Source organism: Brienomyrus brachyistius, chromosome 6, assembly GCF_023856365.1.
Source record: "Brienomyrus brachyistius isolate T26 chromosome 6, BBRACH_0.4, whole genome shotgun sequence".
Taxonomy (NCBI): Eukaryota; Metazoa; Chordata; class Actinopteri; order Osteoglossiformes; family Mormyridae; genus Brienomyrus; species Brienomyrus brachyistius.
In genome coordinates, this window is record NC_064538.1 from 3,266,820 (window position 1) to 3,494,132 (window position 227,313).

The 227,313-nt window shown below is 44.6% G+C and overlaps 9 protein-coding genes and 1 long non-coding RNA gene across 22 annotated transcripts; 7 read left to right on the plus strand and 3 right to left on the minus strand.

Moving 5' to 3' along the window:
* The first annotated feature begins 6,636 nt into the window (after positions 1–6,636).
* Positions 6,637–25,858, plus strand: znf362b (zinc finger protein 362b). 2 transcript variants are annotated; one of them, XM_049017340.1, is made up of 10 exons: positions 6,644–6,769; positions 9,166–9,293; positions 11,290–11,353; positions 12,434–12,680; positions 12,890–13,015; positions 16,485–16,812; positions 17,428–17,652; positions 21,034–21,112; positions 22,141–22,299; positions 23,528–25,858. In XM_049017340.1, exons 3-10 carry the CDS (start codon positions 11,291–11,293, stop codon positions 23,642–23,644), a joined length of 1,344 nt encoding a protein of 447 aa, XP_048873297.1. In that variant the 5' UTR covers positions 6,644–6,769; positions 9,166–9,293; position 11,290; the 3' UTR covers positions 23,645–25,858. The 2 variants fall into 2 exon arrangements, with proteins under 2 accessions (XP_048873296.1, XP_048873297.1); XM_049017339.1 differs by lacking the exon at positions 9,166–9,293 and having other exon boundaries at positions 6,637–6,769.
* Positions 25,859–30,721: 4,863 nt separating this feature from the next.
* On the plus strand, positions 30,722–50,521 carry LOC125744981 (N-acetyllactosaminide alpha-1,3-galactosyltransferase-like). Of its 4 annotated transcripts, none has more exons than XM_049017344.1 (9): positions 30,722–30,877; positions 32,639–32,732; positions 32,898–32,949; positions 40,351–40,425; positions 41,044–41,097; positions 42,311–42,388; positions 44,116–44,211; positions 45,604–45,741; positions 49,393–50,521. In XM_049017344.1, exons 4-9 carry the CDS (start codon positions 40,421–40,423, stop codon positions 50,072–50,074), a joined length of 1,053 nt encoding a protein of 350 aa, XP_048873301.1. In that variant the 5' UTR covers positions 30,722–30,877; positions 32,639–32,732; positions 32,898–32,949; positions 40,351–40,420; the 3' UTR covers positions 50,075–50,521. The 4 variants fall into 4 exon arrangements, with proteins under 4 accessions (XP_048873301.1, XP_048873302.1, XP_048873303.1 ...); XM_049017346.1 differs by lacking the exon at positions 30,722–30,877 and adding an exon at positions 32,250–32,402; XM_049017345.1 differs by lacking the exon at positions 32,898–32,949.
* LOC125744983 (uncharacterized) lies at positions 44,389–45,265 on the minus strand. Its single transcript, XR_007398538.1, has 4 exons — positions 45,163–45,265; positions 44,824–45,018; positions 44,582–44,679; positions 44,389–44,484 (listed from the first exon to the last, which is right to left on the minus strand). It is a non-coding gene; the product is annotated as an uncharacterized LOC125744983 (long non-coding RNA).
* Positions 50,522–50,769: 248 nt separating the features above from the next.
* ccdc30 (coiled-coil domain containing 30) lies at positions 50,770–74,648 on the minus strand. Of its 4 annotated transcripts, none has more exons than XM_049017316.1 (28): positions 73,320–74,648; positions 71,392–71,460; positions 70,935–71,117; positions 70,528–70,648; positions 70,185–70,411; positions 69,640–69,699; positions 69,434–69,514; positions 67,738–67,894; positions 67,143–67,214; positions 66,908–67,023; positions 64,558–64,623; positions 64,378–64,463; positions 63,598–63,790; positions 63,337–63,435; positions 62,650–62,757; positions 62,222–62,355; positions 61,521–61,671; positions 61,177–61,299; positions 60,919–61,089; positions 60,499–60,708; positions 60,059–60,216; positions 58,922–59,087; positions 58,227–58,348; positions 58,002–58,143; positions 57,770–57,906; positions 55,877–55,994; positions 52,610–52,674; positions 50,770–52,392 (listed from the first exon to the last, which is right to left on the minus strand). In XM_049017316.1, the coding sequence occupies exons 1-28, from the start codon at positions 73,332–73,334 to the stop codon at positions 52,185–52,187; spliced, it is 3,558 nt and encodes a 1,185-aa protein (XP_048873273.1). In that variant the 5' UTR covers positions 73,335–74,648; the 3' UTR covers positions 50,770–52,184. The 4 variants fall into 4 exon arrangements, with proteins under 4 accessions (XP_048873273.1, XP_048873272.1, XP_048873275.1 ...); XM_049017315.1 differs by having other exon boundaries at positions 69,434–69,517; XM_049017318.1 differs by having other exon boundaries at positions 69,434–69,517; positions 71,392–71,920.
* A 4,123-nt stretch (positions 74,649–78,771) lies between these two features.
* LOC125745401 (epithelial membrane protein 3-like) lies at positions 78,772–82,207 on the plus strand. The gene is made up of 5 exons (XM_049018240.1): positions 78,772–78,924; positions 79,618–79,722; positions 80,282–80,384; positions 80,516–80,656; positions 81,135–82,207. The coding sequence occupies exons 2-5, from the start codon at positions 79,645–79,647 to the stop codon at positions 81,308–81,310; spliced, it is 498 nt and encodes a 165-aa protein (XP_048874197.1). The 5' UTR covers positions 78,772–78,924; positions 79,618–79,644; the 3' UTR covers positions 81,311–82,207.
* A 1,453-nt stretch (positions 82,208–83,660) lies between these two features.
* On the plus strand, positions 83,661–93,418 carry zmynd12 (zinc finger, MYND-type containing 12). Of its 6 annotated transcripts, none has more exons than XM_049016415.1 (8): positions 83,664–83,886; positions 85,761–85,902; positions 86,285–86,456; positions 90,663–90,832; positions 90,947–91,069; positions 91,277–91,358; positions 91,974–92,119; positions 92,741–93,418. In XM_049016415.1, exons 1-8 carry the CDS (start codon positions 83,774–83,776, stop codon positions 92,870–92,872), a joined length of 1,080 nt encoding a protein of 359 aa, XP_048872372.1. In that variant the 5' UTR covers positions 83,664–83,773; the 3' UTR covers positions 92,873–93,418. The 6 variants fall into 6 exon arrangements, with proteins under 6 accessions (XP_048872374.1, XP_048872372.1, XP_048872376.1 ...); XM_049016419.1 differs by lacking the exon at positions 83,664–83,886 and adding exons at positions 83,927–85,001; positions 88,899–89,147 and having other exon boundaries at positions 85,761–88,454; XM_049016421.1 differs by lacking the exon at positions 83,664–83,886 and adding exons at positions 83,927–85,001; positions 88,899–89,147 and having other exon boundaries at positions 85,761–86,456.
* A 587-nt stretch (positions 93,419–94,005) lies between these two features.
* On the minus strand, positions 94,006–112,085 carry rimkla (ribosomal modification protein rimK-like family member A). The gene is made up of 5 exons (XM_049016414.1): positions 110,983–112,085; positions 103,637–103,867; positions 102,808–102,894; positions 98,766–98,969; positions 94,006–97,917 (listed from the first exon to the last, which is right to left on the minus strand). Exons 1-5 carry the CDS (start codon positions 111,143–111,145, stop codon positions 97,439–97,441), a joined length of 1,164 nt encoding a protein of 387 aa, XP_048872371.1. The 5' UTR covers positions 111,146–112,085; the 3' UTR covers positions 94,006–97,438.
* A 4,380-nt stretch (positions 112,086–116,465) lies between these two features.
* On the plus strand, positions 116,466–184,832 carry LOC125744596 (forkhead box protein J3-like). The gene is made up of 12 exons (XM_049016587.1): positions 116,466–116,771; positions 143,506–143,925; positions 161,617–161,691; positions 165,350–165,433; positions 169,737–169,838; positions 172,346–172,474; positions 176,557–176,734; positions 178,480–178,908; positions 179,166–179,270; positions 181,436–181,627; positions 181,715–181,816; positions 181,899–184,832. The coding sequence occupies exons 2-12, from the start codon at positions 143,590–143,592 to the stop codon at positions 182,009–182,011; spliced, it is 1,845 nt and encodes a 614-aa protein (XP_048872544.1). The 5' UTR covers positions 116,466–116,771; positions 143,506–143,589; the 3' UTR covers positions 182,012–184,832.
* Positions 184,833–189,861: 5,029 nt separating this feature from the next.
* Positions 189,862–196,467, plus strand: si:ch211-156j16.1 (uncharacterized protein LOC564557 homolog). Its single transcript, XM_049016588.1, has 4 exons — positions 189,862–190,284; positions 194,113–194,445; positions 194,529–194,637; positions 195,113–196,467. The coding sequence occupies exons 1-4, from the start codon at positions 190,209–190,211 to the stop codon at positions 195,117–195,119; spliced, it is 525 nt and encodes a 174-aa protein (XP_048872545.1). The 5' UTR covers positions 189,862–190,208; the 3' UTR covers positions 195,120–196,467.
* Positions 196,468–207,388: 10,921 nt separating this feature from the next.
* On the plus strand, positions 207,389–225,121 carry prdm2a (PR domain containing 2, with ZNF domain a). Its single transcript, XM_049017206.1, has 3 exons — positions 207,389–207,783; positions 217,595–222,276; positions 222,509–225,121. Exon 2 carries the CDS (start codon positions 217,648–217,650, stop codon positions 222,256–222,258), a length of 4,611 nt encoding a protein of 1,536 aa, XP_048873163.1. The 5' UTR covers positions 207,389–207,783; positions 217,595–217,647; the 3' UTR covers positions 222,259–222,276; positions 222,509–225,121.
* The last annotated feature ends 2,192 nt before the right edge of the window (positions 225,122–227,313 follow it).

A 227,313-nucleotide genomic window follows, 5' to 3' on the forward strand; every position in this document is an offset into this window, starting at 1 on the left:
TCAACGACTACAATCGTATGGCGCCCTCTACTGAAATCGTGACGGTGTTTTCGATCGCTTTTTCCCTACAGCTTTTCTAAATGCATTTTAAATCACTGGTAAGGTAAGGTAAATAACAAGAAGCACGAGCACCACATATTTCACTAATAGTATGAATAAAACTAGATGTGGCATAACAATGATGATGATGGTGATTATTATTGTTATTATTGTATTGTAGTTGTCTCTTATACTACCTAAACTTTCTATTGCACTTTACATTGTCTTGGCCATTACACAGGCCAATCCAGGGGGCAAGACAAAGTAATAGAAACATATGATAGAAATACATGCAGGGGCGGATTGGGTCCTGCTGCCTGTGATGGGTTGGCGCCCCACCCAGGGTTGTTCTCGGTCTTGCACCCATAGCCTCCAGGATAGGCTCCAGACCCCCCCCCCCCCCCGGGTCAGATGAGAGAGGCCTGAGAGTCCCTTAATTGTTCATCTGGGGTCTGCTGTGACGTCCCTGATGAATTGTCTGTGTATTTTTGGAGAAATTCTGCTAAGCCGGGCACTCCTGGGCAGATTTGCTCCTGTTCCGAGAATTTTTCCATTTGGAGATGATGGCCATCCCAGTGGTTCTCTGGAGTCCAAGGCATTTGGAAAGTACTTTGTACTCCTCTCCTAACTGACAACTGGTCTTCAGGAAGTTCTTTTGATTAAGGCATGCTGTGCTGCTTCTTAAGAACCCTTAAGAACCCTTACCAGACTCCACATTGGTGGAATGGTTATATAAGGGGGCAGCGTGTGGCTCAGTGGGCTAAGCCTGTGTCCTTGTAATCAGAAGGTTGCAGGTTCAAACCCAGCCTCAGTAAGTCCTTGAGCAAGACCCTTAATCCCCAGCTCCCTGCAGTCAACCTACTCCACAAAGAGCAAGTTGATGGAGGCGTAAAGATAATTTCAATAAAGTATTAATTATTATTATTATTTAAGTGATGTGTGATTCAACATAGCTAACAGCAGTCAAGCTTGGGTGTGTCTCGTTTAATTTAACCTATTGTCATTTAGATTTGGTTCACTGGTTGATTGAGTGACTAAGGGGCCATTACTTTGTCACACAGTGATATGGGTGTTGGTGGTTTTTTTTTTCCTTCAATGAATCAAATATTAATTTAAAAACTAAATCAGAATTTTGAGTTCCTAAGTCATAATCAAGAGATTTTAATTCAAGATATCTATTCATCCATACATCTTCTGTAACTGCTTGTTCTAAACAAGGTTGTGGAGGGTCCCGAGCCTATCCTGGAGGTTAGGGGTGCAAGACAAGGAACAACCCAGGATGGGGAACCAACCCATTGCAGGTCACATACGCAGACCTTTCACTCATACACGCACCTACCAGCAATTTGGTACCTCCAGTTAACCTCAACATGTTTTTGGACTGTGGGTTTCCACAGGAATAGGCTTCTGTAGCTTTTATACAGCGAGCATGGGCAAGGAATGTAATTGGCCTACGTATCTCATAATTCTAAGGCAGATTGCCATAATTCCAACTTAACATCTCATAATCAAAACAATATAAACATATTGTCTTTATGAAGATATAACAAACAATATGTAGGGACGCACAATATATTGGTATTGGCAGAAATTTGTAAATTTGTTAAAAATGGAGATATTGTCATCTGTCTGATGTGTCAGCCTTGGCTGACATTGCTGGCGGATGTTCGAACTTTATCAGTCTTCAAAGTCTGCAGTTGCCAGAACTAAAGAGACAACAAGAGACACAATGAAATGGCGGCGATGATTGCATTGGCCAATCAGCCCTTTTCCATTGTGGCGGGACGAGGGACTTTGACAGCCCATTCATCAGGTCTAAAAGAACCAGCCCTCAACATGTTTATAATGAACGATTACATTGAGTCCGTATATCAGCCTTTCATTTTTCATAGGAGACAAAATGATGATACGTCATTCCGCTAACCTGCACCAACAAAGTCGGCAGGTTTAACTGCTGCAATCCCACCAAACCCCTCCCCCTTGGCAAGTAGCTTAGAGGTTTGCCGGTTTGGTATCTGTGATATTCAGTATCGGCCAAAATTTCTACATCAGTGTACCACAATATGATCATTACTGAAATGGAACTTGTACAAGGGCGTGGAAGGGGCCTAGGCACCCTGACAGATTCAGGGCCCACAATGTCGAGCCACTCCCTTGGACAGCTACATGACCTTTGCAGATCAGAAAGCCCTATTTTTAACAAGCAATTAATTTCCCAATACAAGAAATGCTAATCATAAACACCTGCTCTTCATTATTTTACTTATTTTCTGCCGCCTTTTCCTGCCACGTGTTCCAAGCCATCCTGCCATTTGTTGATAGAGCTTAAGAAGAAAAATCCCGAACTTGGTTTGATGCAGACCTCTCTGCTAATGCAAACACAGAATGTTAGAATGAGATCGCATAGCGCTATGCGCTGCAATTTAAAAACAAGCAACCATGCAGCCCTGCCTTACAGCATATTCAAAACACAGCGGCAAGACCTGTCACCAGGAGCAGGAAGTTTGAACACATAACCCCTGCTCATATTTCTCTGCATTGGCTTCCTGTTAGGTTCAGGACTGACTTCAAAGATTTTATATTTTCATTTAAGGAGCTCAAAGGTCAAGTACCAGCCAAGGTAACAGAAATTATCCATGTTTGTATGCAGAGCAATAATGCGTTGCTCAGTAATGTGTTACCCAGTAATGCGTTACTGTAAAATTAGTACTTTCCCCAATAACAAGTAGTGTAAGGGATAATAATTTCCAAAACAGTAATAATACTAATACGAATATACTAATAATAATTCAACTAAAACTGTGTTACCAGTATAAGTTGTTTTTTTTTTGTAGACTATTTTTTTTATTATAACATGCACACGTGGGAGATCAGGACAATGCTACCTTCATCCCAGCAGAAAAACGGTTTTAACCTCAAAAAGCACAACGTCAAATTCATTAAAGCGTCTCAAACGGCAGCACAGCAGTAATATGAAACTTGGCACTGACTGGGGACTTTGTTAAATGTCAGAGGTACGGAAACAGGAAGCTGGACACGATATCAGCCTAAATGTGAAGCAATGTTCAGTGTTTTGTAAATGTTTGGTAAAACATCTAATGTGAGAAATCTTTAGTTAAAAAAAGTAAAAATGGATTGCCGTGCACCCTGATGAAGTGGCACTGGGCAACTCTGTTGTGAATTTTAAGTTGATAAACTGAACTGAACTTGAACTGGAGTTTACATTTGGTGAAAATCAAAGGATGCCTTAAGCTCACAATGGCAAAATGGTTTGGCCTGCTATATTGTGGGAGCCACTAAGCCCAACGATTTCATTGCATGTTCATATTACAGCCATATAACCATATGGTGCAAATACCACAATTACATTTTACAGAGGATTTTGTCCAAAGTGACATGCAACTGAGTTGGGCAACTCTGTGAGCTGGCACTCCAGTTCAAATCCTGTGGTTGGCAGTGATCCCACCATTGGGCCCTTGAGCCCAGTTGCTCCAGGGACTGGCTGATCCTACTTTCTCCTCTATGCCAGTTTTATGAGGTGGCCTCCTGGGATGCTTTCCCAGCTGTCCTGCAGGAGGTCCCAGATATGCTGAGCTCTCATTAGCCACTTACCCTTCACTCTCTGGTCAAACTCCTCCAAAACTACTTCTACACGCTGTCAACAGGCACATGGCTACATAGTAAAAGAACTGGTTTGAACCACTTCCCCCCTAGCCAGCAAAATATACCAAGGGGGGGCTTACACCCCCCCACACACACAAAATTTACAGATATGGTCATGGGACTGAATGAGTAGGAGTCAACTAGGCATAAGTGCTTCCGATTAATTCCTATGTACAATATTGATGCAAGAATTACTCAACAAATTCTAACAAAGCAAGACCCTAATAAGACTATTCAAAGAAAAGAATTAGAACATAACATTCAGGGTATCTAAAGAAGCATTAGGTTAATAGAGGAATTCATGGAACAGACAGAGTCTTCAGGCATTTCTTGAAGATGGAGAGGAAGTCTGATACCCAGATGTAAATCGGCAGCTCATTCCCCCATCAAGGAACCACGCAGAACCTCCTGGACTAACACTTTTTGTGTGGTGGATGGAGCTCCAAACAGTGTTGGTTGGCTAGCCAAAAGGAGTGAGATGGGACATAGGTCTTGAGAAGCCTTTTGTGGATGGGTGCCTTTCCTCTGAGGGACCTGTAAACCAGTAACAAAGACTTGAACTTGACACAAATGCCAATAGGGAGTCCGGGAGGAGATACAAGAAGGGGTGCGATATGAATGTTTAGATTATGTGAATATCAGATGTGTTGTTTTGAATTATCTACAGTGGTCTAATACGCAAGCAAGTAGACCTGCTATTACAGAGACAAAGTAGTTTAGTCGAGAGGTAACAAATACCTGGACTTGAAGATTAGTTTCATACTCAGCCGGATATTCTTGAGGTTATACAGGGTAAACGTGCAAGATCAAGAGAGCACTGCTATGTAGTCAGTAAAGGACAGTTAGTCTATCATTACCCCTAGGTTTCTGGCAGCCCATGATGGACGATGAAGCGAAATACTTTTCATGAACTCCCCAGTGACATATGAACATCGGCTGACTTTAGATCAATCAGGAGCACAAACTGTGAAGATTTCCACCTCTTTCGTCTCTAAAGTTAAGGCATTTCTTGAAGAATATTCCAGCCTCCCATTACACACAATTCAGGGCTTGTATAACATGACTCCAAAAAAGAATTAGGTCATTCTGATGGTAAAGGGTGCCCCAGATCCATTTAGAACCTTAATGTTAATTTGTTGGTAGGTGTTTGTGTTATTTTGTCTATTACCTAAGTTAGATATTTTAATGTTAAGCAGGAATACAAAATTACCAATTTACTAGAAACAAAGCAGCAAATTACAGCTAATTACACCTGTCACATTATTATAACCTATAAATGAATCTTTCTAAATTGCCTTCATGTGTGTTAATTTGATAGGAAAACATCTCTTGGAAAACAGAAACCAGACAGGCAGTCCGAAAGTGAATCAGATGATGCAAAATCAATCCAAAATCCATTCTCATTCATCTATTATGAACCAATACAACAGTAATACACACCAGTATTAGTAACATTACTATATACCTATAATACATACTGCCAATACATGTTTTTCCATCCAATCATCTTCTAACCATCTATCCTGGTCAGGGTTGCAGGGTGGCCTGGAGCATATTCTAAGCAGTACACAGCCCAAGGCTGGGGTACATTATGGATGGCATTCAAATCAATATATATTGTTGTTTAACAAAATGTAAAGCACATTTTTATAGGAGTCAAACAACTTTCAAAAAAATAGTTCAAGTTTTAACTAAGAAGCAAATGTGGCACTTTTCATCGCAAAGTTTTCTTTTAGAGAGGAAAAGATGAACTTCGGTCAATAAAACAGTTGCGCGCGTTTTTAGTGTCGTCACCTGATACTCTACGCATTGCAACTCTGCCTGTTAACGAGTATCACGTTACCACATCTAGTTACGTATTATATTCTATCATATAAACATGGCGAGTCTTATCGTTTTCAGGGAAAAATGCAGCACCGACTCTCCTAATACACTGTTGCAATTTGAATTATATCAAATAGTCAGTCTTAATCTTTCTTATTAAGTCTCTTTCTCAGTGCACTGCAGTCTGAGAATAACATGGGAGGGTTATAATATAATTTTATTACAAGGATGCCCGCTTCGTTATAATCAGAATCTTCAACCGAAACATTGGTTTTGTAAGTAGACTATGATATAATAAATAATAACATGCTTATCATAAAAGAAGACGGTTCACGTTGACGTCAGTTAATCCGCCCTATTACCTGAGGCGCAGTTTGTCTACTGAGATTTGTCATATATGTGAAATTGTCTTAATAAATCTATCACTCCCACTTTGCTTAATAGAATCTAATAACAACAGGTTGAAATGTTTGAATACATATATAATAAAGTATAAATCCCGCATATGTGTTCATTGAAATAGACTGACCGTATTTTTGATCAACCGATCGAAAGGTATTATGTGTTCTTTAACATGCTGTTATTCTACATAAATGGTTTTCAAATCAGCGCTTAATTGCAGGGTTCTAATACTCCTCTGCTAGAAAATAAATTGCCATTTATGAAAGAATTCGGTTATTAATACCGAGTAGAAAAAGCAATGATACTTCATTCTTTTATCTATTATGTATGCCTTTGCTTTCACTTCAAAGAATGAATTTTAATTTAAAACATGCCTGTGCGGTTTTATGATGAGTATTAATCGACTGGCCAGCTCTTATACAGGGAAGAGAAAATGAGAATATGACATCGAGATTATAATCAAATTTTAAATATGTGAGGATGGTGTAACACCATCGAGTCCCTGACATTATTAGAAATATGAATGCGTTTATTTCGCAGCTCTTAACCTATAACAGGGGGCAGTTGTTGAAATATGACATCCTTTTTCTATTATTGGTGCACCTATGTGAAAACAGCCGAGTTATTAAGTGGTATGTTAATGTTTTCTAGAGCGTTTCATTTTTCTGTCGACTTACTGGCAACAATACGGCACTTAACGCGTTTCTGAGCTTGCAGCACCCAGAAGTGAACAGCAGGCGACCCGGAAGGTCTGAACTCCGATTGAAGGCAGGCAGAAAGAACATCTCAACCTTTTATAATATTCATTTCCAAGAGGAGAAATCTGCAGTGGAGTTGCCAGGTTGGTATGCAGATACGTTATTTACCCTCTATATGGCAAGTTCTGCGTGGATGGGGGATTGTATTGCATTTTCAGGCAAGTTCTTTCGGTCCTTTTAGTCGCCAAAAAGTTGGAAATTGCAAAAATTACACATGCAAGCGCATGTTTGCAAAAGGCACGGTTGATGTGCATTTATGAGAATAATGACAACGTGTGCTGCTTGTAATACAAACATAAAAGGTTCAGCGATGGCCTCCTCGTGAAATCAAAGCGCAAATAACCGATCTCCTGAATGCAGTTTATTTTTTGCAAGGCATGATTGTTGTAGGAAGTGTCTTTTTTTTTTTTTTAAACCGGGCTATTCAAACCCGTATTTCTCCGTAAACAATCATTGATGCACTTAATGCAAATATCCTGGTGGCACGTAGACATGCTTATATTTAGTATGACTAGTGTCGTTTTATAAAGGCAATTTTGAAATTTTTTGATCTGCAGAATATGGCGTCCTATCCCTATAAAATAAGACGGGCTGCCATTTTTGTTTTTCTTTTGTCTGAAAATTTTAATAAAACTGTCTGAGAATGCGGTATAGGTGCTGGAGGCAATTCCAGTTTTCTTTGTCAGGGCAATCGTTGTATTTCTACGCTTTATACAAATAGTGTTTTAATGCAAAACGAAGAAGGGAACTTATAGTTAGCCTAGCTAGGTAAAATAAAAGTTTGATAACTTTTATTGTAGTTGTAATGTGTATGCGTTAAATAATTTAACCGTTAGACAAATTCAACGCAAATTTTTATTTAAATATGTTTTCAGATGTTATGCGTTAAGTGCCTTATTGTATATCGTTTCAATAATGAAAACGTATAGCTAGTTAATATAACGTTGGCTTTAGTTAAATAGTTTCATATTTCTGAAATATTGACGAAGCGTTTTCAACGTTGTCTGATAAAGATGATAAATTGTTCTGGCTATTTATTGACCATATTAAGTCTTTTACTGAATTCCTTAATGAATATGGTAGACATAAAATGAGACAATACCTGATAGTTATTAAATGTACAGGCTGCTATTACGCTGTCTGGAATTAGTTTTCACTAAAGAAAGTGAGGGAGTGATATTTATGGTTAAGTCCCAGGTTTAAGATTATTAATAAACGATGAATTTGAAGAATTTTCATCAGCCAAAATTTTGCGTATTTCGTCAAATGAAATGATGTTGACCTTCCTTGATGTATGTATTTTATGTAAGTAATTTTGTGCCATATTAAGGGGGATCTCACGTTTATTTATTCTCTACCGTCTTGGTATCTGGTCTGAATAAATACTGTTCATGTTTAATACAACTATACATCTCAGTGTATCTTTTGTTGATTTTTAACTAGACAGTGTTACTTTAATGCATGCAGTAACACATTTATTATTATTAAATCAATAAGATTTGTAGACACATTAAATGCAAATGTTTTTAACTTAAGAGTGAAATAATTAGTTTTAATTCCATTAATGATACAGGTGTCAGGAAACTTTCCAACTTGTCCCTTTCTTTTTCCTCTACAATTATTGTTGCACACGGGTCTTTAGTTCCGACATCATTTAAACTTGTTTTTAACAGAAGTATAAGTGATTTTTGCCTGTGTAATTACACATTTTGACCTGCAAATTAAGTTTTTTTAAGCAGTTCAACCTAATTCCCCAAAAATAGCCTAGTTACAGTTTGCCACGGATCTAACAAATGGAGTTTTAAGTTCTATTCATGAGCCCATATTGAGTCCTTCGTCTTGTTTTAGTTTTTCCTCAATCACTGTAAGTATATTTTTAGATTTAAATTATTTGTAATACCTCAGTGATTGTTTCTTTGAGGTGTTGCTCCTGCATTATTTATTTGAACTTGAAGTAAATGAATTGGTTAATTAAATCATCTTCATTCAGTGACTGCGTCCCTGTAGAGGAGACTGGTATGGTCTTGCATTTTATTAGTGGAGTGTATTAGTGTGCTTGATTTTTTTATTTATTTTTTTTTACTCTGAGTTGGACAGAAATCTAGATACCTGTTCAATTTAATTTACCCAGCCGATCCTTTTATCCAGTGTGATGTACAACTGGGAAAACAGGGTTAGGGACTCCCTGGAATATTTGGGGGGGGGAGTGTTAAGGGCCTTGTTCAGGGGCCTAACAGTGATATCTCTCTGCCAGCCCTGGGATTTGAACCAGCAACCTTCTGATCACGGGCACAGTGTCCTAACCCGCTGACATGACATGACCTTATATACGATAGGGGTGCCAATCTAAATTATGGACGTATACATAACACAATGGTTTTCCCCCCTGTCCTCCTTGCGTACTTGCAACGTTGTTGGTATTTATTTTCAAATGTTGTCCGGGTTTTAATCAGTGTTCTGTGTCTGCTGTATACTGCAGTGTTTTACAGATGAAATGCAGTAAAATATCAACTCGGAACCTGCTGATTACCAAACTGAGTAGAGAACGTGTTTTTGACTAGAACGTACTTGGCATTTTGGAAAGCAGTCAGCGGGAAACATCCAAGGGTAGGTTGAATATGTTGGGATGGGTAACCCTATTGCAGTGTTTAGGGTTGCCTTTCCGTTAGCGACCCTATAGTGCCATTGCATCCTACATTAAAAATGATCTTCGCTAAAGGGATTAAGGAATTTGGTGGACAAAAACCAGCACTCTGTAGCCCTTTATAAACTCGTATTGCCATCCACTGGATTTCTCCAGGAGAGCCGAAGAGGTGGAGAGTATTTGGCCCTGGCCAGCCTCTCGGTTAAAACACCTCTCCAGTACGCAGCCTTTCTACTACAGCTAGGTAGCGGTTCAGCCTGAGCAGATGCTACCACGCCCATCGTGCAGTTATTCTAGAGTCAGCCAGTGAATCCTTTCTATTCGCCTTATAAAGCAGGCTACTTAGCCAGCCTTTGAACATGATTGGGGTTTCCTGTGGCCTGCTCCCCCCTCCAACTGGCACTACAACCCCCTCTCCCCATCCCCTCCCCCTGCTGGAGAGAATTTGGAAAGAAAAACAAAGAGCAGCTCCACTGGAGTCTCTCCTCCAAAGCCTGCTGTTACCAGCTGCGTACAGTGAAGTCTGTCCTGCATTGTCCAACATCTGCCCCAGTGCCCCAGTTGTACTGCTAGTATAACACAATCTTCAACTTATGTAAATATTTTTGGTCAGTTCAGCTAGGATCCCAGTTGTTTTAACTGGCCATGTATGAAAAAGCGTGTGCAAAACTGTCCTTTGAGTAATTATGCCGTTTTTTCCCCCTGCTTTTCAAAAATGTTGTTTTTCACATTTATGGGAAGGAAAAAATGGAAAGCCTTTATGTTTTAAAGAGACCACCAGACATTTAATGGCCATTTTTGGCTTACTGCTGTCTGAGGAAAAATGAGGGGAGACAATGTTCTGCGAGGCAAAATGTTTCAGTGTGTTTTCATCTCAGAAATTAGGATTCTTATGAAGCAAAAGCTTCAGTGGTAGGGGGGGGGGGGAATCTATTTATGTACGTATTTTATTTATTTATTGTGAAATGGCTGTGGATGGGTAAGTTTCTGAGGATTTCTGAAATGAGTGAGCGTGAAGAAGCATAATCACGGCTTTTGGAGACCTCGCCGCTCTCGAGATCTGTCTTTGAAAGATCCAGAGTTGAGCGAAGGGGATTCTGGCAGCACCTTTCATGCTGCCTCTGCACGGGGGTCCCCAGGGCTGTTCCACATGCGTGTGCCCCACACTAACTTGAATATCTAGCAAGAGTGTGACTGCATCTAATTAAAGTACTCTTAAGGCTGATTTACACTTCTGTGTAGAAGCTTCACCGCAGGTAGCTGCGTAGTCGCATACCCTGTGCCATAGCCTACGGCGTAACTTGACTGGCTTCTCCCCAGAAAAGTAACTGCAGGCATCAAGCTACAACATAGGTTACGGTGTAGGGTACGCGGCTACCTGTGGCGTGGATTCTATTCAGAAGTATAAATCAGCCTTTAGTCTATGTCAGTGTTTTGCAACCCAGTCCATGTTTTTGCTCCCTGCCGGACAGCCCATGTTTTTGCTCCCTGCCGGACAGCCCATGTTTTTGCTCCCTGCCGGACAGCCCATGTTTTTGCTCCCTGCCGGACAGCCCATGTTTTTGCTCCCTGCCGGACAGCCCATGTTTTTGCTCCCTGCCGGACAGCCCATGTTTTTGCTCCCTCCCAGCTCCCAGTAAAAATGTGGACCATCTGGGGGTCCTGAGGGCCGGGTTGGGAAATACTGGTCTGTGTGATGCGACCGACCTGGTCATGCACTAAATGCTTGTTTGTTTGCTTGTTTTTTTTAAATAAAGGTAAGATTAGGGGAATTGAACTTGTGTCTGAACTACTGAATAACAAAGGTTGACCAAACAGTTATTTATAATATTTTTGCTTGTTTTCGGTTGAAATGCGGGGAGGAATTAGTGTAGGAATGTCCAAGCGTGACTGTCCTGATAAGCACACAGATGCATGTCCCTCTGCTCATCTGAAAAATCCTTGTCTCTTATGTCCTAGAATGGCGGAGCCTCGATTTAATAACCCCTATTTCTGGCCGCCACCTCCCTCTATGCCTGGCCAGGTGAGAATGTCCGTCTCCTGCTGCATGCTGGGAAATTTTTAAAAGCTTTTCATGTTATTGCAGATATTGTGATGGTGCAGTGGTCTGTTGATTCTTTCTTTCCATATTATGTTTGAGCCCCAAGGATCCTGTTGCAGTATGGGATGCTTGTGGGGGGGGGGAGCTCAGCCTTAATAGTTCTAAGTAGTGGTCATGCCCTGAATCGGCTGGACTCTTGGACACCGAATCCCAGACATCAGTGACGTTCGGATTAATATAGCGCCTTGCGCTGCAGAGGATAGGGGAGGCGCACAAGGAGTGATGTGTGTCACCAAGTCAAAGTAATGTGCATTTAGATGTGACAGTAATTACAGTGAGGAATTTATTGTAAATACCTACTTAGTACTTTTCGTAAGTTCTAGACACCTTTATTTGAAATGATATATTTTTTTCATGTTGAGTTAGATTTAGCTACCCAGTAATGGGAAATACTGCATCATTTTATAATTTAGTTTTATTTTTAAATGTTAATAAAAGCCACCTTAGCCATACCGTGGTTTTTGATTTTCGTTTGACTGCTGTACGATTATGTTGCAATGTTGTTAATGGGCGTTTGTTGTTTTTGTGGTGAGGCTTAATAACTGGACTGTCAGATAAATGATAAATCGCCATATTCAGTCCCCACCAGGGGCCTGTATGGACGCTGCATGTGCTTTTCGACAGGCCAGGGTGCTTTTCCGCCACACCACCTATCGTACTTTCGGCTCTGTGCTTTTCCTTTTCTACTGACTTCTGCTTGAGAATCAGTACCAAAAGTTCCAGCACCTAAAATGCCAAACCAGCTGGGGTGCTGTGTTGGTATTTTGGGGTGGTGATGTGATGTCATTCGGTGCCGGTACCAATTCCAGTGCCAGTGGAAAACCAGCACTTTGAAGTACCATACTTTTGGGTAGCTGGTGCAATGGGAAGGCGACACAGCGATCAGTTTACTAAATGGCTGTGATCTTGTATACGTGAAATGGTTTGATTTTATTTCGCTGCTGTCATTGCTGTGCATATCCATCCCTCTGCTTTATCCTTCTGCTGTTTGTTGTCCTGCAGCTGGATAACATTGTGCTGATCAATAAGATAAAAGAGCAGCTCATGGCTGAGAAAATCAGGCCCCCCCACCTGCCCCCCACTTCGGTTCCTTCCCAGGAGCCTTTGCTGGTCCCAGGCTCGCCATCGGAGGGCGGCCAGCACGCAATGTCTGGCCCCAAGCTACAGCAGGGCTCTTCGCTTCATTCCCACAGCCAGTCGCAGCCTGACATCGCCTTGCACGCTCGTCCCGCCTCCAGCACAGTGACAGGTATAAGATGGAATTGTATTACTTTATCACATAATATGATATGACTGCTGTCTTGTAGAATTTCCTTGTGCATTTAACATCCGAGTATTTTGTATTGTGAGGGGTCCTTACAAGGATGTCACTGCTGAAATGCTCTGTCTGCCATGATATCTTTGACCAGCTTCTCTTTAGTGTCTGCTTTAAGTCAATTTCCCGCCTTGCTGCCGTAGGCCTTATTCTTGGCGACGTAAATTTGAACCTGGATGACAAGTCAGCTGTGAAAGCCAAAGGTCTGAGAGAGGATTGGCATCTGCGTCAGATTGTAGACCAACCCATTAGAATCAATCATCTGTCAGGTAACCTCTGGAGTTTTTACTTTCAAAAACAAAAATGCTGAAAATGCTGTTATTCTTTATTCAGCTAACACGTGAGTCTTCATCACTGTTTGCCCGGGTTGTCGCTGGGGATGTACTGTGTTTCAGCTTAGTCCCCAGGACTTCTGCATCCAACTGTGAAGCAAATGTCTTTCTAAGATACACACAGCAAACAAGTGTACTGGAAATAATATTTCTGTCTGTACTACTTTTTAAATAGTTTATGGCAGTCAGAGAGGTATTTCAGCAGGAGAAAAAAACATGCAATGCAATAAACCATGGTTTCTCGGCCTTTCCAACCATACTGTCCGGCCATTCATCATTTTGTCATGAAGGTGTCTGGGGGGGGTCCCCATAAGCAGATTTCACTGAGCAGTCCCCTCGTAGGGTGGAGTGATATGGCAAATTGCTTAATCACGATGATTTTTTTTTTCATATCAGTCAATATCGATCATTATCATGGTATAATTCAGGTCATTATTTCTTTAGTTCAATTCTCCATTTTTGCTTAAAATTGCCTTAGAATTGCATGGGTGGCAATTGATCAGACTAAAATCTAATTTAATAAATTAATTTTAATTTGATAAATCATACCATGTTTTTTTTTTTGTTACACCTTGTGACACTATAAAACGCTGATAGTATGATTTGTTGCTGGGTGTTTTTCTCTCTCGCTGCTTATTCCAGGAAATGGGTTTGACATCTCTGGTAGTTATCCATCCGTACCGTAGTAAAAAGCACACCGTAATCTGTCGTGTTTGTGCCGTGTGCACGACTGGCCGCATGGTGCCCCTCCGCATACCGTAGTATTTTGCAATGCTATTTTAGTGAATGTGAGGTTTTTCGGGAATGCATTAGTCATATTGTAGCAGGACTGACTGTATACAGCACCAGTCTGTTGCGTGTTGAACTTTAAACTGCAAAAAGCATTACCGCACCACTGACGTCTTTTTACCATGTTTACCCACAATGTCTCCTTTTTACAAAGATGTTGCAGCTGCGGAGGTATCGCTTCCGTCCCCAGCACTTACAGATTGTCCTGAGAGAGTGCTCATCTTTTCCATGATATTGCTAAAGCTGTAGCATGTTGGCTTCGCTAACTCAGACCGCCGTCTTATGTCACCTGATGGGTTGACTGGCTCCGCTAATGAGTGTTAAGAAAACCAGCTATGTGAAGTAGCACTATGGGACCTTAAGGGGTTTATAGCCCAGACACGTGATTGGTCCGAGGGCCATCGTATTGAATTCATTCTCTTTGAAATGACAATGATCGTAGCAGTACGAAGCTTTGGGGAAACGCAGTCCTGGACTAGGACTGTTGCATGGAATTCTGAACTCAGAGCAGGCTTGTGCTCGTTCAGTCGGGACTTGGGGGGGCTCATGATGCGTCTCCTATTGCCACTGTGGGACTGCTGTGAGATTATTCGCTTAACTTTAATTCAAGGAAGTACATCTTACAGGTTAATTGTCATATTTATATAGGTGACTGTTTTGTTGGTGATGTTTAGTCCTTGTAATATTTATTGCCATATGTCTAGGTTAATATTAGATGTTTTGGCGTTTCTAGAAAATAGCCATATGAAAAAGGTACTTTTTTCATAAGTGATTATTTACATAGAGACTAGCCTATAGTATGAAAAGCTGGTATCCTGTCCAAGGGATCCTCTGCTTCCTGGAATTGGGTTCAGCCTCAGCACAACTGGAGAAGAAGTTGTGTGGATGTTACTGTAGCATGCCTTGAGCTATTTTGTAACTAATTAATTACCAACCGATTAGGACTTTGGTAAACACAGACATTTTAATTACCTTGCCTGAAATAGTAAGTCTTGTCCTACATAACGTTTTCTATTTTTTGTCGCTGGAATTAAGTTCGTCAAGAGCGGCCTTTGTCATACAGTGTAGTTCACCGACATCAAGAGCGAGGAGACATAAATAAAAGATAGACTGGAGACTCAAGCAGAATTGTTCATTGGTGAAGGGATTACTTTGAAGAGGGAAGCTTCAAGTGTAGACGTCAGCCACCAGTTTGGATATTAAGGTTGGACATTTACGGTTAAGACTCTGTGATTCTTTGACCTTTTAGACAGTGTGTGGTGACCTGAGTGTTATAAGAATAGTAGTAAATATATGGATGAATTTAGGTATGGATTGATAAGTGAATAATAAGTAAATCTTTAGTAAACCAGTGCAAAAAAAAGATTCATGAAGAATATGACTTGAATGACATCTGCAGGTGATAAATATTTTTGCAGTATGGTATCGTTCTGCTCTGCCATTGGTGGATAAAGTGATACAATAGTGATAATAGCACTCATTAATAATCAGTATCTACAGTACATGATAGGATACGTTCTTCATAGGCAGACAGGTTGAATAAAGAGTGTCCAGTCACATTTCTCCTCACACCGTTTTTATGTCTGCATATATGCAGGGAGTGATGCATCGTTCCAGCAGATTATCCCAGAAGACCTGGCATTCAGCCAATTGAAAATGTAGACAGTTGAGAAATGGTCTACACTAAAATTTATTTTAAAAAAATAACGTTACGTTATCCAGCGGAGGGCTAGAACCTCCAGTCTTCTGGAGTCGTTGGGTCCAAGTCGGGTCCAAGTGTCAAGCCATTTGCCCTCAAGTCTAAGTCTCTCCATCAGTTTTGCTGACTCGACTCCCCACTTCTGGTATAAGCCTTTCCCAAAGCAGGGTTCTTCTACAGTTCCACCTCTTTTTTTGGAGGGGGGGGGGTTACTATGCTTTAGAAGGATGTTAAGAACAGGAACCATTAAAGACACAGGTAGCTAGAACCCTGTCGTAAGGCTGTAGGAGTCGGTTGTAATCAGGGAAGTATCTCTTACTGTTCTGTTCCAGTGCTTTCCTTCCTAAACTACCATTCATGCAGGCAGCCTTGGCTTTTTTCCATCCAGTGCAGCCTTTATTCCCCGAAGCAGAATTTCTTCATTAGCCAGATAACTTAAGCCAAATATAAGGATTGTCCAATAGAGATGTTGCTTACCTCTCTCCTTATGGGACAGTTTTCACGTTTGGCTTAATTTATCCAGCTAACTGGGATATTCTGCTTTTTGGAATACCCCCCCCCAGGACAGAGGGTTCAACAAACTCAGAAATGCTTTGGCTTACTGACATGAATTATTGATTATATTATTTACATTTTTGAGGTTCATCTACATCTTTAAGTTGTTTCTTTTACATTTCTTTACATTTTACATTTCTTTTTACATTTTTGCTCACTGTGGCCAGCTCCCTAAGGCTCCCTAAATGTGGACTGTCTGGCGGGAGGGTGCAAAAATGTGGAGCGTCTGCAGGTCCCCGAGGACCGGATTGGGAAACACCCGGTTTAGGTGGTCAGACTCATAATTGTTCAAGTCCACCCAAATAGTGCTGCAGCCATCAGTGTGCTGCTGTGTCAGCATGATGTTTGTTTGCTGTCCGACAGGTGTGGCTCCATCCTCTCGGGCTGGCAGCCATAGCACCTCAGAGCCAATCAGCCCCACCACGCCCACCTCCAGCAGCCAGAGCAGGATGGGCGTCGCTCCAACTCCAAATATAATTTCTGGATTGGCCAGCGGTCCGGGCATGGAACCAATGAAGAATGGTGGTCTGGCAGGGTTACTGGGGCCGCCACCTAAAATGGAACGTGGGCGCAAGAAGATCAAGGCGGAGAATCATACTGGCCCCCTACTGGTGGTGCCCTACCCCATCCTCGCCTCAGGCACTGACCAATCAACAGTCACCATTGCTGCTAAGGAAGGAAAGACCTACAGGTTAGGATGCAGTGGGCCCTGCCAGTATCACCTCTTGTATACCATAAATATCAACAGAACTTAATTGAATATTAGTGGTATACTAGACTTGCTTATTTTCCACTACACTGTTTGTTTACACTACTATATTCTTTAGACTGCTATGTTGTTTTGAGAGCAAAAATGGAATCTAAAAATCTGTGTCCGTGGTATGTGACCACTTAATCTGCACGGTCTCTTTTCAGTCCTTAATATTAAAGGGCAAATACCACATGAGGTAATTGCTTGATTGGCTTCCTGGAGTACCTCCCTTTAATTGTGCACAAAGGGAATATGAGCATTCATTACTGATGTGTATTGGCAGGTCGGTCCATCGTTTTGCAGCAATAAGGGAAAATGATTACTTCAGAAAAGAGCATTTTTTGGAGGTTTCTCTGATCTGCCTTTGCTAGGATAGGTAGCATTGTTAGGATATATGGGATAATGTGTAGTGCGTACTGAGATCCCACAGTAGGGAGTCTTAAAGTTGATTCTGTGACAGATTTGGAACAATGAGCTTTTAACATAGACTGATTTAGGGATTCGGACCTGGTGACTAACTTGGGTACATTTCTGACCCCTTGCGGTGTCTTGCAGGTGCAAGGTATGCCCACTGACCTTCTTCACGAAGTCGGACATGCAGATCCACTCCAAGTCGCACACCGAGGCCAAGCCACACAAGTGTCCCCACTGCACGCGCTCCTTCGCCAACGCGTCCTACCTGGCCCAGCACCTGCGCATACACCTGGGCGTCAAGCCGTATCACTGCTCCTACTGTGAGAACTCCTTCCGTCAACTCTCCCACCTGCAGCAGCACACAAGGTGAGACCCCACTCCCCCATCAACTCTCACACTTGCAGCAGCACACAAGGTGAGACCCCACTCCCCCATCAACTCTCACACTTGCAGCAGCACACAAGGTGAGACCCCACTCCCCCATCAACTCTCACACTTGCAGCAGCACACAAGGTGAGACCCCACTCCCCCATCAACTCTCACACTTGCAGCAGCACACAAGGTGAGACCCCACTCCCCCATCAACTCTCACACTTGCAGCAGCCCACAAGGTGAGACCCCACTCCCCCATCAACTCTCACACTTGCAGCATCACACAAGGTGAGACCCCACTCCCCCATCAACTCTCACACTTGCAGCAGCCCACAAGGTGAGACCCATCAACACTCACCTGTAGCAGCACACAAAGTGAGACCCCCCCATCAACTCTCATACTTGCAACAGCACACAAGGTGAGACCCATCAACTCTAACCTGCAGCAGCACACAAAGTGAGACCCCACTCCCTCATCAACACTCACACCTACAGCAGCATACAAGGTGAGACCCCCATCAACTCTCACCTGCAGCAGCACACAAAGTGAGCCCCTCCTACCCCCATCACACACACAGCATCATCCTATCTCCTATAGAAAAATCTTTTAGATTTTTTTGCTTCTTATGATCCTCCTCACTGTTCTGCTAAATAAACTTGGGTCCCCTTCCAGGCAGGTTTCTAACAGTTCCAGTTGTTGTCCACTTTTTTATTATTGCCATAGCGGTAGACATTGATATTTTTCAGGCGAGTGGCTATTTTTAATACCCATTCCCTGATTTATGAAGGTCAACACACTTCTCCCTCATTTGGTTTCTATGTTCTCTTATCTTTGCCATGTTGATGGATGGCTAAGGGAATATGACCTTTGTGTTACCCCAGTTAATCATGGAGTCATGGATGACAGCTTTAATGTTCCTACACAGCCCAATAAACTCAAAGATGTACAATTTACAGAAACATGCTTCAGTTACATTGTGTTCACTATAAGTTCCAGGGGCACCAATAATTGTGGCACATGTGTTTTTGTTAAAAATAATTATTTCTTGACGACAGATTTCTTTGATAAAATTTATTTAAATGAATTCCTGGATGGGGCGGCATGGTGGTGCAGTGGTTAGCACTGTTGCCTCACACCTCTGGGACCCGGGTTCGAGTCTCCACCTGGGTCACATGTGTGTGGAGTTTGCATGTTCTCCCCATGTCATTGTGGGGTTTCCTCCGGGTACTCCGGTTTCCCCCCACAGTCCAAAAACATGCTGAGGCTAATTGGAGTTACTAAATTTCCCATAGGTGTGCATGAATGGTGTGTGAGTGAATGGTGTGTGAGTGTGCCCTGTGATGGGCTGGCCCCCCATCCTGGGTTGTTCCCAGCCTCGTGCCCATTGCTTCCGGGATAGGCTCTGGATCCCCCACGACCCAGTAGGATAAGCGGTTTGGAAAATGGATGGATGGATGGAATTCCTGGATTTCTCTAATTTTTTCAGAGTGACTTGAAGCTGCTTCGCCAAAAGGTGGATTTTTTTTCTAACCCTATTTACAAATCTTTACAAGGGGGGCCAGTAATTGTGGAGGGCGCTGTATATGTCTCTATAGATGTGCTGCGAATTGGCATCAGTAATGCATAGATTCATAATGAAAGAGCAGGAACACGCTCTTAATTTCTTATCTGTTCTGTCTGTCTGTCCCAAAAATCGCTATTGGGTTTGTTTTCCAGTATAGTTCAGCCCTGAATATTCACGGCCATTTTTTTTTTTTGGGGGGGGGGGGGTGCCTGCCAATATTGGGGAGACGGATCCCCTTCTTTATGGCCTCTGTCATTTATAATAAAACTCAAACATCGAATAGTTACCCGCTGCCGAGTGCCATGGAACACTGAGAAACGTGTAGCATAGCTACGATTGTTTCGGTAAAAGAAACATCTGCCCATATAAATGGGGAAAGTATGAGCTAAGTGGGGGTGGTGGATTTCGGCACATTTGTTTATATAACAGCTGGGGGGCTGCCATGCTCTTGGGGGATTTGGAAGACCCTGCCCACCAAAGGGTCTGCAGAGATGTCTTTACACTGTCGATGTTCGTAGTTAGATAATTGGCAGTGCATATACAAATATGAGTCTCTCTCTCTCTCCTGAAGCGTCATTAAACAGCGGTTAATGCCAGGAATGTGAAGTGGGGTTTGCAGGAGCATGTTCTGTGTTACTGGGCATCCTGCCAACACCCCATCCAACACGGGGCTCTCGCATGCGTATGTACGTTCGCTCGCTTCTGGCAGCGTGATTGGTCAAAATAGAAACTCTGACTCACAGCTAAGTTGTGCTGTGTTTTCTCAGGGGCTGGGGGGGATGGGGGGGATGGAGTCACAGACCCAAAGCAGGCAGGTTTAGTCAGTCAAGAAATGAATGAATTATAGACACATTTCCTTTTGCCCTGAGCTCCGCTTTGAAGCTTATGTTGACATTTGTAGTGTGTTGTTAGTGCTTTTTTGGAACGTCCACATGAACACAAATACTTTTGGGTAGAGGATGATTTACGAAATGTGACACGTTTTGTTCGGTTGATTTCATGTAGGCCAGCAGTCTTCATTTTTTTTATTATTTTTTTTTGTACTTGCAAAGTTTACTGGATTCTGGAATACCACTAGCATTTGTGATGATCTGATTGGGGAGATAAGTGAGGGAGGGGGGTAATAATTGTAGGCTGCCCTCTTTAGATGTGTCTCTCTCTGGCTGTGTCAGAATTCTGTATTTTCTTTTTTGTATGAATGCTCCAATCAGCTCTGCATGTGACGTACCTGCGCTGTCCTGCTCTGTTGCTTTGGTCTTGTCAGTGATCGTCATGCCCTATCGATTTCTGTATTTGAATTTCCAGATTGTATTTCTTAAATAATAGGACAGCGATACCTTTTTAATCCCCGTGGGGAAATTCTCTTTTTTGCCTACCCCATCTTGCTCTCCATGAGACACAGACACACATAGATGAGAGCAAGTTTGAGGGGGGGGGGGGGGGGGGTCGTCACATCACAGGGGTTAAAGCCCTTGTTCAGGAGCCATGGTGGAATTAGTCTCCTGGCCCTGGGATTAGAACCGGTGACTGTCAGAATACATCGAGAGACTCCTAATCCACTGAGCAGCAAAGTAATCTTAAATTGTACAATAAATTATTATGCCAGTGATGATATCGGTTACAGAAAGCTGAAGTTTGTTGGGCATGCAAGGTTCTCATGGACAGGTATCGTAGTACATCAGCAGGTAATGGATAACCGCAGCCTAAAAATTTTAAATAATTTATGCTGATTTTATGTATATTTTCTTTTTAGCAGGCTTTTCATTTGCGTTTGTCCAAATGTTTGTTTACGTAGGTATTTATTTTACAGAATTCATACTGGTGACCGACCGTATAAATGTGCCCACCCAGGGTGCGAGAAAGCCTTCACACAGCTCTCCAATCTTCAGGTCAGTGCACGCGCAGTTTCCAGCACAGCTGGCCTTTCATTAACCGCTTATACAGTTAGGATGCAGTGCATGTATACTTATCGATGCAGTGCATTCGAACACACGAGCCTTCATGAACTGTAAACCAAGGACAACACACAACCATAAATCGTCTGGCAATGTATTATTGAAATGCTGGACGAGCTGAAGGTATTTTTCAGTTTTAACTATGCTGCTTTATTATTGATAAATATATCAATAAATAGATGTATAGCGTCAGGTTTGAATCCAGCCTTCGCTGATCTTTGTGTGCTCCAGTGTGAGTTTCCTTCAGGTAGCCAGCAATAACCACAGTGACCCCTACATGGCCCTTGGCTGCTAGTATTGTCTGTGTATCTATGTGTGTCTGTGTAAGTAACTTGCAAAGGATTAATTGTTAAATCCTCCTTGATACACATTCTTCCCAACACTGGCATGGATCGCACAGACTCTCGCAGTGTACTAGTTGTTTCATATCAATATTTAGGGACAGTAAATGTTCTCTTCAGCCAACTTGCAGGATAATCCACACAGCATGTCCAGTGTTGAATGATTTTCGACCGCATAACGTAACTTAATCTCTGCCAAAGATAATTGTAAACCCCGAGTTAGCTGCTCAACTGGAAAGTAAGCCTTCGAACGATTGGTAGTATGTGTGAATTGAAGTACTTACTCCGAGGTGTAAATGGATTATTACTTTCTAAGTTTTCTGAAGTACACCGAGCATGACCTGTATTAGAAGGACCAGGAAATGGAGAATAGCTGAGTTACAGGCAGGAAGTGAGTCCAGTAATGATCATAAAGTCCAGGTCCTGTCTGCCTCTTTGGGTGAGTGAATGTCTTTGGTCCTGCTTTACGGATTCCTGAATTTCAGCTGGTAACACCCTGTCTTACATAACAAACACTGAGTAATCACCTGTTGCCTACAGCCAGATTTGTAGTCCACTGAACCGCGGTAATGTTTGTTTTTGTTTTCTCTCTCTCCCCCCCATCCCCCCCTTCCAATTCAGTCACACCAGAGACAGCATAACAAAGACAAGCCGTATAAGTGTCCTAACTGCTACCGGGCCTATTCTGACTCCGCTTCACTGCAGATCCACCTGTCGGCGCACGCCATCAAGAACGCCAAGGCGTACTGCTGCAGCATGTGTGGGCGGGCGTACACCTCTGTGAGTACATGCATGTCCACGGCGGCGTCCCCGCTGAGACGCGGCTCTGCTCTCGCTGCGTCATCCTCCACTTCAGTGTTTCCCAGTCCAGTCCTCAGGGACCCGCGGACCGTCCGCGTTTTTGCAAGAACTAGCAGGGAGCTGGGAGGGAGCAAAAATGTGGCCCGTCTGTGAGTCCTCGAGGACCGGGTTGAGAAACGCTGCTCTAATTTGTTATGTGCTGCCGTCCGCCTACGGGGATATCAACAGGTATAGATACAACTTCACGTTCAGACTTTGGATGGAGTTTTTTTTTTTCCTTCATCTCTTAGCAGCTTCACGTCTCTTGTCTTACACTTGCTGCTTTCTGAGAGCTCGATGATTTATACGTTTCAAATGGACAGGTGACTATTCAGAGCGAGGTCCTCCCACCCCCCCCCCCCCCCCCCCCCCGGTCCTTTGTTAGCAAGCTTACTCTCAGCTTAATGCGTGTCTGTGTGTCATGGAGAGCCAGATTGGGTAGGTCAATAGAGAATTTCCGGCCGGAGATCAATATAGCGTTGCTATTATTATTTTTTATTATCCGTTAATATATATTATCAGACTGCAAAACATTTTTTTAAGATTACAACAGACACCTCATCCACGAATCCATAAAGCAGTTATCCATCCTCCCTTCTGTTGAAAACAACGGCAAAAATATAGCTACAGCATATGTATAAAGCTAATGTGATGCAACACTGTAACGCTAATCAGACGTGAATGTAAATCCAAAGACCGGCAGCGAACTCGACTGGCGTCCGTTTCTTCCAACGCCACCCTTCTCTCTCTCCCTTCCTGTCTGTCTCTTTCAGGACAGTTTTTTTTTACTGTCATTAGGTATGAATTTAGCACAAGCTGGAAATAAACTAATGGAAAACGCAGCCAAATACTCAAATCCGATCTAAAATACACGATACATGTAATGCAGCTAAAGTCTGTTTTACTGCTTCTTGATTTCGGTGTAACCGGTGAATTCCGCTGGAAGAGACTTCCGTGCTCAGTGGGTTAATGGTCGGGTTTCGCATCAGCAGCTGTTTGTAGGAACCTGTAGGTGTTTAACCTTTAAAAACCAGTTTTGCATCGATGGGAGTGTTGATTTAATGCCACGCCGTGCTTCGAGATCGTACATCATAGTGGTCCGCTTGTGATTTTTCTTTTTTTTCACCCACGTGTGATCAGCTGAGATCTTTGTTATTCTGTGTCTCAGGAGACCTACCTGATGAAGCACATGTCCAAGCACACGGTGGTGGAACATCTCGTCACTCAGCAGTCCCCTCAGAGAACCGAGTCCCCCAACATCCCCATTCGCATCTCCCTCATCTGAGGAACCGGCTGCCCTAAATCCCGCCCCCCGCGTAGGACTGAAGGTCGTCGTTTTATCTTCATGAACCTAAAGCTCTTTAGTTTTCCTTTATTTTATTTTTTTATATTTCTGTAATCATTCCAAAAAATGTGCCAGACTCTAAGTACTTCAAGACACAAAAATCTTTCTGTGCCATTGCGGAGTTATGGTTGAGAAGCCCGAAAAGGATTATACAGCACTTTCACTTGTTATATTATTAAAATATATTTTTGACCCATAAAGGATAGACATTATTTAAAACGTATAATCATTACCATGGTAAATATTTCAAAGCTTTTAATGTATTTAAAAGCCATTTTGTTCTCTCTCCTTTGGGGTTTTCATGTTTACAATATGGGGGGGGGGGGGTGCCATAGTGACGATTCATTAAAATGGTCATTTTTAATCAGAGTCGAAACAAGATATTTCACATTTTTTTCGGTCTGTAGTAAATTTCACCAATGGGGAGGAGCTGATTGATCGAGTTTAAAATCAAACAGCTAGGGGGCTTTGCCCATTGGCGCACCTAAGCCAAGGAGAATACCGCTGTTAAACAGTAGGTGTCAGTGTTGGTCCTTCCTTGGATGTCTTGGCCACTGTTAAGTTCTTGACTGCCATAATGCATTACAGAATAGCCCTGAGTTTCATATAGATAAGTAATAAATACTTAAAATGAGTAATTAAGACTGAATAAAGTGCAGCTACTACAGTTACTGTAGTTAAAGGGACTGGCCTGCATTGCTGAGGCTTCTTCAGCTAGTCGCGCATTTTTTGTTTAGCGCTCAAATTTTATTCAGGCGGACGGACCAGTCTCGTGTGCGTGCGCACAGTCCACGTTTTTCCGGAAGCTACTGTAACTTGATTGTATTTTTTTGTTAATAAATGTATTCTACTTTATGGCTGCTTTTCATCAGTCATAATCAGTATTGATAAGTTCAAATGGGATTTGTTTTGCGAAACAAAGAAAAATGGTATTCAAGCGAATTTTTATGATGCGAGGTGGTGTGTTTTTCTTAAGCACCACTGTAAAGCTCAGATGTTTGACGTTTAGAAACCTTTTGAGATAATCTGGGACGCATATAGTAATTCTACTAACACATCACGGAGAGATCATGACAGTACTATGGTTTTCAGAAGTTACATGTTGCTGTTGGATAACCGAAGTTGGTATCACAGAGCACTTCAGGACAGTATTGTGTGAAACTCCTGCCAAGCGATGAAACACACAATGGTCAACAATGTGTTAAACACTCTAATAAATTTTAAGAACTGGTTCACTCGTGGCTTTCTGTGCTAAATTCACCGAATGTGCTGCATATGTAAAGGTTGCAGCATTAACGACGTATCTGCAAGGCCGGTATATAAACATTCCCATGTGGACGTTTGCTTTTTTTTAGCGGAATTTCCATAGCCCTGCTTAACTTTCACTCGGAGATTCCTCCCCGCCCCTTCCTTTGTCTCCTACGACTGTACAGACATGATTGGGCAGGTTTTGTCGTTTAAGCTATAGTTTTGGAGGGCTGGGGGAGGGAAGCCGGGCTTGAGGTCTGAAAATCATGCGATTTTGCTGGCAGTGTCACCGCGACATTTTGAATAAATCAAAGGTTTTAGGTTTATGCGCAATCTATATTTTATTAAATATAGAAATGCGAGCAATTTAGCCATTTCTCCCGGAAATCAAGCTGCCAAAAGAAGATCCCTGCTCTAACTTTTTTATGATGTAAATGAGCATATTTACATTTATACTTTAAATATACCTTATGACCTTTTATAATTAAAATTTTAAAGAGACTTCATTTTTTTTTCTTGGTAAAATGTGTATAGTTATGTATAAAAGACCTCTTTGATAACCCTGTTACTCATGTCTAAATATTAATTTGTTATTTTTTTACACATTTAAGCCTTAACTGTCTCTGACCATATTTACTTTTTTCCCAACATTGTTGCTCTGTACCTAGTACTGTATGCATTTTTATTTCTTAGCATGGAATATACTGTAAAAATCTATATATCAACTGTTAACCAGTTTTCAATATTAAATCATATAGGTATATGTATTTTTTTGTCTTGCATTGTGGTTTCAATAGTAGTGTTGGCGCAGCCAATGCTGAGATGTAATATGTGTAAAAACTAGTAAAACAAAAAAGTAGAATGATTTATATCTTTTCTTGTTTAATAAATGCAGGTTTAATGTTTTATCTGACTGACTTTAAGAGTGTCTGTGAATTGCAATGGAGATTGCGGCAGCGTAATTGGTCTTGGTAGCTTTTGCAAACTGACCGCACTAGCAATTCCCATACAGCAGGTGGCCAAACACCGGATGTATGACGAACAAGCTAACTAACTTTCAAGAGAAGTGTGTAAATGTTTTACAACACAGTTTGACTCAACATTGTTCTGTCCACCAAGCACAGTGAAAATGAGTGAAAACCAGCAAATCCTGTCGCCTTAATAATGTTTATTAGAAAGAATAACACGTGATACAGAGCAGTATGTCTATAAAAACATATCAGGAAAACACCTTAAGTTAAATCCACCACAAAAAATACGGGATGGTTTTTATGCCAGGTTGATTAAGCGATTTCGTCTTTCCAGCATTCTGCAAGTGACGGCTATGTGCCAAAACTGGACACACAAAATGTACGTCAAACGTTTTCTGTCCCACAATATGTTTACCTGACTAGTTTTTTTTTTGCTTATTATTTTTTATTAAACACTACAAACATCTCGGTTATGTTGTTGCTGTTTGGCACAGCTAATTAAGAAGCTGCCTTTTTAAATGAACTTTTAGCAGTTTCGTGCCTCAGACTAGGGAGGTGGGCTGAGTTTTCTGAATCCTTAACACTACCGTTCGTAAGTTCTGAGTAGGCTTCCGGAAACGTACCAGTGGTTTATACTTGTCAAAACAGCCGAACTGAACCATTTCCTTTACACGTAGGTTTTCTTTGTGTACAGTTAGCTGAACAGAAACTGCTCAGCATGATCCGCAAACAGCTGTCCTCTTAATATCATGATTTATCGTTAACTCTCCCTCAAAAGTCCATACCCCATTAATAGTTTGTCCTTTCCTTTTAGTCACTTCATGACCATTGCCACTTCTGATCTTAAAAGCAGTGTATGGAGAAAATTGTGTTGGGTGCATTTGAACTATGAATTTGAGACAGTGGTACAATGTAGTACATTTTTAATGAGTTTCATGAATCTGCCTTTAGTTAAAATATTGTAAAAGCCCCTGTTTGGAATGGATTGGTTTTATCCGTATTAAATTATGACCAGACAGGCTACTAGGCCTTGACTGCAAAGTACGTAATATGCGCTTATATTGTCTGAGTTCTTTAAAAACAAGGTTTACTTTTACTTTTGCAGGGCAGGACCCATGGCTGTAAAAATGACAAAAGCCATCCTACTTTCAATAGGAACTTTATGACTTACATTATGTAGCTGCTGATGGATCGTAGGGCCAAGCTTTGTGTTACCGGTAATGTGAAGTTTTTCTGTCGTAATCATGGCATTGCAACTGAATCTGAATATAAATAGGAGGCTATTTTTGTTAACCTAAAGTTTACAGCTGTGTAGGACAGAAGGTTGAAGATACACACAGCTGCTCTCACACTATGACCAAGATTTTATTCCCCGCGATTAATATCTTTCACATACACCAAATTCATCTGAGTTGTTCTCAAGCTGGGGCGGCATGGTGGTGCAGTGGTTAGCACTATTGCCTCACACCTCTGCCTCTCCGCCTGGGTCACATGTGTGTGGAGTTTGCATGTTCTCCCCATGTCGTCGTGGGGTTTCCTCCGGATACTCCAGTTTCCCCCCACAGTCCAAAAACATGCTGAGGCTGATTGGAGTTGCTAAATTGCCCGTAGGAGTGCATATGTGAGTGAATGGTGTGTGAGTGTGCCCTGCGATGAGCCGGCCCCCCATTATGGGTTGTTCCCTGCCTCGTGAACATTGCTTCCGGGATAGGCTCCGGACCCCCTGCGACCCAGTAGGATAAGCGGTTTGGAAAATGGATGGATGGATGTTCTCAAGCTGAATCTCACAGGTTGGTGAAGGTTTTGGCTTCTCATCAGTGGCAGTAATAAAGCGTGAATGACTGACCAAATAGAAGACAATGGATGTGTTCCTTCAAAACAGAGGAGCGGAAGTGTAACATCACAGCTTTACTCCCAAGTAATATGCTTTGCCAGTATTCCAGAAGTAGAGAATTCCAGCATAAAATACCATTATAAAGCTGTGAAGAGCCTAATCCAGCCTGTCACAGCTGTAATTTTAATGCTGTATCACAAAGACGAGAGAGAACGCAAAGGAGCATTTGAAGTGCAGAGTTTTCCATCTGGGGGAGATGAACTATGATGTCAAAAGGGCTCCTCAGTTGTACCAGTTCTTTGTTGAGAGGATGAGCCTCATTATTCAAAGTAGAGTTTGGATACCATTCACTCCACTGCTGCTTCCACAGACCGCTTACACAGACCACTTCCACAGACCGCTTACACAGACCACTTACACAGAGCTAGTCATACTCACAGGCTTTTGCAGCATAGCAGCAAACGCCAAAAGACTTCAATCATCTCAAGCTGAACAGCCAATGGCAAAAATTTTGCTTCCTCCCTGTTGACATGCCATTTTAGTGCATCACTAAGGAAATTACAGCCCTGTACGAGTTTGACTTGAGTTAAAGGTGTTCATCCTTACGCCACCCAATCAGACTCTCCTCCAGACCTCTGTGCTCATCTTCTATCCCTTCATCCTGCAGACAGAAAATCACTGAAGAACTTCTAACGACAGCATATGCCATGGTTGTTTTCCAAGACTGTGGTGTAGAGCGTAATCAGGACTAGTGACTGTACTGTCTCTTGGGACGTCACTGTGCTGCTCACCATCGCACACGCTAATTACTGATGCTGTCTGTGGCCTGTAATCTAGGCGACCATGGCATCCGCTGCCTGCATCACCTTGAGCTTCTCCCCCAGCAGCTAAGACTAGACGGTGTTAATTAAATGCACCGAAGAAGTCAAAGGACAGAATTCTCAGGATGTTGTCCAACATGTCCAGGTGTGAGTGGACTCTGTGAAACAGCTAAAAAGTAACATCTTCCATACCTACTACTGTATATGTCTGCCTATTATTCATACCATGGGCCAAAGGAGACCTACACGAGATGTTAGTGCACCAGCCTCTGAAAAATCATTGTGATATGAGCAGCAGCACTGCTGCGGAGGCGCTGGTGCGCTCCTTCTTTGGCACGGGGGTTACGCATCAGTTTTCCATGGGGAGTCTATTTTGTAGTCATGGAGACGAGTTGAACACACCCACTCCCAGCTGGAACATAATGAAAAATATTTTCATTAAAATATACTTCTTACATGTGACTAGCAAAATTTTGTTAGCGCACAACATATATTAACAGAATTTTCTTTGGCTAAATCAAAACTGTAGTTTATTCGTAACTTATGATTTTTCACGCGGAATACTTAACATAAAACGATTCTATGCCATATTCTAAGTGTATCACATATTTTTTGAGTGAATTATTGTTAGAATTGCGTGGAATGACTGCATATATAAAAACGCAACTGCATGTAATAAAATATTAAAGATTTCCATAATGGGTAAAAAGTCAGACCACAGAATTTAACGCTTCCTTATAAACAGATGCTTTCACGTCTTTTGTGCGTAAGATTAAATATTTACCATTCCCATGTTGGGAATATTAGGAGATCTAACCTGGGCATCATGGTGGCGCAGCAGGTGTTACTGTCACCTCACACCTCTGGGGAGTTTGCAATCTATTCTGTGACTTTGTGAATGGAAGAGATCAATGGACAACTGTGATGACGCTTTGGGTGAATTTGTGGAAAAGCCTAGGAAGGGTTTCAGGTCCTTGAGAGATCTTGGTTAACGCGAGTGGAACACAGCAGATGCCTCATTATCCTCAATGCAAGCTTCTTCTGTTCCCAAGCCCGGGATGGAGAGGGTACTTGTGTGAAACTCACATTTCTCCCCTTGTTGTGATATTGTGAACCTGGTTGAAGGCAATACTGGGAGAGTGTATGAGCAAGCAAACCAATATACGCTACCAGAAATGTATTTAGAATATCTCAGAAAATCACATTCATAAACAACTGGAACACAGAAGAGGTATTAGTAAATTCATGACATAACTAGATACTTGTGATACCCTTTGGTACGGTGGAGGTAAAACTTGAAGATGATGGCAGGCCATACCTGTTCCAAAGTGGCAGGGATCAGTGGTGGAAGTTACCAGAACTCAAGTTAGCTTGTTTAAAGTCCAATAATCAATGCATGGTCAAAGCCCAGCGTCCATTTCTCTCCACAAAGAAAAATCCTGAAGCAATAGGGGTCATTAATGGCCAAACTACTAAGGTGAAGAACTCCACTGTAAACTGACCCATGGCTTCTTATTCAAGTGGAAGGGATGTTCCATGGAGCAGGTTCATGGCACAGTCCCATGGAAGATGTGGTGGAAGAGCAGATGTCTGCGTCACTAAAGATGACGCTTTTGTACAAAGCTTAATTACAGTTGAGAAAAGCTTGTGGTCAGAGTGCAGGGTCAGTTGGCGTCTCTAAAGAACTTGGGCTCAAGGGGAAAACAGTGATAGAATTACTCCTCCCATCTCAGGATTCGAACCCGTGACCTTCCTGACAGTGGGACGGATCCACACTGCTTCCAAGGCGATATTCCCTCATGCAGCTAGGAACACCCAGGATCACAGTGACTGAACCAGGGGTGCCCAAGACCCAGAGGATCAATACAGGACGAAGTGATTTACAGCTGTTTTTCCTCACCATGAAGCACCCCCAAGTTTAAATCACTTCGCCTGCCCCCAGTCTCTGGCCTAAAGCCCAGATATCTTCAGATACTAGTGATCCCCACAGGATAAGGCCGGCATCATACGCAGGATCAGGATAGCCCCTGCCCCTCCAAAAAAAAAAAATGTTCATGGTGGTATGACACACAATACCTCACAATGTGTTAAGATTCAGAACCAGAAAAACTCGTTTTTAATTTGCAGGTGCAGGACACTAGTAAGGCAGGGCATGACCAAGCCTACCTGAACGCACGTTGTTTTTATGAGGTACTTTTCAAGGTTTATGAGGTACTATTACTCCTTGTTGGACTAGCATTTCAGATCTATTTGAATCTGTGGGTTATGGTATAGCACTGTGAGAAAGCTTGACTTTAAGGTAAATACAATATTGTTAAATAATGACTGAAATTGTAATGTGATTTTGTATTTAACGTTTGCATTTATTTTGACACAATCCATTGGAACAATCGTGGCTGAATGTTAACTAAAGTAAAAGTCTGAAGTAATCAATATTCCTAGGATTGGCACATTATATGGATTATAATGACAATTTTAAGTTTTCAGATATTGTACAAGTGAATACAAACTGTTATATTACATTGTTAGGGTGCTGGGCTACTGGAAAATAAATCCATGCGGTGGAAGAACATGCAAACTAGGATTAGATAAAGACTGTTAAATAAATGCATATTAATACAAGAAAGAAATGGAAGCGGTTACGTGACTATTGTTGTTCATCTTGTATCGCTTTCCTTTAGAACTACATGGTTGTGTTTACAATTTGAGAAGCGTTCTCTTATTTTCGGTGCCTCGGGAGACTCTTTTCTCGAAAACCTCAACTTTGTTACAGGGACTCTGGAAGTTATACATTGCAATTGTCGCGTAGGCTTGGCTATTTTATGCCTAGTGTGACGGGCCTCTACTTCTCTACAAGCTCCATTCTAGCATTAAGAAAAAAAATACTTAAAAATAAAATGCAGTCCGCTTTTGTGTAATAAAGAACCTTACAAAACATGTCAAATAAAATCACATACAGTTGGCCTTGCACATGTGATCGTACAGATTTAATACAATAGTAAGAAGAATTTTTATTTTTAACATAGTGAATTAACCACATACCTGCATTCACAAAATAAAATAATTCACTTCATGAATTTGGCGACCACGACTGCACTGTATATCTACAGAAAACATAAAACAAAGTTAATTAAAGCAATTTTCCTTTTCATTTTGTAGCGCATAGCTAATGTAACGTGTAATTCCAAAAGAAAAAAAATGTATCTTAGGTAAAACCAACACGTCAATCAATCCTACTTTCAAACGATATCTGTTGTACAGCTTTTACATATAATTATGCATTCAGCAATTTACAATGAAAAGTGCTTTTTCATGAAAGATATAAAGTTATTGACGGAGCGCTCGCATTCTCAGCTAGTCCCCAGCAACCTAAAGCGCTGACTGGAGTACGGGAATCGCAAGAGCTCAAAAATAAGAAAAAGGAGAGAAAATCACGAGTGCAGTCGCGAAGTCTCTTATTCGATCTGGAGTTAAAGGGTATAACTTGAAAACCTTTTTTAAAAAACAAACAAACAAAAAACATGTCAGAAAATCAGTGAAATAGGAAAAATGGAGATTACAATAGCATACAGTAAATTTTGGAAGAAATCACTTTACCTAAATTAGGTTCTTTTTTTAACTCCGTTACAGCTATCTTTCAGACAACTAAGCAATTTGAATAAAGGACTCATTCGAGTCCTTTTCGGACATGTTTCACGCTAAAAGCAACAAACTTCCAGTTTATACCGCCTATTCAACGCAAAATTCATGAAGTCATTTCGTGACAGCGCCAGTCAAGAAGCGATATAGTTGGTTGCCCTGCACATGAAATAACAGACATGCACGTAAGGAGTAATCATATTTATTTGGGAATTGCTTAAGACAGCTATAAGATGGAGCCTGCTTTTGTTATTTTAATTACCAATCTCTTGAAACTTCGGCCAGCTGACATATACTAAATGTAGCCTTGGATGGAGGTTACAAATACATGTGTTATATACATCTGTGTATTTAGTACACTCTAGATACCACCAATACGTCTTGGGGCTCATGTTTTTTCCTCTTTTTTTGATCTGCAAAGACCCGCCCTGACCTTCTATACCTACGCTTGAGATTCATTATAACGTGGGACACGAAGGCGGAACGGAAAGCAGTTTTTCCTCTCCTGCGTTAGAGTAAGTATTGTGATTTCTTCGGTATTTAATATCATATTTTTCATTTTTATATAGCATATTCATTTGTTTTAATCTACAGTATAAAAACAATAACGATACAAATAGGAGCAGCCGGCTATTGTGTTGTTTTTAACAAATGTATATTGTTTTATTTTTTTTAATTAGACATTTTATATAAATACAACGTGTGCAAGTTGGAGAGGGAAAGAATTACAAAGTAAGTAATTGTAGTGCCTTGCGTACGTGTGATTATCTGTCACGACTGATATGTGACCCTTTGCGTTAGATTTGTCAGTCGCGCTGTTTCTGTCCGGAAAGTTTCACCTTATCGGCCAGGCGGGCGTATCTGTACGAAGTCAATCCAAATTCACTGCTGATTTTTTTTAGCGTGCTTATTTCTGTTGATGTTTTTTTTTGAATTGGTTAATGTTCGGAGTTTCGGTTTTTGTGAAACATTATTGTGTAAAGCATGCCTGTACCTACCACTGAGGACACCTGGGTGAAGATGTATTTTTCTGCATCTCCAACAACCCCGATCCTTTATAGGGGTATGCCTTGGAGGGGCTAACATTTATCACCTCAGTATTGTTGAAATCCTGGATATGGCCCTTGTGTAAAGCAACAACAGCTTTATGTTGATAAAAGCAGTTTCAGTGACTCCCATATTTCCTCAGTCCAAATTCACGGCTGATTTTTTTTAGCGTGTTTATTTCTGTTGATCTGTGATGGGCTGGCCCCCCGTCCTGGGTTGTTCCCTGCCTCGTGCCCATTGCTTCAGGGATAGTCTCCGGACCCCCCGCGACCCAAAACGATAAGCGGTTTGGAAAATGGATGGATGGATGGATTTCTGTTGATGTTTTTTGTGGAAACTGGTTAATGTTCTGTCAGCGTCGCCTCTAGTGAAGTATTACGACACTTTAGTATTTAGTTCTTTCAGGCATCGTCACTAAAAGCAGGGTCTGGGTGTGTGTGTGTGTGTGTGTGTGTGTGTGTGTGTGTGTGTGTGTGTGTGCGCGCTGCACATTGCTAGGCATGAGACAGAGAGCAAGGAAGGAGATGAGAATGAGCTACCAAAATGCAGCTGACTGTTATGGGTGTGTTTATTACTGTGAAATTTGGATGTGTGGAGTGTAATTCATTTGATTAGATCTTTGTGCTTTTGGTCGTAAGCTTATCATCTCAGACCAATGTTTCCCCTACCATTGTATTAGGGGAATACCCCGCCCCGCCCCCCCCCTCTCCCCCCCAACGGCACCTCCCGCCCTCGCCCCCCCCCCTTGAAGGTCTAGTAAATTTTATTTCATTTTATTTTCTATATAGTGCCAGATCACAACACAAGTGGTTTAAGGTTACCTTTCCTATAGAACAGGTAGGTACATTGTTCTTTTATTAGACAAACTAAACAGCCTTATGTTATTTATCTTATTTACACAACAGCTTGTTATTTTTGTCTCTGCATGGTCGTGCATTTTCAGTTCTCCTCTGCTCTCTGTATCGCGCATGGTGGAGTTCCGCCCCGATACACACACAGACACGTGCTGTGCAGAGTAGAGGGAGAACATCCATGTTCTTATCAGTTGATTCTAAGTTCTGCTTCAGTTGATTCTTTGCCATGGGTGTGTTCATGCCCCTACTCAATGTACTGGGTGTTGGGCAGGGTTGTTAGGTGCAGCAGCTGTGGGGAGTCTGTTAGTGAAGAAAGATTTACTGATCTTGACTTCACCGACGAAGTCAAGCTGTGATCTTTGCGGAGTCGATGGAGCTATGATCGAGGCTCACGAGAGGCTGAGTGAGGAGTCTGAGTGTCTGAGGTTGTCAATATCCTGGATAAAAACCAAGATCCGGGGATTTAATGGCTTCTTAGGCATGTCCATCAGTGGTGTGTCTGTCGTGCGGTTCACTTCCCTCGGCAGCGACATTCCTGTCTCTGGTGGCTCTTCCTATGAAAACAGCAGATGGCCTGGTAGAGCATGGGGGGGGGGGGTGTGCGGCTCTCCCGATATCTCTGCAAGAGGTCGAAGGTCTTTTGAGTACTGGTGCTCCCTGTCTTGCTGTATGGCTGAGAGACATGGACCCTATCCAGTGAGCTGAGATGAAGGCTGGACTCCTTCGGTACTGTATATCTTCGGGGAATCCTTGGGGACCGCTGGTTTGACTTTGTGTCGAATGAGCGGTTGCTAGAGGAGTCGCGAATGAGGCACATTACCTGTATTGTGAGGGAGCGTCAATTACGGTACTATGGCCATGTGGCATGTGGTGCGTAATACCTGACTGCAGCAGATTTCCAGAGGGTGAATCTGGACCGTGTGTGGGTTGGCAGCCAGGATCCCGAGGTATTTGTGTGGTGGGTGTGGCAACACGCCGCGGTTCTATGCCACTGTAGATATCGTGGCCTGGTATCCTTCAGAGACTGAACACTGGCAAACGAAGGAGTCTGTTTCTTGCAAGATGATATTTAAAAAATAATTATTTAAAAATGACACAGGAATAGATATTAAAATATGAATAAAATAAAATAGCAATATAAGACGTTAAAATGAAATATGTAAATAAAATATAAAATGAAGATGTAAAAGTGTGGGATAGGGTAAAAAGAGATATTGACGTTCTTATGGCACAATAGTGCTGCATATTCAGTAGTCAACACTGAATTTTGATCTGTTCCCGGACTAGCAGTGTGCTGTATGGTACTTTCTAGTGATGCTGGGCGATGGTTCCTACTGCTACCAGTCTCTGGTGCCACTACAAGCCTGCGATAAGTACCAGGCTCACTATGAAGCTGCACTGGATAAATTGTTGATAGATGCTGTGTCATGGCTAGGGATGGGTACAGGCTGTAGTGTCAGTTAGGTCCAAAGTTACTGGTTTCATTTTCAGTACTGAAGAAATTAAGACAAAAGATTGCAGTTGATTGCAGTCCATTTGCCATGGATAGAACGATAAATATCATTTTTCTATATCAAGTAAAGTGATACAGATTACGGATGTACACCAGCAAAAGCTAACGATAATTTTTGCAATACAACTGACAGGTTCCTTCATTGTGGGGGAAAAGTTTATCATCCTCTATTGTGAGTGACACTCTGGGTGATGGGACTGTTTCCTTATTTTAGCCCACAATGGCACTTAGTCTGTTCTAGCGATATGTAACCTGTATTCTTTTAGATGCCCACATAGTTAGGGTTGGGTACCGAATTTCAATAGTTTTGTGGTACCCACTGAAATGCACCAATCCTATTGAGGATCGAAAAATTAATTGTCTTTTGGTGACCAATTCTGATACCCAAACAGTAAATCTTCGCACCTGTGAGCTGATAAGCGTTCAGCATACTTGTATAAAGATCTAAAGTCGATGGTGATTGTTTGTGTAAACTAACGTTACAGAAACACGGCATAGGGGCTGAAAGGAAAAATGTATGAACTTGTGAACTAGTTTGTGTGTGTTTGGTGTTGTGTGTGTTTGGTGTTGTGTGTGTTTGGTGTTGTGTGTGTTTGTTGCGTAGTGTGAAAAATGCCTAAGAAATCATAAGTGTGGCCCTGCAGAGTTCTAGACTGCAACTATTTAGTCACATTTTGTGACCATTTTTGGAGATAGTGTGACTAAATTTTACAAATGGGCGTACTAGGTCGACAGGCAAATATGCCCCTCATGTATGCCCAAATATGCCCCTCATGTATGCCCAGATATGCCCCTCAAAAAGTGGCTGACCACATTGATGTATGTTACGTGAAACAGCTGAAAAGAGTGAGAATGAGTGTGAATGTGTGTGCATGTTTTTGTGAGCTAGAACATGAGGATAATCATGCTGGAACGCAGAAGGACATTCGCCAAACTGAAAGCATAGAATTGTCAAAAATTTTATGGGTACATTTTGGGGAAGCCTGGATTGTGAGGGTTACTGCTCTATAATGTACAATGTAAAGCACTGTCCTCACATTCTTGGCACAGAATCGAAGCCGTTTAGAGTGCTGTTCTATAGCGTTTAAGGCCAGGGTTAGGGCCGCGTGAGTATTTCGCATAACCGATTATGGCGACACTGAAACTTCGTTGACATCAATTTTCCAAACCGATACATCGTGAGTTTTTTTTTTTTCATACCTGCAGTTCAGTTTCTCTGGTTGGAGTTTTTATAAACTTGTTTGTAAGCTTCCCCCCCCAGCTCAGGATGCTCTCACAGAGAGACATTCAACGAAGCACCACTACAAACCACATGAGAACGGTCATTCTGCTAAGTTAGATGTGTCTGTGGTGGGGGTAAGAAAAATAGATGCAGGAAGAAGGTCTTGTGACTTGGTCTCTGCTGTTGAACGTATATAACTTTCACATGCCACTGATTAGTCAGTCCTTTAGTCAAATCCTCTCTCCTTCAGCTCTTGACTGAAGATTTTGGGGGGAAAAAAACGTTACATTTATTTTTATGAACTTTTTCGTTTTTAAAATGCTTCAGTTCATTATAATTGTTTTGCTTCAATATCACTATGCAATTATGGGAGTAGTACAATTTATCACAAAACGAAAAGGTGGTTTGTACATTGTGCAGAGTTTTGTTGGCTTCCACAGCAACACCACTTGCATCTAAATAGGAAGCAGGCAGACGCCGTTCTGGATGATGGAGCACTGGAAAAGGCAAAACCACCATTAGTGTCTATTCATGTTTATTAAACTCCTATTACTATCGAAAGCTTTTTTATGTGTTTTGCTCTTGTAGCTTCTAAATACTCAGAATATCAGAGCCACAAGGTCACCTGTGTGCTACATTAGAATTTTCACTGAAGTTGTGTTTGAGGACACATTTAGGCTAGAATCTGGGCTTATTTTTCGCTGATTGATAGCGTCAACGTGTGGGTCTGAGTGCGGTGGGTTTGCCAAGGCCAGTGAATATCATTACCCAACAAGCAAAAACATAAACAAATTAAAAACTATTTATAAAATGAAATAAAAATGAAAACTATATTTAACAAAAAAAACTAACTGGAAGCTGAATTGCACCATTTCAAAACTACCCATAAAATAAATATATGTGGCCCTCCAGCACAAAACTGTACGCTTGGGTCAAAAATTAGAAATTAGAATTATGGTATCAAATGAAAGAGCACAAAAAATCCTCAAAAAATCTTTAAAATACGGCCATGCGACTTCCGTACGGTTTCGTGCTGGAGGATCACATATATCATTTAAGTTTCACTTTGTTTAGCATTTAAAGAAAAAAAAACTACAAATTTTTTACCTTTTGTTTCGCTCCTTTTGTTTCACTTGGTGGTGGTCGTGCCACTCCGTACCGGCACCTCACATTCACTGATGTCCAAATACCTTTTCTACCACGCATCCACGACTGTTGGCTGAAGGTGTAAGATCCCCTGCATTTGGCACATTCAGCGTCTGCGTGTTACTGAGCTGCTTCTGCTGCTGATTGTCATAATATGAAAGAGTCAGAAAAAGAACTGCGTCCTTCCACTGCAGCACATGTCTAACATACGCTTGATCCAGTGGGACATTGAGCTGGACACTATTCTCTAAGACGGACACCGGCGGGATTCACGGTGTTCGCATGTTTCTTTTAATGACAGCAGTAAAAAAAAAAAAAACGCAGATGTTTTTGTCTGCTTTTCAGGTGGTTGACCTATTTTCCGACACGCGCTCTCTGTGCGTGTTCACAGTGTGCTCACTTGTAAATGGGCGACCGGGTAGAGACAAAAATGACAAGCTGTTGTGTAAATAAGATAAATAACATACGGCTGTTTAGTTTGTTTAATTAAAGGACAATGTATAGACCTGTTCTATAGGAAATGTAACCATAAATGACTTCTGTTGTGATCTGGTGCTATATAGAAATACAATTAAATAAAATGAACTTGGCCTTCAAGGGGGGGGCAGGAGGTGCCATTGGAGGGGTGTGGCGCCCCCCTAATATAATGGTAGGGCAAACACTGCAGTGTTAACCGACCACTTTGCACTTTAATATGTAAACCTTTGTTGGTACACTGCCGCCATGACTTTAAATAGGAGAAGCAGTGGAAATATAAGGTGAGATGTTTCGTTTGTGGTTTGTAGTTAAGCCCCATATCCCTTTAAGCCGAACAAGTAAATCCTAAGAGTGGTGACTGTAGTCGTCTCAGTTCAGGGACTGCATGCTTGATAGGATGTGGTTTACATAGCCTTAGCCTTTGTAGGCCATGCTCTTCAAAAAGACCACGCAATGAGTCTTGCCGTGAGCTGGCCTGTGAAGGAGACTCCTTTGTGGCCCCATACATTGAAAGACACATTTGTAGATCACATTTGAGGGACCCTTTGAACTGTCATAGCCTTGGTTCACCACTGTGACTTATTTGACTTTGAATGCATCTCATAAAGCTGCACCCTCTGAATTGTGTCTGTTTGCTGCTCATACCCTGACGGCACCACATTAGCACGTGCGGAAGAAGAGCTATAAATGAACCTCTCTAATAACTCTAGTTCAAACAACTCCGGACCTCTCAGTTAGCGCACAAAGTTGTCTCCTTCATTCAAGTGATCCAGCACAGTGCTACACACTAGGTAACCTGAGCACAAACGGCAACCAGCTGATAAACCATAACACCCATTTCCCTATAAGGACTTCTAAGCCCTGATTGGTCACAATCCCCTGTTCTGTTGGTTCACCTTGGCAGCAGGCTACACCCACCCATTGTGCTCAGTTTCCCAAATCATGTCTCGACCGCTAGACTTCTACTTGAGATATGGATATAGGTATTGATTTACTTTAAATACGTGGCTAACATAAGATTAATGTGATAACTAGATATATATTTGAACTACCGCGTAACATATTATGTAATAGAGCAGTCACTGTCAATTATATCAATAATCTGTTAATCTGACGATTCAAGTAATTGTTTATAATATAATATAACATTGCAGTTGGAGCAAAACAGGAACCACCTAACCATTGCAGTGTGCATTCTCACTCACATACAGTGAAGTTTAGGCAATCCAGTTCACCTAATTTTGATGTTCTTGGACAGTGTAAGGAAAGTGCGAAATGCCATCCTTCAGAGTGTGAACATGCAAGCTCCCCACACACAAAGGGGCAGGGCGCAGTGGCAGCTCTCCCCACTGCGCCGCCCTCACGCCCCCGTTTGCTGTGGAATATTTGTCAGAGAAGAACTGCTTTCTGTAAACCTGACTGCATGGCCTGGTGCTTGATTTTTATACTCCTGTGGCAGTGGGTCTGAATGAAACACCTGAATTCAGTGGTTAAGAGGCGTGTCTCGGGTTCTTTTGTCCATGTAACTATTGTTACTTCTCTAATGTGTACTGCTTTGTTATAACAGTCTCTGTTTAATTTCAGTTTAGTAAAACACTAAAAAAATTAATAATGAATCCAGATAAATCCATAGAATGCTGGTGTCTAAAGCAGTTAAGTGCTTTTCAAGAAGATTAATAATTTAACATATACCCGATACCCACCTGTAATTAACAATGGAGCCGTGTTTAAGTATGTGTGCTTATTTACCTGTGTTGTGACACTTTTTAGCATTAAAGTGTGAAATAAGGTTTTACGTCCTTGGTGCTAATTTGGCTGCATTGGTGGATTGTGTGAGTGTTGGATAAAGTGACTCATTTTCTTTGTTTTGGCAGTTGGTCCCTTTCGTCTTCATACGTCATCGTGAATGAAGCTGCATCATCTGAATGCAGCCCAGGCGTCAGAATGCGGTTAGTATGGGAGCTGTATTTGGCAGCATTTGCGGATACAGTTATAAATCAGTATCGGACTGAAATGTTTGAGCTGCATGCATTGTTGAGTTCTTATCACGATATGCAGTGTGCAAATCTGAAAGATGAACACTGGGATTAGTGTCTCCATTCAAAATCAGCACAACATTTTTTTAGTTTTGCCTCACTGTTCACTACTCCTGTTGTTGTGTTACCCCACAGCGACTATGTCCTGCATGTAGCATTAAAATCTGGAGTCGTCACTATTTCTGAAGTCAGCACCAAAGCGGACAATTACTCAGAAATCAACAGTGTATACGTTAATTTGATTTAGCCTCTTTTTACTTATTTACTCGGCATAAAAATAAACTGTTATACAAAAATGAATAACTTCTGCTTTAATAGTGTGGTTTACTAAACATCTGGAATTTTTCACATTCGTGTACAGATATGGCTGAACTTTGTAACACGGCACTTAAAAAATGTGCAACGTGTAAAGTGCCTTAGAGAATGTGTCTCGTACATCAAACCTCACATCTGTTGACATTGAGGAGTTTAATGCCTTACTGGTTATTATGTTATGTACTAATGGGTTTCTTGAATTAACTGTTCTTCCAGGGACTGTTCTGCCCTAAGCAAATTTGTCAGATCCTACTTGAAGCAGGCAAGCAGGTGAGATTCTTTACACAAAACCCCCCCAGAAAAACAATCTGTTGATACCCCACACAGTAGAAGGATGCTGATATTACAGCATATGTTTACTAAACAGGCGGCTGTATACGATAAGCATGGCTACTTTCTCTGCCTCCTTCATAACCTTGTATTGTTTTATTTTTAATACTTCACATTGATGTTCATTTATTTATTTCACTTAATCTTGTTAATCTTTGTTGACTTAATATTTATATGTGCCTCAGCATCATGGGAATCACACACATTGAATTTCATTGCAACTTCTTACAATGACAATGAAGAAATTAATTCTGAGTGATTTGAATAGGAAATGATATAATTTTCCTGATGTTATACAAGGCAACCAAGACAAGAAAATTTAGGCTGGTGCAATGAAGCTCCCCTCAGGCTGGGAAATGTAGATCGCCCTCAACTCTGCCTTTAAGTTTGATTACGTTTAACTCTTTATCCGTCATATAAATATGACGTATACACTAGTCACAATGTGACTTGCAAAAAAATGAAAAAATGTATTACATTATGTCTCAAGTCATACTTCTTATAATTAAGCAACTCAATTTTAAGACTTAATCAAGCAAGTTATGGTCAATCCTTGAGTAATTTCACCCTCAGTAGCTATGATCAATGTAATAATGATTAATTAAATGTATTAAATCATTTAATAGTGATCCATTTAAAATGTGGTCAATTTTCATACTACAGTGACCCCCCGCTGCATTGCGGATTTTCCCCCGATGCGTCACAGTTCTCTGCGTGTCGCGCACCTTGCTCGTGGTCCGATTGTTGTGAGCAAACTTTTTGTGAACTTTTCATTTTCTGTATCGTGGATTTCCGCCTATCGCTGATGGGTCCGGAACGTAACTTCGCCGATAGGCAGGGGATCACTTTACTTTCATCTGTATTAATATTTGCATCTCCGTACGTGAGTAAACGAAATACTGGGATGTCTTTTTTACTTTAAAGAGTGCAGAAGAGCTTTGTGTTACAGCAATATGCATGCGAGGTGCACGAAATGTTCCTGTACGTATCCAAAAAAGAAAAATGCTTCATAAAGTATTACTGGTGGTAATGAATGATTACGCTACTACATGATTTGTTTAGCGTTGAACATGTAGACGTATAATAAAAAATATGAAACTTTTCTTGCACTGAACTTTTTTGAATGATAAAAAACATTCTTTTCCCCTCCTAGGGTCAAGGTCAAAATATGTTTCGCTTTGTGTGCAGCCGTGGTGACTGTTATGATTTTTTTCAGTCTCTGTGCTATACGGTAAGCATGTGAATTTATTATCTTCATGAATATGTACAGCTCATTCATTGTACTGCTGCATTGTGTGCCTTGACTTGTTTAGTATCTCTCAGTTCAATTTCAGTTCAGTTTTATTTATATAGCACGTTCGCAGCATTGCAGTGTCTCAAAGCGTTTTACATTATCCCTGCCCAAAAACCTGCAGTGAGCAAGCCAGAGGTGACAGTGGCAAGGAAAAACTCCCTAGAAGGAAGAAACCTTGGGAGGAACCAGACCCAAAGGAGGAGCCTATCCTCCAGGGGCTGGCAGTGGAAATCTTGATTTATATGCTCCGATTTGTTAAGTCCAGGCAGCAGGGCAGGCAGGAGAAGCTTTGCAGGCAGGAAGGACGTCACAGGTAGTAAGGACGTCGCAGGCAGCAGGGCAGGCAGGATATCATGCTTTTTTTGGGTCTCCTGGCAGCCCTCCACAGGAGGGGTAGCAGGGATTAAAAGTGCCTTATTAGGGGAGACTAGAGGCAGTGCAAAACAGTTAGGCGAGTGTAATATGTCAGCTCCGGCAGATATGGCTAAGGCAGCATAAGTAGGAGGGAAAGGCGGGTGGGAACACAGGCAGGGAGGGGTCCCTGAAATGTTTGCTTAATTGCGACTTTACTTCTCAGAATTCTGACCTCATTTCTCGCAATTGCTTTTCTTGTACTTCCGACTTCTCTCACAATTCTTACTTTATTTTTCTTGTAATTCGGAGTTCTTTTCTAACAGCCAACAAGTATCCAGAGGCACAATAATGGTTCGATGCAATGAGTGTGAAGTAGCAGACAGGAGTGGAAGCCGCAGAGGCTGCATCTGCTCTGTCCAGGCATTAAAGTATTTCCTGCTGTGTGTGTGACCGGCAGCCTGCGTCAGAACGTGCAACGATAATCATCTTTAAATGTTAGCCAAGTTTGAAATGGAAATGCGCAATAAAATGCAACTTTTGCCTTATCAGGCGTGATATAGACATACCTGCCATTAATGTTACAAAACCCTGTATCAGCCAATAACGTACGACCTTATACCTTCCATTAATATAACGGCCACTAACATAGTTCCATTCTTAATGTAATAAAAGTGGATAATCTAACTTACCAGTAACGTAATAACATTTCTGAAACAAAAATATACCACGTTATGACATTATTGACTTTCATTACATTTACAACGGAAATATTAGCATATTATTGGAGGTTATTGTATTATTGGCTGCTCCAAACCCTAACAGTTGTGACATTCCACAAAACCTATGTTCTAATTAAAGTCAGTAAAAAACTATCAAAAGTGCCTTTCAGTTGTGAGACTGCTAGAGATCCCAGGCAAACACTGGAATCACCCAAGTAACTGATCGACTCAAACCAAATTGCTAGTATTACTAGTGCCTCCCCGCTTTACTGTTTTCAGAATGCAGCGAGCTAATATGAAATCCACAATGTGCCAGCAGATTATGTTATGTGAACAATGCATGTTTCGGGTATATTCCTAAACAGCGTCCTGCAGATTGGGTGACTCAGAAGTCAGAATGTGAGGGGTGGTTCCCTGCGCTGCTCCCAGCCTTCTGCGCTGGATTAATAATGCCAAAATAATTATGAGCAGAGTGTTCAAATTTACATTTGTACTTTGTAACTAAGTGCAGGTAATTTACATCACTCATCCGTTGAGTATTCAGTAATAAATTCTGTTGCGAGAATGCAAATTTATTGTTCTTAAATACAGGGTTTTTCAAGAACTGTATGCCATGGGGAAATGCCCATTAAACTACAATGAGAAGTTAAAGTCTCAGAATGAGTTGGACAGCTCGCTGGATCTCTGGTAAGTCAGTTGGCATCCTGATACTAATGCAGTTCCTCCTTCGGTGGAACGTGGTATTTCTTATTCTTCATTGATGATCTTCTCACCCATCACTGCATCTATGGACATGCCCCCCTTTACTTACAAGAACTCCCCACCCCCCTATACCTCCTCACGCACCTTCCGCACTGTACACACGAACACCCTCCAAGTCCCCAGAACCGAGCTCCGTAGCATGGCTGATAGGGCCTTTTCATATGTGGCGCCGGGACCGTGGAACGCCCCCCCGAGCACCTGAGAGCCCCACAGTCCACTGATGCTGTGGAACGCCCCCCCGAGCACCTGAAAGCCCCACAGTCCACTGATGCTGTGGAACGCCCCCCCTGAGCACCTGAGAGCCCCACAGTCCACTGATGCTGTGGAACGCCCCCCCTGAGCACCTGAGAGCCCCACAGTCCACTGATGCTGTGGAACGCCCCCCCTGAGCACCTGAGAGCCCCACAGTCCACTGATGCTGTGGAACGCCCCCCCGAGCACCTGAGAGCCCCACAGTCCACTGATGCTGTGGAACGCCCCCCCGAGCACCTGAGAGCCCCACAGTCCACTGATGCTGTGGAACGCCCCCCCGAGCACCTGAGAGCCCCACAGTCCACTGATGCTGTGGAACGCCCCCCCTGAGCACCTGAGAGCCCCACAGTCCACTGATGCTGTGGAACGCCCCCCCGAGCACCTGAGAGCCCCACAGTCCACTGATGCTGTGGAACGCCCCCCCCGAGCACCTGAGAGCCCCACAGTCCACTGATGCTGTGGAACGCCCCCCCTGAGCACCTGAGAGCCCCACAGTCCACTGATGCTGTGGAACGCCCCCCCGAGCACCTGAGAGCCCCACAGTCCACTGATGCTGTGGAACGCCCCCCCGAGCACCTGAGAGCCCCACAGTCCACTGATGCTGTGGAACGCCCCCCCGAGCACCTGAGAGCCCCACAGTCCACTGATGCTGTGGAACGCCCCCCCTGAGCACCTGAGAGCCCCACAGTCCACTGATGCTGTGGAACGCCCCCCCCGAGCACCTGAGAGCCCCACAGTCCACTGATGTTTTTTTTTTTTTTTAAATCTAAAAACCTATCTTTTTAGAAAGACATTTAGTTAAGTATTTCACAGTATAGTCTAGTAATTTTTTTAATAGTATTTTTATTACACTACTGTTTTACTTTGTAGCACTTTGAAATTGCTAAAATATACAAATAAAATGTATAATTATTGTTATTGTTGTTATTATTATTATTATTATTATTATTATTATTATCTTGACCTGTTAGCTGCTTTGGACAAATAATAATTGTTCATTGTCTCCCTAAAGTAAGGAAAGCGTCACTTCTGCCTTGTTCACATTTGCTTCCCCTCTTCACAAAGGTCCAGAGTAGATGTTCAGACATGCACAACGTGGGGAGCACCAATTATGTGGGAGGGGACTTTTGATCCCGGAGTTTTCGACCGATACCACATAGAGAAGCGCACGTCTGTGGCACTGACTGTGTTCGCTATTGGAAGGTTGGTGTGGATTGTCCAGCATCTGAGAATATTATACTAGTAGTATTGCATGTGAAAATATTAAGCCGTACTTTAATAAATAATACTTGTAATATTTTGGTTCTAATATCAAATCAGAGGTCTGTTGTCAGCGACCAGTCTGTCTTGGTGTTGCATGAGGTACTGGTAGTAAAATGTACCACAGTACTGCATTTTTGAAAGCTGTTTGGTATTTGTTTAGTACTGGTACTAATTACTACTACAGACATTGCTAATGCTATATTCCCACACAAATAATTGTATGCATCATGCTATATATGTATCATGCATCCAACAAACTAGCAAATTTTGAGTTACCTGCTTTGACTGCTCTGCATTAAGTCAGGGATTTATGCAAGGGATCTTATAATATAGCAAGATCTTGTATAGCAAACAGGCTACATTAGCACTATCAAACTAGCAGTTCTTGGTGATATTTTTAACAGCTCAGGGCTTAAAACGTTCCTTTTACCTACAGCCGAGGTTCGTACTCGGAGCATGTAGAGTTTCTTTCTCCGCGCCTCTTCCTCTTCATCCACTGTGTTCTTTGGTCACATCCCATTCCCTCAGATCCAGAGCTGTGTCTAACCTCTACTGTCTCTTTCGCAAGGCCTCCCCATTAAATCAAATTGGCAGACAGATTCAGTTAAATACACTTTTATATAGCGCCTTTCACAAGAGTCACCCCGAAAGCACTTTACGTGGGTGCCTTGTGATACATTACGATATCTTTCCCCAACCTCGATGTTTTGCTGGAATGTCCTTTTTCAAAATATCAAACACTGTTCCGAAAATCCCAGTCACCAGCAAACCCAATTCAAAATTGTTCATAGATTGTAGCCCATTCCCAGGAAATGCCACGTTATGGGCCTGGAGCCTCACCCGCTCTGTCACGCTGTCGCTCTGCGTCCTTCGGGGCTCTGGTGCCTTTCTTCATGTGTTCCAGGTCCGTCCTCCTGCTGGAGCCCACTGGGATTTTGTTGCTAATTCCCTCTCCTCTATTCTCTTGTCCTCCATTCGTTCATTCCCTGTAGTCCTTCTCCTCCTGTACGTTTCTCTCCCTCACTCACAACCGGGGGGGGGGGGGGGGGGGGGGGGTGCGCTTCTGATGTCGGCCTCCATTGCAACTAAGCTGCTTTTAGCCTCCCATTGGAAATCTCCGGACCTTGCAATTCTATCTGTCTGGACGTCCACTTTCTAGAGCCTCATATTGCTGGAGTTATCTGCATCCCGGATTAACAAACCGTCTGCCTTAACCAATCAAAAATGGCTTTATGCCTTGCAGCAGGTGCGGAGTTGGTTGGATGTTGGTGGCCGAAGCTTTTTTTTGTTTTCTTCTCTCTCTCTCTCTCTCTCTCTCTCTCTCTCTCTCTCTCTCTCTCTCTCTCCCCCTTTCTCTGTGCTCACTGCAAGATGTGGTGCGCTGGTCATCTCTGCCTCTGACAACTCTGCTTCTCTTCAGCTATCTCATGGTAGGGCTGAGTGGGAGGGATGGGGGGTGGCCGTTAAGGTGGTGGGGGGGGCGGGGGGGGCCGTTGTACGCAGTGAGAATTTTTTACTTGTCCCCTTTCTGTGATTTTTCTTTAATAAAGATTTGAGCACAAAAAAATCAGACTAGCATCTGACCTTACAGGTTACCATGTTGTACTGCTGTAAGCAGTTTAATAACCAATCATAATGGGCCGTGCGAGTTTTTTTTTCCACGTTTAGTGAGCAGATGACGGAAAAAAACAGAAGAAACTGCTGTGACCTTTTTGTCTGTCCTGTCTGATTGATTTTATTTAACTTCTTCACAGTGGAGAGTAAATGGTGATGAGTTTGATTACGGCAGAAATACATCTTACCAATCTGAGTGCTTGCGTTCCCCCCCCCCCCCATTCACCAGCATCCATAGAATGAATCTCATCCCGATACCCCTCCTGTGCATTTTTGATAATAAGGTGGAAGTGCACAGCAGTCAGGGGTGGATATTATACCCTTTATGAAATTAATATAAGGTATTATTGTTCTCCTTCTGCAGTGAGGCTTAATTTATTAAAATTAAAGGAAGAAAAATGTATATGCATTTAAGATAAATGTCTCCTGAAAGTAAGTGTAGGCCTCTCCTCTCTTTGAAAAGTGCACTCAGGGAAGCTTATTGAGCTCAGCATTGCTATCGTTGCAGTACCGGTATCGTAGTACTTAAAGTGGTATCGGTATCGAGGTCATAATTTTGATATTGTGACAACACTAATCTCTCACCCTCGTGATCAAAGAAATGTAGTGAAACTTGGGGAGACATAATTGAACTCCAGGCCCATTACTTAGCTGGTAATACAACATATTTTTAAATCAGTTTTTCTACAAATACTTCCCATACTGTATGTATCATAGCATCCACAGCTCTTATCTGATTAATCAGGAAAACTACAGACTACAACCGCATATTCAGCTTTGCTTACTTAACCTACTTATGCTAGAAGACGCTTAATCATAGACGCAACATACGCATCAGGAATTAGTGTGATGGAAAATAAATATTTAGAGTTAAGGTTATCTCTTTCAATCTCTTTGTCTGGAAACACCCCCCCCCCCCCCAGAACATTAATGTTCGATAAAATTCACCAAGCAAAACTGACCATAATTATAAATCAGAGCATTTTAAATTAGGTTGAGAACTTTTTGCTATTCATTGCTTGAAATTAAGGTCGAAAAACTGTGTGAAATGGTTAAACAGTTTGTTAATAGGTCCATTGCTCAGTGATTGTACGTTACTATATGTTAAAATCAATGAAATCTTGTGGGTGTTTTTGATAGGTATGATTTCTGCATGAGTTCACCATTGCCCTGCCTTACTACTTAGCCATGTCATGATTACATTATATACACTTTAGGGGTGTATAGATGCATCAGTGCATCATGATGAATTGATGATTAAGGTGGTAATTCAACAGAATTTTTGAGGGCAAAATCCTCCTTAAATATATGCCTAAATGCGGCTTCCTCACGCTAGTGTTCATGTGCTGTAGGTAAACCAGCAAAGTACTGTAACAGCACCGGTATGCACATTCCTGAAACATAGCATAACAGGAAAAGGTTTGTTAATTTTTATGAAGGAAAGGAAGTGCTACCTCATGATCTTTGTATTTTGGCACTCAGGAAATACCTCCTTTGTAGCTCAAAGAAGTCATTGTCTTTTGCTGGTAACGGTAGCAATTTCAAGACTCTGAGGAAGCTAACTAGTTAGCTAAGTAAAAAATGATGTTGGCCTTAGGGATGCACGATACGCTGGGTATCTCTGGCATCAGCCGATATTCATTAAGAAGGAAGACATTACCATCGGTCTGATATGTCATTCTTGGTCGATGTTGCCATCTGTTATTTAAACTTCATCAGTATTCAAAGTCAGCCGTATCAGAGCTAAATATGTAACTACTAAAAGATTATTAAGTTAATAATCGAACAATTCAATTCATCAAACTGAATCGTGTCAGAAACTGAAACATTTTTACGCATCGAATTGCCTTGTGCCCCATGCTTTGTACTGTAGTCCCATCTTATATTACCATTTTGAAACAGCTTATTATTGCTTTCTGGCTCAGTGCCCACTTTACTAAACTCACCAGTGTGTATCACTTTTGTGCTTTTCTGCAGATATTTGGAAGTTTACCTCAAGGAATTCCTTAAATCTGCTGAGCAGTACTTCATGGTAGGGTTACCAGTGACATACTACATCTTCACAGACATCCCAGAATTTGTACCTAAGGTTATGCTTATGACGGAGCGGCACATGAAGGTCATTCAGGTCAAAAGGCAGAAACGCTGGCAGGACATCTCCATGCTGCGCATGAAGACCATTGCGGACTTCATTGAGTCGCACATCCAGCACTGGCACCAGTACATCTTCTGTTTCGACGTGGATCAGGTCTTCGTGGGTCGCTTCGGCTCGGAAGCTCTCGGAGAAACAGTGGGCCTGTTGCATGCATTTTACTACCGCAGTCATGTCAAGGACTATACCTATGACCGGAACCCTGAATCGGCAGCGTACATGCTGACTGGGGACTTCTACTACCATGCGGCCATCTTTGGGGGAACGTGGCAAGGGGTGAAGAACATAACCGAGTTCTGCCATCAGGGCATCATGGAGGACAAAGAGAAAAACATTGAGGCCTTGTGGCATGACGAGAGTCACCTGAACAAGTACTTCTGGCTCCACAAGCCCAGCAAAGTGCTTTCCCCAGAGTACTGCTGGTCCACAATCATTGGGTTCCGCTTTGACATCCGAGTTCATCGTCTTCTTTGGGCAACAAAGTTCTACGACATACTTAGAACTTAAGCAAAACCCCGAGCTAAGGACAAGAGAGTATAACTATTTGTATTTCTTTGCATACTGAACTTTTCGTGAGATCTTGGTTTCATAATCTTGCAGATTGTACCTTTATGGTGTCCTATCGTAGTGCTGTGCCTGCCACTTAGTCATGGCGTTCTGATCCACACTGCACTACTGTCTGCATCACCTTGAGCCAAGATATGTTCTGTGTGAAACACTGCTCAAAACCTGCATGTATCAGCCGTTCACCATTTTCCATAGACCTTAAATGTGATTTGCACAGTATACTTTGTTTACATGACGAGAATCTCTCCAGTCTGGCACTGTATTTAATAACAGGAGAGGCATCTCCTGAAGGGGGCAGGAATTAAATGTGTCAGTTTAAATGATGAAAATGGATGTCTGATTTATGTATTGTGAATGTATGGTTTCCAGTAAAATTCAGTAAAAGTATTCAGGTCGTTATATTGTGATACACTGTGTGACTCTCATCTACTTTAAAGTACTGTGTGAGAGCCTACAACTTAGGGTCATGCTGCTATGAAGTGGATCGCTTGCTGTGCAACGTCGGGCTGATTAACCTTTAGTTAACCGAGGAGCAATGGCGACGACGACGATAGTACTGCGATGGTCACACATTGCTGTGCTTCTGATCCTATTTTAAACTCAAACTCACAATCTGAAAGACACACGTGCATCTATGCATTTCACAATTTTTCTGCAGTTTTATATGTTTTGATAAATTACTGTTGAGTCCTTGCCATATAGTACAAACGTCACGCTTAATCATTCATGAAAGACTAACAAGCCTGAAAAACAAGTCCTTCGTCTCTTACACTCTGACAATATACTAAAACGCCATACCCTGCTGTAAACAGTATAGTGCTCCATTGTTAAAGGGTTGTAAATTAGTGCAGCAACTTTAATTACAAAAACCATTGACCAGATAAAAATGATACATTATATGAGAAAAACATCCTTAACAAATGGCAAATCTTGTACATCACTGAAGTATTACTGTTAAGGTATTAAAGAATTACCTTTAAAATTCTGTATCAAAACTAATAGCAAAATATACCTGAAATGCAGGAGCAACATTTAGTAAACATGGTTCTCCCATGTTTATCCATTATTGCTGAATTGCTTCTGCTCTAGTCGGATAATTGTGCTGCGACACGCATCCCGTAGTCATGATAGTGGTTCACGACCGAGAGACACGAGGGCCAGTTGCACTGAAATGCTTCCCGTTTATAATACTTGCAGTTTGTCCCTCTATTTGTTGTGATATTTGAACAACCCACTTCTGTGTTACTACTCACACAGAGTATTATCCACACCCCTTAAAATGATTCAGCACAATAACAAGAACAAGCTGTCTCAGCTTTTTAACCCTAACATAGCTGATAGTTCCAGCTCTAGATGGACGGGTAACCTGGTCGAGTCAAACACTCTATTTTCCAGGCCTTTTCCAATAAATTAGCTGCAGCCATTACCTTTGTACTATGGGGGTATGGTTACATACCATTGAGCTTTGGTCTTAAACATGCAGGCACCGCACAATAGGCACTGTGCAAACAGGTACGGTGACCTTTGTCACGAACTGGAATTCCAGGTTCCACTCCGATGCTACTAACACAATGCAACGTGAGACGTGTTTAACACGTACCCCGCTTGCATTCGAACGTCGCCGTGTGTCACGTGAGTCATGTCCTCTGGTTTTTCTGCCATGAACAAAGTACAGTCCCAAGTACAGTTTTTTTATCTCACATGATCTCCCCACCCTTATGCTGTGATGTAACATAGGTGTGCACAGACTCACGGACGACCTATCATTCTTTTACGAACATAATACTACAATCCAGTTCTCATTAAACTAGTAAAAGAGAACTGGGGTACTATTGCAGTATCTCAAATGAAAATTGTCATTACCCTGAGTATAATATATCAGGCCACCCCCCCAACCTGTCTGTTGTAGTACCTGCCACTGGTCTGTCGGTTACAACCAGGATTCCTTTGAGGAAGTGTGTTTGTACTCAGTTTTTTTCCCCTCAAGGCAAAATAGGGTAACCAAGTCCTTTTTTTTTGGGGGGGGGGGGCACCCGCCTGCAGGGAGGTGTCACACCACATCACTGCCCAAACTCAGACTCTCCTCTGGGTCATTCCCGCTGACTGGAACCACAGGGGACGTCACATTCAAGTAGCCGATTTCGGAGGCAGGAGTGCCCACAGCGGACATGGCACTTGGGGTGGCCTCCATTCGTGAGCCTGCTTTCACCATCTGGATGGCATCTAGAATTCCGAGCGTGTGGCACACTCCTGGCATGCTACAGAAGAAACGAAACCAGTTAACAGAGACTGGGAAGGACTTTCTTAGTCTTCTCAGAGTATCAAATCTTAAACATCGAAAGTCATTTTCAAGAAATGTCCGCGCATCAATTGTCTATGTATTTAGGACTTTTCACCCCCAAAATATATCAAGAAGGAAAAAAGTAACTCGCTTCCCAAGATAGATCTATAAATAAACCATCCACAAACCTGTACCTTAGTTGAGAAGTGTCCAGAAAACTCCCCTGCAGACTTTCAGGAGGAACCATCTTCTTGGCATCCTTGGAGCAGGAGTGAGTGGGGAAAACACATGACCGATTTTACACTTACATATTTACATAGCAGAGCTAGCTGCATAATTCATATATTTCCAAGATCCATTTTGTAGCATTTTTCAGCAAAATGTAGCATTTACACCAATCAGCCATAACATTAAACCACCTGCCTAATATTGTGCATGTCCCTCAAACCCATTCCTGAACATGGTGCATTATCCTGCTGAAAGAGACCACTGCCACCGGGGAATACTGTTGAAGGGGAGTACTTAGTCTACAACAATGTCTGGGTAGGTGGTAGGTGTTAACATCCACTTGAATGCCAGGACCCAAGGTTTCCCAGCAGATCATTGCCCACACACTGCCTCCGCCGGCTTTCCTTCTCCCCATAGTGCATCCTGGTGCCATCTCTTCCCCAGGTAAATGACGCACACGCAGCCAGCCATCCACATGATATAACAGAAAACATCAGACCAGGCCACCGTCTTCCATTTCTCCATGGTCCAGTTCTGACGCTCACGTGCCCATTGTAACCACACTTGACAATGGACAGGGGTGAACATGGACACTCCGGCCGGTCTGTGGCTACGCAACAACACAATGCACTGTGTTCGGACACCTTTTTATCATGGCCAGCATTAACTTTTTCTGAAATTTGGGCTACATTGCTTCTCCTGTAGGCACAAAGTACAGTACCAGACCTTCCATAGGCTCATTTTCGACCACGACAATTTCTCGGCCAACTTCCACAGTCCTTCAGCCTTAAGTCTGAAGCCTCAAGTGAAAATGAACTTGAGCAGGTAACAGTGAACATGGAGAAATTGTTTCACAGCACTCTGGATCTTGTAGCTCCACTTAAGAAAATAAACCATAAAGATATGAAACCTGGCCCCTGATCATACATGTGAACTTAAACAGGCTTCGCGAAAGTTAGAGCATAAATGGCGCTCAACTAAACTAGAAGTTTTCAGGTCTGCCTGGAAAGAGAGACTGACTAAGTATGAACAAGCACTAGTGACTGCAAGGTCTGTGCCTCTCTCCAGACTAATAGAAGAGAACAAAGTCCCACAAGCTCTTAGGAGTGATGACTTCATTATATTATTTATGGTAAAATAACTAAGATTAGACAGACCATCTGGAGCATGTCTGTAGGTAAGTACGGCTACTAGTCTTCCGCTGGTCCTGTTAGTAGGGGTGTAACGATATACTCAGCCCACGAGACGCGATATTCACGAGATGAGATATTTTAATAATATTTTATGGAAAACTTCAAAGAGGAAATATATTACTGGAAATCAGCCTTTGATTAATTTGAAAGACAGAAAATGCTAAATAATGCAGATGTATGGTGAAATGTTTGGAGTCGTCGTCGAAACCCTGCATTTTCGACTACAGAAAATGGTCTCATGTCGGCTGCAATGAAAACGCTGATATCCTTCGTTATTGAAGTGGCTCTAGCACTTGACTGTGAAAGCTGGGGTGTAAACACATTTGTGAGCGTCGTCTGGCCTTTTAATGTTTCCTTCACCAGTGCAGTGGATTTAAGTAAAGAGCTCTGATGGTGCTGCAAATGGCTTTGTATAGTAGTAGCGTTAGCCGCTGTGTACGGCATTATCTTCCTACAATGCCTACAGATGGTTTGTGTTTTGTCTGTCACCCTTTCGCCGTTTATATTTTCCACTAGGTGCCCAAAATGCTGCCACGCAAAAGACTGTAAAGCATCTGGAGCGTCTGCTGCGGTAATTTCGTCAGACGCCGACATGCTTACAGCAGCCGATTTGCAGCGCCTTCGCAAGAACGCTTTTCACTTCGAGGTTGTAATGTCGCGAGATCTCGTGATCTAACTGCAGCATTCGATACTGCGGACCATAATATTCTTTTGGACACGCTGATATCTGTGGTTGGCATTAAGGGGACCGCTCCCTCCTGATTTTGCTCTTATGTAACTGATTGTTACCAGTTTGTCCATGTGAACAATGAATCCTCAAAGCCTACGAAAGTGAAAATCTCTGTTAAACCAGATGATGCACCCCAGCCGTCTGACTTACAAGACCGTCTACTAGATCCGCTGCTGGATGGCATCTTGTTCATTTGCCTCAATGGGGGCTGTAAGGAAAAGTAGTAAAAATGCCCCAAGGTTCTTGGTTGATCATTTGAATGCAGACAATGTTGGGAATTTATGATCATGGGGGAAGCCAGGGAGAGAATGGGGGTTCCAGTTGGCACCACTATGGTGATAAGGATAAGATAAGGTGATAAGAATTGAATTACAAAGATCATAAAAGTCTCCACCCTGTCCTGTCCCGTCCCCGTCTCAAGACCCTCACACTCCAGGGGGTCACTCTTTATATGTAAATTCACTCACAACACCTACACACAACACCTTGGTGGGGAGGGCCTTTTGGGGTATAAAGGGGGGTGAAGAACTGTCTTCAATTTGTATCTGAGCTGCCTTTCAGTACCCGGTGTGTCTCTCTACACTGTATTACATTGTATTATTTTTACTGTTCAATAAACCATCATTTTGCTGAAACTGCGGAGACTCTGCAAGTGGATTCCCTACAGGGGCTTTGGGCAGGCAGGGACAATGTGAAACGCTTTGAGGCAATGCAATGTTGTGAAAATGTGCTATACAAACAAAATTGAATTGAATGGAATAGGACTGGACAGACTATACATCCCCCCCACACACATCAATGAGCCTTGGGCACCCATGACTGGTTCACCAGTTGGCCTCCCATGGACCACTTTTGGTTATAGGTACCGACCACAACACCGGCTGTTTCACAGATGCTCTAACCCCAGCCATCACAATTTAACCCGAGTCAAAGTCGCTGAGATCCTTATGCTTGCCCATTTTTCCTGCTTTCAACACATCAACTCCAAGAACTGACTGTTCACTTGCCTAATATACAATGAGACCATTCACAGGTAGGACAGGTAGGACTGTAATGATCGGTGTTATTCACTTCGGCTGTCAGTGGTTTTCATGTTACAGCTGATGAGTTTATATGTCCATAATATTCCCTAGGACATCACTTTTATTTGACCTCTGCACATGTGCTGCTAAGCTACGTATCTTCATACGTAGATGTGCATTTTCAATATCATCATATATATAGCAAAACATTTCTAAAAGAACAATTAAAAACGTAGTAGTGGTGTGGTAATGGTTTAGGAAGTTCTTGAATTCTTAGGAAGTTCATACCTCTACGTTGTAGGGTGACTGGACTTTCTTCAGGGTCCGTTCCAGTGCCCCCACTTGGCTGAACAGCATAAGCACTCTTTCCTGAAGCTGCTTGTTCTCAGTTTCCATGAAATTCATCCTGTCCAGAAAAAAAGCTGGAGCCCAAAGGAATGTTTCTCAACCTGATCCTCACATTTTTGCTCCCTCCCAGGTCCCTTCCAGACAATCCACATTTTCATTCCCTCTTGCCAGGAGCTGGGATCGAAAATGTGACCCGTCTGGGTGTCCCCAAGGACCAGGTTGAGAAGCACTGCCCTGAAGCTCGTGTGCGACAGAATGCCTCACCAGACTGTACTCAAGCACTTTTTGCAACATTTACTTCTTTTTTTTACTGCGATAGCAACATCGCATTGATGACACAGCACATTCCAACAATGCAGCTATTTTAGCGCAGAAGTCGGTTCAGGAAAGCCTGGGGAAACTGCAGTTACGTAAAAGTAATCCTGGAGAGCAGTTATGAAAGGCCGCTAATTGCTGCAGGGTGCTTGGCACGATGGGGAAACAGGAAAGATCGACGACTGCTGTGCTCAAATGCTAAGCTGGAGCTCAGCAGTGGGCGTCATCAGAGCAGTGCTGTCAAAGTTCATTCCTAGGGGGCAGAAGCCCTGCACATTGTTGGATTTCCCTTTATAAAAAACACCTGGTTCAACTCCATGTGCTAATTAGCATACGGCTCTTGAGCTGAATCATTTGTGGTGGAACACGGAAAGAACTAAGCTACACAGGGCTCCGGCCCCCCAGGGACGGAGTTTGACGCACATAAATTAGAGCATTCCTTTTTTTAATGATGTTCTGTCACCATGTTATTAAACTGGGAAATTTAGAGACACTAATTTACCAAGTTACAAGCTTTTCGACTTTGGGAATTAGCCAGAGTATCAGAAGGAAATCAGCAGCAACATGGAGAACGTGCAACACTCAACGCACAAAGAGCGGGGGAGTAAACAACCCTGGGGCAATCTGGCCTCTGATGCACCCAGTGAGCCACTGTCCTGCCCCCAGATATATGTGGTGCCCTTTAAAATGCTGACAAGGTAGAAGATGAAGCATTTCATACAGCCTTCAGGAAATGACACGTATATTTTCAACCCACTAGAATAGTGTTTCCCAATAGGGTCCTCGTGGACCCACAGTCAGTCCATGTTTTTGCTCCCTCCAAAATCCCTGCCAGACAGTCTACTTTTTTGCTTCCTGTAGGGAGCTGGGAGGAAACAAATACGTGGACTATCAGCGGGTCCCTGGGGACCATATTGGGAAACATTGTAATAGACTGACAGGAAAAAGACAGTGAGTCATATGAGTTTGAGCAGAGCAAAGAAAGACCACAGGAAAGAAAATGCATCCGTCAGTGCTTCCAAGAAGCAGCGTCAGGCTCATCTCTCTGGGGAATATCACTGTGAAGAGAAGCGATATTCTTGGTACTGCTTTCTTAAATGCTACACATAAATTCAATCCATCCACCCATCATCCATAACTGCTTATCCTATTCAGGGTCCCGGGGGGGTCCAGAGCCTATCCTAAAGACTGTGGGCGCGAGGCACGGAACAACCCAGGGTGAGGCGCCAACCTATCGCAGGGCACACTCACACACCAGTCAGTCTCACATGCACACCCATGCGGGCAATTTGGTAACTCCAATTAACCTCAGTGTGTTTTTGAATTGTGGGGGAAACTGAAGTTCTCAAAGGAAACATCACAATGGCACGGGGAGAACATGCAAACTCCACACACACAGGAACAGAGACTCGAACCCAGGTCCCAGAGGGGTGAGACAACAGCGCTAACCACCACGCCGCCCCCCTAAATACAACATAAATGAAGTGAAGCCTGGCTGCAGATTATGAAAGGCCGCACCTCTGCAGGGCGGTGGAGGCCGTACGCCTGCTGTTGCTGCTCATCTCTTCTGCCTCATTCAGCCTCTTCAGCAGGTCCCTCACCTCCAGCAGAAGGTTCTCATTCTCCTCCATCACCTTCTTCACGCAGTCCCGCTCCTGTCCACCGGGAGGGGGACACCGAGCCCCACTCTGGTCAGAGGCGGACGCCGCAGAGGAGCTCTCCATTCCTGAAGTGTCTGGCGAGCACCCACCTTTTCAGACAGGCTCTGAGCCAGGGCCAAATCATTCTCCAGCTGCTGGACACGGATGTCCAGTAGCGCTGCCTCCTTCCGGAAGGCCTGCTTGGCTCTGTGCAGCTTCACTTTATCCTGTGACCGCTTCTCATTGTACTTCCTGCAAGGCGGACAAGATGACATGCTGCGAGGATGGTGGTTCCAGAGGAGGAGGAGGGCCTGATGGAGGGGCGCCCAGCTTACCTGATCTGGACGTCAAGTTGCTGAAGCACCAGTTGTAACTCTTCCTTGAGTCTCTCAGCCTCCTGCTGGCTGGTGGTCAGTTGGTCCTGGAGCTTGTGGCAGGCAGACTGGCTGAGTCGCAGCTGCAGAGCAGGATGATGTTAAAATCACCCAGCTAAACAGCATCCAAATGCTCCTCGTCCATTAACCCTACTGACGAGACGCTCTCAGTAAATCAGGCTGGACTACATGCCAACCAGAGGTGTGTGCTGAACAGGCTGCTGACACAATTTCAAGGGGGATTCACACCAGCCGTTTCAATATTTGGCTACGTGCCTGGCTGTGCTGGTTGGGTAAAATGACAACTTAATATCGCAGCTGTATCTGCACTTGACTTCTGCAATATGTCATTTGTTCATTTGTCTGCCAACTGCGGTGCCACAACACAAAATTGCTGACAGTTATCGCCTTAAGCTGTGAATGCTGCTCCTCATCTGTTACCAGACCCTGACCCTGGCTTCCTCAAATTTTGGGAAATGCATCTGCTAGCTAAAAAAAAAATGCAAATGCAATGTAAATGCAGGCTGGGTCTCCTGCACTTCTGCTTTCTCTCGTGGTCACATGCCATTTCCCTAGGGAAAGCGTTCCGCCTCACTGGGCCAGGACAAGACGGTGATACGATGAGTTGCATCAGGGCTCCGGGATTGTAGGCTCACCTCCTCCGATGTGTAGCTGTGCTCTCCCTCCAGGACCCCCAGACGGGTCTCCAGCTGCTGCAGGCGGCAGCCCAGCTCCAGGTTGGCGCAGTTAAAGGCGGCCTCGCTGGCACGCAGCGTGCAGACGTTTTCCTGCAGCTCACTCCCTCTCTGCTCCAGCACCTTCCTGTTGGCACAAGAGGATGTGGCTGGGGTGGGCAGAGTACCAGCAACAGCATGGCCAAGTGCCATGAAAACAGATCTTCGAGATACACTCAAAAGGAAAGAACATAACAAAAAGAGGGACAGGCAAAAGCAAGGGACAAAGGAAATAAGTATCATTCAAATGTGCCGACTGGCAGCAAGATATGGATGATCGCAATGTCAAACCACCGTCTGTCTGTTAAGTATACGATGGGAACCCTGTATGAGAGGAAATTCCAGGAACACTGTTTATCAGTTTCAAACTGCACACCAGGCGGGTACAGGCTGGCTGCCCAATCACGTCCAGTACATGACTCATCTCCCTGTGTCCCCCTCCCCACGCTTCCTCCCAGAACTCTCATCCAGCCTGCCTCCAGCCCGCATTCATAGCTGCGTTATCGCTGTCTGTGTTTATGATTTTCATTGGACCGTCATCCCTTGATATCCATGAAGTTTCTGCATTATTCTGTTGTTTGAGAATTAGATTAAAACACAGTCAGAATGACTTTCATTTGAGAGTACAGTATTGTACAATACTGCATAATTGAGAGTCCAGTATTGTACAATACTGCATAATTGAGAGTCCAGTATTGTACAATACTGCATAATTGAGAGTCCAGTATTGTACAGTACTGCATAAAAGTACAAACCAAAACAAAAAAGTCTTTAAAACAAAGTACTTTACTATTACTGTATTTAATATTGGTATTGACTTACGGTGCATGATTTAACAATTGAGCTTTACTGTATAGTTACAGGAAAATCACGTTATACATGAGGAACGCAGACGGTTGGCTATTATCCACGGTTTCGGCTACCTGCGGTAGGTCTTGGAACGTATCACCTGTGGATGTGGGAAGATACTGAATGATATGCTCCTGTCCTATAACACAACATACGATGTTTGCACAGGGTACAGAGACACGTGGAGGTCCGGCTCCGTTCCGGCCCCACCTCTGCAGCTGCTCCTCCTGCAGTTTGGCCCTCAGCTGGGCCAGGGTGTCCGACATCTCCCTGCTGCGCCTCTCCAGCTGGTTGGCCTCTGCCGAACGTGCCTCCTCCAGTCTGAGCTGATGCAGGGTGCCCTTCAGCTGCTGCTGGAGTTCCAGAACCTGCAAATAAAGCAGCACCCAACAACTTTAAGGTGCAACATAAAACAGTTGATTTGACAATCGGCACCTGGGGTGGATAAATTGTTCCAGACCCTGGCACTGGTCAACGCAGGTCAGCACAGCAATTCAAATTCTAGGCTCCAATGGCATGATAACCATGTAACTCAAGCCAGCAAGTGTAACCAATGTGCTACCTGTTCCCTTTTTTGCATAAATTAGTTTGGGCTTATTTTTCTACTTCTCTGTCAGCTTGTTTGTTTATGACTAGACCGACAATGCTACCTTTTTGTCAGCGGCGTTGAGACGCGCCCGCTCGGCGTTCAGCTCCTCCTGCAGACCGGTGTGGGTCTGCTGGGCGTGACTGTTCCGGATCACCTCCAGCTCGAGCTCACGGACCCTCTGCTGAAGCCGATCTACCTCAGTGGTCTGGGTGGCCACGTTCTGCTCCATCTGAATTCCCTTGTTTTGGGCGTGCTTCAGCTCAGCGCACAGCTGTAGGGAACACAAGTGGGGGTGGGTCACACTGGTGCCACAGCTGGTGGGCAGGAATGGTCGATCTGGATAGGTAGTGCAAAAAATGCTTGAGAAGCATGAATTACACAGAACATGTTCAGCCAAACACCAACAGATTAAGTATTATGGGGATGTAGAGGCTCCTGGCTTCATGCAGGTCCACATTAACACGTGAGGAGCCCAGAGCACCTTGATCTTCTCTTGGTCCAAGAGCGCATTGTGCCTCTTGAGATCCAGGTTCTTCTCCCGCTCATAGCGCAGCTCACGCTCAGCAGAGCTGAAGAGGCTCTGGGCCCGCTGGAAGTCTTGCCGCAGCTGCCGGATCTCCTCTGCCTTCTGCTGAAGCGAGGTCTCCTGGGACTTCAGGGGTAAAGGTAACGTCACTGACGGGAGGCCAGAGGAGGTGACCGGTCCTTTTGACTCTGGAAGCAGCAGCTGACTGCTCACCTTAGCCCTGGCTTGTGACTCGGTGACCTGGGCCAGGAGGGCCAGCTGGTGCTGGCTAGCCAGCAGCCTCTCCTCCTCCAGGGTAGACTGCAGGCAGCTGATCTGGACCCTCAGAGACACCAGCTGATGGAAGGAATAGGCAGCTGAGGTGGATCTTTTTTCCCATGCTAATCATTCTCCAATCGACAAGGTAGAATGTTCTTAAAATGCTATGAGCATACAGAATACACAGCTTCCCTAAACAGATAACGAATGCCTTCATGCCCAGAAATTCATTCTGTAAAACTTAGATTTACAAAATTTTGAATTACACATTTGAGGTGTTGCTCTGGCAAGACACATACTTGGTTGTCACTGTTATCCAAGCGCATGTCTGCGATGGGGGCGTGGCTGAGTGTGGGCTCCACCCCTCTAACCAGCCACTGCTCCTGAACTGTGGGCTTCAGCTGAGCACTCAGCCCCACCACACAGCCCGGCTCCTTCGCCAGCTCCTCCCTGTATGTGAAGGTTCATTTATGGTCATGAAAACTTTCAGTAAAATAAATATAAAATAAATCAAACATAAAATGGAACAAATGCTATAATTTACTCAAATGGGGGGGGGGGTTTGGAATAGCCTTTCCTGTAGGATTCATGACATTTTAATTTAGTTAACGCTACAATAATCAAACACCTGATATGCAGAGGTGGAAAATTCAGGTCCATAAAATAACATTCGAGAATAAGAACCTTTAACAGTCTGACATAATAAAGCTTCACCCTTATCTGCAGTCAGAGCAGCTGAATAAAAGAATTTTCCAGGCAAACACTGGCAGTTGACGGCTCTGATACAGGGCAATGTCACGGGAAAATAACAATAAAAAGTGCTATTCTTTCTTATGTTGACGTCTACCGTATTCAGCAAAGCGGCAATGACGCAAGGCTTTGCTCTTCATTTTGAAATATCCCCTTTAAATGTTTATTCCTGTACATCTAAAATTAACCTTAATGTCTGTGTTGACAGCTGAGTGAAAGCCATGGCGGAAGACAGTTAGCCAGTAACCACCTTAAGTAGTCAGCCTTAAGTGTAACCATTTCCTCTGAAGCGACCTTCTCAGCCTTGACTTGCGTAAAGCTCCGGTTCAGATGCTCGGCCTCCTCTCGTGATGCCTTCAGGATGTCCGGATCTTTCTGGAGCTCCTGCAGGCACAGAGGAAGACATCAGGCAATGGAGTGGGAAAGACGAAGCGTGAACCTTCACCTTCAAACTCAGAGCCCATAAAGATCCTCTAAGTGTCTCCACATGGTAGTGATAGACAAAATGATGCTTCATGAACCATTTACTGTATTTTCTGACCCCACTAGATACTGTGCTCTTGCCCCAAAGCAACTCAAGAGCACCATCTACTGGGGTTAAAGAGTACAGGAAATGGTTCAGGAAACGTCATATTGTCCATCGCTAGCACACGGTGCTCATTTCTTGCTCAGTGGTACCTCTTTGGTCCTCTTCAAAACTTCCTGCGCCCTCACCACATCCAGCTCCAGCTGTTGTCTCAATTTCTGTTCCTCCACCAGATGACTCTGCAGCAACTCCACTTTCTCCTGTGTGGGACAAGCAATAACATTTAAAGGTGCAGCTCACCCTAAAACTGAAAAAAACTTAAATATGTGTTTTTGGGGGGCTTTTATACTATCTATCCATGTAGGTTGCTCTGCTGGTTGCCTCCACAAACTACTTCCATCTCTTTTGCCCACACTTCTGTGTAACTTCCCAGTTGGCGCCAGTACTGGTAGTCAACCAATAAGCAACTCAGTAGTTCCTGGTTGAGTGAAATGTACCTACTCCAGAGAAGGGACTAAAAAAGGTTCAGGAACAACCTCCCGGGAACTATAATCGGACTAAGTTCCTGCGGTGGGAACGTAACAGAAGTTCTTGGTTCCTGAAAAAGTTCCTGGTTTGTGAAAAAAAAGTTCCTGTGGTGAAAACCTAGTGAGGCTATCAGTTCATCGAGGCTTTAAAGAAATCAGAGTTTTTAAGAAAAACTTAGCATAATATACATTAGTCAAATAAGTTCCAAGTCAGGGGTGTCTCTGGTTGGTGTTATCAGTACAGTCTTAGGGAACAAAAAGGGTACTGAAGCTTCACCTTCTTTGGGTCCCTGAAGACCTGTTGTGGCTCACCTGTAAGAGAAAAACTTCCGATTCCTGGCCAGGAATCCCATTTTTCTCTGGAGACTCTGTGGAAGCCGCCTTAGCTAGCTGCACCTCCAGACATTTGATCTGCAGGGAGCAGACTGTATTTCTTAATCGATGTTGACGCAGTGCTACACAGACACTCATTAGGGGCTCAAACTGTATCTGCACACATGGGGTTGGACTGCACAATTTATTAACAATTAACTGGACAGTCAATTAATCATCACATCCAGGAACCCCACCCACCTTCTTGTGAAGCCCCTCAGCCTCGCACTCATGCCGCTCGTGCTCCGCCTTGCTCTGGTTCTGGGCCTCACCCAACAGTGCCTCCAGTTCCTCATTTCTCTCCACCAGCTCCTCCTGCTCATGAAGCTGCTTCTGCAGGCGTCGCTGCAGCTCACGCAGCTGGCAGTTCTTGTCCTCCAGCTCCTGAACGCATCTGCGCAGACGCAGCCAGCAGTCGAGTCAAACCACCTGTGCCTTCATGCTGACAGCTGGATATTTTAGCATGAGCAGTTCAACTCAAGCGCCTTGCCTAACTGTAAAACAGCTAAAAGGGCTTCCTGTGATCTGAACTGACAGTCAATACCACCATACAAAGCAAAATACTATAACTGCATCCATTACCAAAACTCTGTTAGGACCGAAAACAGGTCTCTTAGGCTCCGTTTTATCTCACGACAAAATATTTTAGTTCAACTATGCTCAGCTTTGAAGAGAACACTATCACTTACCTACCTACTACTAGTAATGGTCAAAACAACGCTTCATGAACCATTTGCTGTACTTCTTGACTCCACTAGATGGCGCTCTTGGTGTGTTTTGTGGCATGACCCCATTTTGAACAGAGACTACCTACTACACATGTGGGTCGACAGTCAAAGAAAAAAAATCTTTGTAGCCATTTTTCTCAGTTTTGGTGCCAGCATAGTCACTGTGTTTTGCCTTTGTGGGGCAGTACAGGTCATCCGGTCTTTATTTGCTAGGCTTCTGTCCTGGACATAAATTGGCATAGATAAATGCTACCTTTTATGGAGAAGCTTCTCATCCACAGCTATCGGCGTTGTCCCGGACACAGTGGGCGGGTCAGCTGAGCCCACGGCACTCTCCCCCTGATGAAGGGGGGGGGGGGGGGGGAGGAGATTCAATGATAAGCTGCGGTGTGGGCAGCAGGGGGCATCCCGTTGGCAAGCTGCCCGGACCTACCTGACACAGGCCGGCCGCTGGCTCCTCTCTTGCCGCTTTCTTTGGGTCGTCAATGATGTTCTCAACCTACACGGGGGTGGATCATAATAACGTCTACCAACAGCATCACCTAGCTGACAAATCACAACTTTCAGTTGGGGAGCAAGACTGCCTTTCGTGTGGTGTGGCCTGTTTGGGGCTCGAAGCAGACCTGCCCTAGATCACAATACATTTTACCAAGCCGGGGCAGGTCTCCCAAGCACCCAAGGGTCAACCCATGCACCCCACACTGGTCCACTGGGGCAGCCAATTATGTCAGATGGCAAACCTAGGTCTGGTTTGAAAGTCATCAGGGTTAAATAGATCCAGCAATCCACCAAATAGCCATGATATATAGAGGCAGCACTGATACACATCTACAGTTACATTAGTATCAGGATAGGATTCCGCTGTTTAACTAGTGCTTTTAATCCAAAAAGCTTGTCAATTTTCACGCTTGAATATTTCATGAGCTATTAGGCTGCGTAAGTAGACCAAGAACAGCAAGCCATCCTTCAAATTTTAAGTCCATTACCACTCTTCACACACACACACACACGCACGCACGCACACACACACACACACACACACACACACACACACACCGATAGGTGCAATTGCGCCCTCTACTGGGCAGAGGAAAATGCTACTTGAACATCAGTAAAATACATTGCAAAGTTAAACCTGTATTTGAAAATGTGGCTTATGTTAGTCACATCAATGTGTAATAATATTTTATTGTAAATATATACATTTTTTAACAGATTTATCTACATGAACCGACTTTACTATAAAGATGGTGCCGTGGGTGGTAGCCTCGCTACAGCCCTCTCACGTACTTTTACTATTTTTGTGTATTTTTAATTTTAATTTACAGCTCTTTCTCCCTGATCACATACAGCAGAGAGGATCTTTTGCACATCCGACAAACTTTTTCACCAGCTTTCAACCTGAGAGTTTCGCAGAGCTCCTAGTCAGAGGAGCAGCAGCCCTCTACGGGGCTAAAAGGAGACGCGGCAAGGGAAGCAAGCCAGAGTGCGTTAGACTGGCGAATGTCCCATCGCTGGCCGATAATATAGATGAACTGCTGCATCTCAACGAAATAAACACGGACCTTTCTAGCTCTGCCTTCCTGAAACTGGTACTGCTGAGCATATCGCCGATAGCTTATTAGACCTGCCGAACTTTCTAATCCTCCGAGTCACGGAGCGAGAGGAGACAGAATCTGCTTCTATATAAACGAAAGTTTTTTCCTTGTTTATTCTAATCAGTGTTTACATCCCACATCAAGCCTGTGTTAGGGAGGCACTACAACACCTGGCTGACCAGATAACGAGCACGGAGCACAAACACCCCGACTGGCTGCTCATTATTCCGGGGGGTATCAACAGGGCAAACAGAGAGCACATAAAGTGTCCTACCAGGGACACTGGATCACTGCTACAGCACAGAAACGGACACCTATAGCGCTGTCTCCAGTGCTACTTTGGGACTCTCCGCCCACTGTAGGTACACCTCTTCTACTCAGAAGCAGAAGCTAAAACCTGCACAGCTGGTGGTAATGACAGTGAGGAGATGGACCAAAGAGGCTTGGCTGGAACTAAAGGGCTGCTTCGACGGCGCTGACCGGAGTCTTCCTGCAGCTGCAGACCGGCACGGTCTTACTGACACAGTGACACCTCAGATCAGCTTTCCTGAGCACATGTCTGTGCCAATAGAACTGTCCGGTCATGCGGCAGCTGCTGATCCCGTCTGTACTCTGCACGTCCATCACTGTCTGGTTTGGTTCGGCCACCAAACAGGACAGGAAGTGACAACGGACAGTCAGAACTGCAGAAAAATCACTGCAGAGCCATCGCACCCTGGTCACAACCTGTTCAGCCTCCTCCCCTCTGGCAGGCGCTACAGAGCACTGTATACCAAAGCAGCCAGATACCTGGACAGCTTCTCTCCACAGGCTCTCGCGCTCAGGAACACTTAAGTGTCAAAGACAACATTGGTGCAATAATCTGCTATTAATCATGTATGTACTAACCAGCACCTTTGCACTATGGCCCTCTGGCTTAGATCTCTTCTTTCAATACTGTATTTCGTTGTTTGTTTTTTGTTAATTGTTTCGCTTTTTGCTGTATGTCTGTCCTGTTTCAGTACACAGAGAGCGACGAAAAGCCAGAGACAGATTGCTTGTACCTGTAAACATACTTGGCCAATAAAGATGATTCTGACTGGTTGGGCTCTCTGACTCCGGAAGATTCTCTCACCCCAGGGAGAAAAAGCCTAGAGTCGTCTATGTCTCTGTCCCTCCCTTCGCCTCGTAAGCTTCACTACATACCATATCGAAAAGAATGTTTTTCTCGGAGTGCAGAGTGCGCATCCTCATCGTCAAGGCCCTGTTCTCCAGCTGCAGTCTCTCGTTCTGCTCCTTGACCTTCGCCAGCTCTGTGTCACCTGGGGGGGGGGGGGGTGAACAGGGCAGAGGGGTGGGCCATCGGTGCCGAGCCGAAAGCATGCAGCGTTCTGGGGGGGCAGGACCCGATGGATTCGGCCGAGATGCCGCCATTACTCACCACTCTCTCTCAGCTGCTCCAGCTCCTGCCGAAGTTGCTCTGCTTCACGGGAAGCCCACAGAAGCTCAGGTTCTGGGGGGGGGGGGGACATGGGGCAGTTTTAGTCACTGAAATGCTGTTTGTTGACTGTTTGCCAGGCACAGCAGTAAGAAGATAGTAGCGAACCACCAACAACCAGCGAAGCTAATTTATTCATTTCTAACAACGTACAAGTGAGACAAATAGTACAATACAAACATTGAGATGGAACATAAGTGCAGTTAGGTTGAGCTTCCAATGAATGTCCAGATACAAGAGTAAGCAGGACGGGAGCAGGAGCTACATAACATCTTCCAAAAAAGGCAAGAACCTAATAGATTACTATTCAATGACTAGAAAGTCTAACATTAAGATCATTCAGGGAACCTCGAGTGATGTCAGGCTAGTAGAGAATGTATTGAGGCGTTTCATGAAGACTGGAGAGGGAATCTGATGAACGGAAGTGAATCTGCAGCTCATTCCACCACCGGGGAACCACGCGATGGTTTGAGGTTAAGCCGTTCCAGTGCGGCTTAGGTAAGGGGAAGGACTCCGCGGGCCTGCGAGCGGCGCTCACCTTGCTGGTCCTGCGTCTTCCTGGCGGAGTCCAGCTCATCGGTGAGCCGTCGGATCTCCTGGTGGGCCATGGCCAGCCTTCGGGACGCCTCATCCAGGTCTCGCCGCAGCCGTCGCAGTTCACAGCGCTCCCCTTCCCGCGGGTCCTCGGTCCCGGCCTACGGGGTGGGGGCAGGAAAGCAGCTGCGGGTGACGGGGGCCCAGAGACAGCTGAGAAGCAGGTGGCCGGCCCGTCTGATGCAACGTGAGCGGCGCGCCTCGGAGAGCCGATGCGGGGAAAGCATGCCTGGAACTGCAGCAGCGAGGAACTAGGGAAGCCGTGCTTGGTCTGCGGGGACACGCCCACCGTCAAATGCATCAGAACAGCGGCGCCCCAAGCGTGACACATGATGCGATCATCTGGTATCCTCTACATATGTTGGCAAACTTTGGGAGTGACCTACTGTCAGCAGGGGTCGGAACTCCCCCAGAAAACCCGAGAAAGGTGGGGGTTCCACAGGCACCATTCACTGGGCGTGTCTCATGTCTCATGTACTTGACCATACTTGTGTTCTCGGGTGCACATTTTATGTCGTCTTCCATCACCGAAGACCAGCTCCGATACTCAAGAACAGATCTACATGTACAGAGGCCGGTAAAAAATCCTCAGATGTCATTCTTGCCTCGTCCCAAATATCAAGGATACATCTGTTGCTTCCTCTCCAAATGAGACCGAAGCCCATGATTAATTACACCCCAAGTTCGTTCTTGGAGGCAAGTTAGCAAGACCGCTGTTGCCAAGACGACAAGTATGACCTTTGCATTCTTGCTGTTGAGAAACACCCCCTGTTTCCATAGTGTCAAAGGGATTAATACGACACAGTGGGTGGCATGTTAAACCGAGCTTCACCGTTAAAGGATGGATCATCTTCATGAGGCAAACCTCACATAATCTGTCAAATTTTAAGGAAGTGTTTCTTTGGGGGGGGCGGGGGGGGGGGGGCGTGGTAATGATAAATGCAAAAACTGACAGTCACACTCACCAAACCCAATACTGCTAAACTAGTCCTAGTTACAAAAGAAAATAAAACACTAAACACAGCATTACTGTTTTGGTGGCACAACAGATAAAATACTTGTAGAAGGCAAAAACATTCTGTCCTTTTTGCATATTGACCAGAATACAAAGACAAACACTGTAAGAGTTTGTCTCATTGCAAGAGTGTAGGGTCTAGCTGCCATCATTACTCTCCTTCTGTGAGTGACGTGCTTGCAGCCTCAGATATAATGTCCCCAGCGCGAGGCAGTAGGAGGAACATGCGTGTTGGTCTTGAGGGGGAATGGTTATCTGCACCAGGGGATTAACATCAGCGCAGCAGATGACATGCTTTAAAGTTTTCGATACACAGGGCGACTTTTTGAGCAATGCTGCTGACCAATGTTGCTCAGGAACTTTCCCATTGACACTGGACAGCAGATTTCTATTTGGAAAAGCGTTGATCATGCAGATCCAGATCAGCTGCCCTTTGTCCCACCTGGCTGGCAATTGTCCGGCAATATTGCTCAAAAAGTTGCGCTGTGTATCGCCACCTTAAGGGAGGAAGAGTCAGAAAAGTCCCAGCCTGCTGTGTTGTCTTCCACACACCCATGCAGAGGGGGTTATATAGAAAATGCGATCCGTTAGGGGGCGGCTGAGGGGGATCGGGGAACGGACATACGGAGGCACGCGTTTTTGGGCCTTTGGAAGTCTTGCGAACTCCAAAGAGCTTCTTCCAGGGACTCTGGTCCGGGGGCAGCTTCTCCTTGTGGGAAAAACATTGTGGACAGGATCACACCACCAGGCTCAACACCACGGCTGTGCCAGCAGCCTTTTCAGTGCGGACCACCCCCAGGGCAGGACAGACCGAGGACAGGACCTCCTCACCTTACTCTCACTGTCCTTGGCGTCCCGGGAGTGCCTCTGCTTCAGATGCTTCTTCGAGAGCTGAAATGCACACGCAGGTCCACCAACAAACAGATCAGCAGACCAGGCTAAAGGTTCTAAAAGAGTGTTCTGAGTTAAAAGGTTCATTGACATTTGTGTTTAGCATCCCTTTGGGGAGCCTGAGATTACAATCGCAATTAATAGCAAAATCGCAAGAACAGAACTAAATGAATCAGTCGGAAAAATTATGATGCTTAATAAAAAGAAAATGTCTGTGTGGAAGATATGTGCAGATACATTAAACGGTGCTTGTCAATGGACTTTTGTTATGAAATCAGTAAATCTGCAACATTATTGCAGAATTATGCAAACGTCCCAAGATTTTCTGTGACCTTGTGTTGCATGTGCTATTAATGATTGTTTTAGTTCATAAGACAGGACAAATAATCTGATGTTAAAACTCTCAAAAATGATACAAAAACTGATTGCTCGATGTTCTACTATTTAGCAAATTATGGACATTTAAGGTACCCCAGCAAACTTGCCTGGCAGCCAGGAGCGTCTGTAGGCTGGTCTGGTACCTGCAGGGGTACCTCCTTCAGGCTGTCAGGGAGACTCACGTCATCCAGCTTCCCGTCGCAGGCTTCCAGCTTCTCCAGCAGCGTAGCTCTCTCCACCAGCAGGTACGCCACCTGCTCGCTAGGGCTGCTGTGGCTGATCTCAGCCAGGCCCTCCTGCTCCAGCATCTCCGCCAGCTCCTTCAGCTGGATGTCTGCATGTGGAGCACAGTCACTTATTACTCGTGACCAGAGAAGTGCTCTCATGGTGAGCAGCGCCACCTGCAGGGGGACCAAACCCACTGCGACGCACACCGGCCGCAGCGCTTACCCTGCTGGACCACAACCTCCCGTAAATGGGCGCGGAGCTGCTCATTCTCCTGCTCGTAGATGGCAGCCAGTGACTCCCGGTCATCCAGCATGTTCCGGATGTGTTCGACATAGTTCTCCACCTGCGAGAAGACGCAGCCATCAAACCCCAGGCTCTCTTTTGGTTCCCAGTGCATTTACCTTTCAGCCAGAACAGGCTATGAATTTCTATACACTGGGGAAAAAAATTACAATTAAAAAACTTTTTTTTTTCCAAAGACCCCAAAATAAAATTGGATCAATTTCATTTTTCAAACATTAAAAAGACCCCAAATTTTCCCTTCTGATCGCTGCCCTTGAACCAGCCCTAATGCCTCTCGCATCACCTCGCTCTACTTCAGTTTTCGTAAAACCTGCACAGATCAGCACCTCCTCCATCTCGTCAGCCCGCTGTGCCCGTAGGCTCTGTGATTCCCTGACAGAGAACAGCCGGGTCTCCTCGCTGCGCTGGAGCGCCCTCCACAGGTGGCGCTGGCGTTCCTCTGCGGACGCCTCAGCGGACAGTCCGTCCTCCTGCAGGCACCGGCTCATCTCCTCCATTTCTTTTTCCTCCTGAGCAAAAAAGACACTCTGACCAAAATTTTTCAAGATTCAAACCCCTTGGCGAACTTCTTGCGAGAAATCTTGCTGTGAAAGTTCCACAGCGGGGGGGGGGGGGGGGGGATGAGAGTGAGTTTAAAGAAAAAAAAAACATACAAAGCTTTAGACTGACTTACAGTCAGACAGAACGCGGGAATTTTATCAGCACTGTATGAAGAGACAAAAAGGCCCCAGATCACATCTGCAGTGCTTTAAGGCTCCTGGACCAGGGGTGGCACCTCCTCACCTTACTCCTCCTCTCCTCACAGTTCCCCTCTGGCAGCTCTGCAACACGGCAGCCATGATGCACCTCCTCCTAAATGGGAGGGGTACCATCAATCCCAAGAGAGGCACGTATCAAAACACACTTATCAAGGGTGTGTTATCGAAACGAACTTAAACTCTTGCTTTAAATAACTATTTCCTAATTTAAGTAATTCAACGATCCCTATCAGCACTCAGGGATTTTCACAAGAGATTGATGGTTGGGTGTAAAAACCATTTGTTGCTAAAAACAGCAACAAATGGTTTTTACACCCAACCATAAATCTCTTGTGACAATCCCATCATCCTTCATCTGTCTGGGGACAACAGCACCCTGGACCTCCTGCACCTCAGTGACCTGTCAGAGGCGCTGCTGCTTGGGTTATGGCACCGGAATCCCCCTGCACTGGGCATGCTGCCACATGGGACGTTGGCACTGCGCGGGCAGCACCTAGGACATACACCCTTCTCTCGGCAAGCAATGATTTCTTTCTTCCAGCTCTTTTCTTCTCCTGGACAAACCAAGACACATTGATCATAAAGCAGGAGAATGGACCCTTTGGTTTTATACGTTCATAAACTCATTGTAAACAAAAAAAACTTGCCCAGAAGGGGGCAGCAATGAGCAACAAAGATAATTCTCAGGTCTTTCTAGAAGTAGAAAGAAATATATATTTATGCTGCAGCAGTGACCTCTGCAATTCAAAGTAAAATATGATTATTTATTCTGCAATGAAATATTCTCATTCCCATTGCAGATGCCAACCTCCATATCTAATTTACTTAAGCAATTCCACCCAAGTACTTTATTTAAGAGTAGAACACTACATCTTACCCAAAGAATTTTAAACTGTACCATTCATGCCAAAATTCCTTAGCTGCAACTCTACCAACAGTTTCAGTCAGTTAAACAGTCACCAACAATTGCTGATATCTGGAATGAAAGCTAAGCCTACAGCTGAGAAAATGTACTTAATCTTGACAGATCAATAAAAAGGAACACGCTGAATGTTTGGAACACAAATTCAGAAACTGACGACAAACCTGAATGAATTTACTAACTGCTAAGTTAACCGGGTGTGCATCTTGTAGACCTATTTTCACTTGTGTTCAACTGCCCAAAGGGTGTAAAATGACAAAAGACTTTTTGGGGAAATGCTGTTTGATTTACCGACAGAAACACAACTGAGCCCCCCAACTGGGTTTCCTTGGCAACATGTGCTTAGTCCCTCTAAACAGGGAGGGACCGTTTCCAGTGTGGGCATGTCCACATTCTCTGAAAGTTTCACTTTACTGCGAACTAAATTAGTGCAACATTCAGAGGTGCAAACTAAAGTGAGCACAGCTGAACTATAGAATGAAAACTATTCCATGTATTGCCCACCTGCTATGGCCAACAGCTGCTGGAAATCTCACACCCCTCCTTAATACTTGATATGGCCCGAGCCCCTATCAGCACTAAACCACTAATACTTGACACCTGGCATAGATGCAACACACTGTTAGCTGAAACAAATGATATTACGGCCGAAGCGTTACACACATTGTTTCGGGGTGTGAAGACATCACAACCTACTGGGAATGGATTAGACATGAGGACGTACTGAAAGTTATATTGTTCGGAACTGTTCATTCCACGTTTTAGGGAAGCGGGTCAGATCCCATCCCTTGCCAATCCAATAATACATTTTCAGAAAAGTTTTTACTCTGGTTAAAAAATAATTATTTGATCCTACAGATCAATTCTCGGAAATTGCCAAAAAAAAGATGTTTTCATATATGCGCTAAAATGCCTGTTGGTTTTATTTGGTCTGAGTTTGAGTAATTTTATCTTGTCTTATTAATCAAAATCACCAAGAACAGCAATAAGCAGAAATGGAGTTTGCCCGTGGTGATGGCGCGCCTGTTTACCTCCTGGCACTCCATGCCCCTGGACTCGGCCTGAGAAGAGACTAAACTCCGGTGTGCATTTGGGGCGACTCGATGTATGGGTTTCCCGGTCGCCAAATGTTACTTTGCAGTCCGCGACGATGTGGCGTTAAAGGTCGCACCGACAAATCCGCTGAGGGAGCCACTTGCGGCGCGTGGATCAGATCCCTCGGTCGGAGCCCGGCCGCGTGGCCGATCGATGGGATCCATCCCACTCAGTAACACCATCGGTGTCATGGACGCGCTTCGTCGCCCGAGGAGTCCGTGGATTCGCACATTCACCCTTTAATGCGAGCGTCGGAGGTCCAGTGGCCCAAAAAGGGATGGAAAATCGCTCTCATTCCTGCTTCACCATAATCTAATTGCATGTGGAGCGTCGTCGTACAAGACGTCTTCGAGATGTTGCTTTAAGCCGCAAATTCCATCCCCATTCAAGGGGACCGAGTTCTGTTTCTTCAAAATGTCCGACCCAGAACAAATGCTGTATCCCGTGCTGAGTATTCCAGTACAAAAGCGATTAGCTAACCATATAGGTATCCCAGATGGACAGTAAAGTACAGAACTATGTACTGTCAGCAAATCTGGCGTACTTGTTACCTAGATCCCGCTAACTGGATGTTGTACTAGTTTCGGTTCAGAAGTCACTGCATAAAAGTACATAATAGTCTCGGAATGTGATTATTTACTTACGGTTAGAAAACATACAAATAATTACAGAAAACTGTCTCCGCCTCCAAGAAAACAAGAAATTTTACTAAATAAAACTTTAATCGGGGTGCTGGTAGGACTGCTCATTGTCAGATGGTGGTAACTAACAACAGATATATTAAATACAGCACAACTTGTTTTTAGAAGCCTGTGCAGAGTCCGGTTCGTCCGGTGCACGACTGCGGGATGCCAGTGCTAAGCGCCATATAGAATAAAAGTTTTTCAACTTCTAAAAACACACACAACACACAAAGTACTTCTGATCTTCGGTGCTTGATCCGCCGTATATTGCACGTGGCTATACGATCAATAGCGACATTATAATACGTCCGATTAAATTCCGAAACGAAACCGTTATTATCAGGCAGCTACCAGCTAAAGCTATAATCCCATTGCCGTCTAGGCAGCGATTCAACTGGTGGCTATTCTGCATCAGCAGCTCCAGTCAGACTGTCGCTGTTTTCGTGAGGAAATGCGCTATATATTCTTTCCCACGTTCGATCTTAGGAAACAATAACTATCCATATGATAAGTAACGGCTTGTCCTTAGTATTAACCAGCGACGCACTAAAGCGCGATCCCGTGAAATCCCGGAAAATGGCTCGCAGAAGCCACAGGCTACCATGACAACGGAACAAACCATTTGTGTACTCGCTGGGGGTGAGTGCGAGTGAGTGGGTGGTACCACTGACACACCATCGTATCATAACATACATTTTTTAAATGTAAAATTGATGTTCAGTATTAATCCTGTTTCCATTCTTATTCTGATTATTTGAGCTGCTGGGCTTATTATCTCCAGCATTAATAACTAATTTGTAGGTTTTCTTCCAGACGTAGCGTTGTGAAACTGACGTCCCACCCAGGGTGTACCCCAGCTTTGTACCTTATTTAGCCTCGGAAAGGCTTTAGACTCCCTTTAAACCATGACCAGGATAAGTAGTGAAATATGGAAAGTTGTTATCACTAATTATTTAGGGAATCCAGATAATTCATACCAGTGAGGACATTTTGAGTTGTTTCAGCTCTTACAAACTGCTTTAAAACTGTAAGGCTCCTCTGCTTGGCTAAATAGTTAGTTCTTCTTGTGCTTTGACTGGTTTGTTTCCTTGATGGATAGACTCATCCAGCTGTCACTTCAACATTAGTGACACATGCATGATTATAGGAGACTGACCAATCAACACACAGCATTGAAATTCCGGTCCTTTTAATTAAAATGGTAGTTTACAAATCCTGTCAACTGCTCCAAGTGGCCTCCCTCACACGGATTATCTGGTCACCCTGAATTATTACTGTGAGGTTCACATAAAATTAGAAGGCACGGAAATAGGTGCATGTGAAAAACATAAAATCCAGGCCACACAAAGTATAAATAATACTTCATTATAAGGTTAAAGCACTTCGTTTGAATGCTGACATTTCCTTCATCACTTGGTCCTTCTGGCTCATGCTTCTCACCCAAATGTCTCTTCATCTGACCCCACCCCCACCTATCACTTTGCTGGTGCCGAGCCCCCAAGGTGGCTCCATGTAGCCATTTTGGAATGAGGCCACCCAGCTTACATGGGGGGCCCAGCCATTGCATGCTCACCAAGGAACCCCAACCCCAGCTTCCAGTGTTGGATCCTGGTAACCTCATTCCTGTCTGGCTACTCTCTTATCGTTGGTATCTTTGGTGGGGATCACACTTCCCAGCCTCCCTGTGAAAAGCACTGACAGGGTGCTCATGCTCGAATGTAGGATTCGCGAGGAACAACGCCAGCCCAGCTCTGGGGCAGCTCCTCTTCCTCGGACAGCTGTGTGACGGTTCTCAGTAGTTTCCTGACACAGTTTCCATGTGCACTGTGCATCTGAAGAATACGTTTGACCGTATGCGGTGATGAGGAGTTTGGGAAACTGTGTGCTGTTCAGTCCCTGTATGAATGCAGTAAGAGCTGAATCTGCGGCGTTGGCTCAAAATGGCACAAGGTAAATCAAGGTAATTTAAAGTGGGTATTGGCTCCAGCAAGGGTGTGATTTATCTTTACTTCTGTTTGTGATTTTCATGTATCCCCCAGATCTTAATTAAGGGAGTTCTGAACTGACTTTCTTAGTAAGTTGCCACCACAACCCTCACCAGGAAACCAGTATAAGCAGAAGATGATGATGACTTGATTCAACAATAGCATTATTATAAGTCCGTTGTGTCTACGTTTTCATAGTTTCCATAGTGATCGTTTCCGGTCATTGCGGAAGGTCCATAAGGCCACTAGGTGGCGACAAAACTCTCATTCTACATGATATTTGGAGTATGAATATTTAGCCGAACAGCATTTGTGTTTCTCAGTGGTTTGTGTATAACTTGGCAGCTGAGTCCCACGACTAAGACAAATTATATTTATCTGGCATGCTGCTGCTGCCTAATATGTTTCATAATAAAACTGCAGACCAAAGTAATTAATTGTTTTCATGCAAAGAAAGCTCTCAGTTTTCTCAGTCTTGATCATGCGTAAACATAATCAGGTCCGAAACAAAGAAACATATAAAAGTGCACATTTTTTATTCTGCCTGCTTTTGATTTTTTTTTTATTATTTTCTTCAAATAAATAGATAAATATCTTTGCGAATGAAACCATAAGCAACGCAGCGCAATTAATACTGCCATCATGCGGTGTTACACAGCGGCGTGTGAGAGCGCTTACTCCACTAGGTAGTACAGGACAAGCAGTTGGAAGATGCATCTTGATTAATTAATTACATTTTCAAATCATCAGATCCATTTCTAGAAAACTTGGAAAATGAAACATTTATATTAGCCTGTAATGATTCTAAAGTAAATTCGTTTTGATTCTGAAGCAAATTAAACTGCTGGGATTGCTATGATACCAAGAGTTACTTGGCTGTTCCGATATGGACTGAGCTAGCCTTGGTATATCTGCTCTTCGGACTTGAAGTGCTAATTCGATATCTTCTATAACATTAAACATGTCCATCCATCCATCTTCTGATCACTTATGTTGATTAGGGTCACAAGCTTGTTTACACATAGTATATAACTGTAAGTGCGTGTATGCATGCGTGTGTATGTAAGTTGGATATGTATATATTACATTGTTGGGACCAAATGTCCACACAATGTGATAAAAACCTGTTATTTTGACGTTGTGGGGACTATATAAAAATCTGTCACTATAATCAAAAAAACAAAAAATGCCAAACGTCCTGTATTTTGTTTGGTTACTTATGGTTAAGGTGAGGGCTGACTGTCATTGTTGGGATTAGAGTTTTTCCATAGGAATGAATGGAAGATCCCTACAAATATATGAATACAAAAGTGCGCGCGCGCGTGTGTGTGTGTGTGTGTGTGTACCGTGTGATGTACTGGCGTCCTGTCCAGTGTTTACCCCAGCCTTATGTCCTGTAGTATCTGAGAGGAGATAAAAACATGTTCCCTTTGTTATAATAAATGTCCAGTGTCTTTTATTTTTGAATGTCACTTAAAACTACACATAAATATTTATTCTGAAATTCTCGCCTTTTTGGTTGTGGGTGGTCAGGGTTACAAAGCCAAAGGGATCAAAATTGGGCTCTAATGGGCAGAAACTGGATGGTTTCAAAAGATCTGCTAGATGATATGCGACAGCAGAAGTAATTACCCAAGAACAAAGTCTATACTCCCAAAATATTTTTATGTTTGTCAATTGCATATATTTCCGTTCATACATTTTTAGTCACATAAATATTTTTATTTATAAGATTATTAAACTTTGGAACTAAGTCTTTTGAACTAATTGGCTTCCTTTCCCCTGTATAGTTTACACACCGCAACAAATAAGCTTTTCGTCAGAGCACTTATGTTGATTATTATACTACTCGAGGTACTTAATCTCTTCCTGTGTTGATAACTGTTGAGCATCATATTCAGACTTATGCCATATTTATGTTTAAAGGGCTGTAGTTTGTCGATTGAATAAGAGCCAGGTTTTGTGGCCAGATGGCGATTAGAATAATATTAGTAGCATGAGAAGACGCTGAGTAATAACGGTAAGCTGTGTTAGTGCAGAGGAAGCAGCAAGCCTTGGGGAGATACCGTCCCGGGAGATACCGTCCCGGGAGATACCGTGCTGTTTTACCCTCGATAAAAAGTTGAAGAGTTTGAAAAATTGTATGAGATGTATGATATATTTTATGCTCTAAATACGACTCTCTTGGGACAAGCTGGTATAGAAAATGGTTGGATAGATGGATGAGGGGATGGATAAATGGATGGATGCTCCAAAGGGAAATGGAGAATCACCTTGCAATTGGTTGTTTTTCCATGAAATAGTAACAATAACAATACTGACCTCAATGGCAAGGTGGGGGGAGGGTTATAGATAAATTCAAAATCTAAATGTGTCTATAAACGTCACAAAGTACCATTTTCGTATTCTATGTTTAAAATTTTGCTATTTCATACAAGGGCACAACTCGTTTTAATGACAAGCACATTTATATTCACATAAAGGCATCGGTTCCGGTGTCTTTGATGCCAGTTTAAGGGGCTTGGAGATGTAAACGTGATCTTGCTTGGAAAGCAGCGGTTTTTTTCCACATGTGGAGTTAAGTTTTTGGGCGGATCCAGCTTGAGTCATTTCGAGGCAGTGAATCCAGACCGAATGCCCGCAGAAGGAAAGCAAAGACGGAACCCAATGAATAGGAAGTGGGCGGGAAGAGTTTCTCCTAAAAATATTCTGCATTCCTCTCCTTCTCTGCACCTCTTTTTCTATACTGGACATTTAAAGGGGGGGGGGGCGGTGAGAGGGGAGTGTCTTGATTGTAAGGACCACGAAAGCAAAGAGACAGAGAGTGTCACTCGGAGATTCATTGTTTTTGGGGCTGAAATCAATAGCGTGAGGTGAGCTGCTATTATTTTTTTAATATTTTGTTGCGCCGCCTCTGTGAACTTCATGCTTATTCCATTTCAGTTTTTTAATATGTTATAATGCTTATTTACGCAGGACAGCATCCGTTGCATGGTTTGCTACTTTTGAATAGTTTTCATGTGTTTCTGTTGTTCTTTTTTAAGCTATATTTATTAAGGAAACTTAAGGATAACATAAGCACAACTGAGCACGTTCTCAGCGTTAGTCTGACATACGGTGCCATGATATTATAACAGCGATTTTTTTTTCAGGAACTGTGTTGTAATATTGTGACCACTTAAAATCCTAAAAGTTCCCGTTTTTGGTCACTGGTGCATGTGATAAGTTTTTTCCATACCAGGTTATGAATGCTCCCTCTTAAAGCAAAATCTAATTGCAACCATTTGTTGACAATAATAACTAACAAAACAGTGCATTCATTCTCTGAACTGTAAGCAACATTTTTTCATTCCTCACTGTGAAACCTCATAGGTCACGTAGTGAATTATTTTATAGTAGTAAATCAAAGTTATTGAAGTATAAGACACTATAAGTCAGCTAATTTAAGATTCGTGTTGTTATCATTGCTAACGGACCTTCTCTGTCGAGTTTAGAGCCGCGTCCGCTGAACACACTTAAGTCCTCAACTTTAGAAAAGCATCACCGCCGTTTTGTTTTGTGCCCAGGTGCGGCTGACAGAAGTGGCCGCTACAATGGGCTTCCTGCTTGTGTTCGTCACCCTCCTGCACCTCATAACACTTACCATTTTATTTATTGCCACCACTGAAAAGGTGAGCCATTGCTAACATTTACTCCAGGAACTTACAGTCTATCATTTGTTTTTTTTTGAACTTCTGAATATGTGACCCGTCGCCACGAAATGAATCTTAAGTCGCACTGGTAGAACTGCACCCATAAGACTCATTTCGTGGTGATGGGTCACATATTCTTAATCATTCTAAAGGCAACAGTCTATATGCCAGCAGGTGGCCATGAACTACACTGCCGTACAAAACACTGTGACTGCATGTCTCACCAAAAGTGAGCTGTGACCAGCATTGGGTCTCTTTGGTTCTGTTTTATCTTGTGAAAAGATACTGTAGAGCAGCTATGCTTATTTCTGAGAAAGTACTATAATTAACCTACTCACTACACAAACAAGCAGACGTGAAAAACGTGGAATCCCCCTTCCACATGTTCTTTATCAGTATAATCACTGTGTTTTGCCTTTCTGGGCCAGTAGGGGTCTCAGAGACTCCTATGATGTGCTAGTCTGTTTGAGTTAGGGTTAGGGGTTAATGTACTTGCCCACCACCAACACCTCCTCACGCCCACCTCTCTTCCAACCAGTCCTGGTGGGTGTGGAACGTCGAGGAGAACTCAGACCTCTGGTATCACTGCAAGCTCGACAACATGACAGGAGCCTGGCTGTGCACGTCTTCCAAGGAAAGCGGTAAGAATGTCATTCATCACAGACCCCTGGACCTTATGCCGTGAAGTTATTGCCGCACACTTTTGGTGGTAAGAGGCAGCGAAGGGATCTCACCTGATGGAATCTTGTCCCTGTCATTTCTCCGCACCCAGAGTGGCTACACGCCGTGCAGGCCCTCATGGTCCTCGCTGTCATCTTCTCCTCTGTTGCTTTTTTGATCTTTCTTGCCCAGCTCTTCAAGATGTCCAAAGGAGGCCTCTTTTACATCACTGGACTATGCCAGGTCTTTGCAGGTATTTGACCAAAGAATCGTCTGTTAGTTACTACCTGCATCATTATCGTTTAGTCTATGTACAATACTGCATGCCTTTGCTTTACAGAACACATTCAGCTTTTACATCACACCGTTAGGTTTCACTAAACTAAAAAACTGTGCACTTTTTAAAAACTGACCATAATGAAGCTGAACCATCATATGCCCCAATTCATAAAATTTGTTTATCACGTTACTTGAATCGAAACAAAATTTCCCATCGTTTACATGTAATTGATCAGTTATCCGGCGAAAGAATGCTATATTTCTTAATTTCATTACTTTATCCATAGTAACTCATCGTTTTAACACATTCATATTGTTGGAGAATTTCTTGCAGCGATTCGGGGTCAGTTATTCAAAGGTCCGTGTTCTTTTTAGTGTCCTTCATTACCCGCTGGCCTAATTAAAATTGTAATTTGCTCTCCCTCTTAGTGTCACTCTTCTGCTCCTTTCAGGCCTCACAGACTTTTCGGCTATGATCATCTACACCCTGCACCGCAGCGAAATCCTGCAGGATCCCAGCAAGCGACTGTCCGGTTCCTACGGGTACTGCTACGTGCTGGGCTGGCTCTGTGTGCCCATGCTGCTGGCCAGCGCCATCATCTATTTCCACCTGCGCAAGAAGGAGTGACGCGAGCTCCCATCGGTGCCTGACCCGTGCATCTTTCTCATTGCTGAGCGTTAATGGGGCTGCCCAAGTTCGTGATTGAATGAAAACTCACAGAAACTCACATTGCTATATACATCATATTTTATAACAGCATGAACAGAAAACCCATCTTGCTTCGATTTCAAAGTTTCCAAAGAATTCCCCTATCAAGTAAAATCAAATTTTATACTGAAATTTAAAATGCTATTAATGAATAACAACGAGATGAAGAATGACAGTACTTTTCTATCAGCGTATTAAGATAATAGCACGCTTCACATTTGATATATAACATAAAAGGTCCTCAATCGTTTCCTTGAGGACTCCCCAGCCATTCCATACAGTGGACATATTTTCACTTTGGCGTTGAGCAGTTCAGTGAATTATGAGCTTGGAGTTTAGATTAACTCTTCTCTTTCAGCTTAGCCGAACTCACTTCATTACATTACAGCTTACAACAGAAGATATCTTGTAGCTGAAAATTTCGGACACTGACTGGACAGAATGTTTGCTACTTAAACATATAATTATAATATTCTCCATATTTAAACAAGCTTCAATTGCAAATAGATGGGTGACAATGTAATTAAATGTTTCCAGATAGTATTTGTATGTCAATAGCTTTTACTCTTTGTATTTTTTGTATATCAATAGCTTCTACATGTTTATTGTTTGCATATGCTATATCCATTATAGTATTTTGAAAACTTAAATCTATTGGCAGAGAGATTTAAATGACAATGTTAAATATTAAACAGATGAACCGACTCTTATTTTTCATACATCTGCTGCACAAAGACATTCAGTAGATTAAGGAACCAGCAATAAACAAAGAAACAAGCAAATCTTATTCTAAAATAAATATATACATATTTTGGATATTTGTGTGGTGGAGTGTCGAATGTTACACAAAACCACTGCTAGAGTGGCTTGTCTAGTTCACAGGATTCGTTTTGTATCTATTCCATAATCAAGCGAATTTTGTGCAATAGTTTGAAATAGTTTCAATGCATATTTTAATCATAAAGTAATCTATAGAATATAAAGTAGCTTTAATATCGTAGGTGTATGTATCGCGCTGACTCACCAGAACACTGACCTGGTCCATCTCCATTAGCCGTCCCTTCGTTATGGTCTTTTGGAAATATTGCACGGTCTTGCATGTTGCACTTGTCTAGTGGAAACCTTGTCCTCATAGTATTTTGACTGGAATGGCTCTTCTGTTCTTACCTTGATTTGTAATACATTGTATAAGTCATACATTGTTGCTAACTTGCCCTTGTCATTGATCGGAACCTAATAATAGTTGGCTCCTTGAGAGCTGCATGCTTGTAATGTATTATCTCCCACACTTATGTTCTCCCATCACTTTTGGTAGAACGTAAATCAACGTATTTATAGGAGCATCTTTAGCAGATCATTTTCTCCAAAGCAACGTACAGGTGAGGAAAACTTTGGGAGAGAGAGCTAGCGGTGCCGACGGAGCAGATGGGGTTCAGGGCCGGCGATCAAAAGCCGTAACAGTGACATAATTACTCCGCCGACCACAGCTAGAATTAACTCGGGCGTTTTGCTTTTTCACTTCAGTGATTTCTCACACACTTCTTTTTTCACTCTCTTTAATGCGGCCCGTGCTGGGTTTTGAAACTACGAAGCAAACACACAGGTTTGTGGTTTGGACATGATTGTATATGCATACTACTACTACTACTACTAATAATAATAATAATAGTTTTACTTAAATTATTTAATTAAATTGGTAGTCAGTAGTGATCTGTCTGCTGTAATTCTCATATTTCCATTATGGGCGGCTCCCCAGAGTATTGGTTAAGCGGAAGGAAAATTACGGAAATATATTTCTTTGGACGAAAAAGGGAAGCGAACAAAGAATATTTCTTGTTAGATCTGCAGGGATTTTGCTAAATAACTATGAAGAGATTCTTGCACTAACCCTACCCATTATCCAGACACATTTGTTGATATCAGAGGAACACCTTTCTGTCTGTAATAATGAATTAGTAATTTCAGATTATTCTCCTTTTTTTTCTCCCACTTGCAATTATTTCATCTTTTTATTTATTTTTATATTTATTTTATTTTTTCATCAATTTAATATAGGTTTATATGTTGACGGTGACAATGACACTGACGTGGTGGCGTTTATGACAACAGAATAACGTTCGTCGAAGTTTTAGCCTGTTTTTCCATCAATGTACAGCTAGCACATAATCAAAGAAGATACCTTCCGAAAAGCAATCTAAAAATGTTCATGGGGTTTCGTCAAATACGTCACCGTCAGAAGCCGTATACTTTGTAACGGCAGCGGTCGTTTCCATGGGAACGCTCCCACGCTTTGGTAACATTCTTAACAGTTGGCTGCATACGAAGCTCCCCAGTGAGCTTTAGCCGCTCATACAGCCCAGGTAGCTTTCGCTGTTTGGAAACATGTCATCGACGATCAATCCCCTCGCTAACCCAAAAGGAACTAAGAAAGTGTGCGAGTTGTGTCAGAAACCAGCGCACATTCAATGCACTGGCTGCCGGGTGACCTTTTACTGGTGAGTAGATTTATGTCCGCGAATTTCGTATTGTAGTTGCCTGATGATCTAGGCTACATATTTTCACCTTTACATTTGGTTTTGCGGCTCTTTTTCAGTTATGATAAAATGTAAAATTGTCAAATTACTAAAAAACAAAAATAAAGCCAGCAGGTAGGGCGCCGTTAAGTATAATATTCAAAACGAAGATTGGTCATACACCTCAGACACATCTTTATTGTTTCCATTATCTTGTTTTATAGAAGGAGTCATTTGTGGTTGGTTATTAATATATATCGAGGTTCTTGCGATACTTACGTAGGTATTTCATGAGACGCCAGCAGATGGCGGTATGTAAAAAGGCACCGTAATGCAGATGGTCAGGAAAGCAGAGGAAGCCAAAAAAAGTCTGACATAGGAAGGGAGGGTTCGTTGAGTTCAAACAGCTGGAGAGCAATTCACCAAGAAGGAAAGTTTGAGTTATACTGTAGAACTGTTTTTGCAAGAAACACGCAACGTTATTAACCTAAACTTGTTTTGAGGCATCAAATTATTGAGAAGCAGGAGTACATTGGCGGCTCAGGTTGACGAACTTGAGTCGAGCAAATATGCAGCAGTTTCTGGTTCATTTTTCGCAAATGGTTCAGGCTAAAACCAGTCTCTAGTAATTCTGTGGTATTACACGCCTTTAACGTGCTTTACCGCGACATACCTTCTAGGCAAATTAAATGGTAAAATCTGCTGAATATATGTAAGGCGATTTTTTTATTTTAAAAACTTGTAAACAATGCATTGTACGTTGAAATGAAATGCTTAAATGAAATGAAACTTAACATATATGAAAACGGATTTTCTAAGGGAACGCGTAATCGCCGTCTCGTGACTCGCCGACCGCAGTCACGTTCGCCGAAAAGAAACTGCAGGCAGCCAGCTGGAGGCGCGCTCCCTTCGCCCCGCGTGCACGCAGCCGCACGGATCTCGTGACCCAACTCACGCTCACTCAAGACGTGGCTGCTGTCCTTTGGCGGCGACCCAGGCCGCTGCGCAGGGAGCCTGCAGAAGCAAGTCCGCACGTTTCTGTGGGTTGCGGCGACTGGGAAACGAAGAACCAAGCAACGAATATAGGGGGCACAACTGTATATAATTTTTCAATCGGTAGAAAAAGTTGGAGAGAATGGGAAATGTTGCTTTCACTGATTCAGCAGTAATTGCAGCTTTCTATAGGTATTTTCCAGGAATGTGGGAACTGTTCAACTGAATAATTGCTGGAAACTTTCTGAAATGCGAACGTGGTGTATACACCACTAGCCATTTAGTATCAAAACAAATACTTTACTGTTTGGTTATATGATCAGTCCGTACTTTATATAAGCTACGGATGTGGCATAAGTGGCAAAGAGTTACTTGTATCATGTTGTATCATATCTCCTGCACAGGTGTTCATCCCTTTAGGTTCAGCGTAATAAGAGAACAAGCTATATGTAATGATTTGTATTTTCTGTGTTTTTGTGTGGTCTGCAGAATTGTTTCCTTAATGTTTTTAAGGACCTTATTTCAATATTTCATGAATATTTTATGAGTAGATGTATTTTAATATGTAAAATCTCAAAGTATTTTTGTAAACACTTGATTATAAAAAAAATGTAACTAGTCAGTGCGTAAGTTTCATTTAAGTCCCTGATTGTCTTGACACTTGCAGTGGGTTAAACCAGGCAGTAACTGGCAGTTTGCGGTAATCCCTCCTACGCCATTGCGGATTTTGAAACCTCACTCCAAACTTGCTGCTTATCTTTGAGATTCGAGGACCTCAGAGTTTCAAATACGCAGCCACCATTTTTACGTTTTGTTCGTAGCAAAGCCAGATTTGGCTCTGACTTCCTGTCCTCTCACCACAGTGATGCCGAGCACCAGCAGGCTGACTGGGCTGCGATCCACCAGAAGGTGTGCCAGCTGCTGACCCCCCTGCGCACCCCCATCCCTTTCCATGTCCTGAAGGCGGAAAGAGAGCATCACAGAGCCCAGAGACTGGAGAGACAGGTAGCCCAGGCTGGTACACATGCACAGTGACAGTGCAGAGTTACAGGTGCCGATTCTGATGAGGAACCACACATAGGAGGCATCTGCACTCATGTGGTAGAGTATTTAAAAAAATGTCTATCACCTGATTTCTGCTAAGACAGAAACATGAAAATTAAGTCATCAGTCACTCGGCAGAATTCATATGTTTGTTTACCATGTACTGTCGCGTCAGATGATGTTCAGTCTATCGCATAAGGGACAGTCTCTGGGACAGTGGCCATATGGGGCTTGTAGGTGCATTTTAAGAGGCGTACTTAGTGTTCCGTTTGAGTAATTGTATGTGGAATGCTGCAGTCTGTATATGTGATCCCTGGCTGTATGTCGGTGGTGGGAGCGACAGGAGCAGCTGATCGAGATCTCGCGGGCAACGGCTCAAAGGAAGCTCTTTGAGAAGAACCACTGGGAGGCTTTGCCGGCTGCCCAGTTGTGCCTGTACTCCGCCACGGATGTTTACGGCCCCGGCGCAGTGCAGCTCGTCCCTGCCTACCTGCTATTGGCGGAAGCTAACATCGGTCAGTCCGCACCCTTAAAATACGCATTTGGGGTAGCTTGGTAGCTATGGATAGGGAAGATTCTGCTCTCGTATCATTGACTAACGTTCTTCATAATGATAATAGCATCTTTAATGGATTCAGATTAGATTAGAATCCAGATTAGAATGCATTGTATGGGAATAAAAGGAAACATAATCAAAATCAATAAAATATCACAAACAAAATAACTGCCGTATATCGGTATGACCATAACTATTAAGTAAATGCAAGGTAAAGGATTCGTTCTTAACAAACGTCTGTTATATTTGTTGTGCTGTACTCCAAAGCTTAAGTGTATATAAAATAAATGGCTGCCATTTTTATAACTGGAGAAGTCAGTGTTAGGTATACTTCGATGCTGCACCATTGGTATGTTTAAAAACCAAAGATGTAAAACGTAATCTAAGGTTTATTGGCAGTTAATGAAAATAGATCAGAAATTATTTTTTATTACATGAAGGTCAATATGATGAATGTAATGACGTGGCCAAGGAATGGGCAGAGTGTAACAGTTTATTCTGGAATGTTCTTTTTTTAATTTGCAGACTTTACGGGTTTAGATGAGAATGGGTTTAATAAAATACAAAGAAATAAACACGAAAAAGCCAAGAAATGTGAGAAAACAAGCAAAAAATATCCTGGGTGTACCAAAACTGCGGCCTGGGATTGAGATTGTGGCTGGAGTTACTTGTGGGTGAAAAATTCATGCAGCTGGTCTTAAATTTTGTGAGAATGTGAGACAGATGGAGCAAATTAACAGCCTGGTCACCAGACTAGGGTCAAACAAGCAGCACAGCTTTCTTACGGTTGTCCTATTTAGCACACCTATAAATCTTTGTGTAAGCCTCTCTGTGCATGCTTTTAGGAAAGTCGTGATAACAGCTGTCATCTATAATGCATTATAAATACCTCCGTAATGCATTATAATGGTTGGTATAAGAATTAATAAAGCATTATAGCATATTCTATTGACAGTCATAGTGTTGGTTATAATACTTCATAATGCCAATGAAGCTCTCATCTATAACACACTATAGATACCTTCACAATGCATTATAATGGTCAATATAAGAATTAAGGATGCTTTGTACTGCATTATGAAGGTATCTATAGTTCATTATAGATGAGAGCATCATAAAGCATACATAATGCATAATAAACATGACTATAACGTCTTATTCCTTTTTATAAATATTTATAGCCATGCTCATAATGCTTTATGAATGTATTATAATGTGTCTTGAATGTGATTATAGATTCTTATGCACAAGGTATTCACAAAAAGTGTTACCAAACTCTGTTTTTTATTGCCAATTAAGTAAATAGTACAGGTAGTGGGAGTGACATCTAGTGTGACTAGTATGCACTCAAAGTCAACACTGAAAAAAGTAGCGGAATAGATCCGTGTGGAACACAATTTTTCAGTCTCACAGAGAAGAACCTGAAGCCAACTTTGCAATTCTCTGGACAGACCACTAGGATTTCTCAGGTCTAGCATACATAAGTACTGCCGAGGTGACAGTATGAAAGACAGCATTAACATCGAAATGTTCATAAACCAGAATGGAGCATCTCAGCAAAGTTATTGTCATCCAGAAACTCATATATATTTTAAAATGTGACCTTTTCCCAATCCCACTGCGGAGCATTAGGTGCATGCAATGCATGGTTTCTCCTTTCATGGTTTCATGGGAGCAGCACAAAGAGAGAGGAAACTTGAAAAATCGAAGAAACATTTCTGTTGAAAGAGGAATCGACGGCATCGTACCAAGCATGTCAGGGAACAGAGACGTATTGTGACAAGAATCGCCATGGTTCTGGTTCTGTTTACTGTGTCCAGGAAATAATTATGTGCATTAAATTATATTACTCATAGTTAGTCATAAATGAGGGACAGGCAGCAAAAACTGACACAAACAACCCCACCTGCCTCTCGACTCTCCATTTAGCTAACCTTCCCTCTCACCCTGCCAGTCTGTAAGTAAACCTTAAAAGAAATGACCTTTCTCGGTCTTTCTTCAGATAGTCAAAAACAGCTATGAGAAGCTTTAACATTTAGAGGTTTATCTATATATTTTATGTTTACATATTTAAAGATTTATATTTTAGGATTGTTCTTAAGAGTGATCGTTTTGAAAAGGATAACATCTGCTTTTATTTCTGGTTGTAGCAGGATTATTTTTATTGCCATGTTACAATGATTACGCAGTTTAATCTCCATTTGTCAGAATATCTCATTTGTTCATCTAGCTGCTTATCTGACACTTCTATGCAGACGAACTTTCCTTTTGTCCAGTTAATGTAGCTGGATATTTAACTGGAAAAAAGTTTTAATGTTCTTTAACCACTACAGTGTTCGGCGCAATGTGAAATCCATGCTTAAGTTCCCAGAGAAGATATTTTGATTTCTGTCTCATTCAGAAACTGGAACCCCCTGTCAGCGGTAATGGTGAATGGCCTTTCATGTAGCACCTTACACCACACGGCCAAACGAATGTTTCCAAAACGAAGCAGAGAGGACGACCGAAACAAGGACATTATTTACCCTCAGCTGTAACTTGTGTCTGATCATAAGATGGTTTGTATATAACTGTCAGTCAGGCAATGGGAAGATACTGAGAATTCTAATGTTCGGTCACACCCACGGCGCAGTGCTCCAGGAAACTGAAGGTAAACCAATCCCCTTGGATCTCATTTTGTTAAATTCATCTCCTCCCCATGATTAGGGAATAACTCGTTCACACAGCCGCAGTGTCGTCGTCTCCGCAGCTGTTTTGCAGGTACTGGCGCTGCCTGCACACACCACTTCTATTAAGTGCAAAATGACAACACCCTCCACTTCAACTCATGACCCCCCCTATGTTGATACCTGCACTCCTGCTCACTCTGGCATATGACTGCTTTAAAGTGACAAAGAGCAGAGACTCCTTGGTTATGTAACTCACTTTTCCAGAGTGATTTATAATGAAGGCGTACTGACACGGTCAGTTTAGTAGCAACCGGAGCAAAATAAGGAAGTCCTGTTTACCCTACCATTACCCTTCCTCGGATCAGTGAGAATATGAATAGAGAAATCTCCAGTCTTTGGGTATATTCAGTGTGCATTTCACTGTTAGCACGTTATTTTGGGGATTGGGGATTGCTTGGATTTCTGCAGTGAGCAGCTATGGATAATGAGGGCCTGACAGGGATGTGGAAGGATACACTATATGGACATTGGTACTGGGACACACCTCTTAATCATTAAATTCAAGTGTTTCATTCAGACCCATTGTCATGGGTATATAAAATGAAGCACCAAACCCTTCAGTGAAGTTTATAAACAATTGTGAAGGGATGGGTCACTCTGAAGAGCTCAGTGAATTCAACTGAGATACTGTCACAGGATGCCACCAATGCAATGTCAGTTCCATGGTCAACTGTAAGTGGTATTACTGCAAAGTGGAGGCTTTTAGGAACAACAGAAGCTCAGTTACAAAGTGGCAAACCATGTAAAGTAACAGAGCGGGGTCACCGAGTGCTGAGGCGCATAGCGTGTAAAAGTCACCCGCGCTCTGCTGACTCAGTAACTGCAGAGTCGCAAGCGCAATGCCAGGCATCAGGTGGAGTTGTGTAAAGCACGCCGCTAGACTCTGAAGCAGTGGAAACGCGTTCTGTGGAGCGGCGAATCACGACTCTTTGTCTGGCAGTCTGATTGATAAGTCTAGGTTCTATGGATGCCAGAGGGAGAAGTTACCTGCATGACTGCATTGTGCCATCTGAAAAGTTTGATGGAGGAGGGATAACTGTGGGAACAGTTTGGGGAAGGCTGTTTTCTGTTCCAGCATGACTGTGCCGCAGTGCACAGAGGCCTGACCTCAATCCCATCGAGCACCTTTGGGATGAATTAGAACGGAGATTGTGAGCCAGGCCTTCATGTCCAACATAAGGGCTTGACCCCGCAAATGCTGGTCTTGATGAAGGGGTAAAAAATGCCGCAGACACACTCCAACATCTTGTGGAAAGCCTTCCTGGAAGAGTGGCTGCTGTTACAGGCGCAAAGAGAGGACCGATTCCACATTGATGCCTATGGATGTAGAATGCGATGGCGTAAAAGGTCCTGCAGGTGTAATGGTCAGGTGTCCCAATACTTTTGTCCATATAGTGTAGCTGCATTAATGTTAATGTGCGCTGTCACCGCTCCAGGTCTTGGTAGGTTCTCCCAGGCAGAGGAGTACTTGGCTCAGGCGGAGTGGATAATAATGAAGACACCAGAGTGCAGTCTGGGGGTCCGTCACCAGCTCCACCGGAACCTGGGTCGGCTGCACGCTGCCACAGAAAATTTCGAAGAGGCTCTGTTTCACCTCGCTAATGATGTGAGTTAGCATACAGGGGCCAGAAACCCATTAATGTACACAAAACACCTGTGAGGTTGATGATATCTTTAATGAGTTTGTCCATATTTTACACGGTGTTGTTTTATCATACAGGTTTACTATGCCAGTGAAGAATTTGGCTTGGACAGCACTGTGGCTTGTGGTGGCTATATTCTAATGGCAAATATATTTTTCAAGCAAAAGAAATTTGATATTGCGATGTCCTTGTGCACTGAGGTAAGAGATGTTGGATGTTATAATAGATAAGAACCAGTACATTTAGACTTTTCTTAAAAAATATTTGATCTGTTTATTCACCATGACCATGAATGATGGATGGATATTCATATATTTTTATCATTGAAAGTACAGGTGTGTGTACTTTCTTTTGCTCACAGTGGTCTAATGGGAGTTACTGTGTTTCTTTGTGGTCGGAGCATGTAGGTGGCCAATACTTGGCACTCTCACCTGTACAGAATCCTGGACAGCCACATTCAGAACTACAGTTCACTTCACAATGCAATTGGTGGGTGAAATCTATATATTCATGAGTAATGTAACGATTTTTGTGCTTTAGCTGTTTTTTTAAATGGAAAAATACATCATTTCAGTTGTGAAATTTGTGCTTGTATATTCTTTGGAATAAGTTCCACCACTGGACACTGTGTGTCACATTTTTCTCCAAGTTGGGAGCAGAGATTTGCGCTCACACACAGATGGGTGACTAAGCCGGCTGACGATGGCTCACTGAGGTCCACAGAGAGGCTGCGTTTCTGTCATCTGCTACCTGCTTCGCTGAGGGCAAAAGCTCATTAAATGCGAAGTGACCTTTAATGCCTACACTTCAACTGGACCGTACGCTGACTCACAGACACCTGGTCCAGCCGGTTCTTTCGGGCTGGACTGGCAGAGTGCTATGCAGTAATGTTCTGGGTCCTGTATTGTTTTAAGATGAATACATTTTTTATTGTGTGGTGAAATGTGATTTGCATCATGTGTTATGTTCCCAGTAGAATATGCTGATGTATTCATGTTCATGTACGTCGGTTGGCATACTGTGGTCAGTCACAGTATAATTAGCATATTAATATGCATTGCAGTTATATGTTCGGATAGTGACACTGCTGATCGTGTGACGCAGATGAGGCCCAGCAGGCTGAAGCCGATCGGACCCTGCAGTGTGTTTTGGAGTTGGAGGGGCAGATACCGACACGGCTCCCCAGCTTAATGGCGGTAGCTTGCCACGCCCTGGCCATGCTCTGGCTTCTAGGCGACGATTTTCCTAAGGTATTAACACCACTGCTGGCAGCACACTGCCTCCTGTGTGCTCATGTGGATTAGGGCTAATTGCTAAAGCTCAAAGGTAGGAAATCCCAGGTGCATTGTGAGGTTTCCATGGGCTGACCTCGTAAATCTGTCGGTAGGTGCTCTGGCTAATGTTTGCGATCTCCATACATCACTCTCAAGCTCCACACGTTCTTCACACCATAATGGTGCAGCTCGGGCGTAAAACTTACATGAATATTCTTTGTCATATTTTCATTAGAAATACCTGGTTAATAACCCTGTTATTACTTTAGTCACTGTGTGACATAGTTTGGAAATAAGCAGTCAAATGTTCAAGGTTTTGAATGCATGCTGACAAGCGGTGACATTAAAAGAGAGATTCTCCTCATAGAGTCCAGATTACATTTAACCATCCCTAGAAACAATTACATGATTCTGACATGAGATGATCCATGTTTCATCCCTTTGGGGCCGAATGTTGATTGATTCTTGTCTGTGCAAATATAAGCTGGTTCCCTTTTGAGAAGTGGGCTGGTAATGTTCTTCCTTTCGATTTCCACATCTACATGTCAGTGACAGATGTGGACTTATATTCCATCATACCCTTGTGTTTGATGACAGGCAACAGAGTTTGGTAGGAGGGCCCTGACTTCGAGCCGGCTGGAGCCGGATTGTGGCCTGTCTGAGTCCATCCAAAGACTGCTGAAGATGTCTGAGGCAGGAGGTGGCCTGCAAGCAACTGGCATGAGCTGATCACCAGGGACCAGTGCCGTATTTGCAGAAATCAGCATCATTTACTCATGGATCTCATTATCTACTACGGTAATACTGTTCTTTGTAATTATGCCCTGGATTTCCTTGGGCTTTATACTGTTCTTACTCAGTTAAAATCTTTAATACCGAGACTCCATGAGGTGAAAAGCATCAAATGAAAGTGTATGTAGCAAAATCCATTAATGTATTTTAATTGCAAGGTTTGGTAACACTTAAAGTAGTCGTCCATCATCTATGAAGATATCTATTAATACCTTTACAATGCATTGTAATGGTCAGTATGAGCCAACACAATGCATCATGAAGGTATCTATAGAGCATTCATAATGCATAATAACCAGGGCTACAATGGGTTATACCTTTTCATAAATAATTATAGCCATATTTATACTTTATGAATGTGTTATAATGCATTATGAAGGTATCTATAATGCTTTACACGACTGCTTTAAGTGTTACCAAAGATTTAATGTAATGTTTACATGGCAATACAGGCATAAAGTAAACATTTTACTATATATCCCATATTTTACTGTCCATTCCATTTATTTACGGTAGTCTATCAAAACTTTACTGCATCATTGAGATACTGACGAGCTCAAATCTCCCCCTATCATATAGAGCCAAAATATTACCAAACTGAATTTCTCATGCAAATATATGTAGTATATGTTGACATGGAATATACTGATTATTTTGTCTTGTGTATGTGAATGAAGTTTCATTTTATAGTGTGAATCCTATCCAGTATCCCATGTTTCGATAACGGCTGTGGCCGTTCAGATCGTCCTTTTTCCCTTATGCCAGATTCACGTTACGCCACTCACTCACACCAAGCCAAGCAGCACTGTATTAGGAAGCAGCTTCTGCAGTGTACGTGCATTGCCAGTGTAGAGTGACTGGGTACACTTAGCGGTAGTGTGATGCACAGTTCATTTCAGTATGCTCCAGTAAAGCATACAGCTGTACAAAAAAGGCTGGAGTAGTTACATTATCTCAGTAGCTACTATTAAATCTATGCCATGCTAAACCAACAGGCTAAAAGCTAATGATGAGTCTCATTCCACATTAGAACAATAATTGGGGGAAAAAAACAGACATTCTGCTTTAGCTTTCATCAGTATGGCATTTTTATTTAGTCTAAAAAAGAAGGGTGTATTTACATACTTCGGCACAAATTAATCATTAAATAAAACCAGATATGGAATCCAGTTTGTAACACCATCAGTATTCTTAACATTGCATTGAGGATGAATAATTTAATCAATCTGTTACACCAGCGCCTGGAATGAATATTGCATTTCAACTTAATGACTAAGCCAAACGTCCATGTCATCGAGGCCTAATGAATAGGGCCGTCACGCTTGCGATGATGCGTCCCGGCTGACAAATGGAACCTCAAACTTAGTCTTATTCCCTCCAAACTTCAGTTCAGAGTAATATGTACAACTGGCTGTGAAACTGACTATATACTATATATAAATCATGTTGAAAAATAATTTACTGTAATATAATAATACTACTAGAGTATTTGGTGATTTTTGTAAGGTTTTTGGTAATTTAGAGTACTAACTGAAATTCAGCACAAACTGATTCATTTATACAAAATCAGTTATGTAAATACATAGATACTTATGCTAATTTACCAAAAACAGAAACCTGTACAAATCCAGATGTTCCTGGACCCATTTCTAACACATAAAAAAAAAACCTATGTTCTCTGACTGAAAATGTTTGTTACGCACTCAAAAAGGTTAAAACAACATTACAGGAATGTTAACATGTTAATAAATACAAAAAACGCATGTATTCTTGGCAAAGAGTCTCCCCAAACACTTTAAATGGAAAAACCGTGAACCCCATAGGCAAACCTCTCTTAAATTCCCTTTTAACGTGTCTGTAGCTGTTGTAATTTGTACAAGAATAAACTAGCAATGGTTAATAAGAAATATGCACTATTCTCCCATTATCTGTGGGAACAAAGGATAGAATTGACCTTCCGCGCTGGATGATGTGTCACCAGTTACTCTGAACCAGCCACCGTCATTAGGGCATTCTACTTTTTATGCAATTGCAGACCTGGCCGCACTTACAAATAAATGGAATCTAGACACATGGGAAATTTCTTAATCATTGCAGCACCTGCAGAAAAAAAGTAACAGCTAAGCATCAGTCTAAGGATTATCCATAGACCATGTTTCAACATGTCCTAACAAAGGAAGGAAGAAACTTAAGACCACATTTAACACCACAAGGGTGAGAAATAAACCCATGAATGTGGCTTGTGACACACAAATTACAGCCAATGTTGCTGTTCAAATGGCCCCTCCCCCCCCTGTGGATTCTGTGCACGTTGGCTCAAATCCTTTGTGCACGTCACAATGGCGAGAACCACACTTTCTTTTCCAAACCATAAGCGTGCCTATGAGCAGCCACTGCCTACGTGTGACCGCACTCTGAGCGCGCCGTCGTAATCCAGAGTGTCGCCGTGTGTTTCAGGACCGCCTGTGAGGCCTGCACCGCACCAGAGGGAGATAAAGCAATCCCACAAAATTTCAGCTGGAATGTCTCAGTCTGAGACAGTACTGCACACAAGTCAATAACCTTTAAAAATGTACACCATAAATTAAACAGATTTTTTTTTTTAACAGAGACAAAAATGCATGTTAACGAATGTGGTACACCACATCTTTTTCAGAGACTGTTTGCACATTTGTGAATATTTTTTTAAAGCAGATCTCTACCTATAGTGAACACATCACATGCCTTGGGGGTTGAGAAGGGAGATCCGGGCTGCTTCCCCTGAGCTCAGTCCATGAACAAACAGCATAAGAAAGTCCTCCCACACAACAGTATACAGACCCTATGTAAGCTGCAAACATCTTGTGACGGTCAAGTGATTAAGTGACATGAAGTGTAACTGCTCACAAAGTCCAGTCTGATGCTTTATCGTGTCAGTTTTGGCTAGGAGGCCATAGGTAGATGCCTCACAGGTATCGACAACACTGATATTCACTTGTCCAGACAAACAGGAAGTGTTTTAGTGTAATGGCAGTTGAGGTTGACCACTGATGAGTTTTTTTTTGTTGATGAAAATCTTTTGCCAAGAACTAACAAATGAGAAAATGCAGAAGTGGGGCCCACTTGCAGCAATGTAAGAATTAGGAGTAACAAAAGCAGACTTTGTTTACATTTTTATTTGCACAATAAGACCTGGTCAGTGTAAAAAAAAAACACGTACTTCCTCAATCAGATTTATACTTGGCCAGATAATCACATGGGACAAACCAATTTAAAAAAAAAACCCTTAGTTGACACTTAAGTTTTTTTGCGCAGTGAGGATTTCTGTGTCTTAGCCAATGGCTAAAATTAGAGAATGCTGGCCATCAATTCAAGCAGCTCTGAACACTGCCCAGTAACATGAAGATAATTTGCATGATAACAGCGTCCACCCCCATGCCTCAATGAGGCAGCAGCAGCTCAGGCTTGTGTGATTAAGAACATTTCTGTCCTTTAAATGTATTTCCTGGTGAATCAGTAAGGCAGTGAAAATTTAACTGAGGTATATGACCATAAGAACTGGTTTAGTAAAATTTCATATGAACACATCATGGCTGGTCTCTACATCCCTATCTGACAGTTATGTTTTGCTAAAAGTTCTTGCAAATCATTTACCTTAAAGTGCTTGCAATAAAAAGATCAGGAGCAGTTTCCGATGACTGACGGCTAAAGAGCGCTGGGAACTGTTTCCTTTCAAAGGTACTTTAAGTGTGTCGTCTTGCTGGATTTAAGCCATTTCGAGCAATTTCTACTCAAGCTGTCTGCTAAAAGAAGAAAGATAAAAGGGAGGAGGAATGAGGCAGGGATCATTCCCTCCTGTCATCCCGTCACTATCTGGATGTGGATCTATCAATAGCTGGGACTTTCAGGAGTCCTATAGGGGGCGCTCTCTATGTCACTCTCTGCGAGTCCCCCTTCCTCTCACTGGGAGGCCACGTGCAGCATAGGGGAGCCAGCCACTCATTCAGGCACAGGGAAAGGCCATCAGAAAGCACTGCATTTCCACTCCAACTGAACTACTCTTCCCACCTGATACCGGGCGTGTTTGGCACAGATCGGGGGCATTCCACTTCCGCCTCCTGCCCTGAAACTATCCCCGACCTCAGAGATCACCTTCACAAGCCACTGAATTTAAATGCCGGTCAGGAGAACTAGTCTATACAAAGTCCATGGGGGGGCATTTTACCAGGGATTGGGGGGGAGGGGTGTCAGGGGAGCAGCCTCAGATCTAGTTGTGGGTGGGGATTTGGGGTGGGGGTAGATATGTCAGACAGAATGCACATGCGCGCTTGTGTAAAGCATGCGTGTGTGTGTTCGTGTGTTCGAGTTTGTCACCCACGTTTTGCTGGGGCTGCGTGTGTCAGTCCATGTCTGCGCATGACACTTAGATGCATGTGTGTAAACGAGTATGCGTGTAAACATGTATGTATGTGTGTGAGTGTATGTATACACGTGCACTGTATGTGACTTGCTGTTGCGCCCAGCTCACTCAGTCAACAGTTTGATCTCATTGGCAAGGAGAGTGTTCATGTTGTAGGCGGAGTCGGGCAGGGCTGGGGCAGGGCCGTCGCGGCTCTCCGCTAGCTCCGGGTCGCTCTCGCTGGAGGTGGAGCCCACGCTCATGGTGCACACGGCCTCAGGCAGAGCGTTGGGCGGGGGGCATGCTTCTGGCTCGCTGCTCGTCTCGCTGGCGCTGGACACCACCGACAGCAGCGACATCTTGCGGGTGAGGCGGCTGGGCAGCAGCGAGAGGGCGTAGTCGGCCACTATGCCCGCCACGTCCATGCCGCACGCTTGGTCGAAAGCGATGAAGCCCACGTTGGCGTTGGCCTCGCACACCACGAAGGAGCCGTCGTTAAGCTGCAGCAGGTCGATGCCGCACACGTCCATGCCCAGGATGTTGGACACCTGCACTGCCAGCTGCTTGCCCTGCTCGCTCAATGGGCACATCATACCTACGCCGCCTGCAGGGGGCGACATTGTGCAGATCTTACACACAACTACAGGGTCCTGCTAAATGGCTGTTCCTCAGATTAAAGCCATACACAAGGCAGTAAGTACTGGAGAGACATGAGAGAGCTGGGAAGCTCTTATCAAGACCACCATCCAATTCACTGTCCACTGTAGTAATGAAAACTTGGGAGTTAATAGGGATGCCACTTTTTTTGGTACCCCAATCCGATCCATTCAATATCTGCCAGTCCTCTAATAAATGTTTAAATATGCATACACATGCACTAGGCACGGCTGCATTCTTCATCTGAGTAAGCCATTCTTCCGTATGATGTTTCTACATGCGTCTAATTAGATTTGTTGTATTAAACGGCTGTTGGTACTTCCTCTTGAAAGGATGGCATTCCAGACATTGCAGGTAGCTGTTAGGCTACCCTGAGTTTCCAGTTTAAAGAATCCCCACAAGGCTGACATCTTGATAGTCTATAGTTTCAAGCCATATGCCTCAGGCTTACTGCAGCGTTTGACGGAACAAATCCACGGAAGTCAGTGAACTGGGCAGATGCAGAAAAAGAAACAGACTGGGGTTTGGATCGGGCTGCGACAAACGATACCGATCAAGTGGGAAAAAATCCTCAGAGTTCGGATCAGAAACACATGTAAGAGAGGCCGCAGTGGAGTCCACTAGTGACCCTGTGACTGTGACCAGAGACTAGATATTTAGAGGAGAGGAGGCCCATCAAAAGGTATCAGCCAAGCTTGGTTGGTATAGGTGATAAGGTATACCACAAAATTGTGAAAACTCAAAGCACTGCATCGCATGCAGCCCACATATACATGATGCGACGCAGCCACTCACCCAGGGAGCAGTTGCTCTGCATGCGGCCGTCGGTGGAGCAGCGCAACATGGAGCCGATGACGCGGCCCCCCACCAGCACCACCCGCACATCCTTGCCGTGGGACTCTTTGACGTACTCCTGGAAGAGGTAGGGCGCATCGTGCCGGATCAGGTGGCTGAGGTCCGTCAGGTGGTGCTTGTCCCGGGCAAGGAACACAGCCTTCCCTGTGTGGGGGGGGAATGTGTGTAAAGCCAGGCCAGATTTGCCGTCAACTTGCATAAATCAACCAATGAGAGCACAGCAAGGGTAGCCGAGCGATGAGGGAAGGGAACACCTTGAGAATCTGGAGGATTGTGAGCCTACAGCTCAGCGGATCAGCGCAAAAGCCGCGATGGCGGGATGGATCGTCACCCTGAGCATACCTGTCATGCTCTTGTGCCTTTCCGGGTGTTTCGCACTGATCTGCTCTCAAAAATTCCATTAAGTCAGGTAGCTCACACTTCAAATTGCTCTTCAGAAACATGGCACTCAGTTCAGCAGCACAGTGAATCTGTGCCGTTCCAATGCTCTTCCCGCTTCGGTCACTGGCATCATTCAGACACCAAAAAATGAGTAATGAAAGGGCGACTGTCCGGCTAATTTTTCAGTCAAGGACAGTCGACGTGAACCTTTTACAAGCCTTCTGTGGAAAGACATCCCAAATGCCACTAGTCAATAAACGACGCAAGAAACCATCCTCCCTGTGTCATGTAAACTCCGGCCAAGGTAGGATTCATAACCCCAAGTATGAATCAACAGTGCCACCCACAGTCACCCGGAACAAGAAATGGCACATGTAATTATGACCCTCTCTTTGACACCTCACTGATAGCTGCAGTTATAACCTTATTCCCTACATCAGTTTCCGTAGTGATTCAGGTGTAAAACACACCTAAAAACAACATGCCTGCATAGTAGCAGCTCAACAGGAGTTTGAGTTCCCATCCTGGACGGATTCATCAGGAAAATGAAACCATACAGCTAGTCCTTTTAGTTCAAATAGAGAAAATGAAAATAGTTCATCAGGGAAAGAGCAGTGTTTAAATACAGCAGCTAGCAAGCACACTAAGAGTTAACAGTCTCGCTATGTGAGTAGAGGATGGACGGAACAGAAGAAAGAACCTAAACCAGACCAACATTTCCCTGTATATTTAAAATGTGCTGGAAAAACGCGCCTGTGCTGAATAAGGGGCTGAAAAGCGGGTTTCCGTCGGGCCCAGGACAGGCAGCACAGCTGCATCACACAGACTGTGGGGGGAAACGCGCCCACTGGCACTTGGCGAACCACACGCCATGGCGACGGCCACGGCGGGGGTAAGCAGCGATGATGGCGAAAACAGACCACGGCGGCCCGGCAGCCACGACGGACCAGAACCGCGGCCTCCTGCAAAAATAGTGCGAAAGGCATCCAATAGAAATGGGGAGAAAGGCAAGTCCCAGAAGGCCAGCCCCAGATATAACCCAACGGAGCAGAATAGGAGGCCTCACACCGAAGCTAAACGTATGTAATGCCGTCAGCAACCAGCCATCCAAGATTCAAACAGGGAGCATTAACAAAAAGGAAGAGAGCAGCATTACAGAAGTGTGGCAATGATAATTTGCAGGCATCTTTTCTGAATGCAAGATGGAGTCAATGACATAGCAAACTCTGGGGGGGGGGGGGGCATCCCTAAGACAATGTAATAAGCTAGTGTGTGAAAATGGGCACCACTGAATGGAAGAATGAGATGAAATTAAGATCCGCCCCAAGGTCACTTGTGTATCACAGTACACAGACCCCATTGGTACCAGGCATGCATACACAGGCCGCCATTTTCATCCTTGATAATCCCATGTGATGCAGGCCAGGCTGCTTTGGTCCTTTACACTTCAGGAAACAGAATACAATGAAATGAAACTATTGGTGCGGTGCACAGAGGTTCGAATCTCTTGGCAGGCAAAGTAATCACATCACCACTGGGCTATTAAGCTCTGAATTGTAACCAAATGGCGGGATGTGGTGAGACCATACTCTGACCTGACCAGGAACATCAGCAACGATCCTACCCTCCAGTCACAAGCTTTCCACACCGCTGCCGTCTGGCAAGCGCTACAGAGACGTGTACGATTGCATGGCGAGACTGCAGAACAGTTTCTATTCCGTGTTGCAGGACACTTTTAGGCTCTTAATTCGGTCAGCACTTGCAAAGAATACGTACAGAACTGCGGGATGTCAGAATAAACCACTTCAAACTAACCTTCTGCATTGTTTGCACTAGTGCACCTAACTTTTTCATTTAGGTCCACTCGGGTTTTCACAGCGCCTTTAGTGCCACGATAATACATTCTGATGTTACCGTTTTGTAATTTTCCATACATTTTGATAGTGATGGCTGTAAACAGGAACAGAGGTGCAGGAAAATGCCATTATTTGAATCACAGCCCAAACAAAAAAAAAACTGCAAAAACATCATTCATTTTAAAACAAAAACTGTGATGTTTAAAGTGCTTGGCAGACTGAAAATTTCAACAACTGAAATGACTCATAAGTGTGTGCTGCTCCCCAGACACTTATTGGACTAATATATATTTAGCTCAATAGCAGCAGCAAGTGTTAATAAAATACAGTTATATCAATGAATGTTAAAAGGCGTTTTTATCAATTATTATTTTAAAATTTAGCTTGATAATGCGACCTGCATGATTTATTAGACTGTTGTAGCCTATAAGTAGGGAATGCTTGCAAAGCCCAGCCAGTCAGAAGCACATCAGTGTCTCGCATCTTGGAAGAGAGAGAGACTGCCACTGTGACAGCCATGATCTCAAGCAATGAGCCAGCCTATATAGGGAAGGTTGAGAACTTCAGAGCTGGAGCCGGGACAACAGCCTCACCCTCAACCCGAAGAAAACCCAAGGAGCTGATCCTGGACTTCAGGAGATCGACATACATCAAAATCAGCAGTGAGAAGGTGCAGTCAGTACAGAACTACAGATTTCTTGCTGTCCATACCAGCTGGGACCTTTACCGGTCAACTAACACAACAGCCAGTGCCAAAACAGGACTTCAGAGGCTTAATTTCCTGAGAAGCCTAAAGAAAGCACAGCCTGCCAACAGCCATGGACAACATCCTCACATACCGCGTCACAGTGTGGTGCCCAGTCAGCACCTGAGAACAGGAAGGTCCTCCAGAGCATCGTCAAAACAGCCCAGAGGATCTCTGGCTCGTAGCTTCCTACCAAGAAAGAACTCTTCCGAAGCCGCTGCAGCCACAAAAGAAGATCTGCAGTGATCCAATCCACCTTCTGCCACCCGGCTAGCACTGCAGAGCCATATATGCTCGCATGGCAAGACTACAGAACAGATTCTACCTCCAAGCTATCAAACTGCTGCACTGGGCCCACCCCCATCACATCTCCACACTGAGTGGAACTGAGACCTATCCACACTACAGACATCATGCATTACACATGCTGAAATATGCACTTTAACTGTTGTGGCTCCTAGTCATCATACGTTGACTGTACGACAATACTGCTATCACATTCATCTCAGTGCCTCAGTTGGGTTCTATAAAATCCATTATACTGTGTAATACTGTTGATCTTGATCATTATCCTGCAGTAATGCTACAACTCTCAACCGATGCCTTTCTCAGGTGCAATAATTTATGTGGAGTATTTCTCATACTTCTATACTGTGTATTTGTATTTGCGATATGCTATTGATTTTTTTTCTTAAATTTTTCTCTTAACTTGTACAGTTTTTACTGAGGCTTCTACAGGATAATCCAAACATCGTCTCATTGTACTAATGCAGTGACAATAAATCCCGTATATTGCATCTCTTTTGTCTTGTACCACACCTTCCAAAAGTGTCCCAAACTGTCCAAAGCACTTCTTCCACCACCTTACAGCAGCAGCGTAAGAATTTAAGGGAATGAAAACGGAGGCTGTGTGTAAAGGCAGCAAGGTGGGGGAGGTGCGTGTGTGTCTGGGTGTGTCTGTGTGTGCGTGTGGGGGGGGGATGGGGATCTGCCCACTGACCTCTGTGGCCACGTGCATTCTTCACAACGACAGGATACCCCAGGGGTTCTGCCTCGTCGATCATCTTGCGGAAGTTTTCATGTCCTCCTGCAGAGATACACACACACATCCAATCAAACCTGCTGATACACACACACATCCCATCAAACCTGCTGATACACACACACATTGTCTGCAATTCCAGAGCCATCCAATCCCATCCACCCGACTCTCAACCACTCCTCCTGGTCAGGACCGCAGGCTACGGAGCCCCAGGCTGTGACCTCGCCCTCCCCAGTTCGGCGTGGACAGTCAGCATGTTCTTAATGACATCAACCTCTTTCGTTCCCACATACTGACACATTCTCTTGTTTAACTTCTTGAAAGCCTTTGCTGGCGGCTAAAAGGATATAGCACCGGTCGGCCAAACCCCATAGCAGGAAAAAAGGAGAGAGAGAGTGGAAAAAAAAATAATAAAAAACCTGCATGTGACAGGAACTGCAGCGTCAGAGACATTTAAAAATCCAGCACTGCAGCCCAGCCTCCTCTTGCAGTGGAGGGAATGCAAAGCGAGGGGCGTGGCCTCCAGGGAATGATGACACAGGCGCTCAATAAGCCCGTAAGAATGACACGGACTACAAGGGAGTGGGCGAGGTAGCGAGCACCACCGCTGACTTTGAGCCAGTGCGCAGTGAGGCAGCAGTGGTCCTTTCACTGTCCGACCTGGATGACAGTGTGGCTTGTGACTCACCACAAAGGGACAGTGCGATGCCTGTGCCAGGCCAAACCGCCGCCCATCGTTAGGACCCTCGCCCCGGACACGCAGCACCCCTCCACCGGCAGAACTCACCATAGGAGAAGGTGTCTGGCAGGGGCACCCCGTGGCCGGCCAGCTCCTGGAAGGTCCAGAACTTGTTGACGCAGTTGAGAATCGCTTGCGGTCGGTTCACCAGCCGGCAGCCCAGCTTCTCCAGGTGCCGCAGCACGGTGATGTCGCTGTCTGACTGCACCCAGGGCGTGGGGACCCTCACCACGGCCACCTGCGGGTAGGACGTCACCATCTCCTGCTCGACACGCAGCCCTGTGGGGGTAGGGATCGTGGGATCAGAGCGGCAAAGGCATGGTATACGGGCGACAGGAAGCAGATTGCCGTTTCAGCGGAGGATGCAGTGGCTCTCGGTCTACAGAGGATGATGCTCCGCTCACCTTCCACACAACCTCCACCTGCAGGAGCCTCAGACCGAGACCCCCCCCCCCCCCCCCCCCCCCGCACATCCTCCCAGTACTAAGTGCAGCTTTCTGCAAGGACGGGGGAGACCTGCACGCCACACAGCCTCACACAGACGGGCAGTGCGCCATCGCGGACCTGCCTCAAAGGCCGCATCCTGCCATGACTTCAGGCACCGTCACGTGTGCGGTTGCAACGTGTGGCACCCGCCTTTCTCTCCGTCATTTCACAGAAACCTGATCTGCACGTGGAACATGCCCAAGAGGATTGGGCACAAGAAAAAGAGTGAGAGAGAGGAGAGAGAGACACAATGAAGATACGTCTCCTGCAGAGGTTCTTGTGGGAGGAAGGGCCAGTGCGGCCAACCCAGACCGTGTTTGTCAGAGGGTGGTCCCACCGGGAGGCTGGACTCTCTATCCCGCCTGCTCCCATTTGCCAGAGTTTTTGGCAAATCACCACCGATCACACGACTGTCCTCAATGGGTGCTAAGCGGCCTCATTGAGCACAGTCATCTCTGGGGGGTGTGTGTCATGCCTAAATGACTTCATTCTGTGATGCTCTGGGGTCAGGATTATTAAAGTGTGTAGGGGGGCGGGGGCAGACAACGACGGCTCCGCCTGACACCCTGCGCCTTTCTGCCCCACGCCCGTCGATCAGGGCAGGACACACAAAGGTGCGCTTTCAGCTCTCTGTCCATCTGGGCTTCTCAATGGGAGAGGCCTTAATTTAAACCCCTAATGTCACAGGAGAAAAATACAACCAGCCTTTTCACACCATCGCCTGGAGAGAGACGGGATTTCTCTTAAAGTACATTAATAATAAGAACAACTACAATAAATCTCCAGAATTTCCAGATTCGTCGGATGACTAGCAGGTCAGCTGCGTTAATATAAAAAAAGGGATTAAATTTACTAAAGGCCAACATTAAATACCATGCCTTCCATTATGTGACAGATACACCAGTAATTTAATGCAGTAAAATTACACTCTGAATCTTGCTCTTTGGAGCAATTGAAAGTCTCCATAAACAGCTGAACCGATACCGTGTGCCGGGTTACCAGTACGCTCAGCAGGGCTTAACCAGCAGGGTTACAGGGTTACTGATCGAAATTTAACAGGTATAGACCAGGAAGGCTAATCCTCCATCCCAAGGTCGCTTAGAATCAGGGAACAGACGCCATTTGTTCATGGCCGCAGACATGGGAGCCTTAGCGAGAGCCAGGCTAACAAGGGAAGAGAGGAGCAGAGAGGAGCAGAGGCAGGGACAGACTGAATTCAGCACTTCAGCAGATTTTTTGGATACCGACTAATGCCGGGGGTATCTGGCGAGAGCCAGGAGGACCGCCAGGCTACCGAGGAGCGATCGCCTCTGAGGCTCAATGCTGGAGGGAAGCTTGTGATCAAACTGGAAGACATTCGATTGTGAGTGAGAGGAAGAGAAGAGGAGGAGGAGCAGCAGCATGTCTGCAGAGTACATAATGCATCGGGGGGGGGGGGGGGGGGGGGTTGTTTAAGGAGGACAGAAAATGTACAAGATGCCTCGTGTTATTCCAGTCCCGTCCAGCCGCGGCACCGCTACCTTGGCTAATTTATCGTTTTTACACGCCCCCTGTAAATCAGTGACAGCGGGGCCGGCTCTGTTTACAAGGCTCCAGGACGCTTTTCTTCAGCAGGCATTTAATAGATGCAACACTGACAGAGAGGCTCCGCCAGCTGGGGGGTGGGGACATGCAGCAGGGATGATGCAATGTGGAGAATGGACACGCGGCACGCCCCTGGCCCCCAGCATGTGTGACAGAGGGCTGGGCTTCATGGTGGATAAGCCAGACGTGCGATCTGCCCGTCACTGCCCGCCCCTCCGGACAATTCCCTCAATCCCTGCACGCCTGAAGGTGACATCACCACACAGCAGTGCCTGCGGGTCGGGTGGGGGGCAGGACACACACCCTAACTTCGATAACCCCAAGATCACGAACAGGGAGCCCCCCAAAGGAAGAACTGCGGCACTGAGAAGCACATGACCCAAGCTTGGGTGGGGGTGGGGGGATCTGAGGTATGCAGAACGCTGCGTCGTCACGGAAACGGTCACGAGAATTCCCCGGAAGTCAAGGGTCAAACCAGAAGATTCCAGAGCCTGTCTGATCCCGCAGTCAGTGAAAAGCTGGACCGCGACAAGCCGCTTTGGGCCGTACACTGCGCAAGATGCAGATGAGTGCAAAATAAATGGACACAAGTCTCAGTCTCCCATGAACTATAGCAGTTACTGCAGCTCAAAAAGGGGGAAATCAATACTGCATAAGAATCAATGTTATTTTTTCAGCTTTCCCTATTCTGACTCTTAATACAGGTTAATATATTTTTAAGTGAAGAAACTATTTTGCAAAGCCCAGTTAAGCATAGACCCATAACACACTGTGTGATGTGACTAACATAAGATTAAACACTACTTGGCCTTGACAGACACACACCCCCCCTGTCTACCCCACCAATCCCCTCCCCAGTGGCCGGGGCCATTAGGACAGAAACAAAGGTGTCCCAATCACACCCGACCTTCACGCAGGGAATCGCAGCCACACTCGACACTGCGGCCCTGCACCAGACCTGCTCTAGTCCCCAACAGGCTGGCATGTTCATTCCTGGCTGTGAATGTCTGTGATGGCAGAGCATCAGATAAGCTAATCTGTCACTCTAGTTAGGATCATCTGGGGTACCCCCCCCCTCTGCTGGGAGGGAGGGCGGTCCCCCCCCCCCCCCCCCCCATCAGAAAAAAAAATCCCAAAAAATCTGCAAAATCCCATTAATGTCCAGCCCTTATATCACTATGGTTGTATTGATCCTCACAAGAGGAATCACTGAGGCTTCTCAGGCGAGTGACGTCACGGAACATACCATCCTGCCATGTCGGCAAAACACTGCCACAGTCGGCCCCACCCCCCGGCCCCCATCCAAGCCGTTTGCTGATTTAGCACTAAAATGACAGCCCTGCAACACAAATCGGCCATTTATTTAGAACTCCGTGCAGCTCCAGGTCCTGAGGACATCACAGGATCCATCAGAGGGATTACTTATGTAGGGTCCAAAAATAAGATACTGGTACACATCTGAGGAGCATAACCCCCACCCCCCGCCCACCCCTCTCACAGGTCACTGCTTTGTCCCAAGCCCAGCTTGCCGGCTGAAGCCTCACACTGCGTAATCCAAAACTCCACGCCTTAATCTGCTGTGTCAGGGCTCAGCCCAGCCCTGTGCGGATCCAAACGGCAGGCAGAACATACCCCGGCTGTGCTCCAGAATTTAGCACCTGGGAGGTTGAGCTCCTCCCTAGCCCACAGGCCTGTGAAGAGCACCTCCTCAAACGATGACCCATAAAGGAGTGGCTGAAAGGCGGCCCGTCATTGGTCGGCTGGATTCTGACGGACCGGCCCACAACTTGAATAGCCTGCGGGGTGGGTTAGCACCTACTAAAAAGAGTCAAGAGGAGAAGCAGCGAGCCCCTCGTCAAAGGAAGCCAAGTCTGGAGTTGTGGTGACCTGCTGAGAAGCCTCATGTCATGCTCCCCAGTGACCCCTGACCCCCAGCACAAAGGATCACAGTAAACACAGAAGAGCCAATGCGCCTACGTGACCATCACTACCCTAACACACAGGAGCGCCTTCTCACATCCCACCACCAAATTCCCTCCGGAAACTGCCCTGACAGAGCTCCACCCCCGTCACCCCGAAACACGCCTGCATCCAAAGGGGGACAAGAGGGGGAGGCAGCTCTCTGATCCAACCGCCAGATGGCTTTATACCACGCGCGTCTGAAATCACTCAGGCGTCGCCGTAAATCTTCCCCGCTCGCTTCACACGTCTCATCTTTCACCGCAGCCTGCCAGGGCGATGGCGCGGGGCTCGTTAGGATGGCCAGCGGGCATGTCTCTCCCCAGTCGGCACCCGGGACTGCAGAGGGGGCTTCTGCCAGACCGTCCTGATCCTCTGCCACAGTCGCACATTTAATATGCACCGCCCCCAGGGAAGAAGGTGCAGTACTACAGAACCAACCTCAACTCGCATGGAGACGAACTGGAACTGAACCCTGATTACGGGGTGATTCCAAAGGGGCGGGAAGGCATTAACTGTTAAACAAGGGAGAAGAGAACCGTTTGTTTTGTATCCAAGCAACTGCCACCCCCAGCAGGCAAGTGAAAGGACTCGCCCGTCACACATGGGTCAACTGAAAGCCGGCGCGAGCTCAGCGATCGAGGCCCCAGCGACGGCTGGGTGTCTGACTCGATATGCGAGTAATGCCATTGTTCCGCTATGCTGGCACACCGACGCTCCAACTGTGCGCTTTCATGCAAAGGGGCGTACATGCGCTGCGACGATGTGGGACATTAAGCCGGGTCGAGAGCGACGGGCACTGCTGCCACTTTCCGTGCGGTATATCGGCAGCCAAAGACCCAACGCTTGCCCGAAGCATTTCGCTGATCTCTGGTGTCAGGTATTAAAAAAAAAACCAACAAGCAAGCGGTGCGAAGCTGTCACTGACACTGATGAGGACCTGCAGAGGAGGCGGGCGCTAGGGAGACAGGGACTGAGGGAAGGGTGTGAACGCAAAGAATGCCTCCTTCTTATAAAATCCTGAGCTACAGGAGAAGAATGAGGCCGATTCTGAAGACATACGGGGGAAACAGAAAGCGTTGGAAGCGGCTCTCCAAAAAACGCCAAGAAGCTGGGCGTGTCTCTGGGACAAAAACGGCTGCAGGAGAGAGAAAGAAAACAAACTAGTGGGTCCTGTTATAATTTTGGGTGAGTTGAGTCACCCCCCCACCCCCACACGTAGGACAATTCGGAACATGTGACACTCGTAGACAGATATCTGGCTGGGCAATAAAAAACAAATGTAAAGCCAGTAATATGGCCGGAAAGACCCCACCTTCCATTCCATTTTGACAAATCGCGGTGGGCACTTGCAATGGCGCCAATGCGCATTCAGACTCATTGCAGCCGCCATGTGAGCTGCAGGTCAGCTGATCCAGGCATGTGTCGGTCATTCAGCTCCCAGTTATTCATCTGGGGTATCACATTACCTCACCTGGTGTCAATCCGGCATTGGTTAAAAGCTGAACACCGTCATCGGGGCTGGTTGTGCTTGAGGTAGTCCATTTAATGGAACGCGCCGGCTGCAAACGATAAGAAGCCGGTGGGCTGCTGGAGGGTTCATCTGTAGCCTGATGAACTCACTCTGCCAGTCACCCCCGAGGAACTGACGGAGGCAGGAACACCATGATGGTGGATCTGCACCTTCCAGGAGGTGTCAGGCGTTCGCCTGCCTTTATCTGTCCCGGATGGGTCAATTGGTCGTTGCTGACGGAGCAGAATGCCATGTACACAGACCAACCCACTAATTAAGAATCAAGCCTGAACAGAGCATGGTATGACTGCCATTTACATGAAGACACATCACTCATTTGCTTAGGAAGAGAGCGGGTGTCTTGTCTCTCAGAAGAGCGACAGATCTGGTGGCCACTTCCCCAGTGCACGTCTCACTGCAGGCCTGCAGCACAATTCGGTCTGGTGAATGCACCCGTGGGCACAGCACATCTGCACTCCACATGCCATTCCAAGGATCATTTAAGGGCTTTAAAAAAACGCAGGCCTACATACATGCTGGTGTTGACACCTGAAACATCTGGATATATTACCCACGGGAGGGAGGCGGCTACGCCTACGGGGACAGACAGCCCAGGCTGGCGGCGATCAGCGCAGCTCCCTGGAGAACTGTCTGAACACGTCAGCCTCACACCGGCCTTTCCTTTACTAATAATTCACCTGTAAAATTAACAGCCCATGTTAACTGAAAATTGCAGCTCAGAACCTGCACCCTTTGACGCCGAGCCGATCACTTACTGACCGATGGCGCCCTAGCCGGGCTAGGCTACACCCAGCGCATGGCTGACACCGTTAGCAAGGAGCCTAAATCTTCACGTGGAAACCAAGCGCACAGGTGGGGGGGGGGGGTTCCAACAACACTATCGTTTACTAAAACTATTTTAAACACTACCTTTAAAAAACATAAATAAAATGCAAATATCGTGCGTCCGTATCCGCATCGGTTCACTGGAAATGACTAAACCAATGACTCGTAAGTGAACGCGGGCATTTATCCGGAGGCTCGCACGTTTGGTGGATCAGACAAAACCGGTTCTAACCAGGTCTTCAATGTGGCTTTAAGAATGTGGCTGTTTTGTCAGCAGACACGGAAAAAAGGGATCAATACATCAGGCATGAATTCGCTCTTCGCCACCCAGCATCCCGCATGCCACGCGCAGCCACTCGCGCACACACCGCTACCCGTTAAAACGTCACCCTTTGCCAGACCCGGATCTCGGACCAGGGTCGATTTGCAGCCTCGCTCGGTCTGCCCAAGAAGTACTAATGGAACAAAAAGAAGATGTTCCGTATAATTCTAAAGAACTTCCAAGCAGTTAATAATAGTTAATAAGCTTGATCAACGTTACGTGTTCGAGTCAAACGGGACGAAGCGGGGGCCGCATTGCTTATGGGGTCCCGATCAGTGATGCATTCACGCGTTGCTTTTCTGGTTTTTCGCCCCTCGGGGGATGGCCGGTGCGGAGAGCGTATTAATTCCCTTCAAACACACTCTATACATCAAAAGACGAGTTTAAACCCGGCAACTCGGCGGCGTAGCGGGTAGCAGCGATTGTTCACCGCGCCACTCAGCGCTTCCCCCCCCCTCAGACAAAAACAGCGGTCGCCCATTTTGAACCCCCGCTTGGACTGCACGCTACTCCCAGCTGGGCAGCACTGCATCGCCGTCCACGTTTGCCAGCAAACCAAGAACGGTACGGTTTTCATAAGCACTACACTGAAATCTCTCCCCATATACACGCACCTATTCTTAGAAAGCGAAACAGCAACCGTCCCAAAATGCATCTTCTAGCTCTGAAAACGGCTATACTCACCCAGTTGTCCATCGGAGATGGTGAGCACGATCTGATCCATAAGCAACGAGCGGAACTCGACATCCTCCTCAGCGCAGCGCTGCTTCAGAGCCCTGAGAATCTGAACCTGCGGGTACTCTTGGCTGATCCGCCGGTCAGTAACAAACCACACCCGGGAGCACATGGCTAGCTGCACTGAAACCGAACTTCTATGGAAACGGAGGCAACGAGTCGCTAGGAATGAGAGATGGGCTGGAAGCGGGGGGCAAACGGCATATGCGAGAGCGCGGGATCCGGGGTCGGAGAATAACGGGAATAACACAAGCGCAAAGCGGGCAGTAGACGAGCCTACAAGCTACAGCAACACGATCAGCAGCTCGAAGCGTCGCGACCAAGGAAAACCGAGGAAATCGTGAATTCCTGAAGTTCTCGTTCGATTTACGATGTGTTATTCCCGGCCCTCCCGATCCAGGATCCTACTAAAGCAAATCAAGCCTGTCAGAATAACGCCAGATCGGGGTATTAATGGATGCTGGCCGCCTCCACGTCGTCCCTTATATTTAGACTGATCCTAGCGCTTTCTTTATATATCAGCTAGCTAGGTAGCTATCTATCTATCTATCTATCGATAGCTAGACAGATGTGGCTTGCAGCCCCGTTAAGGGCGAACAAGTATAGCTAGCTAGCACAACGCGCTTTAAATCCGCCTATCACCAAATCAACGCTATCTTCCTGTGCACACAGCAAATCCCTCTGCCCGTGGGGAAGGAAAAAAGATAAAATACAGATTGTGCCCCGCGAAGCTGAAACGGCCAATCTACCCGCTTTCGATCCCTGTTCCTAATTAAGTCCTTGCTATCCACGGAGTCGGTGCTGAAAAGATGCGCATTTGTTTTCTACCCTACGCTTTTTCTTCCAGCACGCGCTGCGTTTACAACTGTTACCTATCCGCGTAACTGGAACAAAAAAATCCCGGATAGCCAATAAAAACGCGGAATTGCCCACCCGTTGCCCAATCGCATTTGACACTGATAGCGGTAAAAGCGGGCTATTAGATCTAGCTGACCAATCGGAATAATGAAGGTGTGGAGGCTCGCGTAGGCCTGTGAGCCAATAAGAAGGCGAGCGTACTCCGCCATTGTTAGCTACGGGTGCTTGAGGATGCGGAGAGAAACACGCGTTGGGGAAGCAAAAAGGGAGAGGGGGGTGATAGCACGAGCCCGCGCTTTGCCCGAACCGGTTCAGACCGGGTATGGGGAGGCTTGAATACTGAAACTCGTGTCTGCGCTGATATGACAGAAAATATATCGATGCCGGAGTAGTCAGGAAATGTTATAAACAAAGGCGTGCTGTGATATCCCGCATCTGGAAAATATGGGAAACCAATTATTCTCCTAATATCAGGCACCAGTCATTTCCATAAGGGGATTATGCCTTTTTTTGTTTTTCTGTTAAGTCACTAGCGTTGGAGCAAGTCTCGCGGTGCTTATTTCAGACGACACATGGTTCTGCCAGCTACCATTTTGTGATCAAAAAATTCACTTATTGGGTTACTACTGAAAAGGGAAGTTCCATAATTGTCATATAGCTGCATGCGAAAATTATAGTTAAATCGGCGATATGCCTATGCATTTGCGTACGTTATATGTTGTAGGCATGTTGTTTTAATGTTGGGCAGGCATGCTGGCATGGGTATTAAGTGATTTCAACTACATCCCCGGCGCCATTAGCTGAGCTGCTTTGCGATTTTCAGCCTATTGTGCGTCACGCATAAAAAGTCATGTGATCACATGGGTTGAGAGATGCAGTGAATGACCCACTTCGGCAATGCTGGTGTGGAAACCAATATGAAGTTAGTTCGTCTCTTAATCTACGAAGGACATGAAAGCAGATGCCTTCCGTTTATGTAAACTACAGTTTAACGAAAACTTAAAGGAGACCAGCGCCTATTTGTTGCTCGATTTCGTATCGAAGACGGCGCACCTGTAGCATATCATTTTGTGTTTTATATATATATAGACCGACACATAAATAGCCTGAATCATAAAGAATAGTCATATATGTCGTTGAATAGATTGATTGTAGATTGGTTGTATTATATTCAATACAGCAGCTTCGTTTGAAAACCCTGAAAATGATAGTAGCCTCAGAGTTGATTGCAGTTGTTTTTAATACTAATGATATATCCATCCATTTTCCAAACCGCTTATTCTACTGGGTCGCGGGGGGTCCGGAGCCTATCCCGGAAGCTATGGGCACGAGGCAGGGAACAACACAGGAAACCCACATATATATAAAGTATCTCAGCTGCACTGCTAGTATCTGTCGGTCAGCTACTTGTCTGCAGCCCTCCTGTCCAGTTCCCCAGCCGTCTTCTGCAGACTTTGCATTGCATTTAAATAGGAAATAAGCACTGGGTCAAGGGCAGGCTTATTTTGGTAAATATAATGTCTGCACTTGGAAAAGAAGTTATGATATGACTGCTGACAGATGCGATGTAATGCACTGGTTTACCTGGGGCGAAGTCCAGTGGTCTCTGCTAATTAGGGGTCTCAATTAACCCTTTTCAGTGATTTTTTTTTCAGTGCTGTTGACTCGGCAATAATATTTTTGGCTGTTGATTGTTTGACTAGTTAGATTTTTGCGGTGGCTTCTGAATGTTTAGTGAGATTCCTCACGTCCTCCTCTGTTTCATCTCTTGCCATCTGGGCGGAGATATTGCTCCCTAAAATTAAGAACAGACTATGATATGATCGTTAAACTCTATAATATGAACGTAATAAAGCCAGTTAATTTATTTTTAATTGTAGTAGTTCATATTGGCATATTTTATATTTACATTTTAATATTATTTTGGATTATTTTAACATTTTACCTTAAGTATTGCGTTGTACGTTATGATTTCACTCCTGGTTTCCTTTTATTCCGTTGTTTCTTTGTTCCATGCTTCTCATTTTTTTCCTTCCCTCTTTGCACATTTTCTGATCTAGAGAATGTAATTTCACTCCACTGTATCTTAGATATGGCTGGAATGACAAATGAACTTGAACCTTTAACCATGGCCACCCTCCAAAAAAAAGTTGACAAAATATTTAATACCTTGTGGGAATTTGCTGCTGCTCTCCCTGCTACACCATTAAAAATAACAACAACAGCAAGATCTAGTTGCGATTTTAATAGTGTGCCTTATTTAAAAATAAAACGTATGGTATAACACTTATGTTGTTTATGGTTAAGTTGCAATAAAACCAGATTTGTGGTGTGTATAGAAAATGGAAATTTTAGGGAAGGGTGCCCTCTGTCGTCCGTTTTTTTGTATTGCAACTTCTATAAATGCAGTAATGCTTAGTATTCGTGTTTATTGATCAAAACGGAGGAACCGGGGAGATGCATGTTTTCTTGAGCATACAGATGTTATGCGAAGCTGTTGAAAATATCCCAATAAATTGGAGTGCAATACAATGTTTCCACATTGATCTTGCTTGGTCATACATAAGAAAATTATGTGGCCGCGTGCTTCAACCATGCAATAGAAATGAGACCATGTATTCATGCAAAAATGTATTTAAATTTACATAAAACTGCATATTTGATCAAAGAGGAAATGGTCAAACATTAAGGGTCTTTGAAGGACAAATCCACCTTGACAGCAATACAGAATGGAAAGGTATGAAGCAATAAAAAATATGAAGTGTTAAATTAATTAAATAAATTGAAATTAAATTACATCTATTTGAGTGGAATAGACTGCAATGTTAAAATATAGAAAAAATATAGAAAACTGCATTAAAACCATTTCTTCGCTAAAAATGATTTGCTAGTTTGACACTGAAAGATGAATGAAAATGAAATATGTAGGAAAATATTTTTTTCAATAATTATGCTTCTTCTGGTTTATATATAGTAAATCTCCACTGTACTTGCAAATCAGTTCATTTTAAATGGGTATGTAGGTGTAACTATCAAATATAAATGTTCGTAAAATATACATTTATCAACATTATGGACGGCACTGCTGTCATTGGCTTCATTGGCAAAGAGGATGAGGTTGCCTACTGGAAGGAGGAAGAAGACTTGATTATATGGTGCCACGGCAACCACCTCTCACTGAACGTCAAAAAGACGAAGGAGATCATTGTCCAATCCAGGAGGACCATAAACTTTCACTCCCCACTATTTATTGCTGGATCTCCTGTCATGACAATCAGCCGCTTCAGGTCCCTGCGTGTCCAGATCACCGACACCCTCTCATGGTCTCTAAACATCAGCTGCATTCTCAAGAAGGGTCAGGATCTTCCTGAGAAAGCTAAAGAGCTTTGGGTTGGGAACTGAAATCCTGGTGAACTTCTACTGTTGCACCACTGAGATCATCCTGACTGGATGCATGAGGGTGTGGATGGGTAACACAACTGCTGAAGAACTCAGACTGCTACAAAAACCTGTCCGAACTACCTTGTATATGATTAGCGTAGATCTTGCCCGCTTACAATCAGGGACAATTTCTTTCTCCAGACCAACAGGTTGTTCAATAAGCAGTGACCTGCATCTGTTCCAGCTGTATTGTATTATATTGCATACTGTTATGAATATTCCACCCTTTCCACACTTAATAAGTACTGTCTATCTCATTGGCTATTTGCACAGCCTTTCCCGATGCACCACTTATTTATTTATTGCAAGTTTATCGTTTCACTCCCCATACGCACTGCCTTTTGTCTTGTCTTGCTCTTAATTCACTGCTCTTTGTTCTGTATCGCACTGATTTTTTTCTGTTGTCCCCAATGCGCTTTTCCCCTCTCTTGCAACTGCACAAGGATTTTCTTAGAACTCGTGACAATAAAAACTTGAAACTTGAAAATGAAAGAACTAAATACTATGTATCTTACCTTGCATGTCATGTTTTACCTCGTCCGTGCTTTATGGTGGATTGTACTTATTGTGCAACATGTATAACCTAACACACCAAAAAAAAAAAATTCTTGAACGTACTCGTACTTGGCTAAATTAAGTCGATTCTGATTCTTATACAAGGATTTTGCCCAATAGGGGGCGCTCGTGTTTTATTTAAATCGCAAGGCAGCTGTCATGCTATATTTATTATTAACGTTAATAAATGCAACACATGACAAGAATTAAATAAAATCATGCCATAACATTAAGTCCATTATAAAACCGACGAATATGATTGTTTGTTTTATTATTTGTAATCTAGAAGGGCTGCAAATTTCAACAAGTGGTGTAGAAGAGTTCATTACTTGCAGGCACAGATTATCTGGATAAACAAAGCTTAATGTATTGGGGGCACAGATTGCAACTGCTTAAGGTTTTTATCACTTTTTCTGTGGTTTATAATGTGGAGTCTATAGCGGCATTCTAAACGTCGCAAATCTAGAAAAACCAGGGGCTACTTAATCGTGCGCATGTATATGAGTCGTCTGGTTCGAAAATGCGCTCCGGCTGCCTCTGGAAGTAGTTCCGGGTGTTTCTTTTAGCGAGCGAGTGCCCGGATGTTCGCTGTGGAATCGTAAGTATAACTGTGAGGGGGGGGGGGAAAGGTGCCTGAATCCTGAGGACGATACTGACCAGTGCGCTGACCAATGTGAAGCGAGCGTAAGCCGGGGGAAATCAGGGGAACGTGTCAGCAGCGCCAGCGGCAGGGGAGGAGGGGGAGTGGCGCCAGCGGTGGTGGCGGCGGCGGCGAAGAAGCTCAACCCCCTTGGGTGAAGACGAAGTTGCAAGTGAGGGGAGATTGCCGCTTGATCCAGAGCTAACCTGGACCCGTTCAGCACGGCAGTAGCGCCTAGCAGAGAGTAAGTAAGCTTGGGGGACACGGGGGAATCCGAGTCGGAAGGCAGGCCCGGTTTAGGGGTTGCTTCTAGTGGGGCCGCGGAATGTCGTCCAACTAAGGCGATGAAGTTATTCAGAAAAGGCCTTGCCGTCATCCAGCCACTGACTTAAGGGACCATAAGTAAAGGTTGCACTGTCAAGCCAGTGGTTGGTTAGTTAGCCAGTTACTTGTACTCTTTGCCCACGCTGGACTCTGCTGCTCCAGCTGCCAAAGTCGTATCTGGTGTCGCACAGCTGGCCGGACAGTTAACTTTGCTGTCGCGCGACAAACTATGCGATTTGAAAACTACGTGCGCAGGTTTAACCCGTAATCTGGCAGCGACAGTTAAATCTTACTTGTGTTGTGAGGGTGTCAAGGTGTTGCTGATCAGTTTATAATTACTGATATGACGTGAAATTTCTGACATTACTGCCGATGGTTTCATTTGGGAATAAGCGAGATGTTTGGATCGACGTATCTGAAGTTTGTACTGAAAGGTTTACCTTAAGTTTTTGCAATCGTGGTTATGAAGTTTTTATTCTCTCTTCACTGTCGGTGAAGTTCAGATGTCTCTAGGTATTACCCCAAAACGTATCTATGCAGTTTTATTGTTTTTCAGAACAGTCGAATGCACATGCTCACATTATGGATTATGTGTCAAACCTACTCTTTGACAGCGCTCGCTACTCCGTTAACTTGACAAATGAACCACGTTAAGAATCTGTCACATGGCAGCCGCGTTTTTGATTCTTGCAAGAGGGATTGCCTCCAGGTAGTGAGATGCATTTTTGCTGGATATGTAGACCGCATTCCGATATAGGACGGACTGACGAGGCATAATTCGTCGCACAATATTTAGGTTAATGTGTCATGCACGTTATATTACAAGGAGCACCGCTGGATGGAAGTGTGCAGCGGGCTTGATTATTGACGCACGGTAACGCATTTTCGTGCCACACGCTCGTGGTTTCTGTGTGAGTGTGTGTGCGCGCGCTTGCGGGCGAGCGGACGGGCGCGCGCAGGACCGCGGCACGCTCCCGTTTGCATCCACAGGTAGCGGGACTCCGGTGGTACTCCAGTGGTACTCCCTGCTCGCTGCGCTCCTCCGTGGCGTTACCGCGCCGCTGGACGTGAGGGACTCGCACAGGACGAAGTGCTATGGCTGAGCTCCGCCGATGGGCGTTTGGTCTTAATCGGCATCTTACCCGTCGCCTGGATAATGGCTGTGAATGTTAAGTTTCTAGTCAAGTGGGCGCATAACTAAGCCGACGCATCTCTAGCGCTGTCGAGTTGAATATACGCCGCCTTAGGTCGGTGTTCGGTTTTTAAATTTGGTTTAATACAGTCTTTTTGTCGTAGACAGTTGTTATAGTGTATGCAGACGACACATTTCTTTTGCAGAAGAAGCGTTGATGCAGTGTCGTCTTAAAAAAATGTAATATTTCTAGTATTAGAGGGTATTTGAGTGCTGCGGGAATTAGTAATGGTATCGGGAGCATCATTCTCCAATATATCACATATGAAGTTGAAGGGTATTAACGGGCATCTTTAAAATGATTCAAAACCGCTGAGCCTGTCTTTGGACTATGGAAATAAAGTAGCCTTATTAGTTGATCTTTGTCTTGGGTTTGAAGGATGGGATCAGGAGTCCGACGTCACATACGGATAATGTGTTTATAGCTGCTAGTTGTGTGCAGTTATTTTAAAAGGTACTCTACAGTTTGCTTTTCATATATCTTAAAAATATGGAGGGTGTAAGATGTTTCTGAGGTGGTATTCATCTCATGGGGAATGTTAAAAATGTACCTTAAAGTGCAGAATTCATATTGAATTTTCCATTCAGCAGTAGTAATGCTTACAGGTCCCAGGTGGGTTGGGGGGGGGGGGGGGGGGATTCTGAAGCAGCCTAATCAGGGCCTTGAATGTGCTACACTTACCCCTCTGGTCTGGCCTCCTAAAGGGCCAGATCGAGCTTTACAAGCAAAGAAGCCCAGCTAGGGCCTGTGGGGGAGTCCATGTGCTGCAGGTTCCCTTGTGCCCTTGCTTACAGGAATGTAACCATGCTCTAACCAAAACACTTTGTTTGAAAATGCTGTTTTCTTAAAAGATGCTGATTTTAATGAATAATTTCAGTTCGCATCGTTGGACTGTTAACCATAGCACATACCTTCTGGATTGTGGCTCTGATTCCTGCCTGTTTCTGCCTGGGTGTTTTTTCAGTGCCTCAGTTTTATCATAAGGTCCGTAGCTTGCCATCTGACAGACTGGCAGCCCATCCAGGGTGTCCCCTGCCCTGTGTCCTTCCTGGGGTCATTCCCAGACTCACTGTGTTGCTGTGCTGGGTAAGCAGTTATGGGAGATGGATGCAGTGTGATATAAGTGGTATGCAGTTTTTATCTGCCTATTTCTTTATACAGTTCGATGCTTCACTATAGCCGTTCAGTTTAAGTACCTACAGCAGGGCCCTGGAAGTGTGCGCATGCTTGGGGGTGTTTGTGCATGTGTGCATGTAGTCTGCTGCATGGACAAAGCCTGGCATGAAACCACCAAGCAATTATTGGCTGCACAGTATATTCTGGATTATATAGGCATTACATAGTTTTATGAAAGTGTATTTTGGGGTTATGTTGCTTTTTAAACCTGCTGGGACATGTATTAGTGTACAGTGTCATTCTGTATGTATGTATGTATGTGTGTGTGTATAATTTTATTTTTTTTTGCTGTCGTCTTGCTTGTGGTAGGAGGACCAGTGCTTTCCTAATTACTGACCAGCCAATCAGAGTCTTATAGCATGGGTACCAAAGATGTGTATGGTGGCAGGACAGGGTGCTTTTTCACTCCCCATCAGTCTCTCCATTGCCGTTCTGGTCCCTTTAGCACGTATTAAATGGGTGATTTTTTTTTTTTGTCAAGGACCGCTAAACTCGCTTTGTCTCAGGTAGCTTTAGTTATTTTTTTCAGAAGGTCGGAGTCCTCTGTTGGAGCTAAAATGGAAACGCTTTATTGAATTCTCCGCGTAGTGAAATAAGTCAGAATAAGTGTATGAATTTGCAGCATCTTTAATCTGTAAAATAGTGTTTAAATATTAAATATTTGGTGACTGCCATTCCACGGAAATGGATGAGGTCTAGTTCATAGTCTCCTCAAAAGATATGGTATGCACCTTAAGTAGGAAGGTGGAAGAATTAATCAAAAACCCACTCAGCTGGTATAATCAAGCTGTATATTTCCAGTCTTTGTCAACACACAAATGCAATTTCTATTCAACCTCCGCTAAATATTGTTTGTGGAAAATATTTAATTTTCTGTGCAAGTGCTGAAGGATCTGCAGTGAGGGAAAACATGATCAATACATACAATTTTCTCTGTTTTTGTTTCACGAATGTATGAAAAAATGTTGAGGGGAAATGTGTGTGTGCCTTATTATTGAATCTCGTGTCAGTTATTAGCACTTGAAAGTGGCTGAGTTGAGAGATGGTTTTTTTCCCCCCTCCGTTTGAGCATCTCACTGTCTTTATTTGGACACTTTTTTTGCTAATTCCCATTAAGATGAGAGCTGCCTGAACAGACTTCTTCATGTTATTGATGCCAGGATTTTTACTCTGAATTAAACGGCTTTGATTGAGAGTAATTTGGCTTTTTAATTGCAGAACGGCTGTTGCAATTTCAGCTGATTGCCCTTTGTGGAAGTCCTCACTTGGTCTTTCATAGCCCCCTACATACTTGGCCTAATGTGTGATGGGAAGGGTGCTGAAATGCAGCTGAGAAGAATGCCATGCGTCTCTGTTACTTGGGCGAAGTAAATTAAGTGTGTATCTGTAGCCGGAGAGATCTACGAAAAATGTAGTTTAGCGCAGTGACAAAAATTTTTCAAAATGTGTGGCTTAATCTTCCATTTTTCTAAACATGTGAAATGGATAGCGTTCAGTAATGGTTTTGCATTTTTCACTTATTGCATTCTCCCCACGTTGAAGGGAATCTCCCTCAAAATCTGCAGCAGGGCACCAGTGACTTGGTGATGACAGCGTGTTTCTTCTGTAATGCGTGGTGTTTTGAACGAGGGTCAGAGTGGAGGGCACGGTTGTGTAATTCTGATGTAACACTCGTGTTCAAGGACACTGGTCTGAAACACAGGAAATCCCTCTCCGTAAGACCACAGTTGTTAACATAAACGTTTAGAAGGCTTCAGTGTCCTTCAGATTGCCGGCTTGCCTTCCTAATTAGGCAAAATATTTGGGCATTCAGAAGTAACCCGGTACATGAACTTTCCGGAGTATGTAATCGTTTATCTGTGTATTTTAAATGCGTGCTTACATTTTGTCAGAATGCGTAGAAAACAGTTTGCAGGAAACTTGAATCTTGTCATTGCTCATCTGTTTTTAAACAAAAGCTATGAAACTCAAGCCCTTAATGTATTAAAATGCAAGCAGTATATAATAAATTGTTTATAATCTTTTTTGCACAGATCTGTATCGTGGTACACTTGATATATATCTAATAAAATAAAATTTAGAAGGTTGATGTCTATTTCCTTGTATTTTTGACATTGAGGCTTTATTCTCTTTACAAAGCTTTGCTCTGCGATAATCAAATTTCCCCAGTTTGGCTGAGGCTAAAAATACATTGTTTTACTGAAGTTAATAAAAAAAAAAATTTAATTAAGGGGGGGGGGGGGGGACAATTGTTGTAGCACACCCAGGATTTAAAAAAAGCATGTGTAAAATCTGTTTCAAAACCGGGACTCAATTTTCCGGATGGCTGATGCCCCAGTATGGTCGACTACTGGGTGACTCTGGAAGGGCTTTTCTATAGGGCCGGGCTCCTTGGAGAGGCTCAGCGTGCACCTTGAGAAGGAAGGATCTGTCTGGTTTTTAAGAAGCCATTTAACAAAGTGTAGTCACTGTATATTTTATAATACAGCTTTAATCTTCGGCGAGGTACAGACGGTCTGTTTATCTTCAGCGGCTGCTGTCAGCTGCGCCAGTCCTGTGCGCTGAAAGTGTTAGTCAAAGCCAAGGGGGGAACAGCCTTGGTATTTACATCTTTTCACTTCTGAAACTGCTCTTAGCAGTTTCTGCTTTTTTTTTAGGCACACACACGCACACACAGGATACTGGTTATTGCATTCATCACAAACTCGAATGCTGGGCCAGAAACAAATGCTGCTCATTGGGGGTAAATTTAATTGCTCCAAACGTGATCTGATGTCCTTCTCGTTACAGTGAATTAAGTGTGAAATCCTCCACCAGAGGTCATGGAATAGGTGTGCACATCGTAGGCGTGCCTTGTCATTTGGGCTGACTTTCTTAGGAGGGTTTGGAGCACGTCAGTTGTGGGGTCTGAACTAAGGAGGATTGCTGATTTGTGTACTCATGAGCTTTGCTGAACAGATAACTTGACATATTTTGAGCATGATTTAAATTGTCACCAAATGCATTGTAACTACATTTGTATCTCATAATATGGATGTTTTCCAAAGATACTTTTACTGAAGCCGTGTGCATTTTGGTCTTTGGCATCATGACTTATCATTCAGCTCCGTCAATGGGGAATAGAATTTTTCGAATGGCCTCAATTAATTAATCTGACTCTTGATGTGCTGTTTGACATTCGAAGCTGCAGTAAATCAGAGACCTTCTTTCATATTTGTTTTCTCCTTCCATATGGCCCCTAATCTGCAAGGCCTGACTAACACAGGCAGGTGAACCTTCACCGCATGTATCACATCTGGACAATGAGACCTTCACCAGCCAGTAAAACGGAGAAAACACTGCCTATGGTTCTTTGTTGCCCTTGTGCTTTTAAAATGACGTTTCAGACATGAAGTGAGTTTGGTGTGGTGGGGTGTTTAGAAAGCTCCCGGCCAGCTTAGCAGGAAAGTTTGCGCTTGAATTTCTGTCTATGAGAAAAGTGCCTCAAGTTCAGTTTTTAATATTTGAGAGAGGCAGACTTATGAAGTTGACTCGTGTTTTAATGTGCTGTACCAGCGCTGTTTTGATATTAGATTACTGGCATTCATGCATAGCAGTGTAAGTCACAATGAATCGGTCTAATACTGAACATGTAGTAATTTAACTGCTTGATGTTATTTGTGTATGTGTGCGCTTACTGAGGTAAAAAGCATGGCTGAATTTTAAAATTTTAAGTGTATAGAAGTGCAGTAGTTGAGGAGACTTTAATATGCATTTTAACCCATGTTACACTGAGAACTCCAGGCCCTCCTTGTGAGGGTGAGGGAGGGCACCTTTGCAGAAGTCTCATTTCATGAGTGTTCCTTTGCTGAATTTGGGGTGATGCTCATTCCTCTTCCTGCTAGGACATTCAAGGAATCCGAATTTCAGGCATGTTTGCTAAGGGTGTGAGCCAGCAAACAATGCAGTCGCTTAGATGCTGTAGCCTGCTTTTGACGTACCTATTTTCAAACAAGTAAATTGATACCATTTAACGGCCTGACTTTAGTGTGCGGGGCCAAGCAGTCACCAGTCTAAGTGGCACAATCCAGTTGGGGAGTGAACCTTCACCACTACAGCCACGACCTTTACCAGCTTCCAGAAGGACAATTGGCTCTGCGTTTCAGGTAGCCAATCGACCCTCTTCCCTCAAATCCTCGCAGCAATGTCACCATCACAAAGGTTTCTGGCAGGCTTAACATACCCTTGATGTTCCCTGAGTTGACATGTGGAGACCCAGGTGTTTCACAGGGGAACATTTATCAATCTTTCTTTGTATCAATAAAAGTAAACACTCTGTGTGAGGCTATTAATTCATCGTCTAAGGAGTATTTGACCAGCCCGTAGTGATTTGGCAGGAATGGATGAGATGTGCGTTAAAAAAAAATTCCTGCAAGTTTTGTTGGTACAGAGCTGGTTTTTGTGATGTACGAGCAAGATTTTTTTATCGGTTTTGATTTGCTTTGCCTTTTTAGACTGTAACCAGTTTTCATGTTTCATGTAACCAGTTCAGTTTTCACCTAAGAATGGCAGGGAGACATTACATTTCGGCTAGAGATCAGCCAATTGTATCAACCAGCTATAGGTATCGACTAATACGGCAACAATTGACCATTGACTGATGGTTAAACATGAGCCGGTGACCGCATTGCTTTGCACACTCCCGTACTAAACAGTTAGAAAAATGTCTGTTGCGTGGAATTATTTTAATGTTGATGAAACCGACATTAGAAATATATTTTACTACAAAGAGGATCTACTAATAATAAACATTTCAACACAATAAAAACAAAATTCAGTGTAGACAGTGCGACATCAAAAGATATTACTTGGAAAATTATGGACTTTATCACTTGATCAGCCCTTCTCTGTTAAATATGTAAGATGTATACAGTTATAAAATATAGTGCTCTGGGACTGTTGTATGTTGCTGGGAGTTGGTGTTTTCTTATCAAAAAATACATGCTGTTTTATATTTTAGGAATGTAATTTTATTTATTTTTAATTTGTTTGGGTGGAGTGTCCCTTTAAACTTTATTTAATCAAAACCTTCCGAACAATTGGTATCGTTGTCAGTTTTCAAAATCTGTGCATTACTAATTTTGGTCATATCATGAACTCTTCTGTTGGTGTCCATGGCTGTGGGCAGTCTTATTGCCCTGGCAAGCATCAGAACTTAGATATTCCATTTGCTGCTATCTTGTCACGTAGTTCATGAGAATTATTATTAGCCTTTGTAGTTTAAAAAGATTAATTATCGATTTAGCTGTTGATTCACTGATCGCCACAGTTGACTCCTATTGTTGACCTTAAATGGCAGGGATTGACTGTCCTAAATGAATAATTTCCAGTAATAATCATCTCTGACCTTTTAGCACTCTATTACCATACATTTCAGATTCATTGTGTATCTTGCGGACAGAGGGTGGGAGGGGAGGGGAGGGGGTGTGAATTGGGACTCCTTCACCTCGACACCCTGCTGTGCGCTTAAGTGTGGAAGTGCCTTAATGCAGATGAGTGTCAGAAGGGGGGGGGGGCCATGCATGGTGCCGAAACGAGACACTGCACGCGGGCGACTGCCAGTCTACTTGTGTTACTTGCAGTTGAGCCTGCTTCCGGCATCCTGGGCCAGATGGAGCTTCATGGTAGGGATATGGCGTCATTTTAACATTGGAGTTGGGTTGAAGAGAGCTTTGTCTACGTGTGTCTTTGAGCAACAGGTCGAGTGACGAAAGACTAAACTATTACCAGTTCTCCAGTCTCCAGAATTACCGGTCCTCCAGGGACTCAGAGTTGCCATGTTTATAGAGCTTCTCATTAATGGTGCTGTGGGATGTGCTGTCACCTCATTCCCTCAGGGTCGTGGGTTTGAATACAGCCTGTAATGTTTGCCTTGTTCCCAGTGGTTTAACTCCTGAGCCGCTTACTGTTTTATGCACTTTTAACAACTCTGCGTTTCCTGTTTGTTAGATGTGAAGTGCCATGTTTCACCATATTTTTACCATGGTAGAAAATCCTCTAGCTGCATGCCCTGGTCCAGTTCTCAGGGGACTCCATGCATGTGGGGAGCATGTGGAGGTTAGCTGTGGCATAAAGCTGATCTCTGAAGCATTCAGCAAACCACTTTGTGTCCAGGGCTAGTATTTTGGTAAAAATCCGATGTGCAGACTGCCCCGGGAGGAACGAAGGGGGGCAGTCGTCACGCATCGTTTTACACCATTTCCATCGGTTTCCGGTTTGCAACAGCACTATAGTCACTGCGCCCAGTAATCTCGCCCCATTCTGGGTTTCATACCTTAATTTTCTCTAGTGCTCAGGTGTGGTTGTGTGGTTGTGTGTGTGTGTGTGTGTGTGTGTGTGTGTGTGTGTGTGTGTGTGTGTGTGTGTGTGTGTGTGTGTGTGTGTGTGTGTTTATTTTTCTTAATAGTATGGAGAATTTACAAGAAATTCTGTTAATATCTTCTTGCATTTGAAAGAGAAATAATGCAAGTTCCAGCTCGCAATTTTCAGTCACTTTTGGCAGCTTAGCTAATATTTCCCTGAAACAGACCTGTCTGAGAGAAATTATAATCAGTCACTTTTGGGGTGGGATGTCAGATGGAGAGCTCCTGGCACAAACACACGCACACACACACACACGCACACACACACACACACACCATACCCAGCTCTATATCACACCAAGCGTATTACAGTTTCACACAGTTTATAAAAGGAACCCTCATAGCTTTTAATTTCCAGCTCATAAACAATACAGGGTGTCCCCCAGTTATGAATGAGATCTGTTTCCTAAGTCTTGGCTTTAAGTTGAGTTTGTAGGTAAGTCAGAACAGGTACATACGGTTCTTATTTAGCATCAGTTATTCAAATGTTTGTCTTGGTAAATGGTATATATTTTACCTTTCAATGCGTGTGAAACACTTCCAGATACACTAAAACATTTTAACCATGACATTACAGCACATCATAATAGTGTAATAATAAAAGTAACCATGTACTGTACTTCGAGCCACCGGACCGCTGAAGCTGTGCAATGTTTTCATGAGTGTCAAAGTAGCTCTCTGCCATTGTATTTAACTGAAATGTTTAATGTAAGTGGTTTTATGCCAGTCCATACATGAGTACTAGTTGTCCATAAATCCGACATTCTTAACTCGGGGACTAGCTGTAATTGTTACCTTTTATGATATGGATAGAGGAACGTGTGAAATCATTGGTCTTTAACTTTGCCTTTGGCAAGGTGAATGGCTAATTAGTCTTAATTGAATTAATTGATTTACACAGTTTTATATCGTATCAGTTTCAATGTGTTCTGGGATAAGCTGTCTGTTGAATACTTGTTATAGTGAAAAGAAGTGATTTTTTTTCATGAATTAATGTTAAATGTTAAAACAATATAATGTTTTAAATTTGAGTATGAGAATCAAAATGCCTTGGCCTGGCTAAAATCTAATTAGTCTTGGACCGAACAGTTGAGGAGTTTAATTGATTGATTGGTTCTCTGCTTTGTTGGTGTTGATTTCTCTGTCATGTGGAATTCCTACTGCAGCACAAAGACATGCAGTTACACATGTGTGACTGTATCTGCTTCCGAGGGTGCACTGGCATCCCCTCCAGGTTGTTCCCAGCGCTCCCTAGGATAGGATCCAGGCCTTTCCACAACTCTAACCAGGATATGCTGCTAGGAGATGGATGGATGGTCACTTGTCTTTGCCTCAGCTCACGCGAATTCAATATGATTTGGAAAACTACAACAACAAGGGCTTTTGTGCCCTGAATGATGGAATTCATTTTATCAGCAGCTTAATCAGGGATAATTAGCTACGAGCTGAGCTGGAACTTGAGCCGGCACTTTCAGTGAGTTGGAGATGCAGTGCTTGCATGTAGTGGTGGCCCTTACTGGCGTTGGGCTCGCATGTTGTCTGCTGCACCCTTTCCCCAAGTAACGCCCCTGTGTGTGCTGCATTATTTAGGTTTCTCTCTGGCGCATCTCTCCAAGGTGGCACAGTAGCGCATTTTTACTGCTGTATTTTCGTGGAACGTAATGCCTGTGCTTCTCAACGGAATCCATACACTTTAATCTCTAGGTTTCGCCTCTCACTGAAATAACTCGCTGAGAGATGAAGGCAGCAGGATCTCAAAGTGCTTTTTTGTGTGTGTTCTACTGTGCTAAGCGTGGCATTGAGCCTGCCCCTGACCGCAAAGTTGTGATTTTCTGGGGGCGGTCCAGGCTAACAGTGGTGCAGCCTTCAGCCGTCAACCTGTGATAGGAATACAGATTAGTGTTAAGCCTCTTTCGTTCATTTCTTTATTTAGCCGATTATGCTTCCCTGACATCTGCTTAACGTCCTTGATACTGGATTACTTGTGCTACTTGTGTTTAGTGCTGTTTGTTTGTCTTGTGTGGCACTTACTGCGTGGAAGACCAGAAGCGGCAGCTTTAATTGAATTAAACCGCAGGTGCCACCTGGACGGGTCGTATGGTAACTTCTGCGATAAGCCTTCTCCAGCAGGCAGTCGGCAGTGTGTGAACCTGGTGGTGCTGTGATGGAATTGCTTGTCTCTTGGTGACTAGGCCAGAGGCTCTAGATTGCACCTTCCGAAATTAAATGTTCTAATTACAGACAGCACAGGAAGTAACCATTAAGGGTGTGGATAAATGGCTGCCAAGTACACAGGCTTATTTATTTATTTTAATTAACATGTAGTAGTTTCTGTACGTTCCCGTTTAATAGGTTCCTTCTAGGGCGCACCCCGTGGTTTTCGGAAGTCATTTCGTTATTAATCTCATCTCTATACCAAACTTTTAGACTTCTTTGGCTGGATGGTTTAATATGTTTTTTTGCTGTAAATGAAAGGCTTTTTAACGAGGCGCCATCACCAGCCGCTTCACAATGTAGAAGCCCGTTGCATCACGCTGCTTAGGGTGTGTTTCTCAAAGTGCAGGGGGCGGCAGGCTATGGGAGCAAGCGTTATAGGCAGTATTTTTCTGTAATGTGTTGCGTATTATGATTGCTTGATATTTATCCGGAGTACCAAAGCAGCGTCCAGGAAAGTTAAAAACTTGTCCCTTTTTTTATTACTCAAAACCCACCAGTAGGATTTTGTGTACAGATTTTAGGGTGCATTACTTCTCATTATCTTACTGAAGAATGATGGACTCCAGCGTCATCCGTAACCCATGTGGAATGGAATGCATGTGAAGGATTTGGTAAAGATCTCTAACTCGGTCACCAGCAGCCCCAGCGCATGGCAGTGGCTCCTCCATGCTTGAGGGTGCAAACCAAGCATGCAGATCCACTCATGCACCCTCTCCGCTTCTTATAAGAACCTGGCAGTTGGACCCAGGATAATGATGGTTTGAAGCATGTGTCGTCATTTTTGACTGGCACTGTTTTTCTTAAATTCGATTAAATCAGCTGCTTTGGAAACTCTCTGAAGTAGAAATATGGTTGAGCAGCAGCAACCCAGAGTGGATGAAGAACTGATCAGATGGTCACTTGTTTCATTCCCAGTAAGCTGGGAGTCTTCTGTTGTACCAGTACCATTGTGTATATTATTGAATATAAATTCATATGGAAAAAACCTGTGGTTCTACACCATCACCCAATAGGTTGTCAAATTCTGTATTTTTGGTTTTTTACTATGTGAGTCTGTGTGTGTGTATCTGCAGTTTTCTTTGGGATTAATAAAGCTTCTGTCTAATATGTAGGAAGTAAAAGGTTACGTTTCTAATGAAAACTGTTCCTGCAATGTAGCAGACATGTGCTTTGAAAATTAGCGCATGATTAGCATCAGATTCACTTATAGAACTATTAACGTTTATTCAGAATTCTGCGTGATTCAAACCGACAAAGTGCAACAGCTTCAGCCATGGCATCGGAGGCCACTGCTCCTGTCCGACAAACGCATGTGACATGAAGCCTGTTGTTTGGCAACCTGACATCACAAGATGTCCTGTTGGCCTTGTGACTCAGGCAGTGAAGGTGTGTCTGTCTGTCTGTGTGTAATTTACATGTGTGGGGGACCACGTGTGTGTGTGTGTGTGTGTGTGTGTGTGTTAATATGATGGAAATACCGAGGGATGCTATGAGGGAAGTGAGCCCCATACTTGTGGAGTCACCTCTACTCCAGTGATTATCCACGAGTCAAAGCAATGGCTAATAAAAGTTGAGAGGTCTGTAAGTCTAGCCAATTAAACAGCCAAGTGATTAGGATCCTGAATGTGAGCTGCTGTAGATAACGCAGAGGGAGACGTTAAAATTCAGCTGTTAGCTTGTAGTTTTATTCCCTGGATAGTTTTTACTTACAAAAACTATTTTCATGCAAGTAAACATTTATTTTGTTGTGTTAACATATTTACGTTGTGGTGTGTGTGTGTGTGTGTGTGTGTGTGTGCGCGCACACACACGTTTTTCTTCTTTGGGAAGCAGTTGCCACATTAACTAAGATGATGTTAGTTTTGCTTCTGTCAGTCAGTCTCTGATGTTGCTTTTCCAACTAACAGCAGGCAAAGACAATGAGCAATGAAATGTTTGACAGATTTTATTTTTTCCCCTAATAGTTAGTTAAATCACATTGCTGTTGCCCATGTTAGTCTGGGAGCATAACATGTCCGATCGCCCGATAGGATAAAGTTTTGTGATTTAAGTCTCAGAAGATGTCTATGAATGTGGTAAGTGATTTATGTCAATTAAACATCAGTTTTTATGGTGTGTGGATTTTCCTATGCTGGGAACCTTTGCAAATTAGTTTTGAGTGAAGAGGCTTAGATTAGTCTGTATTGAAGTGTCATAAATGCTGAGATTGAATGCGGTTTTCTATGGTGAGAGCATATATGCGGGTGCCACGTTTGGGGAAACTTGGCCGTGTTTATTTTTGCAATCAAGGACAGTGCTCTGTATGAAGACTTAAGATGAACCTCACGGTGTTATCTCCCAGTTCAGGTTTTGAAGCGTGTTGAAAATACTTGCAGTCTTTCAGACGTTAAACCTTCAAGGCTCACTGTGCGCTTTCGCCCCTGGCGATATGTAGATGCTCTTCGCTTTTGCGTTCAGTCAACCTGGGGACCGCTTATCTCATCTGTCAGTCAAGCTGCACACTAACCACTGCTTCCAGCTTCACCCGCATCCAGAGGTGTCTGAGTGGCATCTCTGTCACCTGTGGCTGGCAGTAAACGTCAGGATGAAGGTCATGACCCTGCTCTTATCTCGTTTTTTATGAATATTCTTGGTTCAATAGCGTCATCAAGTTAAGGTTGACCCGCATGCTTTTTCTGCAGGCCGGAATAAGTAACGTTGCACTTTTTCTCTCAATTCCCTCTGCTGTTCTTCAGACCACTCGGCATCCTCTGCCTTGTGCCTGTCATCCGGTCGCTAGCCAGTGAGTTGTTCTGGCATCAGACCTGCATCTCGGCAGCTCTCCACAACAGGAGGCAGCTTGTTTTGCCTCTAAGTGAGGCTGGGAGCATGCGGGCAGTGCCTCTGCGAAGGCTGGCAGGGAACAGGTGGTATGGGGGTTACGAGCATGGGACTGGAACCAAAAGGCTGCCTCTTTTCTGCCATATTATCTGCTGTGGAAGCAGGACACAACTGACTGTGGCCAATTCAGGTCCTCCTGCTTTATGGTAATTACGCACAACAGTGGCTGCCTATTGACACAGTAATGCTGACCAGCCCACCTGTAGCATAGCTTTTCACTCCTCCTTTTTTTCTCCCTTCTGTGTATTTGTTAGATGCCTCTGCCCTTTCGGCTTTCTGGCCGTGGTAGGAGGCAGCGGGATGCAGAGCGGAGCAATTCGCAGGTTATGGCTTCTGACTGATAAATAACTCCTGGTGTGTTGGTGGTCAATTGCCTTATATGAGTGTCTGCTGTCTGCTGCGCAGGCTTTCAGTTAATACCACCTCCATTGATGGGACTTACAAATGAACATCAGATGATAATATTGACAAGTAAAGTTTATGGGGATATTGATGATTGGACTGAAAAGCGGGCAATATAATCTCGGCCAAGCTACGATCAGTTTTGTTTTATAATCACATTTACAAAGGGAGACGGTGACTGTGCATAAATGTATCATGCAAACCAGAGTAGCAATGTAAAAGATGCCATGATCGTGTTAAAAGTTAAGGTCATTGGACAGATTTCGGAGTAGATTATCCAGTGCAGGTATATTTGAACTCGCCCGTGTCTGCACAGTGGATATTCTTGCTGTTATTCCCTATTCATTCTGGCAGCAGTGCATGCTTTCTAATCTAAAAGTGATGCTGTGGCATAAACTGAAATAGTCTCCTTAGTGGCTATAAAGCTGCCTGTAAGCATTTTCTGCTGGATCTCTTTGTTGAATTCAGAGTAAATTACAGAGAGTTTTCTGACATGCGCTGCGTTTGTACTCGTCCTAGGCTACTTTAGACTGGTTGATCTGATGTTCTGTAATGCCCTGTTCCGACATACGGTAGTGGGCCTGGATCTCACTCTAACTTCAGAACGCCTTGGGTATCCATCAAGGATCCTCGTAGAGTACAGTGATGAACTGAACAAAACAAATGGCCAGGCGTACAACAAAGAGAGCCCCCAAGGAGTCCCGTTCAGCGGTGTGTTTCCGGGGCCAAGTAGAACTGCTGAGTGCGTCGGCAGCCTTTTATCGGTGCATTCGTAGAAAGCGACGTTTGCGATCTCTACATGCCAGCTTTGTCGTGAATGACGTGCCGTGCCAGGCGGCCATGTTTGCCAGGTGATACCGCAGCCTTTCCGCTCTTTGTAGAACAGCGAGGTGAGTCTGACATGACCTTCATCTGCCATTGTGTCACGCTAACCCTGGAGGAAGCAATTAACAAAATAATGGATTTTTGCTACCTATTCAACTGAATGATTCTGCCAAGGTTTGAATGAAAAGCAATAATCTGCTGCGGCCTTGATGCCTTCGTGTTCCCTGGGTCTCATTTCCCTTATTTACCCGCTGTCCAGGTACCCTGCTGATGTTCAAGCTTTTCTGCATCACTGTTAAACACTCAGTGGGGGCAGCGTGTGACTCAGTTGGATAGGTCACTGTGGCCATGATCGGAAGGTCGTTGGTTCAGATCCCATCGTGGAAGAATAATTTCACCGTTAGGCCTTGGATCAAGGCCCTTAACCCACAGTAGCTCCCAGGACTTGTTGATCCTTCCTTCTGAATTGCATGTTGCTTTAGGAAAAAAAAAACATCTGCTAAATAGATATCTGTAAATATATAAACGTGTTTCCACTTGTGGGTCTCATCTTGTCTCATCATGTATAGTTAAAAAGGCTTTCCAAGGCAAAAACTGGATGAAATAAGTGAAATAAATGATTGGGACAGTTTGTGGCTTACTGGGTTAGTACTGTGTGCCCATGATCCCAATGTTGTTGGTTCAGTTCCCAAGGTCGTCAAAGTGATACCACTGTTGGGCCCCCAAGTAACACTCTTTACCCCCACGTGCTCCAGGAACTGGCTAATGCTACCTTTTCAGTTGTATGTGTGTTTGGATATGCTAAATAAATAGAATGTAAATGCACTAAGCTTTGAATGATGTTGAAGGAGTTATTGAAACGTATACGGTTCTCCTGGGTGACACAGTGGTTCGGTGGTCTTGTCCCTTCTGCCTCGTGTAGCTTCTCTTCAAGTGTTTCGGTTTTCTTTTCCCTCGTAGACCAAAAACATGCTGCTCAGTGAAGTAGGAATTGTACGCATGACATTCAGTTGATTAAGCATTAATGAGGTGGGTAAGACTGACTGTGTACTGTACCGAATGACAGCCAGACCCTGATCTGGGTAATCTTCTGAAAGATGGCCACTCAATGGAGCCTTGTGGGGGTGCACCACCGTTAATGCAGTAAACCCATCCTGTTCAGTGTGCCTGTGTCTCCCGAGTCCGAGTAATGCGCCAGGTGCATTTCCAGGGAAATGCGAATAAGTGTGCAGCATGAGGCAATACGTTTGATTCACAGCGGAGTCCTTTATCTCCGTCACAAAGCAAGTCGTCATGCTTGAGAGGAAATCCCTCAGGTGTCACTGTTTGGGCCCATTGTTATACATTACTCTGCAGGAATTCTGAAATTATCTTATTTGTAGAAAAAAAATGGCAAAAATGTACATAGCGATTCATTCACACTTGCTCTTGGTTGGGTTTCTGGCTTAGTCGGGCCTGTAACCCGGTAAGTACCTTGACCTCCTTCTTGGCCAGCCAGAAAAATCTGGTATTTATAGACATGCTTTGCCCGCTGAGACTTTCGTTTTTGGCACCTGACAATTTATCGATCAGACTCGTCCTCCCAAGCGTGCGGCTGGAATGTTGGGCAGCATGATGAATGGCCTCTTCTGTTGACATTTGATTTTTATTTTTTCTCCCCTTTTTTCCTTTCATACCTTCATCAGATCTCGTGAACACTAACTGTGTTTCTGGATTTAGGGCCGTACTGGTGAGAAATGCTCCGTTTTATTGGCCCGAGCATTCAATAATCTCTTGCCTGACTTGTGCACTTTTTTTGTATTGAATTTAATGGTAATTGTGAACAAAATGCCTTTTGCAAAGTGATTAAGACTGAAAATTTGTGATTTTTGCCCCCCCCCACCCTCTCAATAGTGAGAAAATGACTTAAGGATTGCCTCCCCTCCCCCATCACTATCCACGTTTGTCTTGTGAGTCAGTAATGGAGATGGTGTAATGCTCAGATCGCTCACATGCATGCTGAAGGTGAAGCTCAGCATGTAGATTTAAAAGCGTTAATAATGTTTAAGAATGAGGGAGGAATGTCTAGGGACATGCGTCAGTACTGAGGGACGGGGAGCAGCGTCCAGCTGCTGGTCACCTTCATTGAGTTTTTCCTAAGATCACCATAGCTAATCTATGGCATTTTGATCCCAGCTCATATTCGTGTTGTTTGAAATATAATCATGCACGCGTGCAGATTCCAAAGATTTCGTTTATCGGCCTCATGATGAAACTGGTTTTTATTCAGAAACATCTGAGCGGTGAGATGCTGCCCGCTTGCCATTAACCCTTTCCTGTGCTGCCTACAGCTGTTCTTCGAGTCCTGCTGATGATTGATTGTGTGCGGTTTCCTTGTCGCCACATCGGGGGGCCTGTGAATTCGATGACCGCGTGAAAATGCGTCCTCGGTGCCCTCTTGACCTTGTGTCTTTGTGGCAGCACCCTTTGTCGGTGAAAGACGCCCACAGTGTGTTTTAAAGTCACCTCATCATTTTGTCCGCTGTCTACTACAGGACATCAGTAGAATGTAATGTGTCATTTTCTGCCACCGAACCTTTAAATCAGAAGTGCTTCCTTTCTTTGCGCCTGAATGAAATGACAGCCAGCTTCGTTTGAGAGACACATTTTTCCCCGTGCACATTTATTATTGAATAGCAGTTCATAATGCAGCTTCTGTTTGTTTTCGCTGAAAGGATTTAAGTTGTTCTGAAGGTTTGAGGGTAATTAGTGCATTGTAGTACCAGTCTGTGCTGAAATAATCCATCGACACCATTTCTAATGACAAAGTCCAGTCTCACCCTTTAAATAGCTCTTATATTAAATGAAGTACTTGTATTATACAGTGAATGTTCTTTTCTAAGTCTCTGGCAGTAGGGATATATCCTTCTGTTAGGCTGCATCGAGGTGAAGGCTGGCCTTTCATTAGCGAGATCGAATCCGATCTCAGCCTAGCCCAGTGACTATGCTGATGTGACCTCCCACCAATCAGGTACAGTGTTGTGGAGGTTCAGCGTATTCATTGGGCAGCTTTACCGGATTAACGAGCACAAGGCATGCTCACTAGAGCATCAGACTGTCAGCAGCGCAGGCTAGCGTGTGCTGCATAAAATCAGCTACTGATTTGTAACTCATGGATGAATAGATTAATTACACCTGAAGGTCACCTAGTGCTGTTTAGGTGGGCTTAAAAATGTTGCTACGGAATTTCTTTCCACAGTTTCCACAGGTGTGTGGCCAGGGTATTGATTATTTGCTCTTTACAAAGTTTTTTAAACCCTTTCTGACCGAGCACTTAGTCTTTATTTATTTACGGTCTAATATGAAATGTATGCCATGTCAGTCCCTGATACTTTCTGCTCGTGGGTAACTCTGTGCAGATATTCTCCTTGTCAGTTTATTTACAAAAGATTAGGTATCAGTTTGTCATGCTGTCGGGTCATACTCATTTCAGACAGGTCTTTCTGCAGAGCTATGGAGGTGGCGGGGGTTTGGATTGTAGACTCTTATGATGCATTTGTTGAACCAGGTGTTGAAAGATTAATCATTTCAGTTAATGAGGTACATTGTTTGCTGTTGGGGTTAAATAATGCAGAAATCCCTAAGTCACCAAAGGATGACAAATTGGTAGGCCACTTTGGCGCCCCGTGGACCCGGGGCTTTCTGCCTGGTGCCCCTTGACCTGTTGGATTAGGGCCAATTGCAGCCTGGGGAGGGATTCTGGTGATCCTGCTCTCTGCTCTACCGGTTTAGCCATAATGTGCCAGGTGAGCATGTTCCTTCTCAAGCGACGCCTGGCCCCCTGACCTTGTAGTGTGCAGCTGCAGGGGGGCCGGCAGACCCCCTCCAGGCCCCGGTACTGTAAGTCTGGTCTCTGCTTGTGCTGGAGAGCAGAAGTGATCCCCACTGGGGTGGCTAATTGGAAAGATGGTAGTGAAAAATTTGTAAATATATTTGAGTTTAGATTTAGTTCCCCAGCCTTAGTTCCCGAGTCTTTTTACCCTGAGCATCACCCATTTTTACAGCCCCATATTTTCCCTAGCACAGCAGAGCATTTTATGGGATTTGAACCAGTAAAATTCAGGGTAAGTCTACGTTCTCCCCCCATGTGTTCTGATTGGATGGACGAGAAGCAACTATGTTCATGTTTAGTTTCCTACTTGATGTTTTTATCCCTGGTGAATGCCCCCACCCCCAGAAAATTGTTCCTGGAGTGATGGTATTTGACCCCCTCCATTTTACAGGTCCTTGAAATTTTGTATGCCGTAATAAACTGGTCCATAGTCATTAAAAGTTTGCAGACCTCTGCGTCAGAGCAGTGCCCAAGAAAAAGAAGTATGGGGGGAGGGGGGCTGGAAAACGCAGGTGCGCATGATAATCCAAAGCAGCATGATGCTGTAGGCCGTCAGTAATCAGTAATATAAGGGTTCAGTTCTGCCATGTTCATAAACGCCATAAAGTGGCACGTGCCGTGAGGTGCGTCTGCATAATGCGCTGCTGACACTGCCTGTGTCCTCAGAGCCCTTCCTCTCCAAGCCAAACCCCGCCCAACACTGCAGAATGATTGCCAGGTTAATTATGGAAGGGGGGGGGGGGGGGGGGGGGCTGTTTATTTTTGTGGAGATGGGAGTGTGTGCTTTTAATACGTCAGGCCGACTGCGATGTTTGACTGTCCGTGAGGGAATGCGGGGGGAATTATCCTGCCCCTAAGGAGGCTCATGCTGGGGGTCTCTCTCGGGGTGCAGGGGCTGTCCTGTCTGTGCCGCCAGTGCAGCATGTCTTGAGCACAGAGCTGCTTGCCTGCACAGCATGGAACGTCTGCGGGAAATCTGTTTTAGATTATAGCCAGTTAGGCGAGCGCATCCCGGACGTGCGCGGAAGCATGGAGCGCGTCGCCTTCGTCTTCTTCCTGAGCACAGTCTTTAGCATTAATTTGTAAAACCCTTAATCAGGCCTTAGCCATGCATAAGCTGCCCATTGGCTTTTACAGTGTCTGCTGGTTTTTTTTTTTTTTTAAAAGATGAGTCATTGGGGTGTCTCTTTTTTTTCTTTCCCTAAAGCCTGTTCTAGTTATTTATTTATTTATTTTTTTGATGCTCCTCCCTTGGTCTGTACCTTGAGGCCTGGAAAAAATGAGGGATTTCTAAATGGCCGTGTCGTAGGTGAGGGGGTGGTCCCCACCCAGCCCCGCCCCCACCCACACAGTCTTTTCAGAAACGCAGAATGCCGTTGTGGCGTAGAGCGAGACCCGAGTTTCGCCCATGACTGCGGGACTTAGTTGCTAGGCTACCTCCTGTTTATCTTGACTCAGTTTTGCAAGGTGTGGCTGACCTAACGTGTTGTGACCTCAGGGTGCTCAAACCTGGTCCTGGAGAGGTCCTCCAGTTTGTCGTCATTCGTCCAAAACGATGTACAATGTTAATCAGATGTTTAGCTAGTCTGAGCTACCCATGAATGCTCAGGTACAAGTGTATGCAGTAGCTGGCGTGGGAGCTACACAGCTACACAACAACAACGACACGATAACTTCTAAGTAAGTAAGACCCTAATGAGACTATTCAAGGAGCAGAATTGCAACATTAAGAACATTGAGTGAAAGTAAAGAGACATCAGGCTAGTAGAGGAATTCATGGAACAGATGAGTTCTTGAAGGGTGGAGAGGGAGTCTGGTGACCGGACGTTTTTTCGGCAATTCATTTCACCATTGGGGAACCACACGAGAACCATCTGGAGTGATTCTTCTCATGTGGTGGAGGGAGTTCCAAACGGAATTAGTTTGCTAACCCAAGATGGCAAGATGGGTCATAGATCTTGAGGTGAATTTTGATACTAAGGACTTGAAACTACCCTTTTGAGATCCTAGAAGATGAATGTGTTCTGATTTTGTTCGTTTCATGTGTAATATCACCTGGGTCAAGGTTCTCCAGGCCCAGACCCAGTTGGAGTGTTAAATGCAGCCTTCTGTATATGTGTCTGCTGGAAACATTGCGCTGACTGGCAGAATTGCCATTTTTTTTCTTCCATCTGGACAAATCCATTGGCCTGTATGAGCTCTGAAAGAGCCTGCTGCAGCTGAAGGATCTCATTTCCAAAAAAACATGCTCCTTCAGTGATGACTGCAGGCTGCTCCTTGTCACAGGTGATGTCATGTTTATCGGCTCTATAGCCTCGGAACGTTACCATGAGCACACGGTCTCATCAGATTTTTACCCCACGCCCCATACATGCCATACAGATTAAAAGTCTGCGTGGGAAACGATAGTTGAAAGCTTGACAAATATTATTAATGGAAACGCTCTGGTAGTCAGTTATGAGTTTTTTTTAATAGCTTTTACACCACAATGGTTTGTCTATACATCAGCAAACAGATAAGCCCTGCAGATAGCTGAGAAAGTTAACTTTCTTACTAGAAACGCGCAAGCCGCTTCAGAAGCCAGAAGCTTTTATTATGGTGACTGCTTTCTGAATATTCATAAGAAACAGGGGTCTGAATGTTAGCTGAATTTTTTTTTTCCACGCGTGTTTCTCTTTTCTTCAGTCAAATAGACGTCTGTCTCCACTGAGGGTCGTGGCACGGAAGCCCTTCTGCTTGCCATTTGTATTACGCTTTAATAAACTCTTTTGTCATCATAAACGCAACATTCCACTCACCTACAGTTATGCTGCGTTATTGATGAATTGACTCATCATGGCAGCCTGCGGAATGAAATGGACCTAGATTATTGTTTGCGGAAAGTCACTGGGAATAAAAAAAATCTGCTGCCCAATTCTGTCTTTTGTGCACATTGCGATTGCTGCCAATATCAAGTAAAGGTCTGCCAGTCTTGCCTGTAACGACATCTGGAGGAAAAAATGCATATGGAACGGTTAGCTGGTCCGACCCCTGAGGATAGGGTGGTCTGGTCCCCCCCAGTATCTTATGGCACTTTTCCACTGGCACATAGGAACCGAGCTGTGCCCGAGTGAGGAGAACCTCGTTCCAGCATGGTTCCAGTTCGCTTCGGTTTTCCACCTCAGTAGGATCGGCTCGGTAAAAGCGGCGCCAGGTTTGGAGAGCGACAGTGATGGACAACCGAATATGACGCTTTTCCCAAGCCGACCGTACTGCAGTGGAAAATCAAAGCGAGCTGTTCACTTGGTGTCCATGAGGCATTTTGTGACGCCTAAAAGTCAGTAATCAGTATAAACTCGGCATATCTTTGTTTATTAAATTCGCGTAGTGGAACTCGCACATAATGCTGTTTTTGTATACTATGGTTTGGTAAAATACTCCCAGATCGTTACCTTACCTGATGTTCTTACTCCTCATACTGCAAAGGGTATGCGCATGGCATCACAGTAGGCAGAAGTCACTGCGCTCACACAGTAGCAAAAAAAAACCTAGTGGCAGCATGTGCAGCTTCATCGCCGCCGAAAAACGCGTCTGAGATGGGAAAGACCTGTCGTGCGACTGATTATACAAATAGCTCCTATTTCGTGTTAAATCTATCTTTTTAGAAACTGCCAAAACTAAATAAGTAAGTATCAGATGTAGATCGGTCATGTATGGCCGATACCTGATCCGTTGAATAGGTTTGGATTGGCGCCGATACCGATCTGAATATTGGATCAGTACATCTCTAATTAATAATGAATAATATACAGAATATACCCTTCTTTAATAATTCATGTGCAGAAAACTCAGTTAATTTCTGCCAGTCAGATGGTAATGATTTGGCTCAGTTTGGTCACGCTTTCCGCCCTTCTAGTAAGCAGGGAGTATCAGCGTGAGCATCGCTTGGGTATGGATTGGGTAATTTTCAATGGAAACCCATCAGTTGACGGTATGGCTCGATTCTTGGTGGCAGTGGCAAAGCGACATTAGTGGGGTTGGCATGTGGGACGTGATCACTGCTGAGCCGCACCTTAATGGCAAAACCTCACTCTGTTCCTTTTCTAACGTCTGGGGCAAAGTCCAACCCAGTTCTTGGTGTTTCCTCTTACATTATATATTTGTTGATCTGCAGAAATTAATGGTTTAATCACGTCTCTATTAGAGGTTCCATTTAAATGTGAATCTTAATTATGTGGGGAACACAGGACATGCAGAGGAAGCTGGTTCAGGTGCCTCTTTAAACAGTGTGGCCTTGATCCATTTTAACCGGGTTTTTGAGAGGTTTTTCGGATAATCGTGTTTTTCCAGTTGAGGCCCATTGCTTCGGGACACCTGAGAAATAAGAAGGTCTGTGTGAGTGTGTGTGTCTGTGTATATATTACATCGTGAGAACCAAATGTCCCCACAATGTGATATCAAGCTGTTATTTTGACCTTGTGGGGACATGTCCCCACAATGGACAACTCGGTTTTATAAAAAGTACCCAGAATAAACCCCACAATGACATGGGGAGAACATGCAAATTCCACACACATGCAGCCATGGCAGAGACTCGAAGCCTGGTCCCAGAGATGTGGGGCAACAGTGTTAGCCACTTGTTCTGGATAGGAACTTCTACTTTTCTGAAGAAGTGTTCTCCCAACAGCCCTGGGTAATCGGTACTCCGTGTTTTCAGTACTTTTCCCAGCATCCAACATGGCACATTTCAGCAGCTACTGGGTGAAAGAGATTGACTGCGGTTTTCTTGAGTGTGTAAAACTTTCTTTGCACCAGGATGTTACTTAAAGGTCTGACTGATCGCAGTAGAATTCATCACATTGAGATAATTAGCAACGTTATTACCATTTTATGTTTCAGGAATGTCCTCGTGTTGGCAGAGCGTGATGAATACTGATGTGGATCACAAAGCCGGCTGCTCCCGTTGATAGATGGCACTTTATGAGTTGGCTGGTTAGGTGGCCATTTCTGCAGTGAGAGGTCAGGACTGTGGATGAGTGCAGGATACGGTTAAGTTCAAACCTTATTAACAGCACTGGGAAAGGTCATTTGAGCACAGGTGGCAGATATCTAACCATAAAATAAAAATAGATTCGTTTAAAAAAAAAAAAAACCCAATAAATTAGTAAGTATTATCTTTGTGTGTGATTTCTTTAATGCCTGAAGCCAGATGGTTAAACGCTAACTTCACATTCCTTTGTGCAAGAGCCTGATATAATTAATCACATTAAAGAAGGGCAGTACTTTGAACTGCAGTACCCACTCTGAACCGAATCGTTTAAGGTTTCATGGGCTCGACTGCATAATAGCATTACTCATTCTGAATTTTAAATATGTGCCGGGTGATGGGTTGATTCAGCCTGACATTTTGAAATAATAATAAAAAAGTAAGTATAGTTCTTGGAATAATAAAATTATGGCGGGTTGGAAGCTGAGAATGGCTTGTTTTGGTGAAATCTGACACAACAGTGTGGCGTCAGGACCAAAAGTGATGCCCAGGACTCTGAGAACCGTTAATTTCCATGGCAGGGAGTGAGACTCGTTCAAAAGCAATGGCTCACAGTTAAGCTCTGGAGGAGGCCAATTTTTTGTATTTTTTTTATTTTTTATTTTTCTCTTCTGAGCATTCTTAAGTGCCAAACTGACAGTCAAGATGTTTGCCTGTCTCTCCCTGGGGTTTTTCCACTCATGAAATATTTAAGTGATGTTATGCAGTCCTAGATACAGTGTATTATTCAATTCCACAGCTGTAAGTTTTTGTGCAATCAATTTAGAATTTTTTTTTTTTCCGTCCCCCTATCCCACCTTGCTTATTAAAAAAAAAAAATCACCTAATTATGTTGTGTCTTGTGCATTGCGTTTCTTGGGTGGTTTTTGGGTCCCTGTGCCCCTTCTCGCTTTCGTGTTCACGCTAAGATACCTGTGAAGTGTTTTCAGGCTCTGCATTCAAATAGATCTGAAGCATTCGCAGGTTGTCTTGATGGCCTGTCAAGGTGGTTAAGTGCAAATTGAAGTCACTGGTGCCGACGAGCTGAGACTCTCCCGTCCCGCGTAGCGCGGAGCCGGCTCGTGTGCCGCGTCGCATGCGCCCGCCCGCCCGCCCGCCCGCCCGCATGGGCCATTTCATTACTACGTCAGGACAGAGCCATCACACTCGTGGCACTTCGCCTGTCGGTCGCCGGCGCGGCGCCATGTGACTGCGACAAAGCATTATCTTTTATGTATTTATTCACAGATTGTTTCCTAAACTGCAAATTGGCCATTTGGACTCTGACATTTAATTCTTTTTAACGGGATGGACTTGTCACATTGGGCTCTGCCGTTGGACCTCCGGATAGTGTCACTCGGACTTATCAGCGGATAAGAGCAGTAACTCATTTTGTGGGGTAAATGTGAGTTAAACAACTGGGCGTAATCAAAGATCACAAACGCTGCTGCATTTAGCACAAAAGTATGCAAAGATTATGCATTATTGTCTTTGTGCTCAGGGCTTGAATCTGAAATGTCGTCTCCCAGTAACACCTGAGGGCTAGACGTGGTGTCATAATTTGAAAGATCCATAGCTGTGGGTAAAAAAAAAAACTGCTAAGTGAAAAAGTGAAAATCTAAATCTGGGCTCTGACTCTGTAACTTCAGGAAGCATATCGGTTAATGATGTGGACTCTTGAGCAGCCAGCACTGTAAATGATCCGGCCTGCTACCAAAACTCCAATTAAATGTTAGTTTTGGAAGCTGCTCGTAATGTGGTGCCGATGTCCTGCTGGAGAGCCCTTGAGCAGAGTACTTAACCCACATTGCTCCGTCAAATTATCTGGCTGTACAAATGGAAGAAAGGGGTATCATTTCAAAAGATTCTGTGGTCGAGCAGCTGAAAGTGTCAGCATACAAAGGCGAAGTCGTTTAGGTGGGCAGACTTTCAGGATGGGAACCTTTGTGTGGAGCACAGGCAGATTCAGAGGCATGCAGCTTCAGATCACAGCAGTAGGGTTACATGTGTAGTTAACGCCGCAGTTCGAGCTGCTCACCGACGGCCGTGTTCTGTAACAGCCCAAGGAGGGAGAAGCTATGGGAGCGCCGCCTCTCCCTGCAGTGTGAAAAGGCGACAGACGCGTTCCCCTCCGTGGTGAAAGGCGACACTCGCCGGGTTTTAGATCCCCGTGGAAATGAGATTTCTCTTCCGCGCTTCTCAGGTCCGGCTGGCAGTCGATGTAGATTCCTCAGCCTTTAGTCACCTCGCGGGTCGGGTGTTAGAAGTGGCCCGGACTGTGGAGTGCGGCTTCTTATCTCATGCATCCAGCATTGATGAGATTTCGCCGTAATTATCCTTGTTTTTTCCCGCGGGTCCGACCGGTGTATGAGTGCAGTGGCGGTCCCGTCTAACAGTAGCAGTACTACCGCGGTCTCTTGTATAGGAAAGCGAAGCGAATTCCGCCCCCATCTGCCCTCAGAGCTGCTTGCCAGGAAGTAAAATTATAATCCCGTCGTCCCCATTCATGGCTGGCGGTGTTATTTTTGATGTTATTGGTGCCGTTGGTTGTAACTGATGCTTTTATTTGAGAAGGGGCTAGGACGGCTTTGAGGTTTAGCTTTTCGGTTTTCTGGTCGCATACGTAACCTGCCAGTGACGATGCCCTTTACAGTGAGATTAAATGCCTCCCCACTTCCTTGCAGGCTGCCTCTGGTTTTTTGTGCTGGAGGAGAGTGTTGAGCAGAGGCCTCCATCTCTCCTTCCCTACGCCGCCTCGTGTCCACACCATGACATCGGAGCTGGAGAGCAGCCTGACCTCCATGGACTGGCTCCCGCAGCTGACCATGCGGGCCGCCATCCAGAAGGCAGACGGCGGGCCGCGGGGCCACGCCCACGGCCCGGGCTCCAACAAGAAGGGCGCCCTGCTAGACCCCGGAGGTGGCGCCATGCTCGACCAGGAGGAGGCGCAGCAGCACAGGGACGGCAAGCCGCCCTACAGCTACGCCAGCCTCATCTCCTTCGCCATAAACAGCTCGCCGAAGAAGAAGATGACCCTCAGTGAGATCTACCAGTGGATCTGTGACAACTTCCCGTACTACCGAGAGGCGGGCAGCGGCTGGAAGGTGAGCCGGGATCATGCCACGCCTCGGAGTCTAGTGTGCTTTAATTAGTGCTCGAGTGACACCTGAAACACCAGGTGAGGTGACCCCAGCATTCCCATAATTACTCCAGTGAAGCAATTAAGGGTTGAGGTTGAGTGAAACCTGGCGTGCCCTGGGAGTGTGGGCGCCCGTGCGCTCCTGGCAGGGTGAGCAGAAGTGCCGCAGGGAGTTTAAGAAAAGCATCGCAGGCTGCATCGATTTCTCCTGTTAATTAGTCGGGCTTTTGTGATCTTGACAGCAACTCGAATGCATCGGATTTTACTTTTGAGATGAATAGAATGTGGTTGGTTCGCACCCCAAAAGGCTGCCGTCCGATGCTGTTACTCCTCGCGAGGAGTTCGGAGTTGAGCGGATGGCCCGCCGACCCTGCGAGCGAGGCAAATAATGAATGGGAGACGGGAAGAGTCAGAGCAGCCCAACACACCTGTGTGAGATTCCCACTCAGATCATGGCTGGTGATGGGAATGTTGATTCTCTTGGGGCCACATAGACCAGATCAGACCATTTTTGACTTTTCTGTTTGATCCGTGATCGACACGCAGCACAGTTACTCGTACGTGTTATCGGATCTGAACTTAATTTTCAAATGTTAAATTTGAATTGAGATGACCTTTGAGATGCCTGTGCGTAACGATTTTAAAATTACTTTTTCTTTTAATTACATTTGCAGCCATGTGGTGTGAATAGAATCCTCAAGCTACAAAACCTTATTTCTCCTTATTAACGATAAAAATGGTTTGGAGATAATCTGCAGCCCTGCATGTGCCGCGATGTTGGCCCGGGTAGAGGAGGGGGGCAGGGGTGTTCCCACCGGCTGGCGTAAGGGGTTAAAGCCGCGAGCACTCCACAGCGGATGTACCTGGCCCCGCACAGCTTGCTTGCATTGCCCCCAAAAGGAAGCGTGCGCTTCCTAATTACCGTGAAGGTGATTGCTGTCAGCTGTGCACAGTGGGAGCCAGACAGACAAATGCGGCAGTGATGTCTGGACGCTCCCGCTGCCGGGCCTGGGGTGGGGGGGGTGTTCGCGGTGGGGGGAGGGCAGGGTGTGCAAGTATGCTTGTTTATACGGGGTAGGGGGAATGGGTGCACGTTTAACGAGGACTGAGGAGTGAGACTGCGTCCAGTGCGAAGGTGTGCGTGCGTGGGGGGGGGTGTTGTCTGTAGTGCAGCTGCAGCTCCTGCTGTTCCCGTGGAGACGCACACTGGAATTTACTACCCAGCGCACGCGCTCGTCTGCCGCGTATGATAATGCGCGCATCGCGGGGAGCGCCGTAACTAGGCCGGGTGAGCCAGGTGAGGCGAGCCAGAGTGTGCAGGTCAGCCCACCGGTGACTGATATCCATAGCGCCCATGCAGCATTTTACTGTGGAGCTGGTGGGCCAGTGTTAGTCAGGCACACAGGTGGGAACTTCAGGCAGAAACACTAGTCGAATTTCGCCAGTCATTATTCGAGTAATATTTGATTAACCCTGCCTCGACTCTCATTCCCTCCCTGCACATGGACAAGTACTAATGTATTTCCATATAAAATGAGAAATTACTCATTGCTGCAAAAGTTTCATTATGGTTATGATTGATATGGAAAGCGCATGCAGATTTCATGCAAAAAAAAAAAAAAAAACTTTTAAGGAAAACAACTAATCATATTGGTGATAAATAATATTTGAGAGAGTTCATTCATTATTCAGTTTAATTTTTAACTTTTTAATTTTAATTAAACTTTTTTTGTAGATGTTCTTAAATATTCAATGACACTGACGCCGCCCTAACATCTACCCGCTTGGAGTCACTGCTCTTCAGCACCTCCAAAGAATGACTTTTCCGCTTAGGCTGTTCCTCCAGCTGCCCCGCCGCCTCTGGGCTCCTCCTTTGCTTTGGAGCCTCCTGAAGCTTCGCTGAAATGCCAGCATGTGTTGTATGGTAATGAGGCGGGCCGTTAATGTGGCAGGTGTTAGTCTCATTCGCGTTACCTGTGTTTGGCGGAGAACGCTTCTCCGAATCGCACGCAGGTCGCTTTCACTTCGGCATGATTTTGATGGACTAACAGCGGCTGTGCGGCCTCCTCCCCCCCCCCCCCCCCCATTGGGCAGGTGGGGCTTAATGATACGCAGTGATGTGTAATGATACGGCTGGGCGCCCTGATGGACAGAGTGGTGACTGACATCTCCTGATGGACGCACGCTCTTTAAGGCATACAGCTGCAAGCTGTCGGACTTGCTGGGGCAAGCCGGCGCCCCCTGCTTTGTGAATTTGGTAATGTCCACTAATATCTGTGCACATGAGGTCTGCATCATTTAATATGGCAGTAAAATGAAATTAGTGTTCATTAGATTTTGCTTAATATCTTATGGGAATAATGAGGTATTTTTTCAACCTGAATCCTAGAACCCTGGTCTTTGATAATCCCAGGTATTGCCTGGAAACCGGATACATAATCTGATGGAAGCTCTCGGCCTCCAGCATGTCTGGCTGCCCGTTCCTGTTATGGTGCAGCCTTTTCTGTTTTGGTGTCTTGTTTCGGTGTCTTGGCGCTGTGGCCGGTAGTGGGCTAGCGATGGCTTAATGGGCTGACGATGGCCCCCGGTAGCACCGCCGCGGCTCTGCATCTGAGCATGGACGAACTTTCGGTCGCCGGCTTTGCACGTGTTTGCCTTTTTTTTTTTTTTTTTTTTTTTGTCTTGCTTATAAATCCCTTTCCGGCTTTGAAAGTCTCGGTGTTGCATACCACAAGCAGTTGTTGATGAAACGCTTAATTCTCTGCTGTACATTGTCACTGTCACTGATTGTTATGCTCTGAAAAAGCTTTGGCTCTGGGTCAATTTCTGACATTATGAGCTCTGTGCCGGCTGCCTTTCGTCGGGGGGATTAAATTAGCTCGGAACGTGCGGCTTGTTTCTCAGGGCTCCCGATTGAGATGTATGTGTTTTCTTTTCTCTCTCTTTCATTGTCTGCTCTCCTTCTTCTGTCAGTCGTCCTTATTTCCCCTTTTCACCGGAGTCGTCCGCAGCTCTTAAATGTAGCCCCTGACCGCACAGCCAATCTAAATGCTAATGCTTTATATGTGTGTGTAGTACACGCTTACCGAGGGCCTCATCTAGCCAAAGCTTGAAGGGCTTCAAATCTGTACTTTCGGTTGAGGGGTGGGCTGTTTATGAACCTGAGCTCCCGTTCAAGCAAGGACAGGCCTCACTTTCTGATGAGATGCAACTGTAGCTTTGATCTGTGGCACCTGAAGCGAGTATCCGGCAGTCTGCTTCCCCAGCAAGAAAAAGTTACTGGAAGAGCTGATGCCAGCTGCAGAGCAGTATGGGAAATGAAGACACGGAAATTCCCTTTTTGGGAAAACTGAATAATTAGAAGTCATTTGGAGGAGTTAGGTTTGCGTCGGCTTGACACTTTATTATTTTGTCCAGTAACTGCATGCCAGCCCGTTGAAATATTTCTGTATGAATATTTCATCTGTCATATTTGAGTCATTAGCGGTGATGGGGTCATGGTGCCTGCTGAAGTGTGGCAGCTGCTTCACCCAGCACCTCCAAATTGTGCAAATGACGTCCCGGGTAGTTGTTAGGCTTGGTAATATTGGGTTGGTGTTAGGGCTGTACGATATAACCAAAATCTCATATCCCGATATAAGTCATCTAATATCCCGATAACGATATATATCTTAGCTCCACGTCATATTTATGGACTTTTTTCTACAAATCAGCTGGAAATCAGCTGAAGAATCCGGAAATAAAAAGGAGCGAGGTCACCAGTGTAACGATATCCACAGATAGATGGGAAGTGATCCACAAATGTGCAAAGCGCATTTCACGTGTACATATGACTCCGTATTTTTGGGGATATGGTTTTACTCAACACAAATTTCAAAATACTTATTTGTGGATAGTTAAACATTTGTGGATCATGGTACATATTTGTGGATTGTCTTCTATGGGTTGCAAATAATAAAGGCCAATAAAAACTTCCATACAAGTGCCTTATCCCGCCTGGTGACATTTAACATTGCCAGCCATCATCCAAGCGATGAAGTATTGCTGCAAATGGTGCATTTTGCAACACCACGAAATAAACAATAGAGCATAATATGAAACTATACACGTTTTTTTTTTTTTTTATTTCGTCATCCGAAATGTATATCGCACAACCCTAGTTGGAGTGGCGAAATTTGTTTGATAGTTTCAAAATATTTAGCAGAAACAGGGACAAAATACTTTCGTAACATGCATATGCATGACAGTGTGGCGAGGAACCTGTTTGTAGGTCGTGTGACTCTGTTTACCTCCAATGTTAGGAGGGGGATTCCTTGGTGGGCAGTGACCATGAACCCTTTAGGCAGGCGATCTTCACAGCGCTGCTTGTTCATTACTGTTTATGGCAGTCCTTTTCTTTTATGTGTTTTAAATAATTTTCTTTATGTTTTTTATTTCTTTTGAGGTGGGGGGTATATGATGGCTAATTAAAAAAAATTTTTTTTTCCTTTGCAGGATTGCTTGACCCTCCTCTCCCAGCCCTTGGTGGCTGTACCCTTTGGCATGTGTCGCTGCGTGGAGGACGAGCGAGGGGCTCTCCTGTTGAAACGTCGTGTTTGGCTTTTAGGGTATTTTGCGTGATGTGCTCAGCAGGTGGTTCATTCACAGTGGCACAGTATGTTGTGTTATCTGTTTTCTGTTTTCAGCATCATTGTCGTGGAGATGAAATGCTGGTTCTCCTGGTCCCCCCCCCCCCCCCCCAGCACCACCTCACCCCTGTTGTGGATTGGGGGTGGGGGGGGGGGGGGTGGGTGTGCTTCTGCTAGGTTTAGAAATCCTTTCATTTGCTTCTTCTCTGGTAAAAAGAAGAAAAATCTTTATATTAATGGATTCCATATTGTGTCTGTGTGCATTTCCATATTGTGTTTGCAAAAAAAAGGGGGGGGGGATGGTTTGACGGTAACAAGCAATTAGTTCATCTGGGAGGGAGCAGACGAGTGTTTTGCTGTAGTATGTTTTGATGTGTTTCTTACTGATCCTGCTGCCCAAATTCTAGTTAGTTCCCAGGGTGAGAGAAATTTGATGAATGCAGTTAGACTGTGGATTATTTTCTTTTTTTCTTTATTTTATTTCTTTATTTTTTTTAATGTACCAAATATGTCTTTCAGTCCTAATGGATCTCCCATCAAAGGGGCACTAAAGTGGTTGCAATTCTGGGAGCAGCTGGGGAGGTGGGGGGGGGGGGGGGGGGGAGGGGCTTGTTATGTGCAAGGGAGGTTGGGATAATGAATAATTGTAATTGTGTTACAGTGTGCTGTAATTCACACAGGCCACTGGTTTTGCCTTTGAAAAGCACACAAAGCCAAAACAGAGCTCAGCTCGAGTTTGCTAGAGGAACGGAGTGGGGTCTTCTCAGGAAGCGATTCATCGCGGCATCCCCATCAGAGCGGGTACGTTGCCCCTGGAGTGACTCTCGCCGTTTGCCGGGAGATCAAAGCAGCCATTGCGGAGTTAAGGGGCTGAAAAGAAACGTGACATTTGGAAGAGTGGGTGCAGAGCCGACTGTAATTTGCTCTGCCTGGTGATCCTTCTCAACCACGGGCGATCGTGAGAGTAGAAATTGGTCATAATCACAAATTTGAGAATTTAGTCTGTGAATAAAAGAGCCTGGAGTCCATTTTGGCTCGAGTCCAACGTGAATGGCAGACTTTTTCATGTACTTGGCTTTGTGTTATAGTGGAATAATTATGGGATTCCCTACTCACCAGAAGGTTGTGCCTTCAGGACTCAGAAAGCTGACTGAGGGGTTAATAGGCTGCCTACATGCTGTTCGGGATGAAGGGACGTCCACGTGAGCTGGCACTGGTTGGCTGATGACAGTAAGTGCTGCTGTCATTCTTGATGCTATGTGAGCCCTTGGCCCTTGACTTGTCCTGTCCATTCGGCAGGGACTGTCTGTCTTGTTTGGGGTCTTGGTTTGTTTTTGGCTGAATGTGCCTGTCCACCTCCCCCGTCTCTTTAAGGGGTATAAATGAGGCAAAAAAACCCTCAAACTCAAGCCTCTCATGTTCCTCTCCTTTCATAACAGAACAGGCGATTCTGCTCACGCTCCGCTTTGCTGAAGTTCTCCATGAAAAGGGGGCTCTCACTCCAGTCCTGGCCTCCACCAGACCTTAAAAATCGTGGAGGAAATGAAGAACTTTTTTTTATTTTTTTGTATCCGCTCAATGTGAATTTGAAAGCTGTTTTGAAGCTTTTTGAAGCTGACTGCCTCCGTTCTTCAAAACGGCCTTTAATTGCTGCAGAGATGCTGGCTCCCCTACCCTCCCGGTGTGTATGTGTGTGATTTGTATTGCACGCTGCATGCGGATAAAGCACAAACGCGTTACTATGCACAGAGGCAGTGTGGAGCGTTGACCCCCTCTTGCCCGGCAGGCGGGTGCACGATGACGTGCCGTGTGCCACCCTCCTGCGCACGCCGATCGGCAGGAATACGGCGGCGGCTGCGGCGGCTGATTTCTGTGAGGCACAGCCGGGGGAGCTTGTGTCTGATTAGCATCCGTGACATCGTCGGCTGAGAATAGCTGCCGCCACTGATTAGCGGGGAAATGGTTTCTCTTTAGTACTGAAACGAAAACAAACACCCTTGATGTGCCTGTTAGAGGTATCACGAGCTGCAGGAACGTTTGTGCCTCCATGCCAAGCAAAGGCCTCCCTTTAGCTGCTGTGGCCTGCCTCGTTTTTGCGTGTTTCCTGTGGGGAGGGTCTGTCACTGCCTAGCAGGACACTGGGAGATGGGTGTGGAAGTGTCAGGGTGGAAGCTGGGGTGGGAAGGAGACCTTTGGGTGTTTTGGTGATACTGTGCTCAAGTTTCAGACCAAACTGATCTCTGACCAGGTCCTGACCATCTGTGAATCTGACTGCAGTTTCTCCCTGGAGGTGGCCAGCTGTAACTACGAGGGTCTCATACAGGCCATTCTATCTTCTCATTCTGCAGCTGCTTTAACCCTGTGTGAACCAGTAAAAAAATAATTTAATAGAAAGTTAGTTTCCTGCCTGCTTAATTAAACTATCGGCCTTACTTGGTTACCAGGCTGAGCCATTTAGTGTTTGCTCAAATATTTCCCTCTTTTTCCCCAACAGGGGTTACTGTCTGTGAGTTAAGCTAATTAAAAGGCCTATTCCTCATGTGCGTCCCTGGGGTCTTCTGAAGGATGCTCTTCCAATGGGCAACGCCGGCTGCATTCTGGCTGAATCTGCTCTGGTCATGTGTGGGGGGGGTGTCTCATTTTTATGATGGTCTGGCCTCGATAAAAATGTACGTTTCTGGGAGGAAAAAACTCTTGTTGCGCAGTAAAATCTAATCGGATGTTTCAAAGCAGGCCAAGGGAAGATCTGAAGGCCTTTTCCTGGAGAAAGGCATCACTTGAGTCCAGTTTGGGTGAGAAATTAACTGCTAATAGTTGTCAGGGACTGTTACGGGTTGGTGCTCCGTCCGGTGTTATTCCCTGCTTTACGCCAGTAACTTCCGAGATCTGGGTTTCCGTGACTCTGCATAGGACAAGCGGGGATGGATGGATGGATGGATGGATGGATGGATGGTTGTCAGGGAGGTGTGGTATGACCAGCAGCTTGACTCCCTGTCGATATAGGTATGGGCTTACTGTTGTACCGAGGCTCTGCGTGTGGAGATGGAACGCCATTGTTCAGAGGAAGGCCTCAGTTCATTCATAACTGCTTTGGTTACCTGCTCTGAGACAGCGGGCGGCACTCGGCACTCAGGTTGCACATAACATAGGAAAACGGAGCCAAGATGCGGATTTACTTATGTCCTCATTACTGTAATTCAGTTATTCAGTCATTCATTATTCATCCATTCAGTCTAGGGTCAGTGAGGGCTGGAGTCCATCCCTGTAGACCTGAGCTTCAGGGCAGGAACACGAGCAGGGGGCAGACATACAGAGAGTCAGAGGCCGCTCCAAGGTACCAGACAGGCTGGACAGCCGGCCCGTGGGGCTAGGAACCGGGCTGGGGGACTTGGGGATGCGGAACAGCGAGCGAGCACACGGACGCACGCCGCCAGATTAGAAGGGATCCGGGAGCCCGGGGCCTCGAGCGGTGGCGCCGTCCTCCCTGCCGCCACGATTATTTATTTACATATTCATTAGGTGCAGGGCTGGGGTTCCCCTCGGGTACAATGGCGGCTCTTCCTCCAGTCCTGAAAAAGACCAGATTAAGTTCAGTATGCGTCCCTTAGTGTTCAAACAGGGCTGTCTGCTTCCCTTCAGATTCCTGTGAGCAGGTGGCGCCACTGCTGCTTATCAGTTAAATATTTATTTTTCAGCCCCCCCCCCCCCCCCCCAACACGAAAAGTGTCATGCTGGATTTGCACAAATGATATTTAATACGCTGCCCAGATGTCAGGTATCGAGTGCAGCAGGCGATTGGTGCTCTATGATTGATTCAAATGCGGCGCCAAAAGGTGTCCTGACAGAGGTTTGCTGTTGTACCTTTGAACGATGCGTAACCTTTATCACTCCTGTAAATATTTTCCAACTGTATAAATAAATGAAGTACGAGCTAATGCTAAGCAAATAGGTAAATGATTATCTGAATTTTAACCGTTTTGGTTGTGGTGATTTTCATCTTTATTTAAATCAGTGTGCATCATGCCTCAGCACATGAAATATATTTTAAAAGTAGCTATTTCTATCTTCTGAATCTCAGTGCTGTTTTTGCTCATTATTAATTATGTGATATAACAATAGACAGCGGCACTGATGCAGTCCTCATCTGTTTTGCCTCGTTCTTTATAGGGAGTTTTTTTTTCATGAGAAGATTTATTTATTTTAAGGTATAAATCTGAACAGAAACCCAGACTGTAATGAAATAAAATTGTTTTGCATGTGAAAAAGATCCCATTGTGTTTGTCAATCACACCAGGTAAGTAGAGTGATGTGTTCCTGGAAGCCAGTCTCGGCGAGATGATCGAGCCTCTCGCCACTCTAACAGGAAATTGACTAGAAGGGGAAAGCATGATTATTTCTCAGTGCCTTTCCAGGGCGTCTAAAAGGTTAATTAAATTTTTCTCCAGCCCACCCCACCCGCCCCCCCCCCACGCTCGGGATTCTGGGCCTCACAGTCGGATTGTCATGTGGGCTGTTTGAGCGACCGCTTCCTGAATGTAAATGTAACATTGCCGTTAACCCCTTGAAATCTGTCCCCCCTTTTTTTTTTTTTTTTTGGGGGGGGCGGTGTGCTTTTTCCATCCCCACCCTCTCAAATCCGTTATTGAATATAGTCTGAAACTCTAGCCTGCTGAGCATAATTTTCATACTTTGTCTGCTCGTAGTTGCATGTATTTCAGCTTTCCATCTATTATCCTCTCACCAGGAATCCGTCCGTTTTATTTATTTATCCGTTTGTTTATTTTCTGTTCCGCCACGTCGCACTGATGCGTGCCAGACTCCGTAATGTGGAATTAGGGTTATGCACGAGCCGGCGGGCCGAAATGAGGCCCCCCAGGGGGCAGATTCCTCATGGTCAGGTGACTTCACCTACCATTCTGGCTCTGCCACAGGCCTCCCCTCCATGTTTTACCCTGGGGTCGCAGTACTGAACTCACCCCCCCAGGCTTGCAGGTCTTACCCAGTGTCTGACCTGGACATTTACGGATTGTTTATTCCTCCCCTCCACTGTTGTATGAATAATTTTACATCCTTTCCATGCACCCGTTACTTGTGGACAGAAACTTGTTAACGAGTGCAGTCGTTATCAGTTTTAATTGGGTTTATTTGTGTGGTGTGCATTAGGTGTTTAAGTGAAGGGCCCTAGCATTTAATTAGTCAATTACAACTGTTTGAATGGTAGCGTGTTTTTATCACTTGCAGTGGAGCTCAGGCTGTTGGCCTGTGCAGGGGAAGCTGCACCTGTTTTAATGAAAAGTGTCTCATTTTATTGAAACGCTCACTCCTTTTTAGAGATGTGCGTGTTGGTTGGATGTGCGGCAGAACCAGGAAATGGATCATGTTTGAGGAAGCATTTGGAGCCAGGGCTGATGACATAGTGCAGTGCCTCTACTGTGTGTAAATGTGCATGGCTGCAATTAGGGATGGGAATAATTAGTATGCTTTTGACTGGGTAGCTGTACTAAGCAGGGATGGGCTTCCTCCTTGTGTAGACAAGGTTTCGGGGTGCTTTAGGCATGGTCATAGGTTAAAAGGAGAGATCTGCCTCGTTAATCGTACACAAACGCAAAGGGAGCATGGCAGTTCAGGCCTGGCTTCAGAGTCACTCCGTCATTATTTGACCTGAATACAGAACCACTGCTGACGTCGAGCCTAAATGGACAGCAAAATAAAAACCTGAAATGGTTTTAATGCTGCTGAAGGCAGAGTCAACAGTGCAAGCAAACTGCCTCTTGCTTGGATGACCCAATAAATACAATTATTGCAAGTGTTTAATGCAGTTAAATTTCACTTTCTAGCTCGCGCAGTGTCCTGCTGCTGTTATTTTCTGCTCTTTGCACTTAATGCTCTAAGTGGCATCTCCATCAGTGTGTGTGTCCTCTGTCCCTCCTCAGCAGGGCGTTCGGCTGGCTAACTAGGCCACAGATGTACGTACTTCCGCACGGACCGTCTGCAGCAGTCTGCTCGTGCTCAGTCAAGTTCTGCTGCTTCCGCTCTTGCTCTGGGGTTTGGTAGGACAGAGTGCAGTGTATGACTGGACAATACTTAAGAAAATTCCATCTGGAAATTTGAAAAATTTGGAGTATTCCGATACTTATAAGAACCAAAAAAGGAGCTGAAAGTTTGCCCAAAATACCTTCTATTTGGTTATATTTTATATATCAAGAGTCTGTCTTAAGTGGGAATGGTAAATCAGTAGGTTGTATTCTGGTTACCTTTAATAACTGAATTCCGATGCGTAAATGATCAAATAAGTTGGTTGATGTCGCTGTTGGTTTACCAACCGTCACCAATCAGTGCCGACGAATCACTTGCTTTTGCTCAATATCGTCTCTATGGAATGCAAATTATTTCCACGCAACAAAGACGAATGTCTGACCGGTTCTTGTTTGCTTTTCTTCTCCTAACTCTGACAAACATGCCACACTCTACGAGTGAGTGCAGCTCCCAGGACAAGAATGATTATGATTGGCTTATAGAGTGCATGCAGAGCTCACACAAAAGCAGTGATGGTAAACTTTAGACTTTCTTTTTATACTAGATAACCTTCAAAATGATCAATCATTAAAATTCCAAAGCTTAAGTTTTGTTTCCTGTGACAGAGTAAAAACATTGTAGTGAAACTTCTTGTCTTAACCCTGCTTGGCTGTCTTGCAGTGTGACAGTTGCATGTGTATAACATGTGATTATAGATATTAATATTACATGTTGCGCTGGCCTAGTGTAGCATGTGTAGTCACCAAACCTTTTGCACACCTCCTTTTGCCACTGGTTTGCTTCAGCTGCAAAGGGGTTGAAAGCCTGTGACAGGTGTAGTGCTTGGATAAAAAAAAAAGGTGTAAGTGGGTAAATTGCTATGAAGTGGCACAGTTGTCTCCCTACCATTGATTAGCTGGTTCCCGGGATGAACGTGCCAGCACTCTCCAGCATTTTCACTGGCGTTTAGAGATTTAAATGAGCGAAATATGGTAATCCCAGATTTGCCCGCCGGATCCTGCAGCTGTTGTCTCACCTGTTGGGTTCCTGTAGACAGGGTATTAGGCGTAAGACCTCAGAGTCGTGTAAAACGCAACGCCTTGCAGGTTCAGGTAAGTCACTCTCCCTGTATCGTGATTGTTAGGGTAAAATCCTGGGTGATAATACAATAAAATAAATGCCTCATTCCTGCCCCGCCCTCCCCAGTTCTAGGTTTCGAGACACTAATTCTGCCCTGACTTTATTCAAATACGATATTCGTGTTTGTCTGCTGTGCAGTGATATTTCACCTTCCATTAATATTATTGCATTTTTGCTTATTCACCTGCCCTGCTTTGCAGAACGATGTGAATTAATCAAAACCTCCCTCTCTCTCTCTCTGTAGTGCAACTTAACAAGTAATTATGGCTGTGTTTTAGCGTGTGTGTGTGTGTGTGTGTCTGCTGGTGATTTCTGCTCTGTAGTATAGTCCTGTTGCCCCCTCACACGTGTGCCCATGTTTCCACTCTCTCTCTCTCTCTCTCTCGCTCTCGCTCTCGCTCTCGCTCTCGCTCTCGCTCTCGCTCTCGCTCGCTCGCCTCGCTCTCTCTCTCTCTCTCTCTCTCTCTCTCTCTCTCTCTCTCTCTCTCTCTCTCTCTCTCTCTCTCTCTCTCTCTCTCTCTCTCTCTCTCTGTGTGTACTGCAACTTAAAAATGTTAACAAGTAATCATAGCTTATGAATTGGGAAATTTGGGATTGGGCCTGCAGATGGCTGGGGCTTTGTAGGGTGGGGGGCCTCCTTGTCAGGCCGGGTCGAGGTGGCGGTGAATGGCAGGCCCGTCCTGGCAGCGGTGATTAAATCCCGCTTTCCGGCTATCAAGGTGGGCCTCGTGCCACTGATGTAATAAACACAGAGGAAGAGGCCTCATCCCCTTGCCTGCGGGATTGTTATTCTTCATGCCGCTAAGTGGATTATCCCGTGCAGGCTGGCAGGCGACAGGCGTGTGGGGGGGTGGGGGGGGCAGAGCAGCCGTGACTGCCCCTTTTCCCGGTTAACCATGGCTGCTGTGAGGCCATAATGAGGTGCTTTCTCTGAGGGAGGGGGGCTCAGAAAGGCTTTGCCCCCCCTCCATTCCTGTCAGCCAGACGGTGCAGGGGGACGGCCTGGCTGCGCTCTGAGTCTGCTTACTGCCGCCTCGCTCCTGTTTTCCTCACAGTCCCATTTGCGAGCCGACGGCCTGCTGCCTGGGCATGTTCTCCGTGTCAGTGTGCGGGGCCCCAGGGACGAGGAACTCCCTTGGGAATAAACAAATAAAATGATGGCATGTTCGCAGGCGCGCAGTCAGTGTTCCAGCAGGTACCTGGGCCTTTTATGTGGGTGAAAGGGTAATGTATTTTTTTAAAAGAAAAAAAAAAAGAAACAATCTGCAAAGCAAATAAAATGTCATGATGAGCCCAGGCTGTTCGTGGGGCTGGAAAGTCAGCCTGCCAGTGCCAGGGATGGAGCTTCTACCTGAGGAATCTCACGTCCTCCTCCCCCGTATCTCAGCCCAGGTGCAGGGGGTTGTTTCACAAAGCAGGATTTCTCTGGTAAGCTGGGTTAACCTAAGATGGAAGTCGTGACTGTCCAATAGGAATGATCCTTACCTAATCTCTTATTTGGCAATCTTGACTTCTATCTTAAGTTATCCCAGCTAACTGAGAAATCCTGCTTCGTGGATGATGTCCGTCAATCCCCCGGCTGTCAGCCTATAAGCTCCCCATTCAGGGTTGAGGGGGGGGTCCGGAGTTTATCCCCGAGGCAGGGAACAACCCAGGATGGGATGCCAACCCATCGCAGGGCACACATACACATATGCTCCTGATTTAACTAACTGTTCTACTAGCTGAAGCATCTTAACCCCCGTTTTCTCTCAGTAGACCTGGATAGTATCTCAGGACCATGTTGGAAGAAGCAGAGGTTTTAAAAGGAGGAATGTATTCATGTACCAGAAGAGAGGTGTGTCTCTGTGAGCCTGGCACTCGTACTCGATCAGGGAGCGGAGGAGGAGTTTGGATGAGCTGGGCAGCACTCTGGTTGGATGTGTCGGACCAGCCGCGATGTGCGTGTGGGCGGTAGAGGGTCCATCGCGTCTCTGTAGGCAAGGCTGGGCTCCGCGCAGATGACTGCCAGCAGGCGAGCTCCTCGATCAGGCTGACTTTGTGCCATTTAGTTTTTAGAATTATAGATTATAGAAAGCATTCTATAAAAAAAAGCTTATTCACCTGCTCTGCCAGTTCGCTACTATGCTGAAATGCATTTAATTCAGTGTCCAGGCCCTGGGTAAGAGTGTCGAAGGCTCATCTTCTCTGCTCATGGACAGGGAGCCCTCTGTAGTGGCGCATGCATATCCGCATGCAAAACTGCATGCAAAACCGCATGCAAATGCCAGTCGGCAGAAGAACCTCGGAATTTATTTAGCCCCTTCTGGATTTCACGGTCTGCCTGGCCCAGCCTTGCTCTTGATTGCTCCCCTTAGTCCTATGATATATATTTACATTTAATACGTGAAATATACAGCTATTAGCATAAGTAAGCAGCCAGTTAGATATTAGTGTTAAAACCTGCTAGCTTCAGGTGCACTTAACTGAGGAGGTTTTATACCCACTTCAATCTGAGTAAACTTCGTCTGTCTTTTGTCAGGAAGATGCCAACCAGCTTCATCTAAGCACCATGTAATTCGATGACAAACCTAGTAGTGTTGCGGTTCCGGACATGTGCTGTACCCAGACGTATCTGCCTGGTGCTTAACCGTAAAACACTTAATATCTAGTTGCTTGAACTCTGGAGCAAAGCAGCACATTATGAATTAATTGACTCTTCTCACATTGCCCAAGATCTCACTTCCTCCTCTTGCACTTACAGTTATGTCTGGTGTCTGACCCATTACATTTTTAGATTTTATTTATTTATCAGATGCTTTTGTCCAAAGCAACGTACAAGTGAGGATGTGAGAGCAGGATCAGACAGGATCGGCTCAAGGGCCCAATGGTGACACGCATGGGGACTGGAACCTGTGATCGTCCAATCACATGCAAGGACTGACTGGCAGAGCCTTCCACCACCTCTGACCCGTTTCCTGTTTTTGTGGGGACGTTTACCTTTCTCTGGGCACGTCGTCCTCAAGTGGGACAAGTGAAGAGTTGATTCCACGTCAGGCTGCCGGTTTAGTGCCAGTTGAGACCTAATCCCAAGTGCAGCAGCTGTCTCGTCTGAATGCTTCTCCCAGCTCCCTTTACATAAACCGGCCATGAGTTTGTGTCCTCATCCCATTGTCCTTCATGACAACACGATGAATACAGAATACAGGAGTCTGCATCTTCTCATGACTGCAAAGAACTTTCATTCAAATAGAACTTTTGTTGTCGATTCTACATGTATCTGATCAGGATAAAGTCACACCATTTAACATTGCGTCCCCCCCCCCCCCCGAGAGGCAAGTATTTCCCTAAGTGTTTCTCTAAGTATTTCCATTATTTTCTTTAACTGGTCGGTTTTGACGATCCCTGTTCCCACCCCCACCCCGGGCTGTGCTCCCAAACCCGTTCCGTTCAGTCACCGAGAAAATGTCGTCATTCGAGGATGCGTATCCATCCAACCATTCATCTGTCCATCCGTCTATCAGTCAATCGGTCCCTCTGTCCATGTCCCTGTCTGTCTGATATGATATGATTAGTTACTTGCGCCATCCTGCTGGTGAGTACACTCACTGCATTCCTTCAGAACGTCCTGTCCCCTGTCTGGGCTGTCCAGTGTCCAGTGACACGCTCAGTGTCATGCAGTCCGTCTGTCTTGTATCTGGTAGATCCTCGTCCCTCCTCCTTTACCCGGATACACCAAGACAGTGGAGCTGTTAAGACATGAAGGAGGTGAAAAACGTGAATGTTAAAAATCTGGCAGCAGAACCTGTCCCATCTGGCCTCAGCAAATATTTAGCTTTTTGATTTATTTTCAGCCCATTCCTGAATTTATTTAAATATGAAACATTTTCCTTAATCTGAACATTGGTCTCCTGCATTACGCAGAGCAGCCTGCCAGCAATGGCGCATAATGGACCGGTCCGGCTGCCCAGCGCCGTTTTCTTCCGGCATGCCGCATTCCGTCGGGCCATGATGTAGCGGATCTCGCGTCTTGAACCCGTGCCGCCGTTCCAGCTCATTAAGCGGCTCGTGGCGGCGCGTGGGCAGACGTGCGAGGACAGCGCGTCGCTGCGGCTCCGTCTGGCCGCGTCACGCTCCTTTGTTGCGAGCCCCTGAAGTACCGTCTTTCGCACATGCATCTGTCTTGCTTTGTTGTGCTTGTTATTGATATGTGGCTTGACTGGCATGTTTATCTGGAGTAATTCAAGATCCTGCTGGATGGATGGATGGAAGCTTTTCTGAATGTACAGAACGTGTTCCTCCGCCCAGCACTCTCCTCCTCGCCTGGTACCGTAGCCATCGTAAGCTGCCGCCGTAAATGGCGTCCGGTTTACGTCAGAAGCTCATTTCGACATGCCTGTGGTATGCATTTGTCTTACTAAGTATTGTCAGATTAATCTGTTTTCCATAACTGTTGATCCAAGATAGGGCTCCGGGGAGCCTGTAAGACCAGGATCACAGGCAGTGGCCACCCTGGATGGCGTGCCTGCCTGCTCCAGGGCCCTCTCACACATACTCTGTGAGTGGTTTAGGGTCACCTTTGTTTATAACTGCGGGTGGAAGATGCTGAGTACTGAGGAAGCAAGTGCAAAGACGAGGAGAAGATGCACATCCAGATGGGGATGGGATTCGATCCCACAGCCCTGTAGGTGTGAGATCCCAGTTCTAAAGCCATGACCCATTGCATTGACCAGATATTGCCAAACGCTTGGGCTAAATTACTTGGTGTGCATCACCTCCTCGTTGGGGTTTGGCTGTGCAGTCATAGCCGTTCAGAGGCGCACGCCCACTGCACAGCGCCCCACGGCTAATGGTGCCTCGTGTTATTATTTTTAAGTTGTCCTTGACTTCAAGCTGCTTTTTGTACAGAAAGTCTGGTGTGTGAACTAATTTAGCATTAATGGAAAATTAAACCTCGTTGTTGCTTGTAGATCTTTTCGTGTGGAAAGTAACTCGCTAGTCTCTGCTAGCTCCATGTAGCCTTGACTTGAGCATAACTGCTATAGCAACAATGAGTATTTGATATGTTTAATTATTTTGGAATGTGTTTTGGGGGATACTCAAGGCATATTTTGATTTAAATATTCTAATTAAACACCTGTATGAGCAGATTCTGTAAAGGAAGTAGCTTTGTGCCATGATGGGTTTTTTGGCTGTAATTTCACATGCCTGTTCTTGGCTTTCTGTTGTTGGATCACAGCTTTATATATATATATTTATTTATTTATATATATATATATATATATATATATATATATATATATATATATATATATATATATATATATATATATATATAAAATTCTGCTCCTGCTGTGATCGATGGGGCCCTGGATCAGCATCGGTTCTCCGGCGCCCGTGGGAGCTTTCCGCCGGCGCGAGACGTCTGGGATCGGCGGCTCCATGGCCGCGCAGTCGGCGTCAGGGGGCCACCATTCACACAGCTTAAAGAGGATCATCGGGGGGGGGGGGGGGGGTGCTCTTGCTGGATGCGTGTGGCTTTGTCTTCACGGGGGACCCTTTGGAACTTGGGTCCTTTATTCTCGCGGGGTGTGAATCTCCTGAAATACCGTTGCCATTCACATCTGTTTGCTCAGTCATGAATTCCTAACACAGGTATTGCCTGTTCATTATTCTGTTTCTCTATCTGGCCCGTGGGGCCCCCCAGACAGTCCGCGGTTTTGCTCCCTCCCATCTCCCAGCAAAAATGTAGACTGTCTGGGGGACCCCAAGGAGCGGGTGGGGAAGGTTTCGTGGAGACTTTCCCCCCCTACGTCAGTTGTACATTTCTTCGTTGTTCTATACCTCCCCGCCCACCTCCCTCCATTTCTCACACATTGTCTTTCTCCCCACAGAACTCAATTCGGCACAATCTGTCACTGAACAAGTGTTTCCTCAAAGTGCCTCGCTCTAAAGATGACCCTGGAAAGGTGAGTGTCCCCAGCATGTGTACTGGATGTACCGTCGTGTGAAGGCAACAGAGGGACTTTGTGTGTTTAATTTACGATCTGTGTTGGGAAATGTTTACTGTGATTGTCAGTGGGTTTCCTGTCAAAAAAGACAGGGATCAGTAATGCTGGAAGAGCAATTTTGTTGTTTGTGTTGGCCTTCTGCAGAGAAACTAGATTTTTCTGGCTCAGGAGGCCAAAAAGTGTTCATTTAGCCTTTAGGCTATTGTGAGTGAAAAGATTCTAGAATGAAGAACACAATTATAAAGTCTTTGATCCACGTTGATTGGATGTGTGCATGTGTGTGTTCTGCTGGAGAATATTTTTATCTCACCCATTAACCCCGCTGCCCTTCTGTGTAGAGATCGTTGGACCCTCGTACTGTTCCATGGTTCATACCTCCCCTATTCCTGCTAATGGATCCATCAATATGAGGCTGTTTTTAACAGTGCTATCGTTGGCCCTGTTTTATGGCCTGGATTGGCGGTCTCTCTGGCTCGTGCGTCTTGTGGTTTGCTCCGTGTCGACCTTCAACAAAACGCCCCTTACTGACGTTTGGGAAAACATTTGGTAGCATTTTCACGTTTTGTTTGCTTAACCCCAGGCCAGCCCACTCGGTTGGAGGTCCACAGCGCCGACAGGTTTTTGGGTCACCACTCTGATCGTGACTGATGGACACCCAGGGAACCCTGTGCTACAGTAATAATAGCTTCAGCAAAGCAATTAATAGCTGACGTAAGGCAAAACCCAGCACTTCACGCTGCCCTGTGAGCCGGGGGTCCTTGGCCCTCCCCTTATAGTCGTCAACCAATTTACCTGTAATTATACACACTCACCCCTGTTTATATGTATGTGTGTGTGTGTGTGTGTGTGTGTGTGTGTGTTTATGTGTATAAAAATATATATATATACACCGACATGTTAACTGAAGCCAAATGCTTTTCTCAGGTATGTATGACAGCAGGGTGAAATGCATAAAAAAATCTGAAGATCGGATTAATCATTTTACACCTTGTCATCTTTAGCAGTGTGAAGTGCTTCCCAGAAGGAAGGCGATTTCTCACTGAAGCTAAGGGAGGGGTGGTGGCAGGCTAGGGGGGATCTGCAGCGTTTACCTGCCTTTCAAGAATATGCGGTGTTGTGTTAAGTATTCCTGTTAGCGGAGTAAAAGTCTCCATGGAAACGGTGTCAGACTGGTGCCCCCTCCCCCCCCGTCCCCCCCAGTTTGGGCAACATGACGCTGCACGCCACACGTGACCTTTGCTTTCCTGGCCCGCCTCCATTTCATTGCCTCCGCGATTTCCCGCAAAGTTACCGATGAACGAGAGCGTGTGTGCACAGCCCCCTCTCACGCGTAAACACACGCACACACACTCATACACGCGCGCACAGAGCTGGTGATGAGTGAGCGCCACAGGCTGAATACTAATTCGCTGTTTTGCCGTAACCCTCTGATATTGGCACTTGGGGGTTCTGTGCAGTTTTAAAAAAGGAAAAATCCGCGGACTCACAGGCGATCAAGAAGGTTTTATTTCTCAATTGATGTTCACCCTCCCCCCACCTCACCCCACCAAAGACCTTCAAAGAAATACTTCCCAGTCCAGAAGTCCCACCCCCTCTTCCGAAATCGAGTGTTTTGCAGCAGACCCCTCCTGCAGCTAGGCACACCTGCGCTGGGTGATCCTTCATCCGCTCGAGCATCTTCAGTCCTGTAGCCGCTGTAGGTTTCTACCCCCCCACCCCCCCCCCCCGGCTGGCAATCACAGTGCTGTACCACTCTCTCTTGCAGCAACCCCACCCCCCAGCCCACCCCAATATGCACGGCCGTCTCATTTCACACCGGTGGGCCCAGAACACGCCTTCAGATCATATCGAACTTTGACTGGAATAAATAAAATGCCTGAAGGCATCATGGCCCCCCCAAATCCCGAATTTGCGCCTCTCTGAAGAAGCGCTTCATAACTTTTTAATTTCGCTCCTGCTCTTTCTCTGTGGGTCAAAGACTTTCCTTTAGAAGCATTTTGAAGGTAAATTAGATGGTTGGCGCGGGTGATTGCTGCAGGGGCGCCTGGCGCTGGGTACAGGGCGCCTGCGGGCGGGTGCCCGGCTACCGCCTCAGCATGGCGTATCCCTCGATGCCTGCCAACTTATCTCTCTCTTAGACCCTCTGCACGCTCAGCCGACATTCTCTCCAAAGACTCTAACCGACGCTGGGTACTTCACAGGAACATTTCAGTTTAATGCTGGTGAACAAACTTCTTTCCCCAAGGACATTTTGCTCCCAAAACAGGGTCCTTAAATGCTGAATATCCTCTAGGGTTTGCATCTAAGTCTTCTGAAGTGGTTCTTGGATTCTCTTAGACTAAGAAAATGCAAAAAAAAAAAAAATTGTATGAAAAGTAGGCTGTAAGTTACCTAGTTGTAGGCAACAAAAGATTTTAACAGATGACTTTAACGCTTATGGACGTTGTTATGAAATGGATGTCTCTTAATTGACCGTGATACGGAAACAACACAGCAATGGTGGCATAAGAGTGGGTTTTAAAAGAAGAAATGGCTTCCTGTTGCAATCGGGGCCAGATTGAAAGTTTGCTGTTTTAGTTTATGATTAGTCTGTCCGAACTTTGACATTGCCATTGGGAAGCCAGAATTGATGGTGGGAGGCCAGCTGGGAGGTAAATAATTTAGTTTGAACCTCTGGATTTTCGCTTTCTGTATAAGAATTGTTTACCTGATTTACCTGAGCGGCTCTCAGGCCCGACTAGAACCTTAATTCTTCTGTGGCTGCAAAGAAGGATCAATGCAACTAGTCAAGGGTGAGTGGATGGTCTAAAGTCTGTGTCTCTCCTCTGGAAACCTGTAGGGCGAGTTGGAGGATAACGAGGAGAGGTGTGGAACGAGCGAGGCCATCGCTGTATGCTGCTCAGCTCCCACTGAATTAAGGGCTTAAGGAATCCAGGCCTTTTCCTCATCCTCCTGTATGTGCTAGAAGTGCATTATGGCTTCCAATAAGGCGGACAGATGTGTTCAGCTCACCATAAACAAATTTAAACATGGCCGTTTGTTTTGTGTTTTCCCCTCTCCCATCTGACGTGGAATCATTTAGGAACTCCAAATATTAATCAAGCACATACACAGGACGTGCAAACAGCCCAGTTTCCATTTCTAACTGGAGAAAGGTCTGTCACCTTTCGCCACATGACTATTGCAGTCTGGGGCGCATTGCTGTCGCTCCTCAAGTCTCAGCAGATTGAAATGATGCTTTATTTGTCATTTACACAAGTACAGGTGCATTGGAATGCTTCCTGTCGTATCCTGTTCTCTCTGGAGACAGACACACGTGCAAATATGAGAGCATAGTTAGGGGACTCGAGCATAGGGTCAGAACATTCATGCAGCACCTCTGGAGAGTATCTGACACGGGTGAAGGGCCTTACTTAAGGGCCCAACAGAGAAGCGACTCTTCTGCCAAGGATGGGATTCAAACCGACTACACAGATGTCTAACCCCCTGAGCTACACACCATGTAATAGTATTTTCTGTATTGCATACCCGATCATATCTCTAAAGCCCGCGGGAGCAAGCCAGCACATGGTGGTGCGTGCGGGATGCCGTTCTGACGCCTGCTGTCTCCTTGCAGGGCTCCTACTGGGCTATCGACACCAACCCCAAGGAGGATGCGCTGCCCGCCAGGTCAAAGAAGAGGCCACGCTCCATTGAGCGGGTGAGTACTCCCAGTGTTTGCTTGTGGCATTTTCACCCTGCTTGAAACCATAAAGCAAACGCACTGAAAGATTCACCTGCTCCCTCCCCGCCCTGTTAGCTTTCCGTGTTTCTTTTTTTCACCTGTCTGCTCTTTAGTGTGTGATTTCTTGAAGTGCCCCTCGCGTGTGTGTTCATTAGAGGTATGAACTGGCTATTCGGGCCGCTTGCAGCAGCTTCATTTTATCACGCCGTCTCCCACCCCAAGACGGTTACCTAGATTCACTCCTCAGCTGTAACGCAAGGATCGTAATTTCAGTTTTGCTGCTGTTCGAGCTGCCAGGTATTAAGTGTCACGCTATCTACAAAGCGCAGAACGTCTGCCTGAATTCCTCACGCAAGCTGTTCAAAACTGGCTTCAGCATAAAATAAAAGCCACAAGAAATCGAGTCGCACACGTCTGCGCGTGCGTGTCTGTGCAGGATTGTCGTCCGTAGTTTGCCGGTGGCCAAGGCAGACGGTATTAATTGCCGTCGGACGCGTCGTCTGCCTCCAGATTCCACAACATGACGAAATGGCCGTTTCGGTATTTTGCTGGAGTGAGTGTCCATCATCTCTGTTAGGGTGGAGAGGGCTTACACTTCTTACTCCACAGTGCCAGTTAGATTGACAGGGTCCCATTGGCTTGTTCACCTTGAGACGCAAATCTGAAAGGATAGCTTACTGTTGTAATAGATAAACTAATTATTACATTGCTAACTGCATTGCCGTCTTGCTGTTAATTGTTTTTTATCAGTTGATAGTGGATGGTAGAGTAGTTTGAAAAACTAGGGAATAATGATGCTTCATGCATCCAGGATAGGCTCTGGACCCCCATGACCTTGCTTAGGACAAGCAGATATGGTGAATGAATGAAAGAATAAATGAATGAATGTACGAATTATGCACATTGGATGAATGGGTGGTTGGGTGGCATGAACTGCCTACAACATCTCCATGGGTTCATATGCTCAATATTATCCCATATTAACTGTGTGTTTGACTTCTGTTATTGGGCTGAGGAGATCTGCTGCTATTATTTTCCAGTCTGAACTCCCATCTGTTGCTGTGGCTTATAGGATAGAATATAATAAAATAATGACATTTTATTCATCCCCTGGGAGAAATTCCCTCTTCGTCTACCTCCATGCTGCTCTCCATGAGAGAGACGTACAGGTGTGAGCGGGTTTGGGGGTCATAGCGCAGGGTCCAGCCAGCGTCCTTGGAGCGATTCGGTGGACTCTCCCTACATATGTGGTCATTCTGTAGCTGGGTTTCCTGCCCCCCGCCTCTGTCTCCAATCTGGCCTCAGCACTGTCCCCTCAGGTGAGTGGAGGAGACGAATAGCTCTGGGTTCGAGTCCCTATTTTTGCTTACCCAGGCCCCCTCCGCCCTTCTAGTCGCAATCTCCTGGGCGATCCTGGCAGGTCTCTGGTTAGCCGCACATACATGCTGACGAATGATGCCTGTATCAGCTTGGCTAATTACGCCATGAGGCTACCGTTCAGACACGATGTGATTCATCTCATTTGTACTGGGGGTGCGAATGTGTGTGTTTAACGCTCCGAGATCCTTCGTCTCTGATGTTCGGCTCCATATTTTAAGCTCTTCCCTGGTGGCGCATATCAGAACGTCTGCAGCTTCCTCCTACGTGAAGTTCCGGACTGACTCTCCCCTTCGCGCCAATCTGGTTGAATCGTCTATTCAATCAGGCTTTTTAATATCAGATTTTTCCGGTTCGACTAATGGTTCGTTAAATCGTCGGCAATCTGCGGTTTCTGAAGAAGCGCATCCGTAGTCTCACTAAATGCACATTGATTCATCTGTCGTAGAAATGCAAATATTGCCCCTGTGATATTTCACCAGCTGCGACCTTCCTGCTTCCTTAATCCATCTTGGTACTGTAACCATAATGAAAACGCCGTAATTGGGGAAATCCTTACTATAAATCCGCAGACACGGTGCGTCTCTATCTCATATCCTGCCCTTTCATCCTCGGGGGACCCTGTAATTCCCAGTCTCTCTCTGTCCGCGTCGCGCCTCCTGCAGTTTTTATGCTCTGCTTGGCCCGCCGTCGCCAGAATTGTAAGCGAATCATATCCAGCAGCCATTACTCATAGTTTTTGCTGCAGGGATATAAAAAAAATCAATTAATTCAGAGATCTGCTAGGATTACTTTTCAGCATTACGATTTTATTTTACATCTCTGAGTTGCTGTGTTGCAGTGAGCTTTCTGAGAAGGCTGTGGCTTACAGGTTGGTGTGTGTTTCTGTGCAGATGGGGGTCAGTTAATGTTTCTCTTTGAAGATGCGTGTGATTTGGGCCCCTGGCGCCATCTGATTAGGATCTCTTGATGCTTTTATTTTCGATGACCTTTTTAAAGTTCTTGAAATAGGCACATTGGCTCTGCAAAGGTTTGGCACCTCATCCTGGGCTGTTCCCTGCCTCGTGTCTGTAGCTTCCGGGATAGGCTTTAGACCCCCGCGACCCAGAATAGGACAAGTGGTATAGAAGATGAATGAGTGAGTGAATGAATGAATGAATTAGGCACACTGTGTGGCATGAACTGCCTCCTGCAGTTGGACATTTTCATAGGTTACTACGCTTAATTATATTGTTTATTAACTATGTGTTGAAGTTCTGTTATTGGGCTGAAGAGATCTGCTGCCATTGTTTTCCAATCTGAACTTCAGTGTAGGACTGGGAAGTCCAATTCTTACTGCTGCTTATAGAATATAATAAAACAGTGATTCATTCCCTAAAGGGTAATATTTCTGCTTATCCATGTTGCTCTGCATGATGTCCAGACACACATGTACATATACACACAGGTGAGAGTGAGCTTGGGGGATCACAGTGCTGGGTCAGCCAGTTGCTGGAACAGTAGGAGGTTAAGGGTCTTGCTCAGGGCCCCCTACAGTGGAATCAGCCTAGAGGCGCTGGGATTTGAACCCACAACCTTCTGGCCACAGGGTTCTAACCAAGTGAGCCACCCACTATCCCTACTGGAATCGCCAAAGACCATGTTTATGATGACCTTCAAAGCATTGGGTCCTTACACAGTGACCTGATTCACCCAGCAGCCACCCTGGAATCACTGCTGTACTCCCAGCTTGGGAAAGCACTCTTATTGCTGCTCGCTTAAACAGTTTGGCCACCTCCAAGATTAATTATATCTTTTTTTCGCACTGTGACACACGGCGATCACCAGTGTGATCCCTCGGATTTTCATCGCTCCGTCCTAACGGTCAAATTAAATGTCAAACTTTTAAATTGCATGTTTGGTTGGCCAGAAGCTGAACAACAGTCCAAATGAAAAATGGGGGCTGGGGGGGGGGGAGCAGGGTGGCTGAATAGGCAGGATTTACAGGTTGGGCCTTTGCTCTATGCTGTGGTTGTTGTGCACCTTGAAGAAGGCGTCTCTCTCTCTCTCTCTCTCCCTCTCTCTCTCTCTCCCTCCCTCCCCTCATTTCTACTCTGCATCTAACTCTGCCTTTCTTACCTCCCTCTATCCATCTCTCTTGCCACCTTATTCTTTATTTCTGTAAAAAAAAAAAAAGCATGGACACAAAAATGCAGATTTATTTATGTATGTATTTTTAAATGTTTATCACAAATGAAAAATCTCATTGTTGCCAGCCAATCCTCTTAGAGTAAGCAGTTTTGGGAGACAGGCGCCCTGAGTTATCTGCCTGCTCCCAAAGCCGCCACAGAGACGCAGCTGCCTTATTTATTCCCGCTTTCATTTATTCCCCTTTTCAAATTAAAAATAATTTGACCTAAATAAAGTTTCTTCAGTCCTTTATAATATATTGTCTATATGCCTCTGTTACCCATTCATTTCTGTCTTTAATGTTCTGAGTTTTCTCTGTGTGTGTGTGTGTGTGTGTGTGTGTGTGTGTGTGTGTGTGTGTATCCCCCTCAGAAGAGGTCTTTTATCAGTTACTTGACTGCCGCTTTAGTCGGGGCATTTTACATTTCTGTGAACGTTACCTTTTTGTCCCTGTGATCCTGCTTGGGACTCTTTGCCTTCATGTCCGTTTGCCATCACTCCGCAGCGCCGCTGACCCCCCTTGTTAAGGTCTTCCGTGTGCTTGCTCTGGAATAACGAAGCCTTAATGAGCTTCGCCTCCCTCTGCATCGCTACTGCCGGCTGTCTTTAAGCCGGGATCCTGTTCCCTTTCCAAGATCAGCTTGTCGTTTTATGAGGACAGCCCCTGCCTGAGTTAGTAGGGACACATGCGACTTCTGCTTGACCTGTCTGCCCCCCCCATTTTCTCCCACAGGCCTCCACGCCCTACAGCCTGGACTCGGACTCCATCGGAATGGACTGCATCATGTCTGGAAGTGCCTCCCCAACGTTGGCGATCAACACTGTGACAAACAAGGTACCCGAGGGCTCCTGCACCACAGGGCCCTGGCTGATAAAGGCAGACGCTTTGCGTATTGTCCTGCTCTCATCTCTCTTTTTGGTATTGATCTCAGCTCTTTAAATCATTTTAATCTCCAGTCGTTTGGTATATTTCAGACTAAGTAGTTTGCAGAGTAGCAGAAGTGCTGTACAGGTGTTATCTGTCTCCAGGTGCCTTACAGTCGGGCAGCTATATATCGCATTATCCATAAGCTTCAGCTCTCTAACTCATTCCACAGTGTGTGTGTGTGTGTGTGTGTGTGTCCCCTCCAAGTTGCACTCTTATCCTGGTTCCATCGGACCATAATGACACAAAAATGTGTTTTTGTGTCTGAATCCCCGCATTGAAAGGTGTATTTTGACTATGCATTCTGACTGCAGTCTTTGGGTTCCTTTGCAAACATCATCTGCAGATTCAGTAGCCGGGTTAGCGGCAGAAAGGCCCACAGAAAGGCCGCTGGTCCTCTCAGCTCGCTCTGACTCTTTGACACTAGGCTCTTCCACAGTGTTTACCCATGGGCTGGGCTTTAGGAGCGTGGGTACCTCCCCAGGACAGCTACTGCTTATAGCTTACAGCTGCAGAAGGGTGTGGGTGGGCCAGGCCCATTACATAATACCTGAGGTCTTCAGGAATTGGCTTTAGGAGTTTCTCAGCGTGATGTGGCAGGTGATGTCTTAGGTCTCATTATGCTAATGATCCTAGCAAAAGCCAGACCTCTGCTTTCCAAAGTCAGAACTTAAACGTATAGAACAGAGAGACCCCTGAATGGTATATAAGCCAGTATATGCGACAGACATCTTTATTTATGGACCGCACTGAGAATGTTCTTGAGTCAGCCTGTCTGCCATGTGATGTCACAGTTCGCTTTTCTATACACCCATAAAGTGCTTCTGTCAGTTGCCTAGCAACAGATGCAGCAGTGGCTCGGACAGATTAAAATGATGCCTCCAATTTATTTTCTGTTGCAAAGGATAAAATGAGCATCAGCATGTAGTCAATTAATTTTGTTAATCTATTCACGTAATAAATGAATGTTGCTTCTTCACATATGCTGGTAGCAGCACATGTATGATCTATGGGGTCCAAAAATAGCCCTGGCCTTGATTGACCTTGAAGGACCTTGATGTGATGGATTTTTGGGAAATGCCCTGCTGAAAATTGTGCACCATATCATAGGTGGGGTGTGATCATGCATTTTAATTGGTTCCATTGATGAAGTTATTGGGGGGGGGGGGGGCACGACTGCTTTAGGCTAATAGACTGAGATTTTATTAATAAACACGAAAACATCATATGGGATCATGGCCTCTTTAAGTAAAATAATTCCAGGAGTAAAAAAAGAAACTCAATGAAGCACTGCAAGAATGCAACTGTGTTGTTAGCTTAAAAATAAACACGTGCTTTGGAGGACTGAACTCCATAGGCAGTAAGGCTTGGATTCAGGGAGGGACGGGGTGCTGGGCTGCTAACAGTTCACAGCTAACTCTCAGAATTCTTCCAGCAAATTTAAAATTGTTTTAATGCCCCAAAGGTTTGAATGCTGAGGAAACCTCAGGTCAGAGTGTAAACTGCGCATAGCATGACAGACGGTCACTTACTACACAAACCTGGCGTTTCATGTTATGGAATTAATTTTTCTTTCTTCATATTACCGCATGGTTCTAATATGGACATTTTTTATTTTTAGTCATTGGTGTGGTTGTTCTGAGAGCATAAATATTAAATTTGTTGTTGCACATTATTTTGTGTGTTAGTTTTAACATCGAACCAGTTAGTTTTAAAATCATCCCTGAAGAATGTCAGTGTTAAACACTGTATGTAAAAGTTTAATGAATGTTTTTCAGTAGAGTATACCTGAATTATTATTGTATGTTGTTTTACAGACATGATAAGCACATCCTTGGTAAAATCCTGCAGCGTGCAGCATATTTTGGTTTTATCTTTAGTAGTAGTAGTAGTAGTTGTGCTATTAGCAGTAGCAGTGAAGAGTAGAAGACATTTTATGACCCAATACTTAATGAACAATATGGAGGAAGGACGGGTCACTTTGATTATTTGTCGGTTATTTACTCCTGCCTGGCTGTAAAATGCGCTCTGGGTGTTCGCCGGGTGCCCCTTCACACTGCTCTCCTGCCACGTGCTGCTAGCTTTAGCATGTAACCGCCGACTACAGCGGTGAGCTAATGTCCGTCATGAACGTTTCTCCCTAATTCATCTTCCTGTATTTCCTCGACTTCATTCTCAAGAACCTTCCTTTCATCTTCAGCTTTCCCAGAAATCCCCAGTCCGTCTCCGCACCTGTCCTCCGTAACGCAAATGAGATAAATGTTGCTTGGAAACTCTTTCATGGTACTGCTAGTTTTTGTTTGTTCGTTTATATACTGAGAAGATGGATTCTTGGATTTTTTTTGAGCCGCGGCGTTGCCACGGTTTCGGCGTGGGTGAAGCGTGTCCCCAGGTGTGACTTGGGTGTCTCTTTTCAGGTACCGCTGTACAACACGGACCAGGACGGCAGTGACAGCCCCAGGAGCAGCCTTAACAACAGTCTGTCAGATCAGAGCCTGGCGTCCGTGAACCTGAACAGCGGAGCCACCGTGCATAGCTACGCGCCGGTACTGTGCCCCGCCTTTTGCGTCACATACAGTATGTCGCTTTGGACAAAGGCTTCTGTTAAATAAAGAAAATGCAAATGTCCAGTTCATCTATGAAGACATTAGATAATAGGAACCCACTGCCTTAAGTTTGCAAGTGCAAGTCTCTGAAGGGCAGGTTATGATCGCAGACGTTTTAACATACAAAGTGTGGACGAGCGTACGGGGGCAGCGCCTTCGGATGAGCGTGGTAGTGCTAGTTTCAGCCTCATGCTAGCAGATGTTTCCAAACGTCAGAGGTTATGAGGTTCATGGCCGCTGTCCATGAGGAGGGGTTGTGTGCTGGGAAGTACTTCAGAAATGTAGGAGTGCGAACGAGGGTCCACAAACACACACACACACACACACACACACACACACACAGACACACACCTTACCATAGTGTACAGAGTATAAGAGCCATTCAGGGGTGCCAGCGGTGGGTGGGGGGTCTTTCAGTGCCTTTGCTAACGTGCTTGGAGCTCGTTATCTACCCTCCCACTGAGGAGAGCTGCATAGCTGCCCTTCTAATTGTCAAAAATCAGCTATTAAACTGGGAGACGGGAGCTTGCCATCTATAAGCAGCCTAACTGGCAGGCTTCCAAGACCCGCCACAGTTCATCGTGCGACGAATCGATGAAATGATTTGCCATCTGCTCTGCCCCACTTTATCCATGCGTGCAGTGAATACACACACATATATATACACACACACACACACACACACACACGGAACGGTGAATTATCACGCTTTCCCATTCTTTTGCTCCGCGTGAAGTGTGTCAGCTGGCAGCACCGAGTAAATATGGCGGCCGAGTTGGCAAACAGCAAAGCTGCCGTTCTGTCCAGCTACTTCCCGTGCAGGACCTCTGTGATGACAGAAATCGCCACCTTGCCTAAGTACATTAGATATGGATTTTTCTAAATTTAGAAAATTAATTTGATCGCTTTTTTAATAATCTTCCTGGTTTTCTTTCCTTTTAATTTATAGCAAACGTATCGCAGATTGGTGCTGTAAGAGGAATGCGCCGCAACCAAAATGATTACGAACAAATAACGAAAGTATAAAATACAATAAACAACATTAGGAGAGTGGAGTATGTGGTGGTTTAGACAACAGTAGACTGTTATTAAGCGGATGAGGGTTTCTGGTTGAGTCTGCTAGCAGTTGGAGTGAATCCAATCATCACTATGTCGATAGCCTTGTACAAAAGCCTAATCACCAGACTCAGAGTCAGCATAGTGAAAAGTTTCTCTGTCGTAGGAAATGGTTTTTTTCAGCACCCTGAGATGCCTGTGAGGTTGTTATTGTTTTCTCACCGTTAACGTTCCGCTGTCAGTCCCTGATTAGTTCAGTCTGATCTGGTCCTCACTGGTTCCGGCAGAGCAGTCGTGAACAATCGTCGCCGTCTTTGGAATCATTAATTTATCAGAATTTCATAAACCTCTACGGCTAAGAATGGAGGCAGTTCCTGGTCTTTTTTCTGGATTGGACATATGTACCATGTTCACAGTTTTTCGTAAGTGTCCCATTTTGGGGAGGAAGAAATTCCAACTTGGTCATAAAGATGGAGCTACGTTGGCAGAATGCTTTATGGAATTATCCAGGGAAGAAGTCTGGCCTGGGGGCTCTCTTTGGGACGTAAAACAAATGGCCTTCCAGTAAAAGAGGAACGTGGGCTTTTCCTGGTGTGGTTCCGAGCCTTTGGTGAGGGAGACTCTTCTTCAGTGGTCTGGTTTCTGGGTGAACATTACACCATGTAACATTCATTTGAAGAACAAGTTGGTTGCTACTCTGTCCACCTTCTGAAAATTTGTGTTTGTGTTGCTGTGCCAGAATTCTCCATTCATGGCATTTTCCTTGAAGATAATCCAAGTCCAGCCCAGACAAATTGGAGTTCTTCATAATTTGTGGCCTTTGGAGGTTCTTTGTCCCTCAGTTCTCCTCTTTCCAGGTCTGTTCTTTGTGTCTCATTTGTCCTTTTCATATAAGGCATATATTTCTCTGCCTTTTAGCATCACCGTAGCATAATCCCACATGATATCAGGAATGACTGGAGGAATCCATATTATTGAGCTTACGTCTGCGTGATCTGTTCAATATCCTTATTAAGGAAATCGAGGCCGGAGAGCATAGAAGGATTCAGCTTTGAGGATTTAGACTTGAGATTTTACTTGCTAAAATTAAGCTTTCGATCCACGTGAAAAAGTGCATGGCTCCTGTTTCACAAGCACTCACATAGTTTCTTAAAACTGGTGATGGGAAAAGCAATGCAGACAGGAATGGCATTTATGTACGCTGGAACAAAACGCAAGCCTTCAAAAAATGCGACTGATCTCTCTGCAGATGTCAGGTGCGCAGTTTTCAGCATTCAGTGTTTTCAGTCTTTGTGTAAATTTGAGGTTTCGGTTTTGTAGGATGCGGTGAGTAGCCCACTAGAGCTCTGGATCCAGGACGTCTTTCATTAGCTGTGATGCCGGACGTCACTGCAAGGTTCATTCATGGTTGCTCTCATGCCGACTCTGTAGCTGACATGCATATGTCACATTACAAGTGGGTATTATTTTATAAAGCTATAAAACCTAACTTTGTAGCAGCACCAGCAAATGGTGAAATTTGTTTCTGATAATGAAACACCTTTTTATTTCTTTATTTTTAAACGCAAGGAATGCAATGAATTTTTAAGATTTTGCAGCTTCTGAACTAAACCCCAAATTATATATTGGTGCCTTGGTCTCTCCTAATTAGTGTCACCCTGGAGGACAAGTCTACAGACACGGAAGACCTGTAGCATTGTGGGAAATTCTAACAAGGCCGATCAGTGGACATTTAAAAGACATCAAATGCAGCTAGAAGAACTTGGCTGACATCGAAAGATTCTGGTGACGGGTTAACGGGATTGTGCCCAGTCGATATGTCCATTGTGTAGGTCACCCAGTAACTGTACACCACGTTCTGATGCACTTTGCCCATCCGGTGGTTCCATAATTAAGGTCATGCATTGACATCCATTGATACCCGAAAGGTTGTGGGGGAAAAGGCTCCGCAGGGCAGGGTTTTAAACCTGGAAATGTCCTGCTATGGAAAAGGGCATCATTTTGGGGGGAAATGGAATCAATGAAATGAGTCTGCTTCATAGCAAGTAGCTGAAGACCACCTGCCAGAGCTCTCAGGTACCTCCTGAGGCATCGCACCCTCGAGCCCCCAGTAATGTTTTCCTGCCGCCATTCCCTAACAAAAGCGCTAATTAGTGACGCTCTCATTTACGGCTTCGCATTGTAGCCCGTCTCGCACTTAAACACGGAGGTAATAAGAGCCTCTGCCTACAACCCTCCCACCCCCCCCCTCCCGGCTGTCCAAAGCCCAGGCACCCAGACTCCAATTAGGTCGGGTCACGTGAGATCACGGTGAGTCAGGCGACGCCAGGAGAGTCCCCCGTTCAGGATGATCACTCCTGGCGCTTAACGGGATGCACGGGCGCCGGCGGGGGCCCGCGTGCCTCTGCCCAGTGCAGATACCGAACGTGGCAGGACACTGCCTCCACTCTAACTCCCCCGCAGCTCTGTGCGTCTCCCTGCCCCCAGCAGACAGGGTGCTGAGGAAGATGCCCTCGTGCTGTACGGCGCTGGCCAGCTCCGCCGTACGCTTTAAAGTTTTTCTAATCATCAGTCCCCTTTAAAGTATAAAGATGCATCTTTTCACTTTAAACTTCTGAGTGTCAAACACTTGGGCTGAAGACCAGAAACGTTTGCTGGATTTATTTTCAGTTTGGTTCTGTGGTACGGTGCGGTTTCACGCCTCCAGCACTGCGGGTTTGATTCTCACTGTGCATGCCTGCGTGTGTGTGTGATGCATGCATGTTTCCCTGGTGTGTGTGTGCGTCCGTCTGTCTCTCTTCTCCGTCTATGTGGCACCTTCCGGACCTCTACTGTGACTGTGTCATTATTGTTGCCAGTGTTACCTTGTAGTGACATTGTTAGGTCAACATTGTAATTTTCCAGATCAAATGTGGAAGTCTTTTCAAAGGATGACTCATTTGGCTGCCCCCCTGCCATGTCTGCAGGTTACCAACCACCCAGAACCTGTTTCCCAGTCCATGAGTCTCCAGCAGCCGCCACCCCAGCCTCAGTACAGTATCCCCGACCGGGACAAGCAGCTGCTCTTCTCTGACTTCGAAGATCTCAGTGCCTCCTTCCGCAGTCTCTACAAGTCTGTTTTCGAGCAATCCTTCAGCCAACAGGGTGAGTGTCCTGGCCGGCCTTCCTCTGGAACAGCAGCACTGGTGACCAGACCCCCCCCCCCCCCCCAGAATAGAAAGGGCTTGTTGCCTTACCGGGAATGGTGTTCATCACAAACCCAGAGGTCAGACTTAGAGGCTGCCATGTCACTGGGAATCGTCGCTGAGTTCTGATGTATCATTTAAATATGAAGTTTGTTCTAAGGATTTGTTGGGCACTGCAAAGAGATAATGATATATTTTCGTTTGAGAATAAGGCTCAATTTATATTCAGAAAATAAGCGTCACAAGACAATCACGAAATGTGGAGTGACAGGTTGCAGTCGTGCCGCCCCCTTTTCCAGCTTTAAAGCTTGGTGGGAGGAAAGCAGGCTGAATGGTGATGAGGTTCTGCTCTGAGGGACTTTTTAGCTGCGGCTCGCGAGTTCCTGGGGTCATACGCTACGTTGAAGTGGCTCGCTGGCCTTTACTGTCAACCACAGTAGTTCGGAAACACCGGTATTTATCTGAATGTGAAACTAGGGAGAGTTCTGGATAAGAGTCAGGGGACTCCATGGTCGTTTTTACTCAGAAGCCAAATTTGGGTCGTGGATGGCCAAAAATGGGGCCTCACTGGCCAGTGTCACCAGGCCTGTCCTGAGCTGTCAGTCATGAAATGGTTCAGTGACGATGCTGCTTCCCGGTGGGTTTGATCCAGTCACTGGGATCGCAGGGTGCTCCCTTGGCCCCTTGATGTACGGTCAGCTCCATGCTGGGTTAAAGCTGAAGGAAAGGGGGGGGGGGCAGTGGAATGCGTGTCATAGCCAGCACCAACAAGCAGATTCAGCTGGAGCTATTAACGGGGTGAGAGCGAAGCTCCGCATTTGCCATCGCCATCCCTGTCCTCTAGCCAGCATGCTAATTTCGCGGCTTTAGCGTTAGCCATGAGGCTAGCACAAGCACTCTAGAGGCAGCTGCTAATCGCTTACAGAGTTCCTGTTTGGACGGCGCGCTCCTCGCACGATAAGTGATCGCAGCTGACATCATTCAAATGCGCTCTCTCTCGACCATGGCCGCGTCCCGGAGATGGGCGCTGGGGGACAAGAGATGTTTTGTTTTTTTTTTAATAAAAAATAAATGTGTGGGAGCCCCTGTAGGACTGACATTCTGTATAAGGCTCCCTGACCTCTTTAATCCTTGTTTTTAAAATTTTGTCACAAAAACGGTGCAAGTCGCCAGAAATTCTTGCCAGAAATCCTTTAAAGTACTCACAGCGGAGGAGAGAACTGCAGTCTGTCTGGCCTCATGAATGGATTTGTGCAGTCTTGGCTTAGATGTCAAATCCAATTAAGAGACCCTTGAAATGTCAGGCCTTTTAGAGAGTATGTAACGTGTGATGCTGTTTATTTACTGCAAACAGCATTAATACATTGTGTCTTTCGGCTGTGAGGTGTCAGAGTAATCTGTGCCCCCCCCCCCCCCCCAGCCACCTTTATGAGACCAGCAGCTTTGGAGTAAAACCTAATAGAACAGCCAGTGTGTGCTGCACATTCCGTTTAAGATATGTAAAACCCACTGCTTAGCCTAACTGGCACCCCACACATCCTAAGCAGCAGCCAGTGCCTCTGTCGCCAGTTGATTAATGCAGGTGTTTTCCACTCAGCTCTCTCTTGCTCACCTCTGTTACCCCGGGTCGTCGTTTGCGGGGGGTGGGACTGTGCCCGTTGTGAGAAGTGCAGTATTGAGGTTGGTTTTCTGCCCCATCTGCAGGTCTGATGGGCATTCCCTCAGAGGGCTCTCAGTGCCCTTACCAGGACTGCCCCAGCCCCCACTCCCACCAGGGCAGCCAGGTGGCGCTGTCGCACAGCGCTCAGCTGCAGGCCCAAAACGCCCACAGCTCGCCACATGGCCAGCACCGCCACCAACACCACGCCCCACACCCTCAGCACTCCCCACATCCACATCCATCCCAGCATGCCCCGCCACACGGGCACCATCCGGGCCAGCACCCACCGCTCTCTTCCCAGCATGCACAGCACTCCCAGCATGCACAGCAGCACAGCCAGCACCCCTCCCAAGCACAGCACTCTCAGCACCCTTCCCAGCATGCACAGCAGCACGGTCAACACCCTTCCCAACAGCATCAGAACCACCAGAATCAGTCCCATTCAGCTCAACAGCAGATGTCCTGCAACTCTGGTAAGGGGGGGCTTCTCTTCTGTGAGCCTGGCATCAGCAAATCATGTACAATAGCTATTTTCATGTTGCAAGTCTTACTGCTCCTTAATTTAAAACTGTAGCACCAGTACTGATGCTGTCTGCAAAATTAGATTTTAGAGTAATGCTGACTTCTAGTGGTAAGCTGTGGTTTTTTGTGTTGTTCATTTTTGTGTTTTTTTTTTTTTTTGTTCTGCGTATGAATTTTTGCATTTCTCTGACCCACTTGGGTCCACCAGTGGGTCTCCCTTCGGACTGGTACCCCAACCTCGATACCCTGAAGGAGAGCTGTCGGATCGCCAGCAGCTACAACTGGGCGGACGTGGACCTCTCACCCTTCCAAGGTGACGCCTCTGGCCGCGGCCTCCTCTGCCAAATACCACCCGCTTTACAGTCACGTCGGTTTTTGGTGGCCTGCAGTGAGCTGCTCACATCTTTGGGCTCGTGGTTTGCAGGAACATCAGTCCGTGCTAATGAGTAGACGACACGGAGACCAGGAAGCAGCCGTCTGCAGTTCCTTGTCATTCCAGTAAAATACATGTTTCATGTAACTCGGTAGAACCTGTTTCTTAGCTAAGCTACTGCAATAGGTAACTGAAACAGAGATCCAAGTAGAGAGAGGGGGGGCTTGAGGGTGTTGTTGGAAAAGAACGAGCCAATCGGTGGGTGGTTCTGGAATGTTCCATGGGGTCCGTATTAGGCCTGGGTTGGATCACAGTGGCTTCCTGGATTGCTGCCCCACCCCATTCCCAGTCCAGAATCCAAACTGCCCACACTTGATGCTGGGATGGTCTCTTTGCCCACATCCTGTCCCTTATTGTCTCTTATTGCCAGGTCAGTACGTCTTTGGCTTCAGTATCTGGCTCCGTATCAGCTCATGCGAGATGTTATGCTGAATATCATCAGTTACATGGAGCATACAGCAGTATTTAAGATGGCACCATAATATGAGATTAATATATTTACAAAGCAGTTTTTACCCCAAATTCTCTTCATTTGTGGTCTTTAAACATATCAGTAATGCAAATTAGTATTCGGTTTCACTAAGATTAATGAATTGTTCAATGAATTAATTGTTCGTAGTGCTGGATTTGCAGTAAATCGCTGTGGCGATGTGTCAGATGCAGAGCAGTATTCAATCCACTGCACGAGCAAGCGCAGTTAATTCAGAAATCAGCGGAAGTGTGCGATTAAAAATATTTGCTTTTATGTGTCGTTGTACTGGGGTTTGAGTTGTTGCATGAAACAATGGGCATTAACCGTGTGGAGTCAGGGTTTGCACATCTGCAGCTTATAGATCAGGGCTGGGAAGTCTTGCCCGCAAAGGGCCGGTGTGTGTCACGGGACGCCCGCGATCGCTGGGTGAGCGTACAGGCAGGCGAGCGAGCAGGAAAAAGCAAGTGGGCAAAGTAAGGGAAAACGGGGTTTAATCGTAGGACTCAGGGCAGGAAACATCAGACACTGACTAACATCATCTAACCACAATGACAGACAATGGACTCAGGCAAGACACGGACTGAAATACACAGGACTGAGCAAATTAACTATACACAGCTGGATACAAATCGGGGGAAAACACGTGGGTAATCAGGGGGCGTGGCACACGGGAGGAGCGGACGAGCCGGGCATGACAGTGTGTTTGCTACTTTTGGGGTAACCCAAAAAGGCTGTTCACACCCAGGTGTGAGGACTTTTCAGCCAATCAGTCCTCTAATTAGTGACCTAATTAGGGAGTTGCAGTGAGAACCTGCATACACAGCGGCCCTTTGTGGATAAGATTGGCCACCCCTGTTATAGATGCTTTAAATAGTGAATCTGCAGGGGCTCCCTAAGTAAAAACTGCAGTGCCTCGTGTCTGGTGTGATGGTTCTCTTATCCTTTTTGTCCCTGAGCATTTCCTGTTAGTGTCCTTAGTTACTGGGAAAGGCCTTTTTGCTTGAAGTGTGTACTGCTTACTGACGTTTAAACTGCAGTATTTCAGTTATATAAAAAAAATCTTTCTGCGTATTATATCCACAATAAAAGCCAGATGCCCACAAATTCCTGGAGGGAAAAGGGGTAAAACACATCTGAGAGTTTTACAGTCTTGTTTTGGCCATGGTATATATCATGGTATATATCATGGTATATATGGCATCATTAAAGCACCTTGCTCTTATTGCCCAGCGACGCACCCAGTATTTAACTGAGGAACATGCATTGCTCCGATAAATTTGCTAATTAATTTCTAAGTATTAGAAAATGATTTCCACATTAGCAACTCGCTACCCCACCTGCTCCAGTCACCCCAACAGACGCTGTCAGCAGCTGTACCACTGGTTCTTCCGGGGGGTGACCACCAGCCCGTACTGGCCTATATGAATTTTGTATCTTAAATTTGCTACATTGAAATATACGACAAACTTCTGAGGGCGCTTCCTGTTAAAAACTGAGTTCTCTGTAAATAATGTGAGTCGCTCAGTTCGTATGATGTTTGTGGTGTTTTTTTTTCCATTTTCTTTTTATCCAGGCTTAAAAGAGAGCATGAGACAAGCTGATCTGAATAACTGGTCTCTGGATCCATCACAAATTGCAGACCTCTGTTCATCGATCAACCAGTTCTTCGCCCGCACTGGCATCTTCCCGCCACAGGGGGCAGTGCAGTCTCCCATGTGCCATGGCTCCATGCACCCTAACAAAGCCAACCAGCACATTAGCACAGGTCAGCTCGCAGCATTATAATAAAAGACAGTCGGAATACAGAAACAGCTTAGCGCAGTGTATCAAGCTCATATCTCTGTTCTTTCAGGAAATCTGTACATGGACTCCAGGCAAAACATGCCTTCCATGATGGGCCCCCCCGGCTATCCCCACGTGCCCCCCATGGCCAGTGCAGGTCCCACCTTAACAGGTAACTGCCCCTTCCCATGTGTGCTCATTGTCTCCCTCATGAAATCCAGTAAGTCAGACCCTCCCCCCCCCCCCGACTGCAGGGCACCACGCGCAGATGAACCAGCAGCATATGATGTCGCCCGGAAACTTCCAGATGCGTCGCATGCCTGCTGACGAGATCCAGGATGATTTTGACTGGGACTCCATCGTGTAGGCCCCACGCAACAGTGCGGGCGTTCATCAGCGTGTGAGGTGCACCCGGCCGGGCCATCCTATAACCAGGGCGGGGGTGTCATGGGAGAGGCCCTCCCGGACACCTGCCCAAACCACTCACAAAATAAGGCCGAGTTCCTTTGAAGACAATCATATTTAGTAGGATGATTTTTGTACCACCTGGCAGGTAGCACATACTTTAGCTTGAGCAAGCTGTCCAATCTGGTATTCATTTGTGTGTCGCCTCGTAGAGGCCTTGTTCCCTTTCGTGAGGGGGGAGGGGGGGTGTTACCCATTACCTCCCAGGCTGTGGGGCTCAAGGGGGTTGAGTGTCAAGAGGCGACCTGTGACCTATGACCTGTGTCTCTGTTTAACGCTTCATTCATTAACGCAGCAGTGTACATCACCAGTGTGCTTAATAGTAACACACCCTGAACAGCGTGTACCAGAATAGCCTCATGGAGGGGGGGGGGGGTGTGTCATCTGTATGCTTCGTGATAACTAACAGCATAGATTTTAATTTTGAACAGTCTGACAGTACAGGGTAAGTGATTCCCAGTTGTCAGCACCCTGTTCTGCCACTGTGAGGCAGTATTCCACATTCTTTTACTTCAGGGACCCGTCGTACCACTTAATTGTCCACCTGAATCCCACCGAGACTGGAGTTGATTTTGCTTTGAGTTAGTCGACCCGGAGTCGTGCTTCCGAATGACTGGTTCGCCATCTAGTGGCCATCTCGGGCACAGAACCCGAAAGCGAGAATGACAGGGTTTCTCTTACCTGCTGTTGCAGTGGGTGTTTTACCGCAACATTAATCCTGTTAAAGAGCTGAATGTGACAGTGGAAGTTGCCTCCGCTGCCAGAATCCTCAGTTCTGCCGCAGTGTATCGGATAAACGCAAATTATCTCCAGGATCTCAGCGCCGAAGCCAGCGAGGTGCCGTCGTGTGTGTGTGTGTGCATCACAGGTGAGGCAGAGCTGCTGCACTCCACAATGTACACAGCATCACCACTCCTAGGAAATTCTTTTCCTGTTCCTCTATGCTGTAATTGTGTGTGTGTGTGTGTGTTTTTTTTTTTAGCTCTGTTTAATATTCAGACTATTAACCAATCAGCTGATGCAGCCACTTGTCTGTCAGCCTGTCCGAGGGGCTTTGGTGCCCTGTGTGTGACTTGTGTGCTTGGGGCTGACGTAGCTAATCCAATGCAGCATTTAGTCACTGTGTGCTGAACTGCAGGCTTCTGCGTGTGTGGATGGGAGTGTGACGTCACCTGGCCCCGTGTACTATGCTGACACTCGTTCGGACATTTAGCATCCATTGTAAAGGGTAAGTGTCTGGCATGAAGATGAACTGCCACCCCCAGGGCTCAATTAATGAGTGGGGTAGCCTGGCAGAGGTGTGTGATTTCCCCCCCCCCCCACAATGTAACAGCTGCTCTCAGCTTGTGTCGAAGAAGCACTTTTCACTCTGACACTGTTAGATTCGTGTTTGTGTCCCATGTGATTTGAGAAACTGCAGCTCCAGTCAGCCGCTGATCTCAGGCTGCTTTTTAATTGGATGATAAATCATAGGGAATCCCTGTGAGGCTGTAATACTAGTGATTCCTCTGTTTTGAATTGGGCCCTGTGAGGGACCTTGTCCTCACACAGGAAAGGCCCCCACGGCCGCTGGCGTGCTCCCTCGCTCACTCACCCCTGTCCAGTTTGCAGGCCTGAACAGTTCTCCAGATTCAGGCTGTGACTTGTAGGGGTGCGTCGATGAGTTTTAATTCGGACCGTGTCCTTCCTACGACTGGGCATGGCAGTGCCGCTGAGCATGAGAACGATGAACGGCACCGTGGAACAACATCGCAGCAATAGTAACCCTGTTTGGTCTGACGCAAGCCATCCAATCCAAGTGATAAGCTAACTTTTGGGTCAAATTCTGATGAACTCTTCTTCTGAAAGGTCTGGAAGTGTTGGAAGGGTAACGATTCCCGGGAATTCTGTGATTGTAACTCAAGGGCACAGCATATGATTGGCTCCCCCAGGTAACGTGGGTAGGGAGGTTTGAAACCTGTAGTGTGAGAATAAGGGTTTTTTTTTTATAAATAAAAACCAGGAGGGGTTTCTATTAGTCTCTGAATGAATAAGAGGGAGAGAAGAATGTTGGGGGCTTGGGGGGGCTGAAATTGAGACATGGAAAAAGCAACCAATTAAGAAAAAGAGTTATTCTTAAAATCTCTGTGTGTGTTTTCGTGTTTTTTAAGACAAATCCACTTTTCCTGTACCGGGGTGATTGTTCAGCATTGGTTAGGGAAGCACATGCAGGAGGTCGCCCTCTGATGTAAGCGAACTCTGCCCAAGACCTGTTTTATTCAGTGTTGCTGTGTGTCGTGCTTACTGTAAATATGTCTTTTTAAATGGTCCTCTTTCCCCCTGTGGGTGCGCGTGGCATCACACAGGAAGGTGGTGCGTAGAAGAAAAAATGGACAGGATACAGAGTATTTTATTATTCATTCAAAAGGCGATACAGAATGTATATATATCTATATTGTATATATGTGATGGAAATGCATTGGCTTTGTGTGACCTTTTACCTGTACCGCGTTCCTGTTTCAGTGTTTAGAGATGTTATTCGCTTGTTTTTATTTTAAATCTTGTATTTTGTTTTCTTTTTTATTGCACGTTTTATTACAGTATCATGGCTGTCTAAAGACACAGCTAGTCTCTGTATCGGTTTAGTGCTGTACAATACCTGTGTCATTAACAGTTGACCACCCACCCCGACCCCTTGCCCAATATGCATGAATGGCACTTACAGAAATAAAATGTTAACTTCACTGTGGAATCGCGTGCTTTTACCTTCCTCTGTTCATCTGTGCTGCATTAAATGCTGTCTGGCTGGCTGGCTCTCTATTGGTTAGCCACGGTTTTTGGTCACTGCTTTGTTGGTTTCTGGAAAAGGGTGAATCAGGCAGTATTAACAGCACACAGTGATGCTGTCGCCTGCAGTGTGTGTCACAGTCCCAGGCCTGCATGTCTGTCAGACAAAGTTCTTCATGTTGAACATTTAATTGGGTTGGACTTCTTTGAACTTGGGCAAACTGCGTTTGGGTCTCTCTCTGGTGTTTCATACAGACCTGATCCTGCTTCTCACTTAATTGTATGAAAATCTGTACTGCCGAGGTGACTTTACTGGGCTGAATATGCAGCCTGTTTGTCTGCTCATCCATAGAGCACATGAGCCAATGGCTGACTTTTTAATTTTTTTTGCCAATTACTCAGAACGCTTAAATATGCCCATGCTGTGACCGTATGGAGAGAAGCCACCCTCTCTGCGTCATTGTCACCCCTTATTTTCAGGGTCAAAAACTCTATGTGTTCAGGGGCCACTTTCTTAAGTATCCCTGCGTAGTATCAGGTTAGACCCCTTTTGTCGCCACTTGAAGGGTTATAAAGATCAGGGAAGCCATTCTGGACACCACCATGCATGGAGCTGTCGCTGGACACCCTTATTAATTAGAGGAATTGCGTAATTATGCTGTCATCCTGCCACCAAGGCCGAACGATTTATCAATTCGAAATCATGATTTAGGATATGCATTATACGGGGTGTCTGACCCAGGGTTTGAAACTGTCCTGAGAACAGTTTTACAAATTCATGCTGTCGTCCTTGTGTGACAGTGATTCTCACCAAACAGAAGTGGCCCGAGCAGGGACACCGTAAGGTGGGGGAACGTTAGGACGATTACAAGGGCCCCTGAGTGACAGAGGGCCTAGAAAAGTTGGAAAATAACTGGATTGGTCTGGACTGGGGGGCCCAATATGACATGCCTTCATGGGAGGCAAACGCCCACATACAGCAAACGCATGAAAAACATTCAACAAAATGTGCAAAAAAAAATAATGATTCCGCTATTGAGCTGTAAGTGAATTACCTGCCTATTACATGGTCAGAGATTGTTTGCAGAAAGGTCCCATTATCAGGGGTCCAAGCAGTGTTGGCTGCTTTTCTTACTGGAATTGTTTGGTTTGTACTATTATCACTTTATGTAACAGTCACGGATTTTGTGTTGGTTTTATGTTTGATTGCAAATGTTTCATGAAGTGTCATGTTGACCATCATAAGCGAATAATGTGGCTGCAGACACTGTTCTCAGGTTCTGCTGCTCTGACGCCGCTGCTCTCTGACGCCGCTGCTCTCTGACGCCGCTGCTCTCTGACGCCGCTGCTCTCTGACGCCGCTGCTCTCTGACGCCGCTGCTCTTAGGCTGGAATTATATCGTGATAATTATCAATACTGGTTCATATGAAAAAAATCATCAAATATTTTACCATATCACCCAGCCATAGACTGATATCAAAATTGATTTATACACAATTATTTTGGGTACTGTCGGTCTGTCACTAGACATTACAGCATTGGTAAGATAAGGACAAAACATTTACCTTTGACTGCAATCTTTTCCATAAATTTCCTATACACCAGTCCTGTATACCACTCGGAAAATACTTGTATGCATGTAAACTTTTATAAGCTTTAAACTGATTACATATGTATCAAGATGTGGTGTTAACTAGATAATTGAAGATGTCACAATTCTTCAAGTCGGGAATATTGCCTTTGCTGCAGAAGTACAGAAATATGACTTGGTAATGAGTATGGACTGTGTATATCAGCCTTGAGTCTCTTTTGATATCTGGTATTACTTGAGATTTATGGGTTATCTAAAGACTAGATGATAGAAGATCACCATCAACCACAGGTGTGTTTCTATTGCAATTCGTTGGGTTTTTTTTACCGACAAAATGGTGGCGTAAACATGGGAGACATATAGTTCAAAATGCATCTGTGACTAGGACAGCAAGTCTTAAGTCTTTGTGGTGTATCAAGAGCCACGATATTCAGGTTGATGTCTGCATACCACCAGGAAGGAGGGACCACAGCCAAAAGAGGTATCTTTGGATGTAAGAGAAAGTTGTCTCAGGGATTAGGGGTGGGTGATATAACCTCAAAATTACATCATGATATTTCAAGGAAATTAGCAAAAATTATATTTATGAAAATAAAAAATACTGAACGGTTGATCAGTGATTTCAGCTTGCAGGGAGCAAAATTGATTAGCGCAAGCAGAAAACAAAATGAGAGCCATTTTCCATTCTCAGTTTCCAATGAGCTACTGTCATTGATGACAGACGACCGAATTCGAAGTGTGAATCTATCGCCACGCGGGGCCAGCTGCAGCATTATAGTGCAATAGTAGTGACACAGCACAAGTCAAATGTAAACACAAAAGTAGCCTAGGTGGTGTTTTCCATGGAAACCTTAAGTAAAAGTATAACAGCTGCTTAACACTTTAGTTTAACAATAACTAAAACATCTTAAACCTGTAACTCTTCGGGATCCTGCACAATACTGTCACTTAATACAATTGACCTCAAATGTTAAGTTTGAATGTAAACAAACAGCAGCAATATAAACAAAATATAAACACTTACGGCTTATAAAAATAAACTAAAAATGGTGTCAAAACTTAAATAACCGTTACCTTGCATCTTTTTTTCATAACCATAAAATTAGGTAGAATATTAGGGCTGGAACAATGAATATAATCTTAGCACCACCTCCCTTTACTTAAACACATACTCTCGTGTATACAAGTTCAGTACATACAGCTACCATCTAGAAAGTAAATCTACGTATAATTATGTTTTGCTAGATTGCCATTTCTGTGTCGTGCAGTTGCTTTGAATTTGTTTGATTTCTAATTCATTAAGTTCTTCCTGTCTTTCCAATTCAAATTCCAAGTCAACACCTTGTTCGGTGTGACCAATTCAAATTGTAATTTATGAATGGAATGGAGCACAATTCATAAATTCTGAATTTTGCACAACCCTGCGAGGCAACCTTCAACATTGGCACCCCCCCCCCCCCCCACCCTTTGCTAAGTCAGCCCCCCTCAAAAGATTCTTCCCTGGGCTATTGTCCGTCTTGCTTTTGCTAAGGTCTGCCACTGTCGCCATATTCCTACCCCGCTGGAGCTCCCCTGGTCAGTCAAAAGTGAAGTGATGGTGAAGTGGAAACGTCTGGAAGGAAGTTCAGCTGCGAGGTGAGGGGGGGGGGGGGGGCTAAGCTCACAGAAAGGGACCTGATCACCCAGCAGCAATACCCAACCTCAATGGCAGCAGATCCCACCAGCAATGTTCCAGCATCTAATGCAAAGCCTTCCAAGAAGTGTACAGGCTGTTACAACAGCAACAGGCTGACTAGCTTCGTATTAAAATCCTTCTGGAATAAAATGGACAAGCTGCTGTTATCATACTTTTAGATATATAGTGTATTTATGCACTTATGGCTCATCTGTTAACAACTATTAACAAATCTGGTCTCTCATGAATTGGGTATTTTTTTGTCAAACAAACTGCCATTTCTTGGATGTTTATCGTACCACGTTCTGTAAACTCCAGGAACAGCAGTGAGCAACAATTCCACATGAAGGGCTGTTTCTCAGATGCTGAAAACAAGTCTGGCGCAAACAATCGCTCCATGTTTAAAACCAATCAGATCACATGTCAGTCGTTCTAATACTCAGCCAAGCAGTAACTGAACCTCTTGACTCTGTCTGCATGCTGGAAGTATTCTGGTGCAGTCACAAGATTCACTGTTCGGAGGCTCAGACTGTTTATGTTAACCAGCAGGTGTATCTAATAAACTGGCCGCTCACTGGGATACGTCACGCATTTCATCTCCCGTTATGTAAAAATCCAATATCTCTTTCAAAGACCAAACAGATATGCTATAGTAATTTCTCAGGTATTTATGGCGGTTTAACAGGTGATAGTTTCCAGAACGTTCTGTTGTATTATGTTTCACAACGAGGACAACAACATGAACGATGTTACTACACTCGCTAATAAATGTGATTTATTAATGCTTGCTATATCTCACTTTGCAGATGTAATTCTCACTTAAGCAGTCTGTTTTCAGGTAAGTAAATTTATCCAGCTGAATCGGACTTTAAGTTTAACTTGAGTTACTTGTCTTTTCTTATCAGATTCCTCGTAAAATAGAACCTTAATTACAAACCCATATGCCGTGATGGACCCGCGCCCCATCCGCAGTGCTCCCCTGCCCATCCTCGTACTGGATAAGTCATTATGGACTTTCATTCAATTCCAACATTTCTCTATTTGAATCGGTAACTTAATATCATGCATTTCTTATGCTTATGTACAGCAGCCATTGAATTACCTTCTCTGCATTCATAGGAACATTTAACATTTTGAAACAGAAATTACTCGGAATCTACGCAGTGTGCCCTTTCTGTTCATCCTCTTTACCTTTATATCTATATAATTTGGTGCGCTAACGATTTTTTTTCCCGGCAGATGTCGCTATTACACAAAGATACGATGCACCAATCCCAAGCATATGTAATGTCGCGTGCATGTAACAGTACGCATCCGCAAAGCAATGGCACATTCGCTGTGTGAACCGGCTGCTTCCTTAATCTTGTTTATACAACCATTTGTTCTTGTTATATTGTTGTTGTTTCTATATTGTGTTTTTTTTTTAAATAGGTAAGTCTGGCTATGACTAAGTTTGCGGGATTATAAATAAAAAAAGCAATTTTTGCATTTATTATTAATTAAGTGCAAAATATTTTTTCAGATTATCAAGTAAATTCTTACACAGAGACACAGTTCCAAGTCTTTGCCCCCACCGACCTGGAAGAAGGAGACAGAGTGGAAAAACTCTGGCTCGTCTCATAAATGTTTTGTACAGTTTGTCCTTTGCTTTGCTGACTGTAGCTATCCTGGAACTGGTAAGTCTGAATTAGGCATATATAACTACTGCCTCGGCTGGCCAGCTCTTTAGAGCCATCCAAAGGAAGGGGGGCAGGGCTTGACTCTGCCCACACGTCCCAAGCTCCCCCCGAACAGGCACACACATCCACACGCCCGCTCACTCGCTCGTCACTCTCCATGCGCCCTCCAGTGCACCGACAGACTCCGACTTCTGACCTGAAAACCACCACAAAGCTTTATTTGCAGAAGTTTGTGGAAGATCCAACTGGCTGCGTGTGCTTGTGTAGGCGTGTCCTCAACCTGCACCTCACCCCCCCCCCCCGCTGACCATCTACCTGGGCACTGCACCGCGCCCCAAAGTCGGCCTGCTGTGTTGCGTGGATCGCGTGAGAGGAAGAGCTGTCACCATGATGCCAGGCTGGACGCTGCCGTTACTGCTCCTGTGTGCCCTGGCTGGGCCCCTGTGCTCCGACACGCACGCAAGTAAGTCGCCTCCTCCCTCCTTCACCTCCCCTGCTCCTGCTTGGCTGCTCCTTCCCTGTCTGCCAGTGCTGAACTGAACCCTGTTTCTGTTATCAGCTTCAGTCCGTTTCAGTTTCAGAGTATATCATATTCTACATGTGATCTCCATCCATCCATTCTCTAGCTGCTTGTCCAGTACAGTGGTATAAGGATGTGTGTGTGTGTGTGTGTTTTTTTTTTCTTTTTCTTTTCCACTACTTCAGTTTCAGCTTCTGCATCATAGCAGTCGTTTAGTGCATAGTGTGTCGTTTTTGTGCTGATCTTTTTGTTAATTATCAATTGTTAGCAAATTGAAAGAAAATGAAGCAGTTTTAGGAGGTCTAAGTATAGTCTGGCTTCCCCCATTGGTATACGCTCCCTCGCCGTAACACTGGAGGTGAGGTGTAGGTTTGGCTCCGGATGTCTTGTAACGGGACAGGGAGCCGGTCACCTGTCTGTAGAAACTCCCCTGGTGCTGGGCCGGGGGGGGGGGGGGTTGGCCCGGCCCTGGGTCAGACACAGTGCTTGTCAGCGGGCACTCTGTATGTGTCCCTCTTGCTGGGAGTGGTGGGGGTTGGGGGGGGGGGGGGTCCTTTCTGTTTGCGTCATGTGGTCCATCTTTAGCAGGGTGTCACTAGAGCTGGGGGTGGGGGTGTTAAATTTAACCCACAGCCTTTCATGACGGGATGCCGTTATGGGGGCCAGCTGGACTTTCTCCCTAGACCACACCCAAAGAAACCCTCAGCGCCACCTGCTGGATGGTGCTGGCCACACCCTTTCTTGCTCACGTGCGCTCAGTCACATGGACAAAAACACTAATAACACACAGGCTCTGGGCACACAATCGACCCCCCCCTCCCTTTAGTGAAACTGGTCTAGTCTTGGTCCCAGAAGAGCAGAGGGTGAAGTGTTCCCATCTGGATGTAGGGAACATGACTTTGGCAGGCAGGCCAGGCGAAGGGGTCTCCTTCCTCTCACCCTGTGGGCTGAGTGTTTTCGTCTGCTGGCCTAATTGCGGCATGTCAATTGCTTGGGAGTGCCCACCCCTGCCCCCCACCCCCAGTCTGTGATAGGAGGTTCTTCCTGGCAGTGCGGTTGCCAGAGTGACTGGATCTGGGACGGAGTGATAACAAAAACACTGATCGACAGTGGGAAGGTAAAAAAAGAATGAAAAATGAGGGAAGGGGGCCCATGCGATGGTTCCCTCTCCGATAAGCTCCGCTTTAAAGATTTCTGTCTCCTGTCTGGCTGCGCAGTCTTGGGAGAGGATAGCGCGTCCTGCTCCTATAGGGAAGCATTTCAGGCCTCTTCCATAAAGCCCCTACTTATCAGCTCTGCCTGATACCTGCTGTGACCCCTAGGTGGCGGAGCAGTTAAGAACCTAATCCCCACAAGACTTTCACTTTCCTAGAATGGCTCTGCTGTGACCTTTAGCTGGACACTTAACCTATGTCCCGTCACTGAAAAGCATTCTGCTATAAAAACTTATGCACTATGCAGCTGTCAGCTGTGTATTTTCTTCCGTATCAAAAGTGTTGCCAGGCAACTCGATTATTTTTTGACGCCGCCGTTCCCTCCCTTTGTGACACGTGCCTGATGGCTAAGGGAGCTTGCGGGCCAGACCAGGACATCATGCTCGTTCCAAGCTGGTGACTAAACCACAGCTGCGGTTTAGATGCTGCATGGGAGATCTCGACTAGTAGCCTCATTTCAGACGGTAAACCGCTAGACAGGAAAAGTACGGGAACTGCATTTTTTTTTCTCTCATTCTTCCAGCAGGAAGCTTGCTGCCTCCCCTTTATGGAGCCCACCACCTCAGTGCAAAAGAGAAACCTGTGGGAAGCCCACGTCTCTCTCTCTCCCACATCTGTGAGAGTTTCCGGTAGTGGAAGAGAAACAAACCCTCAGCTAATTGTGGGAAACGAGGCTGTAGTGAAACATTTGTATCCGGGATGGTGACTTTAAGGCAGGAGATGCAGGATGGAATTCAATCCTTACGGGCAGCACAATGGAGTCTTAGCCAAAGCAGTGTGAGCCCATCGTGGCTGTTTCTAATCGCAGTACGGCAGAAGTGAGGCTTTGGTCTCTGAGCTCGTCTGAAGCACCACTGAGGCTTTCCTGGGCACTTCCAGTAAAGGTTTCGTTTGGGATTTTTTGGACCATTAAACCGCTCTGCTGGTTCGGATTTATAACAGCAGCTGTACCAGTAACATGATCAGAAAATCAAACAGGAATGCCGACTCGTATTAGTCGAATGCAAATCAACTCACCAATTGTTCCTAGGTTTGTATAGATTGTTTATACACAAGACTGTGTGGACAGACCTATTAATTACAGGAATTGCATAATTAAGCTACACTCATTGATGGCACAGGCGTATAATTAAGTACACGTTTACTCAATCTGCAATACACATTAGCACTGGAATGGCTGCTCGCTCAGAAGAGGTTAGTGACTTTCCACTTGGCACCATAATAAAACATCTTTCCAACAAGTCACTTCAGCACATTTCTGTCCTGCCAGAGTCCCGATCAACCGCAAGCGAAGTGAAAACGCCTGCGATCGAGTTCATTTGTGAAGTGGCAGATGAGATGAGCTCACAGAAAGGGATCTGATCACCCAACATCAATACCCAACCTGAATGTTAGCATTTAATATAATCCATCCATCCATCCATCCATTTTCCAAACCGCTAATCCTTCTAGGTCATTCAGTATAATCACTCAAGAACATCCGTCTTTTTCTACGCATCCATTCTGTTAACTGCTTGAAACAAGTAGCGTCAGAATATCTTAAGACCTAGGCTTTATTTTTTTCAAATGTGTTTTTAGTCATTAAACTTTCCATTAATTATACGCAGCGTCTGATTTTGTAGTTTATGAAGTTCAACTTGCCCCTGAAAAAAAAAAAAATCACCCTTAGTTTAAATACAGTAGTTAACGATGACCATTTTTAGTTACGTAAAACAGGACACCGCATAACACAGTTTATGCACAGGCCCTTTTTTCTTAATTATATTCCTGAAAGCCTCTCCCTTCTGACTCGCTCTTGCTGCACTGGTAATCTGAGTGCCCGTCTGTGCTAGGCAGGAAATGATGTAACGTACATGGAACGCGAGTGACCTATCTTGGACCGGATAGGACGAAGGGCGAGGTGGGAGTGGCTAACCCTACTGAAGGAGTGGGATGAGGCTAAGCTCGGCTTCAGCATAGTTAAATTGGTGCGCCTCACCGTTATGATCTACAGATCTGGAATGGAACAAAAAACACAGCGTACTGTCCATCAAAACGTCGAGTGTTACCCAAATGGTTCAGTTTTTCCTAAGAAGGTCATCATGCATTGGACATCCTGTTGGTTATAAGGTGAGATTTTTGGAATGCCCGGCAGTGGTACATTTTTATTGCCCCCTCAACACATACCACCCGACACTGGACTGATTGTTCTTGAACTAAAAAGAGGCACCTGCATCATTTTCTACCTTAGTTCAGTTCAGTGCTGAAATTCTTATGTCTTAGTATTTTCCACTGTTCCTGCTTTGCTGTTCACGTGATCATGTGTGGCAGTTGGCTTCGTGCCAAATGCCGTGCCGCTGCCCGCAGGACCCATCGTCTGCTCCATGTGGAATAGTGTGTGGTGCCGTGGGTTAGGAGTCTGGGAATTTGCCGGTACAAATCTCACGGCTGGCACAGTAATTATATCACTGTCGGGCTCTTGAGCAAGGCCCTTAATCCCGACTGCTTTAAATGTGACAATAACATTTAAGGCATTCTGTCTGAATCTCCTGCTGTGTCCCTGTGTGCTGCTCCTCAGGTACTATCGTGGTACCGACCAATGAGAGTACAACTACCCCGGAGGTCACCTCCATGACTGCAGTCACCGAAGAGCCCACAGACAGAAGTACGACATTCTCTCCTAATGCTACAGAGCCATTTGTTACCTCGAACCTAACAGAGGCTCCGGAAATCACCTCCACGGTTGTCGGAGATACAGAGGAGAATACAAGTGTGGATTATACCACAGTAACTGCCACAGATACCACCTTCACTGACAGCTCCACAGTTGTCGCTACAGTGATGGGGGATGGCGGATACACAACTGAGATGCCACACTTAAATTCCTCACTGATTATAGAAGATGATGAGGGTAAGGAACACCCCCCAAAACAACTAATCCTACAAGCTTTTGAACCAAGATTTCCTGTCAAACGTTTTCCTATTTCTACCCAGGTGGCCTGAGCACAGGGCAAGTTGTGGGCATCGTGATTGGCTCGCTGGTGGCTGTAGTGGTCGTCATTGTGGTGGTGGTGATGGGGATGCGTAGGATGGGCCAGTACTCGTGAGTACTTTGATTACTTTTCTCAATTCAAATCACTGTGACCAGATAAATTACAGACTATTACTTTGGGTAAAGCAACAGGTGACACATATCATATAGCACAGCACTGGGGGGGCAAACATCACTTTACTATAGAATGGGCCGTATGGTCAAAGTGTTGTCTAGGATGGGATCACTTATGAATTTCACAAATGAGCAAATCCATCATACAGTTTACAAGATCATTGAAGTCAATATTATGTCATTAAGCATTTAACACCCATCAAATTACACATTATATTTTAATACATTCCGGTTGACTGATGTGATTAAAGTAAAGGTAAAGTCAAAATTCTTGTCAGTTTTTACGTGCTATTGTTGTGTTTTTTGTTATTTGTTTAATTACAATGCAAAGTCACCTGGTTAACTGTTAGTTAACTTCTAACAGACGTGTGGCATATTTACTGTGAATATCAGCTGTTTCTCTTTCTTTCAGCCCCTGAGGAGAAAAACTACCTGGCAGGAAGAGCAGTGTTCTGGGGGCTGAGAGTTTTCCATAAAGACTACTGAGTGATGTCATTTCCTGTCATGAAATTCTCCCAGCTCTCAGACTTGCCCAGCTCCGCTCTGGGCCATTACCGACAAGGCAAGCATCTAGGCCTGCTCCTGTCCTGACCTACATCTAACATCCACCATCAACCAAACACCAGCTTTAAACCCCCACTCCTACTTTTGGATCCTAGGTTAAAAAAATGCAGATTTTTCACATAGATCAAGTGCATCGCTAAACAAAATATGTAACAGGGTCCAGTTTGTGCGATGTGCGGGAAATCAGGTAAAATGCGACAGGGTTTGAGACGGCTTGTAACTGGCGATACGTGCACTGACCCACGGCGTGCTAATGCATGCTGGGTTTCTGTCGATCTGAGCCAGAATACTCGTACACTGAAAATGAGATTATCTGACGTTTCATGGTCTTTTGTAGGTGAAACTAGGCATCTAGGTAACTTACAGAACATTACATACAAGTACACAGTGCAGCTCAAGCTAATGTGGCCCCAGACACAATAAAGCCTCGCATTGTCACCCCAGCCCTGTACTGAGACTCCGTAAAGCAATCAGTTCTGCGTATGTTCTAGTACAGTGCTGCTGCCTGGGCTGCCTTGCCACAGACAAACATAAAAATAAAAAAACATAATGTCTGAAAACTAGCTGAATGCCACTCAGCATTCTCTGAATAAAATTTTGGGTGTTTGAATGTCCTGTTTGTCACTTGAAAAACACCCTTTTCGTCGAATAATTAAACAATTGTCCTTTTCATTGGATGGCTTCAACAAGCACCCTTTTTATTGGATAGCTCTGCAGATTTAACTAGAACACGTTGCATATAAGGTTGTTAATACACATTGCTAGCATTGATGGTGTTATTGTTACTTTTGGTTTCTCGACAATGGTATATCTGTACCTGACCAGGTAATATGCAAAAGCATTCATGCCAATCATTTTCATTCAGTGCACATGCATGGAAACCTTCGGGTGGTGATGCTGCACTTACTGTCAGTATTGTGTCAAGTAGAAAAACACCAACATTGTTCAGTATTAATGATCATTTTCAGTATAGCTTAATTCTGTACTGTCTTAGAGTGCTGCCTTAACGCTGCCTAAAGAAAACATGTAATACTTCAAAACTCTTAGTCATTTTAGTAATTTTCAGCTGTTCCTGCTTTGTTGGACCCTGCTCCGAGTACAAAATCTGTACCTTTAGTGTGCCATCAGATTGAGTACATTGTTTAATTTAATTCACGTTTTCAGTTCACATTGTCTCAATAAAAATGTGAAAACACACAATAATTATCTGTGAAGGTCTTTCCTCCCCTTATTAAGCGATAACCTTTTGTGTCCTTAGCCTGGGTGCCCATGCTATCAAGCTCCATGCTCACGATCTTGATGTGCTACAAAGAGATCCATCTGAGTTTCGCTGGAAAGTACTTCTCCATATTTCGCTCCTGGTTTCAGCCAAAGGCTCTGCGCCCTGGGAGGTTGTCAGCCGCCCTTTTCAGCGTTATGCTGATGAACACTGTCCCAGGGGCCACACACTGGCGACGAAGTGCTAGGTGTACAGTGCTGACTTGTGTTGGCTGTGCCCCACTGTGTTTTTAGGCAAGAGCCCAGCATCCACAGCCTCGTGCCTCCCCAGTTCTCCTCCCTGCTCCGCTTTCCCCACGAACGGGGACAAAAGGCCCCTTTGAGGGCCAACAAGATGCCGGCACCCCCCCCCCCCCCTCCCCGCCAGCTCGACGGTCACTTACACGCTAGCTGAAGCTCCTTGTGGATCTGGGGTTTTCCCCGCACTCAAAGTGCCAGCGTAAAATCCTGTATGTTACCCTCGGGTGGACTCATTTCCTGTATTGCCCCCTCCCTCCCAAAAATATCCAGTCATGAGGCACTCATGCGCATGTAATCCCGCATGCTTTCTCAGTCGCACTCGATGCCAGTGACACTCACACAGATTTAACACTAACACATTCTGTGGTTATAAATGTTATGCTGAGATCTTCTGAAAGCTGCTAGACATTAGGCGTGAGTTTTCAAAAGAACTGTCTGTGCCAGTGTTTTCCAGTCAGGACCCACAGACAGTTCACATTTTTAACGGGAGCTGGGAGGGAGCAAAAATGTGGACTGTCTGGCAGATAGTTTGGAGGGAGCAAAAACGTGGACCGACTGTGGGCCCCCAAGGACCAGATTAGGAAACACTAGTCTAAAGGCAATGTGCTGGAACCTCTACATTATGTCTTGGCAAATGTAATTGTAAAATGCACATAAACACACAGAATTAACCAGAGCAACAAGTCACTGTGAACTCATTTACTAGAATAAAACACTTCGAAGCAATCCAATAATCCAAAAAAAGGAAAGATTACTGGTAATTCAACCAGGGGTTACCTTGGTTTACTTTATCCCACGACAAAACAAAAACCAGGGTTCAAGAGGGTCCCACGGGGACTGGATTAGAGCCATGCTATACCGTGGGACCTCTTGTAAGGGAGACTACTCGCGGAAATGTTATACTATTCCATTAAACTGTTTTTTTCTTCAAAGAAAAACCCTGTCCGCAAGTATGTTGCATTTAAAATTTATATTTTTATATTTTGTGACCTATGTCTGTGTGGAGAAAATGAACGGATGTAAAATGGCCGTACATATATCGGGCCCGGTTTTTATAACCTTTGCATCAGCAGAGTGACGAGATGCAGACATGTGACCCCTAAACAATGGCACCATTTTGGGGGCCGGATTCCGGAAAGGAAAGGAAGGTGCACACTCAGTGCCTCTTTGCTGGGATGGCGATCCCCAGCCATAATCTGCTGTTGCATCAGTTACATTTAATTACATTCGCATAGCAAAACAGTGTTATCACCTTCTGCTATTCTACTTTTCAGAGTGATACAGTGCTTATTAATATTATTGAGTTTTCGGTCAATTAGATTGTTATAATTCAATATATGACTATATATTGTGGCACAAACTGTTGCTTATCAGACAGAACAAAACAAAATTGGCAGTTTAACTTGGCAAGTTAAGCCACGACGAATGTACTACAATGACCTTTCGAAATGACAGATGGAGAACTGGGGCAACACCAGTCCACCGCAGAAACTAGCTAGCAAAAAAACACGCTGCTGTGTAAACTCTGCTGTATTCGCTGTTCTATGTTTGTAGCTGTTTTTGGTGATGCCCAGTGTGTCCTGCTGATGCTGTCTTTGGGTTAGAAGACCAGAAATACAGTCATGCCCTTAAAATAGCTGTTACATTTCTGTCAGAAGTGGATTACAAACTTATGCTTGGCAACCCTGCAGGTGGGAGGTAGCTATTGTGTTTCCCATGTGTACGCTTTGTCATGGCAATGCTTAAAATTTTTGGTGAAGGTACCAAGAAAGTGCACGTAAGAAAACGGCGTATTCACACTTGGCCTGGTTGCGCAACGATCCGAGCACGCGTTTTTTTTATCATCATGAGACTTTTTGTGCTAAAGAAAACGTAAGAAAGAAAAGCGCTATTGCACTGCGCAGTGGAGTTCATGATTACTGTCTGGTTTATTTTTGAGTCATTTTGACCATGATCACACACGGGCCTCTTTTAGATCTATCTAATATGCAAAGCAACGATTTTCATTTAATCGTGCTGCATATATTACAAGATAGTTTGGTATTTTGCCAAATGTCATGGAGTTTTACTGCCTTGCAGGCAGTTGTTCCTGGACACTCTCATTGGGCCAAATTACCAGCAAACACTGCACCTTTGCCACAGACCAAATTTTTCGCAATTTTTGTTAAATGTTTGTAACTACCCGATCTGTACAGTGTACCTGATCTATTCCTCCTGGATCCAATTTATAACGGTGTGCATATATGCATGCGTGTTTAACTTAATCACAAATGTAGCCATAAGAGGCTGCTGATCACGTAGGAAGTTTTGAAGCACAGGTCACAGGGAGCCCTAGTTGCCGACCGCGGTGGACAGCTGGGAATCTGGTTGCAATCTGATTGACGTGTAGGTGACAGTAGCAGCCCTCCTATACGTATATGTGGATGGGATGGGGGGGGGGGGGGGGGGGGGATGGGGTGGACAGGGCAGTGGAGTCAGAATTTGGGTGGGGGGTAGGGGGTGTCCTAGGCACTGACTCAGCTGGTATATTACAACCTGTGATTACCGCACCCTGATGAGCACTGTCCTTCGGCTGAGCGCGAAGTGGCGAGGGACGACTGTATGTTTAAATTCACCCTATACCATGACATTGACTTTTTATCTTTTTTACTCGTCTTAAAATTAAAAAAGTCCATAGGTTACAAACCTCCAAATAAAACTGAAGTTTATTGTCTTCCAAATAATAATAGGTGCAGGGTAATATTTTAATACCAACATCGTATGTTGTGCACATACAATCCGTACATCGCGAATAAGATCGGTTAAGAGCAGGCATTTTCATACCATCATACTATACTGACATTATAGCACAGGGGGTTAAAGTTTCGCTAAAACATTTTTACTCTGTCAGGAAAAAAAACCTTAGCTAGCTTTGCAATTTAATAACTATTCCTTTTCAAGATTATCTAGTAAATGTTTAATAAGTTTAAAGATTACCTCCGTTTTCGTGGTGGTTCTCCCACGGTTTACTTTGTCTTAAAATGCATTATAAATTGCAAGCTTTGTGTTGTCTTCACTGAAAATTTTAAACATGGACAATGACACCAACGAGTGACAGGCGGAGAGCGTCACACATAATCATGCCCGAGGAAACACCAGTAACAAGCTGTGAGTGAACGAGAGGAGAACACAGGATGACCAATAGCGACCTCTGCTGGCCAATTGGGAACAGGACAGGGCTGAAGAACGCAGATCAGGGCATCAGCTCTGTGGGTTGGCAGAATGATCCCACCATTGGGCCCTTTAGCAAGGCCCTTCATCCTAATTGCCTCATGAAGTTTTCCCAGTTGTCCCAAAGGACTTCCCACATATTCTGAGCACTCATTGGCTGCTTTTTCTTCAATTTCTGGTCAAACTCCTCCTCTGTTGTGTTTAGGTGAGATGGCCAGGTCACGTGATGTCACACTCTATCACTGTCCTTGTATTAATTCCCTTTTTACGTGGTGTGTACAGACTTTTGATTGGTACTGTAGATATAATGTCATCTATGAAATCTTCAATAATTGTATGCATGTATATTACATTACATTATTATTTCAATACATCTTTATTGTCAACCCCTCAATACACATGTATACAACCTGGATGAAATATCATCACCGAGTGCCATGGTGCTACATTTACACATTCACTTATCGACATTCTACATACATACATTTGCATACTAACATGTTCCCATCAGACAATATACTTCACATATCAGGTGCTGTACAAATACCAAGTGCAGAAATGTGACACACAGGCGAAACATGTAAAGTCAAAATATGTAAACTAGATTTAAAAGTGTCCATGTGCAACGTGTTTGGATGAAGTAGCAGCGGAATGAGGTAGATCTCAGTCTGATATTTGAATTGCGCAGTAACACAGCATGCTGAGATAGCCCTGAAAGCAGTTCAGGGGAAACTGCTTGCCACCAGGTTCACCCGACTATTATTTTTATTTTTTCAGGTACGTCTGGATTTATTTTTGTCACTATCAGTGCTTAAACCTTTTATGTCTACTAGTAGGATATTGCATCTTGACTGTTGTTAACTGTTGCTAATCTAGACTGTGTACACAAGTTAGTGGTAAGGGAGTGTCATTAAAATTTGAAATAATTATTCGCATTTATTACTATTTTTTTTAAGTATATTCATTTGCAAAGTGTTTAACTCTCCTGTTAGTCAATAATAAGTCAATATTGTAATATAAAGCTATAATGTAGGATTAGGCTATAAATTAGCCCAAAGAGGCCCTTCATAGATTCTTCACCTGCATAAAATTTCAGTACATAATGAGGTAAACAGTCAAACTCACTTTGTATTATAAGGCACAGCTGCAATCCACCACTTTCCCCAGCTCAACCTCAGCCACTTTACCAGTCAAACAAAAATCTGTAGTACTGATGAAACGGGTCAGTCCCCACAACCTGCTGAGAGGAATGACTAAGCGCACCATTATCTCCCTGTCCTTTCCAAGTGCTTCTGTCTCCTTCAGTGTTGTTCCGTGTGCATTGATTCCCGATCCCCTACCCGACTCCTTGTTTGAGTGCGTGTGTGTGTGTGTGTGTGTGTGTGTGCTGGCGCCTGCCTTTCCCTGCCTTTCCCAGCACGCCCAGCACAGACCTTTTGTCTTTTCGACCCCGGTACAACGATTCGAAGAACTGTGGAACTAAGCTGGAGATTTTGTTTGAAACAGTGCTGTCCAAGAAGCCAAGTTCGTGGCAAAATGTTGTTTTGCAGATGGAATTCAACCCTTTGGACCATCTTAGCAATCAATGATTAATAGAGAAGTACAGAATAGGCTGCCCAGGGATGAAATAATGAGTCTTCTTGGTTTGGTGCAGGATGAATTGGAGAGAGTAACACACCCGTACTTCACCCTTAGTCTCACTGTGTAGTTTCAGACAGCTCTACAGTTCTATGCCATTGGTGGATTTCTGCAGACCGTCATTGATGCACATGGTCTCAGCAAGGCTGCTGTGTCCAAATCTGTGCACGCAGTGAACTGATTACTGTTGTGCTATGACCCCATCAGAGCATGTGAGCAGAGCAGGAGCAGAAGATCAGCTGGAGTGGGATCGAGTGCGGAGCTGCGTATCTGAAAAAAAATTGAGTGTCGATTGCTCATATCTTGAAATAAATAATTTCTGCTTGAATGATTGAATATGGATTCAGCTGCTCAGTTAGCCAGTGTACAGTTCAAGCTGAAATTAAAATACAATGCAGGTTGTTTTCTTTTTTGGAACAAGCTGGGATTGCTGAGCAGTTGCTTTGTTAGAAGTGGTTGTGTAGCTCGTGCTCACACCTGTACCTACTCATTCACTGGAGGCTCAGCCTAGCTGCTCTTATGTCTAGTGGACTCACTTGACAGCACATGTTGGTAATGGGCTAATTGTCTCACATGTTCATTCTTTTGGATGAAAATGTCTGGTAAGCAGGGGTGAACTTACCATAAAGCAAATTTAGGTAGCTGGCTGGGTCCCCTGAAAACTAAGGGGACTCATGAAAATAATACTATTCCTAGTCTGAGACTTCATGATGTCCAGCTTTTTCTACACTGATGTCTAGTGGTAGCGGATGTTTCACTGCCATGTGAACCAGTACAAAGCAGCCTATAAGAAGGAAACAGCACAAAAATAGGACTAACATTACATCTCCAATGTCTTGGACACCATCCTGCTGCAGTGGTAGACAAATTGTGAGAAGACATGTACAGAACGCAAATAAAAGTGCAAAGATTCATGACAACTTAGCCTAAGGAGCAAAAATGTGGACTGGCTGGGAGTAAAAACATGAACCACCTTGAGGTGGCCAAGGACCGGGTTGAGAAGCTGTCCTAGGCTAAAGTATGTGGCCACAGCAAAAGGGAACATCTTACATTTGGCCAATCATATCCCCCACCCCCCTTGATCGGGGAATTTTTCCCAGTAGCACTCCTGCCCCCAGCACCCCATATTTTGAATATTGTTGATGGTCCACTGTTTTTAAATTCCTTCTTCTTTTGGCTCAAAAAAAAGAAATCCTGAAATGGCCACTATCCATGTTAGCCTATAATCCCAATGGAAGTTAGTCTGCCCCTGCTGGTGAACTTGTAAATGTGCTGGTGTTCTCATGTTATGTGGGGGTTCTGTGTTGACGCATCACAGGCATGGTCACAGTTCCTGTACTGTCTTTATTTACTGTGCAGAAAAATGTGTGACAGTACAAGAAGAGTTACGCTATGGCCGAAATATATTGTCTAAAATGTCCTTGATGGATTCTGAACTTTATGCAACACCTTCCCATTAAGTTCATTTCATAATTAGTGAATAACTCACGACCAACCTGAAATGGACGGTCGGTCGAATTTTGCTTCCACCAAGACCTGCTGCCTCCTCAAAATGTCCAGCTTGACATTCTGAGCACGGTGCCTCTCCCTCTACTGAAGCTCTTCTCTTCAGCAGGAACTGTTCCCTCTACCTTCAGCTACTCCTTTTGCAGTACAGTCAGCTTTTGACTGCACCTACATGTATAGGGATTGCTACTTGTGTGTAGTTCCTCAGTCACAGTTAGCCCGAGTACGGCCAGGACCTGCTTTTCCTCTGGGCTGAGAACAACCCACAGTGGCTCTCCTCCAGCTATGCACTGTTGCTGTCTGGCCTCAGCAGCCTCTCTCTCTTGGCACCACTGGAGAAGTCTTTCCACTTTTCGTGCACTTCGTTGCGATAGCGCCACAGCTCACCGCAGATATTAATCTTCACCTTCCAATGCTTCTTCTCTCTAACATGTTGCTGATGCACCCACATGCCTTGAAGAACATCACCTCCTTCAGTTGGTTTAAAGTTGGACCAAAATGTGACACCAGATTCTTAACTGCCTTAAGAATTTCCACTATGAAAATTACTTTATACTCGTGCACAGCTGTAAATCAATGTTATTTTTAACATGACTATATTCATCCTTAACATCTCAGTGAAACAGAATAAGCTTTAGCACCATCTGTATTAAATTTAATGCTGTTTCCAATGGTTTGTCCAATAGCAAGTATTAATTATCTCTTTAACTTCTGGGAATAGTGTAAGTCAGGGTTAACCAATGTCAATTATGAAGTATTATATGTCATATTACTTTGATATGAAATAGCCAAATGTAGTACTGGTGATGATTCTCATACTAAATTAACTTTCCTATGCAGTGTTCCGATATGAAACAGAGTACATAAACACTAGAGAAGTCATGTGCAATCACACCCAGATACCATTTCAAACCTTTTATTTAATCATTTTAATTGTACTGCTTAGTTATTGACAAGAGAAAAAAATAAATTATAATATGGTGGTGTAGTGTATAAGAGAATTTGTTCCATTTACTGTACATTTCTTTTGTATAAAAACATTTTTCATTGAGAATTAAGTTCCTTGTTTAAAGGAACATCAGCAGTTAGTCCCTAGCGAGATCAACGTCTGCAATCTTTGACATTTACACCACCTAAGCACATCAGGCAGATCAACAGACCTAACAGTGTTTGCACACAAACACATTGATTATAAGAACAAAAACAAATTTCCTTTTGCCTTTCTCATTTGGCTAAAGTAAATTCAGCTTTCCCTTGCAAATGTCAGACTAGCGGACTTACGTAAGAATTATTTTGCATCCTTTGTATCTGCATATGATTACATGGCTCCAATTAACAGCAGTAACCCTGACAGACTAAACATGGCTATTTGTTTAAAACAAGTAGCATCATATGAACGGCTAAAACGTCTGTGTACCATTTTTAGAATTTTCTGTGCAGGTTTGGTGCTGTGGGGGAACGGAGGGGAATTTAAAATATGCAGGACTATTGAAGACCAGCTTACGCTTTTAGGAGCATAGGCTACACATTTTTGTGTAACATTAGTTGCTTTTTTTAAGCAGCTGTGGGCAGCCCCCGGACTTATGCTTTTTACATGGAATATTACATCAGCGGATTTCAGGTAGCCGCTAGCTGAGCGGCACTATCTTGTTTCAGTAGTTGCAAAGATTCATTTCCCCCTCTAGTTTCAGGCTCCAAAAACTTAAAATGTGTTAATATTCGGAAAGACTTGTCGTTGAAGCCTTCACCAAATGACAGAGATATATCACTGCTTTAAAGATGTAGCTTATTTCAATATTTTTCTCTCAGATGCTTTGGGTGAACGATGGACTAGCTGTAACCAGGTTTAGCATTCTGTTGTATAATAAGTGACTGGGAGAGATTTACAATCAGTTAGATTAATATGTTGTGCTGTTTCTTAGATTACAATTAACGTTAGAATTCTGCGGTTATTGACAGTTGGGTGTGCTCTCGTGCTGAGGTCACCGCAGGCTTCCTGATGTTTGGCCCGGTAACCTATTTATGGTCATGTGACAGGTGACTGACAAAGGACCTGCTGCAGCATTGCCTGCCACCTGTGCCCGTCTTCAGCTCTAAGTCTGAGAAAATGTTGTAGAACAAAGCTTTTCACTTTTGTTCACTGGAGCTCACATTAAACAGGCATGGGAAATATCCCATCCATCCATCCATCTTCTAATTGCTTATCCTGGTCTGGGTCATGGAGAAAATACTCCAAATATTTGCAATAAAAATACACATTTTAATTACATCATATTACTTATATCAGGGGAGGTGTGGGTGTCCACAGGACAGTTTCAGTCATCCTACCAGAAGAGGTAGTTTCAGTCATCCTACCAGAAGAGACAGTTTCAGTCATCCTACCAGAAGAGAGTTTCAGTCATCTTACCAGAAGAGAGAGACAGTTTCAGTCATCCTACCAGAAGAGGTAGTTTCAGTCATCCTACCATGAGACAGTTTCAGTCATCTTACCAGAAGAGACAGTTTCAGTCATCTTACCAGAATAGAAAGACAGTTTCAGTCATCCCACCAGAAGAGACAGTTTCAGTCATCCTACCAGAAGAGACTTGCATCTGTCCTGCTGCTTTGTTATGATGTAACTCTTCCTCCAGTATTTACATGGATTACAGTATTTCCTGCAATTAGTTGCCTTTCTCTTTGACTTTCTTATGTCTTCACTGCTGCAAATTTTAATCAGTATTGTAATGCATTTTTCAGTTAGTCAGTGTGATCAGTTTTGTGCAGCATTATTTCATATATAAAATTATGAAGAAGGGTTGGCACCTAGGCATTGTGGTCAGCATGCCTGCCTCACAACTCTGTAGACTAGGCTTCAGGTTTCCGCCTTGGCTCCATCGGTGTGGAGTTTGCATGTTCTCCCCATGTTGTCATTGGGATTTGTCTGGGTACTCAGGTTTCCCCCCACAGTCCAGAAACATGCTAAGGTGAATTGAAGTTGCCAAATTGGCCATATATCTGAATGGTGTGTGTGCCCTTTGATGGGTTGGCGTTATTCCCTGCCTTGTGCTCATTGCTCCTGAGACTCCTGTGACCCTTCACAGGTATGGAAAATGAATGAATGACAACATATACTTCCTGTAACAACTATAACTTTACACTGAATAGATATAAAAACTGAGTGGCAGTTCACATTAAGAAGTCTCTGTCCAAAGCCATCGCAAGCTCTCGGATGTGCGACAGTAACTGTATGAAATATAGCCGCTTGTCAAATTAATGGCGGGATGATAGGAACCATCTTTTTTTCAAGGAATTTAGTTGGGAGAGAGAGAGAGAGAGCGAGCGAGAGCCAGTGGTTGAAACATTATTGTTTAGAGAGGACAAATACATCTCTTGCTATAGCATTGTGGGTGTATGTCAGTAGTCACAGCTACAACATGGTTGAACTAAAAACTTGACTAACACTGTCATTAACATAGATTTGTCAGATGTTTAGAGGAACTGGTAGGACTATATCATAGACGCTAAGAAGCAGCAGATGGTGTGGATCCTGATAAAGGTGCTGCTGAGGTAGATAATGAGGTAGATAAATTCATGCTAATGATGGGATTGAATGTCTTGGAATTATTGATGGTGCTTAACAATTATTACTATGCTGATGGCATGACACATTTCAATATGAGAGGCTGCTATTCTGGTTTGGGGGTTGGTGGCACCTGCACCAAGGTGAAAGACCTGAGAGACAAAAACTTTACAATGAAGTGTCCGGTCGTGTAACCTGAATGGTGTTGGTCTAGGAGTTCATTATAGAATACATATGTACTCAGGATTTTGAAAGAACAATGGTCCATAGCCTTGGGGTGAAAGGAGTGAAGAGATATTGGTCTGTAATAATGAATTGTGTTGGAGTCAAAGAAGAGAAAACAAAGGAATGATTATTTTATGTACAGTGAGTGAATGCTGAGAGTTAACGTGGATCTTGTGTCCTAAGGTGTTACAATGGACATAAATAGAAACTGAACGATACGATCAAATCAAAAATTACTGACAAGGAGTATTTTTTATAATCAGTGGGAGCGACCTTCTCTTTATAGTAAAATACCAGAGAAATGCTAAAAATGTTTTAGATTTTTAAAATTAGGTAGCGCATTTCTGAGATTTCGTGACAGGACCTGACGTGCACATACCAGGGGAAAACCTCTTTTCATTGGTGCATTTGATGCTGCAGCTAACTGCTGCCTTGTCAACTTCTTGGTTTTCTTCCCATTTAGACAATCGGGTTGGTTGCATATTAATTAACTCAATTTCGGAAAAAAAAACGTCTGAAACCTGCGATAGAGTAGTTATCTCCTGAGTGCACTTTACTCCGTTTTTTCAGCGGAAAGCTCTAGTTGTCCATTTACCTCGTACAAACAGGTTGACAGGCAAGCAGAGCGAAATTCACGCCCCTGGCTACTGGCCTGCATTCTATCATCTAACAAACTTGCCAACGATTGGCGAGAATTTCATCGCCTTTGGTAATTTCAGCCAATCACAGGGGCCGAAGAGCTACTGGTGCTGTACAATGGGGAAGACAATCCGGTGATAGCTGCTACAGATGGAGAACAGACGAGAGGTTTGAGCGAGACAGGGTAAAGGAAAACAAAAATAAAATCACCATTAAACCACGAGGTAAGCAGTATATGCTTTTAAAATACACCATTCGCACTGTAGTGACGGTTTAGTGATAAATTGGAGTGAAGTACCATTTTTGTGCATTAAAAGTTGCCGTACGCAGCCATCCCGCCGCTCCACCTTACGCTGTGTTTACTAACCGTCGGAGAGCCGCCGCTGCGTTAGCCAGCCTGCTAACGGAATTACCTCTGATAAAACTGCTATCTCTCCAGTTTGCCCGTCGTTGTCGCATCGTCAAAGTGGGCGCGGGTGGCATACAAGCCGTTTTTAAGCGTTGTTACTGGCTTGCAGCCTACCATTGTGGGTGTGTGACCTTTTCCAGTCTCATCACTATAGTAGCTGCTCATCTGACAGATTTCGGAAGGTTACCTGTATTTTAAGGGACTCCACCTCCGCCGCATTCGTTTAACGACCGTCTTTTTAAAGATTTCGGACTATTTGTCGTCACCCGATCACCAAATGTCAGTGAATGTCCAAAACTGTATCTTTGAGAGTTGTTTTAGCTAATGAGTGTTGAATCTAATGTTCTGCTACTAGTTTATTTGTGTATTTGTTACATTCATGTTCATATGTGACTGGTTAGTCAGCCTGTTGGTGCACGTATTTAAATTTGTACACATAGGACGCCTGTCCAGTTAGGCCAAACATTTGCTTTGGTTAGCTGGATGACTATTTTTAGCAACAAATAGACTCAATAAGTCTGTTTGCTTGACGCCTGAACCTATCGTTTTAATGTAGTGAAAAGTGCTGTTCTGCCTTGACCTGCCGTGGTAACGGGATAAATCCATCGGTTTAGCGGCGCTCTGGGCCCGGCAGGTCGCAACTTGCTAGCTGCCCGAAGTCAGACCAGGCACATGCATACTTAGCTAAGATGCGTAACCTCTATGCATTCTGTCGAAGGCCAAACTTGATGAAGTAAGGTCTGCAGAGGTGCTGTAATATTGGTAGCTAATCATACCTCAGTCTGGCGGACGATTTACACATCACATCTTAGTATTTCTCTCTTCTCAATAATGGATCCCTTCTAAATGTACACTTAAATGAGCTTGTAAGGCGTTTTTTTCCCTGAATTGGTAGTTGCCATTTAATCCTAATTTATCACTCCTTGCTAAATTTTTTAAAAGTTTATTTTTGGGTTGCCAGGCCTGCAGTATCCCCAGGAGATACATGTAAAATGATTTATTCAGTACTCTCATTTGCATTTTCGGAGGTGGTGTTGATAAATGTGCTCCTTAGCTGTCTGTCATAACTTGTTTGTCTAGTGAGAGAATTCAGGTGAAAGGGGTTGCTTCAGTGCTCATCCCTGTGACAAGGAAACACAGGAGGAGAAAGACTGAAAATTATTATTATTGATTGAATTGATATGATCTTCCTCATCCCCCAACAGTATTTGATCGTTTATGGGCAGGAACTTACCTGGACATGCTAGACTGTTTGAGAGTTGTCCGTTGCTAATATGGAATGAGCATTGAATGATCGCATGAAGTGATTTGCAACCTAGTCATTGAAACCAAAGGGCAAGAGTTGTCTAGACACAGAATCCAGAATAAGGACAACTGCACAATAAGGTATGGTTGCATGACCCCAATATTTTGTAGAAATTGACTGTGGGGTTAAAATGTTTGGTAATTCATCTCTTTTGTAATGTGAGATGGTGCCATGGCTCTAGAGAAGATGTTAGTGCTTTGACGGGCCATGAAAGCTGAGTGGCAGCCTCAGTCTCTGCCCCTGGTACAGTTGGGCAGTGTGCTTGAATTCAATAAGTAAATGACGACTGGTTTTATCTTCCTTCCCTCTGATCTGCACCAGCTGTTGGTAGGATGCCTGGCACGCAGCTGCTGAAGGGTAACGTCTGTTGGTGCTGCTTTGCAGCTTGGAGACACTGCTGTGCTCACTTGACTGTTTTCACTTCACCTTTAGTTCTCTGTTACTTCCAAGGTTCTGCTGTGCCTTAAAATTGAGATTTTGAAAGTTAAAGATGACTAGTTAATTTATAATTTGTAGATCAGTTCAAGGTGCACATAGCAAATTAAATTAGTTTCGAAGTTATTAAGATGTCAAACCTTCTTTGTAGCATTATTTGGTAGATATGAAGGTCTCCTGACTTCAATCTTGCACCTGTGAAATTTTGTCATGACTGACATCCTGACTAGTGTGTTGTTGAAATGTTTTATTTCAAGCATGATTCCTGTCGTCCAGGTGCAGTGTCTCGTCACTGTATTTTCCAATATACTTTCGACAGTCCTGAATTTTTCACTCACTGCTTATTAGCAAATATTAAATCAACCAGTTAGGAGTAGTCAATGATTGAAAATGCAGTGAATCTGCAAGAGGCTGATACTCATTTCATTAATTAATTTTTGCTAGCTAGCTAGCAGGTATGCTTGCCTTTTAAAAGTTTACCACTGGAACCATTGAGGTCCATAGGCAGGGGCTCCAGACTGCGACGATTTATTGAGAGTTAAGATTATATGTGGCCGCATTTGTGTGAGTGTATGATGATCATTAGAATGTTTCACTCTGGCATGGGTGCTGCATTAAATTTGTTTTTTTTCCTCCTCCTTTGGCTTAGTGCTACCATTGGAAACGTTAGTCAGGCAGTAAAGTAGATGTAGCATTTCTGATTTTTAGCAAAGTTTTTGTCACTTGATTTTGAAGATCTAGAAGATTTTCTTTCATACTAATTCTTGTATTTGCACCTGTTTTAATGTATTTCATTCCTTTTCAGATTTTGTGTGTGTGTGTGTGTGTGTGTGTCCGTCCTGCAATGGTCTGCCGTCCCATTCTGGGTCTATCACCGCCTTGTGCCCTACCCTGGGGTTTGAAACTCCCACAGCCCTGATCAGGATAAGTGGTTAGGGGATGGATGAATGAATTGGTTCATATAGATTAAGTTCCTGTTTGTGTTCTTATTTTATCTATGTTTTGAGTAATCATCTTCAAAGTGCAAATCTTCGCAGTGCTCCAAGAGTGCCTTTGCCATTCTCAAATGCTCACGCTTCCCTGAGTTTGTCTAAGAGCAGTTAGTGAAGGAATGCATTATTTTCCATGTAGTATTAGAATTCAGAATTTGCGGCTGCAGGTACTTAGACTTGTCAGGGGGAAGTGTTTAGTAATGTTCAGTAACTAACTACACTCAGAACTGGTGGGTTGCCCAAGCCTTGCCTTGTTGTTGAAAGTAGTCATTTTATACTCTCAGAAGGAATTCTGTTTTTAATAAATTCCAGACCTTGCTGAACATAAAGCAAAGATTGACAGAAGAGGCTGTTCTTTTTCCTCAGTTCCCTTTGCCTCTTACACCCAATTTGGGAAGGAAATTTCAAGTATTTTTTTGGTCATATATGCCCTGCCTGCTGCAGTTCTTTCTGGCGAGTTCCTCCCCCACCTTTTCTGGATTGGCGCTAAGGCGACTCCATACACATGGGCCTGTGAAATAATCCCCCTGTGGGGAGGTGTCCGTCACCCGTTCAGCCGGCTCATGTTAAGGTGGCAGAACAGGTGACAGAGTCTGTTACCATAACATGATGCCTCGACTGCTGCTCCCTGCTCTGCAGCCACATTGGCTCTGCAGCTGTTGCTGCCATTTGCTGGGTCAGGCATGCTGTCCTGTGGAGGCAAGTGATGCACAGCTTCTACTGCTGTCCTGAGCATTTCTGGGTCTGCATCATTACTATAAAATGATTGTAACTGTATTGAGTGGGGTGTAATATTTCTTTTATAGTTATCCCTTACCATAAAGCATATTTGCAGCAATTTTTTTTTTATTAAAAATGTTCATTTTGGGACAGTTTTGTTAGGTTATTTGAGTAGTAGAAGCCTGAAAATATTTCCTCCCAGTTCTGATTATGAAAGCTCTTTGTTTTCCTTTGAGCAGTCTGACCACAGTAATGCACATGGCATATATGCGTTTCACAAACCCTTAAATGAGAACCAAACCTGCCCTTAAATTGCATTGTGTTTTCCTCCAGCATCTTTGTTCATTGGGTTATGCATGTTTTCCCCCATTTAATCAAACTACATTTAAACTCACAGAAAAGCTTGACATTCTAGCATAGAATTTTATAATATGCCTCACTTGTCATTCTTCAATCTTTTTGAGTTTATTAAAATATAAAATGCCTTATTAATCATTAATATCATGCTGTTCCAGTTTTTGTAGTTGTCCTCCATATAGTAATGATAATTAACAGCATGATTGCAAATAATGTCTACCAAAGGGAAGCAAATTGTCTCGTGATCTTCCCAAGTAATATTAGAGATAAAAAGTCAGCTAATTCTTCTTGTACTGAACTTTTATCGATGTTGTAATTTATGTTTTGGAGATTCAAGCACATTCTTTTTATGTCTGCGTATATCTCCTCTGATTTTCGAGTGCTTCTCAAATGGACCAGACCTCTTTTTCCATAGTGACAGACTTCAGCTTGTTATGGGACATCCCATGAGTTCCCAAGCCGTCTTGTTGATAACATGCTGGGTTTTTCTCATGGTCTCTACCCAGTGGGGTGTGCCAAGGGGAATCCTTATGAAATGTCTCATTGACCTCAGCTTGAAATTTCGGGGGTCTTTATATTTCCAGACTCCTTACCCTTTCTCAGAGAGTCCAGCAACCTTGCAGTAAAACCTCATTTCTGTTGCTTGTACCCACAAACTTGCAGATTGACCATTATAAGCTGGGAAGCTTGTCTTAGAACTTAAGCATCACTCCACCATGGACCTTCCCTGTGTCCCCAGAACTGCAGTGATAGAAATGATCCTCCTATTAATCTTGTGTTCTCTCTTACCATTAAGCTCCTGCCTAAAGAGCAGACCCTCCCCTTCGCCCAAAAGGAGCTTTCCAGTCTTAGATAGTACTACAGCCTCAGATTTGGAGGTGCTGATTCTCATCTATGCCACGTCAAACTCTGCGTCAGATCTCTCAGATGGAGATCCTGATTGCAAGAGGCCAGAAGCACATCATTAGCAAATAGCAACGATGTAATGTATAGCCCCCACAGCAAATGTTTGTCCAGTCATAGTTGCACCTTGTTATCCAGTTCATGAAAATCACAAATGTGAGGTGGCGAGATGCACCCTTTCCAGAGGTGAACACGCCAAATAGATTAGATTATGTGTAGATTATAATTGAGAAAGAACTCTTGTTATATCTTTTTGAAGGCTGATAGGCACACAGTATTGGCTTGGGTACCCCATATTCCTGAAGCTCTTCCCACAGTATCATATGCCTTCTCCAAGTCCACAAATTACATATACCTTGGTACATCTTTAAAAAAAACCCTCATACAGCTGTATGAGGGAGAAGAGTTGATCCCCTGTTCTGCAGTGAGGCTGGAAACGACATTGTTCCGCCTGAATCCTGGTTTCCACCATAGAGTAAAGTCTCTTCTCCTGTACTCTGGCGTAGGTTTTCCCAGGGAGGCTGGGAAGTGTGATCTCCTGTCGATTTAACACACCTGGTGCCCCCTCCCTCCCATGCACTGATTGAGGCTTTGAATACGGTCCGTTTCCACTCTATGGTCATCTTACAATCAGATTTGAAACAGTTTTTTTTTTTTAAAAAAAAGAAGGCTAATTGGTCGCCACTGCTTTTCAGTTGCTACACGTGAACAACAATTCACATGATTTCTATCATAATAAACTTCAGCTGCTCAGCTTGTATCTCCACAGCCTCCGGAGGCCTTTCATTATGGGGATCTCCAGTGTAGGAGAACCTCCACTCCCAGTAAAGTGGTATATATCTATAAATATACCTTTCTGCCGCCCATGCTAGCTCAGGCTCTGCCAGAGAGGCAGTGGTCTTTATTGCCAGGATCTGAATCATCTGTGTCCTCCTAATATCTGCCAACCAAAAGGCACTCTTCATCCCACCATTCATCTTGCAGGTGGTGAGCCTAATGCTAAGCTTGTGATCCTTGGAGTGTGTTTTTCTACCCTATTTAAGTTCAGGGGAACTATTGCCTTTTGCAGTTTTACTTTTCATATGTTAAGTACCCATAAGGACTATAGGGTTGGGTAATGTCAGCCTAATTGGCATATGATGGTGTCAAAGTGATACTTCACAGTGGACAATAACAACATCAGGGGAAGAGTTTGGTCATCTTGTAAAGGGAATCTAATTTTTGATGGCTTTTTTTTTTTTTAAGTTTTTTTTATTTATTAAATGACTTCGTAAATTCATTAAGTACTTAATTACTATTAATTCATTGCTATTTCGGTCTTTTCCACATTTGAGGCCATTCACAGCCCATTCTCGCCTACTCACCCAGTCTTTAATTACTTTTTCCTCCATATTTGCCAGCCATGAGTCTCAAATCGCATACTTCAGTACTTGTCATTTTGAGTGTGTTAGTGAATGTGCTTCTGCACTCAAAATAGCAAGTTTAAGCACTAAAGTACGCGATTTGAGACTCATGGCTATGCTTACTAATCGTAATGGTGTCAACAGACCTGGTAGCTAAAAAATATAATAATTTTTTATATATATATATATATATATATATATATATATATATATATATATATATATATATATATATATATATATATATATATATATATATATATATATATATATACATACATACATACATACATACATACATACATACATACATACATACATACATACATACATACATACATACATACATACATACATACATACATACATACATACATACATACATACATACATACATACATACATACATACATACATACATACATACATACATACATACACACCATACTCTATAAAGTATGCTGCTCTTCTGTTTTTCCTAAATAAATGTGTGATTGGGAACAACTTCATTCCTTTATCTAGATTTCTGGTAATATTTTATTTGTCTTTATGGCTGTTATTTACTGGGGTTGCCAAATTGCCTGTTGGTGTGCCGGTGTGTGTGAATGGTGAGTATGGCCTGTCATGGGTTGGTGCCCCATCCCGGGTCATTCCCCTTGCACCAGTAGCTTCTTGGACCAACTCCGGAACCCCCCCCGCACCAACAACCCCAAATAGGAGAAGTAGTTACAGAAAATGGATGGATGGGGCAGAAGAAAGATGTCAACGTCAACTAATGACGTTAGTCCTGGTTAATAGTATAACGAATAGGAATAATTTCAGAGGGGTTTAGCAGAAAATGGGAGAGCTCGCTCCATAGGCAAATTTTTAATTCTTAGGTTTGAAATACAAATAAAGGCTTGCCTGCTTATTTACCGAGGCAGATGGAAACCAAGTACATTTTTTAAATAATTTTGTGTGTGCACCTGGCAGAGACACTGGAATTGTCAATGTGCATGGGGGGGGGGGAGGGGTCGCGATGCTGGTTCAATGTCAGGTTGTCTGTCAGCTCAACCCTAATCAGGATAGTGTGTGTGTGTGTGTGTGTGTGTGTGTGTGTGTGTGTGTGTGTGTGTGTGTGTGTGTGTCTATATATATATAAATTTTTTTTTTTTTTTTTTTACCATATGTCCCTAAAGCATCCTCACTCGCAGGCCAGCAGTGACTAGGGAATGAATCCCTGTTATCCGCATGCATTGTACTCTGTAGCCCGCAGAAAGGACCAATAGGCCTTCCCCCAGCCACTATTCTCCCTTGAAATTCAGATTTACATTCTTTGTAAACATGAATCGTCACAAAGTGTTCTGCGATCATCTGTGTGAAAATGTTATTCACATAAAATTTTCATGGAAAATTTGAGCAGTCTAAGGATGATGCAGCAGTCTGTTTTGGGAGGGAGAGTCAGCTGACTGTAAAATTAATCTACCTCGTGTTTCTGTTGTAGATATATATATATATATATAAAAAATATTCCATTTTGTTCCCTGGGCCAATGTGTCAGCAATAGTCCCAAAATTTTGTCAGACTCTGTTCCTTTTTATCCTTTGTTCTTGAGAGACAAGTTTGATTTCCTAGCTCCTCTGTTTTTGTACTGTCCCTGCCTGGTTCCTGGTTCCCTGAATAGGTGATTTCTTGACCTAATAAACCTTTCATTTGTCTCAAAGTCCCTGTGTCTTGTTTTGTGTTCGTCTAAACCACGGCTCTTCAAATCTGGACCTTGATTCCAAATCCAGCCTTTGTTTTCAGTTCTTCCCAGGTAGTTGTTTAATAATTACCGATTTCTGATTGGTCAGGGGGGGCGGCATGGTGGTGCAGTGGTTAGCACTGTTGCCTCACACCTCTGGGACCCGGGTTCGAGTCTCCGCCTGGGTCACATGTGTGCGGAGTTTGCATGTTCTCCCCGTGTCGTCGTGGGGTTTCCTCCGGGTACTCCGGTTTCCCCCCACAGTCCAAAAACATGCTGAGGCTAATTGGAGTTGCTGAATTGCCCGTAGGTGTGCATGTGTGAGTGAATGGTGTGTGAGTGTGCCCTGCGATGGGCTGGCCCCCCATCCTGGGTTGTTCCCTGCCTCGTGCCCATAGCTTCCGGGATAGGCTCCGGACCCCCCGCGACCCAGAAGGATAAGCGGTTTGGAAAATGGATGGATGGATGGATGGATGATTGGTCAGAGGCTTCACACCTGGCTCACATGTAAAGGAAGGCTGGAAAACCAGCAGTACTCGGACCCCGAGGACCGTGATTTGAATAACCCTGGTCTAAACCACAGGTGCTCTCATAAATTGGCATGAAGAATGTTCACATTTACATTATGTTTGAATTCAAATCAATACTGTTGTTTGCAGTTAATATTATGACCAATAATTAACTGACTACATATGTAACAGATTTGCTTTGAGTGATGGTTCTTAAAGATGTGCTTTTAAAAAAAAAAAAAAAAAAATTATATATATATATATATATATATATATATATATATAAATAAATAAATAAATAAATAAATAAAAAAATCTCAGTCATAAATCAATTTGCAGAATCCCTGGCCTCAGAGAGTAAGTCTGGGTAGAAGTAGTTAGGAAGAAACCTCATGGAAGGGGAAAGAAACTTTGGGAGATGCCATACTCAAGGGGGAAACATGACTGAATAGAATTATTTTTCTTAATTTGCTTGTGGAAGTACTGGGTTGTCTTAGAAACTTCTTTAATGACAGATATGTGCCCACATGCCTCTGTGCTTAGAGGTGCTAGACTTGGTGTCAGACGGTATTCTTGCCAAATGTCCAGATCTTTTTGGATGTCCTTTGAGCATTTTTATTGTCAAACATATTTGATACTTTCTATTTCTGGTCCAAATGCTTTTGTGTGTATGAATTTTATATAGCTTTTATCTTCCCTCAGTAGGAGAGCAGCTGCGGAGGGTATATGCAGATAGGTGTATGAGGCTTGGGAGACCTGAAGACAATGAATGTTCCATCATTTATGTAGCATGAGACTTTGAAGCCCACAGTGGGGTAGGAGGGATACCATGTACTGTGTCACTGGAGGTTTTATCTCTCTTCCCATTGGCTACTGTTTGCCCCCCTTAGGGCTATCGATTTGACTTTTGACTTTCATGAATCACAACCATTGTGCATTTGGAAACTTAGACTTATGCACTTAATAGAAACCATGTCTTTGGGATGGGCTTCAATTCGTCCATCCATAAATTTCCTCATTCATTTAGAATGTTATATGAGTGCAATGTACCTATATCATGACGTGTGACTGCACTGCTGGGAAAAGGTATTTTCACTTTAAATCGTAGGATTCTGAATCAGCATTTGCGTCGATTTTAAATCTCCATAATTTACCGTGTAACAGTTTGAGACTTTTGCTTTTGATACCAAAACTCTGTTTTCGAACATTCTTTGCTCATTTTGTCCAAATATTTATTAATGTCACACTTTGATAATCATCTGTTTCTTTGTTTCATAGGCGTAACGGAGAAGCCAGCCTATTCTTCAGGGAAGTCCCTGGAAGAATCAGCCATGTCTCAGGAGAACACAGACCAGGTGCAGCAGCCATGTGCTGCCTTTCTTGAGGATTCTTCTCAGGTCTGCACCTCCATTATGGTAGCGGAGGAGGACGGCAGGGCTGAGGAAGCTGAGGAACCACAATCCAGTGCTCCCCTAGAGATAAACCAGTTGTCCCCAGTAGATGCAGAGTTGGGACAAGCTGGTGATCAACCAGGCTCCAACTCAAACTGTGATGGACTTGAGGAGGAAGATGCAGGAAATCTGACCCAAGAGCTGGAATCGGTGTCCTCCCAGCTGCATACTGGGCTGGATCCAAGTAATTCTGCTGAAGGGGAACTAGAGTCGTCTGTGTTTTCCTGTGAGCACTGTGAGCGGCACTTCTCTACCAAACAAGGCTTGGAGCGACACACACACATTCACGTCTCTGTGAATCGTCGGATGCACACATTTAAGTGTCGGTACTGCAGCAAGCCCTTTGGCTCACAGGTTGGCCGTCGGCGTCATGAAAGAAGGCATGAAAATGGACCTATGAAAAAAATGGCTCTAGTCTCAGGGCCTTCAAAATCGCTTAGTCAGCTCAGTTCGCAGTCTGACAGTTCTGGCCCAGACCCTGTGACCGGTTCTGACAGCGCAGGTGTCAATGGATCTCCAAGCTCTGCCAATCCCAAAGTCAGCTCTTCAACGCAAAAGGTCGCTGTTATGGCGGAAGCACGACGGGCCCCCGCAGTGGATGACAGTGGTGAATCCAAGGAGCTTCACCCTTGTAAATACTGCAAGAAGGTTTTTGGCACTCACACCAACATGAGGCGGCACCAGCGGAGGATCCATGAGCGCCATCTGCTGCCCAAGGGCATCCGAAAGAATGGCACTCTCCTGCAAGAAACACAGCTGCAGAAGCAGCCCCCTCCAGAGGGGTCCCCTGATGCCAGTCCGCCGCCAGTCTACGTGCCCAGTGGTGATGTGGAAGATGAGGGTGGTCAAGAGGAATACATGGTTGACATATCCAACAACATCTCTGAAAACCTTAGCCTGTATATTGATGGAAAAATCCTGTCGACCAGCACGGTCAGTAACTGTGAGGTTATTCAGGTAGACTCAAGCTCTGTTGCTTTATTTGGTCTGGATGCTTTCATTATTAGCCCGGATCAAATCAGTCAGGTTCTCAAAGTAGACACTGCAGTTTGTACGGTAAAAGAGAATCCTGCCCAACCTGTGTCAAAAAGAAGAACTGCTACACCACCTCTTCCCCCTAACATAAAAACGGAGTTGGACTCTATACCAGTAATATCCTCCTTATCTTCTCCCTCATCGTCGTCGTCACCGTCATCATCTTCATCTGTAGTTGGCACCAGCTCTTCTCAACCCACAGAGACATTAGCCTTTCAGAAAGAAAAAACACTATATCTCTCACCTAAGCTGAAACAGCTCTTGCAGACACGTGATGGATATAAACCTACCTCGACTCTGATCACAGATGGTCACAGACCAGGTCCACCCCCACCCATGGCTGCTTTGTCTGCAGGTTCAGGGAGGTTCAAGAGAAGGACAGCTTCTCCTCCTAACTCTTCGCAGTATAACCCTGTTGGAAGCTCAAAGTCAGAGGCTGTGGTCTCTCTTGGGTCTAAGGCACCAAAGATAGACAATCAGGGCAGTTCCCCAACTCAAAGTTCAAGCAATGATGAGAGAGACACTGATAGTCCACCTGGAACAGACCTCTTTATATTAACAACTGAAGACTGGCCAAACTCGAGGAGTGTCGGCAGTTCCTGCAACCAGCAGCCCTTGGACCTTTCCAGTGCTGTCAGTAAAAAAGATGAGGGTCAGAATAATGGTCCTGGAGAAATTGTATTGGATTTGAGCATGCATAGGAAGACCTCCACCGAACCTGAAGTAAAGGGAAGCTTATCCACACAGCCTCTACTCAAGAAAAGAAAACCAGACACTAGTGTTTTGGAGAAGGTGTTGTTAAATGAGTATGATGGATTGGAGGTGGCTGTAGAGGAAAATACAGGCAAATTGGAGACCTCTCCGGGAGTGGTTGAACCTACAACACAGTGTTCTCCTGACAGCCACTCCCATAATTCTGAAGAACTTTTATCAGAACAAGTTGTTGTCTCTGTCACACGTCAGTCGCCCCCTCCTTCTTTAACTCCTGTTACCATGCATTCCCCTTCCCCCTGCAGTCCAGCTGTAGGGTCACCAACTCCTCCCCCTCCTGTTCTGCCCTCTGCTTCTTCTCCACAGCCCCTGTCTGAATCTACAGAACTTCAGTCCGCTTCCTCCCCAACCCAGAAATCTCTTCCAGACCTATCACCCAACATATCCCCTAGACCTCTTGAAATTAATCAGGGGAAGCTGTCACCTGTCTCAGAACAGGACACTAGCGTTATGGTGCAAAACGTGGTAAATTGTGCAAATTTATATCAGTTAGCTGAGCCCCTGAGTTCTTCAGAACCAAAAAGCCATACATTTCTTACAAATCAACCTTTTAACCAAATGGCTTTACATACAGCTTCAGAATATTCTTTAATTGGTGGTTCTTCCTCTACGGCTATAACAAATTGCAATATTAGCTCTTTTAATGTTACTCATAGGGCAGTTGTTATTGAATGTACACTTTCCATTGAGTCGTCTCAGAATCTCGTGTCTGCTCCAGTCACTGTTCTTGAGAATCCCCCTACAGATAACTTGATCGTAAACCAGGAGACAAAACTGGAAGAGCAGCCGAAATCTCATTCCCACACTCCACCACATTCTCTTGACCCTCCTGTATACCTGCCCCCCTCATCAGAATCGGCAGTCCCTTCTGTGTCCCAGGCTGTCATACCTGAAAGTCTAGCACCTTCATTGGCCCCGTTGTCTGGGCTATCTGACTTATCTGAAGGTGATCTGAAGCTTGATGACCCAGTTGCAACTTCAGCTGACCCACCTGATCTGGCACCTTCAAGTCCACCTTCTGCCTCTGAGAGGACATCTGACAAGGTGGAGTTCTTGCAGAAAGAAACTTTCTCGAAGAGTTTTATGTGCAATGTTTGTGAAAAGCCCTTCTGCTCCATAAAAGAACTGAGTCACCATATCTCTGAGCATGCAGAAGAGTGGCCATTCAAGTGTGAGTTCTGCGTGCTGCTCTTTGGAAAGGCTGATGCTTTGCTAGAGCACCGTTCATCCCTCCATGGTGTTGGCAGGATCTATATATGTAGTACTTGCTCAAAGGAGTTTGCCTATCTTTGCAATCTGCAACAGCATCAAAACGACCTTCATCCTGGTCAAAACTGCACATACTCAGAAGTGGAAAATGGGAAGCTGAGACCTCAGAATCACAATGGTCCTGTGATGGAAAATAGGGAGACTTCAGCTGGGGATGGTCCCTACAGCAATGTAGCCAGTGACGTGAAGAAGGAGGATGATCTCGATGACTCCACGGAAGAGCTGTACACTACAATAAAAATCATGGCTTCCGAAGGAGGCAAGCCGAAAGGTCCGAACGTGCGGCTCGGCATTAACCAGCACTATCCCAGTTTTAAACCCCCGCCGTTTCCGTATCACAATCGCACCCCTGCTGGCTCTGTTGCCTCCGCCACCAACTTCACTACCCATAATATCCCACAGACGTTCACCACAGCCATCCGTTGTACTAAGTGTGGCAGGAGCTTTGATAACATGCCAGAGCTGCATAAGCACATTCTGGCCTGTGCGAATGCCAGTGATAAGAAGAGGTACACCCCTAAGAGGAACCCCATCCCCTTGAAGGAGTTTGCGAAGGCACAGAATGGAGTGCTTTCCCCAACCGCAGCGGCAGCTGCCAATGCCGGACAGAACGCCTTCCGGCGGATGGGCCTCTCCAAAAGGCTCAGTCTCAACCAAGATCCGTCTTCTAAGGTGAAGCTGAATGCGCTTATCCCCAGGAAAAACCAGCTGGCTCAGAAGGCTATTTTGCAGAGGAACAAGCAGTCTCTCATAGCCAAGAGGAGCTCTGTGAAAGTGGAGGAGCAGCTCTACGTTTGCCCACACTGCAATAGGGAGTTTACTTACCGGGGCAGCCTCAACAAGCATGTGGCTCTCAACTGCTCAATGAAACCTGTTTCCAAAAAGTCCAGGAAGGTAAAAGCTGGCAGCCTGCCTGTCAGCCAGGATCGCAATGGTAACCTCCGCAGGCGAGCAGTAGATTCCGGAATTAAGCAACAAGGGCCAGTCCTTGTGCCAAAATACTTGGGAAAAACCAGAACTCGAAGTTCTGGGCCTGGAACCGCTGTTCCCCTCAAGCCTCACCCCAGCAAAGGAAAAATGGCAGTGCAGGCTGTTCAGCTGAAGAGGCCCGCCTCCTTGCCAGCGGCTCTTGTTCCTTTCAGCAAGAAAAGTAAAGCCACCCTGAACAGCAATGTTGTGATGCTGCAGCCGTCTCCTGCACTACCCTCTGTGCTTCCCCCGGTGCCCATGAGATCCCAGCGTGGCGAGCCGGACCCACCTAAGAGACTGGCCGAAGGGAACCTGCCATCACAACCCAAGAAAGAGGAGCGCTTGGCTGTCATGACGCGTATGAGGTCAGGTGGGCCAGTCACCCGCAGTCTACAACTGGCCAATAGCAAGACACCTGCTGTGTCAGAGGGAGAGATGCCCAACTGAGAACGCAGAGAACCTCAGGTAATGACATGCCTAATTAAATATAAGTAAATGTCCATCCATCCATCCATTTTACAAACCGCTTATCCTACTGGGTCGCGGGGGGTCTGTAGCCTATCCTGGAAGCAATGGGCACGAGGCAGGGATAAGTAAATGTATGATGTTATTATCATTAAACTGTTTGTTTGCATGATCATTTATTAATTTTACAATGAATTGCTTTAATGTAACTCAAATGCTCTTCTGCAAACAGGACCCTTCAACAAAATTTCCTGAGTAGGGCAAAAGGGGCAGTGCTGCTGGTCGACCATCCAAGACCATGGGAGGAGGCGGTGGAAGGGGAGATGTGGCAGGACGTCCACAGACCCAGGTCCCGCTGAGAAGCAGTGGACTCCAGTATGCTGGTTGACAAAGGGGACACGTTGTCCGTGCCGCGGGCAGACCCAGTGGGTTTAAGACTTGCACGCTTGTGAGCATGTGGTGTATCCTAAAGATGGCTTCGGCTCTTTGCCGCTGTCGTGTAAGTTCCCCTGTGCACTTTTGTAAAAAATAAACCTTTCACGTGCTAGATTTGTACATTGAGATTATACTGATGATGCTTTAAAAAATACTCCCCCCCCATTACTTGACCTGTATAGAACACAATTAGTCTCATCAAGAATAATTGCTGATTTTACTGCAAGTGGCAATCATTATGTGTTGTGCACAATGTCTACATTGTTTGCTTGTTTTGTCACCAGTTTTGTGTTCCGTTTCTCATTCAGGCCTTTTTATAATGTCTAGTAATGCATGCCATGAATATGAGGTATGACTTAAAACAACACTGTTATTTGTGAAAACCACCTCCATTTCTGTAACGTTTATTGGTATGAACATCTGTAGTATATAAGAAATATGGTGTACATTTCTTAAATATTACTGATATCTGAATGGTTTAGAATGGTATTTATGCTACAGAATCCTGCATCTAATGCTAAGAAAGCTGCCTCTTTCCCTCAGGCAGGATATTGGAATAGGCAGAGAGACTCCCGTGCTGTTGTCCGCGAGGGACAGTCACAGTTCTGGGTAGCCAGTGTTTCATGATGACTGAGCAGCCTCACTCTGAAGGCAGCAATCAGGCCCCATCTCGTGTAATGATTACCTTCTCTGAAATGCGCGTTTCTCATGCTGAATGAATACTAAGTCTACCAATTTACGACACTACTCCTTAACTGTCAGCTCACTGCTGAAATCACTGAGTATTTTCATTTCAATATATTTGTTTTTAAACCTGTATGTTGCATTAAGTGTATTACAGTATTTTTTATTGTAATGACAGTACCTTGGTCTAAATACTCTGACATCAGTCATGGCTTCAGAGGTGAGTAAAAGTCATTGACTTTAATGAAGAATCCCGACACTGTGGTTGTGGTTGTATTTGTTCACTGTTCACCTTTTGATTTTCAAATAATTGTAGTGCTTTTTTAAAACAGCATTTATTGTAGGTAGAACTGCTCTCACTGCACTCAGAAGACGGATATGATGTTGAAGACACTTGAAAATACCTTCCTAAACAGACTCCAGAATAATAATTCATAGTATACCTCCCCCCAAAAAAAACAAACTGCCCCCAGAGCTTTGACCTAATGCCACATAGATTACTGATTATTGGTTATTTTTTTTTTCTTATATTGACATGATGCTGACAAGGCAGTGGTTTCCTTCCGTTTTTTCTGCAAGTTGCTTTTTACAGTACGAGAAATGATCGAACCTTTTGAAAATTCATTTTCACAGCCCAACCATATTTTGACTTCAATAGCTGAACTTTCTGAAAATTGGAAAAAAAAAAAGATGGAGAAAAGATGAGACTATGGAGGAAGGATTTGGTATCTTTGTATGAAACATGGGTGGGTAGCTGTGCGGCGTGAAGGATTAGCAGCACGCTTTGGCCTGGTGTGTTGTGACATCAGGCAGTTCTGGTGTCAGCAGTAGGGAATCGTCTAGCAAGTTTGGACATACTCTGCTGTATAAAATTAATCACAATGATTATTTTTCTTTATAGAGAATAAACTTTTAAAGGCCTGCTCCGTAAACACAAGAACTCTTCAGTGGCTCATGGAGGCAGGATGTGGCTGAGTGGGCTAAGTCACTGTGCCTGTCATCAGGAATTTGCTAGTTCAAGCCCAGCCTCGGCACGTCTGCGGGTCCTTCAGCCGGGCCTTTAACCCTCCCTGGGTGCTGCTATGGGTGGCTGCCCTTCACTGCCAGCTTGCTCTCACTTACAGGGAGCAAGCTGGGGGAGGCATAAAGAGAATTTTCCTCCAGGGGTCAGTAAAGTATCTATTAAAAAAATATATATTGCCATTGAAGCTGATTTTCCGTCTTAGCCGCACAGACGATGAGGATGACAGGGTCACTTCCCCAGGAAAAGGTGAAGACGTCTCACATCATGACCGAAAGGGTGGAGAGGATTTAGTTTTTTCTGGAGGTGTGTAGTTATTGAGCCAGATGAATCTACCTCTGAAGCACTTCGAACTGATGCGTTTTGAAAAGTTCCTCTTTTGCTGTTTTGAGAGAATCTCTGCACTTTCAAAACTGTCATTCCCGTTAACCGCTGGGCCGCCTGGGCGTGGCCACAGAGGAGGGGTTCACACCTGTAACATAAGTGACAAATATGTTAAAAGCCTTTAATTTTTATTCAGATTTGTTTGTCTTTGGAAATGATTGTTGTCCGATCAACACATGGTTTTATGTAGAGTTTGTAGAGTAAATGGGGACATTTTAAAGGTTTGAAGAGGTACACTGGGTAGGGAACTGCCCGAATATCTCCACATGTGTTACACAGACTGTTGGAATTGAAGTTATTAAAATATGTTTTTCCCTTTTACTTTTTGTTGCTTTTTCTTGATGTCTGTGAATGATGTTTATTTTCGAAATTTTACATTTAGTGTAAAGGTAGCCAGAAGGCTTTACCTAGTGTCTTAGCCACTTATCACTCTGCCTGGTGACTGTTAATATGTCTCTTTCCAATAATGTGTTTTTTGCTGGTTTTATATCTGTGTTCCTTTGTTGTTTTTTCCTTTCAGGGCTTGGAAGTCATGTTGAGCTTATGGGTGTACAGGCAGGGCCTGCATCTCCAGGTCATGCTGAGATCTATCCATGTTCTGTAATTGCTCAAATATGAAACTGGATCACGCAGGACCCTTTCATTGGCTCTTCTCCAACATCGTCCTGCTGGTTGGTAGCCGTCCATCGACCATCAGGCTCTTCCTCGTCCAGCAAAGCCTGTCCTGCTGGGTTTTGGATCTGCCCTTTTCAGTAGACGGCTGTTGTTCAGCATATTGTAGCTGTTCCACTGTGGGAAGTCGATTGCAGTAAAATGACCGTCAGCTTTACTTCCTCCCTTGGCAGTGAATCGGGCACTTTTCACTTCTCCCTGGGAAGCTCCTGAGCCAGATGTGATAAGGTAGTGTGGGAACAGGTTCTCCTGTGAAGATATTCCATAAACGGTGCTGTAGTTACGAGTACGTCACCCATCTTCTGAACTATACTTTGAGTTTTGTTTGCATTAATTAAGGAGCTATACTTAAAGAGTAACACATTTGGTTCAACCGCCTTATGGCTACAGCCACTGCAGTGACCAACTTACTGAAGCAGCGTGAGGACTGAGCTTCAGTCAGACTCCTCCTGGTCCATGTTTGTGTTTGGATCATCTGCCTTGCAATGAGGAACCTGCCTGGGTAAGACCTTATGATCTCTAACCACGTGAGCAGTCCAGAGGTCGGGCATGGGGATGACGCCTTTATCAACCTCTCCAAACAGGGCTGGCCCGCTTAAAGCCACGAGGGCCGTAAATGAAACCCCTGGGGGGTGGTCCTTGTCGACTGGATGGCTTCATAGCAAAGACGGAGTCTATCACGTCCGGTTAAGTAAATGATCTGTCAAATCATGTGATTACAAGCTTTTGGTAGAACTGGGAGGAGGCTGCCTGGGACTGGAGGTAGGGTCCACTGGAGACTAAACTCAGGCTAAAAATGCCAAGTGAGCCAACTACAACAGGACAGTTATTTTAGGTGAGTTTATGTTCCTGGTATCTGGATAACTGTAATGATTGATTTGAATCTTCGGATCCACTTCTCCTCAGTTGTGGTGGTGTCTGCAATGCACCCGTGAGGGAGAAATACCTTCATTAGAAGTGGTCATGATGGGCCAGAGCGTAGAAATGCTGAACGTGTAAACGCACACAAACGCAGCCTTGATGAGGAGGAGTGTTGCCACGGGTTACCGGTGGCTGCGATAAATTCAGGATGCAGCACCTCTTTAAATGATAAGGAGGAGAAAATGTATTATTGGTTGTAAAATGGACCTGTTGACTGAAGCCCAAGTTTGAGTGCCAGCTCAGTTGCTGTAGCTGTGTTTGTCATAATAATTTCCCCTGCGGCTGGGATGGACAGCTCAGCTCATGCAGCGTTTCGGCTCCGGCGAGGTGGTGGTGGGTTATTTGGGGAACACAGGGATTGAAATGCAGGCAAGGCTCTGTTGCGGGTGCTTTTATTAAGCCGAAATGCTTAAGTAATTCATTCGTCAGGAAGGGTGTGTGTGTGTGTGTGTGTGTGTGTGTGTGTGTGTATGTGTGTGTATATATATGTATATGTATATGTATATATGTATATGTATATATATGTATATATGTATATGTGTATATATATATATATATATATATATATATATATATATATATATATATATATATATAGCACTGATGTATAATATTACTCTAAAGTCTAATTCATTTACACCACCTGCTGCTGGGGAAAATGTGTTTTGCTTATTATTCGGATTCAAGAAATATGCTTCTGTTTGCCCTTGTGAGTTTTACGTGTCATTGCTATTCAGAGCGCGCCAGTCGTTTGTGGCTCATTAGCAAACCAGGGGAGCGAAACATTGCGGCTCTTGAGGGTGATTCCTCTTCGTTAGTGTGGTCACATCAGTAAGATCTGCATCGAAGGGGGCTGGCAGTTTGTTAGTATGGAACTGATTGGCTCACTTTGGATCACTTACTGTCAGTTCAGACTGATG

What these genes read in the sequence shown, in the direction of transcription:
- znf362b (XM_049017339.1), top strand. Translation starts at nt 11,291, where the DNA reads ATGGCGGAGCCTCGATTTAATAACCCCTATTTCTGGCCGCCACCTCCC. An exon ending in CGCCTCCAGCACAGTGACAG is followed by an intron (nt 12,681 to 12,889) that starts GTATAAGATGGA and finishes TTGCTGCCGTAG; the next exon opens with GCCTTATTCTTGGCGACGTA. An exon ending in CACAGCTCTCCAATCTTCAG is followed by an intron (nt 21,113 to 22,140) that starts GTCAGTGCACGC and finishes CTTCCAATTCAG; the next exon opens with TCACACCAGAGACAGCATAA.
- LOC125744981 (XM_049017344.1), top strand. An exon ending in TTCAGTCTCTGTGCTATACG is followed by an intron (nt 42,389 to 44,115) that starts GTAAGCATGTGA and finishes TCTTAAATACAG; the next exon opens with GGTTTTTCAAGAACTGTATG. An exon ending in GACAGCTCGCTGGATCTCTG is followed by an intron (nt 44,212 to 45,603) that starts GTAAGTCAGTTG and finishes CTCTTCACAAAG; the next exon opens with GTCCAGAGTAGATGTTCAGA.
- ccdc30 (XM_049017315.1), bottom strand. An exon ending in TTTTGAAGAGGACCAAAGAG is followed by an intron (nt 62,356 to 62,649) that starts GTACCACTGAGC and finishes CTGTGCCTGCAG; the next exon opens with GAGCTCCAGAAAGATCCGGA. An exon ending in AGTCACAAGCCAGGGCTAAG is followed by an intron (nt 61,090 to 61,176) that starts GTGAGCAGTCAG and finishes TTACCCCTGAAG; the next exon opens with TCCCAGGAGACCTCGCTTCA.
- LOC125745401 (XM_049018240.1), top strand. Translation starts at nt 79,645, where the DNA reads ATGGGCTTCCTGCTTGTGTTCGTCACCCTCCTGCACCTCATAACACTT. An exon ending in TTATTGCCACCACTGAAAAG is followed by an intron (nt 79,723 to 80,281) that starts GTGAGCCATTGC and finishes TCTTCCAACCAG; the next exon opens with TCCTGGTGGGTGTGGAACGT. An exon ending in CACGTCTTCCAAGGAAAGCG is followed by an intron (nt 80,385 to 80,515) that starts GTAAGAATGTCA and finishes CTCCGCACCCAG; the next exon opens with AGTGGCTACACGCCGTGCAG.
- zmynd12 (XM_049016415.1), top strand. Translation starts at nt 83,774, where the DNA reads ATGTCATCGACGATCAATCCCCTCGCTAACCCAAAAGGAACTAAGAAA. An exon ending in TGCCGGGTGACCTTTTACTG is followed by an intron (nt 83,887 to 85,760) that starts GTGAGTAGATTT and finishes CTCTCACCACAG; the next exon opens with TGATGCCGAGCACCAGCAGG. An exon ending in CCCAGAGACTGGAGAGACAG is followed by an intron (nt 85,903 to 86,284) that starts GTAGCCCAGGCT and finishes TGGGAGCGACAG; the next exon opens with GAGCAGCTGATCGAGATCTC.
- rimkla (XM_049016414.1), bottom strand. Translation starts at nt 111,145, where the DNA reads ATGTGCTCCCGGGTGTGGTTTGTTACTGACCGGCGGATCAGCCAAGAG. An exon ending in GCCAGACACCTTCTCCTATG is followed by an intron (nt 102,895 to 103,636) that starts GTGAGTTCTGCC and finishes GTATCTCTGCAG; the next exon opens with GAGGACATGAAAACTTCCGC. An exon ending in GAATGCACGTGGCCACAGAG is followed by an intron (nt 98,970 to 102,807) that starts GTCAGTGGGCAG and finishes CCCCCCACACAG; the next exon opens with GGAAGGCTGTGTTCCTTGCC.
- LOC125744596 (XM_049016587.1), top strand. Translation starts at nt 143,590, where the DNA reads ATGACATCGGAGCTGGAGAGCAGCCTGACCTCCATGGACTGGCTCCCG. An exon ending in CTAAAGATGACCCTGGAAAG is followed by an intron (nt 161,692 to 165,349) that starts GTGAGTGTCCCC and finishes GTCTCCTTGCAG; the next exon opens with GGCTCCTACTGGGCTATCGA. An exon ending in TGCAGGTCCCACCTTAACAG is followed by an intron (nt 181,817 to 181,898) that starts GTAACTGCCCCT and finishes CCCCGACTGCAG; the next exon opens with GGCACCACGCGCAGATGAAC.
- si:ch211-156j16.1 (XM_049016588.1), top strand. Translation starts at nt 190,209, where the DNA reads ATGATGCCAGGCTGGACGCTGCCGTTACTGCTCCTGTGTGCCCTGGCT. An exon ending in GTGCTCCGACACGCACGCAA is followed by an intron (nt 190,285 to 194,112) that starts GTAAGTCGCCTC and finishes GCTGCTCCTCAG; the next exon opens with GTACTATCGTGGTACCGACC. An exon ending in GATTATAGAAGATGATGAGG is followed by an intron (nt 194,446 to 194,528) that starts GTAAGGAACACC and finishes ATTTCTACCCAG; the next exon opens with GTGGCCTGAGCACAGGGCAA.
- prdm2a (XM_049017206.1), top strand. Translation starts at nt 217,648, where the DNA reads ATGTCTCAGGAGAACACAGACCAGGTGCAGCAGCCATGTGCTGCCTTT.